The 263,140-nt window shown below is 42.6% G+C and overlaps 3 protein-coding genes across 3 annotated transcripts; 2 read left to right on the top strand and 1 right to left on the bottom strand.

Moving 5' to 3' along the window:
- Positions 1-1,995: 1,995 nt before the first annotated feature.
- Positions 1,996-188,302, bottom strand: dnah9 (dynein, axonemal, heavy chain 9). The gene is made up of 78 exons (XM_085760635.1): positions 187,884-188,302; positions 185,911-186,107; positions 185,669-185,827; positions 183,487-183,617; positions 183,182-183,393; positions 178,721-178,954; positions 178,464-178,631; positions 177,880-177,996; positions 177,537-177,687; positions 173,799-173,913; positions 173,611-173,679; positions 170,570-170,696; positions 169,104-169,250; positions 166,900-167,008; positions 162,677-162,918; positions 162,415-162,550; positions 159,736-159,932; positions 159,386-159,648; positions 159,133-159,294; positions 158,317-158,539; positions 157,897-158,063; positions 155,405-155,548; positions 155,079-155,238; positions 153,268-153,423; positions 151,889-152,021; positions 151,525-151,802; positions 151,043-151,173; positions 149,719-149,845; positions 149,148-149,300; positions 147,966-148,091; positions 145,620-145,859; positions 145,304-145,464; positions 137,494-137,650; positions 135,167-135,271; positions 129,587-129,744; positions 126,837-126,975; positions 122,840-123,127; positions 119,820-120,030; positions 119,100-119,227; positions 118,607-118,715; positions 117,343-117,490; positions 116,683-116,857; positions 115,666-115,839; positions 114,715-114,922; positions 112,740-112,905; positions 111,914-112,016; positions 107,448-107,687; positions 98,202-98,363; positions 97,005-97,201; positions 94,608-94,770; positions 94,200-94,323; positions 89,548-89,690; positions 87,551-87,712; positions 87,060-87,293; positions 69,443-69,523; positions 67,938-68,117; positions 67,164-67,394; positions 65,269-65,463; positions 64,050-64,169; positions 62,271-62,459; positions 59,348-59,583; positions 58,529-58,651; positions 56,093-56,297; positions 49,903-50,067; positions 46,092-46,232; positions 43,216-43,386; positions 42,903-43,025; positions 40,137-40,330; positions 38,699-38,847; positions 35,909-36,036; positions 29,912-30,139; positions 23,810-24,001; positions 23,484-23,675; positions 16,962-17,132; positions 11,693-11,875; positions 5,714-5,967; positions 4,571-4,706; positions 1,996-2,370 (listed from the first exon to the last, which is right to left on the bottom strand). The coding sequence occupies exons 1-78, from the start codon at positions 188,247-188,249 to the stop codon at positions 2,143-2,145; spliced, it is 13,410 nt and encodes a 4,469-aa protein (XP_085616761.1). The 5' UTR covers positions 188,250-188,302; the 3' UTR covers positions 1,996-2,142.
- A 1,906-nt stretch (positions 188,303-190,208) lies between these two features.
- On the top strand, positions 190,209-191,594 carry LOC146967600 (uncharacterized). The gene has a single exon (XM_085762222.1). The coding sequence runs from the start codon at positions 190,275-190,277 to the stop codon at positions 191,592-191,594; it is 1,320 nt and encodes a 439-aa protein (XP_085618348.1). The 5' UTR covers positions 190,209-190,274.
- Positions 191,595-204,258: 12,664 nt separating this feature from the next.
- Positions 204,259-205,753, top strand: LOC146967601 (uncharacterized). The gene has a single exon (XM_085761376.1). The coding sequence runs from the start codon at positions 204,406-204,408 to the stop codon at positions 205,723-205,725; it is 1,320 nt and encodes a 439-aa protein (XP_085617502.1). The 5' UTR covers positions 204,259-204,405; the 3' UTR covers positions 205,726-205,753.
- The last annotated feature ends 57,387 nt before the right edge of the window (positions 205,754-263,140 follow it).

Genomic DNA, 263,140 nt, shown 5'->3' on the forward strand with positions numbered 1-263,140 from the left:
AGAAAGTGAAAATTAATGAAAAATTACTCTCACACATATAAAAATATATACTGCATATGATGAAAACGTGGACGTATTAGAAAATGTGTAGATGGTGTAGGTAGTTTTCAGATTTGGAGTCAGCTAAAAAGTGTGAAATCTCCCAATAGTTAAATTTATTATGTGATATTCCCCGACGAGCTACAGATTTTTAACACCTCCTCATACAGTGACTCACAGATACATGATTTTACTCGACTTTTTCCACAAACGCATACAGATAATTAGCATTTTAATGAGTCAGAAACAGCAGTTCAGACAGTCTACAGAGCAGATGATTCTAACAGTTTACTGAAGGCTCAGAAATCTGCGTTTAAACATGATTTTACATGATGGATCCCTCAAACCCACAACACCCGGAGAGGAAGAAGACGGTGAGAGAGGCTGCTGCTTTCTGTAGGAAGTATGTTTTGCTCACTCACTTCTGTTTCTGAGATTTTTCTCTTGAGATGTTAATGTGTCACTGTCTGTGGGTGGAGAGAGATTTCCTGCCACTGGACATGACACCAGAAATTCACTCGGGCAAACAGACACAGTCCACAAGATGTCTATTTGTGGAGATCATATGCACTTTCATTATGCAACAAGCTACGTGTGGCTCTGCCAGGACTTTGGCCAAGTGTGGAAAATAGAACAATGCAGCTTTTGGCTCAGTGTGGCCACAAGTGGAAATTACCGAGTTATGGCACACATCCATCCATTGGCTATACCGCTTATCCGCGCTGGAGCCGGTCCCAGCTGACACAGGGCGAGGATGGGCCCACACCCTGGACAGGTCGCCAGAGGATCACTGACATACAGAGAAGAACAACCTCACACGCTCACATTCACACCTATGAGCAATTTAGAATCACAAATCAGCCTAGTGTGTATGTAATTGGACTGGGGGAGGAAGCCAGGGAACCTGGAGAGAACCCACACAGGCTCAGGGAGAACATGCAAACTCCACCCAGAAAGCCCCCAGGCCTAGGAAACAAACCCAGAACCTTCTTGCTGTGCAGCAACAGCACTAATCACTGCACTGGCACAGACCTTCTATTCCAAAGCTTTGATTTTCTCAGAATTATGTTCATGTTCTGCACTGACTAAAGATAAAGAAAAAAATGAGCAAGATAAACCATGTTAGAAGCAGCTAACATGGTCAGATTGCTAAGCTCTGAGCTGGACAGTGTTTTTTCATTAGTCACATGACCTGTGGTGGTAGTACTTCCTCAAAAGTGTCAAAGTGTGCTGAACATAGTGGTTTTACATTTTGTTTTATTTCTGTTTGTTAGCTAATCCCCGATTTCCACTGGATCCGACTCCACTCCGTTCTGACTCGCAAACGCTGCAGCAGTTCGCACCCATTCAATTCATTCAGAGAATTTCCACCGCATTCGCCCCAGCTAGTCACAGCTCCGGCATCCGGCAGAAATATGCAGCAGGTCTATCAATCCACGTCGATTAGATCGTAAATCATCACTTTGTCAACATTAATTTCACCCGCTGGCACATGCAACAACTCAACAATCAATCAGAGGGACCTAAAGCTTACTGTAGAGGACGTCATGGAAGAAAAAATATTAATCATGGAGGTGGAAAACCGCAATATTTTACGATACAACACACCCGTTCTACAAGAACACAAAAAACAGAGTAAGTAGCCTGATAGAAAATCAACCTCATTAAGACAAAGTTATCTTTCGTTTACATTGTAACATCACTTTATACACGGCTGTTATCACGATAGTTTGTAGTTCTCTGTGATCTCGGGTCTCCAGCTGCTCTGGGCATCAGAGACGGATCGGAGATGGATCGGAGATGCGATGCAACCAGTCGGAGTTGGAACAGAGCGGAGATGGATCCAATGGAAATTGGGGGTAAGTTTGCTAACATTAGCTAAGTTAGCTTAGTGTCAAACACAGCTCCTAGTGGAACTGATCAGGCTGTAGCAACATAAGCCCTGAGTGCTTTGAATTGAGAAAGTTTCAAGCTTCAACAAATTCAAGTTTTCATCTCTTCGAGCAAGATTGTCACTTCTTGTCTGGCTTTTAAATATTTGGTCCAAATGGGATTTGAACCCTTGACCCTGTTGGCACCATCACCACATTCATAACAGCAACACTAGATCTGCAGCAGCAGGGCCACACCGGCTAAGGTCCACTTGGAGGGGCTCTCTTTGGTCTTCAGGTTGAAGGTCCACACATACGTGGGTCCCCTCTGACGGGTCTTGTAGACGGGACACTGGTAGACGTTCCTGCTGTCCTGCTTGTCCACTGGGATGGCTCTGATGAAGATGACCGGCATGGTTGGGGTGAGCTCCTTCAGACGGGCGTCAACGATCATACCGCTCTGGAAGGAGGGATGACAAACCAGTTAAAGGGATAGTTCAACATTTTGGCAAAATCACTTATTACCATAATCCCTATAGTCATAGCAGTAGGTTCATTACCTTTTATTATTGGTGCATGTTGTTTTTAGATCGGCGGGGCAGAGACGTGAGCTGCTCAGTGAACACAATGGAGGTGAACGGTACAGGTCCCCTGTCCCTCATCAAACTCATCAAATACACAATCCAACAACTCCAAAACGCTCTGATGGACAAGTTGTGACCTGCACATTCACCACGCTATGAGATAATCATGTAACATTACGAGACAGAGTTGTTTTCAAGGCAAATGCGTAGCTGGAACTACTGCTGCTGGGCAGAGTGTTTTCAAAGGCACAAGTAGTTTGGTGTATTTGCTTCATGTGTAGTAATGCTACATAATTATACGTTATTATTTCATACCGTGGTGAATGTGCAGGTCACAACTTGTCGACGAGAGTTGTTGGATTGTGTATTTGATGAGTTTGATGAGGGACAGGGGACCTGTACCATTCGCCTCCATTGTGTTCACTGAGCAATTCACGTCTCTGCCCCGCTGATCTCAAAACAACATGCAGGTAATGAGGTAATGAACCTACTGCTATGGCTATATAGGGATTATGGTGATAGGAGAATTTGACAAAATGTTGAACTATCCCTTTAAGAACAAAATAAACATACAATTAAAGGTTAAACTCCCTATTTCTCATCCATACTTGTGGTTTGTCTAGAAAGTGAATGTTTGTGCCATTTTTGAAGAAGTACCATCAAGGTGTTACTGAGGTATGTCACCCACACATGGACGGACAACCTGCAGGCAACATGCCTCTGGCTCTCACTGCTGCCGACTCAGAGGGTTTAAAAATACATGTTTAACTTCTCTGGTTTGGCACCGGTGACGTCAGACCCGGAGTTTGCTGAACACAGTCCTCTGGTGCCCTTGAAAAGTGGTGAAAGTCGGCCGAGTCTGAGTGGAAGTCAAGCCGCCCTGCCTCAGAATACACACTCTCTAAACACACTGAAACAGAGTGGTCTGTCTCATTAATTAATCCTCCTACACTTAGCGCCTGACAAACAGAGCTTTCTCCATGCATGCACAGTGACTTTCAGGAATGAAACGTAAATCCTGACGACTTTGGAAAAGCTCGAAGGACAAAGCACTAATTGCATCTGGAACTGCTGTAAAACTTTAAAGACGTGTTAAATACGAATAAGTTTACGTTTGAGTGTCTATAGATACAAAACAAAGCGTATCTTAAAGCACAACATGTGGGCTCAGTCACATTCCCTCTAAATGAGTTTAATAACACACTGTTCCTGCTTTTATTGTTCAATCTCAATCTCCCATATTGAGAGAATATAAATGTATGACCGAGCTGGAGTAAGTATTGTCCATCACATGAACACACTGGCTCCCCCCCCTGTGCATTTCCATCAGGCCCATTCAGCAGCACACAAGGTGTTTATCATGTACAGTATCTGGCTGTCTTTGATGTCTGAAATACAATGCTCATTAATATAGATGAGTAGGTTTATCATAAATCTTTGACTTTTATTGCTGCACAGAGCTGCGTCCAGATGGAGAGCTGCTTACTCTTCTGTTCACACTTGGCTTCTCCCCGCCAGTGGCACAGAACTGGCCTTGGGGCCGAGAGGAGGACGAGGAGGAGGAGGGGTGAGGAGGTGGGGGCGAGGAGAAGCCGCCTGGCCCCGTCTGTCTATTTGCCTGCATCTCCCCAACTTTAATGAAGAGAGAGAAAAAAAAAAGCGCTCCGCTCCTCTAAAGGGTGTTCTAAGTGTTCAAGTGCAAAGTCGGCATATTCTCTAATTAAGAAGTCTACAGGGATGCTCCTTGAAAGCCGGGTGTGTATACAGTAGCTGTATGTATGTAGATAGATAGCGCCCTGGGAAGCTGAGTAATGCACTGTGCTCTGAGAGCTCGACGCAAGCAGGATGCAAAGGAGAAAAAAATTAAACCGCAAAGGGAACGTGGAGGCCTTTTAGGGGGGAGAAACGTGGAAGTTGCTTCACTGGCCACGACTGATGTGTCGAAGAAATTTTCTGTGGAAGGGTTCTTCGGGAATCAAAGTGCCAATACCGTTTTCCGACTCTGTGACGATCAGCCCAGGAGAGAGAGAGAGAGAGAGAGAGAGAGAAAAAAGAAAGAAAAAATCAATGGTGTACCTGAGTGTCCCAGCGCGCTCCCTCCATGTACAGTCCGTGTACATACGCGCCCTCACGAGGCGGCGAGCTGAAGTCCTCGCGGTTCTTCTTGGTGACGTCGCACTGCAGACCCATGCTGTCCAGAGGCCACTCGTTCCTGTCAACACACACACACACACACACACACACACACACACACACACATTACACCAGGCTGTTTCCATCACATCCTACAGTGGCATGCAAAGGTTTGGGCACCCCTGGTCAAAATTCTGTTAATGTGAACAGTTAGCATTCATCTTGTGTTATCTTTCTGCTATCATCTCTGGTGTTAGGGTCGGTTTTGATCTGTGTCTAAAATCAGCTGTGAAATACACTAAAAACATTTTTTTTCTTCCAATTTGTTTTTCATCTCTTGGTTACATTGTTAGACTTCTTTATCCATGAAAATGTTGGTTTTAATATGTTTGGTGTGGGCCCCTGGGCCTTTTTTGTCAGTTTACCCCCTGACTTCAATGTAACCTTCCTCTTGTTAGCTTTCTGCTACCATCTCTTGTGTTAGGGTCGGTTTTGACCTGAGTCTTAATCCCATTTGTTTCTCATCTCTTGGTTACATTGTTAGGCTCCTTATCCATGAAAAGGTTGGTTTTTCACTTATGATTTCAGTTTTAACTCTAATTATTGTTCTCATCCTTATAACCGGGTCAAAACCGACCCAAACAACACAGATGTCATAATTTTAACCAGAGCATTTTAGAATTTTGTAAAAAAAAAAAAAAAAAGTTTTATTTTGTTTAAATAGAGGTTCAAAGTCAAGAAGCCTTTGCGATAAACAAATTAATGTGATTCTTTTATGCATTAAAAACCTAAAAACAGGTCAGTGGCGACCCGAACACAAGAGGATGATTAAGCAAGTGGAAGATGAAATGATCTCCAAAAGACTTAAAATTAAACATGAAACACTCTTTTGAAATGTTTTAATCAACATCATTTTAGTTTTCTACAGTTTCAGAGTGAAAAAGGGAAACAAAGCAGCAGCCTGCAAAAGAATGAAACCCAGGAGACTTGAGCTCTCAGATAACTTTGACCAAGGTATCTGACAAGATATATACTATTTACACACTTTGATAGTTTCCAAAGGGGGGGTGGGGGGGGGGGCTGTACCTTCGAGCCATGGCCTGCATGATGGCTGTGAGGAAGGACTGGGGGTTGAAGAAGCCGGCCAGCCAAACCGCCGAGGGTAAGACGAAGTCTGTGGACCAGGCCTCCAGCTCCTTGATCCGGACCAGCAGGTCGGTGAACCACAGGGCCAGGCCTGACATGGAGGGGTACGCCCGCTTGGTCCAGTTCTCTGGAACCAGGTCCAGGAAGATGGCGTTCTGCAGGTTCTCCATGTCGCTGGTCATGGTTAATTCTCCCTGGGGGGATGGGGCACCACAGACAAAAAGACATTTTAAAGGTCCAGTGTGTAAAATGGGAGGGGGGGAGTGACATCTAAAGTTCAGCTTCTGGATCGCAGTGCTCACTCGCTCACACTCACCTCTCCCGTCAGCAAAGGGACGGTGGCCTCCGAGGACAAAATAACTTGTTTACCACGACTGGGGCGACTGGGAGTATTTCAGGAGCATGGATCGATGAGATGAAGATCTAAACCATTTTATGATATGTTTGCTGTTTCCTTCTCCTTCTTCTTTCCTTCCTCCTTCTTCTTGATTGGTTTATTTATGAACGTGAAACTCTTGAAACGTGTTCTCTGGCTGGCTGGATTTTCCATTCGGGCTGCCATGCAAACATGGCGGCACTCTCTAAAGCAAGACCCTTGTTATACAGTATGTAGATATAAAATAATAATTATAAGGCTACGAAAACCAAACAAATTTTATTTTATAGCAATTATACAAATATATCCATGGGTAGTTTATTCAGATTTTGCCAATAAACCCTGCCAGTTATTACACACTGGACCTTTAAGTCCAGCTGAAATAAACACTTTTAATTTCAGACAGAAATGCCAAAGCTATTTTCAAATGCATTGTTAAAATCTTCAGCAGTGATTCTCTCTGGGCTTTTTCTTGTGCCGTTGAGTCTCGTCTCATCACTGTGTGAAAACCTCTCTCGGAACAATTTGCACCCTGACAGAGGAGTTTAAATAGAAGTGATGCAACCCAGCTAATTAACTCCGATAGCATCTTCTGTTTTGGACACTCTGGCTTTCTGTTCCCACAGGCCCACGCACTGTATGGCAGCTGGCCTGCCACTGGGAGAAACATCAGTGTGGACATTTGACATATGGACACAAGCTCTGTGGTAAATGCACAGACACACTCTGCTCTACCTCTGAGCCATGGCCTCCTCTGACCTGAGATGTCCTTTTTTATCCTTTTTGGGTCAAATCACAGCGTAATATTTGCAGAAATTGACAAATTGACACAATTTGTCGTGACTATGAATGACACGTACACACTCAGAAGACATGGACCCGATGGGATGTGTTGCAATTTGCTGAAATTCAACTCAAGGATGGTGAAACTTATTTTAACAGTTTTAAATTAAAGAAGTGACCTGAGTGAGAGGAGTGTTACTGACAGATCACACGCACTTACAGAGCACGCATACACACACACACACATACACACAGTGGCTTCTCGGTGCTGAGCAGACTTGTAAAAAGGATCTGTCAGGTTAGAGTTTGGACGGTGACTGTGTGTTTTATATTTAACTTATTTCCAGGGTGCGCTCACTCTTTCATCACTTTGAGCTGTGTAGCTGCAGTGTTCTTCTGGTGAAGGCCACGTGACCGACAGGTGACAGGTGTGTTTAGAGTGTCTGCTCTCAGGGGGAGGTGTGAAAATCAGTGGGTTCTTTACATAAGCCAGTAGGTTTACATGCACAGCTAAATTGAGCGTCTCATCGGTGTTCTAGTTGGGATAACTGATGGTGTCCAACTCAACAACATAGGTGGCGATATGCATCGTTTCAGCAGGTTAATACAGAGCCCCTTCTGGTCTACTTTTTTGTCACCTAGTAAATAACTGGATATATATAATTAAAGGGATAGTTCAACATTTTGGCAAATTGGCCCATTGCCATAATCCCTATACCGTATCCTCATACTCATAGCAGTAGGTTCGTTACCTTTAATTGTCGGTGCAAGCTATTTTTAGAACGGCAGAGCAGACCCGCGAGCTGCTCAGAGCTACGCTACGGAGGCTAATGGGATTTCTTGGTTTCCCTCATCAAACTCATCAAATACACAATCCAACAACTCCAAAACGCTGTAAAGTAACTTGTAACTATAACTAATTCCTTTTTAATGTATAGTACCCAGCACTGCTGTAGCTAGAACCTTCCATTCCCTCCATGCGAAGGGAGGTGGGCCAGTCAGTATCTGTATTTTTTTAGCTGAGGATAATTAGAGATGCTTCAGACTGGGACCCAAGGACACAGTCGGCCACATGAGACAGAAGGATGAGAAACTGACAGAGAAATATTTGGGTTTTATTCCATTTCAGTTGACTCGATCAGTGCTGTAATTAAAACATCCCAGTGTTTGCTGTACTTTGAGAACAGACTGAGTAGATATTAGAAGAGTCTGTTGTATAGTTTGGCCTCCCTCCTCTTTCTGATCATCTGAGAACATTTATTTTAATTAGACTGAGCGTTCTCACGGCGACAGATGCTGTCTGGTTCCTGCATAAGTTCTTTTGTTAGTTTGCAAGTTTCCAATCAAGAAGCCGGAGTTTAAAGGGATAGTTCAACATTTTGGCAAATTGGCCCATTGCCATAATCCCTATAGTCATAGCAGTAGGTTCGTTACCTTTATTTGTCGGTGCGAGCTATTTTTAGAACGGCCGAGCCGAGCGGCGAGCTCCTCAGAGCTAAGCTACGGAGGCTAATGGGATTTCTTGGTTTCCCTCATAAAACTCATCAAATACACAATCCAACAACTCCAAAATGCTGTCGTGGACAAGTTGTGACCTGCACATTCACCACGCTATGAGATAATAATGGAACGTTACGAGACAGAGTTGTTTTCGAGGTAAATTCATGCAAAATTGCTGATGTGTGTTCCTGTCGGGAGCAGTTTTCCAGCAAGCAGTCTCTGCATTTGCCTCGAAAACAAATCTGTCTCGTAACGTTCCGTTATTATCTCATAGCGTGGTGAATGTGCAGGTCATAACTTGTCCACAACAGCCACTCGGCTGTTCTAAAAAGTAGCTCACCGACAAATAAAGGTACAGTAACGAACCTACTGCTATGACTATAGGGATTATGGCAATGGGCCAATTTGCCAAAATGTTGAACTATCCCTTTAACAGGTAACATCCTGTTTGCCTCGGCAGCTGAAACGGCGGAGGTCACATCAGGCGTTGAGCAGTTACAAATGGTCGCAGACTGCTGATGCGCACGGCATCCCGGCGGCACGCAGCACTATTCCAGATAAGGAAACATGTTGTAAGATTAGCAGAGAGGCGACAGCACCGAGGAGTAATGAGACAGAGTCAAAACAGTGGTGTCCTGGACCTTCACCCACTGATTCTGCAGCTGATCCTGTGGCTGATGTATTGCTGATGAACAGATACCTGTACGTGACGGTCGGAGCAATTCTTCACGAGCTCGATATGGTTCTGCGGATTTACCGTGAACCCTTCACCTCCTCAGTGTGATCCTGATCTGTCACTTCAGCCACAGACCGCCTCACCAAGGCTAAACCCGCGCACTTCCTATTTATTCCACTATAAAGACAAAATATGATTCCATTTGCTGCTACAATAGTTGACAAGGCTTTTAAATCACTGGGCCGATTTATTGAGGCTTGTAGTGTCGGGGAGATCGAATCCTCATAACTCCTGACAAATGCTTTTACTCATTTTTTTTCTTTTTTCTCTTGCTCTCTTCGTTTCGTTGTTAACACGACTCAGTCAGGCTTGACACACAAGAGCAGAGACGTCTCATTCCTTTCTGCTTTCTCTCTGAGTCACTCTTAAGACCGGGCCTTCTGATAAACACAAGAAAGAGTTCCAGTTATGCAGGAATACTAATGCGGTGTGAAGAGCATCACAGTGACGACAAGTGAGGGTTTGTGTGGTGGAAGATGAGAAGATAGTTCATTTTAAAGTTTGTTTGTTTTACATCTGAGATATTCAGCTCTTAGCAGCGTCCCTGCTGGGCCGGCGCCTCTCAGGGGGATGATTTAGATTGAGATGATTCCTGAGTCCCTCCAACAAATAAGAAATAAAGCCCATTCAGAAGGATGGAGAGATTATATTAGCGTTATAGTTACTGTTATGGCTCTTGTAGAGTTACATAGTGTCATAGAGATGTTGCTGCTGCTGTAGCTGCATCTCTGACCTGCTACATGTTGTGGAGATGGTGGCTAGTGTTGTCTAAGATGTCCTGGATCTTACACAGTGTTCCAGTCTTACACACTTGTTAATGGGTCCATTTTCAATAAATATATCATTTTGTCTTTATAGTTATTTTGTTATTATTATTTAGTGGTCGACTCACCCAGCATTTCCTAGTTTTGGTTTTGTGGACATGGGAATAACATCGCCGGATCGCCGTTTATGGTTGGAACTACGACGGTATATGATCGTTTTCCAACCTCCGACTTTCATTCTTGATGAATGAAAACATTCTTGGCAAATGTTTTTGCTTTCGTCCGTCTTGCGCCGGTCCAAGAATTTCACCGTGCGTGCGGAGGCTCATGGGAAATGTAGTGTGAAAGCACTTCACTTTCCAAAACTCCTCGTTGTCCCTTTAACTCACTGTGTTGGTTTGACCTCATGACTCTCATCAACCTGTTTCCAGCAGCAGCAAATGCTCAGATGAAGTCACTGTTCACAGACTCAGCAGCAAACAGCTGAGACTCAGTCAGTGGGACACAGCCATTTAAGAGACAGATATTTGTCTCTGAGGAAGATGAGTGGATGTTACATTTACAGTTGTGGCCAAAAGTTTTGAGAATGACACAAATACTCATTTTCACGAAGTGAGAATGTTATGAAGAGTCATCAGATGAATTGCAATTTATTGCAAAGTTAAGGAGAGAGGTTCAGTCGTTGTGGAGAAGGCTTCAGGGCGCTCAAGAGAGTCCAGCAAGTACCAGAACCGTCTGCTAAAGTAGATCCAGATCAGGGTTCCACCAGTGCAGAGCTTAAAGGTCCAGTGTGTAATAATTGACAAGTTTTATTGGCAAAATCTGGATATACTACCCATGAATATATTTGTATAAGTGTATAATCGCTATAAAATGAAATTTGTTTGGTTTTCGTAGCCTTATAATTCTTTTTATATATATACATATAGCAAGGGTCTTGCTTTAGAGAGTGTCACCATCTTACGCCGCCATGTTTGTACGGCAGCCCGAATGGAAAATCCAGCCAACCAGAGAGTTTTGCGTTTATAAATAAACCAATGGAGAAGAAGGTAGAAGGAAAGAAGGAGGAGTAGTAAACAGCAGACATATTGTAAAATGGTTTAGATCTTCACCTCATCGCTCCATGCTCATGAAATACTCCCAGTCGTCCCAGTCATGGTAAACCAGTTTTTTTGTCCTCGGAGGCCACCGGGGAGCGAGCAAGAGAGCGCTGCAAACTAGAATCTGAACGCGAGATGTGACGGTTTTCCCCCCATTTTATACACAGGACCTTTAATGCTCAGGGATGGCAGCAGGCAGGTGTGAGTGCATCTGAGGAAAAGAGTTTTGGAGGATAGCCTGGTGTCAAGAAGGGGCAGCAAAGGAGCCACTTCTGTCCAGGACAGGACAAACATCAGGGACAGACTGATGTTCAGAAGGTCCAGGGACTGGACTGCTGAGGACTGGGGTACAGTTTTGTCTCTGATCAATCCCCTTCCCCATTGTTTGGGGCATCCAGAGAAGAAAAGGTGAGCGCCATGGTTAAAGGATGGTACCAGAACCTCCTCCTTAGATTTATTCTGAAACTAAACTAACTAAACTAACTAACTCAACTAAACTTGATGTAATTGTCAATAAAAAGCCTTTGACACTTCTAAAATGCTTGTAATTATACTTCAGTAACCATAGTAACATCCTACAGATCTAAAAACACTGAAGTAGCAAACTTTGTGACTTTGCTCGGTGCGTACACGGCCGCCTGTTTGCATCAGTCTCCTCACCTTCAGTCCCAGGCTGAGCTCCCGGAGCGAGCGTCTGATCTCCTGGGTGAGGAGGTTCATGCGCTCGCACTCCTGCAGCGCCACCACCTGGTAGGGAGTCCTCTCCTCCGCCTTCCCCAGCAGCTCGCTCATGTTGAACTCCTCCGGCAGCTTCTCCGTGATCTCCTCCAGCGCCGCGCGCACCTGGTGACACGTGAGGGGATGAAGGATTGAGTGAGCGACGCCGACGGGAGAAACGCGCCGTCTGATCAATCTCGCCGTCGCAATTAAAGGAACACGGAGAAGGAGCAAACACTGGTTAAATAAAAGACTGATGAGACAAGGGGGTGTCAGATAAACTCAGAGCCAGGACGTTGACAGCCTGAGAAACTGTTACAGTTTCAAACAGATAGCCCATGAATATTCATTGAGATATATTCTGCAACGGCAGCTCTTTGTTTTCAATAACAGTCTAATCCCTCCAGAAAATCAATGCTCACATCATATTTTTGTGGGTAAGTGATGAAAGCTAATGTCTATGTCAACATTTTCCCAAGGCAGCCGGCATTAGCGATCAATCAGCGGATTAGGTGCCGAACAAAGGATATGAGGTCATCATATCTATGGATTTTTCTGTTCAAATATCTGATCTGGGTTTGGCAGCTGCTGGGCTCAATGAATACAAAGTGGGCCTCATCGGTGCACCCAGTGTGGGAGTCATCTCTGAGGACAGGAGCATCCAGAAAGGTCACACATCATAATACATCATGGAACAGATACACACACGCAGCAAGCTGTGGCTAAGATTTGAGATACTAGAGGGCTAAGCAAGGCTTACTGAAGTAAACTGGCTTATTTTCAGAAAACTCCTTTTCTTAAAGGAAGCTCAGTTACCATAGTAACCGTCTTGACCAGTTGAGTCCAGAGGTTTATTGTGAAAAGCCAGACCTGAATAAAGCTGACAAACTGAACCAGGATTCAAATGTTTCCTGCTAAGAGCTGATGGTGTTGTGTCCAGTTAAGACACTGTCTGTCTGTCTGTCTGTCTGTCTGTCCGTCCGTCCGTCCGTCCGTCCGTCCGTCCGTCCGTCCGTCCGTCCGTCCGTCCCATTCTAATGGACACAATATCTGTAATATACCTTGAGGGAATTTATTAAAAAAACAAAAAACCTGAACCCAAAAACAAACTGATTAGATATTGGTGACTGAAGGTCAAAGGTCAAGGTCAATATGACCTCTCAGAACACTTCAAAGCCAGGACTGAAGATCAACACAAACATTATTGATGTCATGACGTCACATGAATATCAAACTCACCACAAAGAACAGCTATCAGCTAAAAAGCTGCTTGAATTCGAAAGGGAAGAAAGATGAAAGTGAATATCCCAGAGTAGTTTAAGGAGATTTATCACACTAGAACTGCATTCTCTGCATTCTGTCTCTGCTCTGACTTTATTGTGAAAGTCCAGGTAAGAAGTTGTGATTGATCTCTCTCTGCTGCTTTGATACATCTTTCTAATATTTGCCTGCCTGCTGCAACATGTGGAGCAGTGGTACTGTACATGTGGTGCTACGGCAGCAAGAACAAGGTGCTTGTCTCCAGCTGCAGTGAGAGAGCCAGTTGTTTACACTTAACAATAGATCAGTTTGCAGCACCTGAACGTCAAACATCAAATATCTAAAAACAGAAACTTTTAATCAAGTGATCTGTATACATCTTCTGAATACAGTGGTAACAGAACTTAAAAAATAAAAAGGTGTTTTGATGTGAATAAGTTATCTTTAAATATAAGTAAAACAAATGTATTATTTTTGGAAATTGTACCATAAATCAAGAGTGCAAATTACTGTTGACAATGTGGAAGTAGAAAGAGTTTTCGAAAATAAGTTTCTCAGAGTCGTTATTGATCACAAGCTGTGCTGGAAGTCACATCAACTTTTTAAAGAATAACATTTTAAAAACCATGTCAATTTTATATACATGTAAAAATATCTAATAAACTCACTAAAAATGATGTACCAATCTCTAATAAAACCATATATAACTTATTGTAGAGAAGTGTGGGTAAAACTATCACTAAACCAATTCTCTTACTTAAAAAAAAAGAGCAATAGGAATCATAAACAAAGCTGATTATAAGCAACCAAACAATCAATGATCTATAAATACATATGAACTCAAATTCAAAGAACTGGTGGACTTTAAAACTGCACAGTTTATGTTCAAAATGAACAACAACATGCTGCCTGACTGTATTCAGAAAATGTTCAATAAAAGACAAAGCCACAACTTTCCATCTTCAGAGGGGTGTGTATATTCAGAAAGACAAAAATCAGAACCAACACTAAACTAAGATGTACAGTACAATGGTAACAGCTGTCAATCTATGGAATAATCCGGAAAATGACTTAAAAACATGCAAACCCATAATCTCATTTATATGTATTAAAAAAAACACTCAAAAGCTGTTGAGCTGTAATTTCTACTGTATTGTACAATGAGGTGCCATGTCAAGACCAAAATAAACTAAACAAAAAGTGTATTGTCAATGGCCCAGTGCTGTTTATATTGATTTGGGGTTTGTACATAAAATAGGAGCTACTGGTTTTACTGGTGAGAGATACTGGTGGTTGCACGCTGACATTTAAGAAGAGAAAATCCAGTAACAAGTCAGAGTGTGCTGCTGTTTTCAAGCCACACTGAGCATAAACGACTGTTAACAAAGCTAACACTCAGGCGACCAGGACCCTTATTTATGATATTAAAAAAGTGACACTTGCACTGTGGAGGGAGTGTGCACGGCTGCACTCTCTCTGACAGAATATTTGTTTGAGCTTTTACACTCAAATAAGCTTCATTTCAGAGCAGTGCTGAACCAGAAAACGCTCCACGAAATGCCATCCCTGAAAAAAAAAAAAGAAATCACCCTGGCTGCTGTCAGAGGCCCCAAACAGTTGGTCTGCAATTTATTTTCAAACAAGTGCACAGCAGCTATAGGAAATGTCACCTGTTGTCATCATACATTTACGATTCGGCGCCAGCTCCCAGAGTGTAGAGACAGTCGACTTTATGGAAGGGTTAGGTTTAAATATGTGCTCTGAATGTCTCCTCTGTACAAGAGCTCGATTTATTCTTTAAGGAGGAACATCGTGTAGGAATTATACGAGGAGTTCAAATGCAAGTGGATTTATTAGAACAAATTGTTCAAACCCCCCGAATCTGATTTTATATTCTAGTGTGACTCCACTGTTTTTAAAGATACTGAAACTGTCAGAGTAAACTGGAGGAATGTGTATAAAGTGCAGCGGTAGTAGCACTGAGACTCTTTGCATTAAACTGCAAGAATCTAAAACTCCTCCATTACACTCCATTACAGTCCGACATTCAAATTCCTACTTTCTATCATCTAGTCAATCTGAGTATTATCAGCAAAATCTGCCTCAAGTCTATAAACAAACGTGCATCAGACATTAAAACATACTGATGCATTACAGCCTTTTACTGTTGTAGCTGCACCAGGTGGAGGTAGATTAGTTTCCTCCCTCCTCCAATCAGACTAGTCTCAGGTCCCTGTTTGTAAAATAACACATAACATGTAAAATGTGAACCATTGTTTACGTTATACGTTATTATTTCATAGTGTGGTGAATGTGCAGGTCACAACTTGTCCACCAAAGTGTTTTGGTGTTGTTGGATTGTGTATTTAGTTTGATGAGGAACAGGGGACCTGTACCATTCACCTCCATTGTGTTCGCTGAACAGCTTGCATCTCTGCGACGCCGATCTCAAAACAACATGCACTGACAATTAAACCGACACCTAAAACTATAGAGATTATGACAATGGGCAAATTTGCCAAAATGTTGAACTATCCCTTTAACTAATGTTTCATTTTGAATATTTCTTCTATTATCTGCCATTTTGATGCTGGTGGCCATTGGGGGTATTTCAGAGGCAGCAGAGAGAAGCAGCCAGTATGCTGTAGGTGTTATGGGCTAGTCAATGCAACGCCGGTGAAGGAGGATGTGTACTTGATAACTCCAGCCACTACCAGCTACCTCAGCGTGGCGTCTTCCAGCTGTATTGTGTTTGCACAAAGGATCTTATAACATCTGAGCCCAGGTTCTGAAATCCTGTGAACAGAGCATTTTCCTTTGGCACTACGTTTTTACATCCCATGAGGTACATATAACAGTGCATCTAAGGGGGGTGCTATATTATGGTCCTCTCTCAGCTGACCTGCAGTGTAACACAGAGTGTTTTTAAAGTGTTGACAGCATGTTTTTCCCGGTGGCCCAGTGCACAGCTACACACAGCGCTGGTAGTCGTCCACTGCTCCTGGTTGGATTTCCCAAGTGAGAGCTCATTGCTCAGGTTCTTATTCAGGTAATGTACAATTTATGCACAACTACCCCACATAAGCTATGTCAACTAACACAGACTGTCCCTTTAAGGCACCAAATGTAATCAGTTCATAAGTCAAATTTGTCTATTGGATGGATATTGAAACAAGTCTCCTCTTTGGGTCATGGACAGTTTTATTAATAGTGATTATTATGGACATTTAGAATGGAAATAACACTGATGAACCATTGGTCCTCCCCAGGTTTAGAAACCCCTCAAGCTTAACTTCTGTGGAACCTGTTAAGGGTTAAAATTTGTTCACAATGTACCAATGCATAAGGAAGTGACCACTTAAGAGTCATGATGGAAATCAGGATTGAGCAATTCAAACAAATCCAATGAATAGTGATGGAGCACCACTAGAGCAGAAAATATGTGGTCCTGATTTCCTATGAGGTTTTGAATGAGTTCTGGGTGGTCTCCTGGAGGAAGCAGAATTAGGGTTTTGTGTTTTTTGTGGCTAGAAACATTTGAAGCAACACTTACTACTTGTCGCGTATTCTCATTCATTGGCGTTTTCCTGGTCTGCAGACATTTTCCTATCAAGTGAAGTCGTGATCTTTCCTGTTTCATCATGACAATCTCTGTGTGCACTAAACCAGGTCCTTTAAAAAAAAAATGATTTCCCTGTTTGGAGTGGAAGAGCTACACTAACCTCGGCCCTCACCACACCTTTGGGATTAACTGGAACACGGACCACAGGCTTATTGCTCTTATTGATCTTATTGCTCAGCATCGGTGTCCAAATCCCAGCAGCCGACTTCCACAGACTGATGGTGTCCACATCTCCTGACCTCGGTGTGAACAATACACCACGAATAGATATACTGTGTGATCAATTTCAGATTTCCTGTGTGAGTCGTGTTTTTTTTTTAATTTTTTTACCTTCTCCTCCCGCGTGGTACCACCACCCTCACCCGCTCCCCCGTCCCTGGGCTGCATCTCCAGGACGGTGCGAAACAGCTTCTCTGAGGTCTGCGTGAGGAAGCCGATCTCAGCGTTGGGATGGAGGCCGTACAGGTAGGGCGACTCGGCAGGTAGGGCATCATCAATGTACTAGAACAGAGGAAATGTGTTTTAAAGGTCACATGGTTGTTTTTTTTTTAATTAAAAAAACTTTCTGAAGCTGAATAGAACAATTTTTTTTAACTCCAACCTTAATTCTCATCCAGATTATTTTAAACCAAGAGCACGAAGATTGGCAACTCCAATTACTTCCTGACTGAAAAGCACCAAAGTCTTTTAAAGTAGTGCTGACAAAGGACAAGAATGGAACCATATAAATGACAGGATATCTCTGGGTGAGATTCAAACACTCAGGATCAATTGACACACTGCTAATGACCATAACAAGGGGAAGGAAACGTGGCATTTTCCATCTGCTGGTCCATAATGAATATAAATGCTTTTAAGTTAGAACAGATGAAAGTGGGAGCTCGATTGAGACAGGCTGTCTTTTGTGGGCCACTTAAACTAAATAAAAAAAAAAAGCTCTTCTAATCATAATGTCCTCATGAAAGTTTTGATGGGAAATATGTTGGCCTTTAATACAGGAACACTTTGTAGTGGGCCCGTTTGATCTCCTCTGTACTCACGGGCTAACTTCTGCTGATTGCATCCACCTGTATATTGTTGAAAGAGGAGCAAAAACTGCTGAGTCACAGGATTCTTCTTCCTCTCCCGAAATACACTGGGAGTTTTGCTCCAGATGGTTGTGAGGGAGGCGACGGCCCCTAACAGACCCCCCGGGGACCCACAGTCATTTACAGCCACCGTTCTCCAGCCAAATCTTACCCAACTGGCCTCAGAGTGTGGTCGTTTGGTGACGACGCTGTGACAATCAGGGTGTGCCCCACTGAGCAGCACCAAGACTGACGGAGACGTAAATACAAGTCATACCCCTCAGGAATCTGGACTGTCTGAGACAACACATTTTCTAAAACACTATTATTCATAAAAAATGTTGCCAGATTTTCAAAGGACTGTAGAAAAAGTGGAAAAAGAAACAACCACAACAAACTCAGCTCACTTACTTACTCCATTCTAAGGACATTAAATAACCCTGAGTGGGTCTAGTTTCAGCTGCAGTGGTCTGCATAAAGAACCCAACTTGTTTCTGATTCCACCCTGTCAATCAAAGCTCATGATAAAAACGATAAATGATGATACACAACAAGCAGGGTGAAGCAGGCTGAGGTGAGGCAGCAGCCTGGCAGGACCAGGAGGAGTCGCAGGTCGGGTCTGAACTAAGTGCTCTAAGTCAAAGTCAGGCTCAGTCATGTCAACATTATCAATGGGGATGAAGGGTTAGCGTTAGGATTCACATCTTATTAGTCGGTCGTCCTCACTGAAATTCTTCAGGTTGATGTTGATCGTTTTTTTAGCCAAGTGAGAGTGTGGAAGCTACTGCACAACTGCCGCCGACTCTGAGGACTACGTACTGAAGTTAAAGCATAAACCCTCTTGCTGTAGGCTTCTGAGACTGTTGTTATTCTTTCATGAGTTCACTGACTGCTGTGTGGAAATCCACACTGGTCCACTAACAAGGCGTAGACGAGTTTGTTTGGAGCTGACGAGAGGATCGAAAAAAGAGAGCTCGATGACGCGGCCGTAGCCGCCGTGATATGACGACACCGCGCCCGCGTAACCAAAGAGTAGATACTGAGCAGGATAGTTAGTTTACCTTAATAGTATATTTGCAAGTACCTGACCCACTGCAGGACTCTGCTGTGAAGGTGGAGACATGCAGCCGTGGTGTATTTGCGACAATATAAAAAAAGAAAAAAAATTTGAAGGAGCGGCGGCTAGGATTTAGGAATAGCGGCCCGCCACTCCTAAACAGAGGAAACACTGCAGAATGAAGACTGCATTTCCCATGAGCTCTAGAGCGTATTGTCGTTCGGTGGACCGAACCGCCCAATACCTCCCGAAGGTAAAGAGTTACACTATTTAGAAACAGCTTATCTTCCCATCGATGGCCTCATTAGCTGTAGTAGGTCACATCAGCAGAAACCAGAGACTTTTTCATATCCAGTTAAAAGTTCTTTGTAGTCGCTTTAAAAGGCTCTATCTAACACCTGGAACAAAGTGCATCACAAGTGTTGTTTCAGACCAACACAGTTGTCGTTTTCCCATCCAGTGCCCACACTGTTTAAAGCAGCAAATACACCGGTGTTTGTGTGTATTGGTCCTAAAATGAGGAGCGGTCGGGTGTGATAATGCTGCATTGTTATGTCGAAGCAGCAGAAAATTACTGACCAACAAAAAACTGGTCTGAAGTTAGTGATGCAGTATTTTACTGTTATTGTAAGGCACATTATCTTGATATGGCCCTGCACAGCTGAACAACTCTTTGCATTTCTTCCCTCAACAGTTTCATAATGAACCGGATATGTATTCACACAATATGTGACCAAGTCACCACAAACAAACACAACTAATACTGTGTCAAACTCCTGCTATGTGAAGCAATCCACCAAAGTGTGAGTGCACCTGGCTTTATTAGGGAATGTGCTTAATGGATGACAATCCTATGAATAATTAAAGGATTAAATGTTACCCTCTAGCTCCAGGCACCTGGAGCACTTAGTTTCCTCTATAGTTGAAATAAAAGTGACATGGATACACCCTCCATGCAACCACACTACATTGTTAAAGGATAGTTGAACATTTAGGCAATTTCACCTATTGCCAGAATCCCTATAGTCATAGCAGTAGGTTCATTACCTTTATTTATCGGTGCATGTTGTTTTGAGATCTGCGGGGCAGAGTATAGTAGAGTTAAGTATTTCAAACTATTTGCTTCATATGTTATAATGTTACATAATTATACATGATTATTTCATAGCGTGGTGAATGTGCAGGTCACAACTTGTCCACCAAAGCGTTGTGGAGTTGTTGGATTGTGTATTTGATGAGTTTGATGAGGGACAGGGGACCTGTACCATTCACCTCCATTGTGTTCGCTGAGCAGCTCACGTCTCTGCCCCGCAGATCTCAAAACAACATGCACCGATAATTAAAGGTAATGAACCTACTGCTATGACTATAGGGATTCTGGTGACAGGAGAATTTGCCAAAATGTTCAACTATCCCTTTAAAATACATTTAGCTGCAGAAACAATTTCGCAATCTTGCCCACTGGTCAAAAACCCACCAAGACTCAGGTCACATGACTCTGCAGCAGACAGCATTTGATTGATGTAAACACATTGCATCCTAATTCACACCCATTTTCCTGCTGTGAGTGCAGACAGTGTAAACACACCTCTCACACCTCATCACAGTGCTATCACACCAGACACACCACGACTACACTGTGCACATGGAGATGGAAGAGTGAGTTTTACAGACACACACTTCGTCGCACATCAACTGCAACACAGACTTAGCAGTCCGCACAGCAGCTAGCAGCTTATTCTCTCTCCACTGTGCCTGCATGTGGTGACATCACTGCTTCCAGCTGTGTGTGTCCGTCCGAACAGAACTGCAAACTCCACTGACAGTAGAATAAGGGTCAATCGATGTTTCATGTGTGAAATAGCCACTCATACCTGATAGTATAGGTGGATAAACGGAATAAATAGAGATAATCTGAGGACAGATCATTTATGCTAACAGAGCAGGAAGGATGACGCTTTCCTCATGGATTTTACTTTTCTTTCACACAAATGTCAGCATTGTCTGTGCATGTCTGTGTAGATTCTAATGAAATTAATAGAATCAGTCTGATGCGACCAAGCGCTCATCTGTGTGGAGCTCTCTGCTGCATGCTCTATTGAATGAAAAATGTATTTTCCAGCTTTAACCCTGTATCCATGTGTTAATTCTTAATTTTTCTTTTGATAATTGCCAAATTAATGTCAGAAAGTTATAATCTGAGTATTTATTTCAAAACTGGTGTATTTTGTCTACCTGCACTTGAGGGCGTTCCTAATTTTGCACCCAATTAAAATAGTTTCTTGAATTCTTAAAGGAGAACTATGCAAGTACAGTCACTTTTCCTGTGTTTTGCTAACCCTCCTCTCCTCCATGTGCATTTGTTTACACCGAAGCCGGCAAGAAAGCAATCAACTGTATAGAGTGGTACATTATGTTATATATCATATTACAATGTGTGTAGTCTTATCTGTCATAAACAAGAGATTATGGGTTACGGGGCGCGTTTGTGTCTAGAGCTGGGACACCGGGTCGGAGGCTCTGATCTTACAAGGTTGGTTTTCAGCCGAGAGACGCTAGGTGGAGGGCAGAGAGCCTCCACACTCCCTGGAACTAATTACAAGTCATTGATTTAACCAGCACTAGGACTCTGAAGCTGTTGGATTAAGGTAAAAATGTAGCATAGTTAAGCTAAAAATCCTGCATAGTTCCTCTTTATGTCACTGATATATAAATCCTGCTAGTCATCGTCACAACCTCCTGCTGTTAAAAATAAACTCGTACACTCCACTGTGTAAATAAAGTTTTTAAGAAAATGAAAAAGAAAAGACTAAGTTTTACTGACACTGTGAGTGTACGTTTGTTCCAACTCTGTGGAGCATCATGAACCTCCATGGTCTCAGCTCAAAACTCTTCATTGTTTTCCCCCCGTTCCATCTCGGCCCGTCTCATAACCGAGGTCCACAGCTGTGTATGAAGGGTCTTCGTAGCAACTCATAATGTAATGTAATAATGACTTTTATTACATTTAAGTTATTACATTATGAGCCGTTATTACATTATGCGTTGCTACAGTTCTCCACAGTAGCAGACACATGATTGGCTACGCTTGACAGCAATCAGTTTCCATGACATGTCCCTCCCTAGCTTTGAGTTTTTACCAGCACATAAGCATGCAGAGCTGTACGGCCACTTCAGAACGTCTTTAAATGAGAACACTGAAGCAAGTTTACCAATACAAGTACATGGCCACTGCCACACAATCTGTTCCGGCTCATCCTACTGTGCATGTATATAAATGTTTTGCGGCTCCGTGATGTGACTCATCAAGTTGTGACTTTCATGCCTTTCAAACTCTCCCTGTTTGATGACTTCATTATCTCTGTTTTCCAACAGTCAAGTTTGCCAGTAAGTAAGACTTACTGACAAACTCTTTCCACCCACAGAGCAACTCCACCTCTGAGAACTATTCATATAACTCAAACTACAATCTGTTATATCCCAGGGAGCCATATGGAGGGAGTTTTATTGTTATTGATTTAGCTCTGAATTGTAGAACTCTGCACTCAACACTGCAGATAGAAAAAAAACCTTTTAATTATAGTGATTCAATTATGGCAATATTAAACCTCCATTAATTTGCTAGAGGCCACACAGACGCTCCTTGGGATGGTCCAGAGACAAAGCCCAGACAGGTGTAATCTTAAAACTGTCTTGTACTGGTGCTATGGCTTGAATTCACTGCTTTTCTCTGGCGTCCTATTTTTGCAACAAGAATAACTTTATTTAAAGGAGACATACGGTATTAACGGCTGGTTTCAGTGCCTGTCCCTTTAAATGCAAATGAACCACTGCTTTCACCACCCCACCCCTTTTACTGGTACCAGGTAGGGGATAGGGTTATGCAAATTCAAAAACTAATGACATCATTGTCAGACAACTGAGGGAACCACATGGATTTCAACCCAGGGAGCCTGAAAATTACAGATTTTCTTTGTCAATTCTCACATTTTGGGGGCCAGAAGGCAATATAAACACAAAGGGATAGTTAAACATTTTGGCAAATTGGCCCATTACCATAATCCCTATAGTTTTAGGAGAAGGTTCATTACCTTTAATTGTTGGTGCAAGCTATTTTTAGAATGGTGGAGCAGAGCCGCGAACTGCTCAGAGCTATGCTACGGAAGCTATTTCCCGCATCAAACTCATCAAATACACAATGCAACAACTCCAACGCTCTGGTGGACGAGTAGTGACCTGCACATTCACCACGCTATGAGATAATAACAGAACGTTACCAGACAGAGTTGTTTTCAAAGTAAATTCATGCAAAACCGCTGATACGCATCCCTGTCGGGGGCAGTTTTTTGGCAAGCAGTCTCTGCATTTGCCCCGAAAATAACTCTGTCTCGTCACGTTCTGTTATCATCTCATAGCGTGGTGAATGTGCAGGTCACAACTTGTCCACCAGAGCGTTTTGGAGTTGTTGTATTTGATGAGGGAAACCAAGAAATCCCATTAGCCTCTGTAACGTAGCTCTGAGCAGCTCACGGCTCTGCTCCGCCATTCTAAAAGTAGCTTGCACCGACAATTAAAGATAATGAACCTACTCCTAACACTATAGGGATTATGGCAATGGGCCAATTTGCCAAAATGTTTAACTATCCCTTTAAATAGCCTTCAAAAAGTGACATTTACACTATATGTCCCCTTTAATGTTCCATGTATTATTATGCATGTCCCACTCACCTGGTGGTAGCTGTTGTAGTCCATGTTTCCAGGTAAGGGGAAGCCGGGCGCCAGGCTCAGCTCTCCCTCCATCATCTCCGGCTTGATAAACTCCTCCAGGTAGGTCCGACACAGGCGGCGGTCCCAGTCGTCTGTGATGTGACCCCCGTACATGATCTCACCGAACAGGTAGCGCAGGTCATCGTACGGCACCTGGAGATTAGAAGCGGGAGGGGATTGGCAGCCTGTGGTGTGCTCGGCCCGAGGTCGTGTGTGTTTAGATTTCCAATTAAGGCGGGCTTTGTAATCCTTTGCGCGCGGATAAAAGAGAAAACACAGACGTGTACCTTAGGATTGGCCTCCAGGTAGTTGTAGAGGACGTTGATGGAGATGGTGAGGTCTCCGGTGTTAAAGGGGTACGATCTGTTCCAGCCTTGAGGACCGAACTTCCTCCTCTCCGCCACCACGGCGTGGAAATAGCACAGAGCGAACAAAATGCTCTTGAACTCGTTCTCCCGCGCGCACATCTCCAGAGTGTCCTGGAAAAACAGAAACACACAGACACCGTGTTACAGGTAAAAAGTTGTGGCACTCGGTCCTGTGATGTGTTTTATTTTGTTACATCTCCAATGGTGCAGTGCACTTACACACAAACGCACAAAATGAGATGACTACTGTAGATGGCAATAAACCCAAAGATGAGATTCCCTTTTAATTGTCACAACTTGTCAGATGCTCTCAGCCTCCAACCGTCTCTGGGGCTCATTATTCCAGACAGGCAAATAAAAAAACTGGATGTAAATGGCATTGTAATCTCTGGGGGGAGAGGCGGTTAAATAAGCATGCCAATAACCCCCGTGAAAATAGGAAGGCTAAATTCTCTTTATTTCAGCATGTGTTATTGTGAGAGCGGCGGTGAAGGCCTCTCACTCTCCTGGCTGCACGGCCCTGGGGAGCTGACTCCTGTGATGCACACACACGCGCACACACACACACACACACACACACACACACACACACACAAGTACAGTGCAGACTGGCTACCACACACACACACTCTTTCGGAGGTTTAGTTAATATTCCACACAGTACCCCTCTGCTCAAAACAGCTGAATGATGCAGAGCCTCCCTATTCATGACCTGTGGACTGGAGAGAAACGACATGCAGAGAGAAAGACACTTAGCATCTATGAATGAATGTGTTCCTGAACGACGTTTGAGTCTATAACGCCTGTTTCACAACAGCATTATCAGGGTTCCCACTCTTTCCTTGAAATCATTTTCCAGGACATTTTCAGCTACTACAGTCTGACAGACATTAGTTTTTACTCCACCCACTGATTCATCCCCTGTCCCTTTCATGCTTTGGAGAAGTGTTCTTTTCGACAATGGTACTTTATTTTATACATTTAATCAGTTTGTTTCTATGTTTATTCCTCTCTCTCATTCTCTCTCCCAGGAATCTGATTTAAAGGACAATTCTGGGCAAATTCAACTCGGGGGTGTATTTTCCTAACATTTTAGGTCTAAAAGAAGGAATCAGAAGATTTTCAGTTTAATTGCTCCTGTTTTGCGGTAGTTGTGTCTGTCCTCGCATTGCCACGGCAGTGATGAATGGAGAGGATGGAAGTTCTGCCTCTTAGGCTTCTCAGACATGCACCGAGAAGTTTATTTACTTCAAGCAAGCCGACGTGTTTGTAAAACTAGATCTAATTCAAAGTCTCGCGGAGTCTCGTGCGAGACCCAAGTTGAAGTGCTCGGTGTGTTTACGTGCAGTCCGAAGCTACTGTTTGTGTCAACAAACTTCTCGGTGCATGTTTGAGTAGCCATCTGACGCTGTCTGTGGAAAAAAAACTATGGATTTGAGGGATGGAAACAGCCTAAGCAGCGGAACTTCCATCTGCTCCCATTCATCACTGACGTGGCGATGTGGGGACAGACACACAACTACCGCAAAACAGGAGCAATTAAACTGAAAATCTTCTGATTCCTTCTTTTAGACCTAAAATGATATGAAAATACAGCCCCAAGTTGAATTTGCCCGGAATTGTCCAGTGTACGGCTCTAATTTACAAAATAATCTCTTAAATGCTTAGAAATTATGACAAATTCATCATAGAACAGCACACACTTGCAGGGTGCACACACTTTCAATCCTTAGCAGGGTCTGAAAAAGTCAAATAGAGATCTGGTAGCTGATGTCCTGATGTTATAAATAACTTTCCAGGACATTTGACTTTTTTTTCCTTCTCATTTTCCATGTGTTTTCCAATAAATTGGTCAACTTAATACCACTGTAAAAAAAAACTAAAAAACCCTCATGCAAGACATTTACATCAACCCAGGAGGCTCTGCGGTGTAGCTTTCTGGGGTGGGGGTGGGGGGCAGTGGAGCTGTACACATCTCCCACTGAAAAGGTCAAGAGGAAAGAAACTGTCATTTCTCTGGCTTAGCGTTGGCTTTAGCCGAGCGGGTGGGCTATTACAGAGAGTTAGCCTTACATTGATTAGCTTTCACTGAGTACACATGACTGGAATATTTTCCTCCACGGTTTCCTCAGCGGGATCCCCCCCCCCCCACCCGACAGCTCTCTGCATAAGGCGAGGCTCGCGGGCACGCAGCACTTATCAGGCAGATAGGCATCGGCAAACGAAGGGATGGTGGAAATGGAGCGGGAGGAAGCCGAGCACTCAGGTAACGGCATGGAGGAAGATGCACCGGCGGGGTAATGGTGAGGCTTAGACAGAGATGGGGAGCTGATAAGGTAAAGAAAGGGCCACTGCGGCGCACTGATGCATTCTGAGCGGAGCGGGCCGCGCCGGCCGCGATATTGTCTGGCCGCTCGCTGATAACACACACACACACAGAAAAAACAAAAAAAAACAAACAAACAAAAAAAACCCAGGTTGAATTGACTTTGTTATGAGCTCCGTCCTCAGGTAACACCTCCATCTTCCTGCAGATTATAACCACACAAACTTTTAGCGTTAGCATGTGCGCTGTTCACATCTGCCCCCACCCCCCACCCCACGGGTCAGAGGCAATTCCAGGGCGACCGCAGCCATCTGCCAGCTGCCATATTCCTGCAAATTGGCAACTTGATGAGAAATCTGGAGCAAAAAATTGGCATGTGTTGTTTTCAAATGCTGCTAACAGCAGAGAGGAGGAAGTTACAGTAGCATCTATCAACGTGAAGAGGATACTTTCACGTATCTAAGATGCTTATTACTGTAAAGTGGTGACATCATCCTCCACTACTTGGTGTAATTGGGATCAATTCCTACAGTATTAAAGGGATAGTTACATTTTTTTTGAAGTGGGGTTGTATGAGCTACAAATGCCCATTGAGTACACTAGATGCAGTAAAAAGGTCTCTGCCCCCCCCCCCCTGAGAAACACTGGCGCATTGCACTGCACAAACAGGCAACACACTGTTGGGGGACAATTAATCAGCGTATTTTCACCGCCTACTAGAAGTCCCACCTCAAAATAATACACCAGTTCAAGAGTAGGATCTACAGTAAAAATGTACAATGCATCAGCTGGTCGAAAAACGTTTTTTTTTTATCTGGAACTAACCAACTGTGTGGAGGAGTACCGAGGAGTACTGAGTGAGTTGGGTAGTTCCAGATAAAAAAACTTTTTCCGACCAGCTGATACATTGAAAATGTTTACTTTAGATCGTACTCTTGAACTGGTGTATTGTTTTGAGACGGACTTCTCATAGGCGGTGAAAATACCCTGATTCATTGTCCCTCATTGACAACAGTGTACTACCTGTGTCTCTGTGCAGTGCGATGCACCGGTGTTTCTCAGTGGGGGAGAGCAGAGACCTTTCTACAGCATCTAGTGTACTTAATGGGCATTTGTAGCTCATACAACCCTACTTCAAAAAAAGCTGAACTATCCCTTTAAGTTTGGAAAATGAAATAGATTTTTTCTCCTTTGGTTTATGATTCAAAGTGAATAGATTTCATTTTCATTTTCCTTTAAACTCTTTATATATAAAGACTCTGATTAAAATCTAGTTTTCTCATCCACATGATGCTTTGTTATTTAATACAAAACCTAAGATGATGTAAGTATCACCACCATGGCTGAGTGTTTCCACCTTGAACTGCAGTGAATCAATGACAGTCTCATAAAAAACAAAGTCAGGGCTCGATCTCACTGCTGCAAAGTGTGTGACACAAGTGTCTTTGTTCATTTCAGAGCGGCATGGTTGACATTTTCCTGTTCAGATCACTGTGCACAAAATGTTTTTGAACCTCGACACCACCCTGTCCCTGAGCTCTGCCAGCAGTTCTCTCCACCTTTTGGCTTCTGCTGTTATCTGCACTGTCAGCTGTGAGGCCGCACAGCAGGGGTCACCAACTATATTTGTCGTAGGGCCAGAATTTTTCTTGACAGACACCTTGGAGGCCAGACATTAAAAAAAAGAAAGAAATTAAATTCACATTTTGGCCTAACAATTTAGTTTTTGATATTTACCTTTTTGATATTCCATTTTTTCTTACAGAACGGAAGGCATTTTAGCCTTTGCCAGTCAGGCTCCTATCACCAATACCACAGCTACTCATGATGACAATGTATTTTCTTTTTGATCCTCACAATTTCAGAATCCGTGGGCCGGATTGGAAGGTTCACCGGGCCGGATTTGGCCCCCGAGCCGCCGGTTGATGATCACTTCCTTAAAGTATGTAGACAGGTGTGTACAGTATGTGTACAGTAAAGGTCTAGAAACATCTGCTACAGAGAAATGACGAAAGCACAGCTGAGTTTCATGTGTAGCATAGAATCTCAATACGGATGTCAGTCCGTTTAACTTTTTAATAGTTTTCTTTTAGTCTTTAAGAAATGAAGGGTTCTAATCAATTTTGGGCTCAGCAGAGAAACAGGGTATTATAATAATCTATCAAGGTTTCAGAAAGTACTCTGAGCCCTTCACACTTAATGTAAATTCTCTTTTTAAATGATAAACTTGCCATTTTTGCACATCAATCTTCTCTTGATATCCCAACATGACAGAGTGAAAGTGCCTAGGGTCATTGTTATGCTGAAAGGTGAACTGTCACTCCATCTCAGGTCACGAGCACTGAATCGTGATGCAGCCTCCACCACGCTACACTTCATCTTTTGCCTTTAAATGTCATTTGACAAACTCCAGTGGGCTGTAATGTACCACTTACACTTTTATTCACTGTGCAGTCTGTCTCTCTGACACAAAGGTCTTAATCTTGTGGCAAGTTCTCTGCTGGACGTCTGAACCTCTGTTGGAGTGGTCATCGGGTTCGTGGTCAGTTACTCGTTTTGGAGACATAAAACCAACAGCAGAAGAAAATCCAAACTGCAGACTGAGAACACTCCTCCTGCAGCTTTGGAGACTGTTTGAAACATTTGCTCTGATCATGGTGGAGGTCTGCACATACCAACCTCCATGTCTTGGTTTTCATGTGAGTGAATTATGGGCTGAGCCTCTCTAGATTGAGTCAAATCAATTCAGTTTGACTCCAGTCAAGTTCTTAAGTCCCAGACAAAGTGTCTGAATACTAATAAGACATGATGGTTTTTGAATTTTAATGAATTTCTGAAAACCTGTTTTCATCAAGTCATTATTATTGAAAGTGTATAAGCATCATATAATCAGATCAGCTACAGATTTATGTTTTTTAGTGGTTGAGTTGAGGCTGGTTTTTAAGATGCAGGGGAACAAGCTGTAAACACCTGTTATCACCCACTGAAGCAGCTGAGTAGACAGACTCACATAGTTAACAGACTTTATTCACACTGATGTTAAACATCACTGAAATTTCAAGTTGAACATTATTTGATGTTATCTGTTAATACAAAATGACAGACAACCAATAATAATTCCATAAGGATAAATCTGATTTCATGAGCTCATGTCAAATGTCAAATATTCCTAAATTCCCTCCTCCTGGTTTGTCAGACTTCGTTGGAAAGTGTTTGGAAATTGGTGGCAGTTTTCAGAAAAATGTTTCACAGCTTATTGGAAGAGGGGAACACACTACACACATAAAACCCAAGACAAAGAATTCTGTGTATGTATATGTATATTATTTTGTTATTTTCCACCACAAAAGAATCCATCACTCGAAGCTGACATCAGAGTTGTGTTCTTTCTTTTTAGAGTAAAATACTAAAGTCCTAATCAGTGTATCATCTCAATGCTTACTGAACACTTATGTGAGACGGCCTCTGCTGTGTATATGTGGAGAAACGAACTGGACAAGTGGAACAAAAAGGACTGAAATGTTTTTAAACCCTGGATCTAGCTCTGTCTCTTAATATGTACAAATATTGCCATTGTGATTCATCCACCTCTGCTTATTTTCTCTTGCCTGTCTTTTTCTCATGTTTTTTCTTTCTTTGTATACTGTAAAAAAAAAAAGAAACACCTGACATCAGACCTCAGAGTCTTACTGTACCTGGGTGAAGTTGTCCAGGGCCTTGTGCAGGTTTGCGTGCATCCCTGTGGGTGGCTCATTGGTGATCTTGATGGAGTTCTCCAGGATGCCCTGTGGGATGATGTGTCCCTCTGGGGTGGACGAGGGCTCGGCGCTGACGAACACCCTGAAGTTCTGGTGGCTGCCCTCCGCGTGCTGCTCCAGAAGTTTCTCCAAAGTGCCGAGCCAGCGGGCCACCAGGTGGATGTTCTGCAGGGAAACAGGAAAACATTGCAGGTTATTGGTTGGTGGATGGGCCAGTTGTTCATTTTCCTGTGTGAGGTCAGAGAGCCTGATCTATACCCAGATTATGTTTTCTATTGGATATCTGTGAAAGTCGGGGCTTTGGATAACACATAATAGCTTAATTATGTACTTGATGCTGGAATCGCCTGTATAATTTATTTTTGTAATGACAACTAGCAAAAAGGAGCAATTAAAATGTTGCATACTCTCCTCTCTTCACTCTGACTTTGATGTGGCACCAAATTAAATGGTACACAGCACTTGAAACCCATTTCCAGGTTGCTGACATTAAGGGGCCGTTCTCCGGCGGAACTTCAGACTGACTTTTCTGCACATTCATCTCTGGGCGCTGCGCGGACAGCGCGGCTGACTTGTACTATCACACAAGCATGGATGAGCTCAATTTTCCATCTCAACTGTCCTGACACTTACAGGATATCCTGTGAATGATAAGAGTCAGCCAAGCCCCCCCACACATCTCACCATGCAGCACTGCCCATTCCCTAAATCTAATTACAGCACTAATAACTCCAGTCATTAATTCATAAGCCTCTTTACTTTCTCATTTCCCTCTGCTCTCCATATTTAATCTTCCTTGTGATGGCTGGAGTTAGAGCTCTTTCCGTACGACGGGACATGACAGAGAGGAACGTCAGTTTTTTGGAAGAGTTGTTGAGTGAGAGAAAAAAAAAAAAGGGGAGAAAAAAGTTTCACGTTGTGTGACAGAGAAGTCTGGGAGCCGAGAGAGGGATAAGTTAGTTTGCCTCTCGATGCCTTTGAGAGTAATGAATAGTATACAAATTAAAAGTCTGAATTCAAGTGCTTTTTCATCAAGCCACAGTACAAGCCTTCCTCTTGGCATGTGAATACTTTGGCAATAAAGGGAGCCAACAGAAGTGAGAGACTGCCTCAGAACTTGTCACTGTAATGAAACCATTCATCCTCTGGGCTGCAGGGGGAGAAGGGGGGGTGAGAGAGAGAGAGAGAGAGAGACAGACCAGCAGGCCGACAGACAAACAAACAAGACAGAGGAGCAGCCACTACTTTATGGCTTTTTAATTAACTTTCAGGTGCAACATTTTTTTGTTTCCTCAACGTCTTCTTGATAAGGGCCTTCCAGCCCCTGCGATGATGGCACTGATACTACATCAAAGAGTCACCTATTTACATAATAATATGAAAGTTGAATCTAAAACCCATTAGAAGACACCACTGGCAAGGTCTTTGATGCATTGCTATCAAACACAACCTGAGGGAGAGCACAATGGCTCACCCGGCTGCCTATCATGCGCGCGGCTCCGACAACGGCGGACAATAAACACATGCAGGTGCACGCACACAATGCTTTTCCCCCCTCCGCGCGCTCAAAAACACATTCGTCAAGGAGCGGCGTGGAGGACAGCTGCACAGCTGGGCTCCGGCTCCGAGGAGGAGGCGGCACCCGCAGTGGAGAGGCAGTCAGACTCCAGACTGATGCTGGAACACAGGGAACAGGACTGAGGCGCTGACAGCGTGACAGACTGCTGAGTACAGGTTTAAAAATACTGAGGAAAAATATGCAGGAGACAGTTTGTGTTCCTGTCCCTAATAGTCAGCTAACTGCAGGAATTATGTGTAAAAAAATATATATGACTGAGGGAGTTTTGGTAGAAGTCACCGCATGAGGTGAAATTCTTGAAGGTGAACCATGAGGACAAAGATAAGAAACTATAGAAGGTCTGTTTTGACTTGAGAAAAGTATCTGTCAGTTTTTGTCAGTTGCACAATTGAAACATCACTCACCAATCTTCACGCAATTCTCATTCCACTGTGTTTATTCCAACTTGTTCACGTGTCAAACCTGCAAAGTCAGTCAATCACTTAAACACTGTCACCAGTCAATTCAAACTTTTCTCCAGCTTCAAGACTCAGACAGCAAATATCTTGATAAAAACCTGACTGATCTGCAAAATATCTATCCATCCATCAATCCATCTTTCCAATCATCAATTAATCCATCCATCCACCTTTCAATCCATCCATCCATCAATCCATTCATCCATCCATCTATCATCCCTCAATCCATTCATCCATCCATCAATCCATCTTTCCAACCATCCATTCATCCATCCATCCATCCATCCATCCATCCATCCATCTATCCATCCCTCTATCCATCCCTCAATCCATTCATCCATCCATCAATCCATCTTTCCAACCATCCATCCCTCCCTCAATCCATTCATCCATTCATCCATCCATCCATCTATCCATCCCTCAATCCATTCATCCATCCATCAATCCATCTTTCCAACCATCCATCCCTCCCTCAATCCATTCATCCATCCATCCATCCATCCATCCATCAATCCATTCATCCATCCATCTATCCATCCCTCCATCCATCCCTCCATCCATCCATCCATCCATCCATCCATCCATCCATCCATCCATCCATCCATCCATCCATCCATCCATCCAATCCAGGCAAAACTATAACGAGCAATAAGTTGCTCTGTTTCAGCGCTGCATCAGTGTTTAGTGTGAACACATGAACCTCTCAGCAGATCACTGTAAGGAAATGTACAAGTTTGTGGAGGACAGAAGAGCTTAAATTAAAATAAAAAAGTTGTTTGCCGTTTGATATAAAGGGTTAGAAACAGTGTTTTTACTGTGTGATATTTCCACTGTAGTGTTTTTCATTTTGAGTTAGAAAATGCGTGAAAGTAGTTCAGTGTTTGTAAACTATATAAGATGAACCATTCTGAGAACTGCTGTAAATTGTAATGATGTGTCTGATGCAAGACTTGCATGAAAGTGACTTGGTAAAACTATAAAGTAACTCGTAATATGAGTGAGTATAATATAATACTATAAAATATTACTGAAACTGGAAATTACAGTTGGGAAAATACTTCCTCCTAGTTCACAGCTGTAGTAAAGAGTCTAAACTGTTGGAGGTGTTAGTTGTACACAGCAGGATAATTCACCTCAGATTAACAGATGAAAAACAGTCTTGATCTTCTCAGTGTAGCTGAGACTCAATTTATTCCTTGTTGTCCTTGTAGGTTCAAAATCTCTTCATCAATAGTTAAACTGAATCTTGTCCAACTCTCAGTGTAAGATTTCAGAAAAGGAGGAACGCATGAATCATTAAAGTTCCAAAAGACGAGCAAAGCTCTCTGGCTCTTCCCCTCACAGTGAAGTGAAGAGAGGACATTGAGACAGAGCTTTTTTTCCCCATCAAACTGTCTCTGCTGCTCTCTGCAATCCGCCCTGCCACCGGCTGCAAATGGGCTGGCTTTGGCAGTAAATACGCCAAGTGCCTGGTGAGTTTAGGCCACTTGATTGCCCCCCCTGCCTGGCCGAGGTGGGATATTCAACTCCAATCTGAGCGATTGATTGCCTCTCCACCCCCACCCCCCGTCCTTCCATCCCAATGGGCCACTTTCAGACTTTCTGCATCTCTGTCTCCCAGGCCCATCTGAGCCCAGGCTGCCGTTCTGTATAATTACCCCTCAGCCGAAAGGGACCGCTGACCTGGCCCTCCGCTGATGGGAGCCGGGCCCGGCAGAGGGAGAGGAGAGGTGTAGTGTAGTGCGGCGTAGGTAGGAGGAAGGAAGGGAGGGAGGAGGGACATACGCCGCACGGAAAATGATAAATAAGTTACGTAGCAGAATGAGAAGGTGGGAAGAGGAACAGAAGAGAGACGATGGAGCGTTATATCAGGAAAAAAGAGACTGTTGGTAAAAAACAGGAGAGAGATGAGAATGTGATACGTCCCCTCCCCTCTGGTTTCTCCCCCGCCGGTGCCATGGGGGTGGCTCACAGCAGGCAGACCAACGGACAGCCGATGATAAAGCGAGTGGGAGGTTTGTTGCCAGGGGGACAAGGTCTTTTTAAGCCCATCGATTGGGATTCTTATGCAAAGGTAATTAAACAACTGCTTGTCTGTGCTACCCTGAGTCTTCAGCTAGAGAGAGACGCCTCTCTCTTCCTCCTCTCTGTCTCTCTCTCCTTTTCTTTTTGAATTTCTACCAGCTGTGTGAATTAAAAGAAAAGGGTGTCCCGCAGTGGCCCGGTCTGCGGTTCATATCTGTCGATACTCCCCGCCCATTAAAATTCCACCAAGGTTTCCACTTAAAATGCAAACGCCAGCCTTGCCCTCCAGATAAGAGGAGAACAGACACGGCGGCTGTAGATATTGTACTGTATAATGCCACTGCCCTTTCACTTAGGAAATTTCCGCAGAAAATTAAATTCGCTTTTCAATGCAGACGGAACCTGGGAGGAAAGCAAACACCCCACTGAGTGTGCAGTAAAGAACAATGTGATGCTACAACCCACACTCCTTCACAACACACACAGATAGAGGACATGCTCCTGAATGGAAAATCACTGACATAGACAAACCTGGTATCCATTTTACAGAACATATAGTAGTTTCTTTTTTATTTGTATATATTTAGCCACTTTATAGATTTCATTTCATACATCTTACAGTGGCATGCAAAAGTTTGGGCACCCCTGGTCAAAATGTCTTTTAATGTGAGCAGTTAAATGGAAGATGAAATGATTTCCAAAAGGCATAAGGTTAAACATGAAACACTCTATTGCAATATTTGAAGTCTCTTATTTTTGTTTTCAACAGTTTTAGGCCCTGTTTACATGACAACGCTCACGGGTGAAAACAACAAAATATTTCATCGGATGTGCCTTTCGTTTTGACAGCGACTGCAAAAAAGTGAAACCACCCTCCAGAGTGGAAATCCACCATCACGTTCCCGTCTAACAGTGCGTTCACACCGGGCGCGAGTAAAATATTCACCTCGCTCTACTCGATCGAGTTTTCCCGCTGGAATATACTGTATAATATATATTCGCTTAAGTTCAATATTTTGAACTTGCGGAACAGGCAAATTTTGTTTGTTCGCTTCATTCGGCACAAATTTGCGTCCATTGGCATCTTTACATTGTCTTTGTATGTAATCTTATCGCGTGAAAAATTCACCTCGCGCCCGGTGTGAACGCACTGTAAAGGGTAAAAACACAAAAGTCTGCTCCAATCTGCTCACGTCGCATACGCCTTTACGTCACAGGCATGAGCCAGGACAGGAAAATAACAAGCATGTCAGATTCTACAAACTTTTGCGTCACCATATGCATGCAGATTTCCCCCCAAAAAACGCTCGTCCAAACACAGAATAAAAAGTGAGAACGCAGCGCCACTTTTGTGTTTCCGTTTCCCTGTAAACATAGTCTTAGCAGCCTGCAAAAGAATAAAAAACCCAGGAGACTTGAGCTCTCAGATAACTTTGACCAAGGTATCAGACAAGATATTTACTATTTACACACTGTGATAGTTTCCAAAGGGGGAGCTATTAGCTACTAACTATGCAGGGGGCCCAGACCTTTGCTTTTCCTTTTCTGTTTTGAAAATGTAAAAGATGAAAATTAAAAAATATATACATTGTTTAAAATGTAAATGTGTCATCTGTAACTTTATGTCTTTTGGAGATCATTTCATCTTCCACTTGCTGAACTGTTCACATTAACGGAAATTTTTGACCAGGGGTGCCCAAACTTTTGCATGTCACTGTATCTCGTTCAAATACCAACCAACCTACCTGCAACTTTCTATGACAACAAATGTGTCGCGTGGGCTCTTTCCTCTGCATTGTATTTGACACCACAGTGGGATATTTTGGTCTGTGTCTGTACAGTGTGTGCTGTGTGTGTACGGGTGTACTGTACCTGTAATATGACCCAGTGGCCGTTCTTAGCTGCCAGATCCAGGGCTTGTTCAGCTATAATCTCCTGACCTTGACCCAGAGAGACATTATGGAAATTCTTGTTGTCAAACGTGTAGCCCAGCTTCTTCCCTGGAGGAAAACACACACACACACATCATTTCACACAAAACACCTTCCTGACACACTGTTTAACACATGGACCTCTAACAGTTATTTTATCCCGCTGGGAGAGAAGAAGAGCCAACAACCAGGAGCTATGACAAAGAGACTGATTAAAGGTATATTAAATAAATTAAGTAATAACAATAAGTACAAAAAAATCAAAACACATCCAAGAGTCACAGTGGTTCAGAGTGTGGGAGAGTTAACGACTTAATGAGATCGCAGATATTCAGCGAGTCGGCCTTTCTCGAGACCCGCCATTGAGATTCCATTCAAACGGTACAATTACTTGTCTGTTTCATTAACACTCCAACCTGAAAGGAGGCAGATAGCGAGGGTCTGTTTCAGGGATATTAGTCCCCTGCAGAGCATACAAAATCACATCATCTATCTAATGAGAATCTAACTGAAGCCTAATACCAATGAGAAAGCCAATAATCGCAGCTGTAATAGAAAAGCACCTCCTTCTGGTTCAGGCTGCTCCTCATCCCTCTGCAGCCTTGATGTGACTGACTACACTCAGAGAGAAGGTGCCGATAATCAATAATCACTCCTCTTCACAGCCACTTCAGTAGAAATACTCCCAGGTGAGGATGGAGAGTTTCAGTGAAGGGTCAAAGGTTGGTCCACTTTTAACACCTCCTACTGCTTTCCAAGGCATTTAAAGCATTCACTCTATTACAGATACTAGAACTCCAGCTTCCATACACATCTGTGGTGTACAATCATTTTGTTTAAGATGGATTTTCAAAAAGTAAACAGAAACCGTGGGACATTAAAATCATGTATTGAGCAGAGTGCAGACCTCCAACAAGGACAAACAACCCTACAGAGCCATTGATCTCAACACCATGACAACAAGGCTGGTTAATGTTCAGAAATGTTCAGCATCTGAGCTGATATTGATGCGTTGTGTTTAATCCACTAGTTTTATTAGATAAGCTTGGGCCACAGACTTGAACTCTGAAATATCAGCAGAATTTTGGGATGTGCCACTGTGTCCACTGTTGCTCCATTAACCCACATTACAGGTTCATTCAGTACAAGGTGCTGCACAGACTGCATTACTCAAAAACAGAGCTAAATTGCATTTTTCCATCTGTGATCCCCATTATGTGATAAGTGCTATACTGCTGAGGGTTGTGTCTGTTCATTTCAAATTTCATTTTATAGCAATTATACACTTATACAAATATATTCATGGGTAGTATATTCAGATATTGCCAATAAACCTTGACAAATATTACACACTGGACCTTTAAACTTCATTGGTGAGCTCTGGCTCAAATGACGTTGGGTGCAAGGATGAGGCATTCAGATTGTTCTGGAGAGGCAGTGGGATTAAATATATATATTTTTTTCTTCCCACTCCTTTTCAAATATGTTAACCAAGTTATCAAGTGTTTCATGTATTTATTTATTTTTGCTTTGTGTTTTCATTTTCTATAATTTTTATGATTATTTATTCTTTTTTTCCTCTGCTGTCACTATTTCTTCCAATATATTTGAAATAAACATAAACCAACCAAATGTGTTTATGTAAACAGCCAATTTATAGAGTCATTGGATCGTGATCCTTGGTCATCATCTTTTGTTCACAGACATTGATGAGACTTCCTCATTCAACACCTTAGGGATCAGATGACAAAGCACTTTTTGATCTGCGATGTCCAGATTATTTTCTGGGTCTGCACGATCTGCAAAATCTCAACATTAATATGTCAGAATGATTATATCAAGATCTAAACAGTACTTCCTGACAAACTGAGCAACATGGCAAAAGATACTGTATCCTGCAATAAAAAGGTGAAAAAATTGGCACCAGAATGTAAAAGGTTAATCTACGGATCATCCTCCATCTCTTCACAGAGTTTCATGCAAATAAACTCAGGACCTTTTAATCCTTAACTAACTAACTAACTAACAAACAGACAGACACAGGTGAAAATAAACTCTCGTTTCCCGGAGCTGATTATGATGATGAATTACTTGAACACAAACTGCGCAGTGGTTGAAGCAGAAACACAGTGGAAACCTCCTGCCTCCAGTACAAACTGATACAATTCCCTGCCAGGTGAATATTTCATACAGCCGACTTCAAATACACACAGACTGAATCATTTGGCAGCAGATTCAAAAGTGTCAAGCTGCGATGGCGCCCTGTTCCAGGTCAGCGTGTTGGCATATGTTTGGTCAAACCTCCAAACAGCACGTCCTGCTGCCGTGCACATTATTCACACGGAAACGTAAAGTAACTCTCATACCGACGACATTTACTTTCCACGGCCCCTAATACAGCGCCGGTGTCATCTCATATTTTTCTGACCTTTAGTATAATCTCTTCAATCCAGCTCGAGCCTGTTGTGCATTGCCAGTGATAGCTGGGACACACAACAGATGTGTTGACTGTGTCTGACTGATAATCCTATGCAGAGGGAATCATGGATGCAGGTATGCAGTCACCTCATTTCAATGGGTCGCTCCAGGAAAACCCTGCATGTTCCCACGCCATAAAGAAACGGTGGATAAAGTGGAAATATGTCCATGATAAAAGCGGAGAACACTCTCCAAGGCTGAATTCTTACAGCTTATTAAAGATAAAAATAAAAAAAACGAGCGAGGGCCTTACCATGTTTCTCCACATCCTTCAAAGGGTCAACTCCAGGAGAGAGGATGAAGAACATGGGCGTAGCTGGACTCGACTCTTCAAAGGAGACGGCGAAGTCCAGTGATCTGCCAATCACGTACTGGCTTCCCAGTTTCTCCTCTACAAAGTCTCTGCGGGGGGAGAATATGACTCAGTTCCCCTCAACACTTTTTATTATCTTTGACCGACAAGAACTCTAACAGTGGAATTCAGTAGCAGCGTGCAGCGGAGAGACGGCTGCTTATACCAGTCTGTTTCACCTCCAAATCCTTTTGGCCTTTCAAACATCGTCCTTTGTTCAGTGTTGTTCATGAAACTCTTCAGTCCTAAAATACATTTTTAATCTGATTGTTTAAAGGTACATATAAATAATATTTGGAGGGATTATTCAATATTACAGTGAATCAAAAGCTTGAATGATTTTGCAGGCATATCACTGACCCTACACTATTATTATACTGCTATATGAATATAAAAATCTGATCAACTCATTTTACTGAATTATATAAAGATCTATTGCTTCACTGAAATAAAGGGTGCTCATTGAAATACTTGGAAAATCTAAATTTCAACCCTGGACAATAAATAAAAAAAGCTAAAATAATATTTAACAATTTATTCGTACATAAAGTAAAAAGCAGATATACTTGTTTTAACCCCTTTCTGGGATAAGACGGCACTGCAAGTGGGACAGCAAATCATTTGAAAAATTGTACAAGTTTGCTTTCAGTCCAGTCCTTACTGTTCCACCATTATCAAAATAAAGAATAAGAAGTGCCCTGAGCATCACTTACCCTCGTATTCTTATAGGTTTGGTTGTTGACAACCAACATTTTGGTGATTTTTTAAACTGGTCCATGAGTTGGAAAAGATACTGTTGTGAAGGGAAGCGGTTAACACCTGGTAACCTTATATGCACTCATACATGAGATTAATAAGCAGCTCTGCTACACTGCAGTCCACATAAACAATGTGCAAATGCATAAATAAAAAGGTGGATGTTGGTCTGGCCCCAGTGGTTCACCTGGTCATGTCCCACAGGAGCTGAGGTAACATGGTGACACCTCTGCACCTCCACCGAGGTTAAACTACCTCTCCATCTCTCTCTCTTTCCCGTTTCTCACTCATCCATACGTTCCCTTCACAGCTGATTCAGTTCCTTTCCACACCTCAGGCCTTTTGTGTTTGTTGTGGTTTTATTTTCAATAAACCCATCAGCTGGCACCTTAACCCGACTCGCCCTCCCTCTTTGTGACACGTATCGAGCCACCGTTGTATCTTTGAAGCTGTGTAATTGCAGCTATTTCAGCGGTGAGCGGGTCATTCAGACGGCGAGCCAAAGGTTAAGCTGTTTCACCCTTCACCTTCCGTCTTTTTACGGCTCGCGCAGCAAAGGTCAAGCTGCGATCCCACCTCTCACCTGACGGCGTAGGTCATGCGATCGGGCCTCAGCGCCCTCATCATGCACAGCCTCTGCAGCGCGGTTTTGCTCTTCCACTCCTGGGGGAATTTCTCCTTTTCCGGACACTCGGACTCCACGAACTTCTTCCAGCGTTTGGCCGAACCTTCGATGTCTCTGTCCAGGTTTCGGAACTCGTCCATGGAGCACAGGGACTAGTGGAATGAGGAGAGGGAAAATGATTTACACTGGAGGGGGGAAAAAAACAAAAAAAACACTGTGCTGCTACAGTACTGTGTGATCAGTGATGCTCAGAAACGTTTCACAATACACAGCAAAAAGACCTACTTTGTTTGCAGAAGTTGGAGGGAAAACAAAGAGAAAAAAAAAAGCAGACAGGAGTGCTTATCTTTCCTCATGCCTATATAAATAATATTTATTCAAACAGAAATGCTGAGCAAACACGATCCCCTTCATAGTGGGACGGGGGCGGGCAGGACTGAATATGCATCGGCTGCTGAACCAGTGGGGGTTTTTATTGTGATACCCCAGCTGACAGATGCCTCATCTCATCTGCAAAGAACAACGGCGTCACGCAAGCACAGCCTCAAGCAGGTACAAGTACATACACACAGATGCAGTGTGTAAGCTGTCTGCTGGTGCTGAGGAGACGAGACCGAGTACAGGGTGTCATGGAAGGAAAGCTCCATGCGGATGCACGCGTGTTGTCAGAGGAAGCGGCTCTGCTCGGCTCGGCTCGGCTCGGTCTCCGACTTCAATTCAGTCTGACTTTGTGTAATTACCACAGGCGGTTGGCAACCTCTCAGCCCCCCGGTGACGGGGGAACACACAGGGTCCCGTGGGATCCCTGCTCGGCTAATATCATCAAGAGGGGCGAGCGATCAGAAGATCTTATCCTCCTTAAAGCTTTCCAACTGATTATGTTTCCAACTGCGATAAGAAAATCGAGTGACAGAATTTGATTAGCAGCGCCTTAAACATTCACAGCGGTTGAGTGCAGTTGGAGAAAGGCCGTCTCGGAACTCTCGGAGGGGGTTTAGGTTAAGTTAATATTCTGGGGCGGTACAGATTGAAAAATTCATGAGCATGAGAGGCTAAAAAAACACGCTGCCACTGCTGCTGCCGCTGCTGCTGCCGCTGCTGCCGGGGTTTAGTTTGCCGCTAAACCGATCTGACAAGCGAGGGAACCTCTGCCGCTCCACGTCCACGAGGCCGCATCGCCTGACGTCTGTCCTTTAAGAGGAGGTGCAGGTACGGCCCAGCTTAGAATGAACCGGGGCCACGGAGCCTCCCTCCTCCCCCCCAAGAGAATCACATGCTGTCACACTGGAGGTTTGGGTGAAACAAAGAAAATAGACTTCAATTACGCCGCAGACGCCTTAAGTGCGTTCTGGGTTTAATGCGGAGCCGTTGCCGGGAGACTCGGCTGCACAAATTGCATCATAAGAAGCAACTTCAACATGCTGCACAGAGCGGCCGTGGAAAGTGCTGAAATAACTGGAGGGAGGCTGCGGGTTTCGTTCAGGCTTCTCACTCATGACAGAGTGGAGACGTAGCAGTCAATTAAATTTTTTACAACCTAGACTCTTTTTTATATTATTTTTTGACGTTTCAACATTAGGCTGGGATTCTAAAAATGGAGCTTATCTACAATTTAACACTCTTCATGTATCTTTTTTAACACATCTCCAGGGACCCCAGAACCAGAGCTCAGTCTTTATACATCAACAAACTCCTCTGGTTGGATTTTGTTCAGTTCTTGGCAGTAAAGTTTTGTGCTGTTATTTTCCATTGACATACAAACTCTAGTTACCCAACTCCAAATATGATGTGAATATATAATATATCTAGAGCTGGATATTGACTGATACATTTTAAATTGCTATCACAGACTAATTTCACAGCATCTTAACAGTGATTAACGTTTTAGTGTGACCATGAATAAGGTCAAATTAATTCATATTTCATATTGTTTTATCTGAACAACAGTGCAAAGCAATTGATCAATTTGACTTTATAATTATCATCAGCCACAGCTGTAGCTGCTGTATCACCATGGTTACAGCATCATCCGTTTCATTAAAGTGATCCTACCTGCTCACATATGAACACTTAAAGGGATAGTTCCACATTTGGCAAATTGCCCCATTGCCATAATCGCTATAGTCATAGGAGTAGGTTCCTTACCTTTAAAATTGTCGGTGCAAGCTATTTTTAGAACGGCGGAGCAGAGCTGCGAGCTGCTCAGAGCTACGCTATGGAGGCTAATGGGATTTCTTGGTTTCCTTCATCAAACTCATCAAATACACAATCCAACAACTCCAAAACGCTCTGGTGGACAAGTTGTGACCTGCACATTCACCACGCTGTGAGATAATAACAGAACGTTACAAGACGGAGTTGTTTTCGAGGCAAATGCAGAGGCTGCTTGAAAAACTGCCCGAGACGGGAACGTGCATCAGCGGAGTTTATAATTATTTTCTGTGTTTCCAACAAATATATGTTAATTTTATTATCCAATATTTATTTCCTGTCTTTTTCTGATCATATAGCTTTTTCTACATTCATATGACACCACTATAGAATGAATATTCTGAAAGCCAAGGTTGTCCTGAAAAAAAGAATGTCAATTACTTGATTGTGCATCACAGGACTGAGGTTTTACAAGCAGTAATACACAAGGAGACCAGGCGAGAGAAATACCATAGACTCTGTCAATTACAGAGTAGAAGAAATGACTACAACTGCCTCTGACTCTCTCCCTACCTTGATCCCTCCCCAGGAATGGTTGGAGAGGAAATCCACTGGTGATGTTACACCTGGTTGGACAGGGTATCTCAGAAGGAAGTCCAGCTCTGCAGGGTTTATTTCTTTATTCATGAGCAGGATCTGGGGGACACAACAAACAGGAAGCACTTTGAATTTTTTTTTTAGATTTATTTCCAGCTCAATCCATGTTTCCTTTCCAGCCGATTAGACCCAGACAGGGTCGCTGGTCTCGGGAGCGGGCCGATTCGATGGCGAGCTCGTTCTCAAAACAAACCATGCAGGAGATGAAATGGACCTGCTGCTCTCCTACCTGGAAGGTGAGCTGAGCGATGTACGTGAGCTTGTCACATTCAAACAGGCCTCTGGTGGTGTACTGGTAGACTGAGGAGGTGATGCTGTCAATTAGGTTGGACAACCGCTGCTTCAGAGCCTGGTCTGGCTCGGCCTTCAGAACCGCTCTCTGGAAGACCACACTGAACGCCTGAGGACGCACAGGAGCAGGGAGAGGCTCTGACATCAGGCTGCAACAATGCTTTCAACTGTATTGTGTTCATCAATAAAGTGGAGGGTGTTGCCATTAGGCTTCAGTTATAAATTGATTATCACTTAGTCAGTGTCATTTACTTCTCACATGATGGATTTAATGCGGTTTGTTTTAAAGACAAACTGATCGATACGACTTTATGAACAGCTCTAACACATGGATGTGTTATTATACTGTCACCAGTTTAAATGTCACACACTGGACCTTCACTGGACATAAAGCAACACTATGTAGTTTTTTGACCTTAAAGGGATAGTTCAATATTTTGGCAAATCGGTCCATTGACATAATCCCTATAGTTTTAGGAGTAGGTTCATTACCTTTAATTGTCAGTGCAAGCTATTTTTAGAACGAGACCTGCACATTCACCACGCTTTGAGATAATAACGAAACGTTATGAGACAGAGTTGTTTTCTAGGTAAATTCATACTAAATCGTTCCCGTCGTGGGCAGTTTTTCATCAAACAGTCTCTGTATTTGCCTCTAAAACAACTCTGTCTCGTAACGTTCCGTTATTATCTCATAGCGTGGTGAATGTGCAGGTCACAACTTGTCCACGGAGCATTTTGGAGTTGTTGGATTGTGTATTTGATGAGTTTGATGAAGGAAACAAAGAAATCACATTAGCCTCCGTAGCGTAGCTCTGAGCAGCTCGTGGCTCTGCTCTGCCGTTCTAAAAATAGCTTGCACCGACAATTAAAGGTAACGAACCTACTCCTAAGACTATAGGCATTATGGCAAAGGGCCAATTTGCCAAAATGTTGAACTATCCCTATAAAATAATGTTTCTGAGCTCATTGAAGTGGTAGAAAAACAGTTAATGGGATGAATGGTGCAGGTAGGAGCACAGTGCCACCGTGGTTCTGGTACACAGCAGTTGCACTAAGCTCCAGAGACGGAGCTCAAGCCGAGTCTCCCTGCTCCTCTCACCCACACACGAGGGCCCTGTGCTGGGCCGCATGGTCAACCAGCCTCCCCTCCAAAGTAAACCCTCTTTACTTTGCACCAGCACCAGCATGGGCACCAGCAACAGTTCAGCACGACCACACTCAGGCTGCAACTCACTTCAGTGAGTTAAGAAACATTATTTTAAGGCCGAGAAACTACATAGTGTTGCCTACACACTAGACTTTTAACACTAGAACTCTGTTTTTCTATTTGTAAAAATCCAAGAACGACCAAAACCAACAAAGTTTGTCTCCTACAACAAGTTACAGCCTGTTCTACTGAGCTCCACTGACGAACCACTCGTGTCTTCTTGTCTGGACTTGTGTTTTCTGTTTTATTTTTGTAATCACTTATGAGTTTGTTGTGGTTTTACTGCCTTCAAGTGTTTCTCATGAGTATTCTGAACCTTGTCTTCCTCCTTGTCAGGAGCCAGAGTGCAGTGTTGTTTTACTCTTTGCTTTATGTTATATTTTAGCTCCTGCATTTAGATTTCAGGTTTTTACTGCCTGTCTCCATCTTCTGTCTCCACCGGTGCCTCACCGCTCTGAAAACCTTATAATGAATCATTGAGCTGCATCGGCTCCGTCTCCGTTGGCTCCTGTCCTCTGTGTTCAGGTTGTTCTGCCTTCTCACACAACCAGAAAACATGAGGCAACATCAGCATTAACTCAGAGTTGTGTATCTATCTGATATTCACCCTGTCTGACTTTCTGGACTTTGGCGTTCAGTGGGTTGATCTGGAGCAGCGAAACTCAACCAGAACAATAAAGTCAAAATGCTCCAAACTCTTGGTCGTCTTCCCTCAGTGTGCTTACATTTCTTCAGTCATAATTACTCTCTGACAGTGATTAGTACAGATTTACATGTTCAGTAGGAGTCGGTGGACATGGAGCTGAGCGACAGAGGCAGCGTGTGGCAGTCATTTTAAGAGGAGGATTAACAAACTGTTGGTTTTGGTCTTTCTGTGGGATCTGTTGTGAGCCTTGTCCTTGAAAACCTGGGCTGTTTGCTGATGTGCAGGGTGAGCTCCTGCGGTGGAGCGTCTTCTTTCAATGGGCTGTTAAACAGAGAAAGTTTAGCTCAATCATCCTTGAAATTCATGTTATAAAGATTGGACTTGTGCCCGTCTTCAGGCTGTGATCACGAATCAATTTCTTCAGCACGCCGAGTATTGCAGGTATGACGGCCAGACGGGCGCGTAATCCTCTGAAAAAGTGCTGGAGTGTAAATTGAAACCTGGCTAAGAAAAAAAGAATAATTGTCATAATCTTCCACTCTGAGTGTCATTTCTGTCAATTTCCTGGTCACACTCTCTTTCAACCTGATGTGAAGAACACCTGCAATTTATTTCATTCACAAGGTCAAAGGTATATAAACTGCGAATGCGTTTTCATTTGATTATGCTGGGAAATAACTCGGGCCGGCGCGGCTACCTGCAGAGTCTGAGAATGATTGCGAACCATATCTCAGGCTGCCTTCTCTCAGCGCTCGCCGGCTGACAATATGAAAGACATTACGCTCTACATAACCACATTAGGGAGCCACAAACACAATAAAAGCAGGGCAAAGAGCATAAAACACGGTGAGCAAATGGAAGAAGGAGGGGAGGAACAGAGAAGCCAGTGTAAAGAGGTGTCTCACTGGGGGCCCCGAGAGGCGGGGAGGAAACACGGTGGGTCAATAGACGGGGCTACCTTGAGAGAGAACTGGTACATGGGGTGGATTTTATTGAGGTCGTTCATTATGAAGTACAATAAGGAAGCCCGCGCTGCCGCCGGTCGGTAGTGCTCCCGAGCCTCATTGATTTTGGCCTCTGTCACCTTGGCTTCTTTCACCTACAGTAAAGACGGTGGAGACACAAAGGAAGTCACACACTCACACACATAAACAAAGGAGTACATCTGCACAGATATGCACATGCTCATCACTCAGCTAATGATGAAATTGTGCAACACCCAATAAAAAAAACAAACAACAAAAACAAAAAAACACCCTCCAGTGAAGAGCCGAGCGATTCCAATTTCACGGTTCCAGCCAAAATGTTCTCACACTGCGTGCAACACGACAATTATCAGACTTTTTTTGTTGTTGTTTTTACCAGCAAATGCCGGTGCAATTATGCTTAAGAAGGAACATCTGCAAAGGCAGCGCTCATCTCCTCGCTGACAGAAGGCTCACATCATCATCATCATCATCATCATCATACAGTACTTTCTTAGAAGAGGAGAATCAGAGGCAGGCGGAGAGAACACTCAGAGATCACAGCATCGGATTCACTGACCAAAGGAATGGAGACACAAACCAGTCAGAGAGAGAGAGAGAAATGTTGTCTCCTTAGATCAGACACAGGCAGAAAACAAGAAAGCTTTCTACATCACTCACATTTACATTATGGCCTCGTCTTAGCATCCAGATGAACATATTTTGTATATTTTGTCATATCTGTCCCTTTAATCACTCCTCCCTGTTTTGGTTTGACATAGTATGTGGAGATGCTTTTATCCACAGCTTCAGTGACTGAGGGTCTGGCCATAGGGCAATGTGGGCACGGCCTATAGAATAGAATGTTTTTGGTCGTCACTGCTGGGAAAATCCATGATCACTGAATGATCACCGATATAGACCTATACTGTATATACTGTATATATATACACTACCTGTCAAAATGTTGGACACACCTTCTCATTCAATGTTTTTTCTTTATTTTATCACTTTCTACGTTATAGATTCAAACCAAAGACAAAACAACTATGAAAGAACATAGAGTATATGGAATTATGTAGTAAACAAAAAAGTGTTAAACAAAGCAGAATATGTTTTATACTTTTGATTCTCACCTTCATGAGGGCGTCACCTGGAACAGTTTTCCAACAGTCTTGATGGAGTTCCATCAGTCATTCTGTGGTCCAGCTCAGCCCAAACCCTCTCAGTTGGGTTTAGGTCAGGTCACAGATAACACTTTGTTTTACGGTAATTAACTTTTGCGTTTACCATATAATTCCATATGTGTTCCTTCACAGTTCTGATGCCCTAAGTATCGATGTAGAAAGTGAAAAAAATAAAGAAAGACCATTGATTGAGAACGTGTGTCCAAACCTTTGACTGGAATTGTGTGTATTGTAATGTGTGTGGCCTCCTTTTGGTACCAGTCTGTCACTTGCTTCAGTGCAGCAGCACCTTCTCCCTCTTTTCTGACTGTTAGCCCCGCCCTACTGTGTTTCACCTCTGTCCAGTGGTTCCGTCCTTCCCTCTGTACTTTGGCCTGTGTCTGCTGTGTCAGTCACAGCTCCCTAATAGTCCACTATGGAGGCGGTGTGACATTTTATAGCTTTAAATAGCAGATCAGGTTCCACTACTATGGACTGTTTGTAGGGGTTTATATCGTTCTCTCTCTCTCTCTCTGACATGAAGGAGGGACCAGAGGAGCAGAGTGGGCGGCTGCTGTTGCTGTCACATTAGCGATATGTCTGACGACTGCTTGGGGGTGAATTCTTCTCCCATTTGGTTCCTCTTTGACAAACATGGTCAAGAATGTTGGTTTTGTTGTTTTAATTTCTTAGTTTAGTCACTAGGATGGAGATCACCGGTAGTTCACATGTCAGTTTTTGTTTGTTGGGGTAAGATGAACTTCACCTCTCTTTTTGTTTTTTGTCTTCTTTATTTTTGGCTTGTGCTTGTTCTTACATCTCAGTCTGGTGTTGTTTATGCTATAGTATGTCTTTTTGCTAGGAGGTCGTTAAAGCAGCACTGTCCAAATGTATAAAGTGGAATTAATATACCATATATAATGCTTTCATATTGTTCCATATAAAGTAGTGTAGAACTGATGGTCACTGACCAACGGATACAGAGCCTTCTTGCATCATACACCGCACTGCACTGAAAGGAAGAAAAAACTCCCAGGATACTGAGAAGAGCTCCCTCTGTGTCCTCTGTCTTCTTTATTTCCTGTTTCTGTTCAGTCTTTGTTTCCACAGTTTGGACTTCCTCAGTTTTATCTGTCTGTTCCTCAGTTTTTACACCCTTTCACATCTAAACCACCTGTTGGCTGTGGTTTGTACTGCATCTACAGACGTAGGAAAACCATTCCACAGTGTCAGTATGAACACAACAATCTGGACTGATAGATCCAGTTCTCATGTTGTGTTGATTGTGTCATTCAGACAGGCCTTTTTAAGCCACATGGACTGGGGTATTTACTGACGCATTTTACGGCGCAGGCTATAACATGAAAGTGCCTCTAGCTTGTTTTAAGCTCTGACCTTCAGCCACATTCTTGCAGAGACTCACTCCTGCTGCACTCTCTCCCTGCACGTAGCATATTTATGCTGTAATTTAAGGGTGAATAAAGGAACAAACAGTAACAGTAAATTGTTATGTAAGTACTAACTACTTTAAAGTCCCTCTTAAACATTAAGCTGTTCCCCCTTCTCCTCTCAGTGTTCTTAAATCCCCCTTTAATGTATCTATAGTACTTATATATGTCTATACAAGTACTATAGATCAGCCTTTCTCAAAGTGGGTGCCGCGGCACCCTGGGGTGCCGTCTGACTGCGTCAGGGGTGCCGTGAAAAAAATTACCACTTCTGACATTTCATAGAATACATTCTTTTTACATATAGGCCTATGCAAAGGGGCCGTGTCCACCGGACGCCCTTTTAGCCCGCCCTCGGCGGAAAAAAAAGCTCTCGGGGCTTCTCTTTTTTTGTCGCGGCGCTCAGAGCGCTCAGAGTTGAAATAATCAACTTTTGGAACAGCGCCGCACTTATCAAGCGGCTCGGATGTGAGGCGGCTCGTTTCTGCAGTGTTCAGAAAGAGAGAGAGAGAGAGAGAGAGGGAGAGAGAGGGAGGGAGAGAGAGACCGCTCCGTTGGTCACGGGTACTCAGAGCAGTGTGTCCACCGGACACAGGACGCTATGAAAAAAATGTCGTACAGACAGGCACACATCACGAGTCACACCCCCTCCTCTCTCCGGTGATCTGTGTCCGCTCTGTTCCGACTCCGGTGCGTTTGATGTATAAAAACACTCTGCAGTGACAGGGGGAAACTCTCTGATTGTTCCTAACGGAGTCAGAATGGAGCGGAGACGCCGGTGGATGTTCATTTGAGCGCGTGCCTGCGCTGCGCGGATGTAGACCTTTCTCTCTTCCTCTCACATTGCGGATTATTGTGTGCGTGTGCGTGCATGTAGGCTACAGAGGCACCTGTGCACCCTGCATTTACAGTTTGTATTATGCTCTGTTAAATAATAGCCTACTGTCCCATCTAAATAAACAGGACATTTAGCCTACATTTAGGCTGCAGTGTCATTTTGAATTACATTTTACACAGGGGTGCCCTGAGATTTTATTCACTTTTGAAAGGTGCCCTGACTGAAAAAAGTTTGAGAAACGCTGCTATAGATGATATACTGAGGCCCTTTATCTGATGAGCAGCATCACTGAAGTTTGTGGATCTATCATCTTAAACACTGAAGGAAAGTGAAGTGATGATGAAACAAAAACCTTCTCTTCGATCTCGGCGGCGGTGCGTTTGGACGTCTCCAGGTTTTCCACCAGCTCGATGTCGCCCAGGAAGTTGCCTGAAGCCGAGGACAGACGAGACAGCAGGTTGTCCTCCAGCGTCTTCAGGGTGATCTTGAAACCGTTCTGCTCCTTGGTCAGGTCCAACTGAGGAAAAATACGGAAAACATACATAAAGTTAAAGGGATAGTTCAACATTTTGGAAAATTCGCCTATTACCATAATCCCTACAATTAGTAGTGTTGTGTTTATGGGAAATGTAGTGTACTCAGAGACTGACCAGGAACAGAGCTACAGGGAGAACGGCTCTGAACAATAGGCTATACAGTTACCTCATTCATCGCCGGCCAAACTGGCCAGTATGTTTTTATGGATACCCGCCAAGGTGAATTTTAACCGGCATTTGACGGGTTGGCAGTTGTTAAAGGGATAGTTCAACATTTTGGCAAATTCACCCATTGCCATAATCCCTATATTCATAGGAGTAGGTTCAATACCTTTAATTATCGGTGCATGTTGTTTTTAGATGCTCAGCGAACACAATGAAGGCGAACGGTACTTTCACCTTTCCCTCATAAAACTCATCAAATAGTACACAATCCAACAACTCCAAAACACTCTGGTGGACAAGTTGTGACCTGCACATTCACCACACTATGAAATAATAGCTGGAACTACATTCCGGACACGGCTGCTGGGCGGAGTGACTTCAAAAGTGCAAGTAGTTTTTGCTTTATGTGTTGTAATGTTACATAATCATACATGATTTTTTCACAGCGTGGTGAATGTGCAGGTCACAACTTGTCCACGAATGTGTTTTGGAGTTGTTGGATTGTGTATTTGATGAGTTTTGAGGGAAAGGCAAAAGTATCATGCGCCTCCATTGCGTTAGCTGAGCAGCTTGTGTCTCTGCCCTGCCAATCTAAAAACAGCTTGCACCGATAATTAAGTGTAATGAACCTACCCCAAAGACTATATGGATTATGGCAATAGGCGAATTTGCCAAAATGTTGAACTATCCCTTTAAGATCCTTGGCTTGTGGGCAGTTTTTTTTTGTCTTTCCTGGTCTTATGGTGGTGGTCTGAAGCGGTGGGGGACGGTGGAGGCGCGGGTCAATATGAGGACATGAATACTGAAGGGCGCCTAAAAGGCACAGCTGATCAATATGCTGTGCATCAGTTATCCAGAGCCATAAAGGAGGCGCTGTGGGCTGGATTAGCCAGCTGCCGTCTGGGTGCCAACATCAAACCTCTGCTGAGCGACCTCAGCCTCACTGTGATGAGACCGTCGATTCCTGCAAGAGGGGAAGTCTCACACACACACACACAAACTGAGAATCATTTGCTACACTATGGATTTCATCATCAACCTATGCAGGCATCACACACACACACACACACACACAGGGTTTTCCTCACGCCTCAGCATATGGATTAGTGCACCCCATCGTCTAATAAAGCTTCAACTCAAACTGTTTCTTTCCGTCTTTGTTCTCGCTGAAAAAAAAAAGAAAAAAAACTAAAGCGTCTGAGAGAAAACTTTCACTTTTTCAAAGCCGACATGCGAGAGGCGCGGGGAGAACAAAGTCGACAGGGGCAGGGCCGCTCCTCTTTATTGCTTCATCCTGCTTTGTCCTTCATTAGAGCTCCTTGTTTCTGCTCAATAATGACTTTGCTTTATTGAGTTTTCCCTTAATAGAAGCCTCTGCGACCTTTTGAATTGTTGTAATTAGGGGAGGGTGGGCTGTTGTGAGATTTGCCCACTCCGGTGTCGTCAGTAACTGATAATAGCGGCGTTTTTTTTTTTTTTTTGAGTGGCATGATTACTGGGGGGGGGGGGGGGGGGGGGGGGGGGTCAGAACCGTTCCTCCTCCCTCTGGTATAATGTTCCTATGACAAAAAGGAATACCGAGCCTGGATGGCGCTGGGGGAGCACACAGTTTAAGAGATGACACCGCTTAATTGCTCTCTTTATGACAGTATTTCCTATTGCGGTGATGAGAGGTATTTTACACCATTGTTAAAACTAATTGAGCCTCCGCCTTGTTAAATCTCACATTTGACGTTATCACCCACTCCGTAGTTTCAAAGTTCTTCTCTGTCAAAACCACACGGAGCGGGAAAAAACCTTGGCATTCTAAGGAAAAGCAGCTGATTCCAGTGCAGCGAGGACGTACACGAGCGGCGGGCGTCGAACCGCCGAGCTCCGCCCTGCGTGACTCAGCTGTGACCTTCTGCTTGGCCCGGACTCGGTGCTCTGGGGGCGGGAGAGGGGGGCAGAGCTATCCACGCTAAAACATTCCCAACTGGATCCAGTAATGAGTCAGTTTTTAACGATGAGCTTTCCTCTGGCACATTGTACTTGTAATTACCCTTGCTTGGGAAAAACAAACAATTAACCAGTCAGCAGAACAGCCTAATTGGAATTAAAATGAGATATTATATCTATCATTTTTTTTTTTTAGGCAAATGATTACTGAGTGCCACGGAGCGGCCCTGTTAAGATACTTTGGGAAGTGGAGCATTTTAGCTCTCATTAAAGCCGAGGGGATGGGTAGGAGTTGTGGGAACACACACACACACACACACACACACAGATACATACACATGAATAGAGGGAGGAGCAGACAAGGTAGTAATTGTGGTAAAAGGCTGAAGACTGATCCCCCTCCTGTGCTCGCTCCAAAAAGGCAACTTGACATTTTAAGCTCCTTAGCCCCGTCGTCTGCTCGCTTTAAATGAGAGCTCTTTCACCTGCTCGGCGTCTTACGGCTCGGCGCCGACGCTAACCTCATTAAAGGTGTAATGGCGCCGAGTCACTGGGAGAATACAAACAGGTAGAGCGCCGGCACCGCGTGCTGCTGCTATCAGTCTGATGATTGTTATCGGCCCGGGTTGTTTACCCACAACAAAAAGCCATTCAGCTCCTCAGTGTTTTGATAGGAGCGCGCACAACAACCCCCCCACACCCCCCCAGTCCATCCATCCCCTACCCTGCACCCCCATCACCCACCTTCAACTTTCAGTGTTAATTAAAATGATAAGTGAGTTCCAGATCTTGTTTTTTTTTCCCCCTCACCCTCCGATCTCAGTGAAATGCTAATTAAACAAGCTTCATTAAATCACATTTCACTTCTTCTGCGTTGGATTTTGCTGAGGGGACATTAGGCTTAAAATAACTCGGGCGTTTTGGTGTTTCTCCCCCCCCCCCCCCACTCCTCCTCCTCCTTCCATTTATTAAAAATGCTGATTTGTCCGTGGATGAAAAGCCTACAGGTCTGAATAAAACGTTGCCTTGCAGAGGCCCCGACACAAACTAGGACGCCTCTGGGAAAAACCATCAAAATGCAAATAGCGGCGTGTTGGAGTAAATCTTCCTGACTCCTGAACACAGTTCCCACATTATCTAGTGTTCTGATCTCAGACTCTCCACCGTAACACACACACACACACACGCTCTGAGTGGAGAGAGACTTTTGAGTTTCCTCTGCCACTCCACTAACAAGAGGAGCATTTAAGGAACAGTGGAAGTGTGTGGATGTGTTGTCAAATTGCTGCGGTACAGTAAAAGCCACCGGCCCCGATCCGTTTCAAACGGCTCACATGAAAAGAGCAGATTGTGTATGAAACGAGCGAGAGGCATCATTAGGCGCCGAGGCTTTAATCAGGTGGAGTTTTTGCTTAATTACCAACATTTACATTCACACCGCGCTGCGCGGACCGTACTGCGGGTATCGTAACTATCTGCTGCTCATTACGTCTCCGAAGTCGACTCTGCGGCTGTAACTGTACACAGTGTACTGAGCCGGCCATTAACTCTGACCAGCTATGACAGCTTCAGGCTGCGGCCGCTGACGGCCACTCTGATCAGCCGAGTGGAACGGCAGATCTTCTCCTCCTCGCTGTCGAGGGTCGGGGGTCCGCGCAACAAAGGCGATCAATTAAATTAAAGGAGGGGAAATGGATCTCAAAGCGCCGGGTGTCTGCCTACTGCTTTGATGCTGGAGAGGTGGATGTGGCAGCGCCAACATAAACGAGTCTGACAAAGTGATAAAAAACCAAATGAAACTCCCTTGGGGATAGCATCAAGACACAATTACACAATTCCTGGAGCTGAGTGATAAATGGAAGAGTCACAGGAACAGTACCCAGGGTGAAGGTGACATGCTGGTAAATTGTTAGTACTTCAGAAATAATTAGATTTTCTTTTATTTAGGATTAATGGATTACTGCCTGTACGGGCGATTGTTCATGAACGCTACGAGCGATCACGTCCAAATATAAATAAATTGGCTTTTGATGCTTTTCAGCTCATCAAAGTGTTTATTCTCTCTTTAAGGCTCTTTGTTGCTTTGGCTTTGAATAAAGAGGTGAAGTGTTTGCAGCAACAGGAAAACAGAAGGAGGACCAGAAACAATCTCAACCCAGCTGAATGCCGACAGTGCAGGAGGAGACTGTGTCTGACATCAAAACACTGAAGGGAGGGATATTTTGTTGAACAATGGAGTTCATTCATCCAGCACAGTTCAACACAACTAGAAATTGTTTTTGGAGCAACACGAGCGACAGCGACAAAAATAAAAGGTCCGGTGTGAACGCACCTTAACAGTAGCTGGGTAACACACAATATTCCAATTAGAATCGGTTTCCAAACTGAATAAAAAATGCTCCATTATAAACACCTCAATCAGAATAAACAGGCTCAAACTCAATGGAATTTCATTTTGTTTCAGAGGGATAGAATATTCGATGAAGAGAAAAATTATCTCATGTAAAGGCTGAAACTAGATGGCGACGGCGTTTTGGGGGCTTGAAAACGCGAAAAAGTGAAACCACCCTCCAGAGTGGAAATCTGAAAAACGCTCCGCCGTTGCGTCCCCATGTAAAGGGTGAAAACGCAAAAAGTCTGTTCTGATTGCTACGACCTGTGGAGGGCACTGAGGGCAGCGTTACGATGGCCGGCGTACAGCCTGCCGGAAATCAAGAAGAAGAGGAAAAAGTTCTGTGTTGTACACAGGCTTGGTGGTGTTGTGTGGCACACTGCCACCTAGGCGCCGGACGTGCATACAACATTGAATTCCACAGACTTTTGCGTCACCGTATGCACGCGGATTTCCCCATCTAAACGCAAAATAAAAAGTGAGAACGCAACTCACTTTTGCGTTTTCTGTTCAGATCAATTCTGTGTTGTCTGGTTGTGTTGTTTCTGAGCATACTCCGTCTCCACGTAAACGCAAAATTACGTTTCTTCACTTGCAAATGCTTGAATAAAAGTGTCAAAACAATGAACAACTACTGTGCTGATCAGACGATAGATCTCCATCTTTGATCAGTGATCTGATCATCAAAATTAAAACCTAACCAGAGGCTGTTGAAGCTCTGACTCAACTTGGTCCGACTCATTAGCACTGATCCTCAGCCTGAACCCCCCAAAAAAAACTGAAAACTGAAAAGTGACCTGAGTCATTTGTATATATGTTGGTCGAGTTGGTCGGCCGTGCCCGTTTGGAACTCTCTGTGCATGTCACACACTGTAAAACACCCATTCTGAATAAATGCAGTGGCAGATGTAAACACCAGATCAGAACAAAGTGACATGTAAACAGTTGAACCAGAATAAAAAAAGTCTGGCTGCTGTTTCAATAACACATTTGAAAAGGGAATCTAGTGTTGTGATCACTCTTGAGCTCAAGACTCACACACACACACACACACACACACATCCTGGGCCCCAGCCTCCCTAAGTGAGGGACCCAAAGCCCCATAATTATCACACATTCACTTAGTTTGGCGTTAATCAAAGGCGCCGGCTGATTGTTTTGGATTCTCGGGGCCTGGACCCTGCAGCCTCTTGTGATGTTTCCTCGCCGACGCGCGCCGTTAAAGCCGGTTAACGACGAGCGGCGGCTGCGTCTCTAAAGGTAGACTGCTTCTTTTAATTACACCTGCACAAAAGAGATGTGAGGAGAAGGAGTCAAAGAGTCCGGCGTGGAGCGGCTGTTTGTTCTCTGATAGCACCTGAGGAGAGCGACAGATTGGGGCTTTCATGTTCGCTCACGTTTCGCTTTTACATTCCTGAGACATATGATGAGAAGAGATCCGTCGCCGCTTCCTCTTTGTTGTTAAACAGCCGTGTCAGCGTTCCTCCCCGCCGCCCCTGACGCGTCCTCACCTTAAGCTGTTCCAGGTCGGGTCTCTCCATGCTGACCACGGCGGCCAGCAGCTGGTCCTCCAGACCGTCCCTGGTCACTGTGAAATCGATGAGCGTGCACTGGGCCTGCAGCTCGGGCTGGTAATGAGGGCTGGCCAGCTTGGTGTGCAGGATGAGGCGGAAACCGGGGTTGTACTCGCACTCCTTGTCTCCGATCTTTATGTACCTGAGCAGACAAAGGAGCGACACAGGCTTTTGATCATTGAGGCAGGATAAATGGAAGTAGAGGAAGCAGAGCGACCAAAACCTACATCACACAATGGAAGCTGACATTAACAGCAAAGCCACAGTGTTCTGCATCTGGAAACTGGGACAAATTCCCCTGAATTCAGTGGAAACCATCCTTCTTGTATCCGGTGTAGAAATGTTATGTCACTATCATTTGATAATCTATATTTTCTCTCTGCTTTGTCTGTGGCTCTCAGCCTGAACCCCTGTTCCCATTGTAGGTTTGTGAAGGTAGAGTCTGTAGGATTATCCTAAAAAATAAAATATAGACTTAAACTAAAGAAATCCTGCTTCATCATCACCTATGGGCTTCTACTCATGTGTGGTGGTGACTGTGTCTGCAGTGAGCACAGAAGCCTAGGGCATGGGGGCCGGGTGGGGGCGCCGTGGGTGTAAATGTTAGTAGAGTAGCAGAAAATAGTCAAATGAGAACTTTGAAGGCCAAAGTGGAGAAGGTTGGGTGAGGTTTTCATATAAGCCCTTTTGGCTTTCATACTTCCCCTTCACACATCCCAATCTTAATGATTGTTCATACTATTTTAAATGATATGTTCGTGCAAAATAAAAAATAAAAAATAAAGGTTCCATGCTGGGCTCTAAATCAAAGGGGTAGTTCAACATTTTGGCAAATTCGCCTATTCCCATAATCCCTATTATCTTAGTAATAGGTTCATTACCTTCAATTGAACGGTACAGGTCCCCTGTCCCTCATCAAACTCATCAAATACACAATCCAACAACTCCAAAACATTCTGGTGGACAAGTTGTGACCTGCACATTCACCACGCTATGAGATAATAATGTGACATTACGAGACAGAGTTGTTTTCGAGGCAAATGCAGCCGGAACTACATTCTAGACACGGCTGCTGGGCGGAGTGATTTCAAAAGCGCAAGTAGTTCATCATACAAGAGTATTTGCTTCATGTGTTGTAATGTTACACAATTATACATATACATATATCTATATATATACAATATACGTTTGATGAGGGACAGGGGACCTGTACCGTTCACCTCATATGACTATAGGGATTATGGCAATGGGCAAATTTGTCAAAATGTTGAACTATCCCTTTAACACCCGCCAACTCGTCAAATGCAGTATCAATAAAAACTTACAGTACTGGCCAGTTTGGCCGGTGATGAATGAGGTAACTGTATAGCCTATGGTTCAGAGCTGTTCTCCCCTGTCAGTCTCTGAGTACACTTCATTTCCCATAAACACCGCACTATGATGCATCATAGTCATACCCAAATTAAATGTTGTCTTTACAAACTGTAACATACAAACTTACAGACTCTTCCTTTAAAAACTGCCCCAAAATATACAGTTGTGTTGTTGCAGAGTCATTTCAAACAGCTGGATCACAGTCTTTAACACCTGTTAATAGTAGTTACTGGAGTGAGCTTGAGTTCTCAGCATGTAATGGGCTTCTCCATTAGTTAACAGACTTTTACACTCTGCCCACTAACAGCGTAGTGAACACACACTGCTGCTATAAAACTCCACAGCAAATTCTGCCCATCTCTCTGTGGAACTCAGTGAATACGCCACTAATGGGTGCATGTATTTATAGAAGTAGAGTTACATCCAGTAACTACCTTTTTTTATTTTGTACATGCTCCTGCAGGGGTGGTGATCTGGTTTAAAGCTCTGATAATCCTTTTGGTCAGAGTCTACCTCCTGTGTCTGCTCTGATCTTACAATCAAAGTCCTGACTGGAAGTTGTGATTTGTATTTTTCTGTCACTTTGACTCTTCTTTCAGCATTTCTCTGCTATTTGCTATTCTTCACCCACAATCCTGTTTTTTATGTTTGGAAACAGAATCAGACTTTCTGCCTAGATAATAACTAGTATATGTATTTGTTTGTATGGTGCAGTTTTTTTTATTAATGAGGTTATTCCCATCTCTTCCTAAAGTGGAGGCTTGGTTCATGTGGAAACTTCCGTTAAACCACTGAGACTTAACGCCTTCATTTGGACTTCAGTGACCTCATCATTCCACCCTGCCTCAGTCCCTACCTCATTATTCATTTCTCCACAAGCTTATTTATCATTCAATACCTTTAATAACACCTCTGAGTTTCTACCGTGACCAAAGGAAAAATGGTAAAATTGTGACTTAGATAAGAAAAAGTTTCTGTAACGTCTAAGAAGTGTCTCACCTGCCCTTCTTGATGGTCTCTCTGCCCAGTAGAGGTCCAAGAACAGGATCCACAGTTTCCTCCAGGTTCTCTATCAGGACCACGTCTCCTGCTGCCAGAGCTCTCTCTATAGCATCCAGGTACCTTTCAGAGCAAAACAGCAGGAAAATCTTAACACTTTATTTGACGCCTATCTCGATAATGCATTATAACCATACTTACAATGAGTTATGATGCAGTTATAGCACTATATAACTACAGTTATAAACACTCTTAAATGATCATAATGCTTTATAACAATAATCATAACACACTATAAAGCATTTTATCATGACTTATAAGGTCATGTATCATAATACGTTCGATAATGCATTATAATATAGTTATAATGTGTTATAATTGGCTTAGAAATAACAAGTGTATAACTATCATTATAAAGACTCATAAATTATCATAAGGCTTAATAACAATAAGCATAACACATCACAGAGCATTTTATAATGGCTTATAAGGTCAAGTATTATAATAGTTATAATGCTCTATAATGTGCATTGTCAGCGATTTACTAACAATTATAATGTATTATAATACCTGACCTTATAAGTCATGATAAAATGCTTTATACAGTCGTGTGTTATGATTATTGTTATAAAGCATCATGATAATTTTAATGTGTTTATAACTATAGTTATACAGTTCTATAACTGCATTATAACTCATTATAAGTATGGTTATAATGCGTTATAGAGATACAACAAATATCAGTGTTACTAAATCTTCTATTCAGAATCTTGTCCAAAAACCAGACCACGTCACACATGTCACACTGCAGCACCTTACCCTCTCTGGCCGATGCGGATGACACGCAGGCCCTCGCCGTATTTGTTTTTTATCCACTTGATGCCCTGCAGCTGGGGGTCCACCATGAGGGGCCAGCGCTGGCAGGAGGTGATGATGGTGGCGTTCTCGGTGGACATCCTGTCAGCGGGCAGCCCCTCGTTTTGCCACGTCGCGATGTCGGCGTCGTCCGTCAGCATGGTCAGGGGGTCCAGGTCAGGGGTCACAGGGATGGGAACCTGATGGGTGAGAGAACATTTGTACCGAGCTTCAGTTACACAAGTCCTGTTTCTTTATTCAGCTTTTCACCAAATAAAGTGGCAGTGTAAAGCTGGAAAGATCTTGTGCTGGTTATGTAAGCACATCACACAGCATGTATCATATATTAGGCCATACCTTTAATTTCTATACACCCAACATTTATTGTGTGTGTTGTCTTCCATTCACTTAAAGGGATATTTCAACATTTTGGCAAATTTTCCCATTGCCATAATCCCTATAGTCTTAGGGGTAGGTTTGTTACCTTTAATTGTTGGTGCAAGCTGTTTTTAGATGGGCGGAGCAGAGATACGAGCTGCTCAGCTAACGCTACGGAGGCATATGGTATTGCTCACAGCCGTGTCAAGTAGTATTTGCCGTGTTAAGTAGTATTTGCTTGCATAATTATACGTTATTTTTTCATAGCGTGACTAATGTGCAGGTTACAGCTTGTCCACGAGAGTGTTTTGGATTTGTTGGATTATGTATTTGATGAGTTTGATGAGGGAAACCCGGAAATACCATATGCCTCCGTAGCATTAGCTGAGCAGCTCGTGGCTCTGCCCGGCCGATCGAAAAGCAGCTTGCACCAACAATTAAAGGTAACAAACCTAACTCTAAGACTATAGGGATTATGGCAATGGCCAAATTTGCCAAAATGTTGAAACATCCCTTTAATACAGAGCATCTATGAGAAGGTTTCTCTTGCCTCACTCATAAATAGACCATTGTGATGTAATTAGTAACTTAAACCATCATGTTTACATTATCAGACCCAGACAGCAGCAGCATAAAAAAACTAGGAGGCCTCACGGCGCAAGAAATACGAGCAGTCAGAGACAGGTTGTAAACAAGCCAGCAGTATGTTAGGTCAATGATGAACCAGTCAGCTGGGAATGGAAGCTCATGGATGTATGAAGGAGACTTTAGGAAAGTTTCTGTGGACTATTTTTGGGCACAAGAGCTTTCCTGAGCTGAGGCAGCTCCCTACACACAATACATGGAATAACTCCAGACCTTACAAATCATAGCAGGCAAAATGTATAGAGTTCTGGTAACTGGAACATTTTCTCACAGAAATTTTGTGTGAGTGCCATGGGTTTGACAGAGACTTGATATAAATGTATGGTAGACGGGGGGTCAGAAATAGATAAACTGCAGACATGTCAGAGGAGTTTCTGATTAATAAATTGGTCTCAGGTGTGGCTCTGGCCTGAGGCTCAGAGGTTGCCACGGTAACTTGAGGTGGTTGCCACAGCGATAGATGTACCCCAAGCTGAGGGAGACAGAAACATCAAGAAAGTTCGTGATTTTCTGCCTAACTGTTTTGGAAACCCATATAAGTTAAAAACAGGGGAACTTTCTGTTTGTCTCAAAAATCTTTGTATATCAGATTCATTGAGGAGCAGGGAGGGACCTGGCTGCACATTGTGTGAGAGAGGATAAGTTTGTTAGTGATTGATCAGAAACTACAAAGACCATCAAAATGTGGAATCCCACATCAATAGGTGGGACTTGTGTCTACATTTTAAATGAAGTCCTTAGGAGAAAGTATGAGGGAGCAGTAGATGTTTGAAAAAGTAGTTTTTTGACCTCCTTCCACTTATTCTCTCCCTCAGCTGTAGAGGTCAGTGTCTTGGAGCGTTAGCCCTGTGGCACTAGTAAAAAGAGTTATCAGCAATCATGATGATCAAATGTTTTTTTCTAATGATAGTTTTACTGTTTCTCTTAATCAGTCTCTCCAGGATTTCGCGGGCTTTTTTTGTGATTGTTGCGGCCTAAAATGCCTGAATTTGCGGCCACATTTTGAAAAAATTGCGGTGCATGTTGCGATGTTTTAAGCCCTTTTGTTGCGATTAAATTGTGGGAGACAGCGAAAGTTGCAGAAAAAAGTTGCAGTTTTGTTCTGAATAATTAAAAATCAAAGGAAATTTGAAAATTTTGAAATGTCACAAATTAATGTGATGTCATGTTATACCAGCAATTTTCCACTTGTTAAGAAAGGCACAGGAAAATTATATAGAGTTGAAAGTTGTTTTACTTTTAATTAAAATGTCTGTTTAAAAATCGTGGTAAAAGAACTGTTTTATTAAAACAGTCCAGTTTTTGAATAAAAAGGGGGCTACTCAAGTCCAGGGCCAGGGCTTTAGGATGGGGGAAGGGGCACCTGGCCGCCGGCTGCTCCGCTCCGGCCCTGCAGTGGCGCACTCACTGGATTCCCCCTCAGCGAGTGCTGCGGGGTTGACACAGCCTCGGGTGGTCAACCAGGACAACTCACACACTCAACACGTTCAACTCAGCTTGTGTTCCTTTACTTATCACTTTGTGCACATTGTATCAAGTTTCTTGCCGTCAGCCCAGCCACGCTGTTCCTCCGTGAACTCACTTTCAACCACCGCTCCGTCCAGACTCGCACTCTCTGCTGTGTAACTCGCGGAAAGCACCGACAATTGGTCCAATTTGCGGAAAAGTTGCGGTGATTGTACAAAATTGCAAGATCGCAAAAATTCGCGGGGATTGGCTGAATTTGCGTTAATTGTTGCGATCGCAACATCGCGAATTCCTGGAGGGACTGCTTAATGCTCAGTTGCCAAGGTTCTGGAAAAACATTCACTGTATTTCATTTTTGGGAATCCATAATTTCCTCCTGCATCACCGGGCCACTCACCTTCAGCTGACTGAGATAAGGCCTCCAGGTGTTGTCCATGAGCTGGATCCTGTAGGCTTTGGTGAAGTATCCCAAGTAAGAGATGAAGGCAGTGATGAGGAGGACATCCCCACATAGAGTCCTCTCCTGTTTCTTGAAGTTCTCCACAGCCTCTGCCCAGCGAACGTTCTCCGATGCCAGACCTCCCACCTGAAACACACAGACACATTAATTTCCTACTTCTCCACGCTGCATTCCCCCGCAGGGCTTTCCTGTAAAATCAAATCCAAAATCAATCTACGTCTGCTGCCGATGATGCTCACAGTCCTGAACTTCAGAAAAGCTGCAGAACAACAATGCTTTGCTACCTTCAAGTCCTTTTTTATTAGGTTTTCATACGGTATATCATTTTTATTCTTCACTGCAGCAGTGATCTAAGTTCCCCTCGGGGGTTTATAAAGTTCACCTCAACATCTTATCTCCTCTAAACTTGAAAGGTCCCCCACTTGAATACAGACCGTAACTTTTCAGTGTACATCATGGAAACACTGATCTGTGTGTGTGTGTGGTTGACCAGCAGATAAGCTCCACCTCTCCTCCTTCTGTTGCTCTGCTCAGGCCTTTGGAGGCTTCCTCTGAATAATTTACATTATCATACTAACTGTGTCAACACATTTTTTTGTTGCTGCTGTCAGCAGGAGATTTACGCACCACAACATATGTATATATGCGAGTATGTGTGTGTAAGCATATGTATTGTTTATTCAGGGTTTCTAAGCCAGGACTAAGACTGTGGATACACTGTGGATACACTGTGGTCACACTGTGGACACACTGTGGACACACTGTGGATACATTGTGGATACACTTTGGCTGCTGTGGAAATATGATGATTATTATTTCACATGTTTGCAGATTCGAGTGGACACACTGGCTGTATGACCTGCCATCTAGACAATAAACCTCTTACCTGTTTTTCACATGTGCTGTGGCTTCTAACAAAGACGGACATAAAAAAGACCTGTCAATGTCTCATTCACATCACAGCAGCAACATTATATAAAACTGACAGCCTCATTATTGTTTACTATGTCTAGGTTGAATCTGAATATGACATACATATCATATATATATATATACACACACACACACACACACATCCTTTCCACAAGGAGGATATTTATATCCTTTCCACAAAGAGGCACCAAGGGGTGTTTGGTTCCTTGTACCTGTGAAAGTACCTCCTCCTATCTTATAAATAGAGGCCAAGATGAGGACTTGGGCCAAAGCATCTTGTGTGTCTTTAGCATAACCTTCAAGAACCATGGCAGGGATCTGCATTCCCATCAAATGAACTAATGACAACCCTTGTTTTCTGGTGGTTTGCGGCTCCCGTTGTACTGTCAGTCCAGTGCAGGTGACGTCTGCGTGTGTGTTTGACTGACTCATGGCACTGAGAGGACTCAGGTTTGTGTCAGTGCATTTGAACCATTTGTGTGACAGTTTGTCATCATTGAGTAACAGTCTGACAGGCATCCTGACAACAGAATGGCTCTGGCTCTGATGGAGGAATAAAAACTGTATCTGCGACCATGTCTGTCTAAAATTCAGGTGACTTAACTTATTTTTGAGTATCAGTATTTGTATCTACACAGTTTTACACACATCTGTATCAACCAATGTGAGTGAGAGAGCATGTGGCACAGATGTAATAGAAAGTGTATCGTGTCCACATGTGTGTGTGTGTGTGTGTCATTATGGAGCTGATGCTCTGTGCGACCTCTGTGTTGTCCTGCTCACCAGTCGGTTGGCCAGAGAGATGGTGCGAGCGGTCGATTCTGCTTCCTGTTGGCACTTGAGCTTGTCCGCCGTCGCTTTCTCAAACTTGGCTGTCAGCTTGGCTAGGTTCTCATTAAGGTGCTGATAGCCCCCACCACACACACAGACACACACAGAAACAGAAACAGGGAACAAAGTGACAGTCATTAATATATTGATATATAGCGCTATCATAAAGAATCCTCAAAGACAGAAAACAAAGATGAGTGAAGGAACTTGGGACTGTGTGAAAAGTTGGGTGAAATCCCTCCGTTATGGATTTGCTTGGCATATGGAAGCAATTAGCACAAGGACAAACAGGATTAATTGCTGGAGAGGCACACAGGTTCAGTAGATTAGTTTGAGGATTGTTAATCCCCCCTTGGCTCCGAACCCTATCTGCACTCAACCGATCTGACTGAAGGCTAAAAAATGACAGAGAGAAGTCATGCTGGATCTTATTAACAGTCGTCACTCTGCACTCTGCAGGGTCTGATGTAAGCTGCCGAGTCCCGGGCACCGCGCTCTGCTGGGGCTCTCTGCTGCTCTGATGTGCTGAATGTCAAATGCCACTGAGAAACAATTATTTACAGCTGCTTTTATCAATAGGGTTTTTAGGTTGATGGATTTGGTTTTAGATTAATGAACAGTAAAAGCCTTTAATAGCACTTACAGCAGCTTTGTATTGATGAAATGCTGGTGGTATATCACTGCTGGCAGAGCTCATGTGTCAACTGTCACTCAAGCCTTGATAAAATAATTCATATCCTGAATTTTGGCTCCAGCTCGCGGCCCCGGGCTGCTGCTGTTGTTTTTATTTTGTCTTATTTCTGTAGCGTCGACTTCTTATTATGTTGCATATCTTCAGGCTTTGATAGAGTTGTTGATTCATACTTAGTTGCTGAGATTACTGGCTTTCACAAGTCATTATTCAGCCCACACTCTCTTTTGTGAAGAAGTCATCCCACCAGCTAAAGTGCTAAGAAATACTTTAGTGTTAGTGTGGCTGTGTTTTTCTGTGAGACGACTACGAAGCAAGAATAGTTAAGTCTCGACTTTAATAAAATAGTGATATCATTTCAAAGAATATATTATCAGGATTTTTGAATATTGAGATAATCTTTTGAAACAGACACTTCGCATTATCCAAATAAACTTTTCATTTCCTGTGTCTTCAGTCCGACGTGCGGGCCGGGCTTACATTGATCTTGCTCTTGATGGTGGCGAGCTTCTCCTGCGCCGCAGCCAGCTCCGCGTTGGCCTTGCTGAGAGCGCGGCGCTTGGGCTCCACCTCGCAGTAAACCTCGTAGAACTTGACGATATTCAACACCCAGGAGCACAGGCCGGCCGCAGCGTTGGACTTGGAGGCCACCAGGTCCGGCAGGAACTCTGGATCCTGGAGATGAACACACACATGAGAAATTCCCAAACTCCACCAGAGGCTCTGATTCATTAAGACTTATCACTGCTAGTCAGACTGGAGGCAGAAAATATCTTTACACTGGCCTAAAGATCCGATAACCACATCTACTCATATATAATTTAGTTAAGACTGGAATTTGCCTGTTTGACATTTCCTCAACTATATTTATTGTATTTTATGTAACAGCTCACTACTTTAAAGGTCCAGTGTGTAATAATTGGCAAGTTTTATTGGCACAATCTGATTATGCTACCCATGTATATTTGTTATATTTGTTTAAGTGTATAATCGCTATAAAATGAAATTTGTTTGGTTTTCGTAGCCTTTTAATTCTTCTTTTATAGATACATATAGCAAGGGTCTTGCTTTAGACACTGTTGCCATCTTGTTTTTGCAACAGCCCGAACGGAAATCCAGCCAACCAGAGAGCACGTTTCAAGAGTTTCAACGAAGAAGAAGGAGGAAGGAAAGAAGAAGGAGGAGGAAACAGCAGACATATGGTAAAATGGTTTAGATCTTCACCTCATCGTTCCGTGCTCCTGAAATACTCCCAGTTGTCCCAGTCGCGGTAAACAAGTTTTTTGTCCCTGGAGGCCACCGTTACTTTGCCGACGGGAGGGGTGAGTGCGAGCAAGCGAGTAAGGGCTGCAAATTAGAATCTGGACGCTGGATATCACGGCCACCCCCCCATTTTACACACTGGACCTTTAATCTAGTTTTCATATCCCCTGCACATTCCCGTCAAGCTAGTTTGCTAATTCATTGAACTGGAGCTAATGGTAGAAGGCTAAAACGTGTATAACAGCGGCACACGTTGCAAACAGTCATTTTTGTTAAGCAGGGACAGTGCACATTAATCAACATTTCAGTTTCTACAGCAATGTCAATGAGCCGGAGTTAGCTTAGTTATGAAGACACTGAACACAATGGGCGCATGACGTCTGTCCGACTACCCATTTCTCCGACCATACATTTCTTGATTTTTGCATCCATTACTCCGACCTCCCACTTCTCCGACTTAAGTAGCCCTAACCCTTAACCTTACCCTAAACCTAACCTTAACACTGTAGGATGGGTAGTCGGAGAAATGAGCCGTCGGACTTTTGGGCAGTCGGACTGATGTATGCTCCCCGAACACAATAAGCTAGCAGTTTTGAAAATTAGCTAACGTAAGTAAGTACTTTGGTATTTTATTCTGTATCTGTAAGACTCATAGGAAATACCTGCATCTCCAGGTCACATGGAGTCAGTGACTGTGAATTTTGGGAACAAAATGGTATCAATCTGTCTGTTACAGTTTGGTGGACCTGCCTCTCACCCTGTGGTGTTTTCCCCACAAACATGAGTGGACATTGATTTTGATTGATTTTAGAGTCATTAAATATTAAAGGTCAAATCATGTTACATGAACATTCAGTGGGAGCAGAGCCTGGGTGGTGTACACTGATGAACCTTGTATCTGCTCCACTGAACTTCATCATCGGGGCGTCTGTTAAATCTGTAACGCTTAATTAAGTGGTTGATTTTTGTCTGGCTGTCGTTTAGACACCAGGCAGCCGTAATGTGTCACCGTCTCTGTAATCACGCCCCTGCTGAATGTATCAGTTGAAGTTACAAAGTGTCGGATGCTGCACGCTGTGTGTCGTTAGCGCTGACTTTAATGAGGGTCTCACCTGCAGGTAAGGCTGGATGGCTTTGAGGCAGGCTTCTGGGATGTTCTCCTTGTTGAAGTTTATCAGAGAGTCCAGGAAGGCGTCCACTTTGGCCATCATCACCTTTGCTGCCTTCCAGCTGCGGTCCTTTGGGACTTTACCGCCAGGCGCCATCAGGACCATGACCGCCGCCGTGACATTGGTCACGGCTGCCACCGGAGAGCCGAACGACTTCAACTCTGTCAAGTTGTTCTGACGTATAGAAGATAGAGGGAAAAATGAAAAAGCTGTGATTTAATTGAGTTTGAATGATGGCACATCCCTGTGGTTTGCTGGGGGAAAAGAGAAAGGATTAGAATAAAGGAAAAAGAACCTGTGTTGACTTTGAGAAGACAACAGAGAATACTAATTAGGGCATCTTTAGAGAGCTCTGAGCAGTGATTGAACTGTCTGTTCTGCTTGTTTGAGTAGAGAGCACCTTTTAAACACAGAGGGTGTTTTTGAAAATCCCCTAGGCTGCTCATAAACCTACATGGGATGTGAAGAAGCAGCAAAATGCCTGCAGAACATAGAAGACATTATTTTAGCAAAGACACGCCTAAATCCTCAGATTCAATAATCTTTTATACAGTTCAAGGTCTGTGTGGACAAAGCTTATTCCACTGCAGCTGGGAAAATCAAATCAAACAAAGAAAAAACCCCACAACCCCTCTTTAAAAAGAGAGCAGAAGTAAGAGAAAAAAGTATGATTGAGCAAATCAATAAGACACAGCGAGCGATGAGAGAGTAACTGACCTTATTAAGAGTGTTGAGGGCATCCTGAGCAGCAAGGAGAGCTGGTTCAGCCTTGGCCAAGTCCTCCTCACAGTCTCTCTGTTTGCCGCTGACCACCACAGCGATGGCCGCCACCTTTTGCTCCTCCTCATCAGCCACCGCCTTCTCCTTGGACACCTTCTCAGTTTCTACCCCGACAACCTGCAGACAACACGTGGGATTTAGCGCTGAGTTAATATGTGGAAGTTGACTCAGTGGCTTAGCTTTCACCACGCTACATGCAAGCAGGTCATCCAGAGTTCAGAGCGAAGAGGGGAAACTAGAGAAAGGATAAAGTTGCTGCATGCAAACACATGCAAATACACAAACCAGTCAGAAAACAGCTCCAGCTATTTCACAACACATGTTGCTTATACACACACAACACAGCAGAAGTGATGGACCTGGCTGGGACTTGTTGGACAAGTTCTTCATTTGGGTAGGTAGGTAGGTAGGTAGGTAGGTAGATCAGTCACTAGGTAGGTACTAGGTACTGTTGGTACTAGGTAGGGAAGTAGGTTAGTACTAGGTAGGTAGGTAAATCGGTAGGTATGTACTCCAGTAGGTAGGTTGGTATTAGGTAGGTAGATAGGTAGGTTAGTACTAGGTAGGTAAGTAGGTAAATCGGTAGGTAGGTAGGTACTACAGAAGGTAAGTTGGTACTAGGTAGGTAGATAGGTAGGTTAGTAGTAGATAGGTAGGTAGGTAAATCGTAGGTCGGTACTACAGAGGGTAAGTTGGTGTTAGGTAGGTAGATAGGTAGGTTAGTACTAGGTAGGTAAATCGGTAGGTAGATTGGTCGGTTGGTAGGTTAGTACTAGGTAGGTTGGTACGAGGTAGGTAGGTAGGTAGGTAGGTAGGTAGGTAAGTAGATGGGTCTGTAGGGGACGATGGGATGGATTCCTGGATGATGCATCAGGACCACTGTACAAAGTGACTCATATGCAACCACAGCAGACAAATCCAAATTCTAACAAACCTCAGGCTACTGCAAGTTCAACATGCAGAAAATACCCAGAGAAGCTGTTACAGCAGCTAATGATCCCCCTCCGACCTATCAGAGATGGATCTATAACAGAAGATAACAGCAGCTGAAGGAGATCAGAGGCTTAATCCCATCTTTCTACGAATGTCTCACACCACACTGAGCCCTTTCTCCTCCCAGCATCAGTCTTGTGTGTGTGTGTGTGTGTGTGTGTGTGTGTGTGTGTGGATCATCCACAGTGATGTGGACACTATTTCTAGAGAGACAGGCTGGAGCTGAATTTTTCAAATGTCATATTTAATTTCTTTGAGCCCCACAAGTGAAGTTTCCTTCACCTCCATTGATATTGGGGTCACGGTAAAAAAAAAAAAAAAAAAAGATCTTAGAGGGAGACGTGGCAATAAAACTGAACTGTAGAAAAAACAGGAGGTGCTTTAGTGAGAAAACACCAACACTACAACAATGGTATTTCTTACAGTGTTTAAAAGGAGCATGTTCTTGCCTGAATTAGTTTGTCAGCGTCCTCGTTCTTCTGCTTCAGCTCGACCTCCTGAGCCGCCAGCTTGGCCTTCAGGTCGTCCACCTGAGGGAACGAGACATGGAGGAGATGTGTGAGTGGCTGACACTATGTCTACAGATCAAGATGAATGAAATGTGGATCATATTCAACAGAAGAGGAATAGAAGATATTTCATTTTTGATTTAAGATCTGTTTTTACCCAATGTGTCTTTGAAGGAAAATACTAAGTACCAAATTGCAAGTTCATGGTAACATTTTATGTTTGTTTGGTGTACATTTTACTAAGAGTAACTGTGTAAATAGAAACAGGTGCAAACAGCAGTTTTCAAATGAGGGTTTTTTGTGTTGGGATCGTTTCCACCGTGGAGAGTTTGGATGGAGAACAGGATAGCTGCAAGCACAAAATTAAATGTGATCCAATGGAGTTGAGGTTTTAGTGGAAGAGGCAAATAAACATATTATTGAGCTGGAGCGAAGAGGAAACGCTGCATGGGAAATGATCTGTGAGAAAGTAAATACAGTCGGTAAAACAAGAAGAACAACAGATGAGGTCAAGAGAAGGAGGTGAGATATAGAAATCCTGTTTGCTTTCATTCAGTGTGTTCTGAATTCTCAAGTTTTAACCCAGATGTGAGGAAATGCAGAGACTGACTGACACCAAATCAGCCTGTAGCTCATCCAACAGCTCCAGAATGACATGGCTGGATAAACCACAGGTCTGAATATGCCTATGTCTCCTGCTTGCTGCAGTAACAGCAGTCATGGTGCACAGCGTTGGATTAGCACGTTCTTTTCAAATGTAATAAATACAGACACAGCTACAATCTCTGCAATTACTCCCAGGCTTAGTAAATTGCATTGCAAGTGCTAAATCAGACCTTTTCCATTTTCTCCTGCCAGTATTTTTCACACCAGGGCAGAAACACCCCATATTGCATATTCAATGGGCCGTGCATGTTGTTTTGCACATATGAAAGACACAATCCTGTGTGTGTCTGCGTAGATCAGCTTTGTAGGTGGTGTTGGTGTGGGTCGAGTTTGGACACGTTTTTACTGTAATGTATTTTTGCTGTCATACACCACAGAAATGATGCTGATATAAATACTCACAATATAACATTTAACAGGAAAACACAAGATGAAGCTTCTCCACTTGTCATGGGGACAGAAGAAGAGCAGAGCACACGCATCCATATGAGGGAGCAGTCAATAGAGCAGAGGAGGTGGCCTGCTGACAATGACCTACTTTTGTCTCATTAAATGATATAAGTGGCAATCAATGTGTGTATCATGGGCACTAATGAGTCTATTGTTATCATCTAATTGAATCTCTCGGGCGGTTCTGAAGGCCTGATTTCTCTGTTTTTGGTGTCTGCATCATCGTTGGATCTTATTGGTAATAACATCTCTGATCGAGTTCGACTGCAGTTTAATAGGAACCTGAACATCTTCAGAGGAAAGAAGAGGATTCTGAGACTCAAAACAAATGAGCTCCACACAGCTCTACAGGATGGTGTCATGGGCCACGAAGGTGATGATTAAAGGGACAATGAGGAGTTTTGGAAAGCGAAGGGTTTTCACACTACATTTCCCATGAGCCTCCGTGTGCACGGTGAAATTCTTGGACCGGCACAAGACGGATGAAAGCGAAAACATTTGCTAAGAATGTTTTCATTCATCAAGAATCAAAGTCAGAGGTTTGAAGACGATCAGATACTGTCGTAGCTCCGACCATAAACGGCGATTCGGCTGCGTTATTCCCATGACTCGCCGGGCAGCGTCCGCGAAACCGAAAGTAGGAAACGCTGGTCGGCTCGCCCAGCATTTCCACCACTAATAATAATAATCAAATAACAATAGAGACAAAACGATATATTTATCGAAAATGGAGCCATTAACAAGTGTGGGTAACGTAGATTCATCCACATTAAGGTGAGACTTTTTTATAACCAAATACAAACTCCTCGTTGTCCCTTTAATCCATTATTAAAAATGATCTTATCTGTCGAAGAAGGTAAAAGTACACAGAAAGATGAATGACGTGCATGTGTGCAAAGAAAAAGAAAAAAGCTGTCATAAACATAAACGCACGTACACGACCATAAAGAGAAATTAAAGCTGTTACAAACTCCTCATAACTCCCGTACAAATAGGGGTCTGCATTACCGTCCGACTCCGTCAGAATGTTGCACTGGGGAAATAAAAGCAGACTGTTTTTCATGCTTGTCTTTCAGCTAATTAACAAACAGGAAATGTGTATGTGTGTGTGTGTGTGTGGGGAGTGGGGGTCCATTCGGGCGGTGGCGATTCTGCACAAAAGATGCGGTCGAACGTTAGACGAGCACCAAGTGAGCCATCAACATGATGAATAGGCAGCGGGGAAGACAGGAAGGGGGGAGGTGAGGGGAGGGAGGGGTGGGGGACAAACTAATTGGTGGGAGACACAGGTGATGTTCAATACATCTGGGCAGCCTGCGTGTTGATCTGCTGCCGATGAAAAAAACAACCAGGCAGCTACTGACGCTCTTTATGAAGCAGCCCACTCTCTCCCTGCTGCTGTAAATGTAAATGAGAACAACTGTTTCTTTAGGCAACGTGAGATCTGATACCGACTCCCATTCATCCACGTGTGTGTGTATGTGTGTGTGTGTGTGTGAGAGAGAGAGATGGCTTATGGATCAATTCAACACAGTTTGGGATTTTAGTGTTTGGCTTGCATCGCCGCGGTGACTAAGTATAGCTTCATTCATGCAACAAAGAGACATCTGGCTGTGTGTGCGTTGGTGGGGGGGTGAAGTCTCATGTTTCCAGTTACTATCCTTTTAAGGCAAATCCGCTAGTTTTCTCTCTGATGCTCAAGTTGAACAAATACATTTCACATATAACAGCAACTACTGCTGGTACCACCAATACTACTGCTACTCTACTACTATTAGTTAGTACAACTCTGACTACTGTGTCATTACTTGTGTAGTGGTTAAGTGTAATAATGATAGGAACTGACAACATGATTAATGGTTGAAACTCTTAGTAACTAGTACTACTACCTCTAGTGTTGGAGCCAAGACAAAGACCAGAGCATACTTTGAGGGGGGTGAGACCAAACCAATGAGAATCATGTGTCTTGATATTTACATTATTCCTCCTCAGCTAAAAAGAAAGATAATCTGATATAAAACCTAAACCATATTTAATGTAAACAAAGTTTGGATTGAACAGAAGAACACAGCTCAGAACCTGCTCAAGTCCCCTCTCTTTTCTGACTCTGGTGCAGCCAAGTGTTTCAGGTGGTTACACAAGCAGATACTTTTGTAGAACAATTCCAATTATCTTAAAGTTATTGAACCACATCACATGAACAAAAATAAGCGAGTGACAGAGAGACATTTTCAGTTAAAAACGAAGAAGATAATGAATGTATGGCAAACAAACACTGCATGTCTCCAAAACTAATCAGGCAGGTTTCCAGGATGCCCAGTAGCTTACTCATTTCAATGTAACAATTGCCGATGAGAACCAGTGTCAAAAAGGAAAAAATAAAAAAAATCGATCACACGAAGCTTCGAAGCTTGTTTTTTTTGGGGTCAGCCCTAGTCTTTACCTTAGTAAGTGTTTAGGGGAAGAAGGGTGGGTGGTGCAACTAAATACATACACATACACACACATCACTTCATCTATACTCAAGCCTAAAGCAACCAGAGGTAGTGTTCTACCTCCACAAAAGTGAAAAAGGGAAAAAAAAAACACTAATGTGTCCTCTAGGGAGCAGATGACTCATTCACTCATGCTGCAGCTCCTACAGTCCACCCCAACACACACACACACACACACACACACACACACACACACACACACACACACACACACACACACACACACACACACACACACACATACACACCAATAGGGGTAAGAGGGGACCTGTCAGACCAAGCTGCCAAGAGGGGTCTTATGTTTCTGCTTATTTTGAAAAACCAAAAATGGAATATAAAATTGACTTTTAAGGTGTTTTACCATAATATTACTGAAAATGTGACTTTTAATTATTTTTAAAGAAATTGCCAAGAGGGGACTTGGATCTCTGAGCGACATTTACCTATCAAAGAGTGGACCTCCACATACTGCAGTGGAGCTGTCTGCACCCATTCATTCACCTAACGACCCATTCACCTAATGAGTCTTTACAACAATGACTTTCTCAGTTTCTTTCAAGAATGGATAATATAACTTGAGAGTTATCATTACTTATTTTAAAGTCTCTGTAATACAAATTATATATATATTCTTATATATATAAGTTCTGCAGTATAAGCAACAACATTTACTTAAAACCAGCTTTAATGAATGAATTCCTTTTTTCTTAACAAAGATAATTTGCTTGTCTGTCTTTACTCATCCATAAATGTGCCTCTGTCATTCTTAGCAGTTCAAGAGGGGACCTACTATCATCTCAATTTCAAATAGTCAAAATGCTCCATACATCTGGTTTCAACCAATTACTGTAATAGGAAATACATTAATATGTAATATGTATGAATAAGAAATAAATAAGTAAAAGTGATAATTCTTAAGATAATGTTTTTCATCAAAACTTAACACAAACATTTCTAATAAAGTAGCACCAATGATGTTGTCATTATTTTTAAATGTAGGGTGTACTACTGCAACACACATTTCTACAGTCTATTAATTTTTCCCCTACAAGAGTTTTATACTCCTTGACTGCATTGTTGTTATAGGAAAAATATTTGAATTAAACCAAGGGTCACATTAAATTTTAATGTACTTGCATCATGAATCTGTATTTATGAGGATGTATTTTATTTACTGTTTTACATTACAGAAAAAGGTCCACACTTGGTTTATATGGAATGACAGGGGTCCACTGTTGGTTGGTGCATAATGATACAAGTGCCCACTTAGTTAGCATGAAGTGAAATACACACTCCATCATGTATGAATAAGAAAGAAATAAGCAAAAGTGATCATCCGTAAGAGAAATTTTTCATCAAAACTGAACACAAACATTTCTAATAAAGTAGCACCAATAATCTTGTAATTATTTTTAAATGTTGACTGTACTACTGCAACACACATATCTACAGTCTATTCATTTTTCCCCTACAAGAGTTTTATACTCCTTGACTGCATTGTTGTTATAGGAAAAATATTTGAATTAAAACTCAGGGTTTTAGGTCACATTTAATGTACTTGCATCATGAATCTGTATTTATGAGGATGTATTTTATTTACTGTTTTACATTACAGAAAAAGGTCCACACTTGGTTTATATGGAATGACAGGGGTCCACAGTTGGTTGGGGCATAATGACACAAGCTCCCACTGAGATAGCACGGAGCGACATACACACTCGAGCATGGGTGGATAAGCAGAAATGAGATAAATTGCTAAGTTTTAAGATATATTTTTAATCTAAATTTAATACAAACATTTGTAACTATTAATACACACACAACACACGCACAAACACATATTTAAACTAAAGTAGAACTGGTGAAGTTGTCATTGTAGTTTTTTTTAAAACATGGGATGTACTGTGAAAACTCAATGGCAACCTATCAAGATACTTAAGGGAATATTTCAGTTATTGACATTTATGGCTCAACAATAAAACATGTATGGGAAAATAAAGGAGGCGCTGGGGTCATCAGTTTGTCTGAGATACAAGGGATAATTCTTCTAGAGGATGGATTAACCTCACTAAGTAATATGATATACCACTGCAACACACCTTTCTACAGTCTGTCAAGTTTTTGACTTAATGAAGTTTCATACTCCTTGACTGCATTGTTGTCATGGGAAAACTACTTTAAATAACTAAACTCAGGATTCAACATGGTCTGATGGCCCAGAGCCACAAAGTGTTATTCTGTAGTAACCTAAAAATGTCCCATATAGATGAAAGCTCTGTGGTGGCCACCTATTGTCACTCTTCTACTTTTTTAACAGCACATGGTTTTCAATCAATTTTAATGTACTTGCATTCTAAATCTATATTAATAGGGATGCATTTTACTTATTGTTTTTGCATTGCAGAAAAAAAAGGTCCACACTTGGTTTATATGGAATGACACGGGGGTCCACTGTTGGTTGGTGCATAATGATACAAGTGCCCACTTAGTTAGCATGAAGTGAAATACACACTCCATCATGTATGAATAAGAAAGAAATAAGCAAAAGTGATCATCCGTAAGAGAAATTTTTCATCACAGCTCCACGTTACACTTGTTCCAGGCTCTGCCCGTCGTTTTTCTCTAGAAATAGAAACTTTTTCCAACTTTTTTATCTCCGTAGCGATCGCACTCGTCTTCTCCTTCTTCTTCACTTCTTGCTCTGATCTACAGTCTCATTCGTTCTACACATCCCAGAAGCCCCAAAATTACTCACAGTGTGGGCGACAGCGTCCCCATTTACCAGCCGCAGAAAACTATGTTTGACGTATATGTACGTCAATGGCACTCAATGAGTTAAGTGGGAGGTACACAATAAATCTAATTCTAATCAAATTTATTTTGAAAACAAATAGTAGAATGTCAATCTGATTCAGTGATTAATTTGTTACACATTTGGGTTGCTTCCTAATGATTTTTTGATGTTTTAGTACCCAGCTTAACACAAGTGTGTATATTCCTTACTATCTACAGTATGTATGTGCCTTGTATGCACTTTACTTGCAAGTGTGTGTATGCAGTGTTTTATAAATCTGAATATTTTTTGTCACATCACATCTACCCCGACACTTTAGAGCGCTTCTGTCTCGACGCCGTGTTTGCCTTCGTTCTGACCTGAACACGGCATGTGTTGTTTGGGTTAGAAACATGCACATTTGCAAAGGAAAAAAAGCAAAATCGATTAGCGGAATCATTAAGCATGCACACACACAATCCCAAGGAAATGATCACGTGGGATCCAGTTCTGAAGAGGAACCGGTTCTCAATTCCCACCCATAGACTTCAGTCTATGATGTGGACACAAAAGCATTCCTCTACATTGAAGTAGTGAAGTCATCAACACTCATGTATTTCACAGATCCTAAATCCTGGTACACACATAAATATTCTCTAAATTTCAACCAATTTTTTTTTATCTGTGAAAGACCCCACACATGAAGATAAAAAATCTGTGATTGAACAGTTTTGATCGAATTGTGTGTGGTGTGCTGTGATATTCCAAACACAGCGCACACACACACATTAAGATTTTTCAGAATCTTGACCCTCCGGTTCAGAAAACTCAGAAAGAGATCAGTATTGTTGTAGCTACTCTTTCGGGTCTATTTCCGGAATGGACAATGAGAGCGATGTAATTCTTTTAAAATGAAAGCGGGACACTTCAGCCTTTACAACGATACCATCTCTGTGTGTCTGTGTGTCTGTGGCTTCGGACGCCGAGCAGTAAAGCGGCTGTGAGCGGCGGTCACATGATAGTTTAAACATCGCTGCTTTATTGCTGGCTGTTGCTGGCTATGATCGCTACCGTCTTTGCTATCGGCTATCAGGAAACCTCCTGTGTATGCGTGAATGTCTGTGTGAACCTCATGTATTGCCAGGGCTGCACCGTGGCTCTCTGTGGGATTGCCGGTGTTGTGTTGAGAAGTGGCTTGCCGCGAGCAGCATGCAGAGCTTGGCAAGCAGGCACTTCTCAGCACAACACCAGCTTTCCACACACAAGATGACTTTTGATTTGTAAATATTGAACATGTTTAATATTTACGATTATCGGCGCCGAACGTTTTCCGAGGCGATTGTTGTGAGAATTTTGACTCTTAACACACCACACACTACAAGAGAATCTCATAAAATAATCTTAAGACTTTAGGATAATCGGCCGATTTTTGCCTTTGGTCGGAAGGGGGAAAATCGGGGCAAAATCAGCCCGATTATCTTTATGTGTGTGGTAGGCTTAACTCTACCTCCACTCTCCACTCTAAATGTGGAACTGGCTTCTGAGAAGTGAAGTGAGGGCTTTAAATCTGTGCCAGACGACTTGTGTCAGTCCTTGACTGTCGGCAGTGTGGGGGATGGTTTCTTGTAGCTGACGATGGTCGTTAGCAACTCTGAAGGGCAACCTGGAAAAGACTAACATCCTTCAGCCAAGATCTTATATCCAAATCAGACTAACAGACAATGGAATTCCCCAGTCCTAGGTTTGTCATGTGCTACACACCTATGGACTTCTGTGACAACTGTAAAGAGTGGGTGTCCCAGCAATAATCCACCATGTCAAGTCTTTGATGAGTTTTGTAAAGGTGTGTGATGCCTTGTGATCAATATAATATTTTGTCAGTCTTTATATGATCTACCATTGTGTGCCAGTAGAAATGTTGTCTGGGAACAACAATTTAACATGGCAGCAGAAATTAGGATTAATCAGATTGCCAGACATGCAGGGGATAAATCAGCTATAGTGGATGGAATAACTCCAAAATACCCACTGTTGAACTACTGCAACACAATTTTTTACTTACCAAACCATTAGCTCTACTGGAGTTCATGTATACCTGTCTGAATATTTTTGGTCCACAACAAAAATGAAAACTAAAGCTAAATTTGTGTTTTTTTCCTGTATATTACACACTTTATCACATAGTCATACACATCTATAGATGAAATTGGTGAATAAATTGAAACCTAATTTAAAGTTGTCAAAGGGTACAGGATTGGCACAGGATCAGAGAGTTTACATTAAGTGGGAAGTACACAAATAAAAGCTGTATTCAGTTCACACTGGTGCTCAGCAGAAATGGGTCTGGTTTGCTTTCAGATGTGTGGATTGTACATTCAACAATCCATATTACCTTATTCATAGCATCTGAAGTGGATTATAAACAAATTCAATGAATTGTGTTCAGAAGACGGCAAAACATGTTATCTAATGTATTTATTTTTTAAGTAATTAATTTGTTATACATTTTGGTTGCTTCCTAATGATTTTCTTTTGTTTCAGTACCCAGCTAAACACAAGTGTGTATATTCCTTATCCCTTATTCCTTATCCTTATATTCCATTATCTAGGTATAACCTTGTGCATGTTGTAGTAAGCAATGTGACTTCATTACATTTACACACAGTTTTCTAAGTAGAGTTAAACATTTTTAATGGGGTTTCAGTCTATGATGTGGGCACGAAACATTCCTCTACATTGAAGTAGTTAAGTCGCCAGCACTCATGTATTTCACAGATCCTAACTTTAAGGTAGAGTTGCTGGGATCTGAGTGGAGTGAGGGGTTTGAATCTTTGCCAGATGACCTGTGTCAGTCCTTGAGTGTGGGCAGTGTGGGGGATGGTTTGTCATAGCTGACGATGGTCGTTAGGTATTTTCAGGTTGGGCTTCAGAGTTTCTACCTTCTTTCAGCCAATATCTTATATCCAAATCAGACCGACTGAGACACAGGTATTCCCAGGTCTTAGGTTGGCCATGTACTACCTACGCACCTATGGCCTTTGGTGACTCAATTTCTGTGGCAACTGTAAAGAGTGGGTGTACCTGCAATATTCCATTTTGTCTAAATAATTGTCAGTTCTTTGATGAGTTTTGTGAAGGTGTGTAATGCCCTGTTATAATATTTTGTGACAGGGCCTTTATATGAGCTACCATTGTCTGCTAGTAGTAATGCTGTCTGAGAACAACAATTAACATGGAAATTAAGATTCATCAGATTGTCAGAGATACAGAGAATAAGTCAGGGTGTGGACGGAATAACCCCAAAAAGCCCCCTGTTAAACTACTAATTAAAAGGTATTTAGAAAATCAAGGGAAACAAGAAAGGAACGCATAAATATAAAAACACATGCAAAGCCTTACAAAGCCTTGTAAAGGACAATTAGGACACAGCAAGAACTATATTCCTCAGACACGGTCCACACCACTGTCAACTTTTTTTATTTGTGTTGCAGCAGTTCAACATTGAGCTATTTGGGGTTATTCCATCCACACAATGCCTTATCCCTTGTATCTCTGACAATCTGATGAATCCTAATTTCTTGTGCCATGTTAAGTAAGATGTTGTTCCCAGACAACATTTCTGGCAGAGAATGGTAGCTCATAAAAATGCTCTGTGAATCTATATTGCATGTACCCATGTTTCAGTCAGTCTGTTTTGAATGTAAGTAAGTGGAGTGAAATGCACACTCCATCATGTATGAATAAGAAAGAAATAAGCAAAAGTGATCATCCTTAAGAGAAACCTTTCATCAAAACTAAACACAAACATTTCTAATAAAGTAGCTCAGATAAATACAGTGGGGCCAGGCCGTTAAGTGCTTTAAAAACAAACATTAGCCTAAAAGTTTAAAATCAATTCTGTAAGGGACAGGGAGCCAGTGAAGGGAGTTAAGAACAGGAGTAATGTGCTCACGTCTATTAGTGTTAGTTAAAAGACGGGCAGCAGCGTTTTGGACAAGTTGGAGGCGACTGAGCGAAGACTGGGAGACGCCAACATAAAGTGGATTGCAATAGTCCAATCTAGAACTGATTACTGCAACGCATGGATGGCTTTCTCGAGGTCGTGGCTGTTTAAAAACATTTTGATCCTCTCAGTGAATTATCCCTTGTATCTCTGACAAACTGATGATCCCCCATTCCCTCTGTATTTTCCCATATCAAATTGTCGTATATCAGTACCTCTTTGATGGTTTACTTGTACATAATATATCATCGTAGGTTGCCATTGAGTTTTCACAGTACACCCCACATAAAAAAACACAACATTACCGTTGCTACTTCATTATAAATGTTTGTATTAAGTTTTGATGAAAGTTTTGAGCTTTTGAGGTTAATCCATCCTCTAGAAGAATTATCCCTGGTATCTAAGACAAACTGATGACCCCCCAGCTCCTCTTTTATTTTCCCATACATGTTTTATTGTTAATCCATAAATGTCAATAACTGAAATATTCCCTTAAGTATCATGATAGGTTGCCATTGAGTTTTCACAGTAACTAACCCTAACCCCATGTTTAAAAACAAAACTACAATTACAACTTAACCCATGCTACTTAAAGGGGACATATTATGCTCATTTCTGCTTCTTGACATGGTACCTTGATGTCTAAAAGTAATGTTAGTAACATGCTTTGGTCAGAAAAACCAAAAGATTGAGCACAGCTGGGTTCTCTACACACCAGTTTCACAGCCCTGCTCTAAACGGTCGGTTTGGAATCTTCGCTCTGGTAGCTGAGGCAACCATGGTAACCATGGGAGCGAGGGCTTGAATATTCACATCACCCGGCTTGTGATGTAATAAGCCGGGTGAAATTAAAACGGCTTGTTACGAGACACATTTTCTTACCATGGCAGTTTACAAAATATTGACGTAGTTGTCAAAACTGACGTTTAAGGGGTGAGGAGGCACTCCAGATACGTAAATACACACTAAAGCAATGAAAAAGTGAGTTTTGCATAATATGTCCCCTTTAAGTTGAAATGTGTGTGTTTGCATGTGTTTGTGTGTGTGTGTGTGTGTTATGTGTATTAATAGTTACAAATGTTTGTATTAAATTTAGATTAAAAATGTATCTTAAAACTTAGCAATTTCTCTCATTTCTGCTTATCCACCCATGCTGGAGTGTGTGTGTCACTCCGTACCAACCAACAGTGGACCCCTGTCATTCCATATAAACCAAGCGTGGACCTTTTTCTGTAATGTAAAACAGTAAATAAAATACATCCTCATAAATACAGATTCATGATTAAAATGACCTAAAACCCTGAGTTTTAATTCAAATATTTTTCCTATAACAAAAATGCAGTCAAGGAGTATAAAACTCTTGTAGGGGAAAAATTAATCGACTGTAGATATGTGTGTTGCAGTAGTACACCCTACATTTAAAAATAATGACAACATTATTGGTGCTACTTTATTAGAAATGTTTGTGTTGTGTTTTGATGAAAAATTTCTCTTACGGATGATCACTTTTGCTTATTTCTTTCTTATTCATACATGATGGAGTGTGTATTTCACTCCATGCTAACTAAGTGGGTACTTGTATCATTATGCACCAACCAACAGTGGACCCCTGTCATTCCATATAAACCAAGTGGGGACCTTTTTCTACAACGTAAATCAACTAATAATTCCTATACAGATTTATGACGCAAATACATTAAAATTAATTGAAATCACATGCATTTAAAAAGTAAAAGTCTGACCATAGGTGGCCCCAACAGAGCTTCATCTATATGAGATGTACGTGGCCAAAAAGTAACTTTTTGTGGCTCTGAGCCATCAGGCCATGTCAAACTGTGAGTAGTTTAAGTATTTTCCCATGACAACAATGCAGTTAAGTAGTATAAAACACCAGTACAGTGAAAAATTAATAGACTGTAGAAATGTGTCTGGCAATAGTTTAACATAGGGACTTTGTGAGATTAATCCTCTCAATGAATTATCCCTTGTATCTCTGACAAACTGATGTTCTCCCAAACCCTCTGTATTTTCCCCAAAGATAACAAATTGCCGTGCCAATACTTTAATATCAGTTACTCTTTGATGGTTTACTTCTACATAATATATCATCATAGGTTGCCATTGAGTTTTCTGTAATATAAAACAGTAAATAAAATACATCCTTATGAATACAGATTTATGATGCAAGTACATTAAGATTACCCTAAATCCTAAAACCCTCTACAGTATTAAAAAATGAATAGACTGTAGAAATGTGTGTTGCAGTAGTACACCCTACATTTAAAAAATAATTACAACATTATTGGTGCTACTTTATTAGAAATGTTTGTTTTAAGTTTTGATGAAAGTTTTCTCTTAAAAACTATCACTTTTGCTTATTTCTTTCTTATTCATACATGATGGAGTGTGTATGTCACTCCATGCTAACTAAGTGGGATCGTGTGTCATTATGCATCAACCAACAGTGGACCCCTGTCATTCCATATAAACCAAGTGTGGACCTTTTTCTGCAATGTAAGTCAACTAATAATTACTATAAATACAGATTGAGAACACATGTATATTGTAAAATTGAAACCCTGTGCTTAAAAAAACTGGACAAGCAACAATAGCAAGGTCAATTATTTTTAATGTTTAATCAGAATTCAACAGAAATGATCTAAATGACCATTTTATTTAAAATTTTGTTATGGGTGATCAATTTTTTCAATATTTTAAAATTTCTATTATACCTAATACAGTGTTGAGTTTAAACTTAAGACATATTTTGTTACAAAGAATAACAAATTATGTTTCAAGGTACTAGTTTGTTCACTAAGGAGCCTGTTTGATAGCCTCTCTACAGTCTGAAAGGCTGCCGGGGCTGCAAGTCGTTCACACTATGGAGGAGTGTAAGAAACGACGTGTGTGAATGAGTCGTTAAAACCCCTGCTACAGCCTGCCGGGGCACTGCTGAATATGGTATTTTACACACACACACACTCAGGTCCCCTCTTGGCTAAAGTTAAAAAAATTAACCAGAAGGTTTTTCACATGATTTTAAGTTGATTTAAAGCATGTCCAACAGGGGACTTAAAAAAAGTCCCCTGTTGGTGAATGTGTAACGACGCCGATGTCCCCTCTTAGATAGGAACAACAGTGCACACACACACACACACACAGAGGAGGAGAGATGGTGATCCTCCTGATCCTTGTTTATCATGACCACAGCAGCCCCATGAGCCCGGGATCCTCTTGCACAGAATGTTAAATAACAGTACTTATAGTGGTGTGGCCATCAGTGTGGATGCACTAAAAACAACAGGGAGCATTAATGGTGGCTCGCTCCTGCTGGAAAAGTGTGTGCTCTCTAATTAGAGGGCTCCTCAATTACCATTCAGCTCCTATATATGTGTGTGCGTGTGTGTATGTGTGTAAGTTGTCTCATTCCTACAGGAAATGTGTGATGGGGAAACACACACAGGGCTGTGTGTTTCAACAGGCTGACGTCACCTGTGTGTAAAGGGCTGTTTATGCATGTGTGCCTCTGTGCGGGTGGCTGTGTGTGGGCATGTTTATGCAAAGCGCTGGATATTCGGTGGATATGCTCGCTATGTGAGTACATTCACTCGCACTGTGTTGTAGAGCATTTATAATTAGGGCTGCTTCACATACAGACCCTGTGTTGCATTATTCATGTGGCTCTCAGGTGCAAAAAGGTGTGGAGATGGTAAACATCTGAACTGATGGATCCAGGTGTAGATATCAAACATGGAGACATGGCATGATGCAGACACACGGTTCATACGATGAACAAGCAAACAAGTGTTTCTCTGTTTAACATACTATAGCTTAGCATTAGCTTTGTTTTGCATAAAGGTACAGACATGCTACTATTAATATTGCTGCTAGAGCTTCAGTGTTTCCTATCTCACCTCCTTTAGTAGAGGAAACGCTGCAGCCACCTTTAACACTGGAGAATAAAGCAGAAATGCCTCAGCAGAAGCACATAATGTGGAAACAACAGAGCTGCATGATCCAGTAGCAACAGAAATCTGATCAAGCCCAAATCCATAAATACAAATTTACTGAATTTGAATCTGTTCAGTCACGACTTGTCATAAACAACAAGCATATTGAAATGAAAGGTAACAGTGTCATCATCATAACAAAATATTATATCCTTGTTGCTTGACTGAACAGCTGTATAAAAATGTCAAGAAACTCTATATACTATAAAGAATTTCCTTATTTCTATCTTATGATAAGTTTACTGGCTCAACTTTCTCTATTTGTGTATTCCTTTCACCTTCACATTATTTCACCAGATCAATCCTTTTTGCCTGGTTTTGTGGTTATATTAGTAATGGAGGATTTGTCGTTCAAGGGTCATAAATAAAGTTACCGCAAATTCTCAAACAGAAGCCCAGGCTTTTATTCGCTTCAACTGCCAAACTGAACTGGCTTCTATTAGAGACAGGCATCTATGGGAGAGGCTTTAAATTCATCTTTTGCCCAGCAAAGATGGAAAAATACTAACAGATTGATTAGGAAAAGGGCTTTCTCAGTGAATTTAACAACACTGCACTCTTTGGTGCCATTTCAACCGACTGACAAAGGAACGAGCCGGAGCAAGCATTTATTTATGAGTTTTTAAGAAGTTGAATTGATGCCGATTACACTTGTAAATGAATAGAATGCTATTTGGACCTAACTGAAGGTTGTGAGTCTTCAGAACGGACCAGGTTATTTCTTTACTCTGAAGTGTAGAGAATCTAAGCGATCTAACGATGTGTACTGAGTCCATGTTGACGAAAGTTTTAACAGATGGCTGGAACAGTGGCACAGAGGGAAAAAGAGCAATTTAAACGGTGGCGTCTAACTACTGTATGCACAAATTAAGCAGCTTAGAAACTGCTGTACATTCACAAGAACTTGGAAGAAAATAGACCTGGCTTCTAACTAAGACCAGCTTTTATTAGGCAAACCAGAAGTCTGGCGTCTAATTGAGACCCGGCTTTTATTTGAGAATTTACGGTAGTTTAGAAAAGTGCATTCTCTCTGGACTGGACCTTTTCAAGTCCCTTCTACTGGAGATTTCCACTGAGGTTGAGGAGAATTGCTAAAGAAAGGTGATTGTTGTGACCTTCACACCACAGGTTTGGTGAAACTTGCAGGACTGATGAGCTGAGCACTAACCAGCTGGTCAGCATGGTCAGGTTAGCTTCCTCTGAGTTTCTCTTTGATGCTCTGTTTTCTCCTCCCTGCCATGTTTTCAGTACCGAGTCATCACAGAGGCAGAATAAAGCTCTGTGAGCAAACAAGCTTGTTAATGATGAGTTTATGTCTGTAATCTTCCTCTCAACAGACAGAGGGGCTTTGATAACAGTAAACTGTGCGAAGCAAATAAGCGCTGACGTCTTCCTCCAATTTGGACTCTCCACCCCCTCAAAGGTCAGCTCTGTCAGAGCCGCTCGCTGTTGGTCAACGGTGCAAATTCACATTTGTGTTCACAGGAGCTGAACAACACAACATCCACACAAATCACCTTCACCTCCTCAGTGAACCTCCTCAAAGAACAAATACTACAGTACTCTTACCCACACACACTCCTGCTGCTGGAATGACCATGGATACTAAAACAGCATGAATGAATACCAGAAATAAACAGGACAGGAATAAAAGAGACAAATAAAATCACACAGACAGACAAGATAAATGAGATTAGAGGGAAAGTTAAAACTGTAACATGACAGGTGTATTATGCAAACAAGAGGAAAACATCTATTAATCAGTCAGGACAGACAGTCTATAAAAACAGTCTAAGTGGGAGATCGTTCTAAGGCCGGCATGTCATGGCAAAGAATGAAAAAAGAACTCTCTGGACAGAGAGAACTTCCTGCACAGCTTTCTCTGTAATTAGTAGATTTCTGGAGGCACTTGTCAGGGAAAGTGACAACTCCTAAAAAGAAGCTGAGATCAGTCGGATGTGAGGAGTGTGTTTGTTCTCCTGAACATCACGCCAGAAAAACATCAGCTCGGGGATGGATAGAACAGACTGTGTGGTTTGCCCTCTTAACTGACAAAAGACTGTGATGCTGCACAACATGGAGGAACACTGTGTGCTAAAGTATATAATCAGAACGGAGCTGTGAAATCTTTAAGACCACATTGACACAGCTTGTCATTTCCTTTCATTATAGCAGCATGATGACACCTGGGCTGACAGGTGAGTGGTGTTCATTACCTGCTCACATAGAGAGTGACGCTCAGGGGCGGAGACACTCTTAGGGGTCATACTGACTTTGCCAACATCGCCTCTGTTGTCTACATAGACGAGACCCGAATTCTAGCGTTGATCTTCAGTCAGACTGAGGCTACAAAATACTGTAAATGTCCTTTAAATGTAAGAAAGACTCATTAATGGAGATAATTAAAGTGAGCAAACCAAAACTAATTCCAAATAAATTGCATTTCAACCAACAGCAGCTCGGTCATGGTGATTTTCAGATGTAAACATGAAGCCATTGGCCTTTAAATTAGAAATTAATTAGTTGCATGAAAAACAACAACAACAACAACAAACTATATTTTAACATCACAGATGTGGATGTGTATTAAAATAGTGGAACATTTATCATTTTAAAGAGGACATATTATGCTCATTTCAGGGGCTTTTATTGTGATTCTGGACTTCAGTGGGACATTACTGAAAGTTTCGATCAATAAAAAACTCCATAACTATCACATACACGCTGTCTGTGAACTCCTCCATTCTGGCTCTTTCCTGCTTCCCTCTGAAACGCTCAGATTCAGTCGCGGCAACAACTTTTGCAAGACGTCTCTAAAAGGTAAACGCTTAATTCCTCCACATAGGTAGATATGTCTATCATTCATTCATGTATGTATTTTCTTTTTCCTCACTGTATAATCACTCAGTTGACTGCTTCTACTTCCTACTCATTCTTGTTATCATTTAATTTAATTGTTTCTTATATTTTGCCTTTGTTTGTAACAAATGTGATCTTTGATTATTGTCTTCATGGGTGAGGTTTTCATAGGAGCCCTCTCAGGTTTCATACCTCTCCTTCTCCCATCCCAATCATAATAATTGTTTATAATATTTGAAATGATGTTTGTGCAAAAAATAAATAAAAAAGTAAAATAAAACCATCTGATGGTGGACGCTACCTGAGCTGAGGTGCTGCTGAGCTTCTGCAGGCCGTTCTCCAGCCGCTCCATCTTGGTGGTGAGCTCTCTGCTCCTCTGGCCCAGCAGGCTGCGGTACAGCTTGATCTGCTCCAGGAAGGACTTGGGCGTGGTGTAGTTGTAGCGCCGCTCGTTGGCCAGGTACTCTCTGGACGTGTGATTAACGCTCGTGTGCACGTACGCCATGAATTTACTGACCGACTCCTTCACTTGCGGCTGTGGGAATGATAAAGTCACAGCAGCGGTTAGTTTGCATTAAAAGCAGATGACTGTGCAGATTCAGCCGGAAAAGCAATATTTCCTGAGGCTCGGGCTCTGGATTCAATTTTGGGGTCTTCCGGTCTCGCTCTTGGAATTAATATCACATTGGCTGCATCACGGTGCCTGACATTTGGAATTACATTTTCAGTGTGAACATCATTATTGTAGGTGCTTTGTCCCTGTGTGTATATCAAAGCACGAGCTGCTCTCACTTCAATATTCTCCACCTCCTGCAGGAACCTGTAGCTGACCGACTCCAGCGCCTCCTGTGGCCACTCGTGGAACCAGTCGATGGCGGTGCAGTTCACCACCGCGGGGAACTTCCTGCTCCGCAGCCTCAGCTTACTGCCCACTGGAGAGAAGCACAGAGCCACCTGTGACACACACACACACACACACACACACACACACACACACACACACACACACCACACACACACACACACACACACACACACACACACACACACACACACACACACACACACACACACACACACACACACACACACACACACACACACACACACACACACACACACACACACAAAAACAAGGTCAAACAGAACTGAGTGTGAAGTCTGATCACAGTCGTTTTCTTTCCTCTGTGAGTAAAACAGTCGGACTGGGAGAAAGAAGGCTGGGGATTCCTGCTCTGATTCATATTTCTTCATGGTCAAGAGAGGGAGAGAAGAGTGTGAATTAATTATCTGCAGCTCCATCATCAGCATGTGAGCTGTGGGCTACGTCAGACTGATTGGCGGTGCCGGAGATGAACAGGTGGCTGGTGGAGGAGCTCAGCCAGATGCTCGACACCATTAGACTGAAGAAACAAACATGCAGAGGGCATACCCAAAGACACCGCTGACGATCATCAACTGTGGAGGAGGGAAGATTTTACATTTCCTGTTACACTTGTTTTACACACTGACTCATCTAACTGCTCCTCTCCCTTTTCCTTCCCTGGTTCCGCCACCTATTCCACCAAAAACAACCTGGTGCTGGTTCCAGTTCACAGCTGGTTCAAGTTGATCTATCTAAATAGATTCAAGATTTTAAACTCCCAAATTCTCCCTAGGTGTTCCTAACGCATTTAAAAGTGTGTAAGGTCACTTGGACCTTGACCTTTAACCTTCAATGTAAATAATCTAATCAGCTCATCCTTGACTCCAAGAAGATGTTTGGACCAAATTTGAAGAAATTCCAAGGAGGCCTTACTGAGACATCACGTTCATAAGAACAGAGGGGTCAACAAGAGACGGAGAAAATCTGCTACAACACAACAACACAGTATCTTTCCTTCATTATTTCCTCTGTCTGTGATCATCATCTCACTCCTATTTCAAGCCCTCTCAGAACCACTTGTGGGGTCTGGCCCTCCACATGAAGAACCACCGGTCCACAACTATTAATATTCTGCTCCAAGCTGTGATGCTAATACAGTAATTAAGGCATTAACGCTGCTCATTTTGGCACTGTTTTGTAAACCGAGGCAGAGTCACATGCAGAGAAACGTCTTCAGCGAAACAGGAGTGAAAACATTTCTATGGAGCAGCTTCTCTCCATTCACACAGAAACCAAAGAGGCAGAAATCCTGTCTTCAGCAGCCTGTGCCCACGGGACTGCCTCCCTCATTTATTCATCCTCCGGTCCAGGGAGACTGGAGCTGAGAGCCAGGCAGCGGTGGAGGATGTGGGTGGTGATGGCGATGGGGGGGGGGGCAGGCTGTAATAATGACAGGATAAGCAACCCCCTGGATCTCTCTCTCTCTCCCCCTGGGGGAGCAAAGCATCCGCACGTCGGTGAAATTATCTGCGGCTAAACGGCGGCTTTTTCTGTCCCTGCTGGTGATTTATAACGAGGTCCGCCACTTCCCAACGCGCTCAAGTTCATCTGGAAATGTCAGGGAAGAAAATTGTCTGGGGAGAGGCTTCATCACAAGACCAGATGTTTATCCCAGTCTGAGGGTTATTTTACTTTGGGATGCTCCATGAGGGTATGTAGAAGCATGCTACCGTGGTATTAAGAGGGGATGGAGATCAAATTCAGACACAGTTTTAGGAGAGAGATTAATGACAAACTTCCCCCCTGAGGGGAGACAGTGAGAAAAACTTCTTCTGGATGATTAGTGGTGAAAATTCACAGGAACAAAAAAAACCAAAAAAAAAACACCCAGATCTGTGTCCTGCACTTGTTGGGGCTGGTTCACCTTGAGCTGTCTGCGGACGCGGTCGATGAAGAACTTCCAGCAGTTTTCCCTCGTATCCATCAATCCCGAGCCGCGGACCTCTGGCCTCAGGCTGCCGATGATGTTCTCCACCTCGTCGTCGGGGAACAGGTCAGGGATCTCTCCTAGAGGGAAGAAAACCATCCACATTTACCACAGAGACCGGAGAAAGCAGAACTATTTTTTTTTATGTTTGAGAGCTAAATTTGTGTGAACCCTCTTATCTTGTCAGGGTCTGAACTGACACAGACTGTTGCATCAAATCTGGGTGTGTTAACAGAGCTGCAGGCAGCAGGAGTTCATACAGAGGGTTTATGCTAATGCAGAAATCTGCAATCTGCTGCAAGTCACAGTTGAATGTGGAGGGTGACTTTCTACTCTCGCCTGATAACTGTCAGTATCTAAGTTCAGATCTTTGCGCTCACCCCTCTGCAGCCCGAGTGGCCTCGCTTGTCCATCACTTGTGGAGAAATGCCCCTCTGGGCTGATCAATCCTGCTCAGGTGTGACATCAGGGCAGAGTATAAACCCAAGGTAGAGCAGGCCCACAGCTCACTGCCCTGCTGCTGACATCTGAAGGAGTTTAGTAGCACTGCAGTCTGTGATTTTCATCACGATTAAAGAAATGTCCTAATCTAAGTGATGATTATAGACTAAATCAAATTATAACATCTGGTCGATGATGTCAACAACCTCCGGCTAATTTTACTACAGTAATGAGCTCAACATCTGAAAAAACTTGTAGGCTCCTCCATGGCTCTGTAGATGAAGGTTCCACAGTTGTTCTGTTATATCAGTATCAGTAAAAAAAGAAAAAAAAGAAAGTACAATTACCTCATGGTTTATGTTTAATCCAGAATGATATCAAATACAGTTTGTGTGAAATGATAGTTTGAATGATTAGCCATATTTACATGGACACAAATGAGCAGAATAAAATAGGAATAAATGCCGATCCAAATAAAACTGTCACGTAAACACATTGGTTGGAAAATTTTAATCCTAAAGGGCTCGTTTGGAAAGAAAATTCTTTCCGATCAAGGTTTATACCGGTCGATTTTTTGGATCAAGATCCATGTAAAGGGTTAATCTGATCAAAGTCTCTGCTTCTGACCTTCATCTACTGGCTCCTGGTTGTTAGTGGTGCAAGGGGCACAAAATGAAGCGTTGCTGTTATGTGAGGGTCCTGCTGCAGTCGACCCCTTCGCATAGATCGCAAGAGTAGTATAAACTGCTGTGGCTGCAGCTTAATTAATGAGAAAACCAGAAACAAAGAGATACAGGTCCATTTTGATCAGAGGAGGCAACAGGCAGGTAGAGAGAGAAGGTCAGCACGGGGAGAGAGAGGGCCGAGCCAAGGAGCAATTTAACAGCGTCTGTTTACGGAAGGAAAAGCTTCTTCTACTGTTTTCAACAAATCTGACCGGCAAAACTTCACTGCGCATCATCACAATGAATTTATTCTGATTAATTGTTTGATGCATTCACACGCACGTTTTAATCGGATCACTTTATTTTGCGTCCGTGTAAACAGTGAAGATGGAATTTCTGATCAGAATGATTATAAGTAGATTGTAGAAAAAATGCACATGTTAACGTGGCTAGTGTGTGAATTCCTGCAGTCTGGCTAAACAGCGTTATCTAAAGCTGAAATCTAATCAGTGTCCATGAGAATGGGATTGATGAAACTAGAGCTGTTTTTTTGTTGTTGCTTGCATTATATCAGTCTAAAACACAAAAGTTCCACACAGCCAACTGGTTTTATTGTGGCGGTCTGTCAAAAAGCTGGGAGGAGGGGCTAAACTACTCGGTATAGAATGTTTCTCTCAGCCACAGACACAGGGTGTTTGTTAACTGCCGGTTTTAAGGTGGTCAGCGACTGGGAGCATTAATGCTGGTATATAGATCACATACTTTCAGTCATGATCATGATGGTTGTTTACCAATCGGGGCATCTCTTAACCTACTCTGCCTGTCCACAGCACAGAGGCATAAAAAACACAACACGTCTTTCTCTTGTTTCTTTAGTAAAGTCACAGTTCCGGAGACGCTGAATTATTTTAGGTCAGTTGCCTTAAAATGACATCATGATTAGGCAATCTGCTGAGAGTGAATGAAAGCAGCGCTGCTCCAACCTGCAGCTCTGAAGTTACATGACCGCTGGCTGCAGCCGAGCCAGTGCTACTCAACACTTTCCATTCCATTACAACAGAAACACAGCGCTCCGTGCTGCTTGATTAAAACCACACAGAGGTGAGAGGATATAAAAAGGTTCATGAACCTGGCGTCTAATGGAGGCCAGGCTTTTTTCTGTCAAGGCTCCTCAGCTCTGAAAATCCTTACCTCAAGGTCTCTTTGAAATCTCTTGTCAAACCTTATCGCTCTAATTTGGCTGCACATATTCTTCTTTTCTATTGTTTTATCTTGCATTTGCCATTGATGGTAAAACGAGAGACAGTCTTGCACCTACTCTACCCACAAGTAACAAAAAAAAAGGTTTCCTCTGCAGATTGTGAGTGGCTCTGTTCTTTCAGGTACATTGCCTGCATCATTAAAGACTGCAGTTAAGCAAGAAACCTCAACGCCTCTGCACTTAATTAATATGGCCCATCTCAAACCTCTCATTCATAAGCAACATAACTAGGAGAGCTTTTTTTTTCTTTTTTTAAATCAAATCAGCCACTACTTAAACATGAACGGCTACTATGACAACTTCCAATCAAATAGAATTTGAATGTCATATATATGTCGTGTTATAAATTAGTGTAACGGCAGCATGTATGACAGTAGTACAGATTAGCCACCACTGGATTATCTGACACACCTGGACTGGTTTGAATCATATCTCGCTGGCTGTGCTCAGCTGGTTCAACTCAAAACATTTACATCCCGACCGTCCCACCTCTCTTCTGGAGTACCCCAAGGTTCTGTGCTCGGACCTCTCTTGTTCATCATCTCCCTCATCTTAGCAGTATTTTCTCAGTATTTTCAGTATTTTTTCTTTCTCATTGGCATTAAACCCACCCTTTAAATATAAACAACTTCTCTTTTTCCATCAACAACTCCTCAGTTTCCCCCTCCCCCCAGGTTAAGAGTCTGGGTGTCATCATTGACAACACTCTATTATTCCAGTCCCAATTAATGTCACTCGCTCAGCTTACTTCCACCTACGTAACATCTCATGTCTGTGCTCCTCTCTCACATCCAACAGTACTGCTGTCCTGGTCCACAGCCTGGTTCCATGCAGGACTCTAAATCAACACCGACCAACCCATCAAATGCAGGTTAATATTCACCTTGGCGAGTCTCAGTAAAAACTTCCCGGCCAGTTTGGCCAGTGATGAATGAGGCAACTGTATAGCCTATTGTTCAGAGCCGTTCTCCCTGTAGCTCTGGTCCTGGTCAGTCTCCGTGTACACTACATTTCCCATGAACACTGTGCCATGATGTATCATACATTCATTAGCTGTGGAGTTATGGTGCATTCCAGTTGTACTGTCGGAAATTTCATTTGGAATGCCACCTGAAGTCGGATATCCGACTCGGAAAGTGGGACGAACCTCATCAACCCCGACTTGACCACAACGTCATAAAACATCATCCAAGATGGCTGCGCCATACATCAACAGTAGTGAAAGCTCTTGTAATGTATTATTTATTAGCACGTCTGTTTTGTTTTTGTGAAATTAAATAAGTGGTACATGTAGTATTGTCCAACGTCTATCTCTGGACATGGTACGGTATGGTTTAAATACCGTTTTATGCGTTGTTTTCAACTGGTATTGCTCACAACGGCTAACAACAACAGGAGAAGTCATGTTTTCCGACTTGTTTACTGGAATACCGTCAACTCGGGTGTGATGTAATTCCCAGCTCTGACTTCCAACTTCCGAGGAACGCACCATTACCTCATGCTGTGGCGAGCAGAGTCTGACGACACTTCAGACGACACTAAAGAGTGATGAAATCTTGGAATGATAAAATCATAAATTGTCTTGTCTGGTTCAAAACTTGTTGTTCTTGTACTTGTAAAATAAATGTTTAAATAAAATGATCAGATGCATTCAGTGACACTCAAAATCTGTCTTATTTTCAACGGGGAAAAAAAAGGCCAGTGGACATTCTGAATGGCTGGAGATCAAAAAAGTTAATTTAGAGCCCTGGCTACATCCCATCCTGATTACTGTAACTCCATTTAATCCTGGGACTGGAATGACCTCACTGTTAACACTTTACTGCTGTTTTATTATGTTTTACACTTTATTGATTGTGTTTATCTCCTCTTTTGTACTGTGACCTTGAGTGTCCTGAAAGGTTGCCATGAATAAAATGTATCAGTATTATTAAAGAGAAGTCATGTACCTAACTGCGTCTTGCAGCTGTTTTTGTTCTGGCCTCAGTTGCCGTCTAGTGCAACAGAGGAGCCAGATGACTGCACTGCTAACGCTGGTACACAGAGAGCAATGCTTGAAGGTGTTACGTAAGGCTGCATGTGAATCTCAGCCGGTGATGAGCTGTGGCTGATGAGTGATGCTGCTGAAATGGCACGGCGGTGATTTGTCGCCGAGGCGAAGCGAAGGCATTTCTCTCCTCAGAAAAACATGACACGCGGTAATTAGCCGAGCCTGCTGTTACCTGACGCCAACAGATCGTTGACCAGAACGAGGAACTTCTCATCCGCCACTTGGGCATCAGTCATTAGGAACACGGTGCCAATATTCTTCACGCCGGCTTTCATGTAGAGGGATGCCAGGTCGCTCTGGGTGACGGAGGGAGAGGGAGAAGTTGGAGGAGAGTGACATACATAATGAGATTGGGCTGTTGAGAGGCCTTGTTATTTCACAGTGATACATGCCTGAGACCTGAGTGACTGTGGATTAGCAGAGCTGTGTTTACCTACTGTAGGATTATGTCTGTATTTCCATGTTTAAATTTAGACCTCACCTGGCTGCCAGAGCTGCATGTAATAAACTTTTAAGGAGCTAATGTGAGACTAAGTGACTTGTTGAAGTGGATGTGATGTGTTTTTCTTTGCAGTGGAACCTTGAGGTCTGTGATGCTGTAGCCTTTTCTCAAGGTAATCTGGAAAACCTCCAGGTTGGAGATGAAGGCAGCCAGTCGGGTCAGACTCTGCTTGCCGCTGCCGCCCACTCCGACCAGCAGAGCGTTTCCCCGTGGAGACTCCAGGATTCGGTTTATGCGGCAGCTACATGAGGGGGTGCAGACAGTCAGGGGAGGGAGGGGAGGGGAGAAATGTGAGGGAGGGATGAGTGGAAAGGGTGAGATAAAAGATACAAAGGCAGAAGGAGGCGAGATGGATGAAGACAATCTGAGTCATAAGACAGGTAGTTTGAGTGTGTCTCTGCTTCCTCCATCAGCCTCATCACTCTGCCTCATTAAGATGCAGCACAATGAAATGGATTAAACATTAGACTCAGTTGTACTGTGCTCCTGAGAATCTTTACACCTTCATTAAAACCAGATGAATCCTCCTCTTGTTTTTTTTCCACTTTTAAACAGATAAACTGATTTTATTTTTATTTCCACTGCTTGGTCTGAAGCTGCTGCTAAACGGAATGAACGATGACATTTATTAGACACCTTACTCGTTAAATGATGAGAACCCTACGTGCTGCTTGTTAGACCGCCCCGCTCTATGATTACAACTCACAAAACAGATAAAAGGACTGACCTTTTAAACAAGGCCTTGGGTTTGTGGGTAATAACATCGAAAAACAATAAAAGATTATCTGCAGTAGTTACGATTATCTTTGGAAAATCAGGAACATTTTCAGGGATTTTAGCTCAACACTATCTTCCTTCACCTATCACCGTACTTTACTAAACAAACTGGTTCCTTCCAGTTCAATACTACAAGTTATCTTTGGCTTTATCAAAGCTGCTGGAAGATATTGTTTTGAATTACTTTGCACTTTTGTTAAAACTTACAATGTGTTTGTTGCCATTTAAAACGTATCCACCTTTGCCTCACTGAGACCAACAGTTCCTCCTGAAGACCCAAATATGGTCACAAATGCTTCTACTACTGCTACACTGCTATCCATCTGTAATTTCTTGAAACAATTATACACAGTCGTTCTAAACTAAATGTATGACATTGAGTTGGCATATAAGAGGTTAAACACAGCTATAAAGACAAGTTATAAAAACATAGATAAATACGATCACAGTAAAAAGTCTTATTTTCTACAATGTATATTGAGTGTGAGGGTGTGAGTTAAGATAAACTAAAGTGTACAACATTGTATCTCACCAATAGTTTGAATAATAATGAAAGTCTGTGGCTCAGAGGAATAAAATATATGAGATATTTTAATACACACACACACTGACTGTGTGTATCTGTAATTAGCATCAATTCATAGCTGGTTTGGGTCTGCACTAAGCTGAGCCTGTGAGTCAGTCCACATCCACTTTTATGGTGGATTTTTTTTGTAAATATCAGACAGTTAAAGGGGACATATTATGGAAATATTACTTTTTGAAGGCTCTTTAAGATATATCTGGGTGTTTGTCTTGCCTTCCGGCCCCAAAATGTGAGCAATGACAAAAAATCTGTAATTTTCAGGCTCCCTAGGTTGAAATCCATGTGGTTTTACCAGCTATTCCCTCAGTTATCTAGCAATGATGTAACTAGTTTTCAAATTTGCATAACCCAACCCCTACCTGGTACCAGTAGAAGGGGCGGGGCAAGCAATGGGTCATTTGCATTTAAAGGGACAGGCACTGAAACCAGCCGTTCTGAACAGGGCTGTTTTGAGAGGATGAAAAGCTGTGATGTTTGATCCTTGGGGTATTTTGACCAAAGCATGTCACAGACATGTCTTTAAGACATCTAGGAACTATTTTAATTTGTGGAAAAGGGACATAATATGTCTCCTTTAATTTGACATGTTAGCATTGATTAGCAGTAACCACACGTGGTTCTTTAGTTTAGCTAACTAAGGAGCTACATATTAGCAAACTAATTAGCCTCAGGTCAGCTCCACTTCTTTACCCATTTCTGCATTAGGGCGGAGCTAGACACTGTCAAGATGGCAATGGTGCAGCAGCTCACTCTGAGATTCAAAACAGCTCTTGAGAAACCTGTGGGTGACGTCACGTCCGTCTTTGTTTACAGTCTGTACCATCTGTACCATACTCTGCTATAGAGTTGCTGACAGTTAGAAAAATGTAGAACAGATAAGGTCACCAGTCGGTTAAACAACAAGAAGAGCCTGACACTTCCGTCAGAAACATATTTTCAGACTGAACCTCTGCTCTGCATCCTGACTCTGCCTCTGACAGTCCTTTAATGGAACTGTTAATCCTAAAATACCTGCGAAGCTAGATGATTTTCCTGACAGACATTAAGTGAACCGACAAACACACTGTTCCCCGCTCTCTCTCTCTCCTCGGGGTCCTAAAACTTCCACTCACATGTGAGCCATGGCGTCCTCAAACAGCACCAGGTTTAGGGTGGCATTGACCTCATTGTAGCTGTCCAGCACCTCCAGCAGGGTTTTGTTGAGGCTGCTCCAGGACTCTGCAGCCATGTACCTGGCCTCCCCCGGCCCACGGGCGAAGTGGCAGTACAGGTTCATTTCCCTGATCTGCTCCAGAGTATCCTCCATGTCCTCGGGGAGGGACACACACACACACACACACACACACACACACATTGCAGTGGTAAACATACAGAGCCACACACAACCCTGTCAGCATAACATTAGTGTTAAGCTTAAACAGTCTGGACAGGGACACAGCTGAATATCACAGCTGCGCGAGGGTGACCTAGTTCATTTTCACCCTGGCAACTGTTGGGCCCACCGATATTCCACTGGAGAGATTTTGTGTGTCTCTTCGGGATGTCTGTTCCCTCTGCAAAAAACCGCAGTAGGTGTGATGAACGACTTTTTTCTTTTTCTTTTTTTTTGCACAAAGTCACATATATATTATCATGTGCCTGTGCAGTCTTCATTTTCATAGTATCACTTGAAAGCGCTCTCCTACCGAGCGGCGGTCTCTGAAGACGTTCTTGTTTGCATGTAAAAATAGCAAGAAAACATGCAGGCATATTGCTCCGTGGCACAGGGGCAAATTGTCAGAAGTTTACAGAAGGTGCCAGCTCTGAATAATATATCATGGAGTGGGTGGGTTATTCCCCCCTACCTCCCCCCACCCCCACCCCCATCCCTCTCCTCTCTGTCTGTGGGTGTGTGTACACATATACTTGTCAGGTTCTTCATTGTGGCATGACTAGTGTGCATGCCATGGAGCCAGAGAGGGCAGTGAGGGGAACACTGGACAGAAAACCATTAGAATGTTTTTCCAATTTGCTGGGCTGACAGTGCAGACCCTGACAGCCAGACCCCCCGCCCCCCCCCAAACCACACTGATTAATATTCTCTCCAACCCCTCTCCTGCACCCCCCCTGCCCCATATTCTCCCACACCCACCCAAAACATTCCCTTTACTCCACTCCTCTTTCTCCTCGCTGTGTTGGCCACTGATGTCCAGGGCCAGACACAGAGCAGGCAGCCTAATGATTTCCCCCGCCTCCTCTCCCTCCATCCCCACCCATCCTCCAGTCTCCCGTTCTTGTCCTCCTCCGCTGAACTTTGTAAAAACTCTTACCTCGTAGAACTTTTTCACTGTGTCCGCCTGCAGCTTATCAAAGGCCTGGAAGTCCTGCTCCTCCACCAGCTTGTCTCTGTAGACCCGGTTGCACTCGTGCAGGTAGATTTTCAGCAGGTCCGGAGGGGTTTTCAGACACTCGCTGGTACAGAAGAGGAGGCCCTGGGCAGGGAGGGAGGAGAGGGAGGAGGACACAGCACAGTCACTGTGAGTAAATCAATGGATATTGAATGGAGGAGCTGTTACTAGGTGTGTCAGAGACACTGAGGAGGCAGTGGCAGCGCTGCTCTTTCATCGCACTGTCACATACTGTACGTGCTGCTGTGTGGCGATAAGTTCTATAGGCAGGTGCTGGATGAAAGAAATGAATTATGAAAAACAGAAGAATGAGTGTGTGTCTTCCTGTGTGGCTTCCAAAGATTTTTTTTTCTTTTTTTTTTCCAAACACGAAAAAAAACTCGTCTGAACCAACTGTTATATATTTTAGCCTGAAAAATTCACACCAAGAAGAGAAAAGTAATGTACATGACTAATGGACTGCATTTTATAGATGCAAAATTACTGTTGTATAACAAGTATCAATGATCACATAAAGGGATGATTCATCATTTACTGTAATTTTAAAGGGATAGTTCAACATTTTGGCAAATTGGCCCATTGCCATAATCCCTATAGTTTTAGCAGTAGGTTTGTTACCTTTAATTGTTGGTGCAAGTTTTTAGATCGGCGGGGCAGAGCCGCAAGCTACTCAGAGCTACGCTACGGAGGCTCATGGGATTTCTTGGTTTCCCTCATTAAACTCATCAAATACACAATCCAATGACTCCACACAACCTACAAATTCACCACGCTATGAGATAATAACAGAATGTTATGAGACAGAGTTGTTACTAACTCACACATTCAGTGGAAATCTATCCAAGATTGGTTAAGTCCTTAGTTAAAGGGGACATATTATGGAAATATAACTTTTTGAAGGCTCTTTAGCATGTATTTGGGTCTCTGTCTTGCCTTCCGGCCCCAAAAATGTGAGAACTGACAAAAAAATCTGTAATTTGCAGGTTGAAGGTTGATATCCATGTGGTTTTTACGAGTTGTTCACTTGGTTGTCTTCCAGTGATGTCATTAGTTTTCAAATTTGCAAAACCCCACCCCTACGTGGTACCAGTAGAAGGAGTGGGGCGGGGCAAGCAGTGGCTCATTTGCATTTAAAGGGACAGGCACTGAAACCAGCCGTTCTGAACAGGGCTGTTTTGTGAGGATGAGAAGAGCTGTGATGTTTGATCGTTGAGGTATTTTGACCAAAGCATGTCACAGACATGTCTTTAAGACACCTGGGAACTATTTTAATTTGTGGAAAGGGGGCATAACATGTCTCCTTTAAAAAACAAAAATGTCGTCCCTGTCCTGCTGCTGAGGTCAGGGCTTTCACAGTTCTTCTTCCATGAATGTCTGCAATCCATCCAATACTGTAGCTGTGAAGACATTTGTGTAAAGACCAAAGTGATGCTCTCTCTAATCAAAATATTTCCTGCTCATAATTCCTACGTCATCCTCTGTTGAATAAAAAAAAAGCAAATGATGACAATGAGCAGTCGAGGCTGGTGGATGTTTGATGATTGATGATTGATGACTGTGTCTCTGGAGGAGGCCTGTGTGAGGTGTTGCCTTTCCCACAGGGCCATTCACGCTGCAGCCGAGTGGAACGGGCACTGTAATCTGGGTACCTCGCAGAACAGGTGCCGCAAAGGATGAGGAGAGGGGGGGCGGGGCCGGCGCCCAGGCACTGTTTGTTCCCCTCTGTGCACTGTCACCCAGGAGGCTGAGGCAAGCAGATGTTGTGTTGTTTCCAGCCCCAGAACTTATTCTAATCAACAGAATCATCTCCGGGGGTAAAGCCAGCTGAATCTGATCTCATATCTGAGCCCAGTGAATGTGACAATTGGCTGCTAAATCCACTGTGTAATGGTGCAGATGGGGAGGTGCGCTCTGTGTATTTGCGTGTTTGTGTGTGTGTGTGTGTGTGTGTGTGTGTGTGTGTGTGTGTGGTCATTTGTGTGGATGAGTGTGTTGAAGGTTCAAACTGAAGCAGAATTACTGCCGCTTCCCTAGATCTACAAAACATCAAGATGTTTTTCCCCCCAAAGTACGTGTGAATGATCTAATGCTTTGACTCTTAATAGATCTGTCTTTTTCTACCCCATTTCATTGCTTAATGGTGTCACTCATGACACAGTGCATTTGTGTGTGTGTCTGTGTGTGTGTAAAAGTGTGTGCCTGAGCAAAACAAAACACCATATGGCAACTTCACATAACACTCATACTTGCGGCTTAGCTGTTCGTCGTAGCGATCGAACACACGAGCAAAGCGCCGACAAATTGAGAAGGGGGGGGGACTTTGTTTTCCTTCTCTTCGTCTGACTTTGGCAGACGATCTCCACCGCTCTGTCCCTGATCTTTCGGCGCTTTGTTCCACTCACAGGAGAGGGATTAGAGAGTTCTGGGTGTCGGCGTGTATCTGTCTGTCTGTCAGGCAGTCGGCTGCGGGCATGCTTTCCTTGTAGCCTGACAGCTGCTCCGAGCCCCAAACAATACCACCACCCCTCCTCCTAAAACAAAAAAAACACCCAGCTGACTATCCGCGGAACATCATACAGACATATTGTACAGTCAGTACTGTTCGGCTTCAGAGTCTCCTGTGTGCTCTCTCTCTCTTTCCCTTTCCCTCGTCTCTGTCCTCTTTCACTCTGTCCGTCTTCCCCCCCTCTCCCCCCGTCTCCTGTTCGCCTCCTGAGTGCAGAGGAGCTCATTTAGGCTGACGTGGGGAAGACAGGCCTCCAGATATGCCCGCTGGTCATGGCAGACAACGAACACAGACGAACGCAGCTCCTTGACAACGCTCCCTTTCTGTTAAAACTGTTTGTCTAGCCCTGTTAGTGTGATTTGGCAACTGTACACTCGTGGTGCATATGTTCTAACACCCATGGGGTACGATGACCACCCCAAAGGAGATGCTATGAAGTCATCAGGGTGATCAGGGACAAAGTGCAAGAAAAAGCTCCTACTAATTATACAACAAAACAGCCCTAACTCCAGAAGCAAATTACATCACAATGATAATCAAAGCCACATGGAGCAATGGATGGGATACTTCCATGCCGTGAGTGGCTCGCAGCACGGCTCACAGTCATCGTTGCGACAGTTGGACTCCATGTTCAGACGTTGGTCTGCAGGGACCATGTGGCAGCAGACAAGATTTACTGCATTCTTATATAAAATTGTCAACTGTGTCCGACAGCGGGAGCCAGAGACACCACAGTAGGTACATCTGTCTGTATCAGACCACAGAATGGAAAAGTCAGCGAAGGGACATTTTCTATTTTCAGGGGTCGGCCGCTTGTGAGTATGCTAATGTGTTGTATCTCTTGTTTATGACAAATACGACTAAATATACACATGGTAACATGGTAGATGATAAATAACGTTATCCACCGCTCCATGGATTGATTTTTCACCGGCTTTGTTGAAAACAAATGCACATGGAGGAGAGGAGGGTTAGAGACACAGAGGAGGAGAGACCGGACATGCATAGTCCCCCTTTAAATTAATAGTCACAATATTCACATTAACCCACCATCAAGAACAAGCAGGAGGACTGTGAGGCTGAGGACAACCTGCCCGGAGGGATAAATGAGGAAAAAGAGTAAAACATGACGTTTCATTTTGCCGTGAGGTGGCGTTGTGAGTGTAACTAAATGCAGGAATGTAGCCTACAAAATCTGGCCATGTTGGACAGAGCATGGTGGAGTTATAGCAAGTAGATTATTCATGGCAAAGGATCAATATTCACTGCATTAAGATCGGTGATGCCGATGTTCATCCTGTGTATACAGTATACAGATGTATACATTTTCTTCATATATTTTTTTCTTCACCTTTGGTGTTTCTCAGTCTTGTTTTTATGATTGTTATTCTTGTTATTTCTTCTGTTTATGTCTTTTTTTCTGAGTGATGTGCAATTAAAAAGAAAAAAAATCAAAATCCACTCATAAAGATGCAACCCTGACCACAGTCTGGACCCGCTTCATTTGTCGCATTTAAAAACACCTTTAAAAAACTCACACACGCTCTCTGAGCTTGTCTCTGAGCCTCATTAGACTTGATCATAATGAACCAGTTCCCTTTGGCTGCATCTCAAAGCTGCAAAGTTAAAGAAAAAAATAAAACAACACAGCGAATCACAAAAAGTCACCCAATTATTTCAGCTGAGGTAAACATCTAAGACGTCGAGCTGGAAAAACAGTGAGTGACAGCTATTTAGACCTCGTGCTCGAAATTAGAGGAAGCGTTTGTACTGTCAAGCCAAATACTCTCCCACTTCTGACGGTGTGAAAGCACAGATGTTACGGAGGGGGAATTGCGGCGGAGGCAGAGCTGTGAGCCGCGGGGCTGCTCACCTCCCTCCCACCGGTCCTAAGGTGTTAGAGCCGGGAGCTGAATTTAGGCAGGAAAACTTCAAACGAGCTCCAGGAGTCCTTTTCCTGGGTTTCTCTACAATCTCTCTCTTTCTGGGTGGAGAGAGCAGCGGCGACAGAGCTTTGACATTGTTTCTTTTCTGTGGTTATTGGACATCCAGTCACACTGTGCAGAATGGGCCTCTTCAAACACCGGCCTCAAAGTGTTGTGGCGTGGCTGAACTCCCCTGCTGCTTGAAGGCAGTGTTATGTGTGATCAAAGTTCTAAAAGGGAAAGTCTCGGGGTCATCGGGGCTTGCGCTTAGGGATGGTAATTACGCTTAATCTCAAAGTGCAGAAGGCTTAAACCTGGTACAAAGCAAAGCTCATTATAATGGCTAAAATCCAGCAGTCATACAGGAAAGCCTCAGTATGTTTAAAACAAAGTGCTTGTCAGAGGGGCCTCTTTTCTTTCCAATGGCCGGAAACTTTCAGGAGATGCACTGCACATCCCACAGTGACTTTCCAGGTGTGGTGTGAACTTCTCTTTTCAACAAACACACAGTACTGGTCATCACCTGGGTAATTTGCATTTCTGTAGAAAAACCTTGATAATTAAATTTTCATAGATGTTAAGATATTTCACTGGCTAGCCAAAGACTTGAGTAAAATATCTCAACTACACCTCACAAGGGAGCAGGGTGGAGTCTGATAAATGTCATCATCATCATCATTATCACTTGGTGTTAAAGACTACACATTAGAAACAGGGGGGTGAGCTCACACCTCTGTTTCCTGCTTCTCATCTCTGATGCAAACAAGCTGTCCTGCAGGTAATATAGATGCAAAGTTATGACAAAGCAAAAAAATGAAGGTTTCCTTGAGCACCATCACCAGGACAAGGTTTTAATTTGTCAGCAACACATACAGGTGCATCTCAATAAATGATAATATCATTAAAAGTTCATTTATTTCAGTAGTTCAATTCAAACAATTGAAACTCATATATTTTATAGATTCATTAGACACAGACTGAAATATTTAATGTCTTTGTTTCTTTTAATTGTAATGATTATGGCTTACATTTAATGAAAACCAAAAATTAAGCATTTCAAACATTAGAATATAGTGAAAAAGTTCACTATTGTAACCTCATGATGTCACACTCTAATCAGCTAATGAACCTCAACCACCTGCAGAGGTTTCCTGAGCCTGGTTCAGTAGCTGCACTATCATGAAGAACACTGCTGACCTGACAGTTATATTCTCATTTGTTGAGATGCTCCTGGAAATCATCATATCAGCCCCAGCTCTAACTGATTTTAAACAGCATTCTAAAGTCAGATGGTGACATCCACTAAACATCTCCACTGTGAGATAGTGTTGTGTGGGACATGCTGGTGTTAGGATTCAGCTTTACTGTAACTGTACAGCCTCATGAAGCTGCTCAGACTGCTCATCTGATACCTGTCTTTGAAATAAGCAGATTTGGTCTCTGTAGCAGTAACTTCCTCCTTCATAACAACTGGGATGCATGTTTGTACAACTCACCTTCACACATTTTATCAAGGCTTACAGTCCCCATTGAATGAAAAATGTATTTCCAAGCTTTAATCTTGTATCCATGTTAATTGTCCGTTTATATCCCCATATAAACAAAATCTTACTTGAGTATTTTTTTTACATCAAAATCTATTTTCTCTTCCTGTTAAACAAATTCAGATGTTTGATGACTCATCCTGCACCCGTCCTAATTTTGCATCTAATTTAATCAATTTCTGGAATGTTTACATACCTTCTCAAACTTTTAATCTTGCCAGTCACCATGGCAACCTCAGTGCTGGACCTGCTGGCTAGTTTGAGAGTCTGGACCTATGCTGTACCAGGTGGAGGTGAAAGTGGAAGAGAGAAATCCTCTACAACAGAGTGCATGTTGTTTTCTACTGTCCAACCCCACAGGTTATACTGCAGATGTCAATCAATATCTGCAAGACCCTCCCTACCACTGAGTTTTTACTGGGTACTGGAAACTGAATGGCATTCAGAGAGACGTTTTAGGACCTCTTTAAAGTTATAGATTATTGGGGTGCTCAGAGGCTGAGTAATTAAAGGGATAGTTCAACATTTTAGCTAATTCTCCCATTGCCATAATCCCTATAGTTTTAGGAGTAGGTTCATTACCTTTAATTGTCGGTGCAAGCTGTTTTTAGATCGGCGGGGCAGAGACGTGAGCTGCTCAGCTAACGCAATAGAGACGAACAATACTTTTGCCTTTCCCTCATCAAACTCATCAAATACACAATCCAACAACTCCAAAACATCGATAATTAAAAGTAATGAACTTACTCCTATGACTATAGGTATTATGGCAATAGGTGAATCTGCTAAAATGTTGAGCTATCCCTTTAAGTGCTCATCCCATGTTGGCAGTACCCATTGTAGTGATCACTGGAACAAAACGTAAACGTGTTGATCTGCACTATGCCACTCCTCCAGTCTCTCTCCCCACTTTCCTGTCTCTCTCGCCACTATTCTGTCTATTAAAGGGACAATGAGGAGTTTCAGAAAGCGAAGTGTTTTCACACTACATTTCCCATGAGCCTCTGTGCGCACGGTGAAATTCTTGGACCGGCGCAAGACGGACCAAAGCGAAAACATTTGCCAAGAATGTTTTCATTGATCAATAATGAAAGTCGGAGGTTGGAAGACGATCAGATACCGTCGTAGTTCTGACCATAAATGGCGATTCGGCGGCGTTATTCCCATGACCCGCCAGGCAGCGTCCGGGAAACCGAAAGTAGGAAATGCTGGGCGAGTTGACCACTAATAATAATAATAATAACAAAATAATGATAAAGACAAAACTATATATTTATCGAAAATGGACCCATTAACAAATGGGTACCTTAGATTCATCCACATTAATATGAGACTTTTTGATAACCAACCCTTTAAAGGCAAAAATGCCCAAAAATGCCTTTAAAAAACAAAAAAAAGTTATGGATAATTGAGGCCGTGGCCTCAGGTGAGCAGATGCCCACCACCAACCAGTATGTGCTGCAGACACATCTTTGAGGGAATCTTCAGAACCACTCTTTCTTTATATACATTCTAAGCCAGCGGTACTCAATAGGCGGCCCGCGGGCCGCATCCGGCCCGCCGAACCTTCCAATCAGGCCCGCGACTGAGTTCTACTAGTTTACATATTACTGTATACTGTATTTCTCGGGCTCCGTGCGCCTGTAAGTCAAAGCGCTGGGACATGGAAACACGTGCGTAGCGTTTGTGTGTGCCTGTGAGGCGCTGCACTGGGATACAGAAACGCCGACGAACCCAAATCACCATGCGCGAGTGTTTGGGGAGCGGGCTGGACTGCAGGGTTTTCCCTGCCTGTCTGCAGAGACCGTGGGTGATTTTGACCACCGTCTTGGTTCAACTGTGTGTGCATCATGCATGGGGGGCCGTTCAGATGAAGCGTCTTTTGCGCGCGCTCAAACCCATTCAATATAGCCGCGCGTCATGCACGCTCACAACTCAACAGCCGTAGCCGCGCGCATTTGATGAGACGCAATTGTTTTTTCGTGCACGTCTGCGGTGCACAGCTGCACGACCTGCTTCTCCCCCGGTGTTGTGTCCCGGTTCCATCGGCCTGTGTCTCCTACTGTTTCCCACTGAGCTCTGCCTCGTTTGAAAAGCCCATGTGTGGAAAGACGTCGCCTCCGAGATGTAGAATGTGTGTTATAGAAGAGAAACACACATTTCAGGACCAATGACTTGTATCCTCAGAACAGAGTCAGACGTCCTGTGATGGTCAGGTCATATTTAAGTTGAAAATCACAGGGCATGTCTGAGGATACAAGTCAGCAGTGTAAAGCTCCAGCATGATATGTAAATGATATGATAATGTCAAGATTTTTCATTTTATATCATACAAAACACCATGAAGTGTATAAATAAAAATGATGTGCTTACAAGTAAAATAAAAATAAATTAGACGAAAAAGGTGAATTTAATTTCAATCTAGGCCTATTTGAATGTGCGGCCCCCAAGGTGTCTGTTAAGAAAATTTCTGGCCCTTCGACAAATGTATTTGAGTACCCCTGTTCTAAGCTTTCAACCAACCTGCACCATCAGTGTCCAGATGAATAACGACTCCTTTTACATGACTCATAGTTATTTCATGCATTGTTAATATGTGAAATACCGATGGTGTATTCAGAACAGCATTTTTATCCCACCTTTAGTTTGCATGCAGTACACAGTATAGTAAGAGTATAGTAAGAATCCAGAGCTGCCTCCTGTGTGGAATGATGAAAAATGAAGTCCCTATAGCTGAGTGGCTTAGAGCATTAATTATACAGCCGAGTATGTTAAATGAGAGAGCCTGCCCTCCATGAAACCGTGGAGGATTCTGACAGAAATATTGCCCCAAAAGCTTCTCCCTTGACAGCCTTCCTGCTCTGATATTATATTCATTTAAATACATTAAATCATCACTAACACCCATGGAAGTGCAAATCCATTCTATTTTCTGTTACACTTATTTCAGACTTATTTCTAGCTTTCAGAGCCCGGCTCTTAAATCAATAATCATTTAGATGAGAAATTAGTGACAGAAGCCTGGCTTTTTCCACATGGGAAGCAGAGCCACAGAAACAGAGCAGAAATATCTAACTCCTCGTTTGAGACAGAAAAAGGGAGGGATGTGAAGAAGCACACAACTTTTACACTATAACTTTTAACAAGGCATTGTGTTGAACTTATATATTGGTATTGTGTGTGTGTGTCTCACCTGGAAGATGTTGGAGAGGTCTCGGAGGTTGAAGATGTAGTGGAACTTGACGGCGGTGGGGAGGAAGGTGGAGGAGATGCGCTGGTGCATGGCCAGGGCCGTCTGGACCAGGGTGGGGCAGCTCTTCTGCAGGGCCACGCTGAAGCCCTCCCCTCTCAGGTGCTGGGACAGGATGGAGGTGTAGATGGTGCTCAGGGCCTCGGCTCCGGGGAATGACAGCGCAAAAACGCAGAAGTGGCGCTGCGGATACAGACAAAGAGGAGAACGAAGTGGAGGTGAATGTGCTTCTCTTCACTAATGATGCGGTTTGTTGTCTTCTGGACCAACAGCAAAGGTCACTCCGTGGGCGTTTGGAGCAGTTAAAGCAGAAGTAAGTGATATATTTGTGTTAATATAAGTCTTAAATAGTTATATCTTCCGACAGCAATCACTTACATAGAGTGTTTGGACCGAAACACGGGTCTGTCAGTCACTCTGCTCTGCTCTGAGCCGAAGAGAAAACATTTATCGTATCCTACAGTTTTTATCCAATGAGGAGAGAGAACGGCATGCAGGGCTGTGTGTGCAGCCAAGGGACGCCGTGAATGAGGCGACGTAGGGACGAGGACTGTTATGGTGCGTTCAAGGCAACTCGTATTTTTCCGACCGTGAAGTCATACCAGTTCGATCTGGTACGAGTTCACGGGTCGGAAGTTACGAGTGGCCGTTATAGTGACTTTCACCGGTAAAACAGGTCGGAAAAACACGAGTGGGTTGCCTGGAACGCTACAAAGTCGTAAGTTGTGACTTGAAGCTGTAATTTACGATTTCAAAAGCCTGCCTGGAACGCAGCATTAGCGAAAACGACCGGACCACTTACTTCTGCTTTAAGTGGACAGGGACTGTCACTCATTCAAATCTGCCTTTTAAATTCAAACATGAGATAATTATGACTGTCCTTTGGAAAAGTGCTTCTCCAAGTTTAGTTTAAACTTGGACCATCAGCATCTCAGTTATAATTCTCATGGTGTTGGCTGCTGTCTGCACAGAGCCCACTGGTATTTTCCATACAACATAGACAGTTGATAGGATTCTCCTTTCATAAAGATTCTCTTCAGTGAACACATCACGCTCTCTATGTTTACTCAGGGCATCTACGTGACTCTGGATTCTTTAAGTCTCTAAAACTGAGAATTCTGGAGACTCTGCTGACACCTGCCTCGCCTCCTGATTGGTCCTCATCAGCCTCCACTGTCAGCGGTGAATACTGACCTTGCTGCCTTTGCTGGCAGCTGTTGCTCAGATGAATTCTGTATTCTAATGTAAAAACTCTTTGCTGTTTTTCATCCACAGTATTTTCTGCAGTGCTTTGAAAAAAATATTTCACCCCTTCCTGATTTCTTCCTTTTTTCCATATTTGTCACACTTCATCAAACACGTTAAAGATAACCCGAGTAAATATAAAATGCAGTTTCTAAATGATGATTTCATTTATTAAGGGAACAGGCTATCCAAACCTACTTGGCCCTATGTGAAAAAGTAATTGCCCACCTTGTTAAATCATGAACTAACTGTGATAAACCAATTTTATTTTTGGAAAGCTGAGTTCAATTTCACTCTCCACGCCCAGGTCTGATCACTGCCAGACTGGTTGGATCGATAGAAGCTGTCTGACAAAGTGAAGGAGGCTGAGAGATCTAAAACAGCAACACATCATGCTGCAATCTAAAATAATTCAAGAAAAAGATGAAAAAACAAAATCATTGACATCTATCAGTCTGGAAAGTGTTACAAAGCCATTTCTAAAGCTTTGGGACTCCAGCGAACCACGGTTCATTTAAAAGCATTCATTCATTTTATATTTATTTGGGTTATCTTTGTCTAATATCAAAATATGTTTGACAAATATGCAAGGGGAAGGGGGGAAATACTTTTTCAGGTATGACAGTATGGAAGGAGATTATTTCAGATGCTTTTCTGGACATGTACTATTAGTGATCTAACCAGGCAGCAGGAGGTGTGGCCACTGGTAGTTCTGAGTGATTCCAATGAAATTTAAACTATTTCATTCAAATCTAAACTATAATGTTACATGAAGACAAAGATGCTTCAAAGCTGCATCTTTATTTTATTTTCCGTACCTATCAGCACTCTGTAGTGGATTACCTATATATGATGTCATGACTGTGAATGAACTCAAAAACATCAGTTTGGTACTATAACACGATGGTGATGAGTTAAAAATGGTGGATAACATGAGCTCTTATGAGCATCAGTTGAAGATAAGATGAAGGAGTGACAGTGTGAATGATGTCAGTCCTCAGCAGATAAACAGCAGCAGAGTTTGTTTGTTCAGACGGCTCAGACCTGTGACCTGGTGTGGTGGAGCTAATAATGAGCGTCCTCTCCCAGCAGCGCAGCCGGCAGTAAGGTTGTGCGTGCAATCTGTGTGACCTCAACACTGGAGACCTCAGTCTGTCCTCGGCCGCTGTGTGTTTCTTTTTAACATGAGGGGAATTAAACCAACTAACGAGCGTTGCCTGCGTCTCTTTCCTCCTGTTCCACTGAGTCTAAAAAGCTTGATAAAAACAGCAGTGAGCAGCTGTTGGAGGATGTTACTGAGCTGTTTCAAAGGACGAAACTATGTATTTATGACAGATGGACTTTATGACAGAAGGTTTTGACCTTTAATAGTGTTTGCAGATAATGAAGGGAATATAAATGACTGAACATAAACAGACTTTAAACGTAATAGATTACGGAACACATAGGAGGTCATGACAGCAGGCAGGTTGTCTCGTTTAAATATGGAACCGTGTATCATTTTTCATCATATTTTTTTCATTTTTCCTTTATATGAATTTACCTGTTCTCCCTGTGTCTGCGTGGGTTCTCTCTAGGTTCTCCAGCTTCTTCCCACAGTCCACAAACATGCATATCAGGTTGTTAGGAGACTCCAAAGTGCCCATAGGTGTGGATTAGTAGCCCACTGATTCATATCAGGGCCACTAATTTTAATTGTGCAGTGTGAGCAGGACAACGCCTGAGAGTTACTGACGAGTGCATCATAACCTCTCAGACTCTCTCATGTTGGGGTGGGGGGGGGGGGGGTGGGCCACCACAGTCTGAGTCAAAATCTGGGGAACACTGCACATATTGAAATATGAAGAAAGCAAAGAATATGTTCTCTACAAACATGGAGGGACAGGGAACAAGCTGAGGCCAGGTAAACTTGTACACTGAGTTATTTGCAGCATATTTGCCATTAATCCCTATAGTCTATTTTCATAGCATGGTGAATGTGCAGGTCACAACTTGTCCATGAGAGTGTTTTGGAGTTGTTGGATGGATGGATTGAGTTTGATGAGGGAAAGTCGGAAGTACCATGCACTGTGCAGAGCTCACATCTCTGCCCCGCTGATCGAAAAACAGCTTGCACCGACAATTAAAGGTAATAAACCTACTGCTAAAACTATAGGGATTATGGCAATAGGCCAATTTGCCAAAATGTTGAACTATCCCTTTAATTTTCATGTTGCACAGCTTGATTTTTTTGTATTGCCTGAAAATAGTGTTTTTCTGGGATGGAAGTAATTTAAGAAAAAGTTTTACATTTATTATTATTGCACTTTTTGCACAAACTGCAGAATAAATGTTCTTAAAATATCTCTTCAGAAGCATTTATATGAAAAATCCAGATGAATATTCTGTGATGTATTTTGTTAACGCATGCTTCAAATTACACTTTAATATAAATTTTAGCCCATATCATCCTGTGCTGCAGTGAAGGTGGGACATCCCGCTCTGGCAGACTCTGGTAGTTTGTTCCACCATCAGGGAACCACAGAGCGGAACAGTCTAGATTGAGTGTGGTCTGTCACCACCCTCCTTATTTGCAGGGAGGATGGTGACAGACCAGGAGGAGAGGGAGCAAGAGGCTGAATGACTGAGATTAAGATGGTGCAGTGGAGGCAGCAGCAGTGGAGGTCAATGAGACTGTCCATGAAAAGTGGGCTGATGGAGGAGCATTTAAAGTTTTATACATCAGATCACATCAGTTCAGTCTGTTGTACAAAAATAAATAAATAAATAAAAACACACACGAATGAGCTAATAACCGCCCTCAGGAAAACAAATGTAATTTCCTAAATGGTGAATTATGTTGAAGCCATTTTCTTAAAGTTTAGTCAGAATCTAATCAAGCGGTCTCTGCATGAGCGCCCTGACAAATGAAGGAACAAATGTTCCCATGGAACAAAACAAACAATGTGCCGGTCGGAAAAAATTACAATAAACAAATGGGAAAGGAGAAGCACATGACGTGGCCTCAGTTTAACAACAGGAGGCAAACACCAAGGCTGTCTATGATAACATGTGCAGGAGGACTTAGTACACATGTAACCTCAGCGGTGTGTTGCATAACCAGTGGAACAAGATGTGCTGTGTGAAGATGTGTGTATGCTGTGTGTGTGTGTGTGTGTGTGTACCTGCAGTCGTGGATTGATGGTGAAGCTGCCGGCGGTGGGGTTCATGCAGGACACATATTGAACGTTGTGTATTTCCTTCAAAAGCAGTTTATTACGGTCATACCTGAGAGTACACAGACATATGAAGAAATCATTATTTAACAGTCTTGCATACTCACAATCTCTCTCACACATTCACACACTCCCAGACTGAACACACCTTCCCCACACACACACACACACACACACATACACCTCTTGCTGATATGGACGCCTCAGCTCCTACTTAAGCTGCCGTGGCTCAGTAGCATCCTCCTTCCTCTCAATTTCATACCTGGAATCCTCCCAGCATATCTCTAATGGGCTGACCGTGTCTAAGCCAGTCGGCTTGTGTCTGACGCGCTGGAACCATGTTCAGAATGGCCTCAGTGTGTCAGGGAGACGAGCAACAAAATCCTTTTAAGGGGGAATCAAACAGCCCCGCTCTTCACATTTGACTTTTGACACTCATAAAAGTTGCAACGCATTGATAGTGAGGCAGGCATCTGTCTGGAAACTAAAAATGGAGGCTGTTTTCAGTAGGAAAGGCTGTTCATGTGAATTATTAGGGCATTTCACCTGTCAGCTGCTGGCGCTCCGTTATCTGAATCATCTCCTTCTGCGTTAACACATGGAGAAACTGTCTGACCGGCCATCGTTTAAGCAATTACAGTGAGGAACAGTTCTACTGCCTGTGTGCTGTTTTACAGTCCAGACATAACACTCCTCTTTCACGCAGCAAATGCTTGTTCATGCACATATATATGATGTATTATCACACGGCTGCATGCTAACGTCAGAGCCTCACCAGTGGTGGTAGTCCATGTGCTGCCGGATGAGCGTGTGAGGCTGCACCGTGCCGTACGCGTCCACTTCGGGCATATTCAGGTCGTCTATGAAGTAGACCAGTCTCCTGCTGCCGGGGGGTCCGTAGTTACGGCCCGCTTTCTTCTCCAGGGGTTTTTCCAGAACAGCTGCGCAGGACAGGACAGGACAGAAGAGGCAGAGAGTAGGGAACCAAATAATTTGAGAGAAGATGGAACTCTATGAACATCATCAGCAGTAAACCAGGATTTTAACCAATGGCTCAAACCTCAGGAGTCGTCTATCAGTTGAAGGGGCTGTGCAATGTTTGATGTTTATGAAAGAGGAAAAAACGAAACATTTGCACTCAAAAGGCCCAAAAGACAGATTTTCTGTTGAATTTTGTTCAGCATTTTGAACCATCTTGGCTCCTTATTCATTCCAATGACAAGATACATCTCAAATAACTTAATCTCTTCTATCTCTCTGAATAAAACTTTAATTCCCCTTATATTAAAACAAGGTAAATCAGAAGAATCTCATTCAGACTTGAGACCGACTCATGTAATTAATTGTGATAATCAAATATGAATTTAACTTGTAGCCAACAGACTATCAAGGCTTTTACCAGATCTCATATGAATCTGACAGTAGCCATGTTTCCATCCAAAGTGATTCGAATTACTGGGAAATGCGCATTAAAAGAAATTCGAATCATGTGTGTTTCCATCTACGGACTTTGCATCCCCCCCCCCTCCCGGCCGGACGGACGGACGGTCTGATTTGAACACATTAGTGCGATTTAGCGCATAGGTTTATTACCGTAATAACGTGACCCGTGTGTGTGTGTGTGTGTGTGTGTGTGTGTGTGTGTGTGTGTGTGTGGGAGAGAGAGAGAGAGAGAGAGAGAGAGAGAGAGAGAGAGAGAGTTGCGCCGCCCCAGACTTTATTAATGATAAACGCTGGATTCGCTGGTTGATAAGTTTGGTTTTTACTGAGGAGGAACTATGAAGAACTGTGCAGTAATCACATATGAAGGTGTGTGGGGGCTTTTATTTTGCCGTGGCGATGCGCCACAATTAATTAATTGTTGTGTGACAGCGGAAACCCTGATGTTGTCTTGTGAGTGAACTGCAAACACGGGAGTAGACGGGGTGAAAGTGCGCTACGTCACACTTGATTCGCATACAGCTGTTTCCATCCCATTCGAATCAACCAAAACCCGGCCATAGCAAGCGTATTTCATTTTGTGCGAATCAGAGGATTTTAATGCGAATCACGGCGTTTCCATCATCATTTTCCAATGCGATACATCTCGATGCGCATCTAAACAGCTGATGGAAACGCACCTACTATTGAATAAAAACAAACACAAGGACATGTTCATGTTAATGTTGGTATAAAAATAAATTACACTTTATTGCTTGCAAAACCCATTCATGTTGAGCAGGCATTTGATTGTCTCAAAATGCGATTTCTGTTTGAAGCCTTAAAAAGTGTCATTTTCTGTCTGAAATGTTGGAAAATGCTCATATCAGAAGACCACCAAGCTGTTGATGTTGTTGTCTTCTATCCACCTATTTCACTCAACAAAGACGCCCTTCCTGATGAAACCTCAGGACTCAGGGGTAAGCAGCAAAGAAAGCAAATGGAAAATGGATAAATCATTCAGAATCCAGCAGAAGTAAAGATGATCAGCAGTTCAGACAGGCTGACAAGAGAACAGTAGAGGTGTCAAGAGTGATGACCAAACTCATAAATAATGGGAAGCTGCTAGGGGGAGTGGGGAACAGGTGAACAGGGATGTGTAGGAAACCAGGTGACAAGGAGAGGTGGAGGTGTCTGAGGGCATCTGGTGAGGAACAACATCTGGGAAGCTCCATGTTTACACATGAGTACGGAGACGTGACAGATCACGAACCAATCAGCAGCTAACATTTTCTCCAGCTGTTGTATAAATCCAGTAGAATGGTTCCTACCTTGGAGCATGGCAGATGTGGTGTAGTAGTTGAAGGGGACGTTTTTAATCATGTATTTCTCGGCGTCCAGTGATCCCAGTTTGTCCCCGACCAGAACGGACTTCCCAGTTCCAGCGTTTCCAACCAACATGACGGGATGACGGTGTTCCAGGAGGCGGTCCATGAAGTAACGGACTCGTATGGTCTCCGTGGTGTGGACTAGACACGCCTACACATGGGAAACACACAGGGCAATCACATTTTCATACTTAATCTTAAAGGGATAGTTCAACATTTTGGCAAATTTACCTATTGCCATCATCCCTATAGTCATAGCAGTAGGTACGTTACCTTTAATTGTCGGTGCAAGCTGTTTATAGATCGGCGGGGCAGAGACGCGAGCTGCTCAGCGAACACAATGTAGGCTCAAGGAATTTCTACGTTTCCCTCATCAAACTAAATACACAATCCAACAGCAACATTCTCGTGGACAAGTTGTGACCTGCACATTCACCACATTATGAAATAATAACATATAATTATGTAACACATGAAGAAAATACTCGGAACTACTTGTGCTTTTTAAGTCGCTCTGCCGAGCAGCGGCGTCTGTAATGTAGTTCCTGCTCGAAAACAACCATAGCGTGGTGAATGTGCAGGTCCCGACTTGTCCAAGGTAGTGTTTTGGAGTTGTTGGATTGTGTATTTGATGAGTTTGATGAGGGACAGGCGAAAATACCACGCGCCGCGCAGAGCTCACGTCTCTGCCCCACCAATCTAAAAACAACATGCACCGACAATTAAAGGTGATGAACCCTATGACTATAGGGATTTTGGGAATAGGCAAATTTGCCAAAATTTCCCTTTAACATAATGAATATACTATATGGTATTTCTTTGTACAAGTTACTATTAATATTTTGCCTATGTAAATGTGACAGTGCGGTTAAAATGATAATCCGGCTGTGGTACCTGAAGTGGTGTATCTGCATCCATCTGAAACCTGGGCACCATTTTGGACCAGGGTTCAAACTTCTTGCTCTCCGGGTCGATGTAGAAATCAAACACAGTGCCCTGCGACGGGAACTTGACGGTTTTGAACTCAGCCACCCACCACTTGCTGAACTCCACTCTGTAGTCCACCACCTACTCACACAGAGCACAAACGCAGGGACACACACATACACACACATGGGGTCAATACTCTAAAATGACTTCCCCCCTCTGCTTTTTTTCTCTTCCATACAGTAGCTATGGATCTGTGCGTTTGATTTACACTGGTGTGAATACAAACCAGGGGACGGATAAACGGCAGTAACACAGAGATGCGGTCGCAGCAGCTGAAGGGGAGAAAATGAGAGATGGCAGGCCCATCTATCCGTCTGTCTGATCCAGACAGTGAAGTAGCCTCATCACCTGCCGGCTGGCAGCTCCCCTCCCTCCCCTCTGCCCCCCCCCCCTCTTGGTACCTGTCTCCTCTATTCACTCCCAACTCTCCAGTCAATAAAACTACTTAGCATTTAAATGCATTTGTGATGGGAAAATAAAGTAGAGTACATTTGTACCAAGGGGAGAGCAGTTTTATCCCATAACTTAGATGGACGTGCTTACTGTATGGCACTAACTGGATTGCTTAGCAACTGCTCGCCGCGGCTCTGCTGCTGATTTAAATTTGGCCGGTCTGTGTGTCGCTGAGCGGGAAATGGGGAGTCCGCCTCATTTTCAGATGGGGATCTCAAGAAGCTGCAGTTTCTTCAACTTCAAGAGTGAGTTTCTCATAAACAGAGACACACGGCTGAGTTGCATAAGAGTCATCCAGGCTTAAATAATACCCAGGAATACCCATAATGCAAGTGCAAGAAAACTCTTTTCAGGGAGGAGTTACGCAGAGGGCAAAATCATTCAGCTTTTTTAGCTATGTCCCATTCTTTTCCCTCTTTACGCAACCACTTAGTAAGAGTCTCACATGGCCAGAGGCGCTGGCAGTACCTGGTCCTGGAACATGGCTCCCCCAAAGGCCCAGACCGCAGCAAAGACAAAATAGAGCTCATAGAGTTCCTTGGCGCAGTCTGCCGGGGTGTTCTCAGGAGTCAGCAGACACTCCAGCAAGTAGCACAGCATCTGGACCAGACTCTGCTCCGGGATGGGGATGATTTTCTTAAACCTGAGCACAGACAGACAGACAGACAGACGCGTTATATCACTAGAATTTAAGCATCACCACTGACTCCTGGTGTGTGACTCATAAAAGAGGAAAACAAAAAGATGAAATCATGTTTTCACCCTATGCCATTTTGTATCGCAGATGTTTTAACAGAACAAATACAGTAAACTGTGCGTACTTCCACAGAACGGTATGACAAATCATTATTAAATATATCCTCTGAGTGAGGACAACATATTCCTCCTCTGTGTCTCCCTCCTCTGCTTCCTGTTTTGGTTGTCTGCTCCAATAGCGGTGCTGATGGAGGTGTTGGAGGAGGCGAGTGGTCCTGTACAATAGAACGCCATCCAATTCTTCTGAGTCAGCCCCTGCTCAATCTGGTCCAACCCACCCACTTTTTTCGCACCGTCCCTCCCCGTGTTATGTCACACCCCGACACCTGCGTCATCTCGTCGTGAGGCAGAGCTGCCGACGAGCTGCTTCACCTGGATCTGACGGCGTCCAGGCAGGAGGGCAGGTACTTGTCGAACAGTATGGTCAGATTGGCCCTCTCTGATTGGACCTCTCTCCTGTCGATCCAGCTGGTGACTGCTGGGTTCCAGCCCAGATCTGCAGGGTTTATGTACAGGATGCCTGCAGGGGAGAACATGCATGATGCAAAACTGTTGTTGGGCTTTTAATTATGATTAATAACAATTTCCATTTGGTTTAATAAAGTAATGTCCAATTCACACAGTAATATACATGTCATAATACATAAAACATAGTTTTCAAAACATTAAAGGGACATGTACAAAGATATAAGTTCAATACATACAGTATTGTATTTGACTGTTTTTGTTTTCATCCAGGCATTTTAAATCATACTTATAGAATATATATGTTCAAGTTGATCAATAATGAAAATATTATTGATCAATTAACTGTGATCAATCAATCATTTGGTGTATTATGAAATGTCAGAGGAAAGGGACAAGAGCCTGTTACACTCCATCTTTTTACACTTTACACTGATGTTTAACAGATTTTTAAAAATTCCCCAGATTGACCAGTTGGGATTTGTTTGATCATTTATCTTTTTTTTCTGTTCATTTCTGTTAATTCTCTTAACTGGTTAAAGTTACAGGAAAACTTGACACTACTTCGCAAATAGAAGTCTATTATTACCTGATGATAAATGCTTGTGGGACTATAACTATAGTAACACCTCTGACTTCAAGTGGACATTTATGTGTTTGTAAAAATACATGACTAGTGCAGAATTTAAATTACGACAGAGGGGGCAGGTGCTCACTTTCTCTGTTCTTAAAGGGACAGTTCAGTTTCAGAAAAGTTCAGAAAAAAAAGCTGCAGGCAGGCTAGGGCCAGGCGATGTGCTGTATCACTCCGCTTATCAGCTGTTTGGGCAAGTTTCTAGCAGTGTGTGGTAGAGGCCGAGTTGGTTAGTTCCGGATAAACTGCTTTTTTTATACATCTTAAATAATATATATAATTCTAGGCATACACTTTAACAGGTGAGATGAAGATGGGGCTTCTTGTAGGCAGGGAAAATACTGTTAGTTTGGGTCTGTTCATGTTTATCTCCACACTATGTGCTGGTCTGGCTGACTGGGGGAGAGCAGAGACCTTTCTACTGCAGATATTATACTTAGGGGCCATTTGTACCTCATACAACCCCACTTCAAAAACATTGACCTATCCCTTTAACACGGCCAAGCTTCAACAGAAAGTCACATTAAATCAAAGTACCTGCTCTGGATACGGTGGCGGGCGTAGCGGTGCGGAGGTGGCTGATCTCAAACACCAGCCTCATGGTGGGGTTCAGAGGGATCCTCTCGTTACTGGCCAGAGTCAGCACCTGGCGGAGGAGCGGCGTGTTTACAGGGAGCGGCGGCAGATATCTGAGGGAGGACGTGTTCTCTTTGTGCTTTCTACACCGTCTAAGCCTGGATTATGTTACCTGCCGTCCTCAGCTCTTTTCACCATTATTAGCATTATGTGATTTACTCCGGCTTCCACAGAGGACAAATAGTTTACTACTCTCTCACTTCAGCGATGAGTCAACCGCGTTCTCCTTTCATTTATATCCGACTGCTGATTTACAGCCAGCGGTGGAAATGTCATTCTGATGCTGAACAAAAGACTCAATAAACACACACACACACACATACTCTGTTCCTCTGCTTTTCTGTCTATCTCCTTCTCTCAAACACACACACACACACTTCCAGCTCGCCCACACCTTGTTGTCATCCATGACTGTGTTGAGGGATTCGATCCACATTGGGTCAATGTCTCCATCCAGAACGATCCACTTGGGCCCAGTGTGACTGACGTTGGCCAGTTCACGCATGATATTGGAGAAGAGGCCTGTGGGAGAGAGTCAGGGTGTTGGCTACTCAGGTCAGGTGGTGTTAAAGGGATAGTTCAACATTTTGGCAAATTGGCCCATTGCCATAATCCCTATAGTTTTAGGAGTAGGTGCGTTACCTTTAATTGTTGGTGCAAGCTATTTTTAGAACGGCGGAGCAGAGTCGCAAGCTGCTCAGAGCTACGGAGGCTAGTGGGATTTCTTGGTTTCCCTCATCAAACTCATCAAATACACAATCCAACAACTCCAAAACGCTCTGGTGGACAAGTTGTGACCTGCACATTCACCACGCTATGAGATAATAACGGAATGTTATGAGACAGAGTTGTTTTAGAGGTAAATTCATGCAAAACAGCTGATGTGCGTTGCCTTCAGGGACAGTTTTTCAGCAAGCAGTCTCTGCATTTGCCTCGAAAACACCTATGTCTCGCAACGTTCCATTATTATCTTCTAAAAACAACTTGCACCGCCAATTAAAGGTAATGAACCTATCCTAAAACTATTGGGATTATGGCAATGGGCCAGTTTGCCAAAATGTTGAACTATCCCTTTAAGGTAAATAGTGTCTCTACAGGGGGACTCCTCCATCACCATCTTTCCACTCCCTGGTCGCCGGGTTGATGATCCCAAAGAGCTCATCGTTGGTCACAGCCTTGGGGTTGAGGTCGGCCCACACGGGCCTGCGCTTCATGTTCTGATAGGTCCTCTGGAGCGACCTCATCACCTGACTCTTCCCTGTGCCAGCGTTCCCCACCACGAACACAGAGTGACGTACGGCCAGCAGCTCCTCCAGCTGCACCACCTGACACACACACATTTCAGATAATCACACAGTGGATTGATGTGGCGGTGCTCAGATAATCATTCACCCTCTCCTCTGCAGCGCTCAGGCTGCCTCGTCTCATCCTTAATGCTCAGGCCTGTATTCACAAAACTGTTTTCAGTTCATCAGGCGGCCCCTTACTGCATGTCGTTCCCCCTCTGTCTGCCTCCTCATTTCCTGTCTCTCCCAACTATCCTATCCCTTGGTCAAGAAAAACAATGACCACATTGCTGTAATGTCTATGACATGTGACCTACTCACAACCAATGGTTCTCCCATGTTTTGTTCCTATGAATGTGTTCATATGTATGTGTGCAATAGTGTATATTTGAATATGTTTATTTGGACATATGGGTGTAAGCGAACATGTGCACATGTGTGTTCAGGTGCACAGCCATATATGTGTGCATATACCTTTTGTTTTTCTTCATTCCTTTTGTGTTGTTTCTTTTGTATCAATAAGGGTACCACATGGTTAGCATTTGAATTATTTTGCCATATCATATTGTACGCACGCCTACTTTTATTCAATACACTGATGCTGCCCATGTTTTGTACAAAAAAACTTGAAAAATAAAGTAGAAAAAAGAAAAAGAAAAAAATAACTATACAGTCCAATACAAAAAGGCATAAAAAGCCCCCAAATATATACAGTATATATATATATAAAAAAAATAACCCTCAAACACACACCGGTCTCCTATAAGGGCCAGGTCTGGCTAGCCTCAGACTGGTTACAGGTTTGAGCAAATAAAAGCCGAGTCTCAATTAGAAGCCGGGTCTGCTTCTATTTTCTGCAAGTTCTTGTGAATGGACAAAACCTCTCAAAGCCCATGATCGGCCATTGGAGCAGTTTCTAAGCTGCTTCATTCCTGCTAGAGTTCTCAACGGCCTGAAGATTAAAATGTGACCCGGTCCGACCCGCGGGTGTTGAAGCTTTGACCCGACTCACGAGCATTAATCCTCGGCCCAAATGCGGCCCAAGATTTTTTTTTTTTAAATGTCTACGACCCAAACCCGGTGCGTCCGGTCGTGTTGTTCAGCCCGTTGAGAACTCCAACTGACCCAAGGAAAGAGCCGGATACTATATATACAGTCTATGGCTGGGAACATGCTTTTATTCATTTGAAGTTTAATCTGTGCCGATTAAACTTCTAAATAATTGCTGCTCTGGATCCGACTCTTTCCTTCTCTTACTCTTTTAAACAGTAAGAACAGAATGATTTGAATGACTTTCCATCTTTGCTGAGCAGAAGATTTGTTCAAAATTAAATAAAAGCTTGTCCCATAGAGACATCTGTCTCTCATATAAGCCTGGTCGATTCAGCAGTTGAAGCAAATAAAAGCCCAGGCTTCTATTGGAGAATTTACGGTAGTTAAAATCTTACTGTTTGTTTACAAAGCACTGAATGGTCTTGGAACAAAATACATGCTAGATTTATTAGGTCCAAATGGAGCATCCAAACGCCTCAGGTGGTCTGGGACTGGTCTACTGTCTGTTCCCAGAACCAGAACCAAACAAAGTGAAGCAGCATTCAGTTATCATGCTCCTCATCTGTGGAGCCTGAGGTCTGCTCACACTGTCCGTTTCTTTAAATCAGAGTTGAAACGTTATTATTTGCTGCAACTTTTACTGAAATTCAATACATTATTTCAATGATTTTAATCATTCTAATCCTTAAAACTCTTTGCTATTGTCTTCTACTGGCTTATTTCTCTATTCCTCTTTTCAATGTATTTTTATTCTCTGTGATTTTAATGTATCTCTATGCCTCTATAAAGCACTTTGTATTGCCTGCTGTATGAATTGGCCTATACAAATAAATTTGCCTCGCCTAAATTGTCAGTGTGAGGTTTAGCCTTGATCCAGATCTGTGAGGTAATACCACCGAGCCAGTAACAGAGAGTGACAGAGAGAGAAGGAAAAAAAAAAGGGAAAGAGAGATTTCCTCCCCACATCCACTCAAACATACAGATGGCGGAGCTCAATCAATGCCATCGACCGGCTCCTCGCGGCTGCTGCTCCGCATCCATTCAGTCAGAGTGCAGGTGCCTTCGCGCTCTCAAAGGCCCCGGCTGATTACTGCTTTGATGTGGGGAGAACTAATGCTAGCACAGGCTAACGCTTAAAGGTATGTGCTCTCTCTCTCTCTCTCTCTCTCTCTCTCGTCTGAAATCAAAAGGTTGGGCCACACAAACAAAGACAGTAAAAGTTCAGGCTCTGGGGGTGGACGGTTGTTATTGACCACTCTGCTGCTCTCTCTCTCTCTCTCCCCGTCTCTCCTCTTTGTTTATTTCCGTGGCTGTCTCTCACAATGTCAGGGTTAAGTGGCGTGGTGCAGCGCCAGCCTCCATTGATGGGCTGTTATTATGTGGTTCCCGTGTCTATTTGACCTGAGGCAGATTGCACTTATTTCCCCTGGTCCTATGTTCATGTGTCTCTGACATATAACGCATTCTATTGTGCATGTGTGTGTCTGTTTGCGTGTGTGTGTGTGTGTTTGTCTGTGTGTATAATACATTTTCCCAAAGCCCAATTTATCCAGATCCTGCAGACGTTGACAGTAATGTGTATTTCCAAGTGGAACACTGCGATGTGAGGTAAATAGCTTTGGGAAAGAACTAAGACAAATCTAAATGAGTGCTACAATTGCAGCCCCACCCCCCACCGCCTCACCCACCCACCCACTCTCCCTCCATGTCTTCATCTGCGGCTCAGTTGTGACTCGTAATCAAAGCGGAGTTTGATAAACTGCAGCAGACGAGCATGAAAACGGATCCTCCCTACCTTCAGTACGAAGTTGTCCTCGGCCTGTAGCTTCAGGTCCAGGATGGACTCCTTCACGTGCTTCTCAAAGTCCAGGTCTCTCTTCCTGGGGACGTCCAGAGCCGGGAACAGGTCGCCGATCAGCCCCATGAACACCTGCATGTCGTCGCTCACGATCTTGGGGATGTTGAAGTCTCTCAGCGCTCGCATCAGGACCTGGTCCTCCGCTCGGCCGGGGTCTCCTCTCTTCAGGGAGCCGGCCACCACCAGCACCGACTTGATGGCTCGGAGGCCCCAGTCGTAGTGGTCCTGCAGTAGGGGACGGAGAGACAGAGACAACCGTGTGAGACCAAGGCAGCGGTGGGCAAACGTTTTGGTTCAGGAGAGTGTTTGTGTGAACTGATATAAATAACATGTAAAAGCCATTACCTCAAAGTAAAAGAAAACTCACATTCAAATCACATTTAGTTTCAGTGGAGCAGTGTTGGTGCCCACCCTTTTTTCCCCTGTCAATCACTGTGAAAGACTCTTAACCACTCTTATGTTCACTGTAAAGAGCTACAAGCATTAACTTCTGACTAAGGCTCTTAATCAACTCTGTACAGCAAACATCCCAGTGTTCTGTCTACTAAATAAAGAAAATGGTGTAAGATTGTTATTGTTCTCAATTTCACCATTTGAGTAATGCTTGTTCTGGTTATTCTGTATACACTGACTGTTACACAAAACACTGGGATGTTTTGTACAGAGCTGAGCTCTAACGACTGGGTAAGAGTGTTGCATATATGTTGCTTATTCTGCTTTTTATTTATAACATAGAGTTGATTATCTTAATGTTGACACTGACAGCGGAATATGAAAATGACACTGGCATCTTCCTTACAAAGTGAAAGATTCAATGTGGCCAATAAAAGCAAGATGAAGACATACTGTAAACAGTGTGTAACTGTACAATATAAAAACTGAAGAGAGCGATCAGTGGCAGACTCTTTGCAATTAATTTGGATAATTCTGTACCAGTATTTGACATTGTTTTGATTTGCAAAGTAGTACAGTAGTAGCAATTTATTGTCCCCGTGGGGAAATTGGGTTGCAGCAGATCACACATGACATTTCATCTATTAAACAATACTAAACAGTAAACACATTTCATTTAGTTCATCATACTAATACTACAACTACAACCACTACTTACTGCCCATGTGGGCTCTGGCCACTATGCAGGAGATCACCGGTTTTATTTCCCAAACAAGATGATTATCTACATAGTGTTCCCTTATCCTCTCTCTCCCTGATGTCATACCTCCAGTCCACTGTCCTCTCCGCCAAAGGCAAAAATGACAGAAATATAGCTTTAAAATAATGATAATAATGATGTAGAAGAAAGATAATAATGATGTAGAAGAAAGAAGAAGAAAAGTTCAGAAAAACTGTTTTCCTTCCTTCCTTTTCCCACCAGGGTCATGCTGGGAAATGACTGCAAAGGTCTCAGTCTGAGAGCTCTGACACACGGTCTTTAAGTGTGAGATGGTGTCATACTTTTCAGTGGGTCCATGTGGTCTTTCTACTATTTTGTCCATCCATCTCTCTACCTGTCTTCAGGCAGATGTCCTCTACACTCAACACATTAAAGATTTACAGATTTCAGTGACTCCAGGTCGAGGAACTGCAGCTCAAGTTTTTTAAAGTGGTGTTTGTTCTGGATCATTGGCTCATTCCTTTCTGCACAACATACCTGCACTTTTATCTGACTTTTATATTTTTTTCTTGGAGATCTGGTCTCAACTTGCACAGTCTCCCTTTAACTGCAATTTTCTATTGATATTTCAGTGGAAATTTTCAAGCTGGAAGCACTTTGATAACTTTTTATAACCTCCTTTGCTTCATAGCATTTAGCTCCATTTTCACATCCAGACTCAGCTGGAGGAGCTCATGGTTGTTGAGTCAGAGAATTTATCAGCTCTGGACAATTTCTAACAGCTCATGGTTCACTTTATGAATCTGAACAGTCAATTAAGAACTACCACTAACTTTTTAATGACTTGTTACTGTTATTACTTCCTCTATTCGTTAATTTGATCAAATAAGATGATAAAGCAAGATGTGAGTGAGTTTCATGTTGCTGCACAGGATGTGTTTCCCAAAGCAACGACATGTGGTGCTTCCAACTTGAGCCCAACTGAATTTTCACTTTATCAAATCTGTGTTATTATTATTATTATTATTATTATCCAGATGTGTTTTATGTGAAGATTAAAAAAGGATAGCAGAGTAGTCACATCCACCCACTATGACATAAAAAAACTAGTTGGCTTCATCATTTCATTATTTCAAGGCTTGAATGACATCCCTATAATAATTATTATGAGTCTCGCTGTTGAAATGATCCAGTGATTTTACAGCTTAATGTCCTTTAATGCAATTTATAACATTGGCTTTCAAAGTACTCATATTGTGACTTATGGTTCCCAGCAGCAGCATGTGTCATAGTTACCAGTCCTGGCTAAATCAGCTAATTGCTCAGCTGACACTGTGGTGCTCTGTGGCATTTCTCTGTTCAACAGTCTTTAAAGGTATAGTTCATCATTTTGGCAATTGACCCATTGCCATAATCCCTATAATTTTAGGAGTAGCTTGTTACCTTTAATTGTCAGTGCAAGCTATTTTCAGAGCGGCGGAGCAGAGCCGCGAGCTGCTCAGAGCTACACTACGGAGGCTAATGGGATTTTTCTTGGTTTCCCTCATCAAACTCACCAAATACACAATCCAACAACTCCAAAAGACTCTGGTGGACAAGTTGTGACCTGCACATTCACCACACTATGAGATAATAACGGAACGTTACGAGACGGAGCTGTTTTCGAGGCAAATTCATGCAAAACCGCTGATGCGCATTCCCGTTGGAGGCAGTCTCTGCATTTGCCTCTAAAACAACTCCGTCTGGAATCTACTAACGAACCTACTCCTAAAACCATAGGGATTCAGGCAATGAGCTAATTTGCCAAAATGTTGAACTCTCCCTTTATATAAGCGACTAACACTTTCTACAGGGCAAAACAGAATATGACGGTGCTTACAGAGACAATCTGTCTAAATAACAGTGAGGACTTTTGTCTGCCAGTCGTAGGTGATATATTGCACTGGTCAAAGTGCAGTAAAACAGACACACCAGGATCATAACACATTTACCAACCACTGTTTTACAGCCATGGACGTTGAGACCCCAAACTTATTAGAGCATTATTTCAGCTCCCTGCAGTCTCTGACATATTTCACTGTTAGCATGCACTGGAGTCTAAAAACAGCACAGTCACTATGCACAGCAGTCCACAAGTCCACAATTACGAACCAGTTGTTGTAACTTGACAAAAGTGAAAATAGTAGATCGTGGACTTTGCACCGATTCGCCGTTTCAGCCTATGAATAGAGTTCAGAGAAGCAATATGTTCATTATTAGCCGATTTCATTACAATTGAGTTACTAATGTTGGAATGAAATGAAAATGAAAACTAAAACAGCTTAAAGAAGTGTCATTAAGGTGACACCTCAAAGTGTCTGAAGAACAGGAGCTTCATAAAACAGCCATAAAGAGGAAGCCCAGCTATGACACTTAAATGGATGTGTGGTCATGGGGAATCATCCAGCGCTGAGGGCCCATAAAACCCAGCTCCACTGTTACTATTAGTCACCACTCTGAGTGACTTTATTGCTTTTTTTAAATCATTAAAATAATGGCAGGACATGTAAAACAGCAGAAGACTGGGAGAGGATTAAAGATGAATTTAGATGGAATAACATCCAAACTCCCCGCAGCTTCTTTTTTCATGTGCATGTAACACTTCAGTCAGACAGTCGAGGTAGAAAGTCAGCTCCTGTGCGGTGCCTCTGAGTCACTCCCTTATCAAAAGCCTCAAATATAACAAGAGCATTGTGTCAGTTGTTGGAGCTTTGAAGTGGAAATGTATCTGGCTCTTCTTAAGCGTATCAGATGTGAAGCGTTGCTGGAAGAAGACAGTACCTGTTTGGACAACAGCTCCTTACACAGCGTGTAGAGCGTGATAAACTTCCTGGCGAGGACTCTGGCGTTAATGAAGCCTTCAGCCACCAGCATGATTTCACAGATCAGCTCGAAGTCTGGCACCACCATGGCACAGGGTCTGTGGGGAGACACGGGGAGCGCATGCAAATGAGCTCCACTCTGGTTCAGAATCATCATGCGGGATAAATAAAGCTTTCATTTCACAAACACACAGGCTGTGACTTCTGCCTTTGGGGCTCTCTCAGTCACAACAATGACAGAAGATGGACAGAAGATGTGACACTGTTTAGTGACATGGGGTCATGGGAGTTGTTGTCTTTGGTTTTGGGCTCCCTCTGTGTCACTTACAAGTTTCTTTTTTACCAGCAGTTAAAATCTCCATTGAGGTTGTCTCCTCTCCTCAACCACACCAAGTGTTTCTAACCAGTAAAACACTGGATGAACAGTATCATATTTAAAATCTATTTGGCTGACACAGTTACTGTACAGGACACACAACAGGCTTGTTCCTGTGATAATCTAACACAGCGTTTACACCTGGCATTAAACGGGACATATTATGTAAATATCAGTTTTTAAGGCTCTTTAACATACACTATATTTAAGTGTTTGTATTGCCTTCCGGCCCCCAAAATATGAGAATTGACCAAAAAATCTGTAATTTTCAGGCTCTCTAGGTTGAAATCCATGTGGTTTTATACAAGCTGTTCCCTCATATGTCTTCCAATGATGTAACTAGGATTCAAATTTGCATAATACCACCCCTACCTGGTACCAGTAGAAGGGATGGGGCGGGGCAAGCAGTGGTTCATTTGCATTTAAAGGGACAGGCACTGAAAGCAGCCGTTCTGAACAGGGCTGTTTTGAGAGGATGAAAAGAGCTGTGATGTTTGATCCTTGGGATATTTTTGACAAAAGCATGTCACAGACATGTCTTTAAGGGAACCATTTTAATTTGTGGAAGAAGGAGCATAATATGTCTCATTTAACATGCGCTTTCAGTGATCGGAATGCTATCGGATAGTTCTTGACCACATCACTGGTGAAAACTCACCCAAGACACACTGAGGACGGAATGTGATCCTCAGGGACACAACTACATGGGCGGAAATATGTCATCACGGCGCTGCTACAGTTTACAAAACAAACTAGCCTGGTGGATAGCAGCTGTCAGCGCCAGAAGCTACGGAAAACGTTGTGGATACTCATCCTGTTTATGTGTGGGAGTCTCTTCTTCTTCTACTATTTATTTTCTTTTTTAATTTACACACGCAAATATGTGATTGGATCTTAATGTGGACACTGGAGATGCATATCGCTGCCAGGTGTAAAAGCTATCTGGTCAAACTGATGCAAGTCACATGCTAATGCCAGGTGTAAATGAGGTGTAAGCATTAGTCTTAAATCCTTTAAAGGGATAGTTCAACATTTTGGCAAATTGGCCCATTGCCATAATCGCTATAGTCATAGCAGTAGGTTTGTTACCTTTAATTGTCGGTGTAAGCTGTTTTTAGAACGGAGGAGCGGAGCGTCAGGCTGCTCAGGGCTATGCTATGGAGGCTAATGGAATTTCTTGGTTTCCCTCATCAAACTCATCAAATACACAACCCAACAACTCCAAAAGGCTGTCGTGGACAAGTTGTGAGCTGCACATTCACCACGCTATGAGATAATAATGGAACGTTACGAGACGGAGCTGTTTTAGAGGTAAATTCATGCAAAACCACTGATGCGCGTTGCGTTCAGGGACAGTTTTTCAGCAAGCAGACTCTGTATTTACCTTGAAAACGGCTCCGTTTCGTAACGTTCCATTATTATCTCATAGCGTGGTGAATGTGCAGGTCACAACTTGTCCACGAAAGCATTTTGGAGTTTTGGGATTGTGTATTTGATGAGTTTGATGAGGGAAACCAAGAAATTCCATTAGCCTCCATAGCGTAGCTCTGAGCAGCCTGACGCTCCGCTCCTCCGTTCTAAAAATAGCTTACACCGACAAATAAAGGTAACGAACCTACTGCTATGACTATAGCGATTATGGCAATGGGCCAATTTGCCAAAATGTTGAACTACCCCTTTAAGTTGTAACAAGTAATTTTTAAAATGTGACAATACTGACAGATGATCAGAGGGGATATGAAGTTACAGACAGACAGACATATCTGAGAATTGATGGAAACATTTGGGATAAGAACACAACTCAGCAACACATAGAGGACACTCAGATAGTAAACCACATATCTTATCAACAAAACTACTTTCCTCAGAAGAAATAGTCTCTGTGTCCCTTGTTTAGTAATTTAATTAAACTGACACTTTAGCAAAGTCAAACTATTTCATTTCCTATGGTTTGAAAATTGAGCTTTTCTTTTTGTCGAGAAAAAAAAACAGCAGAGATTCAACCATATCACCCAATTAATGTGTAGGTTTAAACATCAATCCAGCCACCCATGCTTATCCTGAGGCAGGTCCTGCTCAGTGTTGCGGGACCGGAGCCTGTACTACTTCAAAATTGGAAAGAGGAGGGATTCTCCTCGGACAGGTCAGCAGCCTGTGTCAGGGCAACTTTTAACAACTTTTGTGAGTTCTGTTTTCAAAGAGTGTTGTTCTGTTTCCTTTAATGTTATAAGATTGTTTTTATATCTGGAGATTTTATATTATTTGAATTTCTCTGGAAAATCAAGACTACTGAGAGCCAGAGACTCTCTGTGCAGCTCGGGTGGGTTCCTCACCTGAACAGAGCCTTGAGGTTCTCAGGGAGCTCGGTCCTGCCGGCGTAGCCTGGATTCATGGTGATGAAGATGCCGACGGACGGGCAAAGACTCACCTCCTCTCCCATGAAGTTAAACCTCTGTTTCTTATCTCGAATGGCGTCCTGGATACTTTTGACCTGCACATACACAGAATAACCGCAATCACCTCTTCTACCAACCAGCCAGAGTCACAGTCCTCACAGGTGTTTCTGCAGAACATTATGATGTCACAGTGAAGTTGAACTTTGACTATTTTGTCTTTTTGTCATTTTTTATTATTGCATTATTGATTTTGTTATGTTAAATTATTCTGTAATTTATGAATTTGTGAGTTAATCCAAAGTAATTCAATTAAATTCTGTCCAGATTTTGATCACATTCATGTTAATGTGATGGACAGGCAACCTGAAATCATCATCTATTGCATAAAGGCATAAAAACCTGGTGCCTGTATTACCCAGAATGCATCTTGATCACTGACAGTTCATTGTCCACCTCACTTGAGCAGCTGAAGTCAAACCTGCAGACTTACAGTACAGACACACCTCATTGTCTATTTGCTTCATGTTTTAGTCATAATACATTACGTCTGTGACACCCGGGGCTGCAGATGCTAATAAACTAATCGCTGTAATCTGGTGCAAAGCATCTTATCTCAGTCAGATCAGTGGTTCTGGTCCTTCACAAATAAATGAACAAACAAACTAAACAGTGAATCAACATGTGAGCTCTGCTCTGTGTGAAAAAAACATGAGGTAAAGCTTCTGTTTGCACGTCAATCTTGATGATGATGATGATGATGATGATGATGATGATGATGATGATGATGATGATGATTATTATTTATTTCTTTCCTGTTTAGTTGCTGGGTCAGATGCAGGAGCATGAACGCATGATTTTTCCACATCATCCATCCAAAACCTTTTGGAACATTTCAGCCTGGGCCAAAAGTGGTGGACTGAGTGACACCGACGTTCCTAAAGCCTCGCTGCTAGCAAGACTAAAAATGTCCATCCATCCATCCATCTGCTATACTGCCTGTCCTCAGGGGGCCGGAGCCTGTCCCATCCATCCCAGCTGGGTTATGCCCTGAACACATCACCCACTCACACCCACAGGCAAATTCAGCACTGACAGTAAATCTAACCTTCCTGGAGGAAACTTAAGCTAGCACGGTTAGGGCCACAGGGTTTGAACCTTTTTGCTGTGAGGCGTCAGGATTCTGCCCTCCTCTTCGTTGGTTTATTTATGAACGTGAAACTCTTGAAACGTGCTATCTGGCTAGCTGGATTTTCCGTTCGGGCTGCCGTACAAACATGGCGACGCAAGATGGCGACACGAAAATCAAATAAACTTCATTTTATACACTTATACAAATATATTCATGGGTAGTTTATTCAGATTTTGCCAATAAACCTTGCCAATTATTACACACTGGACCTTTAACCATTGCACCACTGCACCACAGCGCCACCCTGACTGAACTGAAGTTCTCCATTAGCAGCATCATAAAGTTTCAAACACTACTCAGCACTACTCAGTGGCAAATCACACTCATCACAGGCACTCCCACTGTATGCTACGCTGATATGGGTTGTAGCCTGGGAAAGTTTGGTATTACTCATTAGCATATCATTAACATCAATTTGTAACAGCCTGTCAAACTGTTATGCAGCATGAACCTTTTTGTTCCAAGGACACAATTTCATCAATACTAGTCTGCTATCAGCCAGGGTTTACTGAATGGATGAACTGCCAACGCTCCGCTTGTCTTACATTATGATTGAATGAGATATCAGAAATTAACTTTGTGTGTGTGTGTGTGTGTGTGTGTTGGCCTATAACTCTCTGACTCCCAGCCTGCGAGAGGCTTTATGAATTTAACATGCGTGTGGTAAAAAGAGTGTAGCGAGTCGACAGCTGGAAAAAGGAGGAACATCTCTTCATGGATGAGTACTCGGCTACAGATCAGTCAGTCATACTAACGAAAACAGGGAGGGGAGGAGGAGGGGAGTGGGGCGGAGGTTGCAAAAACAAACAGTTGCAGCTGCAGCGAAAAGAACATGAAAAGTTTTCGTGAGAAAACATCAGTGGGGTTTGTTTTTTATGTGTGATGGCAGCACTCTGCACCCAGGCTGGAGCGTAGACGCTGCTGTGAGAGGTGCGAGGTGAGGAGAGATGCCGCCGTTTCTCTGGACGCACGAGCTGGAGGCAGCATCCGCAGTCCGGGCCCCGTGCGGAACAGCAACACAGGCGGAGCTTCGCCAATTTATCTCCATGTTGTTACATCTGGAAGCCTTCTGTTTGTCTCTGCTTTATTTAACGTCCGACCGGTCCCCGCCACCTGTGTTAGCAGACCCGGCCGGCAGCCGAGCTTGTCGCCGCACGACGCTCTAGCTGCTCCCACTTTAACAGGATGGATTAGGTGTGTGTGCGAGCGGCGCTGAGAGATGGCTCGGCATCAGCTCTGCTGAAGCGGGCTGGAGCGGGCCGCCAGCTGTCACAGCGGGGGTTTGATGCTCCTCTGTTCTCAAGGTCTACTTCTCCACGTATAAGCCGCCGTGATTTATTATTCATTACGCCGCACAACACCTATTCATTCTGCCGGCACTTTAAAATTCTCTAAGTACCGTAGACTTCCGCGGCTTACGGAGGACGACTGCTTGACTTTCATTGCTGCTGAAGAGAGAAGGAGGCAGGGGCGAGTCTGGCGGTTAATAATGATCCTTTGAGGAACTTTATCTCCATTATCATCACCATCATCATCAGCGTTCCTCTCAGCTGTGCACATTCTGTACAGCTACGACAGTGCTGCACATGCATGATGATAGTGTCTGGGGCAACAGCCCGCAGGATTTGAATATACCAGAGGGAGAGGATCCGTTTGATCCCAGATAGCTGAATGCAAGATAGCAGAAAAGCTAGCATCAGCTGAAACACAGAATATGGCTGATTTCTCAAAAGAGGCCCAGAATCAAAGGGCCCACTAGTGTGGGTCGGCCAGAGTGTACAGCATCCCTCTGTGTGGAGAATGCGAAGGCTTTTATTAACTTTATCTGTCGCTGTGCAGGATGTGAAGGTGAAGGCGGACTACAGTAACTGAGGCTGGACCATGTGGAAACAACAAGCTGTTTGAATGTAAATTCATTTTCGTTAGAGTTCCTCTAACGCTCCTCCATGTTCACCAGCTTTATCTGTCTGCCTCGTTCTTTTATCACAGCTGTTTCACCGTTTCCTTTATTTAACTAGGTTTGTCTGAGAAAAACATAAAAAACCCAGATAACAATATTATGCAGGTTAAAATCAGAGAAAATTAAAAAAAAAAGAGATCTCATCAGATACTCTACAGGAGACAATTTATCAAGGGGTCATTTGCCATTAAAACAGCTTGGGTATTGCATTTCTTAAAGCAACAACCTCGATTACTCAGTCAGTTGATCCATTATTAATACAATATTTGACATTTAAATGAGTAATTCCTAAAGGCTTAGTCTGCACTCTGACTCTTCTGAATCAATTTGTTATTGTAAGTGCTAAAAAATAAAGTCTTGATAATATTATTATCATTCAACAGTGTTTGGCAAGTTACATCCAAAAGATAATACATTACATATTATTAGTTACTGTCACTTGAAAATAATTAGTTACATTAAAATATTACTGTCTCTGAATTGTAATGTGTTACACTACTTTTGTGTTACTTTTGAGTTATTTTCGCCAAAATAACCGCAGAAAAAATACTAGGCATTCTAAAATGCTGAAATTTAGTTGCATTATACATTCAGGAGGGAGATGTAGCATAATGACCATGTAGGCCCCTAAAACTGCTAAAGCTAGTAGTTTTGCAGGTAATCTACTAAGAGTAACTGCCTAAATAACAGCCCGGCCAAACCGCACGATTGAAATGACAGTTTTGGGCGTTGTAATCTTGCCCGCCATTGGACAGTTTGGAAGGAGAGCTGGATGGCTGCAAACACAGAATGAAATTTGATCCAATTAATTCTAGAAAGGAGCAAATAGTTAGTTCATCCAGCAGCTCCAAAATGACCTGCCTGGTAGATGATATGAATTATGTTTTCCTTTTGTTTTATGTGTTCCTTTGGTAAACGTTTCTTTTATGTACTCTGCTACTGTGTGTAATGCTGGGCTGATTAGCACCTCCTTTTCAAACGTATTAAATCCAGACGCAGTAACAGTTCCCACAACTGATGAGTTTGCACACGTTTTTATGAAAATGTGCTGTAACGTGCGTTACTTAGATACAGTAAAACTGTGTAACAGGTAAAATACTGTTTTATCAAAATTGTATTAGTAATGTGTGCTATTATTGCGTAACAGCAAATAGTAATACATTACTGTAATTGCATTACTTTTGTAATGCTTTACTCCAAAGATTCAGGAAATCCTTCATTCCTGCTGCCATCCAAATGCACAATGCCTGTTGTTAGGCTATACATTTCTACTTGGCATTTATATCATATCATGCTGGACAATTTTAATTTCCCTCCAGAGGGATAAATAAAGAATTTATTTTTCTTCTTCTTCTTGAAGGTGGAGCTTCCTCAGAATTAAAGGTTAAAATATCCACTTGAACTCACTCAGGTTAAGTGGTTACACTTGACAAAGGTCAAAGGTCATGGTGAGCACAAAAAGCACTTTAAGCCATAACTTAAAATTTTGATTGTGCAGTTTAAGATCCTTTTTGATGGCTTGTGATTATTTTTGAGCTGGTTGTCTGAGTCTCCTCCAGCTGCACGGTTGAGACCACGGGGCCCAGAGTCGCTGAATTTCCTCTCGTCCTGTCACAGCTCTGTGATCACAGACATGTACCAGCTCTAATTAATGAGTGCGAGTTAGGAACGTTTCTGTTCGACGTAACATTATCCCAGAGACTTTGCTGCTAGTGTGTGAGTGTGTGTAATGTAACACACGCGAGTCAGGTTTTAAGGCCCTGATTGGACTGATTCTGCTGTCAGTCAACTCCAAGTTTCACTAAAGCGATTCATTAGAAAGCAAACAGCTGCAAATTACAGGTACGTATCGTTTCGAAAATCAAAGTTGTGCTCAGAGCAAAAACATTAATCCTCCTAAATGACTGCAGCGAGTCCTGTGAGAGCGTTTAAGAGAGTTTGTCCACTCAGAGACGGTGAAGTGGAGGTAGTGAACACTGTGAGCATGATGACCAGCACCACAGGCGAGTGATGGAGGGTTTTTTTTTTTCTATCCTCTGCTCTCAAATCAGATCAGAGAAAGCTCCAATTATGAGGAAGCTCTGGGGTGCAAAGGTGCCAGCCTTGGTGAATTAGTCTTATAGCCGGAGCAATTTACGCTTTCACTCTGTGATGAAGAGGCTATTTACTCCTGTGCTGCTGTTTTCGGCGGCTTACTCTCACCACAACTTGATCCGGATAGACCTGCCCTCGCAAATATGATCAAAACTTTCACATCTTAGCTCCAGTCCGCCCCAGGGTGCAAAACGCACACTGCCCTCGCAATGAGATCTGGACCCGAATGGCATTTTGGAGAGCACCTGAGGCGGAGGAGCCGGACGTTTCTCACCTGCACCGCCACCACAGACAGCACCTCCACCGAGATCCTGTTGAACTCGTCGAAGCAGCCCCACGCCCCGGTCTGAGCCAGGCCTTTGTAGATGTTCCCACAGGACTGATGGACAGAGAAGACAGGAAGTCAGTCAGTCAGGCTTAAAGGGATAGTTCAACATTTTGGCAAATTCGCCTATTGTCATAATAACCCAGTCTAGTGTTAGGGATAGCTTCATTACCTTTAAGATCAGGATCAGACTACACAATTTTTTTTTTCTTTCACCAATCATCAATCACGACCGATCACGCGCTGGGCGAGTTCAGACCATCGGGGAGGAGTAACAACAAACTGTCAATCATGGTTCTATTAGCGCTGTGTGTGAAAGTGGTCTTTTGCTCAGACACGAAAAAGACAAGGAAGAAAAACGACTGTGGAGCCGGTTCAGGGTCCGGTGAAGAGGACAGTATACTGTCCTCTTCACCGGACCCTGAACCTCTATTCTATAGACTGTTCTTCAAAGAGAACATGTACATTAACAAATGTGTAGGCCCACACTTCAAAACCATTAACTTATATTGCGCACATGAAGCACATGTTCACTGTGTGTAAACACTGCGTCAGAGCGCTCTGTCATCCTATTGGTCTACATCAAGGTTCACGTCGTATGAGATGTCAGACTAGGCGAAGAAATGCAAAAACTTGTAACATGCTAGACTTTCCGTCGGGGCATCGCACAGTGTCGTAGAGCGTACTAGATGCAAAATCGCTGTTCGTCAGACATGTTACACTACACGTCCGTTCGTCGTTCCCGATGCTCATAATCGGGCCTGACGCTGGAAATGTCGGCCGCGACAAAATCATGTGAAAATCGGCCTGAAATTGTGTAGTCTGATCCTGCCTTAATTGTCGGTGCAAGCTGCTTTTAGATCGGCGGGGCAGAGACGCGAGCTGCTCACGAAACCTTTTACTCAAAAGTCATCAAATACACAATTGTGACCTGCACATTCACCACGCTATGAAATAATAACGTATAATTATGTAACATTACGACACATGAAGCAAATACTCAGAACTACTTGTGTTTTTGAAATCACTCCACCCAGCAGCCATGTCTGGAATCTAGTTCCGGCTTTGCATTTGCCTCTAAAACAACTCTGTTGCGTAATGTTACATTATCATCTCATAGCATAGTGAATGCGCAGGTCACACCAGAGCAGAAATTTGGAGTTGTTGGATTGTGTATTTGACAAGTTTAATGAGGGAAAGGCAAAAGTACCGTTCACTTCCATTGCATTAGCTGAGCAGCTCGCGTCTCTGCCCCGGCGATCTAAAAACAGCTTGCACTGACAATTAAAAGGTAATGAACCTACCCTAAAACTATAGGGATTATGGCAATTGGCGAATTTGCCAAAATGGTGAACTACCACTTTAAAGACGGAGACTCGGCGTGGACGGAGAGGTTTCACCAATTAGACAGGAGATATATGGGAGGGTGTTTTCTGCAGTGGCGCCACAGCGGGCTGCTGAGAGTAGGCGAATAATTACAGGATGATGCATAAACAAGGCCTCGCACTAATAAAACAAGGTGCTGATGGCAGGAAGACAAAGGCTAAAATATCCACCACCCACATTTTAACTTTCCAAGGATCGACTTGAGAGCAGGTGAACGACGTTCCTCCAGAGAGCTGCTGGACCAGGATGAAGCAGGCAGCTGACTTTTCTCTCCAATTACAGAACTGAGGAAACCTGCTCTGACGCAAACCAGAGCTGACTGGGAGATTGATCCCACTTCTGTGTGTGTGTGTATGACTGAATATGAGTAACAGTGCAAGGCTCTGTGTTCCTCCTGGAGTGTATTAGCACTTCTCTCTGACACCTTGCTGTGGTGTGTATAGCCGGAGGTGTTGTATGCCTTTATACTGTAATGATGAGCTCTGTCTTGAGGGGGGAGGCGGGGAGCATGCCACATCACAAGATTATGTTTATGTCTCCCTTGACCACTCTATATGCACAGGTTGTGTGTGTGAGAGACCATACTAGAGTGTATAATGAAGAGAGGTGCAGGCTGGATACAGAGGGAGCAGGTTTAGCAGAGAAATAAGAATCAGACTTTAACTAATCAGCTCTTTTTTCCAGAGGGGTGGGGGGGGGGGGGAAACGCAGGATGAAAAGGAGAAAGATGAAAAGAGAAGGGTGTAAAGGAGGGTTGACAACTTTAATGACAAATGCATACCATATTGCTGACAAAGGCCGGGATGAAAAGAAACATGCATAACGCGCGCTGCTGTGAATACACATTAAGGTTCAAATGTAGATGCATGTGTGTGTGTGTGTCGGCTCACCTTGTAGTCCATCTGCTCGGAGCAGTTGAATACGTAGACCATGATGCCGAGGGCTCGGCCCAGGTCTTTGGTGGTCTCGGTCTTGCCTGTGCCAGCGGGGCCGGCCGGAGCTCCACTCATGGTCAGGTGGAGGGACTGGGTCAGGGTGATGTAGCATCTGAGTACAGCAGAGACACACAACATTAGACTGTAGGCTACGCTTAGAAGACAAGGTGGTTGCACTTCACAATAAGGTACACAAAGTTAGAGTAGTTACTGAGGAACTAATGAGGAACTAATGAGAAGTTAGTGAGGAACTAAGGTACACAACATTAGAGTAGTTACTCATTTTGATGTCTCACTTTAGGGTAGGCTACACAAAAAGGGGTAACTAATGATTAAGTAATAGTTAGTTCATTATTAGTTCCTCTAATTTTATGTAGCTCTGTTCCTCACTAACTACTCCTTAGTTTGTCATTAGTTCCACATTAGTTATCCATTAGTTCCTCAAGTTGTAAGTTGTTGGACTATACATGATATTTTAATAGTTAAATATATATGAAGAGTTCATTTGCAAAAGCAGATAAACGCCAGTTTGAAAGAAATGAGCTGATGCTTTTGAATTATTCTTTGCATAGTGTTGTTTTCAATAATCTCATCTCATTGGTCAAAGCCACTCAACTTTGGTTTGACTGATTAATTAAAGATTTTTCTGGAGTTATCTGCATTTGCAAATGAACTCTTCATATGTATAGTATATATACACTATATATATAGACTATTAAGACTAAAGCAGTTGAAAGCAGAAAAAGGTGATTCCATTTAAAATTATTATATATATTCAATATCTGAAAAATTGATGGATGGATTTAGCAGGACTCCTGTGCAGCATAACCGCTGGTTGCTGTGACAACAAGCCTTCTGGAAGTCAGCACCCTCAGCTATTACAGGGGTCAAAAGGTTCAGGCCAGCTGTTCCTTGCTTTAGTCTTTAGGCTAAGCTAAGATAATGTAATAATAGTAATGATACTGATCTCTTCATCTCATCTAATGGTATAATATAGTATTTTAAAATATTAAATTATTCAGACTGAACAGGGAACAGAATTATCATTTGGCAAATGTAGTTTAATTAAAAAGTTTTTCAGATTTCAAATTTCTCAAGAAATGCAAGTTTAAGTTTAACATAAGAACAGATCTAGTGGAGTGAAAAATCTGTACTTACAACTTCACAGATGTTTCTACAACTAACTTAATAAATGTAATCACATCGAATCAGTGCAGTAGCATTTGACTGCTGCAGAGGACCACCATTATGTCACAAAAAACAATGCTCTTGCACAACAAATCATTCAAGTTAATGCACACAAAAGATTCCCCTCCCCTGCCTCTGCTGCAGCAGTTGTAATGTGATGAACACTGGATGTGTTGCGTGAGCGCAGCAGCTGATGTCGCTGAGCTGCTGCAGAAAAACTCATGTTAACATCAGCTGCACCTCTGTTGAGTTCCAGGATACTACTCAAATGTTAGATTTCTGCTCATTAATAATTCATTTATGATTTCAAAACATCACTAAAATGCCACCGTCTCTGCATGAAGCTGCTATAATGGTTAAGAAAAATTAATTTATATTTTTCCATGTCCGTGTGATATTCAGATTCAGCCATGACACAGAGAGACAGCTGCAGTGTGAGTGTGACATCAACAGGTCTTCTCTCTGGCTCTTATTGCTGGGACACATGAAAAACTGCTGACTGGGTTCCTGCATCACTGCATGCAGCTGTGACACACACACACACACACACACACACACACAGGCAGTTGTGTCCGCTCTAACCCTTTAACATGTGAGTTGAAATAAAAGTCAACACATTACTCTGTCAGGTCAGGCCTGTAAAGGCTGTCAGATGTATGAGAGTAAATGCTGGAAACTACAAATCTAGGAATAATTTGTGTGTTTGGTCTGTTTTTCCACTTTAAAGAATTGAGTGCATCTATGGTTTCCTATTTTTCTGCTTCATATAAAGGGTGACCCCATAGTTGATGATTAGTTGATTCAATTCGGAGGAGTCTGAGTCAACCGCCAATCTCGCTGCCGAATCGTCGTTATGCTCGTGGTTATGCTCACTGCTGCTGAACATCTGATTTTACAGAGAATTTGTTTATTCTCTGATAATTCATTATGTGTAGCCTGTTTTAATTCAAACATCAGCCTGATTTCTGTTGATTGGAAAATTACGTGTGGGTTTAATCCGTAGTATCCTTACTACGCATGAATAAGGATGTTTTCACACATACTGGTGCGTGCACTGAGTGCTCCTCAACACTGCCTGTGTGAAAACACCCTACTGTAAATCACCCACATCAGCTGTAGGATCCAAATAAGATGAGGTGAACGTGTAGCATCTACAATGATTCCTATTGGCTCATTAGCAACTTATTAGCTCATGTTCACTAAAAAAAATCTTCAGAAGTGGGAGGATGTCCTGTTATTGTTATTTGGGTGTTTTAGCTCTTTTCTCTGGAGCGGAAAAGGATTACGGAAGAGGATTAGGGCCACTGTGAAAAAAAAAAAGGTAATTCTGACTTTTTTTTCTCAGAAGTCTGACTTTAAACTCTGAATTTTCTGAAATTAAAGTCAGAATTCTGAGATTAAAAGTCACAAATTAATTCTGACAAAAAGTCAGAACTCACTTTTTGTTCCAAAGTGGCCCTAATCCTCTTCTGCACAAATGAGGTCATGAATCAGTGAGGGAAAAGACACCATGATTCCAGGATTGGCCGAATAAAGGCAAAATCTGACCAATCAGATTGAAAATATGAAAATTCTTAGTCGGGGACACTTCTACATCATAGATTTCTGGAAATAAGTTAAATAATGGAAAAACTTTCAGCCCTAACCGAGAAAAGCTCCAGACTCTTCATAACCCTCCATCAAATCTCCCAGATTAACTTTTAATGAATGCAGACTAGAAAAAGGTTTGGATTCTGCAGCAGCATTCACACACTGCAAATGACAAACCCTGAGTTGACACAGCCTCCTAACCAGCACTGACAATGTCTCTGTGTCGACATCATACATAACCTCATTATATGATAATATAATCCGCTGCTGTGCTTTGATTATCACGCAGGCTGATTGGTGACGCCAGTGATTGCCTCTCCCGCGGAAAGTGTCAGAACTAACAAACAGCCTGCCCATCTCGTATCAATAAAAAGCAGCAGCGACGGGACATGAACGGATGGAGGCAATCAAGACTTTATTGATCAGGGCAATAAACACTAGGGTTTGCCTTGAATATCAATACAGCAATGATTTTAATGAGCTGCTGGTTAATAGATGATGTATGGAAGGGGGGGAGTATTGGAAAGCATAACGAGAGACAGAAGCTCAGAGAAGACAAACGATCCCATCTGTATACAGTGTATCATCCGGAAACCAGTGCCAACAGGCTTTATGACTCTCTCTTGAAATATGGCCAAAAATCACACAATCAGTGTTTGAATAGGCCGGAGGAGGAGGAGGAGGAGGAGGAGGAGGACGTCCTGCACGGAGACACCTAAGCCGGAGAGAGGACGAGGCAGAGACTGAACCGAGTGGACGAGACAAGGTGACTCGTTTTATGCCAGTGTTTTTTTTTTCTTTTAAAGAAACAGCGATACATCAGTCTCTGGGTCTGACTCATTCTCCTCCCATTCTTTTTTCTGTGTGTGTGTGTTGGCTGGGTAAAAATATTCCTGACATTTTGCATAATGGTGCAACTTTGGAGCTGCTGCAGTAACTATTGAACGAATGCTAACGCCGTGCCGATAACATTCCCGCTGTTATAGATTAGCAAGAGTGATTCCTTAAGCTTAATTATCCTGCTGCAGGGAGTGAATACAGCAAATCAACCACAGACCGCCTGTAGTAAACAAGCAGATAGAGGCATTTCAGAGCAGCTTTATACGTGTGACTCAACACTTCAGCACTGCTGTCATTAAGATCTATTTACATTTTATTTATGTTTATAATTTCAAATAATTAAAACGGTTCAGACAGGCTGTGTTCATCAGATGAATGACAGCTGGATCCCACTGAGCTGCTTCAGTTCCCAGCTCCTCCATGGAGCCGCTACATGGAGCTCGTTTTGACTTGGCAGTAAAAGAGAACCAGCGCGTTGATCTGGACTTGTGGGTAAAATTTCAAATTATTCAAAAAATAATGAGAGAGCTCACCTCTCACTGGCTTTCCTTAAGTTGTATTTTTGAGTTTTAAGCCATAGGGAGTGTATTTTTAATGTACTATGACACTGTAGAAACTGAACTAGGCAAGACAACATTCAGGCTTCTGGCACCTAATGTTTGAAATAAATGACAATCTGAACTTTTGTGAGCAAGTTTTAATTTAATATAATAATAATACATTTTATTTATAACGCGCTTTTACAGGTGCTCAAAGACGCAAATGTTGCGTCTTTGAGCACCTGTAAAAGCACGTCCTTTTTAACAACATTAAATAATGTTGTTAATATGATGTTTATTGATTCTAATGTAACTATGCTGCTGCCCTTTTGGCCAGGTCTCCCTTGTAAAAGAGATCTAATAGGTCTAACCTGATTTAATAAAGGCTAAATAAAAATAAATAATTGTTTTTCAGCAGAAAGAAGTCCTGATCCAAACTAGACACATGCAGGTGTGTGTATAATCCTTAAATACCAAAACTAGACAAGATTCCCCCTGCTGTGCTGCACTAACTCATCTTTTGCACACTATGATCTCATGTTCAACAGTAGAAACTAAAGCAGATACAGTACTGTATCTTGGTCTCTTCATGGACTCAGACTGTTATCAACTGCAGCACCTTAAAAATGTAGCAGGAGTTAGAGAACTTTTGTCTCAGTAAGCCCGACTCCTGTGGTATCTCAGATCTCTCAGAAAGTTCTGTCAGAGTCCACGCTGCCTCATTAGTCCAGATCTCAGGTCTCTGCACCGGTTTCCAACATGTCTGAGGAGTGATTTTAAAAACAGAAGAACTACTAGCACTGTAGCTGCTTCCAAAATACACTTTGAATTGGTGCTGTGCTCTGAACAGTGCAGATCCTCTCTGATTGACTGGGACAGGTCTGTTTACTGTCTCTAAGTAAACATGGAGGAGAAGCAGGATCAGTTTCCAACAGTGTGAGCCAACTCGCAGAGAAACTGTGGCCTGCTCCAACTCTCTTTCCATTCCAATCAAGGCTTTCGTTGATGGGACTATTAATGAAGACTTTAGACTGGATTTAACTACAAATTTTCTTCTGATTATTTCATTTTAGCTGATTTTCCTCCTCATCCTCATCTTATTTTTTGTTAAATAACTTTATCTTCTGCTGTGTTTCCATTGTCGCAGTGTTACAGAGTGTTTAAATTGCTACTTTGCAAAATGAGGTATTCAAATTAACCTGCTTTGCCAAGAGGTAAAGAAATGTTTTTCTCCTTCTTTATAATTTGCATCATCTGAACTTAAAATGTGTCTTTAGGCGACGCTCAAACATCCAGTGTCGGACTTGGAATAAGGTTTTCATTTTCAGATGACTGTGATCTTCGGTGGCGTCAGGCTTTCACCCGACGGTGGCGAGATGCATTCTTCTCTCTTTCAACAATATCATGGAGCAAACACGCTTTTATCTGTTTTCTCAAGTCATGGATTAAAGGATTTGACACCCAGACCCCCCCCTTGGTCCATGGTCCACCGCTGAAAGGGAGCCAGTGGAGAACCGTGTGAGTGGTAGCGGGGCCGCGGCGAGGCCATGCACCATATGGTGAAGTCTTGCTACGCGGCTGCTGATCCAGCCATCAAAGCCCATTGTTTCTGCTTTGTTCAGGCTTCAAAGGGAATACTGGTCAGTCTGGAAAAACCACACAGTCAAACGCTGCAGTTTGCCAAAGGGCTCCGGGAGGCAGGTATTCATCTCTGTGTAGCTGAAACTTTATCGGGAGCACTGCAGAAACATGTGCATGTGAATGAACGAGCTGCTGGCACGGCGCCCGAGCTGAGCTGAGAGGCTCCTGCCTGTGGTGGGTGTACATAATGATTCCAACCCAGCTTCACAATGAGATAGGTGGGTACTGTGTTATCAGATGAAATGTTTTTATCCTCTACTCAAGTTTATAAGGGGGAAAAAAAATCTAAATCATCAACGCAAATGGACTTTTGAAAATGGACTAATAATGACTTAGGGATTGGCTCCGTGCTAATTGCAAATCCTTCAAAGGATTTCCAGATATTTGGTGCTTTTAGAGTGAGAGTGGCTGGACCGGCAGCTGTCCAACTGTCAGTTGTCCTCAGCCTAGCAACAGTAACTGTGAGCACGAGACTGAGTGAGAATGATGCTCTCCATCTAAAGAGGATAAAGGATGTGTGTGGGGGGCTGTCTTTGTCTCTTTGAACTATGGAATGGATTAAACTGTGTTCTTATGTGATGTGGCAAACTAAACTAAACATTAACATAACCAGTGAGTAGCGATGAAGCTCCCTGACCAGCATCACTTCAACAACCAACAGACTATTATTAGCCCTGTTCAGCTAGCAGGCTAATGGCAGTAGCTCTGTCCTCTCTTTTAAAGAGGAACTACAGTATGCAGGAATTTTACCTTAACTATGCTTCAATTCTACCTTAATGGAGCAGCTTCAGGGTCCTAGTGCTGGTTATATCAATGACTTGTAACTAGTTCCAGGGAGTGTGGAGGCTCTCTGCCTTCCACCTAGCGTCTCTTGGCTGAAAACCAACCCGGTGTCCCAGCTCTCGTCTCTGCGGCACCGCCACACAAATGTAACGAGCCCCGTAACCCGTAATCTCTTGTTTATGACAGATAAAGCTTGATTTATGCTTCTGCGTCGCGGCGACGGCGTAGCTACGCCGTTGACGCAGACCCCTACGCGGCCCCGTCACCGTAGCCTGACGTGCACCTCCAAAAAATCCTGACTACGCGTTACTACACAAATAACGTTATCCACCGCTCCATGGATTGATTTCTCACCAGCTTTGCTGAAAACGAATGCACATGGAGGAGAGGAGGGCTAGAGACACAGAGGAGGAGAGACCGGACTTGAGTAGTGCCCCTTTAATGTGGGAAAGACACTCCAGTGACCCCTAGGACCTGATTAATCACTGAGACCCCTTTTCCACCAAGAAGAACCTGGTGCTAGTTCGGTGCTGGTGCTGGTTCCAGCTCTGGTTCAACTCATGTGCCTCCAAAGAACAGGTTTGCTCTTCCTCTGGTGTAGAGCCAAGCTCCCCATGCAGTTGCTGCTCCTGTCTTTGCAAGCCAGTGATCCAGAGCTCTTGGCGGGCCTGAAAATTAAAACTCGGTCCGACCTGCAGAAGCCTCGACCCCGACACGGCCCGTCTGACTAGCATTAAGTCTTGGTCCGAAATATATATGTAATATAATAATAATAATATGTTTTACCCTATAGACCTACTCCTTCAATCTACATGGAACTGTATGCAGGAGAGTGAAGAACCCTTCACGTATCAACCACCTCAGACCAACAGAACCAAGGAGGAACTCATCTATTATAATGTGGAGGTCACTCAGACCTCATCCACACAGACACACCTCCACACCCTCCTGTCTCTGTGCTCCCAACGCAAGGAGAAGAATCTTCCCGTCCACATTGCTACATCTGCAACACAGTCCTCCCTCCCTCCCTCTTCCTGACACTGGGTGAACCCCAGCCTCACCCAGTGTCAGCTGAGATTGCCCCCATGTCTTCACCTGTCAGGCAGCGGAGGAGCAATCATGTTGTTTTATTGCCTCTCAGTCCAAACAAAAGCCACCCCCAAAAAAACAAGACACCTCCGTACCTGTCTGTGAGGGGAGTGATGACTAATCGTGGTGTGTTGCCCAGGTATTCGTAAGAGTAGACAAACTGGGCGTCGCAAATGTTGGCGAAACAGTGCCTGTCCCTGTCGGCCCAGCGGTGTCTGAGCTGAGACAGCCACACGAAGGCCTGAGAACTCTCCACCTTTAAAAAACAAGACAGGACAGAGTTGAACAGAGAGCGCCACAGCCCAAAATAATCGCAGCTTTCCCACCTTCTAATTATGGAAATGAGATAACATGCTTGAATATCTTGAGCGCATGACTCACTGGTAACAGCCCCCTCCCCTCCCTCCTCACCTTCTGAGCGATCATCTTGGCCACCACGTCTCTGGCGTGGACGTCGATGGTACAGATGGTCATAACCTTCTGTCGGTCGCCCGGCGTGAGCTGACCAATCAGCATGGAGATGAGGGTGTTGAGCTGGGACACCTGTTTCCTGTAGTATTCCTTCATGGCGTTGTCGTAGCCCTCCTCCAGACGGCCGAAGGCCATGCCAACGTCTGACGTCCACCAGATCTGAGTGCAGGTCAGCGCCACCTGATCCCAGCACAGGAAAGGAAGCACAGATTGAGATGGCATGATGTGTGTACCGTACTGTATGTGTATCCAGATGTGAAACAAATGTACTGTAGGACCTGCGCCAAAGGAGAATTAAAGATATCAGCATACATTGAACTAAAAACCCTGTGTCTTAACAATCTCTTTATTTCTGCAAAAGTTTGGATTGAGATGCAAAGTTAATTTCTGAGCTCGTTTTTGCTGATCAGTGTGAAAAGTGGGCTTCAGTGAGCACTGGATGGGCCGAGTGGTTTTTATGTGACCTGCCCATTAATCTGTCAGAGGCGTAATTTCGGCTGGAGATCAGAGGGAGACGTCCCCCTCACTTTTTAGAATCCTATTTTCATCTAACTGACCGGTTGTTACGACCCACACAAGAGAAAAACTGGGTTGATAAAAATGTTGACACACTCCTTTATGTTCCCTCACGTTACAACCAAACTCTCTAAGAGTCATGAGGTTCCTGCAGCAGAGAGCCACAGGTCAGACCTGAGCCTCCAGACCGGAAGTAAGAACTAAGCCTTCAAGATGCTCTGAAAAAGATCTCAGAATATCATTAGGACGAGTGCAGGATGAGTCATTAAACGTCTGAGTTTGTTTTATGTTTTGGGCTTTTTGCCTTTAATTGATTGGATAGTTAAGAGAGACAGGAAATGGGGAGGCAGAGAGAGGGGGAATGACATGCAGCAAAGGGCCACCAGATTCGGGATTCGAACTGTGGCCTCTGCATACGGGGCGCCTGCTCAACCCACTGATCCATAAGGCGCCCCCATCTGAGTTTGTTTTTACAGAAAGGGAAGATACATTGATTTTTCTCAATACTCAAAAATGTATTTCTCTTCATATATAGTACTGCTAATACTTTAGCTGGATTAGCATTATGGACATACCATACCAGCTTCATAATAATGTGTTATGTTAAAGCAATAGTTCAACATTTTGGCAAATTGGCCTATTGCCATAATCCCTATAGTTTTAGGAGTAGGTGCATCACCTTTAATTGTGCAAGCTGTTTTTAGATCGGCAGAGCAGAGACGTGAGCTCCTCAGCTTGGTATTTCCACATTTCCCTCATCAAACTCATCAAATACACAATCCAACAACTCCAAAACACTCTCTTGGAGAAGTTGTGACCTGCACATTCACCACGCTATGAAATAATAACATATGATTATGTAACATTACGACACATGAAGCAAATATTCAGAACTACTCGCATTTTTGAAGCCACTCCGCCCAGCAGCCGCGTCTGGAATGTAGTTCCGGCTACGCATTAGCCTCGAAAACAACTCCGTATCATAATGTTTCACGATTATTTCATACAGTAGTGTGGTGAATGTGCAGGTCACAACTTTTGGAGTTGTTGGATTGTGTATTTGATGAGTTTGATGAGGGAAAGGGGAAAGTACCATTCGCCTCCATTGCGTTAGCTGAGCAGCTTGCGTCTCTGTTCCGCCGATCTAAAAAAAAACGTGCACCAACAATTAAAGGTAATGAACTTACTCCTAACACTATAGGGATTATGTCAGTAGGAAAATTTGCCAACATGTTGAACTTTCCCTTTAAAATCATGTTTATTATTTGGGTGGAGACCCCTCTAGCCTGGCTGGCATCTCAGTGTCAGTGATTGTCTGTGACCTGGATACAGAATTCCATCTTTTTTCAAGGCCATATCCTGGACTTCAGCAGCCTGTAGTTTCAAATAGTGATAAATGTTGCCTGTTATCCAAACAGAATCTGTTGCCAAGTTGTGTGTGTATCCACTGTATCTAGAAATCACACCCACTTCATGTGTTGGTATCTGCTACTCTAATCTGTGGCGGCTCAGAAACTGATGGTCACAGATTATGGAACATTTTGGAACATCGGACGATAAATGAACAGAAGGGAAGATTTGCTCCGTAAGTGGAACGCAACCCAGCAACTGAATTTTTACCTACAACTGGTAAAAGCCACATGCAAACCAGTGATGTCAGGCAGAGATAGTCAATGTGTGTGTGAGGCTTTAGCAGAGTGTGTGCACTGGACTGAAATATCTCAGAGAGAAACAGTTCAATCTGGTTTCATCCCCGCAGAGCGTGTTTACCTGAGCTGGATACTCAAACAGCCACTGCTCTCTGGGTTTGTCCTCGTAAGCCGCCACAGCTTCCGTCATCTCGTGGCGAACTGTGGAACGCATGGTGTCCAGCACCCGGTTCAGCCACACCTCCACCTTACACACACACACACACATATGAGAAAACAAAACCCAAAAACAGTGTCATGAATACAAATGAAGAAAAACATTGCTCTGTCTATCAAGTGAGCACCAACGGGCTTTCTTATCAATGGACCCTAATGAGGTCATTAATAAGCATTAGAGTGGATGTGGAGTCAGGCAAATACTATGGGATGTAATGGAAAATTAATGGATTTATGGGCTTTGATATGCAAAACCCCAGGGGCATCGACAGTCTCAATTTCATTTATAACCTTTATTGTGTGTTAGAATATCTGTATTTGCTGCGTGCTTTTCCCTCAGTGTCTTTTCCATCACAGAAAACAGCAGGTAAGAGAATTCTCTCATCTGTTCATCTACAGTACCACGTCTGTGGATTCACTGAGACTGATGAAGATGAAGATAAGAAATGTGGAAATGAGCATTTAGCTCAGTCCGTATAGAAGTTAAGCAGGGTTCCCACACGTCCTGGGAAACCTAGAAAATAGTTGACCAACTATCTAGTCATGGAAAACACATGAAAATTGAGAAAAAGGGTAAAATGTCCCGGAAAAGCTTGAGTTGTCCTGGAAAATTAATTATCACATGGTGACATGAGCTACCAGAGCTCTATTTGACTTCTTCAGACCCGACTAAGGATTTCTTTTCCAAAGATGTGCCCGTCGAGAAAAGAGAGCTGTTTTAGGTGTGGTTTAAAACCAAAAACAACATGATAAATTTGTCTTAATTTCTGAGCACGTAAGATATTATTTCATAGATAAGTTAGAGCCATACTGTACTGTAGGTTGCACATCTTTAAATCAAACGTATGGGGGTGAGGGAGATGAAATAAATATAAAAACAAACTGGTTGAATGTACAAAAGAAAGTACAACTGTCAAACTATAAATTCTCCAAAGCATGAATGGGACGGGGCGATGTGTAAGGCCTAATAGTATGTCTCTCAGACTGTAGCAGCTGAAAATGTCCTGGAAAAGTCCTGGGAAATGATTAAAAGAAAAGAGTGGGAACCCCGTTAAGGCATCCCAGTTCCCCAGCAGGTGTGTGTTACCTGGCCGGTGCAGTCACAGGCCTGATTGAAGGGGACGTATTCCTCCTCTTTGCTGTACATGCCCAGACCAGTTTTAGAAGGATTCCCCTCTCCATCTGCTTCAAACTGCATCTTAGCCATGTTGTCAAACAGCTTAGACAGATGCTTCTGTACCTGAACAAACACACACACACACACACATTAAGGTCAGACTCAATTTACAGTGGGCTCATGGTCCGACGGGTATTTTTCTTCACCGTCGCACAAATAAATAACGTTTCATTATTGCGGTTCAGAGGTGTAGGATCCACGTTATGCTGCATGCCAGCTCACATCCTCTCTGAGATATTCAGAGGAAAGTTGTGCTTAACAGAGATTTATTCCCTGGAAATGTAAAAGACAACGTCCTGGTGATGGAGGCTGGAGCCGGCTGCCAAACTACGACCGAGATTGCCCCTGTGTGGACGCTGAGGGAACTGCACAAGGCAACAACAGCAAAGAAGCAGAAAAGTCCTGCACAGAGAGAGAGCCAAGCCAAAGATTCATTGCTGCACCTCCGGCAATAAAAAAAAAAAAAGTAAAGTGAAGCCACCTGATGTGGGTTGGTCCCATTAGAGAGGATGTCCAGCAGATCGGCCGAGGAGATGAAGTAAAACCTGGGGAAGGCCAGACGCTTGGTGTCCAGATATTCTGCCAGAGCTTTTTCACACAGAGACAGCCTGCAGAGAAACAACACAGTGTCACACATTTCATTTCATTTATTTCAGACAGATTACAAGTACGCAAACACCCTGCGAATGGCAATGAGGGAAAATGAAGCTTCAAAAGCTGGTGAGCCACAGCCCGGTCACAGTGTCATCAAATACAATTCCAGCCACAAAATACCTCAGTCTTAATACCTATTACCTTAAATGCAAAAAGAATAACTAGACAGTCCCAAAGCATCGATCGCATCAGTCCAATTATCAGATTGGACAGCAGCCAACACCAGAGTCACAATGATCTGTTAGGCTGCATGATAATTCTTCATTGGTTATAAATGAGGGTGAGTTCAGACGGTGGTTAGTGTTTATACCGTGCACACCTGCCACTTAGAAAACCTACCTATAAAAACCTGAAAATCTACTTTGAACTCACGTTATTATTATTGTAATAATCATCCGTTCACATCCTGGGAACGGTCCCAAGCCCCTTGGACATTACAGTTTTTTCCAATTGCTAACGCACTAAAATGACATCCATAGCACAGATACATATAAACTGACACACAGAGAGCAGAACCTCTTCTCAAGTCTCCAAAACTTTAAACATTTTCTGCTTTACACACATTTTGCAACTCAAAATGGCACTGAACACAGTTCTCTGCATTAGACAACAATCTGACATAAAGTCACATGCTTGCCATTTCAAAACACTGCCATTCATAATGACACTACATGAGCAATAAACTGTATGAGCCACCTGGTCAAACACCTCAAGGGTTAATTGTTAGCACTTCAATCTGTAAGTGAGCACTAAAAGACCACAGGTGAGCATATTTCTTTCCTTTTTTTTTTACAACAACAATGGAAGACGTTGCAGAGAGAGGAAGAGGCAGAGTTTTTCTATTTTTTTCTGCAATTTTCTTTTTTAGTTTCCTGTTTTGTGAGCATATTTTTGTTCACTCCAATGTAAATATATCTGCTGTGCATATGTTGCACTGACTTGTTTGGTTAAAAAAAAATAATGTTACAGTACTGTATGTGTGTGTATCAGCAAATATTTCTGTGCATGTGAACAACCTTAAGAATTCTCTACAATTTGAACTATTTTAGTTTCATGGCAAGTCTAGACTCAGACGTGAGTATCTGTGTGAGGGAAGGTCAGTGTGAAGAAGGACACAGAATATCACTGAGCCTCGTGGAGCCAGCTCTCACCTGCTCTGAATGTCCTCCAGTTTAGCAAACAGGCCCGGTTTATTGGTGGCCTCTATCACGTTGGGCGTTTGGTGCAGGGCATTCACCAGCTCTTTGAAAACTGAATCAATTCCCTCAAAGCGCTTGGAGTCCTGCAGAGGGTTTCAGGTGGAGGGAGGGAGGGGACCAGGGAGTTTAGGTTCCCACAGGAAAGAGAGAAAGAGAGAGAGAGAGGGAGAGGGAGAGGGAGAGGGAGAGAGAGCAGAATCACAGGTTTAAGTGCAAACATCTGGGTTCAAGTGCAGCCCAAACATCGTGAGAGCAATTAAAAAGGTGTGTAATCTCAGCTCCTAAACCGGAGGTGTGGGCTAATTAGTGCATTCTTAATTAACATCCATTAACAGTCATGCTATCTGCGCTCATATGGCAGGTTAAGGCCTGAGTGTGTCACCTGAAAGAGCAGTAATTAAGCGCGTGTGAGTGTGTAGGTGTTCCTGTGTGACCTCAGGCAGCTGTGAGCGGATGTCCTCGGAGCCGATGAAGATGCTCTCCAGGTGGGTCCACGTCCGCTGCACCTCGAACCAGATGGAGATGACGGAGTCGGCCACGGACAGCTTGCTCTGCCACGACGACACCTCGTCCATGAAGTGGGCGACGTGCTTGGACGACATGAGGTTCTGCAGCTGGACCTGGTTGTCTTCCAGCGTCTCGATCAGCTCCTCGTCCGTGCGCAGCAGCGGCACCCGGGTGCGGTGGTGTGGCTCGTACTGGAACTGCATACCTGGAGAGGGGGGACGGGACTACTCTGGGTTAACCGCTCACATGACGGCAAGATGGAAAACTCTGAGAGCGAGTGCCTTGCTGTACCGGTCCACGTGGAGTTGAGCTCAGAGAGAACCTTCTCCATCCCCATCTCTTTCACCGCCTTGTCCACGATCCCTCTCACTTCCTCCTCAAAGCAGTGCAGGTTGAGCTGCAGCAGGTCGGCCAGAGTGGTCTCCTGTTCACAAAAAAACCACGTCAGCACTTCACCCACACCTGGTATAGGCTGCATTACAGCGATGTCACAATTACTGATTTTCACTATTAACCGCGGTATTAAAGCTCCAGTTGGTAAGTTGATGAAAGTAAACTCCGCAACTTGGTCGGAAATTTCAAGACAATACACCTTTATGAACCTCTGCGAAGTGCACCCCGCACACACAGACACACACACACAAAGAAGCCATAAATGCACCCACAGAAGACGTACCGTATCCATAGCAACCGGAGATTCCAAAACAATCTCACATCTCTCTCACCATTTTTTTCATTTCATTTTATTGTTTATTTGACGAGGACAATGCACATTAATGAACACACATCACGTCATGTATGCCGGATTTAGCTCAAAGCTAATTTCCATCCGTAGCTCTCACACTTAAATGATCTCTAAAATACATAAAGTTAAACATGAAACAATCATTTGCAATATTTGAATCAATATCAGTGTATTATTTTAGTTTTCTCCAGTTTTAGAGTGAAAAAGGGAAACAAAGCAGCAGCCTGCAAAATAATGGGAAACCCAGGAGACATGGAGGCATGCAACTGTATTACAGGTGTGACTACTGGTTTTAGTTTGACAGGGACACTCTGTTACACTGTTAGACCTCCATCACCAAATACAATGCCACCAGCAGGAAATGATTGATATTACTGTGGTAACTCAGTGCCTGCAGGTGGCTCAAATATGAGTCTTTAATGTCTCAGTTCAGAGATTATCTTAAAACAATGACACATTATGAAGTTAAATAAACAGCTCTTGTATTCCCTTTATATGTGTGTAGAATTCCTAAAACTATATAAAAAAAATATGCCATCAAATCCAGGTTGTCTGGTTGCATATACTTGCAACTTGAGATAAATGTTCATGGACACTGTCTAATGGAAAAAAGTAATTCACTTGTTTTAGTATTTGCCTTTAGAGGGAGGCTGGTGCTAAAGGATTAAAAGTTTTCTCCTCTTGTTACTTTTCTATAGGTGACTGAAGCAGCTGCTATAAGGTCCAACAGAGCTGGGGAAGAAAATAGGAAAATAACTGGAGTGTGTGTGTATGTGTGTCCCTCTTGATGCTCTCTCTTAAACCAGTGCTGCACTGTTAGCATCACTGCTTATATCAAATGTGAAAAAGCTGCTGTAACTGTGCTAATAGAAACAACACCATGACAACACTCAGCCACAGACTTCACAGTGATGTCATCTCTCACCTGGTCCATGGTGAAGCGGACTCCGGTAGCAGCCATCAGCTGGTGCCAGTGTCGGGCTCGTATGGCCGGGTTTTGGAGCTCGGCCACGGCACGGAGGGAGGTGAGGAGGTTCTTTACCCTGCTGTCCAAACCAGTGTAGGCCTCCCATGCTCTGACCTACAGGAGACAAGGGCCAACGATCAGGAGACAGGATTTGGACAGAGAACAGGAACCAGAAGCTGCAATTTAGTATTAAATCTTAAAGACATGTCTGTGATATGTTTTGGTCAAAATACCCCAAGGATCAAACATCACAGCTCTTTTCATCATCTCAAAACAGCCCTGTTCAGCAGTGCCTGTCCCTTTAAATCAGTGTTTTTCAACCTTGGGGTCGGGACCCCATGTGGGGCCGCCTGGAATTCAAATGGGGTCCGCTGAAAGGTCTAGTAAATGATTTTTTAAAAAATTAACTAATTATTATTCTTTTTAAAATTAGCAGTACAGACACCACACACACAATCTTAAACACCTGTATTCTACACTTTAACTTAATATAAATTGAGCATCTTGATCTTGATTGACAGCCACGGGGTCGCCTGAGATTTGTGATGTCAATTTGGGGTCACGAGCCAAAAAAGGTTGGGGGACGCTTTTTATGCACATGAACCACTGTTTGCCCCCCCCCCAACCCTTCTACTGTTATCAGGTAGGGGTGGTGGAAAAATACTGATATCACTGGAAGACAACTGGAGGAACAGCTCATAAAAACCACATGGATTTCAACCTAGGTAGGCTGAAAATTACAGATTTTTTTGTCAATTCTAACATTTTGGGGGCCGGGAGGCAAGACAAACACCTAAATATATTGTATGTTAAAGAGCCTTCAAAAAGTGATGTTTCAATAATATGTCCCCTTTAATCTTAGTCGTATTTATTCTTCTGTGTTTGACTACGATGCAGCAATGCATATTTCTACTTGAGTGTAGAGCTATTCAATACTAATGCTGTAGATAGGCCTACACACCTGTATGTAAAATACTTTTAGGGATAACTAACCCATATGTTTAACAGCTGAAATTATCTAGCAGCCACAATCCACCTGGAAAAGTAAGATCCACAGAGGACAGAGCCCCCCACCCACCATCAGGCTGAGCACACGAGGTACACCCCTTATAATGTGAAATCTCCTGCACAAAGTGAAATCACTTGCTTATGTTTGCTGTATTTGCACAGGTGGGACTAGATTTGTACTACATCTACAGTATATTTGTATATTACTTTTTATATTTTTATATTACGTTTTGTTATATTACTTTTACCTGAGAGAGGATGCATCCAATTTGTGTTGTGCTTCACTGTACAGTGACGATAAAGGAATTCTATTCTACTCTACGTGACATTGTCTGGGGTCATTAAAGCGTAAACTCCCCCAGATAAAACAAAGAGCAGGACAGAGCTGCCAACATCAGTTTTAACTCCAGGCATTCACGGCTTCTCAATACTGGTGTTTTTGTAGCTTTTAAAAACAGATCTCAGTGTGTTGACTCCTGTAAGTGCAGGGTATTTTTCTGACTACAGTCCACTGCACACTGCTTAAACATGTGGAGAGATCCCAGGCTTGGCAGGCCTGCCACACCTAGTTAGATTTACTAAGGCTTTGAAGGGAGAGCAGTTCAGTGAATGGTCAATCACAGTTTGAAGTTATTTATTCATGTCAGTGTTTCAAGATTAATTTTTCCTGACTACCCTTTTTTCCAGCCTTGACTTTCCTCCCTGTAAGATGTGTTAAACATCCATCCACCATCCATCCGTCTCCTTCCCCCCTCCCTCACCTCTTTATCCAGGCTCCGGATATCTTTAGAGAAATGTTTGCACTCCTGCTCCATGTCCTCCACGTGGATCTCCCTCCAACGAGTCGTCCGCCAGGCGGCCATGCTCGATTCCACCATGGCGATCATGTCCCACAGCTCCTTCAGCAGGCCCACCTCGCGCCTCGGGGACGAAGGAGAGAGGACAAAGCAAATTTAAAGCAGCGTGAAAACAGAGGCGCTTTAGACGCCGACTGTGAATGTAAAAGAGTGTCTCTGCCACAGCGGCTCATTAGTTTCAAATTTGGCACAGGAGCGTGATGCTTTCTCCTTCCAGCTTTGGGCTCTACCTGCATTGTCGAAGCTGTTTGTACTCGGAGACGGTGACCTCGAACAGGCTGGCAGACTCCACCAGGGAGGCCATCACCGCCTCCCGCTCCTGGATCTGCAAGTGGAACGTATCCAACATCTGGTGGGGGCTCTCGCTGTCAAACCTGGACGGATGCACGAGAGCACGCAGGCAACCATCAAAATACACACACACACACATTTGTGCAACCCCAGTATGAGTCAGACTGTGTTTAGACAATGAAAGGCTGCAGTTTTGCCAAGCCTGATTCGCCTGCAGCGACACCAGACCTAACTGCACACTGTGACAATTAACAATGACTTTCCATGACATTAATGGGAAAATAATCACCAGGTTATTAAGAGACCAATTATACACATAACTAATCTGACAATTAGACGTTATGACGAAGCATCTCTACCTATGAATTAATTATCATTACATTGAGATTCAATTAGCCTTGTCGGATGTGAGCGCCTCAAGATAACACTTCTCTATTATCAGTGAGAAGATGAGCAGAGTGACAGTGAGAAGATGAGCAGAGTGACAGTTTCATCTCTTTAAAGGTGTAAGATGAACTTAGTCACCAAGAAAAAAGCTGACTGACTGACTGACTGACTGACTGACTGACTGACTGACTGACTGACTGACTGGCGCTGGACAACTCCATTCAAAGTGCCACTACTGAGAATTTACAGTCAAAGCAGCAGTGTATGACTATTTATCAATTGCTTATAACAGTGGTTCTCAAACTTTTTACATCAAGGACCCCTTAACTGACACAAATTAGACCACGGACCCCCCATTGGACAAAATTTGGAAGAGAACACCAGAAATACACAAAATTAGAGAAATTTCGGGGGAAAAATTAAATCTAATGTAACATTACATTTTTTTCCAGAAAGTGATACAATTTTGAGAAAAAGTTGGGGACCCCCTTGAACCCTTTCAAGGACCCCTGGGGGTCCCTGGACTCCACTTTGAGAACCACTGGCTTATAACACATAATACATGAGTTGTTAGGCAGATAAGCAGATGTTACGGCCAAAAGGGGTCCGGCCGTGTTTCTCTCTCTCTGCTCCCCTACAGCTCCACCCAGGCCCTGATCATGGAACAGGATCCACCTGGCCTGCTTGAGGAGCTTAAAACCCTGCAGCTGGCTGTGAACAACACAAGTCGGTTTACAGTGTGCGCCGCTAAACTTTCCACTTGCACACTTCCATTTTAAGTTAGGCGCCTCTGTGCTCCTATCTGGGGCGGTCGCAGTGGTTAAGGCGGCCGCCCCATGTAGAGGCTACAGTCCTCAACGCAGGCGTCCCCGGTTCAAATCCCGCGTCGGGCAGACCTTTCGTGCATGTCATTCCCCCTCTCTCTGCCTCCCCCTTTCCTGTCTATCTATACTGTGTGCTATCAAATAAAATCAAAAGCCAAAAAATATACAAAAAAGGTTTGTCTGAAGCCCTGAGCAAACATTCACGGCGATGGTTCATTTTTGTGTTGCATTCGAAACTCTGACTGCTGGTTGGCAGCAGTCGTTCAGCTTCATCTTGTGAGAGTACCGGTCTCTGGCTCATCACATAGGTACTCAAGCATTAGTCAACTTAGCACAGTCAAAAAAGGAAAATACATTATCACGCCACACTTTTGCCAATACAAACCCCTAATTTTTAATTATAGTTATAAATTAATACTTCCTCTTCACTGTCTTCACTGTGAGTGACAGGTCATGTTCTGATGGAGATAATTTGCTTGAATGAGTTTATTCTTAATGAACACATTTTACTATAGAGAAAAAGACAAAGTTTCCAAGTTGCTGCTTCTTTTCACTAAATGCTTTTGAAAAGAGAAACTGCCAGCAGGGGAACTCAAACACAGACGAATTGTGTTATATCACCAAGCAGTGAATCAGTGACAGACCTGTTCTGGTGCGTTAGGGAAATGTAGAAGTCCTGGTTTCTGTGTTAACAGGGTGGGAAGTGTGACATTCATTTTGTTTTACTGAGCTTTCTAGTGAGCTTCAGCTCATTGTTTATCTTTTCAAGCGGCAAATTTACTGTTTTTGACTCTCATCACTCGGATTACATTGTTTTCAGATGTTTCCATTTAAACAATTCCAACAGATGGAACACATACACACACTCACTTTAATCAGCTGATTATAAAGAAGAGCTGCTTGTTATTTGTAAATTCTGCGCTGTGATTTAAGAGGGGCGCTCCACACACAGACAGAACACATCACTTAGTCCTGATGTTTGTCATCATTTACACTATGATTGTCATGATTACAGCTACATTGGGCCATCAGTCACTCACTGTTTACACACCAGTAACAGATGCTTCATATGAGTTATTGACAACTACGGGAATAGACGCTCCATTGTGCCATTCATGTAGTGTTTATATGGTGCTTAAAATTGTAATCATGTGTGTTAATGGAAGTGAATTGTTTCTAATCAAATTCTTGGAGGGAAAAAAAATCGATATTTGTCGTACCTGAAGGGCCCTTTGTTGCGGAACTGCTCCCTGAAGGTGTGTTGCTCCACATCGAATGACGCACACTTCCGACGCAAGCTGGCCACCTCAATGCCCTGCAGCGGCGCCACCTGTTGTTTGACCAACACCGCCTGCTTCTTCACATTGTTCCACTTCTCTGGCAACTCCTACAGACAGACAGACAGATAGGTAGATAAACAGAATGTTACAGAGAGATGGAGATAAAGAGGAGGACGGAAAAACAAGGAGGGCAGAAGTGACAGATGACGAATGACCAGAGGGAAGAATACGGAACAGAGACGAGGCAGAGGACGACACGAAGGGAAAGTAAGAGGAATGGCTCCGTCGCAGCTGGAAGAAACACAGGAACACACACATGCTGGTAAAAGTAATGTGAAGCCACTGAGCATCAGTCCTCACCTCCAACTGTTTGTAGACCACATCAGGAAGCTCCTGCTCGTACACCTTCAGCAGGGTGATGGTTTTCTGCAGAGGCTCAAACATGGCGTCCGTGGTGGTTTGTCGTTCTTTTACAGCCAATAGGTGACCCATGACCACCACCAGGCCACCGTAGTCGCCCTCCTCCACACGCTGGCCCAGGCCAACCGCGGCCACGCTGACAAACTCCTCCAGGTCTGACAGACTGAGGAACGACAGCCATGATGATCAGAGAGAGCATTTTCTCAATTTAGTTATGAGTGGTACAACTCAATCAGCTGTAAGCCCACAGGATGTCATCAGAGAGGTTGTACATGTTAGATGGAAGGAATGGTACAAATTTGGGGCTCAGCATCCAACAGGTGTGGCAGATGTAGTGGAGGGAAGGCTAACAAACTCAGTAGCGATTGTTCAACATTTTGGCATATTGGCCCATTGCCATAATCCCTATAGTCATCGCAGTACAGTAGGTTAATTTCCTTTAATTGGCGGTGCAAGCTATTTTTAGAACAGCAGAGCAGAGACGCGAGCTGCTCAGAGCTACGCTACGGAGGCTAATGGAATTTCTTGGTTTCCCTCATCAAACTCATCAAATACACAATCCAACAACTCCAAAACGCTCTGGTGGACAAGTTGTGACCTGCACATTCACCACGCTATGAGATAATAACAGAACATTACGAGACAGGGGCAGTTTTTCAGCAAGCAGTCTCTGCATTTGCCTCGAAAAGAGCTCTGACAGGAATGTGCATCAGATGAGCACAACTTCAGAGTATATTACTGTAAATGTGGTCTCACCTCTTGGTCACATGGTCCATTAAGTGCTGTTTGAACATGAAACTCCACTTCTTGATGACGTTGAGTAAGGCACTCTTCATGCTTCGCCCATCAACCCTCATCCACCCATGGAACACATGCACTGGCTCCAGACCCTGCACCTCTTCATAGATCTTCTCATACCTAAGAAGACAAAAAAAAAATTCAGTCACCAAGTTGGATATGATTCCAGAGTGCAAAAAAATAAATTCCTGGTCTCTGTTTGAATACCTACTTGTCTACTTGCTCCTTAAAGTTCTCCAGAGTTGGTGGGCTCTCTGGGACTCCCTCCTCAGCATGGACCTCCATCTCCTGGCTGGTGAGAACGTGGCTGTAGAGGAGGAACTGACGCATGAACTCCTTCCTGTCGTCCACGTACAGATAGCTGTAGCTCTCTAAGGAGTTGCGAAACTCGCAGCACGTCGCCATGACGCCCTGCACGCGCTCCATGAGGAGATGACGCATGTCTGCCAGGTCGGCCATGTCCTCCATGTCAGCCTGAGGAGAAACCAGTCACCAGCCAGTTTAGATGTTAGAGCTGGAGGTGAAGTGTAGATGTTGGAGCTGTGTGTGGACCAACAGTACCTGGTAGTGGGGAAAGGTGGTGTGCTGGGCGAGGCGAGGCACCAGTGAGGACATTCTGAACACATCGTTGATGAGGCTTTCCACCACCTCAAAGAGACTGTCTCCAGACCCAAAGTCCAGGGAGGGACTGAAGACCATGTCAGGAACCTTCAGGTCCAGCTGAGCCTCGAACAGAGGGGCTACACCGGCTCTCTGGTCTATGGCCAACAAACAAAAAAATTAGAAACACTAGAAACACTTCCAATGTAAGTGAGGTCAAACATGACCTGCAACACCAACCATCTCTGCTGCATGACCCTTCATCCCTTCACTCTCTTCTTACCTCTGTTTTTCAGTCTATTTCACCTTGTTTGCCACTTTAACTGAGTGTGTTCCTCAGAGGGAGATTAACATCCAAAATATTAGTAATAACATTAGTATTCATTATTAATTAAAATGGTTATCAAGAAAGTAAGAAATAAACTCATTGTGTTTATCTGTTCGTTTAAACCTAATGAAATAAATGTTTACTATACAGTTTTCATTAAAAACAGGGACTCTCAGACTCAATGGATGCTACACTTATATTTTCTGTATTATCTTGACCTCAAAAAAGGAATAATACTTTAACACAGTATAAACAGGAACATTAATTCATTAACAAAATAAGGTTTAGTCACACAGGCTAACACAGCACAACAGATGTTTCCAGTTAGTGATTAATTATAAGTCCAGTGTTCATTCTGCCTTTTGCTCTGGTTTGGTCCTGAGAGGTTTAAGGATGGTAAATGTCAGGCTGACTGGAGCTTGCTTTGTCCGTTCAACAGTGGGTTTATCAAAACTTTGTATGTAGTTTCATCACATTAATCCTTGAATCCTAGTTAACGTTCATATTTTTGAAGAGGCTCCGTCAAGGTGTTACTGAGATATCATGTTCACAAGAATGGGACGAAAAGAATGACGCACAACTTAATACCTATGGAGCTCTGGCAGCAGCCACCACAGAAGCATAATAATGTGCGCAGCTTTGAAATTCTGTGCATGGGCTCCAGATCTTGTGAAATATTTTCAGTTTATAAAAGATAATCTTTTGAAGAAATACTATAGGAGGAGGTGCTGAAGCTTTATTCTGCTCTTATCGCGCTCAGTTCACGTTCAGAAAGCCTCCTGATCATCAAAGACATTTTGAAGCAACACAAGGAGGAAGGACAGAGGCAGGAAGGAGGTGAAAAAACAAGGAGGAGAACTAGTGGCCACAGTGGCAGCCTGGCAACAATCCATTACATCTTGAACCACATCCCAGTTCATCTAAAGCGGTTGACAAAACTCCTGCCAGCAAGCAAGTCCAGAACTATTTCACGTCCACAGCCAATACAGGCGGACACCCAATTGACTTCAAACGCCCTGAGGACGTGTTGCTAAGAGGCATTCCAAGTCCGTGCTGGCTGGGAAATGATGTTTTTCAGTTTATAGTGGAGTCAGAGGAGTGAGGGGAGCTGAATGTGTACTACAGTACATCCAGGGTTGGCGGGAACATTCTGGCACCGAGGGAGCCGTAGTAACGCTATCAGCATCACCACAGCACCGCACGTAGTAAAGTGCGAGTGTTTCTAGTCTCGCTCACCAGTAGTGATGGGAATAACGGCATTTAAAATAATGGTGCTACTCACTGCACTACTTTTTAATCAAAAAAGTTACTGTTTCCTCCTTTACAACGCCGTTGTGATAATAAAATGCACCGTTGCGCCGTTACTTAACTCAAGAAGTCCCATCAGAAAATAATACACCTTTTTAAGTGTAGGACGTTATATACACTTTTCTTCAGTTCATTAACTGGTCGGAAAAAGCCATTTAACTGGAATTAACCAACGCAACCAACCACTGCATTCCTCCACACAGGCAGGTTCTGCGACGCGCTGCATCACTCCGCCTCTTCCACATGCCACTGATTTAAACAGCTCAGGCGGAGTGATACAGCGCATCGCAGAGTCTGTCTGTAGAGGAATACTGAGTGAGTTGGTTAGCGCAGTAGTTAGATAAACAGGGTTAGGGAGGGAAGTCCAAGTCATTTGACATATTTGAGCATTTTATAAAAAAGTAATGCAATAGTTACTTTCCTTGTAATTAGTTACTTCTATCATTGAATAACTCTGTTACTAACTCAGCTACTTTTTAGGGAAAGTAACTAGTAAATATCTGATTACTTTTTCAAAGTAATGTGCCCAACACTACTCACCGACTGGACCGATTCCAGATAATATCTGTGGTTCCTGTTGTCGTTTCCTTTCTCCGAGGGGACTGTGAAAACTGCAACAGGAAGGCGGGACTTCCCCTGGGTGGCTCGTTCCGGCCAATGAGAGGCAAACTTCCCCGAGATCAATCTAGAGTGTTTCTGAGGGCGTTTTCACATGTGAAAGTCCAAACCAAGGTCCGAACCAGGGTTGGTGTTTCTGCTACACTGTCTACATGTGATCCAGTCGGTTCTGGTTTCACTCTGCATTAATGTGAGGACACCAAAGAACCTTTTATGACATACTGACGTCCTGTCCTCATCACCTACGTGTGCTGCGTCTACAGGTGTGTGTATGACGCAGTCGCATCACCAAAGCTCCGAGACCACCTCTTTTGAATGGACCGAATTTCGAGTCTTTGGTCCAGACCAAACGAGGTTGGTGTGAACGCTCCCTGAGAGTGTCCTACCTGTGTTGTCCAGGAAGAACTTGAGAGAGTGCTGGATGCTGCTGAAGAAGCCGTCTATGACCATGTCGTCCACATACTCCACATAAGCCTTCCACTCCTCAGAGGACGGCTCGGCTCTGAACAGCTCCAGGTTGCTCTGAGAGGGGACGAAGAGTAACACTGATGCTGAATCATCACATTGACAAAGGTCAGAAACTGATTTTATAATAACCACATATAATATGATGAGGTCTATTCAACTTTCCACACATCTCTCAGCTACCTTCAGCAGGAAGTGGATCTTTTCCCCTGAGGACCGGACCAGATTATAGAACCTGTCCAGCCTCTCGGCCCTGTCCTCCAGACTGAGCAGCGTATCTTTTTTGCCCTCTTTCCTGTCAAACACGGGGCTGGCCCACGACCTCATGCAGTTCTGGATCTGCTCCACATGGTCTTTGGTTCTCTGGAGTCGGCTCTCCAGGTCGCAGACAGAGTCTCGTAGCTCCTGGATGTACTGCCAAATATCTGCAGGATGTGGTAAAGAAGGGTAGAAAATAAAAGAATAAAATCTACTATAAATAAAAGCATATGACTCAAACACATACAACACGTGTTATTCTTCCTAAACAACACCACCACCCACATAGCACAATTATCCTGCATTACAATTAGCAAAGCAATTAAGACATATTTGACGATGATGTCTCAGTTATGTTAAATAACCTGCTTCACAGCCTCTGGTTTCCTACTCTGAAGCTTTAATTTGCAAAAGGTCAACAAAATATAAACATAAATAGTAAACACCCATTTCATATCAGAATTTGTTGCAATTGGATAAGGATTATTTATTATTCTGACTATTTCAAGGTTATTTTAATACATTTAATTTCAAGTAGACTTCTATAAATGCTGCTATATGGATGGATTGTTGCCAAAACTAAAGTTTGTTGTGTTGTTTTGCCAGTGCAATGACAATAAAGTATCTTGAAATCTTTAAAGTCTTACACAGACTGTGTATAAGCCATTTCTATGCTTAAACCGAATATATAAGCACTTTCAGTAGCATATGTCATGTCTACATTTTCAAAATCTTTCGAAACCATGAGTTCTTTTCTCAAATTCACAAACCTTCAAGGATATCAAGGACCCATGTGAACCCTTGCCCTTTCATGGATCAAACCTAGGACAGTCAGAAAACCTCACAAACTGTCCATATGTACAAATATCTAGAAAATACATATGCTGCACACACATAAACAACAGAGAGCAGATATGTGTGTGTAGCGTTGGTTGGTACAGTAAACACTCGTCTTATTTCTGCTCTGCTCCCCTGGGACTCCTGAGGTCGGAGAAAGTAAAACATGCCTGCCAGCACCGTGTCAGTCAAAGCGTATCAATGATTCAACACTCCCATTCTTATTTATTTGTATCTTTCCTTCAACATGCACAGCCTCTGTTCATATGAAATCCCTCAGCGCAGAAGCCTGCACCAACTGCGCACATGACACAGGTGGAGAGATATCAAGCAGCAGCAATGTTCCTATTATAATCTGTCAATATTCATACAAATAAATATCAGTAGCACCGACATGGAGCTGATTGTATTTTTATCATTTGCTGTCCTGTCTTAAATATCTGTGATAGGAGGCCATGCTGTATTATATAGCTATAATATTTTATGTGAGCAGCTGGAAAAAGGATGTCAGGATGTCCACAGAAAGACACAGAAATAATGGTGAAAGTATAATACTCGAGCATATGGGGGCCTGATTTGTTTTGTTCTGGGGTCAATCTCACATGTGTGATTAAAAGGGGACATGGAATGGAATGGAAATATCACTTTTTGAAGGCTCTTTAACATACAGTATATCTGGGTGTTTGTCTTGCCTTCCGGCCCCCAAAATGTGAGAATTGACAGAAAATCTGTAATTTTCAGGCTCCCTAGGTTGAAATCCATGTGGTTTTACGAGCTGTTCCCCCTGTTGTCTGACAACTAGTTTTTGAATTTCCATACCACCCCTACCTGGTACTGTACCAGTAGAAGGGGTGGGCGGGGCAAGCAGTGGTTTATTTGCTTTCATTTTTCTGAACAGGGCTGTTTTGAGAGGATGAAAAGAGCTGTGATGTTTGATCCTTGGGGTATTTTGACCAAAGCATGTCACAGACATGTCTTTAAGACACCTGGGGACTTCTTTAATTTGTGGAAAAGGGACATAAAAGTCTCCTTTAAGTCCAGAGCTGCAGTGAGGATGTGACTTGTCTAGAGGATTACACCTGAACAAGCTTGTTTCATCCAAACATAATCACTCACTGACATTTATCAGTTGTTCTGCCCCACCCAGTAATGGCCAACCTCTTCAACATGACTGTACCAAGAATAAAGACTTGTGTGATACTAACACCAGTGAAAACACAATGGATGGATGAAGTGATACTGTATGTAATATATGTATAATGTGAGTTTGTGGCACCGTTGACACTTGTTCAGACCTGCTCCATCCATCTCAGGTGAACAGAGGTCAGTGTGAGGAAGTGTGAACGATTCCAAGACTCATTGACAACATTCAGAGGTGGTCTGGACCATGTGTCCACCGTCTTTTAGCAGCATATCCTGGGCCACATTGAAGGACAAATGACTCTACAGATGTCCTCCATCATACTGTAGTTTGGTCCCATTTCATGATGAACAGAAAATATTTTACTATTTCAAATGCTGAGGTAACACCATGTCCCACTCTATCTCTGCCTCCCCCTCTCTCACTCACTCACAGTCCCACTTCCTTAAAGACAGTACCTCTTCTGTTTCATCAGCAGTCCTCTGTCTCAGTACAACAGCCTCTCTCTTCTTCCCTCGTTCATCTGCAGTACATCACTGTCTTATAAACACCCTGACCTGTGGCTAATCTGATCCAGTCTGGGCTCCCTCCTGCCCCTCTGTAAGTTGACCCCAGGTGTTACACTGTTAGCTCTCTGAATGAAAATGCCTTTTGTTCCTACAGTTCTGATCCACCTGTTATCCCGTATGACCACATGTAACCCTTGGTCAACTGTATGTAAATACAGTGATTATGTAAATGTTGTATGTAAATACAGCTGACCACCTCCCTTCTCCTCACCTGCTCTGTCCTTCACTCTGAGTCAGACCTGCTCTGTGTCTGTAGGCTCATTGTATTCTGAAATACCAATCAACTCACAGCTAGAGCAAACTGTGAACTATGGAAGTGAATTGACTCTTGGGAAGTGAGACCTGATCACTCGCTGTCAGGCCGGCACAAGGAACTACATAGAGCCTTTGGCTATGTTTACAGGGAAATTATCTGAAGAGAAAACGCATAAGTGGTGTTGCGTTCTCCCTCTTTATTCTGCGTTTAGACAAGTGTTTTTTGGGGGAAATCTGCGTGCATAAGTTTGTGGAATTCGATGTTGTATGCACGCCAGGCGGCAGTGTGAAAAACGGTCCACGCACCTGCGTAGAACCTTCCTTCTATTCTACTTCTCTCCCTGGTAGCGCAAAATGGAAAATCAAAACCAAAACATGGCGAAGCAAACAAAAATTGACAATTTTGTCTGGACAGACGAGGAGGTGGAGTTATTGTTCCAAACAATGTTTGATCATAAAGCCACAAAGACAAGTCGCATACGCGACGTGAGCAGATCAGAGCAGACTTTTGCATTTTCAAGTGGGCCCTAAGTTGGAAAAAGCTGGGAACCACTGCTCTAAACTAAGTGAATGAGCACCTCACCCAGAATGTTGAACTATCTATTCCTTATCATCAGGAGAATGATAATGTTTCCAACTGCTGCTACTAACTACACATTGAGGATTACAGCGGCTACAGAGATACCAATGATTTGCAGAAATCACTCCATTACTTCTGCCGACCTCCTGCACGCTGTACCCGCTGCTCTTTATCACCGTGCATGACTCCAAGTACATAAATAAGTTCAGTGCACAGCAGCGGTCTCCTAATCAGTAATGAGACAAGATACACCTCGCTGTTGCTGCACTATATCGCAGTGGAAATAACAAAGTAACACATCCATTACATGTAGTGTTGCAGAAGAGCTGTCAGCAGCTGAAATCTAACACTAAAACTCTAAACCTGTCTCATGTGCCCACATAATTCTGTCAAAAACACACAACATTGTATAAATACATAATTATTAAGCATTTTGTGGACTATAAATTCAGTGGTTTTGCTTTTATTGTCTTATCTGGGACAATTTCTGAAAAAAGTTATTTAAATGTAATTTTACAAAGCACCAGATGTGACATTCACACACATCCTTTGTATTGTGTTGCAGCCAGAAGCCTCATATAATTATACCTTAATATCTGGACACATAAGGCTACAACAGCAAATCTGCATGGCTACACATGAGAATAAGTGAGAAAAATATGTTTTCTGTAACATGGCTGAGCCCACCCTTCAACGGTAAAGAGAAATAAGACATATAAGTGCAATATCTGCAGAACTACATCTGCTGGTATCAGAGTGTCCAGACCTTGGCTGTTCCAGTTCAGACTCTCCTCCGCTTGTTTGAGCTGCATGTCAATGTCCCTGAACTGGCCCTGGATCAGAGGACGCTCCACGTTGAGCACAGAGTGCATCACCTGCAGCCAGGTAATGGGAGAGGAAACAAAACACAGAGAGATGTGATGTGATTTCCAGCTTCCAATAAGCGTGTACAGAATTCTCATTTTAATATAACAGCCGGTGAAAGGCCACACAGGAGCCCAGAGCAACCAGACGGGGCGTCGTCCTCATTACAGGAGCCATCCATGTTGCTGGGACTTAATTGGACTTGAGCTTTTTAGCCACCTGAAGCGATGAAATGCTCTATTTTAAAAGCGTAATCGTCTGTGAGCGAGGCAGCTGTGATATATGTGGGTGAGCTGTCCTCAGTGTGGCTGAGTTAATTACATCACTGATTGCTCTTGTATTGTTTTATGCTACATTACTGAAATTGCCATTTTGCCCCCACGCCCAGTTTCTTTTACAACCCAGAGCAGAATTATGCAGCAGCATCTTTTATGTGCTAATTGGTTCATTTAAATCATTTAGCAAACACACACACACAGTGCACATCATCATTTGCATAATTTGAGGGTCAAATTAAAATACTGTACATCTGCTTGTCTTCTTTCTGCATCTGCAGGTGCACAGGTAAACGTCACTGATATACACCATGTTTCTGTTTTCACTATTTTTGCACAGTTCTTGCATCATTGCACCATTATTTATTTATTTACTTATGGATATTTTAGATGCAGATATATATTTTTATTAAAATTGTTTCTATTTCTTTCTTCTTATTCTGTATTTGCACGAACAGAAATGCTGCTGTAGCACCATCATTTACCATCCTGGGATGGATTCAGCATCTCTATCGCTATTTTTCTTGATAGAGTTTAATGCTTTAAGATTTACATCAAAGATCATCAATGCAACATTTGAAAGGAAAAGCTGATGGAGGTAAACGCTAGCCTGACCTGGGATTGTGCTAAATTTCACCAGTTATCAGCCTCATCCGAATATTAGGCAAGTAATAGGTACTGTAGTGCATTTGATGACATTCAGATGCATATGATTGTTTTGACATGTTGCCGTGCAGTGTGTGGGGTGCAGGGATTGTTCAGGAATAAAACACATTTCCAAATCCCAGCAGCCCGGTGAACTGAACGCTCAGGACACATGAGCATGGGTTGCTGGTTTGACTTTTTGTCAGTGGGACATTTTACAGCATTCCATTCCCTAGGTGCACTGTCTCAGTTCACTATCCTGTCAAAAAAAACAAACAAACTAAACCTTCTCCTCACGTTCCTCAGTGCAACAGTACAGTAGTATTGCAATAGTTGCTTCTGGGGTGTTTTTTGTGGCTAAATAGACCTTGGTCTGAAAATTTAGAGAAACGATGATTCACAGCTATACAGTACCAGGAGGCCCACGGATTTCCACCACTTCTTACAAAACAAAAAATGCTTAGATTTGTCCTCAAGCCAGGTCAGTATGAAAAGCTAGATATAGCAATTTCTCTTTTTCAAAATACAAATGTAAATGTTTCACCAACATTAGAGGGTTTCTTTTTTATCTCTGCAGAGCATGATCTTCACAAAATATTATGGTGATCCAAACAGGATGTGATGTCTTGGATTCAGTGCCTATATGTCCTGTGTCATATTAAGATGTGGGATCAGTGTAGCGGGTTCTTAACGCAGATTCTGTGAGATCACCCACATGTTTCTGGAGAACCGTTGTGAAGTTGATCCACTGTCGCCATCTTGGCAGTGTCTCAGCTAACATTAGCATCTTTAGCACAACTAAACAATTGTTGAAAAAAAAAAAAACTGGAATTTTGCTTAATTTTTTTAATATTGTAGCACAGACTTTCTGTTAGTCAGTCGATAACATTTCTGACTCTAGTGGCCATTAGAGGAACTGCAGTTTTGCTACTTGGTCGTGAATGCTAATTCACAAATTTACTGTATTTCTCTGAATTACAGGTAGATGTTACTCAAAGACGCTTAGGTATCAGTATGTATTACTGAGGAACCTTAGTGGATGTTGCCACCCCTATAACACTGGTGTTCATGTGCATACAAAGCCATATTCTGCCAATTAAAGACATCTGTTTTAATTCAATTATCTAAATACCGGAAAACTTGACTTTACGTGACTTGACTGTGAAGTGGAGTATTCCGCACAAACCTTGTTGTATCGCCCCACTGTGAGCTCTAGGTTGGCCACATACTGCCACAGCTGCCCCCTGGTGGTGTAGATCTGTACTGCAGTTTCAGGTATGGCCTCAGTCTGTCTGGCCTCCAAGTACTTCACCTCCCTCAGCACAGACGCCAGCTGAGGAGAAGTAATAAAAGATGACAACATTCAAAATTTAAAATTTAAGCTCATTTGACAGCAGATGAAGATTTGAAAAACACAGACACTATGTGGTAGACTTTTGGTGTTGGTGGGAGAAAACATTTTCACTAAGGTTCAGATTAATCAGAGGTTGGTTTGTGACTCTTTAGGGAAGCATGGCCCAACATCACTGACTGGCTAACTAATTAAAAAGATGAATGTGCACAGGACACACAACCTTACTCAAGGATTTATGCAGCTGCAGGGTAGAATGTGACACTTACTGGAAGATATTTAATGAAAGAGATCAGCTTGATATAAAGTCCAGGCGGTAACTATTTGGACAGTAACATATTTTCTGCTCCTCGGGCTCTGAGCTTCAGCGCATTATACCTGACATAAAATAATGGATAAAGCTTTAAAGTGCCAAGTCTAAACTTTAATCTGAAAAGGTTTACGTCAATATGGAGAGGAGTGTGTGTGAGATATCACCCTTTTAATTCATTGTGCCCAAATTGCAGGGGTTTAAAAGTAATTTGACACTCGTCTAGTAAATGTTTCTTGAGCGAATTAAGTTCATGCACTCGTGAGTTGGGAGTAGACTGAGAGCTGCTATTTGGAATGTGAAATGGAGTGTGTCTGTCAATATGAAAAGTGCAGAGGTGACCATGCAAGGGAAACAGATAAGCAAAGCAAAAACCCATCAGAGAGATATCACAGCTTGGTGGGTTGGGTACACAGGAAAAGTAGAAAATAACAAACAGTAATATTGATAACAATAATTTTCATTGTGAAGAAAACCCATTTGTGATTGTACATGTCAATACTGTTCTTCGGGATGAGGACAAGACACAATAACCAATACAAATTGGGAAAAAAAGATGGACTAATAAAACTGAACAATGGAAAATAGAAAATGCAAGCAAAAACATAGGAACAGTTCATGACCTGAAGCCACCACCTCATCTGTCCGACACAGTGGGGGCTTATATGGCTCCAGTGGAACTGAACAGTGTGATGCAGACATTGCTACAGGACTGTTCTGTGCTCAGTTTCAGTCAAATGCATCAAAACTCAGCACTAAACTTGGAGCACTGTGTTTTAGAAAGGCTAAATCTTGCACACAAGTCCCTCTACATCGATGTAAACCTGCTCAAATTAAGGCTGGCATTTTAATGCAGTGTCCATTATTTTATTTCAAATTGAATATTCTGAGGTGTCTGAAACTTATAGTCAAACTAATTAAATTTTCGCAAAGTTTTATGAGCAGTGACATGCAGCAACCAGTCATGGAGCACTTCTTCTAATGTAATAACCTGCGGGTTAAAGTTGACTGAGATCAGATGAGTGTCCGGGTCTCTGCTGAGCAGCGGCAGGCTGAGGTTGTACTGAGAGCTCTCGCCCACCGTCTCTGTCCACGTCTGGAACAGGCTGCTGGAGAATCTGGGATGACAAACACAAACAACACAATCAAACACAAGTTATTACCAAAGAAAAACAATTGTTTCATATTCCCATTAAGAGGCCCGGGGCTTTCTATTACACAAGGCCTGCAAGGCATGAAAACAGCTCACGTCATGGAAATTAACACGAGCAGCCAAACGGGCGGCTAAAAGGCATATGATTGAGCCGTTTTCCCCCCCAATTCTCAGAGGCTGTAAACAGAACGAGAGGCGTGATGTGCTGGTCCACACCGAGCAGACAATAAGGGCAGAGGCAGAGGTAGCGGTGCATGGGGGGAAGGAGGAGGAGGAGGAGGGGGGGGTTAATATGAGGATAAACGCTGATTCATCTCCAGCAGACGGGGAACAGACAATATGTCAGGGCTCTGTACGGCTATATCAATCTGTAAATAGCTAAGATTATGATGAGAACTTCAGTGCGCGCCGTGTGCTCCTTATTGGATTTCTGCTGTGAGCTTCATTTCCTGATAGTGGCACCACAGACGCAGAGGCAATCAAATGCCGCGGTCATGGCTATAAATCACACCGCATTTTGTCTGTGGGGGTAATGAGTGAGGAAGCCCACCCTGTTCCTGACTGGAATATGTATAATAACGGTGACATTCATTCTCAGGCAGCAGTGCCGTGATTATTACGGCATAACAAGGGATCTAATTTCTGATTGGAGTAAATTGAGGGCAAAGAACTGCTGTTGTTCATCATTCTATTACTCTGGCTGGGAGAGGGGGAGGTGGGGGGAGGGGAGGGGGCATAAAGTGGAGGAGTGATAATAAGCATGAGAAGCATAAAGAATGGGTGTATGTCTGGGTGTAAGTGTGTGTGAGAGTGTATCTCTGAGTCTGCATTCACAAAAGATGTCTACACATGTCTGGTTATACAGCACACACACACACTTTCACATTACCACACTTGTAAGCACTTGGAGTGACTGATTCACCGCAAACTGCGCTGTGGTTGCTCCTGTTGGCAAATTGGCGTATTGCCATAATCCCTATAGTTTTAGGAGTAGGTTCATTATCTTTAATTGTCGGTGCAAGCTGTTTTTAGATCGGCGGAGCAGAGACGCGTGTTTCCCTCATCAAACTAAATACACAATCCAACAACTCCAAACTCCAAAACACTCTGGTGGACAAGTTGTGACCTGCACACGCAGCCGTGTCTGGAATGTAGTTCCTGCTGCATTTACCTCAAAAACAACCCCGTAACGTTCCATTATTATCTCATAGCGTGGTGAATGTGCAGTTCACAACTTGTCCACCAGAGTTTTGGAGTTGTTGGATTGTGTATTTGATGAGTTTGATGAGGGAAAGGCGCGTATCTGCTCCGCTCCGCCGATCTAAAAACAGCTTGCACCGACAATTAAAGGAACTGAACCTACCCCTAAGACTAAAGGGATTATGGCAATAGGCCAATTTGCCAAAATGTTGAAATATCCCTTTAAGAGCTAAGATTAGGATCCAACAACTCCAAATCACTCTCGTGGACAAGTGATCTGCACATTCACCATGCTATGAAATAATCATGTAACATTACAAGACAGAGTTGTTTTCGAGGCAAATGCATAGCCGGAACTACATTCAAGACACGGCTGCTGGGCGGAGTGACTTCAAAAGCGCAAGTAGTTCCGAGTATTTGCTTCATGTGTCATAAATGCGTTTATTTTATGTTTTTGCTTGTGGTCAAAGTATAGACGGACAGGAAATATGGGAGGAGAGAATGGAGGAGTGACATGAGTCCAAGTGGAAACCTGCCAGACGGACTCTTTTCACACCGATGCTGAATGTGCCCTTATCGGATCACGCCCTCAATTCAGTCCTTACTTTACTAGTCCAACTCAGAAATCCCACACACAAGAAGAACTACAGTCAATGTGTCAGAATAAGAGTAGAATGACCACAGTGGTAAATGTGTGAAGTTATCAGCTCCAGCCTGCACAGACTGCACAGCCTCAGTGAGCTTTAGAATTGATTTTAAAGTCTTATGTTGCTGATTTTTAAGGCAGCTCACGGCCGCTCTCCTCACTACAACTCAGCCTCTTCGCACCAGATGAGTTGCTTCATACTCACAGAGTGTCTGCAGTCGTGGCCTTGTCTTCAAACATCGATCCCTTTCTTTTTAAATTTCACTTTTTATCCCTTTTTTCTATCATATCTTTAATTTGAAATCATTTATCATTTTTATTATTGTCATAATAATATCCCATGACTTTACTCCTCATCATGTGAGAATATCTTGACAGCTGATTCTTCCATCACACTGTAAATGAAGATGTAACCCCACAGAAAGCTTGCGATCAAGTAAAATATGTTCTTGATTCTCTCTACTCTCTGTCTGTAATTGTTGTGATCCTTCTGTGAGGACTTTTCCTCAGCGGCGTAAAGACACAATATCTCCCTCTTGCTGTCTTTGACTCTCACACAATTCAGTTTGACTCCATACAAACAGCATTTCCTGCCCGGTGGGATTCTTTATCTCTCAGCCTCTGATGTTGGATGTGGTCTAAAAGGCCATTTCTCACTTGGCATCAGTGAACAGTGACAGAACATATGGGATTATGGGAGTCCTGTGAAATAATCTGCGAAGCAGCGCTGCAGTAATGACAACATAAATCACGCTCAGAGCTGCACGTCCGCATGCTTCTCCTCGGGGGCTGCTTCATAAATGTTACGCACTCGACTAACACAATCACAAATGTTCAGTATAAACACAGTGTTGGTGTGAAATTACAGGACGGGATGGAGCTAATATCTAACTTTTGTGATTGGCTCTCCTGCTCTTTACCGTCCAATCTGTTTATTCTGTTTAATCTTCCTCTCTGTTCTTTTATTCAGTGATACACCGATCTAAGCCTGATGACATATAGAGAAACACAGACAGGCCGGACCCACACACACCTGTCCAGCAGTTGCATCATTTCCTCATACTTCTGAATGACCCTGGCTCCTTCTGCAGACTCCAGGCACCTGCAGAGAAGAGAAGATTTTACCATCCCTGTAAAGTTTATATCCAGTGGCCAATATTCCAAAGCTTGATTTTTATGAGGCCTTTAAAACAGCTGTGACGTTAAAAAGACCAGACTCACGGGTATGAGAGGTGTCTGAATTTGGAGAAGGGGGTCTGGATGCGCTGCTGCAGCTCCTGGGCCCATCTGAGGCCTCCGGCTACTGCTGGCATGTTCTTATTGACTGGAGTAAAACCTGAGGAGGTCAGTACGTCACAGTCATACTTAATGTAATACAGTCAGTGAAGCCAGAGATAAAAACTACACTGTGTTGGTTAAATATTCATCATACACAAGTTCATGCTGCACCGGAGCTGAGGACACTAAATAGTAGGGCTGGGTAAAAATATCGATTCAGCAATGCATTGCAATTCTTTTCTCTGCAATTCAATATCGATTCAGCAATCTTCTGAATCGATTCAAGCCCCTGGCCAGTGGGGGCGCTGCGAGCAACACCCTCGTGTGATTCGCGCTGTACGGACGGGGGCCGCACTAGACCAAACCATAACAATATGGGAGTGAGTAGCAGCAGCAGCGGGGATCGATCGTCGGGGGAGGGACGCACCGCGCCGTGCCGTATTAACTTTCGCTTTCAACACGCGCTGCTGTTATGCATGCGTGCTTCTCTGTGGTGTGTATGTGTGGCGGCGGCGGCGAATATCGCTACTTTTTTTTTTTTTTTAAGACGTTAGTTTAGGCGGCAGCTCTTTGTTGTTAAGGCGGCCGCCTTAACAGGAAAGCGCTGCGGGAAGCCCTGAAGCTGCTCTCACTTCTTCCTCTGCTGCTCCTCCTCACTCACTCACCTACACACAGACAGGACTCTGTCTTCCTCACACTCACCCCAGCCCCTCAGTTTCTCATCCCACCTGTCCGTACCATACACATTGACAGTCAGTCAGAAATCACAGAACTTAAACATCATAACAAGAACATTACTGCGGGGTCGCTACAATATTTTCAGTTGTGCAGTCAACTATTATTAATAATATTGTTTTGTATTGTTTTATTACTCAAAATGTTATGAGTTATTTTCCAAGAGGAAAGTATCACATAGCCTAATTTAAATTTAGCTGCACTGTAGTTCAGTGTTAAAGCAGTGTCATATTTTGTTATGCTATGAGTTATACTATGGCTGTTCATAAGGCATGAAACTAAACAAATAATTATTAAAAAAAAAAAATCTGGTACTCTTATTTGTGTATTTCTGCTTGATACTGAATCGATATCGAAGCATTTCAATCAATATCGAATCGAATCGATATCGAATCGAATCGTGACCTAATGAATCGAAATCGAATCGAATCGTGAGATTCTCAACAATACCCAGCCCTACTAAATAGCTTTACAGACTTCCATACTGTTGACTCACTATCACCTTAACAACACCATCACCTTTTACTCAAGAGCTTTTTAAAGGTTTACTTAGTTGACCCATAAAAAGATATACTTGGTGATTTAAAAGTGCAATCATTCATGTTTCACTGTGTTTTATTCATTATACTCTGTATAAAGAGAAATGATACAGTGTGAACGCACAGTACAGTCTTATGTTTTGAAAGTGCAGTGTAATGTCTCGTTTTACCTTTTCACAAACAGAATAAAGGCTTCACAGATCACTATGTACTGAAGACTATCTTCTCGAGGAAAGCGTTAGACGTTTTACAATATATAATAATATGTAGCATAGCCACGGGAAAAACCCTGCTTAGTTCCTCTTAAGTTAAAAGTTAGCAAAGAGTGGTTTTGTTTTTGTTTTACCTGGTGGTCAGAGACGACTGCTGACTCCCGAAGCTTTTCATACCTATACTGTACTTCATATTCTGTGCGATGTGTTGGTTAAAGCAGAAGTAAGCGGAATGTTTGTGTTAATATAAGTCTTAAATAGTTATATCTTCCGACGGCAATCACTTATATAGAGTGTTTGGTCTGAAACACAGGTCTGTCAGTCACTCTGCTCTGCTGTAAGCCGAGGAGAAAACTTTCCTTGTATCCTACAACCTTTATCCAATGAGGAGAGAGAACGGCATAAAGGGGCGGTCCTCTCTGTGTGTGCAGCCAAGGGATGCGCGTGAATGTGGTGAAGTATGGACGAGGGCGGTGACTGCTAACTCCATCGGTTGACAAGAAGTTAGCCAAAACGACCGGATCGCTTACTTCTGCTTTAATTCACAAATGATGATCGCCTTCATCATAGCTCCCGTCTTTACGAAGCTTAACTAACTCGATGCGCGTGAGGATGATCCACGTCCAGTAATTAAATCTAACAACATGGACTCAGAGGCTGGAGCTGTGTGTGTTGTCTCCTGTAGCTGAGCAGGGCCTAGTGCCGCTCAACACTGTGTTCTGTCCCACTAGGCTTGATTATACTGAATGTTTGAGGACTCTCTCTTGATTCTTTTTTTGAAAAAAGAATGACACCCTTGTTCTTGTCATTTTGCACAACTACGATACAACCATGTACGATATATGTCGCACACCTCCAGTAGCTGTTACAGTATGTTCTCTCACAGACTTCTTACTGGAGCTCCAGTAATGACAGGTGGGTGAGCTAAGAATACAGAAGGCCCCACGCCTTTCCTCTGATTGGCTGAATGTGAACACATAGCAAAATTCAGGCAAAACACCAAGAGCAAACCAAATCGTGCCAGGCTGAGAGGTAGAGGTGCTTCAGGAGCTTAGGTTTAATCAATCTCTGAGGCTCTGTGGAATAATTTCACAGTATTAAAGAACCTAGCTATAAAACCTTTAAAATAAAGACCCTCTCCAGATTAAGTTTCCAAGTGTCCCTGTTATTATGGATCTCTCTGCTGAGTGTACATGAAAATGACACTCCCAGGTATTTTGGGGGAGTTTATGTCTTCATTAGAGTTCAAAGTTGAGAGAGAACAGGGTATGAGGGTATTATCGAGCTATCTAGCCATGAGGTTTAGTTGTTGTTTTATTTCCCAAGGATTTCAGAGACAATGAATCAATCTGACATTTCTGCTACACTTCACAATCTCCACTGACAGCTACAGACTGATGTGATCATGTCATACTATCAGAGTGTTGTGCAGGAAGTTTTTACTCCTGTGGGAATTGTTGAGTCCATTTTACAGTTCAGGGTATTAAGTATTCAAAAAATGGCTGATAGTAAATGTACTGCACTGTTAGGCCTACAGCAAATATGAAATAGAAAACAGCTGACTGTGTGTTTGCGGATTACTAAGTGGACACTGTGTTGCTGTGTTATGTATGTTTTTAAAGCAGCATGGATAGATAACAACTGAGAAAAATGTTTGGTTGACTCTAGATCTGCAACAATTAATCAATGAATCAAACAATAATCGATTATTAAATTAATTGTCAACTACCGTACTACTAAATCGATTTGATTGATTTCAGCTTCTTAAATGTGAATATTTCTGGTTTCTTTGTTTCTTTATGACAATGAACTGAGTCTTTCTTTGGTTTGTGGACAAAACAAGACATTTGAGGACGTCATCTTCAAACACTGATTGACATTTTTTAACATGTTATTGACCAAACAACTAATCGATTAACTGTTTAAATAATCAACAGATTAATCGATAATGAAAATAATCGTTAGTTGCAGCCCTAACTGACTCAACATTTTAAGAATACATCTGCAGACAGGACATTAACCTGGTAATTTAACCAGAATATTCATGTTTGTAACTTCATGCATGACCTTAACAGTCTCAGTTTTGATGTTTACCTCAGCATCACAGTCAGAATTCTGCAGACCGTGCTCACTGGTTCCTCTGCCAAGTGGCTGAATCAGATTGTATAAACACAGGACTTTGTTTTAAATCTCACCCAGCTTCTCTGCAGTTTGGACGTGTTTGTTGTAGAGGAGTTTACAGGAGTCCAGCTCCTTGTCAAACACAGAGACCAGGAGAGGGTATCGGTCCACGGCAACGGTGGCCACTAAGGGGCGCTCCAGCAAGCTGCCGAACATCTCCAGAACCTGCAGACATTAAATAAGGGGGTGGGATTAAATGCCGGTTTAGAAAAAGAGAGCTCCATGGTTAGTGTCAAGTTTTGTTTTTTTATTTGTTTATTTTCTATTATTATAGTTCTATTGTATAGTTTATTGTCTGTTGCTTCAATTCAATTTTTTTTTTTTAAAGAAAGAAAGAGAGAGCTCCATCTCCCAGACCTTGAAGGCGTGGTCCAGTCCAGAGGCGTCGTCGAAGGCCTGACAGAAGACGGCTCCCAGCTGTCGTTCTGTGTCGTCCACCTTCAGCCTGAACTCCCTCACGTCCTCATCAAACTCCTGCAGGGTGGAGAGCTCAGCTACAGCGACAGCCACAACACCAACACAGCAGCTCCAGCTAACACATATTCCTTTTCACATCTCACTGACTCAAAGCCGTCCGGCAGGATACACTGACTGGGTCTTACAAGGAAAATAAATTGCTTTTCTTGCTGCAGCTCAGAAACATCTCGCTTAAGCATCTACACGGGGCTGAGAAAAGACTGGTTTTTGGCAGAAAAACAATTTGCTCCACAAACGCTGGAGTGACCAGGTTGTGTTTGCGTTTGTCTGAGAAAAAAAAAAGAGCACATGCTCAGTATTCAGGGGTAAAAAAAAAACCGCTAGAAATGCAATCTGTGTCTAGCAATTCATTAACCCTTGTAAACTGATCTTAAAAGTTGCTCTACACAACGACACCTATCCCCCACCCCCCATTAGCAAGAGAGCAACACCCGGTGCACCCTGCTCAGCCCGATGCTCCGTACCCTGTTGCTGAGGTCCAAGCAGTCGTAGGGTTTCTCTGTGAAGACTTTGTACATGTCTACAAACTCTTGATGGAGCAGCTGGACCTGCTGGCTGAGAGCTCGCCCTCTCACACCTCCAATCTCCAGCTTCTCCAGCTTCAGCAGGTCCACGGCTGTTAACAGGACGTCCTGTAGGGGAACGGTTTCAGCATCTGCATGTTACCAACAACATTGACATTTGGCACATTTTGACTAATTGATTGTGTCTCCGTACTCACCTGAATGGTCTTGACCCTGTTAATAAAGAGGTCTAGTCCAGAAAAGACCAAAAGTGGAGAAAAGTCCCAAGGCCTAACTAAGCTCTCGTTCCTCTGGTACTTGTTCAGATTGGCCCTGCGGTCCTCGTAGGTGCTCCTGAAGAGCTGCAGGATCTCCAGACTTGTTTGCACCTTCAGGAGATTCTCCGACACCTCTCCTCTCAGAACCTCCTCTGGAACTAGATACACCTGGGCCTGGTTTTGCAGCGTAACAGATTAGTTGGGTTTAGAACATACATAGTCACAACCTTGTGCTTGCCTAATGATCCAACGAACACCCTGGAAACTGATACCAGAGCACCGCTCTGCACATCTCATACCAAAGATTCCATGTGTCAGCACGCAGCAGAGGGGCAATGTCCTAATTCTATGGAATCTTACAGAATCTGAATAACGCATCGTCAGACCTATTAAAGCAAGCTTGGGAGAAAGATTTGGACAGTAAAGTCTCAGATGAGATGTGGGAGAATTGTATTAAAAACATCCATGATAGCTCAATTAATGTAAGACACAATCTGATACAATTCAAGGTAGTACATAGACTACACTATTCTCAATCCAAATTGCAGAAAATATTTCCGGAAGTGTCATCTCAGTGTGTTAAATGTCTAAGCAAAGAAGGAACACTTTCCCATCTATTCTTGTCATGTGATACGCTACAACCATTCTGGGGCTCCTTGTTTGGAGTTTTTCATTAAGGCCTTTAATCGTCCATGTAACCCAGCCCCACTCATTGTTTTGTTTGCGGTGGCTGGATGGTGTGAAAAGTAGATATGAGGCTATAGGGCTATTTCCCTCTCATCGTTGTCAGCCAGAAAGCAGATTTTACAATCCTGGAAATCTGAAAGGGCTTCTACATTTGAAATGTGGCTGAGGGAGCTGGGAAACATATTACACTTGGAGAAAATCAGGTACAGCATGTCTGCTAAAGAGGATTTTTTTTTTTCTTTTTTAATCTGGCAACTTTTTCTCCATTAAATGACTAGTGGCTGACCTAGTGCACATCTGTCACTGTACCATTATCTATGTCCTGTTTGTCACATGTCAAAAACCTCTGTCAAAAAAAACTGTACTGTTCTGTGTAGCACCGCCAACTAATATCTATTCATTTGTTATGAAAACAATAAAGTCCAAACCGTCCTAACTGACTGAGCCAACATGCATTCCTTACCTTTGTATGAATGTTTCTCAAAACAACAGAATGCACTTGCAGTAGTGAGAAAGCTCATGCACTGATCGTTACCATGGCCTCACATGCCATGATCTTCAGATCACTGTGGAAAATCTGTTCTCTTTGCTGCTGCTGCTGTGTTTACATCAGAAACAATGGAGACAATTGAGGGATACTGCTGTCTGTAACAGGGCCTCACAACATCAATGAGCATAAGATAGGTGCTGGGAATTCTCTCCACAAAAATATTAATTAAACTGAATACAAAGTTCAGCCATAAAGACCTTGAAAACATAGTTCAACATTTTGGAGAATACATTGATTTACCTCCATGCCAAGGGTTAGATGAGAAGATCAATAGCACTAACACGTCTGTTTGTTGAGCTGAGCTGAAGTCAGGAACTCATTGATTAGCTTAGCATAAAAGCTAGAAACAGTCAGAAGTAACTACCTTGGTTCCCCCACAAAGTTAGAAACAAATCCATCTCAACCTTTATTGGGTCTATTTAGTTTTTGTTTCCACCTTAATGTCTTTATATTTCTTGAGGCTGCACATAGGCAGAAATATACAGAGGTTGGTAAAGTACGCTGAATGCATATTGTTTTTACAGTATCTTTGTTTTCCCTGTTTTGAGTTGAGCCAACAGCTTCCATGCAACTGTGTTCATCTTGTGGCCCTCTCTGGCCAACTGAGCATTTTCCCCATACACAACTCTTGGAAAAGGAGCGACCCCAATGGAATGCAGTTTGATCCAAGGACTCAAGTAACATTTTGGAATGTCTGGGAAAGCCATATGATTCCATAATTTGATGTGTGCAGGGAATCAACAGGAAGTCAGCCAGATCAAACCACCATGCCATCAACAGGAACCACTGAGTATGCTGCATCCACCATGACTGAATGCAATATTCACTCCCTAATACACAAATATGCACCCATCTGCAGCCTGAAGCTATGACCAACACCTTCCTCTACAGAGACATCCTACTGAAAGCCATATTTTTAATATGACTATTTTCACCAGCCCAACAACAGTTCCAGGAACTGCAACTCTCTGTACACTACTTCCAGTCTAAAAGTGTATTCAGACCTGGCTCGTTTGAAAAGCTGTTCCAAAACAGGGTGCGTTCCACACAAAGATCAGTTCATTCGGTCATACAGTAATGTGAGCTCAGCAATTGCGTTCGGATGTGTAATGAAACAAGTGGGCCGAGATCCCTTAGACGGGGTGGTCTTGGCTTGTTTCTATTTGAGCCCTGGAGCGGTTCATTTGCAGTGAGAACATAAACGACTCGGCAACCAACACATCACGCAACACGCTGCTGATGTTTCATGGTTCTCAAAAGACCAGGCTGGTTCGGGCCGAAAATATATAGTCTGCCTAGGCTTCTTTTTTTCAGTTTTGGGCTGACAATATACACAAATGACTCAGATCGGATCTGATCAACCGTGGCTCTGACGGGGTTGGATTTTAATTTTCAGGCCAGTTGAGACCTCTATTCCATGTTTTTTGTTTTTCCCGGGTAACCTCGTCCTCCTTTCAGGTAAGATTTCTGACCAATGAGAGAACAGTTGGTTTGTGCATGGCATTTGTTTACATCTTTGGGCCGCTTTGGATTGATACTGTGTTAACAACAAACGACCCAAAAGAAAAATGCAACAATTGTATCGGTTTAGCCCCTGAATCGGAACAAAGCAAACGAGCCCCAGGTCTGAATACACCCTAATAAGATATGCTTATCCTGTCCTCACACACACAATCTCAGTGAATTAATAAAATGAAAACAAATCCGTTACAGTCCGGTAGAGACTGTCCCTGTCCTCCAGGTTCATATACTGTAGAGCAGGACATGTGTAACTCTGGCTTCTCTTCTACACTAAGTATCATAGAAACTGCCAGATGAAACTCACAGTCTATGCTTGATTGCTTAATCTTTTTTTTTTTTACCTTAGTTCTAATTTTAATATTGTTTTGTACAGAGATTTGAAATCCACATCAGGAGAATACAGTGTGTATTTAAAAACCTGACACATGCAAACGCGGGCAGGATGGTACTTCAGGAGGGATCACACGTTTGTCTGTGGGGTTTGGCAAAAGTAAATTGAAACTGCCCTCTGTAGTCTGCTGAGTACCTGATGAGTACTTGAGTACTAATCCAAGCGAGAGTGAGAGGAAGAGGAGAGAGCTGTGAATTGGGGCTCACAGCCCAGTTTTGCCCCAGGCTCCTCTGGAGGGTTAATCTGACACTGCTGCCTCATTAGTCTTCCCTGGAAAAAGTTTTGTGATTCACTCACATTTTCCAGCAGCAAAAACACAGGTTTGCTTCCAATAAAATGAACACAAAGGATGAGTTGATATCATGAACAGAGAAAGCCAGTCATCACCGAGAAGGGAAAAGTGCTCTCTCCAGAAACCTCTGACAGGTGACTACTGCAGTAACCAGTCAGCAACAGTCAGCTTACAGTTTTTCTCAGTGGCTTTGGTACATTTCTCGAATCATGTTCTCAAGATTCACATTTACACTTTTACTGTTTGTACTGTAATTTGTTGACACACCATGTCACTGCAATACTGAAAGGAAAAAACAGCAATGCATAGCACAAAGAAAAAAACTTAAGTAGAAATGTGAACATAGGACAATCTTCTTAGGGAAAACTGTACATGCAGTGCTGTAGTCCAATTCCTTGTCCTTCCATTGTCCTTCCATTCTAACATTGTGTTGTGCTCTGGCTGTGTACTATATAGTTGCCAGTTAATGGTTACTGAGATGCACCTTGAGATGCTATTTCAGAAAACTGGTTGATCATTGGTTGATCTAATGCTTCACACATTTCCCTCCATTAGAGAAAGTCAAGATTCACCTGGGAGCAATTTACCAATTCAAATGTATAGAAATATGCTTGACATGTTATGACAACTTGTTCAACCATTTTGCATGCAAAGAGTTATGCAATGAACTAATGCCTAAATGTTGTGGGGGTTGTTATGATCAACATGACGCAAACAATTGATAATGTAGGAAACAGAATTGTACATAATCATTTGCATGGATGTACCAAAGCATTTGCAACTTGTTCAAATAAATGAAAAACTGCTTTTTTTGATGTGGAAGTGGCACAATGATGTGAAGATTTAAGTTTTGAGAATTTCAATTCTGATCTGAGAAATGTACCAAAGCCACTGAGACAAACTGTAATAAAACAGGCTCTTAGAGGTGTGACAGTGAGAGGAGGAACTGCTGCTGCTGACCTGCTGTATGAGGAGGTTGCAGATCTCCTGCAACAGAACGATGATGCGTGCGGGGGTGTTGAAGTATCTGGAGTTGGCCCACACCAGACACAGCGTGTGCATCAAAGGGCCGATTTGACCCCTGACCTCAGGAAACTCCACGTTCTCCATGTCCTCAAACAGGCGCTGCAGGGGCCTCAGGTAGGTGCAGATGTCCCTCGCCTCCTCCAAGGCTGGCAGGTGAGGAAGAAATATCACATGTATCTTAAAGTACACTTCAGCTAGATACACGTTACACCTCAGACAGTTATGTTTACATAAATCACCTGCGAGAACGTCCTGCTGCATGTTTGTGAAAGCAGGGAAGTAGCTGCTCTCCACAGCATCCAACAGCAGCGCCATCTTATTCACCTTGGAGGACTTTAACTGGGAGTGGATACACTCCAGATCTGCATATCTTCAGGAGGAAAACAAAGATGTTTCTGTCATATTTGCATTAGACAACAGGATTGGATTGCAGCAGCTGTTTGTAAATCTGTTGCTGGTTTTCAGTTTAAAGTTCTAAGGAACTTCAAACTCGACATTTACCTAATTCTCTCACATCATAATTAAAAATGTCAGAATTACTTTGTCAATATACTATTGACTCAATCGTTCCATCTCTGATCAGGATTAATGGTTATATGCTGATGTAACTGCAGGAATGCCAGGCGGTTAGTGCTGATAATCACAATAACTGTGGTTAATTGCACTGGTTAATTTCACTCATGTATGGTTCTGTATGGAATCAACTCCAGTCCCTTAGACGCACACAGGCCAGCATTGTGGGTTTGTGATGTGTCAGTCAAAACCTGCTGGAGGGTAAGGACAATGCCACCCCAGAGATCTTCCAGGCTCTAACCTTTTTACAAAATTAATGGGCAATTAAACCGGCTGGAAAAGGCAAATGATTCCTTTGACAGTCAGATGAGTTTGCCTGCCTGTGCACAGAGCTCACACACAGACAGTAGACACTGAGCTGAGCTTACTTAACTTGCTTTATATTATAACTTTGTTAAATTAATACATAGAGAACTTTGTGTGCTTAGGAGTTAGTAGTGTTTAAAGTTTATTCTGAGGGGGAAAACTGATCTGATTATGCTAAGTTAACCAATTCTATGAAGTTCTGAATGTTGTCAAGAACACATTTTGTACATTTAGAACAACTCTTCACTACGGAAGCTGAGAACAGCCACATATATTTTTTTATCATTGCCATTTTCTCTTGATAACTACTTATTATTTCATTATCTCGATATAACAAAGCCAGTTTTCACGTGATAACTAGTACGTACTACTTCTGTTGCTAGGCAACCGTGTCAACACTTTCTACGATAAATCATTTTGTTATCACGACAGAACGGACTTTGTTATATCACGATAACGAAAATATAAGTAGTTATCACAAGAAAACGACAATAAAATAAAAAATATACGTGGCCCTTCTCAGCTTCCGTACTTCACTACAAGTTTTATAATTTGGTGTACCGGAAAATTGTGTTACTGTTGTGAAGTGCAATGTACAATATGTCAGTTTACATAATTGTTTAACAACATTTTCATCATTTTAAGCATGAGGTCAAATATGTCAACCACAACATATTAGGACTATCAGCTAATATGCTATTTTTACACGGCTCTATTGAATGCTGCATTGTCATTGGCCAATCGCTGCATTCTACAGTCTGTTATTTCTGTATAACAGACCATTGTTAAGTATAACACACTGTTACTAGGGAAGCCACTCTGATCCAATTAATATAGAAACTTTACCAACCAATCCTTGCCGCTGCTGAATCATTGTGGGCGGAGATTTACCCAATGTAATAATTTAAAAATCAAATAAAAGTTGCAGGCTATTTGATGCAATTTATAAACCAATAAAATTTGTATTTATATCAACATTGTGTCTCAAATTATCTATTTCCACTCGTTATGGAGAAACAAACCCCTTCAGGATGAATGGAACCGTCCTGTCAGGGTTTATAACACATTACTTTGCTGAATGCTGTCATTCTCGTTGCCGTTCCAAATGTCAAACTAATGTTTTAACCAGTACACTGGTTTTGATTCAGTAACAAGAACATCTAGCAACATTAGTTTTGAATAGCAGTCTGGGCTGGTGCAGCCAGAGCGGATTCACTCCATCTGTGCTGATCTCCAGCAGAAAACAGAGAACAAACAAATGTTGTCACATTTGTGCCAAGCAGAAACACATGGTGGAGGATATTAGCTGCATGAGAAATAATTCTGCCGCTTATTAGAAAAAGCAGAGAGCCCTTGGCTTCAAATTACATTTTTTTCCCTTGATAGCACAGGTGTTCTGAAAATCCAATAATTAGTCTCACCAGCAAAAAACTTACAAAACAATTCAACTTTGAGGTCCTGCAGGGACACGTGTTATTTTCACTTAGTGGTACTGTGAGTGGCCGGTAGATACTTGGCGTCTGTAACGGCAGAGCTGCTGACCTGTTGTTCCAGAAGAGCAGCTCGGTGTGAGGCGTGGGGCTCTTCCCCTCCAGCAGGGCCTCGGAGGAGTCCTTCTTGAGGACGGCACGAATCTGATGGCTCCACTCGATCACTGCCGACTCCAAGGAGTGTATGATGCCCTTGTCCACCACCTCCCCCCTGTGATGTTTCATAAGTAAACCGTTTTTAAAATGTACAAACGGGGACAAATGATGCGTGGACGCGAACCTCTGTTTGTTTACCTCTTGTCTGTCCCCAGGGCGGCTCGCTCCACTCTGTCCGATCCCGCTGGGAGAGGCAGCAGAGTCTTGCCTTGGACTTGGCCTGACACCACAAACACATTGGTCCTGAGGGAGTGGACGTGCTGTGTGATGTCCTGTGACACTACTCTGGGCCATTCGGCGTGGTTCCTGCTGTTAGAGAGCAGCGGGGCCACCACCTGGGAGAGTGGAAGAAGAGTTTTTTGGAGTAAACTTTTGATTTATAAAGTGAAACATCCATCCATGCTGCTCATTCATGCAAGGTGGCAGGAGGGCTGGAGCTAATCCCAGCTAGGGCTGCAATTAATGATTATTTTCATTTTTGATTAGTTGTTTGGTCAATAAAATGTTAACAAAAATGTTAGAAATGTTGAAAAATATCAATCAGTGTTTCCCAAACCACAAGATGACGTCCTCAAACGTCTTGTTTTGTCCACAAATCACAGAGATACTGAGTTTGTTGTCATAAAGGAACAAAAAAAACAGAAATATTGACATTTAAGAAGCTGAAATCAGAAAACATGGACTTTTTTCTTTGAAAAACTACTCAAACTATTTATTTGATCATCAAAATAGTCGAAGATGAATTTAATAATCGATTATTGTTCGATTAATTGTTGCGGCTGTAATCCCAGCCAACGTGGGGCTAGAGTGCGGCCCACCCTGGACAGGCCACCAGTCTTTCTCTGGGACAACGTAAAGAGACAAACAACCTCACACACTCACATTCACACCTACAGTATGGGCACCAATCAATCTAGTACGGTACACAGTCTTTGGACTGTGGGGGGAGGCCCGAGTACCCAGAGAGACACCTGGCTGGTTTTAACTGTCTCTCATCCTGATGTTTACTGATAGTCAGCATGCCAAGGGGACATCTATAAGCTGTAGTGTATGCGTGCTAATGGTCGGTGTTAGGGTGGAGGTTCCTGCCCTTGTTCCTGTTTCCTTGGCTGCAGTCAGTGTTGAATTATGAAATTATGAAATGCACAGTGCATGTGGGCAAATATGACTCTTTTTTTCATTTGTTCACTGTAGTTGAAGTACTGACGTGATTGCTTGTAAAAAAAAAACATATTTGAATATTAAAAACCATTCAATTAATTGTTGTCTTGTTCCACATTCACAGAACCTTATCTTAAAACAACCTTACCTGACTCGCATCGGTCATTTTCTAAGTAACGCTCTACAGCTCTAGGTCCCCGAGTGCAACCACAGGAAAAAATCCGAGAAGAATCTGTGTAGCCGCCGGGGCGGGACCTCGCTCTCCTCCTGCTAGCTGCGCTACACTGCAGTTAAACAGCGAAGTAATGGGGGCAGTTCTTCTTCAGACTTTGGCCTCTATATAATGCTCAAAATATCACTACAAATGCTTTGCAACATCCACCAGTTCCTTACCACACAACACTGAGTGTGAATAACTCTGTTAATATGAGAGAGCAGTGTTAACTGTGTGTTTTTATCACGTAAGTTACCTCTGTTTACGCTAGCTTCAGGGTAGACCTTACTAGTCGACTGTCGAGCTCAAGACTGTTTCCATAAAACAAAACCACGGGTTTGGGATGACCGTAATTCTCCTGTCTGTCTATCATTGTTACTTTTTACAGGTGCGTCTCAATACAATAGTTCTGTGATGGAGGTCAGTCAATCTTCTCCATGATAGTGGAGGTATGGAAACCTTTGCAGGTGTTGAAGATTGAGCTGATTAGTGTGACATCATATTGAATTTTTTCACTGTATTCATTTTTTTTTTTTTTTTTTACTTAATCAGGTATTTCACTAAATGTACGCCATAGTCATTAAAATTAAAAGAAACAAAAACATCAAATATTTAAGTCTGTGTGTAATGAGTTTCTCTATTTGATTTGAACTAACTTACTGAGGTAAATTAACTTTTCCATGATATTCTCATTTACTCAGAAGCACCTGTATCTAGTCAGTGTTTAGCCGCTCACCTCCTCTATGAGACCAGTAAACTGATCCAGTGGGGCGCTGGACAGGTCTCCGTAGACCAGACTCTCCTTCATGGACCCGGGACGGAGCGCCGCTCTGCTCCGCTTCACAAAGTAGACCGCCTTGTTCCTGGAGCCGACGGAGGAGCCGGCGGAGGAGAAGGCGGCGGCGGCCTGCAGCAGTCCGGCCGCGGTCACACACACCACCAGGCTCCCGTGCTCCGCTTTGTCCACGAAGTCCTGCAGCACCTGTCGGTTGTCCTCGCTGGACACGAACTTCTGCCATTTGTCCTGTTTGAGTTTAAGAGTCCTCAGCACGTAGTCGGCTATAAAGTCCAGTCTTCTGTCCTCGGCAGGTGAGTCCTCCATTTCCGCAGGACTCTGTGTTGTCCCGTCCCGACGAGTGGATGAACTGATTATGTGTCTCGGCCTCCATAGCAACGCAGTGTTTGCATTAATCAGGCCGTTGCTAAGGGGACACGGGCCACCGGGAGGTGACCCGGGACCAGGACATCCCTCTGTCCTGCTGACTGATACCTATTGTTCACTGTTTGTCAGGCTTTTGTCTCGGGGTTGTTGCACCTAGTGAAAGTGAAAACCATGAAGGTCTGGAGGAAGTCAGCATCACAGGTTTTCACACATTTCAAATACTCTGCTTTCATAATAAGGGCCTGTCAACACAAAGATAAAGCTTTGACTAGTAGTAACTTTATCTTTGTGTTGTGTGACCCATTCACTGGGACAGGAACAATTTACAAGAAGCAGGTATCCTATTAAAAACAATGATCTCACTCTTTTTGTTAGGCTACATATTATCAATTAATCTATGTTAAAAGTGAAGCATGGTATAGGGATGAGGAAAAAACAAACAAAATCCGGATGGTGACAAAACTACATCTCCTTATGTTAGGAAGGTCGGGTCTGCTGTGCTCACCAGCCGAAATAGCCGCTGTGGAAGACAGGAGAGGGGACAGCAGATCTAACACCACAAATGCACTGGCTATACATCTATACTATCAAAATATCATGCAATGTCACTAGTCAATAGCCTATGGCTATGACACATCACTACAATGTGTCAGCCGTGCAGTCCCACCACAGACAGGAGCAGTGTGTCGGTGCAGTCCCAGCCTTGCACAGTGAACCTGCAGACAAGGGGGGGGGGATTAACACTCAAATAACTATCCAGGAAAATAATATACATTTCATTAATGCTCATTTTATTATTCATTTTATGCTCTGTAAGGTGACCTTGGGTGTCAAGAAAGGCGCCTCTAAATTAAATGTATTATTATTATTATTATTATTATTAACGATAGAAAACACTGGCTGGACTGGTCCTTGAAAGAAAACATGAAATGTATTAGTTATCATTCCATGCACCATCATAGTTAGAAACACAAAAAATTAATAATAAAATATGAGCCTACTTTTCCATAAATGACTACATCTTTGTTCATATGGCAATTTTCTGCTTGAGCAGAGGGCAGGTCCTGGTTGTAAGACATATGGTACACATCGTTTACTAGACCTTTAGCCACAGTCGCTCTCCCGTGGTCATGTCATCCTAAACATAAACTTTCAAGAAGCAACGTTGCTTCCACACAAGTTAAAATAACATAAACAGAAAAGGTCTGGGGGGGTGCATTTTAGGAACGCAAATGCGGAGTAGAGCATAGAGTGATCGAGGCAGTTAACCCCATGCTGTCAAGGTAGCCATAGACAGGACTAGCATACCTGCTGGAAGAAGGACAGATAAAAACCCTGGTTATTTTGAGCTGGCATTGGGAGGCTATGATGAGGCAGAATCTTGTGGCATCACAGATAGTGTGTTAGTGGAGCACTTGAGGATGACCACTGTCTTCAACAGCAACTCAAAGAAAGTTCAAAGCTAACTTTTGTTCTGATTGTAATAACACCTATTCAATAAAAAATGGATAGGTGAGTAGTTCAAATAATGAATGGGATGTTACAGTTCAAGGTCAAAGGTCGAAACATTTTGAGAATAATCTAATCTAATTGTACTATGACATCATCAGTTCTCATCTCCTCACAGGGAGAGTAACAGTGAGATGACGTCACCACACGTGTAATTCCATTTCATGTGCATCGTGACATCATCATCATCATCATTTATGTGCATTGTGACATCATCTCACAGCACTGTGATGAAGACAACATGAGATGATGTCACCTCACACATCAAAGGAAAAATCCCATTCTTTATGACATCATCAGTTCTCTACTATACTGTACAGCAGCTCCTTAGATCTCCACACACAGTATCACAAACCATTTGGCACGTGACACAGCACAGCAAGTAACTCGTTCACAGAACTGTTCAGAGAACAATTGTGAAAAGACTTCGACTGAATATCGATTATCGATAAGAAGATGGCTACATCTAACTTTGTCTACCAACAAAGGAGGAACAACAAAAAGATGACACGAAGAAACCAGGACCAGTGGATGGAAGTTCAAGACCTTCGTCAAGAAGTTCAGAAGCTTAAAGAGCTTTTGAATAATGAGCGGGCCAACTTCTTTAGAGAGCAAACCTGGAGGAGTGAACTCTGCCAAGAACTGGAAAACACCAAACAGGAGTTGACCAGGCAGAAGAAACTCAAGGAGATGTTCATCAAGCGGGAGAAAGAAACAAGAAGAGACCTGCAAAGACTCCAAAAGTACAGCGACCCAGAGACCCTCAGCACCACAAAGATGGCCACTGAAGTGCGAAACACCATCAAAAGGAAAAAGAAGAAGCTCCTTCAAATAGACTATGAGGAGCTCCAGGTGGCTCATCTAATCAGCCAGGAGAAGTTCCCGGCCCAGCTCCAGGCAGAAAAGGAGAAAAACAAGGCTCTCCAAGAAGAACTGGAGCAACTGAGGACTTCATTCCATGAGGTCACGACAAGACATCAAGTTGATGCCCTCACAGCCAGACAGCAGATTGAAAACCTTCAGAGTGAGCTAGAAAAGGAAGTCAAAGCTCATGCTAATGGTGTATCTAAGGACCTGCTCCTGCAGAGAAACATGAGGGCCGACCAGGGAGCTCTCCAACAGAAGATGGCACAGGAGATCAGACTTCTGCAACAAAATGCCACTGAAAAGGAAATGTCTCTGCAGAGAGAACTGGAGCAACTGAGAACTTCCTTCCATGAAGTCACAAAAAGACATGAAGTTGATGCCCTCGCAGCCAGACAGCAGATTGAGAACCTTCAGCGTGAGCTGGCGACGGAAGTCAAAACTTATGTTGACAGTGTATCAAACAGCCTGCTCCTTGAGCAAAACATGAGGGCCGAGCAGGAAGCTCTCCAACAGAAGATGGCACAGGAGTTCAGTCTTCTGCAACAACATACGGCTGAAAGAGAAATGTCTCTGCAGAGACAAGTGGACGAGCTGAGAACTCAGTATAACACTCAGCTCGCTATCAACCAGGAGCTCTCCATGAAGCTCAACCAGACTCCCCAGGCAACTTTCACTGGCCAACAGAGCCAGGAGAAACCTGTGGAGGAGCCTGTATATGAACACCAGACTGGAACAAACAACACATCTCTGTCCTACCATCTACCAATGGAGATTGATGTATCTGAGGAGATCCTCCATGAGAACACACCTACACCATCAGCATGGAAGACCACCCGCCACTTTCTGGGGCTGAGAAAACCTCAGATGTGGAAGAAGCCAAGGGCACCCACATCCAGCACTGACAACTAAGCTGGTTTTCTATTTCTATCTATCTATCTATCTATCTATCTATCTATCTATCTATCTATCTATCTATCTATCTATCTATCTATCTATCTATCTATCTATCTATCTATCTATCTATCTATCTATCTATCTATCTTTCTTTCTATCTATCTCTTTCTTTCTATCTATCTATCTCTCTCTATATATATCTTTATATCAATCTATCTATCTATCTATCTCTATCTTTATATCAATCTATCAATCTATCTATCTATCTATCTATCTATCTATCTATCTATCTATCTATCTATCTATATCAATAAAAACAAACAAATGTCAACATACCGTATATTGTTATATATTGTAGCTTGCAACATATTTGTAGGCCTTGACAGGGTTTCAGATATGGAAATAAAGCTGCTCTTAACTTCAATGCTTTATCCTTCATCTACTGAGTGATTTCCAGGGAACCACAGTGGCTCACCTGGCAGAGTGCAGCAGCCTGGGTTTGAATCTGTAGTATAGGTTGGGTTACATTTTTTTTATGTAAACAGGAAGCACACAAGACAACACACAGATTTCCACTGAAGCAATACACATTTATATCAGTAGATGGTGCTGTCACGCTACTGTGGATCCACAGTGGAGCTGTATCTGTCCATCTCTGCTCATGTGCAGGTCAGAAATAAAGAAGCTCCCCCATGGGCAGCAGGCTATAACTCTGTATCTCTTTGTACAGTAGATCCACAGGTATGTTTTACAGTAATGTGTCTAATGTGAACAGTTTTACAATTGTTATATGGTGTCACAACTTGACTTTGAAACACATTATTTTGTGTAGCAAATTAGTTATGTAGTCGGTAGTGGGAAAAAGAGTGCTGTGTGTTCTCTTAAAAAAAAAAAAAACTCTGATAATGGGACAAAGGCTCATTAACAAACAAACTGCTGTGTTGTCATATAGCTCACTTGGTAGCGTGTGGCTTTAACGCAGTCAGTCTGTGTTCGCATCCAGGGGTTAATTATGGGTTTTGGTCGGCAATGCATTTTCTCATGATTATAAAGAGTAGCCTATGTGGTTGTGTATAAACTGTGGCCTCTCAAAAATGCCCATTTTAATTTGATAGCTCTATTGATTTGTTCAGCTGTAAACTACTTCAGATCAAACAGTAAGACATTTAGCTGCTTCATTCTTGCAAAATTTCGCTTCTCTATGAAAGATAGAGCTATTTCACCACACATTGTGGATAGGCTGTAATTCATTATCATCAGAGCAGATTTTATGTTTATTTTTTGTCATTAGATTTTTCACCAACGGCAGTTTTTCACGTTTTTTTTTTTTTTTACACTGGAGACAGTGAACGGATCAATGAAAAGTGAAGCTTCACACAGAGCAGCAGCTCTGCCCCGGGGCTTTGTAGCCTACGTACAGAAATCACCACATTTGCATCAATAAATACATGTTTTACAATGAACCGATTAAATTTTGTTTTATTTTATTAAGTTATATAACATGGTTACGGTACATGGCAGAGAGCAGCATAGTATGCGGTTTCCAATACAGCAATGCCTGCATGTAGCCCACTGGGCCAGCCACCATTCCTTCCTGCGCCTCATTACAATGAACATCTGGACCAGTCAAAACCTTGCGCTTACTCTCACGAGAGAAAGTTGCCGTATAAAAAAGTGTCAGAACAAGCTCTATGTTTGATTTTTTTTTGTTTGTTTTGTTTTTAATTTCTAATAAGTTTTAAATGGAATCCCGGCTATGAAGACTTGTAGATAAATGTTAGTATCAGTTACAATAATGTGTTATAAAAAACCTTCTTGATGTCTTTGTTCTTATAAAATTTGAAAAAATAGTTTAACTCGTAGGTCGCCATTGTTGTTCACGTCGCAATGCACTCTGGGTAGTGACGTAAGGTTCCTTCCTTCCCTCTTCTTGAATCGTTGGAATCATGTTTATTGATCATTTGGGGGGGAGGGGGGATGTATCGGAGTCACTATAAATCGGGGGGGGCATCCTCAGTGCCATCTGCGCCCATGCATAGACTCCTTTAAATGAGTTATCAATCTCAGAGATGTGAAAAAGTTGTCAAAGTAGACAACGCAGTTGGAGGGGTTTCTGATGGTTTTGCACAGCTGCAGAACAACATTTCAGCCGAACCCAAACTCTTTGTCTGCAGTAGCACCATCAAATGTAGACTTCCCTGTGTAAACCATGAAGTCATACACACCAGCTTGGACAAAGATCTTGAAACCCCATTTCTTGGGTTTGCTGGGTAGATACTGACGCAGACTTCCAGCTTTTTTTTGCCTTAGTATGGAACCATCATTTCATCAATTGAGAATTGGTTTTCACTCTCAATTTCCATACACTTCCCCCTCGTGTGGTCAAGTACAGGCCTCATTTTCATCCGGCGATCTTCACTGGAATCAGAGCTCATGTCATCTTGAAAGTGGAGCATCCAAAATGGAACATCCACATGCGTGCTGTAACCATTTAGGTAGCGGCCAAAATCACTTTAGATAGGCAGGAAAACCTTGTGTTAAAGTCAGGCGGACATACTGTTCTTCACCCATAAATACGGCGCTGCTAAGAGAAAAAAAAAAAAAAAGGACGGCTTTGCTGTTCCTCTCTCTTTAACCTGGTGTTTGGCTGTATACTTTGTATAAAAACAGTTCAATATTGGAAGAGATCTAACCAACATCTGAGCACCCATAGGCTGAACCACAGTGCAACACGTGTGGCGTGTACAGCTGAGGCAGCGTGTGTTCGGCAAGAGAAAAAAAAACATCTAACCTTATTCAGTAAATATACAAAGACGTGTGTGTGTCATTTTAAGTCAGACCGCCTGACGCAGCGCAATAGTGTGTACCAATAGTTGGCTGGTTTGAACTTGTTAGGGCTGGGGGGCAACCGCCATTCCGCCATCCCACCATCCCACCAGTCCGACATAGGCCTCTAATTGTCTAAATGGCAACAATTAATTTTCAATAATCAAACGTCCCATCATTCCGACACTTCTTGCCTCCTATGGTCAGAATGACGGTATTTTTTTTTTCTTGCCTTTTTGACAATTCCTTTCATAGCGCTTTTTTTTCCCCCCAAAAAAAGATTTTGGTTCGGGCTTAGGCAATGATGAAAGGAGTTGGTTAAGTTTAGTAAAAAGACCAGGTAGAGGCTAGACAGGCAGACTAGTCCCTGTCTGCCCTCTGCTGCGTGATTACGCACAAACATGTGGGTATTCCTCTATCGGCATGTCATAATTGCGCAATTACGCAGCAGAGCGCAGACAGGGATTAGTTTGCCTGTCTAGCCTCTACCTGGTCTTTTTACTAAACTTAACCAACTCCTTTCTTCATTGCTTAAGCCCAACCAGTGCAAAATCTTTTGGGGAAAAAAATACGCTATTAAAGGGATAGTTCACCCTAGAATGATATTTCGCTCATTATCTACTCACCCTCATGTTGACTAAGGGCTGGAAGAATTTTCAGAGTCCACCGTCCCTTCTCCGTCCAAATCTCGCGTGATTTGCGCCGGCGTCAGTGCGGTTACTGCGAATCACGCGAGATTTGGACGGACCAGGAAGAGGAGCTTCGAGAAGCTTCCGCTACAAACAAGCTTAAAATATAGACTTATTTAATTTTTTTCGGGACAATTACGCAATTTGGGGCTTCAGCACAAGACGGACATTACATACGAGCATCATGGAGGTATTTGGATGTTTTTTTGTGTGTGTTTTTTTACGAAGAGCTCTGGTGTCCCTTTGCAACCGTTATATGGACATGCACTGTTACGCCAAGACCCCCTGTAACTCAGAGAAGGGACGGTGGACTCTGAAAATTCTTCCAGCCCTTAGTCAACATGAGGGTGAGTAGATAATGAGCGAAATATCATTCTAGGGTGAACTATCCCTTTAAAGGAATTGTCGGAAAGGCAGCCACAGGATGTTTTAAAAAAGAAAAAATAACCGTCATTCCAACCAAATAAAAAATTGTTGGAATGACGGGACATTTGATAGAAAATTAAGTGTTGCTAGACAACTAGAGGCCAATGTCGGACTGGTGGGATGTCGGAATGGCGATTTTGTAGCGTTCCAGGCAACCCACTCGTGTTTTTCCGACCTGTTTTACCTGTGAAAGTGCACTATAACGGCCACTCGTAACTTCCGACCCGTGAACTCGTACCAGATCGAACTGGTACGACTTCACAGGTCGGAAAAACACGAGTTACGGGCTGCCTTGAACGCACCATAACAGTCCTCGACTCCTCGTCCCTACGTCACCACATTCACGTGCATCCCTTGGCTGCACACACAGCCCTTCATGCCGTTCTCTCTCCTCATTGGATAAAAACTGTAGGATACGAGAAAAGTTTTCTCCTCGGCTTACAGCAGAGCAGAGTGACTGACAGACCCGTGTTTCGGTCCAAACACTCTATGTAGGCTAAGTGATTGCTGTCGGAAGATATAACTATTTAAGACTTATATTAACTCAAATATATCGCTTACTTCTGCTTTAAATTAAAGAAAATGTGGACTGATCAGTTAATTTAAAAACATTTATTGATGTAAATGTGGTGATTTCTGTAGCTCCGAGGTAGCGCTGTTCTTTTGTTCAGCAGCACACACCTGAAGCTTTACTTTTCATTACTGTAAGACAAGCTAATGTGACTACAGTTAATAGATTTCATCAATGAGACATTTATCTCCTAAAAAAAAATTAACCAGCCGGCGGTAAACCTCTCTGCGGGTAAGTTAAACGGTGTGTGCGTGACGAGTGAGTGAGACTGCTGTCTGCTGAACAGAGAATCACAGGAAGATCGATCTGAAGTGCCCGTTTCAGCTACAAAAACCCGCTGAACTGATCCGAAACCAGCCCAATTTTTATCCACCCGCCCAAACCCATTTTTTCCCGTGGGAAACCACCCGATCTGGCAACACTGATTCTGACATGCTAACGTCCCACTATTTCGACAAGGCTTTCAATATAAGGAAATGTGCGTTACCAGAGACGTTCTAATATGAGGAGACAGACACTCTGCCCGTTTTGAATGGGGAAAGCTGCAACGCCAAAGATGGCGCATGTCCCGCCCCTTTTCACCAGCAGCCAATCACCTGCGTTTCCAGAGCTGAACTAGGCCAATCATGTTGTTGCACCAGCGCATGCTCACAAGTAGATTTACGACAGACAAACCTACCTGGTGGCAACAACAACAACGAAAACGAAATGAACGAAAGAGCTACCTCGGGGCTACGTATACAGAATTCACCACATTCACATCAATAAGCGTTTTACAATGAACCGATCAGTCCACATTTTCTTTAATTTAATTTTTGAATGTATAGTTTTGTTCGTTTCATTTTTAACCTAAACATTCAAACTGGGCCCCCTCCCCTGGGGGCGTTAGCTTCCTGTCCATGATAGCAGCAGCAGCAGCAGCAGTCCACTCCAAAAAAAAAAAAACACACAGTCTGGGTGAAGCACTGGAGCCGTGGACCGATAGACACCGTCACCATTAACGAGAGCCTCTATTGTTTTATTGTACCGAGTACGAGAGGCTTGTTGTGAGCTGAGAAGCGGCTGTTAGCGGCGGATGCTAACCGCTACCGCTAGTCGAAGTTAGCATCGAGCTAGCGCAGCACAACGCCCCTCATGCTTGTTACCGGTCGAGGCTTTAGTTGTCAGTGATGGTCGGTAATCAGTCCGTGGCTCCAGCGGTTCACTCGGACTGTATTTATTTATTTTAACTGAATGCTGCTGCTGAGACGACATGCTAGCACTTGATAGCATCCGAGACAGCTAACGTTAATGGGGATCGGGGGAGCGGGTGGGAGGGGGGAGCAGACACAGTCACCACACACAGAACTAGGAGCCCATAGGTGATGATTAAGACTAGGGGTGTCACGATTCTCCAAATCCTCGATTCGATTTGATTTTCGATTTTAGGGTCACGATTCGATTCGATTCTCGATTTTTTTTTCTTTTTCTTACAGCACAGATGCCTATGCAATTTTCAGACTAGTCTAGTCTACGATCATTGGTTTTATTCATCAAATGTTGTACAGTAAATCTTATTTCAAAAGATGGGATACATATAAGTGATGCAATTTCCATAATGTATCACATTAGGCACTAATGGTCACATTTAAATAATTTCTTTACAATATAAAGGTAACATGCCCCCAAAAATCATGATCCAGGGGCCAAAATTGCCCCCAAGGTTTTGAAACAAATATATTTATATCTTTACATTATCATAATTTAATTTTCATTAATTTACCGTCGTGTCTCATTATTCTCCTGATGTCGGCTTCATGTAATGTAAACGAGATTGCGCTGATACGGAGAGTCATGTGACAGCGGGGCAGAGCTGCAGCTGCAGCGCTGCCATGATCAGGTCCTGATCAGACTGGCGGTGCCCACAGTGCATCAGTCCCGGATCCTCCACCGTCACAGATCCCCCGAAAGCCCCCGTAAATAATACATCGACAAAAAGTGGCAAGTTGCACCTTTTCGTCGGCTTATTATTTGCGGGGTTTTTTTTTTAAAATCTTAACGTCACTGCAACATGTGGCTCTCAGTGCTTGTCGGTGTTGTGTAGTTAGAGCTGCGTCTCCCTCCTGTTTCCCAGGTAGGAGGGGGGCAGTAGCCCACCTAGGGCTGGGTGATAAAACGCTATAAATTGTGAAATAACTTTTCTTCGATAGAAATATGAGACGTGGTCGATAGTTTTCATTCATCCATGTTTTGGCAAATAGCCAATTATATTGAGAGTCGCGCTGCGCCGAATCATGTGGCTGGAATAGAGCCAGTCAACATGTGCATTTGTTTGGGTTGCTGCAGACGTGCACATCAGCTGACACCGCCGGTAAAAAAAAAAAAGAAAGAAGAGAGAGCGAGGGAGAGAGGGAGAGAGAGAGAGAATGAGTGAGTGTTGTCTCGAAATAAAAAGTAAAGGAGAACTCGGACCAGTGACTGACAAGAGGCTTGGTGCGCAATGGGGACAACGGGCAGTTGTAGCTTTGCGGGCGGGCGGGCGGGGGGGGGGGATCGTCGATCCTCTCTTTGACTTCGATGCTCGAGATCGTGACGTAATTTCGATCGATTTCGATAAAAAATCGAAATCGTGACACCCCTAATTAAGACGGATTTCATGTAAGTCTAGCGTTTATATTTGGGCAAAAATCTCCAGACTCAAGCCGATGTGTCTCCAGGTAGAGCAGGGCAGACCGGTGTATGCTCGGGCTGCTGCTAGATTCACGGACTCAGCCGTTACAGCCGTACAGTGACGGCGGTGTCGTAAATCCGCGCGCATGCGCAGTTGAGTACTCCCTGTGGAAAAATAGCGATTTAAACGTCATTCTGCGGTAAAGTCTATGTTTTTTTTGGTTTTTATTTGTATCTTATTTCACTGGCTAACACGTCTGTATGTTTTTTCCGCCCTGCTATCACGTTAAAGGGTGGATTTGACCATCCCTCCATTCATTTAGATAGGGGTCTGGTCTCTTTGGGGTTTTAGTGGCGTCGCCAAGATGGCCGCCGAGTGGCATGACTTGCCTAGAAGGACTTTGGCATTACTCAACAGGTGACTCCCTTCCACATAGTTGTGCGTAATTACGCAGAGTGCAGACAGGGTCTAGTCTGTCTAGCCTCTACCTGGTCTTTTTTACTAAACTTAACCAACTCCTTTCTTCATTGCGCCCAACCAGTGCAAGATCGTTTTTTGGGAAGAAAAAAAAAAAACGCTATCAAAGGAATTGTCGGAAAGGCAGGATGTTTAAAAAAAGAAAAAAAAATACTGTCATTCCGACCATTGGAGACAAAAATTGTTGGAATGATGGGACGTTTGATAGAAAATGAAGTGTTGCCATTTGACCAGGGTTCAGCTTAGGGCAAGTTAAATTCAAAACTTTTTAAGACCATTTGAAATTCAATTTAAGACCAACTTTATAATAAACACAAATGGAAAAATAACACCACATCATAGGGTTAGGGACAATTTCACCCAAATGTTTATTTTAACATAAAACATGACTTTTTGGTCCAGTGAAAAAGTTTTATTTTGTACAACTCAATACTTTCCTGAGTTGAAGACATGGAAAACCATACATAAAAGAATGTATTCATCATGAATCCTCAGTCATCATAAAAACACAATGCTTGCAAAAAACCCAGTATAAGCATTGGTGTTTGTTTACTCTTTTTCACTGCTATGGAATGGATGTGCTTGCTTTATTCAGTTCCTCCTCCACCTGTTGCAGTTCTGTAATATTCAGGATGCGTGAAACATAAATAAAATAGTGAAATGTGCGATTAAAATTTAAATTGAAGTGCAATGTCACGCTCGGAGTGGGGGGGGTTTCGGAACAGCGGTGTGTCAGAATGGAGAGCTGTCCCCCAGAGAGCTTTGACGAATCTGCGTCTTGCTATTAGCCTGGACTGCACTGCCGGCATGTTTAGCTTGGAGGTGGTAGCTCAGAGTACTTAATTTTAATTAATTAAATGTCGTCGGACACAAGGCGCATATACTTTTGTTTTGTCGACTGAGCCGTCTTAAACCCTTTAACCCTAAGCCCAGGGGTATTTTTTTCCATGACCGCCAGAGACGTTGGTACTGCTCAGTGCGATTGGCTCTGGTACAGCTCTCATTCTTCTTCTTTGCCTTGGGAGCTTAGTGGTGGTTGGCAACCAACTTGAAGGTGCCTTACCGCAGTAGAGGACAAAATGGGCTGTGATTAAGCCCGATTTTTTTTTAAATGTACACGTTATTTTTTTTTTAAATTAATCGCACCAGTCCGACATAGACCTCTAATTGTCTAAATGGCAACACTTAATGACGGTATTTTTTTCTTTGTTTAAACATCCTGCCTTTCCAACAATTACTTTAATAGCGTATTTTTTTCCCCAAAGCATTTTACACTGGTTGGGCTTAGGCAATGATGAAAGGAGTCGTACTGTACTGTACTGTACTGAGATACAGCACCAGCTTCTCTTCCAACATGTCAGTGATAACATAATGTGTGAAGGTGATCCTGAACTCGGAGGAGAGGGAGAAGACACAGAAGAACTTGATCTTGTGAAGTGACTGGTTATACAAAAAACATTCAGGGCTGCTGATCCCAATGTGACAGACAGTGACAGACAACTCATGCTATTTTACAGAGAATAGGTTTCTGTAAATTTGTGAGACAAACACATACTTTCAGTATCTTGTTGGCATGTTTATACTGGTATGGGATGTAGGCCAAAATGTCAAAGGTTTTTAGGTGCTGAATGGAACGCTCCACATGAATTCTCTCACTGGCAACAAGTCTGTTGTGGTTAACTTCCTCCATTGTGAACTGTCTGTTGACAAGGAACGTGGGGATGTTCAGTGAAACATCCACAGGCAAAATGTCAAGAATAGTGAAGCCCTTGTCGGCCATCACCATGTCACCTGGTTCTCCCCAGTCAGACTGAAGTGTGGTGCGTCCTTTGGAATGACCGTACAGATGAGGCTGGGTGTGTCCAGTCTTTCTGTATTGGAGACGGTCATTTTAGTGCAGTCCAGCACAATCCAAAAGTTAGGAAATGGCTAGAAGCAATCTAGCAAGGATGTTTGGTTCTTGATTCTGGAGGGGATGTTGTTTTCCATCATGCCAACATACAAAATGTCATACAGAAAATAAATAAATAAACTTTTCCCTCCTTCCTTCACAAATCCACCAGGTCAGGTAAGTAGTACTAATTTTGATGTCTAATTTTTTAGTTTAGTGCTGATTTAGTTATCATTTTGTCAAATTAATTTCTTATTCTATATTTTTAATCCTATTTTATTGTATATCTTACTGACAGGTTGCCTTAACTTCTGCCTTTCTAAATCAGTAAATAAAATGTGGTATATTGATGTGTTGATGAAGAGAAGTGATTACCGCCGACACGTCTTTTCTTGCATTCAAAAAGAGTTTATTACAAGAAGAAGAACAGTGTACAAAAATGCCGAATCGTGGAGCATCTCTGTCCAATATGAGATCTCTCTCTCTCTTGGCCTAAAGCTCTAACCTTATATACGTTTTCTAAAACTCCACCTTCTCCCACAGAAGGATATAACTGACCAGGATGGTCAGACAAAGACGGGATCTAAAAACAGAATCTAGCCTATGCTTTCTGACATTTAACCTCTTGACCAAGCTAACTTAAGAATAGATAGTGTCCAGTATCCCCAGAAACTATGACCCACAGAGATGGGTAGATGAGAAGAAACACATTTCTCAGGATACATTCCACACTACTGCTAGACACCTAATCTAAACATCTTGCTGTAAATGTATGCATGTGCCTTTCTCTCTTGTAACATCTGAATTTATTTATATTTATTCCATTTAACTATAAACTGTTACTTATCATAAATGAAGTTCCTATCCAAATGGTGACTTACTTCTGACCTATCCCTTAACTTTTAGGCTAAGAAAACACCATAAAAAACACAAGATAATTCAAGATATTAAAGCAAAAATGTTCAGGTGGAAAATACACTACAAAACAAAGGAAAATAATAATAGCAACATAGTGTGTGTGTCTCACCGTAGACAGATAGCCAGACGTTCACCGGGAACAATAGCTCGGCGATAGTTGGTTGGTGTCGAGCTTGCTGATCCGTGGACCAACCTTGGTGAGAAGATCATTGAACTGGGTTTTGTCCAGTCGGAAATAGCGCTGGAACCAAGCATCATCAAGGCAGAGCTCCTGAATCACCCAGTGATATTCTCTGTGGAGATACTGGCGTCTCAGCACTTGGTGTATCCAGATGGATCGACGGCCACGGGCCCTCCGTTTCCACCGCAAATATGCCGAAGCAATACAAAGAAGACTGCCAAAAGTGCGATCCATGGCGAAAGAGGGAACCGATGTAATAAATGGATTATTTTATACTGCTGCCTGAAGACCGACCTCCTGGCTCGGTCACTCCAGACGCTATCGCCGCTGACACGTTACACACAGGTGACCGAGTGACGGTCTTTGATTTAAAACAGCAGGATGGTTACTGTTCCAGGAGGGGTTTCTTCTTTCTTTCTGTTATTCTGTTGGTCTGTTTCTGACTCGGTCTGTCTTGGTGTCTCTCAAGATGCAGCTCTGAGAGTGAGGGCACCTGGTTCTACACAGCCTTTTATATTAGGAGACTGTTGTTAAGCTTACAGAACTTTCTTATATCTACTTCTCAAATTAATTATATTAATTTAAACCATGTAACCTAAATATAAAATAAATTAGTGTAAATAAAATTATTATTTTTTATTTAATATCTCTAGTAACTGGGGGTTACATGTACACTGCAGACATGTCCTGCAACAGCCCCCCCAACACATTCACATGCGCAAAATCACACAAAGGAGAACACACACAATACAAGTCATAAACACACATTGACACTTATGCTATAGCTAACGAGCTAATAATGAGCGACTCTAACAGCACCAGTAGCTTGGACACTACTAGGAGAGGACGCCGGAGCTGTGACACAGTGCATCCGCAGCCGGTCCGCCAGCTATCGGCTCCGCTGCCGTGCTGGGCCAGAGCTGCAAATAATCCGCATCCAGCCAGCCATCTCCGTCCGCTGCCCGGCTCATTCTGATTATAATCATTCCGCTTAGGCATTCAGGCCCATTTTTAGCGCAACTAGCCGGAGCTTTAGTGAGTCCAGGTTGAGGAGATGCCTGTGGAAGCTTAACTTCATCCAGCTGCTCATTTTGTTCTGACAAGTCAGAAACACGCAGAAACGGACCATAGCATTAGCGGTAGCAACAAGCCACGCTGCGCCGCACCGCAGTCGGAGATGACATCATCCAGGTCAGAGGTTAGTAGGTCAACCTACAGACGCCAGATGTTGATAACAGGTCAGCCCGGACTCAGAGGGGACTAGCACTAGCCTATCATAACAAAATATTGGTGAAATGAACGAGTTTCGCGGCTGATAATGTGTTATTTAGAGGCTGCATTGCGGGCCCTCTCGCATTATACGGATATACGCGGCTCTCGGCTGAATCTACGTCAGAACGACTTGTAATGACACCAAAGTTATCTGGGTGAGTAAATGATCGTATTTTATGATAGAAATAAGGTCCAGATTGTAAATCACCACCCAATGGAAGACAATCTTCAAGTCTGTGTCACCTCACCTGGATTAGGGTGAGGTCAGGGGGCGTCCACCTGCAGCCAGAACTGAAAGGGGAGCTTGTTGGCGGCCATCTGGTGACCAGGCCCTGACCCATGGGACACAGCCCGAATAAATCATATTAAACCATGTGGGCTCCCCACACCTAAAATGTTTACCTCATATTCATGGCCCAGATGGAAAATAAAATGTCATTATAATAACACCTATTCAATAAAAAATGGAATAGTTGAGTAGTTCAAATAATGAATGGGATGTTATACTTCAAGGTCAAAGGTCAAAACATTATGAGAATAATCCCATTCTGTTTGTACTATGACATCATCAGTTCTCATCTCCTCACAGGGACAGTAACAGTGAGATGACGTCACCACACACGTGTAATTCCATTTTATGTCTATTGTGACATCATCATCATCATCATTTATGTGCATTGTGACATCATCTCACAGCACTGTGATGAAGACAACATGAGATGATGTCACCACACACATCAAAGGAAAAATCCCATTCTTTATGACATCATCAGTTCTCTACTATACTGTACAGCAGCTCCTTAGATCTCCACAGTATCACAAACCATTTGGCACGTGACACAGCACAGCAAGTAACTCGTTCACAGAACTGTTCAGAGAACAATTGTGAAAAGACTTTGATTGAATATCAATTATCGATAAGAAGATGGCTACATCTAACTTTGTCTACCAACAAAGGAGGAACAACAAAAAGATGACACGAAGAAACCAGGACCAGTGGATGGAAGTTCAAGATCTTCGTCAAGAAGTTCAGAAGCTTAAAGAGCTTTTGAATAATGAGCGGGCCAACTTCTTTAGAGAGCAAACCTGGAGGAGTGAACTCTGCCAAGAACTGGAAAACACCAAACAGGAGTTGACCAGGCAGAAGAAACTCAAGGAGATGTTCATCAAGCGGGAGAAAGAAACAAGAAGAGACCTGCAAAGACTCCAAAAGTACAGCGACCCAGAGACCCTCAGCACCACAAAGATGGCCACTGAAGTGCGAAACACCATCAAAAGGAAAAAGAAGAAGCTCCTTCAAATAGACTATGAGGAGCTCCAGGTGGCTCATCTAATCAGCCAGGAGAAGTTCCCGGCCCAGCTCCAGGCAGAAAAGGAGAAAAACAAGGCTCTCCAAGAAGAACTGGAGCAACTGAGGACTTCATTCCATGAGGTCACGACAAGACATCAAGTTGATGCCCTCACAGCCAGACAGCAGATTGAAAACCTTCAGAGTGAGCTAGAGAAGGAAGTCAAAGCTCATGCCGATGGTGTATCTAAGGACCTGCTCCTGCAGAGAAACCTGAGGGCCGACCAGGGAGCTCTCCAACAGAAGATGGCACAGGAGATCAGACTTCTGCAACAAAATGCCACTGAAAAGGAAATGTCTCTGCAGAGAGAACTGGAGCAACTGAGAACTTCCTTCCATGAAGTCACTAAAAGACATGAAGTTGACGCCCTCGCAGCCAGACAGCAGATTGAGAACCTTCAGCGTGAGCTGGCGACGGAAGTCAAAACTTATGTTGACAGTGTATCAAACAGCCTGCTCCTGGAGAAAAACATGAGGGCCGAGCAGGAAGCTCTCCGACAGAAGATGGCACAGGAGTTCAGTCTTCTGCAACAACGTACGGCTGAAAGAGAAATGTCTCTGCAGAGACAAGTGGACGAGCTGAGAACTCAGTATAACACTCAGCTCGCTCTCAACCAGGAGCTCTCCATGAAGCTCAACCAGACTCCCCAGGCAATTTTCACTGGCCAACAGAGCCAGGAGAAACCTGTGGAGGAGCCTGTATATGAACACCAGACTGGAACAAACAACACATCTCTGTCCTACCATCTACCAATGGAGATTGATGTATCTGAGGAGATCCTCCATGAGAACACACCTACACCATCAGCATGGAAGACCACCCGCCACTTTCTGGGGCTGAGAAAACCTCAGAAGTGGAAGAAGCCAAGGGCACCCACATCCAGCACTGACAACTAAGCTGGTTTTCTATCTATCTATCTATCTATCTATCTATCTATCTATCTATCTATCTATCTATCTATCTATCTATCTATCTATCTATCTATCTATCTATCTATCTATCTATCTATCTATCTATCTATCTATCTATCTATCTATCTATCTATTTCTTTCTTTCTTTCTATCTCTCTATCTTTCTATCTCTCTCTATCTTTCTTTCTATCTCTCTATCTTTCTTTCTATCTATCTTTCTCTCTATTTCTATCTATCTATCTATCTATCTATCTATCTATCTATCTATCTATCTATCTATCTATCTATCTATCTATCTATCTATCTATCTATCTATCTATCTATCTATCTATCTATCTCAATCAATAAAAACAAAACAAATGTCAGCATACTGTATATTGTTATATATTGTAGCTTGCAAGCTACAAAAATTATGTGTAGGCCATGTCAAGGTTTTACAGTAATGAACATAGAGGCTCTTCCTCAGACTGTACAATGGTTATTGATGGAGGCAGCATGTTTAAAAAAAAAAAAAGTCATTCCCTGTAATTAGAGTCAAGTCATACAGCTGTGGAAAAATTATACAATTCAGAGAAAAGATGTGTTGGTCTAGTTGAGCCACCTCTAGTTGCTAGGGAACCGTAAGAAAAAGTGCATGTGACCAAATATTTAGGAGGAAGGCATCATTTCATGGAGTCTGTGAAGGTAAGAACCACATGAGTATTAACATTTTTCACCCTCAAAAGTGAATTCAGTCGATCATAAGTTTCATGAGAATTGTGTTTAGACCAAAAGAGACAGGTCCCAGCAGTTTGTGTTCACCTACCTGGACAGGTGGAATATTGAATCCGCTATGATATCCCTCACCAGACATGTGATATATCCCTCTCCAAATAAACAACTACCCATTGTTCACATACAAAATCAGTGACAACAAGAAATAGCCTACATAATAAAACAAACATAAAAATAACTTAACTCTTGGCTCGCCTCGGCCGTTCCAAAAATAGCTCAACAAATAAAGGTAACAAACCTACTGCTACTGTATGACTATAGGGATTATGGCAATGGCCAATTTGCCAAAATGTTTAACTATCCCTTTAAACCATCACAATTACTCCAAAGCTGTTTAATTAAGGTATAACGTTGGCATACAGTAGTTACGCTACAAATCCTGCATAGTTACTCTTTAAGGCCAGCAATGCATTTCACTGAGCACGATGAAATAAGAGCAGTTAACTGTGGCTCGAGTATATGACCCAGCCATTAAAGACAACCCCAGAGGGAGCACAGTCTGAAGGGCCAGGGGGGTGAATTAAAAAGTGCACCAGTCTGTTTCAGGTTTATCAGAGACTTCTGGGCCGCAGTCAACATCAAACTCTCTGAATTCTGCTCTGTGTTAATGTGCTGCCACATCCCCACTGTCTTTGTTACAGAGATAATGAAGAGACTTCACATCTTCAGCTGGATAGAGAGCAGTGGACCAACCACGGAGTACAGAGTTGTAAAGAGGAGCCTGGGATCACGGCTCTGCTCAGAATCAGCTGAGTTGACTGCACACTGATAAGTGGACATCAGATTCTGGTGCTATCAGAAAGAAGAGAACTACCATGTTTATTCGTTAAATTCTGCTCTACCTTCAGCTTTGCCTTAAAAAAAAAACACTGAACCATTGTAGACATGAAGAGTTGAAGTTTTGGAAGCTACAGAATCTGAAATATTAGTGCAGGAGCTTTTGAAAGCACTAAAGAGCGCCTATGAGACCCACTGAAAGTAGTGATACAGTAGGTCTCAAATGTGCATTAAACTGATATTTAACACAGAGAAACACATATTTTACAGTGCAGGGTATGGTGGCCCTGAGGGCTCAGCACTTAAAGGACAATTCCGGGCAAATTCAACTGAGGGCTGTATTTTCCTATCATTTTAGGTCTAAAAGAAGGAATCAGTAGATTTTCAGTTTAATTGCTCCTGTTTTGTGGCAGTTGTGTCTGTCCCCGCATCGCCATGGGAGCGAATTGTCCTTTTAACACAACACAATTTTACTTTGCACAGTACTATGTTTTGTTAAAGTGATGAAGATATTTTCTTCAAGCTCCCTGGGCCACTGTAGCAGGGGGACTTTAAATGTTTAAGAAATATATTTGCAATACTAACTTATTATTAATATTAGTATTAAAATCAGATCATTTTAAATGTCTTTAAAAAGCAGTGTCCCATGCTGGGTTAAATTGTGAAGAGCATCACTTTCATTTTTAGCTCAGTTATCAAATGCAGTGAATAAAGGAAGTTCACCCCTAAAATAAAACAATGTCATAATGGTTTGTTTTGACAAAAAGTGGTGGAGATCCTGGTGGGTACATGAGAATTATAGTTCTTATCCATGACAAGCTGCTGTGATTGCTACAGTCAGCCACAAGGTGGTACCACTCTCCTTCAGACTTGTTAGAGGCCTGTTCCAGGAAGCGCTTATCTCCATTACCTTGAAGAACAAAGTCTTTAATCATCATACTCCAGATTTGATTCCAGCTTTTGGTTCTGCTTCTTGGAACAGGTTTCATGTCTGATCTGAGACTTCAGAGGCTCCGGGGCTCAGTGGTGGGTCTCACTCATCTGTCAGATGAGCGGGTGTGATGATGATAAGTTTAATAGAATCCTAATGCGTCTTGGAAGCCGTTGTCTGTGTCTCTTTTCCTTGTGAAAATGGATCAAACCACATGTTTATGTTTGATGGAATTTGGCTCCAGCAGAAACACAGTGCGTGTCGTCCTCTGTGGATGCTGGTGCTGGATGTGAAACAGGATTATCAGCCATGCGACATCAAAACTTCTCTCTGACGTCTTTTGTCTCACTGAGCTGTAAGTCATGGTGATACACCTCCAAGGAACTGGTGCATGTGTGTGTGTGCGTGTGTGTAAATATGTGCATGTTTGTGCATGGAGGTGTGAGTTGTTTAGACTGTCCAGAAGCAGAGACTGAGGATGTTTAGTTCCTCTGAGGGACTTTGAAGATTAGGATGACAGACCTCAGAGGACCATCGTAGACGGGGTTTCCCACTCAGAATCAAAGCAGCCGTGCGGTCTCTGATGTGCTGGAGCTGCTGCTGCGTCCGGCTGGGTGGCTGCACACTTGATACATAAACCAGGAACGTCACAATCTTTAGATCTGTTAGTAGGAAAGTGAGGCTGCTGGAGCACAACATGGTGACAGGGACTCACTGTGTTGTTGAACCACACACCCATCTCTCTATCCATCTAACTGTCTATCTGTCTACCATGTTTGTATCTGTAGGGTGAGAGACTGCTGTAGTGCACACCTGTCACCAGCAGGGATCAGTAGAGCACTTAGATTGTCTAATTCTTCTTTTGGTTAACCTTCCTCTTGTGTTAGGGTCGTCACCGACCTGTTTTAAGGTTTTTAATGCATGAAAGTACCAAATACATTTGTTTATTGCATTAAGGCTTTTTGACTTTGCCAGGAACCTCTGTTTAAACAGAATTAAACAAACTTCTAAAATGCTCTGGTTAAAATTATGACATCTGTGTTGTTACGGTCGGTTTACTGAAATCATAAGTGCAAAAACTACTTTTTCATGGATCAGGAAGCCTAACAACGTAACCAAGATATGAGAAACAAATGGGATGATAAATAATTGTTTTACTGTGTTATACAGCTGAAGACAAGAGATGGTAGCAGAAAGCTGACAAGACAAAGGTTACGATGAAGTCACAAAAAAGGCCCAGGGGCCCGCACCAAAAATATAAAACCAACATTTTGTAATGTAACCAAGAGATGAAAAAACAAATTGGATGAAAAAAAAAAAGTTGTTGGTGTGTTTTAAAGCTGATTTAAGGCTCGAGTCAAAACCGACCCTAACACAAGAGATGGTAGCAGAAAGCTAGCAAGAGGAAGGTTACAGTACATTACGTAAGTCAAGGTGTAAACTGATTAAAAAATGCCCAGGGGCCCACACCAAAAATATTAAAACCAACATTTTCATGGATAAAGAAGCCTAACAATGTAACCAAGAGAAGAAAAAAAACTAATTGGATGAAAAAGAAACATTTTTTTTACTATATTTTTCAGCTGATTAAAGACATGGGTCAAAACCAAACCTAACACAAGAGATGGTAGCAGAAAGCTAACACAAGATGGAGGTTATCCCTCATCATGATACAGAATTGTCTTTATTAAAGACTCATTCATATATGGTTTATGAGTAAAAAGCAGATTTTACTTGTTAAGTTTAGGAATGCTGTGCTCTCAGCAGAGGACAGGACGTTCCACGGAGACATCGGACCACAAGCATCAAACTAATTGTCTCAGTGAGACAGATGCAGTCTTCTTGTCCTCTGGTCATGTGGCATTCCTCCCTAACATCTGTGTCCGTGTTTGCTCAGATTCAGAGCATGAATATGGATCATGACATTACAATATTAAATGTAGACTGAATAAATGTATTACAAACTTATGCTAATGCCGCTCTCCTTCTTCTTCTGGTGCATCAGTTCACTTTTTCCATCAGACACTGGTGAAATGCGCATTTAGCCGGTTTTCAGCTTCACATAAAACCTTGTAAACAGGTACAGTATAAAAAGGTATTTATGAACTTGTTAAAATTCTTCTTTCACCATCTACAATTTGCCGGTCCCTCTTGTGTTTTTATTGCTTTCAGATGTGTAAGCGGCACTTGAGTGAGAGAGCAGAGCTGGGTTTAAGTAACAGAGTTGGTGTTTGTCAGAAAGGATCCATCCACACCTTGTTTCTGTGGAATAAAAGTGAAGGGAGGTCACGGCATGTGCATGTCCTACTGATGTTCACTTACTCACCAGTGGTGGATTTAGATCTATATTTACATCTGAATGTTTGTGATAAACTGAAGGGTCCTTCTAAAGCAAAAACACCTATCAAAACAAAACCCATTGCATCAGATGGAAAACATGTTTTTGCTTGTTTTCTGCACATCTGTAGCATTCCAATGAAAGATGATGAGGAAGTAGAATTAAAATGGAATTCATTGCAAACAGACGGAATAGACTTTGGTGGTCAGACCCTGGAACACCATGGATGAAGGGGTCCCGTAGGAATGAGGTGCTTCCGATGTTAAGGAAACTTCACCAGTGGAGGTGATGAGGTGTGGAGCATCAACAGGTGAAGTGGTGGAGGTGGTGAAGTAAAAACAGTTGCACTTTTTTAAAACTCTGACAGCTCACATGTAACTGGCTAAAGGCCAGAACCTCCGCTTAACAATGGAGAAGAGCATGTTACTCAGGCATGTGTAAGTAGATGGTGGTCCTGACTGATCTGCACTTCATAACAAGAAGTTCAATTGAGCCTTAAACACCTACAGCAGTAAAACACAACATACACATTACTGCAGCAGGGATATTCATCAAAAACACTATCAATTCAATGAAAATCACTGTTGTATACTGTAGGGCTATTTCTTTATGGAACACTCTTGAGAGTTAATTTTGTCTTTTAATGTTACCATTTTGGGAATTGTTATTATCATGGATTATTATAATAATTTCTTCTTTTTTTTTTTTACTCTAGCTGGATCTGTGTTTTGTTTTGGCTATAATTTATAACTTGAACTTTTAAAGAGGAGCGTAGGAGGACTAGCCTGTCATTTGTGTATCCACAGTAATGGGGATCCTCAATAAACAATAAACAATAAAACCGAGACAACAAATCGTACTGCACAACCAGTTTGAGGTTTCATAAGTGCAGATTGATGATACTCGAACTTTTACTTTACTGCTGTTTTGAATGAAGAACTTTAACTTGTGGTGGAGTACAACCCAACGCTGGCTAACTGACATTATAACTTAGCAGACGATGCACTTTACTCACAGCTACAATATCAGCATCCTTACAAGTTACAACCAGGGAATCGGTGCCTTAGATGTTCTGTAAAACTTTACATTGTGGTCACTTTACAACACAAGTTAAATCAAACATAGCATCAACATCAGCTACTGTCAGCTTTAATTTAATTTTGGTCATCAGATGAGATCTGTAAATTAAGAACTATTCAGTCTGACTAAATTCAATATTGGAGGAGGTGCTGCCTTATACTCCATCAGAAAGCATGTGTAAAATGTCCCATATCTCTTACACCCTGTAAACTACAACACATTGTGCTAGTTTTCATAATGCAAACCATGGCTGGCTGGAAGATGTGTCAGCCACACTTCAAAGCTCTTTCATTCACCACAGGAGGGGGCTGCAGCATAATACAACAACATCTCATACTGACACATACATGCTCTAGCAAAGCCTCAAACACACATACACACATCTGTGAGATAAACAGAAGTTTCATGCATGCAATGACCTCATATATGTGATGATAAAAAAAATGCCAAGTGCAACCAGGTCTCTGAGTGATGAGAGTTAAACGGGGGCAAAGTGGGACTATATGATTTCAAAGGAAGTCGTTTCACTGACCAGCAGTCAGAACCACACGGGGACCACAAGTGGACACAGAGAATGTGATTGGTTTTGCATCCGGGATCCCTCAGCGGATTCTGAAGTATAGATCTACACACACACACACACATTTCACATTTGCATGAGTTGTGTAGCAGGATAAGCTTTTATACGTCAGTTCCAAGCCATTCCTGGCAAAGTTGGCTAACCGAAAAATGTGACGCAAAGTCTAGTGCTGAGGATATGCCACAATTCATAAAGGCAAACATCTGTTTCAGTGAAAGCTTTGGTTCCTGGCGCGGTGCCAGTTGCCGCTCAAACCCTCCTCACCGCCAAAGTCTGACGGTCTGAACCATCCTAACCTGACACTGGCAGCGCAGGAGGCAGCACCTGACACCTGACGCTGTTCGCGCATGAATGTGTATGAGGAATCTGGCGAATACCTCAGCCTCTGGGGAATGCCAGTAATCCTGAGCGCTTCTGAATGATGCCTTTCCTTCTCGGTTTGGATGGAGCTTGATTCATTTGTTCGCTTCACGTCAGGAGCAGCAGCATTAATCATACTTGACTCAGTCTGAGTGAGGGCGTAAAATCAAGACCAAGAACTATTCATATCTTTGGCTGTTTTTACTTGACCTCTCGCAACGTTTTCTTGTATTTGTCAGATGTGAGGCAACGGCTGCTTTTCCGAAAGCCTCATTGAACTCCACTGACAACATATTATTACGCAGCTCTCAAAGCAAAAGTGGTCCTCCCAAGAGCGTCTGAGTTTACACATTCAGAGGCCGCTGCCATGAAAGAAATGCATACTACTGGGCTGTGAAGGACAGCAACACTCAGAGACAACGTGTCGAGCTATTTCTGAGCCCGACACTCAAGAGGGATGTGACACATCGGGGTAAAACGCAGGCCAGAGTGTATGAGAAAACTGATAACAAGGCGAGAGGAAGCTGGTGCTGTTTATCTGGACTTTCTGCAGAGCCATAATCCGCGTATAGGCCTCGCGGTCGTTGAATTGCGCAGCCTTACAAATAACACCGAACGACCCCGAGGAGGTGAGAGGTCCTGCGGTCGGCGGTGGCGTTGGGCAGAGCCGCGTTCTGCCAGTCAGGTTCTGGCTTCAAAGCCGTGTAGAGGTTTGTCAGAAGGAACGCTGATGGCTTTTAAAGAGCTACAGGCCACGACTGGATGGGTAATTTTCATACTTTTGTGATTTGGTGAGGGGCCAAAAGCAACACGCTGGAGGCTCACTCACTCTGAAACAGGATATTGGGTTAGTAATGGCTGTCAGGGGACCAGCAGAATGACATAAATGTAAGGTTTTTTTCACACATATTACTGAGAGCTAATGGAAGTCTTAGCATGTATGAAACCTATTTTCAAAAGGAGAGTCAGGCACAGCACATGTTGGACTGATGTTGTGAACATGGCTCAACTTTTAGGTACACCCCTTGTTCCCCGACACAGACAGAAAAGAAAAAGCAGCAGATTCTCAGAAAATGTTTAGATTTGAGAATTTTGCAGCTATGATTAGGGTTTTACTAATAACTGCAATCACCTCGTTATGTTGTTTCATCCAGCAAAAAGACAAGTCACGGGAAATGTGGTCAGCGTATCTCCTTCTTGAGTTACAGCATTGAATAATGAGCAGAAGTGTTTTTGCAGAACATTATGATGTCACAGTGAAGTTTTGAATATAAAAGGTCATCATTCTAACATTTGTGTTAATTGTTATAATTTAATTCATAAGTTTTGCCAAAGACACGTTTGGTGAGGTCACAATGACTTTGACCTTTGACCATCATTGTTTGGAAAGAGATTTCCTCAAGGCTTTACTGAGATAACGTTCATGAGAATCAGGCAAACACATGAAACTTAATGCTACTGGTCCTCACTGCCACCAGACAAAAGTTGAAAAATGTTGGCTATCTGTCAATATGAACACTGGCACGGCTTTTATATAATACTTTGTCACTTTTTATTCATAGATTTCACCCCAAACTGTCCAGCATGCAGAAGCAAAGAAGGAGTTTTCTCTAAATTCTTTCACTAAATCACAGTTTGATACTGAGGTTTAATATCCCTCTGTGTTTGTATCTTTTAAATGTTGAGCCTGCATGATTTTTTCTCCAGATAACAGAAAACACAGGACACTAATTATGATAAATTGCCTATAGCATAGAAATGTATTTTCTTATGGTGGAAGAAAAAGTTCATCTTTGACCAATTATCACAATTTCTACCATTAGGGAGATGAACTTTGCAGAGACTTCAAGTTTTTCAGGCTCCTTTTTTTCTTTTTTTACATATTTGGAAAGTGTTCAGTGCCGAGGACGAGATTTATCCAACAGTGGAAGCTGAACCTTGGCAGATTTTCTCTTCTGGTCCAATGGAAGTTTTGATTTGGTCGAGGAGCTGTGATCTGTTTCAATGTTGACATGTTGCCACGTGAAGGATGAGGTGTGACCCAGTCATAAAGATGTCAGGAAAAAAACAGAAAGCGCTGCAGACTACTGTTCCACGGAGTGAGGTAGTCTTCAATAACCACTCTGTAATCCTATAAGAACATTATTTATTGAGTGATTATTCTTCTTTCTCTGCTTTTAAATTGCATCAAATTGTACTCAGGAATAGTTGTAATGTAATAGCCTCAATTTCAGCCCTAACTGAGGGTCCGCTGGGTTTTAGCCCTGCAGTGACACCTTACCTGGGCTTCATAACCGATGGGCTGGCTGGGTTCAGGGAACTCTTCCTAATAGCCATGTAATCAAGGCCAATTATGAGCCAATTAGAAGCAGGGTTTCACCTATGAGGTCAGCGTCCACATCGTTCCAGGATGCTCCCCAGCTTGTGGTTTTTAATAAATCATTCCCGGGGTTTATAACAAGCACACGCTCGAGTAACGGTGAAAATGATTTTCTACTTTTTCCCCCCTCCAGCTGAACTGAAACACAGAGGTATAGCTGGCACAACAACGGTGCGGGGAAATGGTGAAACAATATGTTCTGTATAGCACAAACCTTGGCTATGTGTAGACTGGGCTTTGAAAATGTTTAGGGGTTTGTTATGTCATGCAACAGCCACACATCAGCCCACAGGCCACCTAGAAGTTCCTGGAACAGGTGAACAAAGACGTGACATGACATTAAAAGATAGTGTCTGTGCTGTGGCTGGTGAGTGTCCTTTAGCTCTCAGATTCCTGTGATATGGCTAAAGTAAATTTGGGCCTTGTTGTATATGCCTTACAGAAGTATACTGTTTATTTAACATCTCCAGTGTGCTGAGTTATGACTAGTAATGATTACTCAAATGCCCAGTGTTTGGGCTATTGTACCAGGAGTGCCTCCAAACAGGCCCACTGGTGTTTATTTGAATTTTCCATTTTATATTGCCACGTGTCATTAGGCTGTTTAGAGTTTACTCTGAGTGATGGATCATTTCCTTCACCCCTCTCCACTCACTGAAAACCTGCTGGATGGCGCGTGCTTGTCCTGAAGGTGCAGAACGTGAATGTGTGTGTGTGTGTGTGTGTGTGTTGCAGAGAGATAATGGCACCCAGAGAGTGCATGACAGATGTCTTATTTCACCACACTACAGACAACACCTATACAATCAGTACATCAGCTTGGCCCTGAGGCAAACACAAGACCATGTGAAGTTCTTCCACCTTGGTCCACACGGATCCTATAGGTCCTACACAGATAACACAGTCCTATACAAAAGTTCCACAATAAATATATTTTTTTAGAAACTACTAAAATATGTATACTTTGTTGTTATTAACTATTATTAGTTAAAGAGATATTTCAACATTTTGGCAAATTGGCCCATTGCCATAATCCCTGTAGTCTTAGGAGTACGTTCATTAACTTTAATTGTTGGTGCAAGCTGTTTTTAGATCAGTGGGACAGAGACGTTAGCTGCTCGACTAACACAGGAGACGCACGGTATTTCCACGTTTCCTCATCAAACTCATCAAATCCACAATCCAACAACTCCAAAACACTCTGGTGGACAAGTTTTGACCTGCACATTCACCACGCTATGAAATAATCATGTATAATTATGTAACATTACGACACATGAAGCAAATACTCTGAACTACTTGCGCTTTTGAAATCACTCCGCCCCGCAGCCGTGTCTGGAATGTAGTTCCGGCTACGCATTTGCCTCAAAAACAATACAGCATGCCGTGCAGAGCTTGCGTCTCTGCCCTGCTGATCTAAAAACAGCTTGCACCAACAATTAAAGGTAAATTAACCTACTCCTAAAACTATAGGGATTATGACAATAGGCGAATTTGCCAAAATGTTGAAATATCCCTTTAATGATAGACATAGTATGTTTAAAGTGACCACTAGGTTGTTGCTTTAGGATTCATGGTCCACAGTTTTCCTGTTACTGGTTTGACAGTTGCAACAGTCCAACAAGCTAGAATCACCACCTCATGTTTGTCTGCCTCCATCATTACTAGTTTCAGCTTACATCCCTGTTTATCCAGTCACAGAATCTGAACAGTGTGAAAGTCTTGATTAACGGCTAAGAAGTGTTTTGTGAGATCACAGTGACCTTTGACCACTTTAAACCAGTTCTTCCTTCAGTCCAAGTGAATGTTTGTGCCAGATTTGAAGAACTGTAGCTCAAGGCTTTATGGAGATGGAGTTTTGGAGGCCAAAAACTGTGTCTTGTGAGGTCACTGTGACCTTTACAGCCTGAAAACAATAATGGATCCATTCTGACATGGAGGCATGAAAAGCTACCATGTAAGCTAAAGCCCTACAGTATGAAACAGTGACAATGAGCCGGGTGGAGGCAGGAGACAAACAACCAGATAAGGATGGCAGCTGTAAACCAGGAAGTGAAGGAGTGATGAACCTGAAGCACAGCAAACAGAGGATTAGCCAGGGTCACACACTCAAACACTAGGAGAGTTATGAGCTCTGGCAAAGAAGCAAAGCAAAGGAGTGGGTTTAAATCCTGCAGGTTCCTGGTTGAGCTGATGAGTGGATGGTCAGCAGGTGTGTAGATGGATCAGTGGGGGAAACTACATAACTGCAGGAGACAACAGCAGGAACAGCAGGAAGGAGCCAGAAACACTGTTGGAACAATTACACATGAATTAAAAAGCTAAAAGTAGCTCTCTGAAATCACTTTCTGTTTATAGTGCATTACAGTTACCATCAAACATTTTTATTTCAGAATAAATTCAAGAGTGTGTAATTGTGTCCACTATATTTCTTCAAGCTCCTGTTGTACAAGGGAAGTACAATGTACACCAGTGAGGTCTTTTTAAAAATGATATTATCTTGTAAGTATGTTTTTAGCCACTGTTTTATTATGTTTATTCTTAAGAAATTAAAGTGAATATTGTCCTAAACCAATAAAAAGAGTAATTGAGGAAAGAGATATCTCACTCTGTGACCAGAAAACTGGCAAAAAACCCCAGAAACAGATCAACTAAAAAAATCAAAGCTGTCAGAAATGTACAATATGTCTGGATCATTGTGGATTGATACTTGTTATACCTCCTGGGGGGGAACTATTGTTACAGCAGCTCAACCCCACTCCTAGGAAAGTTAGACCTGAATAAGATATGAGCCATGGGAAAGAACAGGTGAGTCTGTTATAGAACAGGCTGAACTCATGCTATCTGTCAGTCTCGGCTCAGTTTGTTTTTTGCCAAACATTTGCAATAGATTTGCAGGTAAATTCCTATAAAGATTAAATCTTCCGCAACATGTGTTGAAAGATATGGATGGATATGGATATGGACTGGCTGAAAATTGTGAATGAAATATCCGTTATGGAATGGTTGACTCATTAGATAAGGACTCAAGAAGAACAATGTCGCAAAAAGTGGGAGAAATGACTGTGCACACATCAACAACAGCTTATTTGCTTATCCTTTTGTTTTTTCTCTCTCCTATGTACAGTGGGTACTAGTTTCATTTGGACGTTTCCCTCACGTAACGCGTGATTCACGCGTTGCGTGAAATTGTAGGTCACACTGTAGCCACTAGGTGGAAGCATCGTACTGAGATGCAGCTCAAAAGATTTTGGGGTAATTCCACGTTTGACCACAACGTAGCTGCAATGGAGAGTGGCGCTGTTCATAGGCCATAGGTACTTCATTTGCAGCTGTGGTCGAGAGAGCTAGAGAGTGGATGGAGAGAGGGACCGCTACGCCGGTCAATCAGATCAATGTTGTTGTTTTTATTGTTTCACAGTGGTTACAGTAGCCTACGTTCAACAGGATCAGTGGTTCTCAGCCTTTTGGGGGTCCCCTGCATATCTTTGATCTCTCCTGTAGCCTGGCTGGGTGGCTCCAAGTTTGAGGAGCGCCGGGTCGATTGATACACTTTTCATTAAACGTCTTTTTCAAAGATGATGTTATGTACACAAACATTTGTATCATGTGATCAACAACTCACATGTGTATTCTCTTAGTTACAAGTGTAATTTAACACATATTGGATGATCGCGATGATAACTTTGAACATAGGTTGACATTTGTCTCAAACGCCCCACCTATGCGGGTCGTTAGAGACACAGAGGAGGGACGGTTGAAACAGCATGTTTTAAACAGAAACTACTGTCATTACTCTCGTTTTTATGCAGCATATCAGACAACATACTAGTGTACTCGTCATTGCCAAAATGTCACATAATTTCTCACAATATAAATAGGTCACATAAATATTTTTGTCCCGTGCGTAATTGTCAGGATCCGCATTTCGATTAAACTCGCCTTTCTTCTTTTGTACGAGTTGTTGGACGACTGCATTTTCATTTTCATTTTCATTTCATTTCATTTTCCCCTCACTTTGCTGAATATCTGTTGATTCATGTCATAAACACGTTTTGTTCATTAAAAATATCTGGTGTTTATTAAAAATATGTTGTTCATTCAAATCGGTTGTTGTTCATTGCAAAACAATAGGGTATTAAATCGGTGATTTATATACATATTTTGATCGCGCAGTGTGACCACAATCACTACGCACGGTGGCGTGAGGGACATTTGAAACAGCTGTATCAATCGTCCCTGCAGCGACTACTGACACTTCAACCTGCATCCAAACATTTAGCATACTGTATCTGTCGGGTGCTGTCTCTTATCCGGTACAAAGTGAGAGATGACAGAACTACTTTAATCGAGGGAAAGCTACATTGTTGCGAGTTGACTCCGGCCGGCGTGTGCACGTGCACTAAACCTGTGAATATTATCGTTTGTCCCGGACTCCCGGTCATAGTTATCTCAAGGAAATTTAAATCGAATGCAACTGGACTTGGTTATTTGTCTGGTTTCTGAAGCTTACGACTTACACAAATGAAACATTCGATTTCTGGGCATTTATAGCCTACCTCGGGCCGACAATAGCTTATTTTTTCTTCAATTATTGTTTTCATCAGTTATATTTATCATAATATGCCCAATTCGGGAGGGAGAGAGGGGGAGAGAGTGCCGCGGTCACGTTACATAATGTAACAGTTTCCAGAAAAATACAAAACAGGATATTTATTCATGTTACCATCTGTTTAGGTAGATAAAGGTCTCAGTCACATTTGAATAAAAATAATGCAATTAGGCTAAATATCATAGGATCTTTTTTTTTTTTAAGATAAGCCTATTTTATTTTTAGTTCCATAATTCAGAGATGATTTTCACTTAACGAAATGAAACGAAACAATGAAGCCTACAGTTTTGTCCTCCGGCTTATGAAAAGTGTGAGGAGAGGTAGCTACTGTAAGAACCGGTTTTTCAAAGATGACTGAACAGCTGTGTGAAGTTCTGTGGGGGGCAGGGCTGAAGTATCCACAAGCACACCTATTGATCAGAGATAAATGAAGGTGATAATGTGTCGCTGATGTTTCTAAGCTGGTCCTACAGACCGCTGCATATAAGCCCCACTGTAGCATTTTCACCCAGCCTCGCTTTCAATAAAACACACACTAGCATTCTATAGCCTAATTGCAATCAGTGAAATATATGAAATCAATATAAAACACAATTTAAATATGAGAGTTGCTGTTGCTCTAGTTTAATAGCGCTGCAGCTGCATTTACCGTGCGCCCCTGTCTGTATGTGAACCTGTGTCTGTCTATGTGCGGGCAGAGATCAGAGATGGGGTTTTTTTTAATAACCATATATGGTCAGCACGTGCATAATTAAGTAGCCATGTGCTCTGTGCAGCGGCAACAAAGTAACAACAAAGACAACGGGCAGAATGATGCTTCGGCGGACCTGCCCTCGCTTTTGAGGTCGGTTGTGAGAAAAATGCCTACTGTCCAGACAACTGTGTTTTTTTTAAAGCACCCCTGCATTACATAAACACACACATACGGTAGGCTATATATAGCCGCACATATAGGCTATAGCCTATCAGTGATCATAATAATGATGATAAGAGAAAATGCATTGTTCACTAAAACTGCACGTTGGCATCCCAGACTGAAATAAAATCTTTGCTTACAGTGAGAGCTGCTCTACTAAGTGAACTATACCTTTCTTGCGTTACTAATGTTATTGTGTCTCGAGTGTTTCAGAGTCGGCCGGCTGTAAACCAGCTGACCCCGACTGACTTTTTTTTTGCGGTCACATCAGCACGGCTGCATCTTCGGTCGCGGCTGCTGTGGCATTAGCCCATATTGCCCTATGGCCAGTCCGTCCCTGTCACTGGTTGTTTGTGTTGTCTGTCAAAACATGGATGAATGAAACCTATATCCACACCTCTTGTAGCCTATTTCTATCGAGGGAAAGTTATTTCAGGATATCCTGTTTTATCGCCCAGCCCGAAAGTGACATAGACTATTGCCCGTTCATTTATGAGAAATCATCCAGCTACACTCTCAGTCAAACAAGGTGGGGAATGAACACTACTGTACAGTAGTTGGCTCATTTTAAAAACACACCGGCAGCATCACCCACTGAGTTAATTAACTGCTGTGTGGAAAACCACGCTGTGGTCCGTAATCGCGGTGCAGATGGGTGTGTTTGGAGCTGACAAGAGGATCGATAAAAGAGAGTGAGACGTATAGCTGCCGTCGTTACATTTTTCTCATTGAAAAACTATACTGTATTATTATTATTATTATTATTATATTGCATTCCCCATTCGTGTTCACTGCTCCGTGCTGCTGTCTTATAGAGGCGATCTGCTGCTCACAGATGCCACCTGGCGGTTCTTTGGGCACATTGCAGCTTCTGGTGAAAACACAATTACTCCTCCACAAAAAATCCGCGTGAGCCTCCCGTGACTCACGCGTGAATCTCGCGTGAAACCGTCCAAATGAAACTAGTACCCACTGTATGATGTTTATATATTGAAAAAAAGCAATAAGTATATACTGTACGCCTTCTTCTGAGGATACAGTATAAAGAGTATTTATACACAACTCTAATGATAAATAAGTGATATGTCTGTAGGTTCCTGTAGCAGCAGGTTTAGGACAGTGTTACAACACTAACTATTGTTACTGTAGTGCACCTGAATGCCCAGACACCAGAGGCTTTGCAGTGTTTCTCCTCAGCTCTGGAACTACAGAGTCAGACGGACACAGGAATCATAAATTAGTTTCCCCTGTAATCTCTACACCCTGGCTGGCTGTCCCAAGATGTCCTCCTAGATTTAAAAGCAACAGCGTAATGTTTATGTTGGCCGAGAAAGAGTATGCATCAAACTAAATTTGATGTATTAAAGACCCTGCTGGATGTTGTTTACACATGCAGGTGAAAGCTCAGTGGATGAATTCCTATTTTCTCCCTGTTTGATGTCAACGCTTTGAAGGCAAGAATCAATCTTAAATCAAAGATAAGAAGCTGAATATCATTTGCGTGCTTTTACGCATTTTAGATATTTGAGAGGAAAACATGCAGGCTCGAACAGCCTGATAGGAACGAGTTCACGGCATCTTGTCCTTCCCATGAAGCCTTCGCAACTAGTCCGCAATCAGTTTCTAACAGGAGGTCAAGTGGATGTTATAAAACAGAACAACTCACTGTATCTCTCAGATTCTCAGCAAAAACAAATTAAATTTATTGGTAATTTGATAATTTTCAAAGACCTTGTCATATTATCAGGGACAAGTGAGTAATCCCCTGGCTGCCAGTGTTGTTGATAGATAACCCGGTGGAAATCCTCTCACTGCTCTCTATTTCAGCAAAAACCCTTCTTGTCCATGGGAAATGCGAGTGTGCTTATTTTTTTGAAAATGGTGCCTTCTGTACGGAGCAGACTGTGCTTCCTCTGTTTCATGTGCAACTCGGAACATTAAGCATGATGAAATCTATCCGGGACGTTCATTACAGCAGTTACGTCATGAAATATTCATCTCCTTTGCGGAACGTACGGGTTTGCAAATGATCAAGAAAGAAAGATTTTATTCCCTTACACACACTCACACGTACATGGGAACACGAGAACCTGAAAATAAAGGTGGTCAAAATGTGCATGTTAACAGCGGCTGCAGACAGAATTAGTCTCTCAACATAAACACGATGTCAGTGAACATGTTAACAGTGAATGCTTTAATGCTTTTTAACAAGCGCGGTGTTGTAAACGTGGTGGGGATGAACCGTGAAAAAACAACAACGCTTTTTGTTTTGCGCAGCGGGGACCGTGTGTGTTGAACATCATAGATGTTGACAATGCTCTGATTACACACTCATAAATCTGATTTCATGCCCCGGAGTATGACACCGACTATAACCTGGAAACATGTGTGTGTTATTGGATAATCCTCCTGTGTATGCAGGGCCAGTGTCGTGAGGATGAAAGACATTTTTGCGTTGGACTGTGAGAAGGTACATTAACATACAGCGGGGGCTACTTACAGGGCCGTTGCTAGGAATTCTGGGCCCCCTGAAAGAATACTAAAGTGGGCCCCTGACTTTTCCACTTTTTTTCTTAGACTACGTATGTATCATCATTTTTTATTTAGCCTACTTTGTTTTGATGCTAATGCAGCATTACTATGAGTACTAGTCAGGGTCTTATGCAGAATAATTCAGTCATACAAAGATTAGACTACTGGGTTTTTTTGTGGGCCCTACTGGACGCTGGGCCCCCAGAATTATCATCATCTTTCTCCCCTATACAACGGCCCTGGCTACTTACTATGCAGCCTTGTCACATTGTGGGAACAGTCAGAGTCAGGTGGGCTCTGGAGGAGAAACGGTTCAGCATTGGGACTTCATGGATCCAGGGGGAAATCAAATAGAGAAGAGCAGAAAAGAACACAAAATTTCCCCTCTACCCTCTTTGATGCTCTCTCTACAGTATATTGTTTTGATATTGAAAGAGTTGGAGGTTTTCAGGAATGCCCACCCTCCTCCTTGGCCTGTGTCGTTGGAGCTGGTTTCAGTCCCTGCTAAAAGTATTAATACACACTGCCGAGAGACTCTGGCATCTGTGTTTAGTTAGTGGGTTTGTGGGAGGCAGCGTGGCCCGCTCAGTGTGAGGAGGAACATCAGGGGTCCAAAGCCACACAGCTTTAGAAATATTCTGATTTATTACAACTCATTGAAATAGTTTTGGCCATCATTTCTACCAGTTGTGATAAAAACTGACGAAGGAATGCGGCAAGTTGACAATCGCAAAGTTTGTCCGGGCGGAATGACTCAAGCTGACTGACGTGTAAATGACCAAACTTTTTAACTTTGATGACTGGTCACACATAAATAAGGCCTTAAGGGAAAATATAAAGCTGTTACAGGTGAATGTGTTCGCATTTCAGCAGGTAATTAACAAAGTTCGCATTCATTTTCATTTGTGGAAGTTGTTAGGGGCCAGATGGAGATTCATGACTAAACACCAGAAATATTCATACACATTTCTTTTCATTAAAATTGCTAAGCAGTACAAAAATGTAGGTGCATCAACTATAAATGGATTATTATGAATGAATGGAAAGACACACTAACTCATCATTGGTTTCCAAAAAAAACAAAAAACAAGACAAAACAAAACATTGTCTCATTGATGAAACATGGCACAGTGAAGAAAGACAGCAAAGAATAGGTCCACTGATTGTTAAACTCGTGTATCACATCACTTTTATCCCAAGTTACAGTATATGTGGAAAATGGCCTACTGTTTGGTGTATTGCTTTGTGTATAGGTATGATTTATACTTCTGGCCCCAAGTGTATAGCCTATTCGAAGTCAAATAAGCACTTCCCTTTTGTCCCCAGTCCCCACCAGCTGGCTTGTTGTTTGTTGGTGTCTTTGTGTTGAGTGGTGAGGAGTTTTTACTGAGCAGCTTCCCGTTGTGACAGGAAACAGGTTTCATGAGAGCAAGAGGAATAAAATGGATCATCAAAGATAATTCAAGATTTTAAAACCAAAACAACAAACTGAAAGACACAAAAACTACTCTAAAACAACTCTATTTCTACTCAACCAGAGATCTCATGTTTTAGTACTGTCTTCTCAACCAGTCCAATTGACCCCAAAGACACAAAATACATGTGAAACATATCATCTCCTCTCCATTACCAGTCTCACATGAAGCTACAGTTTGATGTGAGAAACTTGGACTTCCACTGAGCTTTATTCACAACAACAGGAACGACCGTTAAAACGCGCACGAGGACAAACGAGCGAAGGAGAGGCTTTGAGGAAACCCAGACCACCTTGGCTCCTCTTCATCTTCATCTTCCTGCGCGAACAGGCCGGCACAAACACGAGGCCGTGGCGGCAAGAATAGTATACTATCTGGACATGAACAATTGTGCTTGTTTTTGCCATTACACTCCAGGCTGGGTTCGGTTCAACATACCATTAGCTGCTATTACAACTGGATGACAGCAGCCTCTCTCTGCCCGGGCTTCAAGCACACCGCACTCACTCAAAGCTCCACGGGCTGAGGTAATGCCTGGGTCGCAGGCCAGAACTCCAGGCTCAGAACAGGGATACAAAATCAGATCTAAATTTAGAGGATTGTTAAGTAGACTCTGTAACAATTCCATCAATCAAACGGGCTGACTTCTCCTTCTCATGTTTTACAAAAGAGGATTTTTTACATTTTATTACCGTGTATCATGGGATTACGTCACGGCTGTGGCTCATAGGCAAAGAGGTTCTGCGGTGACACATTTTAGATGCCTAACGTCAATGTAATGTAATCAACAGAGTTTAACCCCCCCACTACCACTACCACCACCGCCACCCCTTCCTCACATTCTGACATCTGCGTCTTTCTCTCCGCGCTCCATAACGCTGACCACCGAACGCAGCCTCGGAGGTTCAGCGCTCATCCTCCCAGTGTTTTGATACTTTTGTCTTGATCTGAGGTGAACGATACAAGCTTCTGGTAAATACGGAGCTCACTGTAAAATATTAGCCTCTCTCTTACAGGGTATCACATGAGCCTGCCTCGGGGCATTGCTGAAAGCCCTTAATGCCTCCCACCCTGCTGCAATGCCACTTTTCCCAGGAGCTGGACTGTCTGTCAAACTCACCAGTCAAAATATAGAAGAAGTTTTGACATGGACAGAAACGTTTGTAATTATATGTTTAATCAAAACCAGTTAACGTGCACAGACAGATTGATGGCTAGATGAATAGATCTCTTTATAAATCCCTATGGAAATTTTTATTATTAAAACAGCCAAGGCTCATAAATCACAAAATGAGTGGACACTGAAGGAAGAGGTAGGTGAGCACTGAGGACGCTGAGGTCATGTCCTCAGTAACATTTGGGGCATTTTATTAACCCTGGCACAGTTAAAGACGTACACATATTTTATAGGCTGAGCCCGGTCATTATATACTCAGTATTTTTCCACCAGGATTCAGTTGTGCAGTTCCTGGCAGTGAGGAGGGGGCATTCAGACTTTCATGAAATAGGTCTAATCATTCCTAATAGTCGTCCAGATAGTCTCCTGATAACTATGAAACTAGTGGTAATTGTAGAAAAAACACAAAACATTTAGTTAGTTGTGCTGAGTTTAGAAGCAGCTGTTACCAGATACATGATTGAATACATATTAACAGAGTATTCTGGCTTAATATTCATATTTAATATAATATTTGCAGACTGCAGAGTTACACAAAAGTAAAAGAGAATAAATAAAAATAAAATAAGATGAATGAATAAAAAAGAAGAGAAGAAACAGAATTATATGTGTATTAAAATGGACAAACTGAAAATATGTTGTTAATAAATTTAAACTTAAAACACTTGATATTTAGCTCAGATACCTCCCATGAATGAGGAATATACACATCTACCTACTTTTTCAAATGATAAATCCACATCTGGACAGAGTTACAGCTATTTGGGGTGTTTTACACTGTTTCAAGTTATTATTTTATGTTATTATTTAATATTGGTTCAATCATCAACCCCATATAGCTAGAATAGGCAGCTACCAAGTACCTGGTGAACATTTAATGAGCTGAATCGTTTTCTCTGGTTAGGAAGAAACCAAAACAGAGCACAAAAGGAGAGTTAATATAACCTGAAAATAGCCTGTCTCCTAATGAATCACATTTCTGCTGCATACGTTGCACATGGAAACCAGTAGGACGACGGAGAGAAAACATATATGATTGGTGAGTCCCGTTCCCTCCAACTTAGAAACCTGAATTATCGTGGATGGGTGAGCACAGAGTCTGAGATCAAGGCAGATAAAATAAGAGTGGTTAAGCCTGCCTGAATGATTACCAAGCCACTGAGCCACTGGAACTCATCAATTCCCAGTCGCCGCATGCTTGTTTGGTGGAAATCACTCTTATCCAGTGACCTCACTACTCTATCAAATAACTCCCAGATAAGCGAGTGGAGGTAACAACCCAGTCTGCAAACAAAAACCCAGATTATAAATAGCCGTGCAGAGTGCTTCAGACTGCTGGGAGGAGAGAACACGTTGCTTTACACCCACAAACACACACACACACACACACACACTCAAACACACACATACACGCACGCACACACAGGGTTGGACTTGTACATGTGGAGCAGCAGCAGGGCCGGGTGAGGACACCCCCTTTTGCTGGATCAGGATTACCCCGCTCCTGCATCAAACCCTCCACCGACCAGTCAGTGTGAGTTATGCAATATATCTTCTCTCATCTTCCCCCGACTGAAGCTAATTTATAACTGCAGTCAAAAACTCTCTCGACGCAGTTGGCTCCTTTTTATTCAGATTGGGTTTTATAAAGCGAAGCAATCTGGAATAACAGAGCTGAAACATAAATAACAGAGAAATAATATTGTGCTGTGTCATTCATAAAGGATTGCAAACCTTGCCTGTCCTCCGCTTGACTCGTCCAATTTTTGAGTTCTTGTAACAGTTTCTGTGCTTCACTCCTACTTAGTGATCAAAGTGTGGTAGAAGAGGATGAAGATATTTCACTAAAGTATGCATTGTGATACTGGCTTCAAAGGCATGCAGTATTAAGATTCATAACTGCAGGCTTTGGTTGGGTAACTCAAGAAGATGATAATAGCCTGAGCAGACGTTGAGGGTGATAATGCAGAGGTGCACTTGTTTTTCTAACTCAGGGGAGAGGTGGTGATTAGTCCTGGTGTAGAGGAGCGAGCGCTGGAAGTGAAGGAGTCAGGAATTATGGGGGGAAAAAAATGGTGGGTCGGTGGAGGGGTGAGGCGAGAGGGACGACAGGTGAGGAGGACGGTGGCATCTCTCTGGAAAAGATGAGGGTCCTGTTGCACAGTTATGACGCTGATGTTTCTGGATTCCATTAAAATGAAATAAAAAGTAACTTTAACAATGAGATCTATGACAAAACGCATTATAAAAACTAAAGAATCCCATGAAAGGAACAGGTTAGCACATGGAAAGGTATGCTATGATGCTATGAAGGTATGATGATGATGCAGGTCGTCTTGTCGTCTTCGTCAGCAGTTCAGTATTCTGTTTCTAGCCAGCTCCTTGAGTTATTGACCCGATTCTGTTCCATGTTTCTGAGTTTCGCCTTGTAATTCTCTGCCTGGTCTGTTTCCCCGCCTGGTTTGACCTCTTTGCTTTGGGTAAACGGACTGAGACTAAGCTTGATCCCTGTGTGGCTCTGCATCTTTGTGTCCCTCTGCCTGTCCCGAAAAGAAAGATTAGAAGACATAAATATGAGACTGAGACCATGTCCACATGATGGATACATTTTTTTATGAGTTTGGGCCTATCATCCACACCTAAACCTAAACAGTGTTTTTTTTAAAAATTGAAAGTAATGGATTTGTGTGTGCACCAGGCATCTGAACGTCCCCTTACAACACAATGTATGCTGCATGGATAGTAAACAAAGATCAAACTGGAAGTACGCCTTTGTACTTCTATACTATGCTATAATTGGTCAATGCGTTTTTAAAAGTTAAAATTATATCACCACCTGCTGGTGTGGCATGTAATGCACAGTGTTTTTATTGTGTTTTTGCGTTGACATATGGGCGATGAGATGAGATTTTTTGGTGACACATTACATGGCAGGTAGGTGCATAGATTCATAAGACCTTTCATAAGGTAACGGCTTAATAAGGCATTCATACATCGGGTTACATTGCTATAAAATAACAAACTGGGAGTTTTTTTTCAAAATAAAAGTCCCACCTGGAAATAAAGGAATAAAGTACCCTTATTCAGCATTGCATAGTGTTTTACCCAGATTTCATCAAAGTCCCTTTATTACACCTGGAGGTCAGGCCTACTGGGATAAAATACCAACTCATACAAAGGCTAAGTTAAAGTCATGTATGCAGAATTTATCCATTGTTTGTAAAGTAAAAATAGTAAAGTGACATGCAAAGTAAGATTCATAAACCATCCATGAAAGATGTACAAGTAACTCCTAGCCCTTATGAAACCTTCACTTGCTGTATTGTAAATGGATATACACAATAACATTCATAAGCTGCAATAGGGTTATTTTGTTCTTGTATTTCCAGGTACAATTAGGGGACTCTTACTTTGAAAAAATCCCCCAGTTCCATAGCAATCTTACCCGATGTAGGCCTAATGTAGGCTAATGCTGAATTATGCCTTATGAAGCCATTGTGAATGCATTGTGAACACCTGATGAAAGGTCTAGTGTTACTGATTTTTGTTTTAAAATGTGCTGGTGTGGATGTGATTTTTTTTTAAAACGGGTGTGGACTCTGCCTTCATTGAATTGTCTTTACTGTCCATTAAAACTAACAGTATCAGCAGGCCTGACACAGGAGAGCAATAAGTCACTTCAGGTAGTTTAATTGTGTTTAAAGAAGGAGACTAATGACAGTTTCATCATTACAGTGCATACATTATTTCTATAACACAGTGTTTGTACTTGTCAGCGTACTTGAATAGGACTCTGGTGGATGCAAAGTACCCAGTGAGTTAAATGAGCATTGTTCAAACACAATAGGCCCCGCCCACGTGACATGAGTCAATATGGTACTTGGAACATGGTGAGGTTCTGTCTGCTGGGTTTTGCCGTTCATGCTTTTATTACCTAGCCTTATCTATCTAGTGTTTTGAGCTGCAGCAGACGACACTAATAAATGTAACGCTATTAGCATTATTGAATCAAAGCTTACATGAAATCCTGTCAAAAGATAAAATGGTCAAGATTTTTTTCTTCATGCCATAAACAAATGTTCCATATATGATTATTGTTATTTGAAATTGCATCAGGCGATGAGGCCTGAGTAGACTTCTTGGCATGGCTGAGCGTTGGGGGCCACGTCTGAGGCCCCAGTCAGCTCAAGCTCCAGAGGAGGGTTGTTTATAAAAGCAGAGACGTTCAGGAGGAACGTATCTTCTGGGCTGATCCCAGGAGCCGGACCTAATTAGAAACAACTGCTCTAAATTCACTTCAATGGCTGCGCGGATCTCTCTTTTTATGTTGCTTGGCCGGTCCTGCACGTTCATCAGCTGCACCTCGAGGCTCATCTCCATCTCTTAAGACTCCCCTGGCTGCACGGTGTTTGTGGATTTCATGGATGGTAAAAAGAAATTTGAGGCCCGCCACCTAACTCCCCAGCACTATTTTCTCTCCTTTCTCTCTCTCTCTCTCTCCCTCCCTCACACACACACACACACACACACACACATAGGTCTTGTCTTGAAACAACAGGCTACAATCACACTTGTCAGGTCAAATCTGTTTCCAATTGGCCCTGGACTTTCATGTGTTTAGACCTCGCCCTGTTGCTTTTGAGAAACATTACGTCATGGACCTGGTTTACTGTAGCTGCACTGTAGGTGCCTCGTAGCGTTTTTAATCTCTCACCCCCGCTCATGTTTGGAGTTGAGTCAGTTATCATTAGCGATGAGATCACAGAGGGATCTCGCTTCAGAGCGAGAAGTGGCACCGCCGACTTACTCCGATGCGGCGATGACCCGGTCCGCAATGTGATTTCTGCCGCAGCGTAACATCCATACGGTGATTACACCTCTGGCAATATCTGGTTTTGGCACAGACCAACCCAGACGTGAACCCCTCCAAGCTTTCAAATCAATCTAACCCTGTCATCGGACCATCTCGACGGGGAGTTCGTCATCCGACTGGCATCCTGAAGGCTCTTTTTCAGACAAGCACTGGCAGAGGCCAGACGCTCATATTTGAACCAGGTGATGGAGTTTCATGTCAATATTTCTCATAATATAGACTAAATAATCAGGGAACGTGCTGCTTGTGCTGCCACAAATTCGACACTACGGATGGTGTTACTGCTAAAAAATAAGCTTTATTTTCTCAACTGACAACTTTATTAATGAGGAGACGTCTGCGGAAACACGCTCATGGAGAGAATGGAAGAACTTGAGAAAGGGGCTGTTGTGAAACTGATGTGGAGATGTGTTAAGAATGTGACGGATGAGATTGCAGAAGACACATATACAGTACAAAACAGTACAGCACTGCACAGATGCTCTTGTTATTTGACTCATGAAAGAAAACAAATGAGGCCCCAGCTGAAAATAAACTCCTCTTTATTGACTACTGAAATGGTGTAACTGTAATCCCTGGAATTTACTCTATATTCCACATTTGCTTTGTATTAAATGTGTTCTCTCTGCCTGAGTCTTCCCAGAAGTGTTTTGTCACTGGCAGCAGGTCGTGGCAGATGGTTGGCCATGCAAATCAAAGGACTTCCTTTAACACTGATACCACTAAAATGCTTAAAAATTAAAGACTCCTCGGAGGCCACCGTCACTTTGCCGACAGGAGGGGTGAGTGCCAGCGAGCGAGTGCTGCAATCTAGAATCGGAACGCTGGATCTACTGTTTCCCCCCCATTTTACCAGGCTTTGTAGTAACGGACTACATGTAACGGCGTTACGTAATCAGGATACAAAAAAAGGGTAACTGTAGTCCGTTACAAGTACAGAAAAAAAACCGTAATCAGATTACCGGTAGTACATTTGATAAAAACGGAGATTACTTGGCTGATTACTTCACATTTTAAAAATCAACCACAGGCTATAGAGCGGCCGTAGAAGCCACTCAGAGGAGAGGCACAGAGCTGCTCTGCCTCTTCTGCCCCTACGGTGTGTGAGGCTGAGGCCATGTTGCCTCATTGCTAACTCTACTGAGTGTGAGCGGCACGTACGTTCACGTTGCTTTCGTGAATTGTAAACACAGACGGCCCCTCGGTTTTAGCGTCCAGCTGTTTAGTGGCTAATTCAACTGCAGTGATGGATACGGCAGCTTTTACCTGACGGGAGACCGACGCCTGAGCTACGATAGCTAACAGCTAGCAGGTTACAGACTTTCTCTCTCTCCCTCTCTTCTTTACACACACACACACACACACACACACAGCAGGTTGTCTGTCATATCTGTTGTAAACCTTGTAATACTAGCTTGTTGAGTACAGATAACATTATTGTTGCTTCAGTTTGAGTGTGGATTAATTGTTAACAGTTTGTTGTAGCTAATGTGAGCGGTGATTCAGTATCACGATCCTGTTACTTGGGTTTTAATAACAGCTGATCTGTGTAGGCCTACTGTAAGTTAGATGGCGTGGATTGTGATGAGAAGGTGTTGCAATACACACTTTAAGACTTATCTGTGCAAAGTGTAAACCATTGTTTCCCTCAAAGAGTTTATCCATTGTGTTTTATTTTGTAATTTAGCGGATGCTCGGTGCGTTTCATTTCCTGTTTCCTCTGCGTGGATTGATGCGTGATGGCTGCGTGACTGAATTTGCATGTTTGGTATTAAAGTAATCCAAAAGTAACTAAATGTAATCCGTTACATTACTTTAATTTTGTGGTAGGCCTACTTAGAGTAAGTTACTAATTACATTACAGGTAACTTGTAATTGTACTGGAACGCTCCCAACCTTGCATTTTACACATTGGACCTTTAATGGGGCTGAGCCAGGCCGGGCCAGGTTAAGATGGGCTGGGCTCAGGTTGGTTCACGCTGCGCCTGATCTAAACTAAGACATGAACATCTGTTTCAGAAACTATGGGTTGCATATTTTCAGTATATTTATATTTACATGTAGATACAGTATGATGAGTTTTGACCTGAAGTGCCAGTATTGCCAATGGTAGCTCTAGTTGACCAGTAAACACACCGTTGTGTTATTGCACTCCTCCTTTACACTGCCAGCCTGTGTTGTGTGCTAATATCCTGTGTGGTAGATTTAGTCTGTTTTGGTAAAACACACATTCCTCTGTCTGTGTTTGGGACAGAAAAAGGCTGTAGGAAGTTGTTATAGCTGGGAGGCTTTTAAAGGTAAGTCAACCTAAACAGGGGTTGTGTTAAACAGGCTACATAGGCTGTGTGTGGAGCAGAGAGAGAGAGAGAGAGTGTGTGTGTGTGTGTGTGTGTGTGTGTGTGTGTGTGTGTGTGTGTGTGTGTGTGTGTGTGTGTGTGTGTGTGTGTGTCGAGGCAGCAGAAGAGGCTACACACAGTCAGTTTAAGGGGAATGAGTAATATGTTGACGCTGCGATGATTCATAGCTCTCCGCTTCCAAACGGACTGAGCAAAAAGAATCACAATGAAAAATGATATAATTCTTGACCTTCATTGTAATCATGTAACACATGGAGGGCTTAGCTGTAAGCTAAACCCTGTGTTTCGGGCTGAGGGGAGCTTTCCCAGACAAATGGTATCAATTTGCTCCCAGTCATTAGAGCACATTGTTGACTGGGATGACATACTGTGGAGCCCAGCTATCCAGGACCCCAGAACTATAAATGACCAGCTTCCCTGCAAAGGAACCCACTCTGTCTCTGCCACTGGAAGAGGAGACTCGGTTCAGGCTGAGAGTTTAATGGTTTAGACAACTGCGGGCAGTTTGCAGCGATGATTGAAAATGTTCCGGCTTCTTCTTCTTCTTCTCCTCCTCGTTTTTTTTCTTCTTTCCAGATTTCCCCTCCTATTTCAAGGGGGAAAGAATGAAAAACAAAACAACACATTCTCTCGTCTTCCTCTTACTCTCCCCTGCTTGCATGCACACCCCCGTAGAGAGCACACCAGAGGCATCCAACAGAAACACCAAACAGAAATAGAGCTGCTATTTCAGTCTGAACTGGCTGTTATTTTTAGAAAAAGTGACATGCTCTACGTTGAATTACAACATCATAAGGTCATTCCATACCTCCTTTTTTTTCTTTTTTGCAGGCCTCAAGCCTCCAGCCTGTGAGTCACTGCAAAGTATGTGGTGACGTTACTGCAAACTATCCACCCCAATGTTCTGATCAAAAATTTGATATTCAGCTCATTGACCTGATTCAATCATAGGAGAGGGGAGGGCGATGCTCACTATCCTCAGAAATCTGCTTCTAGTTTTACCAGATGGTTTGATACCAGCATCCAGCAGGTAAAAAGTCTGATCAGGATGCTTGTTATGTTTAGTTTAGATTGGTTTGTTTTATGCTCGGAGCAGCTCAGTGACGTTCCTCCTGCTTCTGACAGCACATCATAACATTTGTTTTCAGCATGTGAATGAAATGCAGTGAAAACATGTAAGAGGGTAATGTGGCTGTTTGGTATGCCAGGCTCAGACATGAGGAAATACAAAAAAAAGAAAAGAAAAAAGAAAAAACCCACATGCTTCCAATTTCTGACTCACTCCGGTGTTTCATCCAACCGGTGATGCACTCGGAGTCTAAGAGGTAGGTAGGTGATCACCACAGGGCAAAGCATCGCTACCGCACATCTCTAAAATCTCGGTTTATAAAATGTTTTCAGAGGAAATCATAAAATTGCACAAATCAAAAGCGATGAAACTGTTTTAAAAATATACATGAAACATCAAATGAGGTAAAAGACATTACAAGCAAAGGCAGGACTATAAAACATGTTTGAACAACAGCCTATAAAAGATGAGAATGGATACCCCACTTGAAATTCCTCTGGCAGACACTCGTCTTACGAGACTCTATTCTTCTGACTTACAGAAACTCAGTTGTATCAGTCAGTCAGACCCTTTGGAAAACAGACTAAGATATCTTAAGTTCTGCTGTAACATTTTGTTAAGACATTCATGCTCCAAGGAGGATTTGACATGTTTACTCATCCCATTATATACTGTATCTTTGTAGAGATGGATGAATATCAATGACTCTGATGATCCTGATTTCACCTTGTGCGTCCACATTTTTCACGTTGTGTATGTACTGTAAATGAGATCTGAAGTGATTCTGTGGCTGTGTCACAAATGATCCAGCACTGACCTATAATATTGGAAAACATGAATTCATGGATAAAATTTCAAACCAAGTTAAAGGGACAATAAGGAGTTTTGGAAAGCGAAGTGTTTTCACACTAGATTTCCCATGAGCCTCCGCGCGCACGGTGAAATTCTTGGACCGGCGCAAGACGGACGAAAGCGAAAACATTTGCCAAGAATATTTTTATTGATCAAGAATGAAAGTCGAAGGTTGGAAGACGATCAGATACCGTCGTAGTTTCGATCATAAACGGCGATAAACGGCAGCGTCCGGGAAACCGAAAGTAGGAAATGCTGTGCGAGTCGACCACTAAATAATAATAACAAAATAAAGACAAAACGATATATTTATCCAAAATGGACCCATTAACAAGTGTGGGTAACGTAGATTCATCCACATTAATATGAGACTCTTAAGTACAAACTCCTCGTTGTCCCTTTAACTACCCACTTGTCGCTGCTACATCCCATAACCAAAACCTCACTATTCAACAGTATCTGTTGTGTTAATAATACAAATGATACAAATGGAAGTTATCTGTTGTGTTTATAATACAAATGATATAAATGGAAGTTAAAATAAATATGGGATTTATTGACAGTGGATCATCGCCTCCGTTCTGCTCTTATCTTTCCAATGAAATCACTAGTCATGTCGCTGAATGACCATTTAAAGTAAGGTCGCTCACAGCAGGAGGCTTTATCAAGACAAGGTCAGATGATGCTTCATCCAAGATGCCAGAAAATTCTATTGTTCAATTTCCTGTGAAAGTTAGCAAGAAATTGTATTTATGCAGGGGAAATAACCTGAATCTCATCTAAAAGCTAATCTTCGAATTTTGTGGAAACAGCTGAACTAACTAATCTATGGTGAGGGAGTCAAGGGAAGTAGCCATGGGTCAGACCGAAAGTATTCTGAGGCAAGATTGATTTTTTTATTTGACACTTTCTTATAAACCATGATACACTTCTGCACCATAGTTAAAACAAAAACAAAAGGCTTATTTCCATCGTGGTCCCTACAAACAATATCACAAATCACAGTAGTCCAAGAGATGTACATACATGCATACAGTAAATGAACTATGATTGGTGTCTGAGCCATTTTTTCAGTTCTTTTTTTTTTTTTTTTGACCCTGGTGTTACTACTGAAGACAACCAGGAATCACATTTACACTGGCAGATTGCCACTGCCAAGACAGTTAAGAGATGTACCACCTTCAGATGGTGGGTGTGAAGGCTCTCTCTTTTCATGTGCATTTTAGTTTCCTTACCTTACGCTTCACCACTGTTCCTTCCTTGGACGACGTCTGATAGATCCTGACCACTGCAGACCGGGAACAGCTGACAATGCTCAGAATGCTAGCCCTGATTGATGTATATGTATCTAATGATGTTCTGCCCCAGAACAGAATCAGAATAACTTTATTGATTCCCAGAGGGAAATTCTTTGGTTACAATCAAATTACTAATGGAAAAGTGGAAAAATTAAACTTAGAAAGAGGTGCATAACATTTTCAAGAAAATTAAATAGATTAAATTATAAAAATACTACCATACCTACCCCTTAAATAAATAAAAATCTGTTATTTTGCCCAGCAGGTAGAGAGCACCGTAGCATTTTCTTCTTTTGTCTTCTTCTTTTTTTAAAGTATTTTTATGAATTGTGTATTTCATTATTTGTCCTGCTTTTATTTCCTTTTGTTAAATGCTGCTGTCATGAACGAATTTCCCCTCGGGGATGAAATAAAATCTAATCTAATCTTAATATATGCTTAGTGTATACACACACCCATTAACCCTTACCCAATAGCAGAAAATCCAAGTATTAGAAGGCTTCTTTTTCTTTTGTTTTCTATTTTGGAATCACTTCCACAAGAGTCATTAGAAAAAGTGGTGAGCTAAGGCAAAAGAGCTCATACATCTTTGTAACATATATCGCATATGTCCATATCCAGCTTCCTGCTGTCAGATCTATGAAGAGACTTAGCCATTTGGTGAAGCAAAATGCATGGAGAGTTGTTTTTCACTAACATAAACTTTCTGATGACAGTTAGAAGGAGGCATGTGTTAATTCCACTTACATGTTTTCTAATGAAGGCTTTGGGTTGTGGACACAAGTGGACAACAGCAAAACCCATTCCTTTTTATAGTCATGTTGATCACAAGTTCAAGGCCAACAAACAAACAAGGCTGGTTGATGTGCTATCTTTAATAAGAAAACTCATGCACGTGGGTGGGAAACTTTAAAGTTGTTTGTGAGAGAGCATCATGCTCGTTACAGAAAATGTGTGTTTGACATTAGAGCTCTCAATTTCATCTGCTCTGCTCCCATATTTGTTCACTGCCTTATTCAGCAAAGAAACAAGGATCAGTTGAAAAGTTGGAATAGAGTGACATGATGGAGCAAAGACTTTGGTGGCAAATTAAAAAGTACTTTAGCTTAATGAGACAGAGGTGTTGCAGTACAGTGGCTTAGTGGTGGGCAGTGATGTATTTTCTTTTTCTTTTTTTAAAGTATATTTGGGGGGCTTTTTCGCCTTTAATTGAGAGAGAGACAGGGAGGCAGAGAGGGGACACGCAGTACAGGGCCGCTCGGGACTCGAACCTCTGCTACCACGGCTCAGCAGTTAAATAACAGAATTCCAAGAAAAACTCTTCTTTGGGTCTGCTTGTCAATAAAAGAAAAACCATTTAAATGTTAACAGTTAGCCTTGGCCTTGCTTGCTAACAGTTATCATTAACGTGACATAACATTAAAATACATAGTTACAATCAAATGTTTGTCCAAGGCCAGGAACTGTATTGACAACTGTGACTATGTATTGATGATGGTATCTATGACAACGGTGACAATACTTTTAACCAGAGAGACATTTCACAAAATTCAGTCAAACATCACCGTGATGTATATATAATTTAATATGTACACATTCAATCAGGAACTCTAAGATATTTACATTGATAAGCACAGCACTCACTACTGCATTGCAATAGACCTAGTGTTTTTTTTCATTCACATATACAGTAACTTAGACTATACTATCTATAATGTACTACTAACTAATCATACTAACTAAACGTTATTGGTACAGTAATGTATCCAAAAGTCAGTTTCCATAAATTCCCATGTTAAGATGTCCAACTTCATAGCTTATCCTCCTTCATTCAAAGTTGTATAACGCCTCAGAGTTTTCTTTTAATATTGCTCAAAATCAATAGGCAGAAAATGAAATAGGTGACAAATAAAATTAAAAACCTTAAAAAAAAGAAGCTGATAAAGGCACGAGGAAACTGTTCTTTACTCATTTGTTTCAGATTAATATACTGCAGTAATCCAAATTCGATGTATCCTTTTTAAGTGAACACAGCTGAAGCTGCCTGCTTAGTCTCGCCCTCCTCATTTGTGTTTGTTACTGTAGGTTGTTATACAAAACATGAATACTGCTTAGAGATTAATGACTGTGTTTCTGACAACACTTGACGGCAGCATCTTTTGCCTCTCATTCCAGTGGCATTATGTGTTTTCCAAAGAAACCACTGGTCATTTGGGTCAACAAGAACAACCAAGATGACTATTTATAGTAAACTTGCTCATGAGATGAGCCACACACATCAGTTGAAATATTTTCTGAGTGATCATTTAATAACAGATTTTGTTAACATTAATATGATGGGAGCTAATTCCAGGCCAGGGGATTCTCCACTATCCCCTAAATACACAAATGTTTTCTCTGTATCTTGTGTCCTGTACCATGGACTCTCATTTCCTCCCACTCCATAATAGTCAGTGGACCCTCAGTCTCATTCTGGGTCTCATTTGGTAGATTCAGATAAAGTACTCTCTCTTTAAAAAAAAACAAAAAACACTTCTTATTGGTTTTTCAATTTCATGAGCAATAGAATAACAAAAGAGAGATTTAAAGGGATAGTTCAACATTTTGGCAAATTGGCCCATTGCCACAATCCCTATAGTCTTAGGAGTAGTTTCATTACCTTTATTTGTCAGTGCAATGATATCAAAGTGGTCTTACATGCCTGAGTTGTTGTGCAGGCAAATGCAGGGACTGCTTGCCGGAAAACTGCCCCCGACGGGAACGCGCATCAGCTGTTTTGCATGAATTTACCTCAAAAACAACACTGTCTCGTAACGTTCCATTATTATCTCATAGCGTGGTGAATGTGCAGGAGTTGTTGGATTGTGTATTTGATGAGTTTGATGAGGGAAACCAAGAAATCCCATTAGCCTCCGTGGCGTAGCTCTGAAAAGCTCGCAGCTCGGCTCGGCCGTTCTAAAAATAGCTTACACCGACTTTTTAGGTAATACTACTGCTATGACTATAGGGATTATGGGAATGGGCCAATTTGCCAAAATGTTGAACTATCCCTTTAAAAAACATACAGAACAAAATATGTCCCACTCCAAACTGACAGTGACTGCAATGTATAAAATAAATAAATAAATAAAAAGAGAGAGAGAGAGAAAAGAAAAATAATAAACATATAAGTACATAAAATACACAAGAATACGACAGGAGACGGGTAAATAAGTAGCATGTATGAAATATGTGAAAAGGTAGTCAGCCCTCATCTTTCAAGGACAGATGGTGAATAAGAGTTTCTGAAGGAAGGATAAACTACTCTTTAAACATCAGCAGGTAATTATAGGATGGGACAGGCATGTATACACTTTAATATCAATATTTGTGCTCTCTTAGGAATACAATAGTTCAGTAGTGGAAAAGAATATAGTGCCACAGGAAAATGTTGCCCTGGTGGGAAGACACCTCTCTGAAAATATTCTACATGCACATTCACAAAGATATTGTATGATTGGGCAAACTCTTTAAAAAAACAACAACACACATTTCCCTGCCTCTGTGCTGGTGCTCCTGGGCCACCTCTCCTAACTGGCAGCATATACTGTACTGATCTGAATCCACTACAGGTTACACATGGACTATGCACCACTACCTCACATAACCCCACATCAAATACCCAGAACTATCCCTTGAAGCCACAAACTGGACTCCATCAGTGGTCTTGTGATGTGGATGTTCATACATGTTTGTAGCCTGTAGGTAACCCACATCAAAAAGGGCCTGATTTACTAAAGGTTTGCGTGTGTAAAAATGTGTGAAAACCTGATATCACGCAAACATGTGCAAGCTGATCTCATAATGGTGAGGACTGAGGACTGCGTCTTTCAAATGTGCAAAACAACATGTGCTGTCCATGCAATATGGGGTGTTTCTTTATACTGGGAGGGGGAAATACAACTAGCCTGATACTTCACATGCAACGTGATTTACTAAACCTGGAACTAATTGCAGTGATTGTGACTGTGTCTGTATTTAGTATGTTTGAAAAGAAGGTGCTAATCAGCATCACGCTTACATCCCTGTCCCCTTCCTTGCATCCGGGTCAGATCAATGTTCCAAGTCCTGCACCTCTCTCCACCGGTGTGCTTTTCTCTTCCCACTCCAAATTTCATTTTGCGCTTGCAGCCGTCCTGCTTTCTGTCCAAACCTTCCATGGCAGCAATGATTACAACATGAAAAATCCTCAGTGACAAAGCTCCTCCACAGCCGAACAAGACATTATCGATAACTTCTTGTTTGGCTGTGGAGGAGCTTTGTCAATAATGCTGATGAGGGTTATTTTCCATTTGGATGGTGCTAGGACATGACAGTCAGGAGATATGACATATTAAAAATGTGCCAGACATGTAGTGCTGCCTGTAGACTTCTGGGAGATGTAGGATCTCTGGCGCATGAACTAAAAGCAACAAAAAAGTACCCCTTTAAGTGTGGCTGTAGCTGTTATCTTACCTGTGATCAGTGCAGTGGTTCAGAGTAGAGTGTGACCTGATAGCTGAGTTGTGAGGGCACACGTCACATGGGCACAGTGATAAGAGCTAAGTCTGGATGGCCAGACTCTTTGATGCATCTCTATTGATCCCGTCTGTCTTCACAGCCCTGTCCAATAAAGACATAAAAATTCCCCACCAAAAGTAACCTAATTATCGTCGCTACAACTTGATCTAATTGAGTGAGAGAGCATTCTCTAATGGTGAGAGACCATGAAGATTAGAACAGCATCTGTCTTGATTTGTAGTCCAACAATGTGAGTCATCTGTGCATTTTTATTGGTTCACCTTGATGGATAACCATGATGCTAATTGTTGTAGCTCAGTGGCTAACAGTACAGGTTGTTTGGTACAAAATTGTCCAGATTATAGGAAGACCACAAACTTTAAAGCACTGGCAAATGTAATGACTTCAGAGACAAAACTGGTGGCATGGAACATGAACGTGACTAAAACTAACAGACTTGAAGAGACACAACACAAACACTGCTCCCACTGAAACTGAATGTTTTAAGTTTTCTTTTAATTTTAGGTAATGACTTTTACATGTAATTTCTACAGTATTAGTTCACACAAACACTTACCATCTTGCTAATACTGGCCCATCTGTCAAATTTTAAAACCTATTGTGGCCCCTGAGCCAAAAGGTTTGCTCACCAACCAGTTCTTGTGATCCAGAGTTGGAAAGTGGCTGAACTCAGTTTTCCAGACACTTTGTAAATAAATAGATTAATAATATAAAAAAGAAAATATATCCAAAAATGTTTGATATGAGTCAAGTATATTGCATATTGCACAATAATCTACAAAATAGTAAATTACAGTGAGATGAACAATAGCAGTGTTAGATGGTAGATGATTTGATGATTGCTAATTACATGACGGTATTGCCCAAGAGTAAAGTGCAGTGATTAAATGCTTGCTTTGGGTCAAAACCACGTTTCCTACACTTCTGCAAACTATCAGGAACCTGAGTGACATGAAAGTTATTGTTTTATTATATTGAGGGAATTTCATGCTTTTATTAAGCAGCTGACAGTAGAGAGCTGACAGGAGATGAAGGGAGAGGGTTATGAGTAATGGCCGTGGGTGCATTTTTCCTTTCTCTCTCAAAAGTCAGTAATTTAATTAATTTCCCTGACGTAAAAAATACTGAGTGACATTTAGATAGAGCGGAGAACATCAGCTCCTCCCCTCCTCTCTTTGTCCTGCACAAACTGCGGGAGTGGTGGTTTACAACAGTTTGACACATTTTAGATTTGTGGCAAACTAAACCAAACAATTAGATGACGTACAGACACCTTTCTGTTCAGCCTGTTTGTAAAAGGGGGGAGGGACAGAGGGATTCTGCAGACTACGTAGATGCAGCGTTGAGGGAAAATATGCATTTTTTTAATGAAATAATCCATAGAGATTAAACAAACAACAAATAAAATGTCTGGCCATTGCAACATAGCATGTAGAAACTGTTAAACATGAAAAGCAAAGGACAAAGAAAATGCAACCAAGGCCAGAAACAAGTGATTAAACTAGGGATGTCCCGATCCGATCACGTGATCGGAAATCGGGGTCGATCACGTGGTTTCAGACTCGATCGGAATCGGACGTTACATCCCGATCAGGAATCGGATATATTACATATCTACATGTCAGGGTTTTCCTATCTGTCTAAAGCGAAGACGGGCCGCATGGGGGGCGTTCAGATGTATCATCTTTTGCACTCTCAAACACATTACTTTTACTGTAGACGTTCGTCATGTGCGCTCATTACCCAAAGTGATGCGCTTTTGTGCATGGTCTGTGGCGCACAGCTCCACGGTGTGTGTGTGTGGCTGCGTCGTCGCGGACAAGCAACGATATGAAATGACGGCGCTTGCGAGAGTGTGAGAGACGATCGTGTCACCGTGTCAGCTCACTGTTTGTTTGTGTGTGTGTGGCTGCGTTGTTTCACTGCTGACTTCCAAGCAGCTTGTTGTTGATGTTTGAGCGCTACACACACCTGCAGCAACAACAGTCACTGCAGCTTCTACTGAGAGCGAGTCCGACGTAACGCACGTGAGACCGACACACGGACCGACCGCGCAGATGTCGCGGACATTGTTAAACTTCTCATACTGTTGAATAAAAAACTACCGTTGTGTTGCGTGATGGCAGATACAGAACCAGGTATTTATTTAAAGTTAGAGAGGGAGAAGGAACAAGGTGAGCTGGGTGAGGGAGGGAGGGAGGGAGGGAGAAGGAGCGGAGTGAGTGAGGGAGGGAGAAGGAGCGGAGTGAGTGAGGGGGGGGGGCAGACAGGCAGGAGAGGGTGGGATCAGGGGAGAGAGGCTGGTGATTGAGAAAGACATGATAAGCTATTTTATTTTTGACCAAATGTTCTTGTTGTTGACTTATGGATAACGGCATTAATATTATACTGTGGAGCTACTGTGCTAATATACATTGAGAGTTTGATATCATGGCATGTCTTACAATACTGCAATAAATGTCATGGGCTTGTTATTGAGGTAGAGTATTATTGTGAGATTGTGATATTGTTACATCCCTAGTAGAGCACAAAGAACAGAAAAATAGTGGGATGATACAGTTGATCTACATTAAAAACTTTACTGCATTGCCAAAGTATCGGATCGGGACTCGGTATCGGCAGATACTCAAAATCAAATGAATCGGACTCGGACTCGGGGGCAAAAAAATGTGATCGGGACATCCCTAGATTAAACTGTAACGTAGGAGGTTTTTTTAATATATGTTTTATTGCAGATTATACATTTTGCTCAGTAGCTGATTAATCTTTAATTAAAAAAATAAAATAAAAAAAATAAAAAATAAATAAATATATATATAATAAAAAATAATTAGTGAGGAACAGGATTTGTAGCTTAACTGTGCTACATTTTTACTTTAATTAAAAAGCTTTGGACTAATTGTGATAAAATGGAGGCTCTCTGCTGTCTTGACTGAAAAACAACTTTGCAAGATCAGAGCTCTTGCCCCGGTGTCCCAGCTCTCGTCTCTGCGGCACCGCGACGCAGGCGCACCCTATAACCCGGTATCTCTTTTTTTAAGTATATTTTTTGGGTTTCTTTGCCTTTCATTGAAAGCGTAGTAGAGAGTGAGGGGGGGGAGTGACATGCAGCAAAGGGCCGCTCGAGTCAGGATTCGATACGGGGCCGGCTGCAGCGAGGACTACAGCCTCTGTATGGGGCACCTACTGAACCAACTGAGCTAAACAACGCCCCATAACCTGTTATCTCTTGTTTATGACAGTTTAAACTACACAAATATACATGTCATAACATTGTATAAGTTATCTACTGCTCTATTCATTGATTTCTTGCCGGCTTTGTTGTAAACAAATGCACATGGCCGAGAGGAGGGTTAGCAACACAGAGGAAAAGTGAACTGACTTACATAGTTCCTCTTTAGTCTTATTCATTTCATTGTAAGAAGTGAAGAGCGCCCTCTATTGGCCATGAATAACTAGATATGAAATCACCATGATGACCCCACTTTAGAATAATTAACATGATATTATACAAGGATATGAATGAGCAAGTATATTCATATTCCATGAAGCCATCAGATCCTGTATGATAAAACAAGACAAAACAAAACAAAAAAGCCGAGAATAGCTTCACACTAAGCACCAGGACACTGATGTGCATGTGGACTTGTTCTCCCTGCCTCATGATGGTGTGTCATTATCACTCTTCCAAAAGACACTCTGCTATTTCCATTGATAGTGACGCTGGCTGCGGCAGGAAGGAAGTCACTGTCACATCAGCATCATGCAAAGCAGCGTGGTGGCAGGCCGTGCACTTTGCATGCTTTACGGTGGCTGGAAGCGGGAGCAGAAGGCGGCGGCGGCGGCGGGTGTGAGGACACTCGCCTCTTTCCTCCAGGGGATAATAACTGCGCAGGAAATTGGACGTGAAATGTTCCTCACGTATCTGAAGTGAATTATGGACGGAGTCTACAGTAGTGAAGTAAATTAAAGTGAATTCAATTACTGTTTATGGAAAGCAGCTGCCCAAGCAGCATATGTTGGTGAGTGAAACTATGAGACTAATGTTGAGGTTTTGGGGGTTTTTACTTGTCTGTATAACATGGAGAAGCCAAGACGTGTCTGACAGACCACACGCCATACAGTATGTTGTGATTTGTGAAGGGTGAAGATCTGAGGAGCTGAAGTCCATTGTGTCTCTGTTTCTGTCCCGGTTAACTCACTCTTCATGAAGGTATTCTGATGTCATAACAATACGATAATTCGCCTCTGTGGATTTACAGAAAAACATAGTTAGTGTTTGCTTTCAGTCGTGTACAAACCCTCTTATCCATGTGTTTATTTACGTACACTGAATCAATTCATCTGTAATCCAGCCAACAGTCATGTACTGGATAAGCTTTAGTTTCAAAACATTTGGATTTAATTATCATGGGGATATGATATCCAAACAATCTGGTTTCTTCCATTAATAACATGATTGCTGTGCATGGCAGTGCGAGCTCAGGCTGAAGCGTTTTCATATATTTTCATGGATTTGGAACTTGTTTACTTACTATTATGGGCATGGGGCAAAACCCAATTTAGAGTAATGACACAGTTTACGTTTTGGAGTTTTAAAAGCTCTCCGTGAGGAAGTGTCCTGGGTCTCACAGCCTGCAGGATCCCAGCTGAAAAACAAACAGTACCCGTGTGATTTTTCCAGAATAAAAGAATTCTCGCTCGCTTTTTCAGGTCAGCGCAGTTGACACGAGGAAAAGGAAACTGGCCAAGAGCTTTTGTACCACTGATAAGTGAAGTGCTGTACATTAAGGAAACTTAAGGCCACAGCAGTGTGTTGCTTCACAGATAAAGCACTACAGAGCATGATGTTCTATTTATAGGCATTAACCACGGTCCAGAGTCTGGGCCATGGGCTGGAGGCTCGTGAGTGTTTTTCTCCTCCTCCAGATTACAGTTGGACAGCAGTGTTCATTTTGGCACCTGATTCTGATTTAGTTCAAGTCCTGTAATGTGCATGAGCTTAGCCACATTTCAGTCTTTTGTTTTGGACCAGACAAGAAGTTTTTGTCATTGAAATTGTAATCTAATTTTCATCATCAGCCGGTGCTGTCTTTGATGTGAATGGTTACTATGGCTGCAGGTGTTGTACACGGGTTGTGAAGTTTGTGGAAAAGGTTTTTTCTCTTTTTCTTTTCTTCCACTTGTCTAAACCAGACTGTCATGTTTACATTCACAGAGCCCACGTCAGTCTGCTCGCTCGGCACTAACACAATACACTCATTCTTCTTTCTCTGACTCTGGCTCTGTGAAACTCAGCTACTCACTCACTGTCACTCAGCACAGAGCAGCACTGTCACTCCTTCAATTACAGTATGAAGATGTTACAATCTTCTGTTTAGCTGTGCCTAACAAACATTGTTATGTGAGCATGAGCATCTTCACACCACAGAGTGTCTGATCGTGCTGTTAGCAGACTAGAACAGTAGTGGAAGCAGCAGCGGACATTAAATAATTCCAAAATGCTCACAGTACAGGGGGCAACAACATGAGATCGGGGAAGCGTGTAATGACACTTAAGTCAACAGATAACTGTTTAACTAAAGATAAATGTTATACAAAATATTGTTTATCTAAAGCAAAGCAGCCTGTAGCTACATACAGTACTGTCAGAGGTGGTCATGTGACAGTCATAGAGATACTAGACGACAGAATATTATAACCTGCTGTAGGTAGCAGGATGATGATGAACTGCCAATAACACCCAGAAACAATGGGCCTCATTCATCAATATCTTCTTAAGAACCTTCTTAGATTCTTTCTTAAGTTGTTCTTAAGAAGTTCCTTAAGAAAACCCTACGTCAGATTCATCAACGCGTTCGTAAGCCTCAGAATTGTTCGCAGCTGTGTTCCTACTTGATGAATGCCATCTCCTCGTAAGTTGAGGGCGTGTGCCAGGTGAGTCTAATTAACATATGATTAGCATAGGTAACGGCCCCATCAATGCCCGTAAAAGGGCATGAGACTGCAGGGCCGTGTGCAAACAGAACCTACAGGCACTGAGCAGAGAAGGTGAAGAGAGAAAGAATTGTTGAAATGCTCAAATGAAAATCTGGGAGGGAGCACCAGACTCCAAACATAAAAAGAACTAAAGTAGTGAAGTGGCGCTACTGCGGCAGGAATGAAACAAAGAAACAAACAAAAGGCTTATATTTATATTTATATTTAGGCTATATTTAGTAGCGTCGGCAGTGGATGCAGCTCTTCGGTTGTTATCAGAGACCACACTCTCACATGTGCCATCATAAATATCATCATATTATCACATATGAAAAAAAACAGTTGTGTGTAGTGTGAACACTTACAGTAAGTGCACTGTTGCAGCCCGCAATTAGGAAAAAAAAAATCATATCGGCAGCTGTATGCCCCCCCCCCCCCAAAAAAAAAAGATATGATATGAATTAAGTGTCTATAATGTTTTTTAAGAGACTGCAATGATTTGTCAATTATTATTATTAATATATATGATTATTAAAAACATCATAAAAGATAAGAAAATAATTCTTATTCAAATCATATAATGTCATACAACTGCAGAACAAAAGAAAACGCTATAATCGGTTATTTTTGCAAAAGTCTCAGCACCTAAAAGTGCTTAAGTATACTCCTGACTGTTCGTAGATTTTGTTCTTAGTTAAGAACAAATTCTGGATAAGAAAACATTCATGAATGCCACAATCTTCGTAAAAACTTCGTAAGTAGGACTTAAGAACAAATTTGTTCTTAAGAACGGTTCGTGAATGAGGCCCAATGTCATTATCACGTTCATGGTATATTTTGTATTGATTTTGTTGTTAAAATTTGCACGTTAGTTCATATATTTACACTCCACATATGAGTCCTTCTTCTGTGAAACTCAGTGTTCACAGGTTCTGTCAGTCTTGTGCCTTCATGGTTTTTACTCTGTGATTAAGCCTTGTTATCTATTTACAACAATTGATTCAGTCTGAGGATGAACGACTTTAAAGGGACAACGAGGAGTTTGTATTTGGTTATAAAAAAGTCTCATATTAATGTGGATGAATCTACGTTACCCACACTTGTTAATGGGTCCATTTTCGATAAATATATCGTTTTGTCTTTATTTTGTTATTATTATTTAGTGGTCGACTCGCACGGCATTTCCTACTTTCGGTTTCCCGGACGCTGCCGTTTATCGCCGTTTATGATCGAAACTACGGCGGTATCTGATCGTCTTCCAACCTTCGACTTTCATTCTTGATCAATGAAAACATTCTTGGCAAATGTTTTCGCTTTCGTCCGTCTTGCGCCGGTCCAAGAATTTCACTGTGCGCACGGAGGCTCATGGGAAATCTAGTGTGAAAACACGTCGCTTTCCAAAGTCCTCGTTGTCCCTTTAACTTGGTTTGAAATTTTATCCATGAATTCATATTTTCCAATATTATAGGTCAGTGCTGGATCATATCGTAATTTTGTTATTATTATTAGTGGTCAGCTCGCCCAGCATTTCCTACTTTCGGTTTCCCGGACGCTGCCCAGCGGGTCATGGGTATAACGCCGCCGAATCACCATTTATGGTCGGAACTACGATGGAATCTGATCGTCTTCCAACCTCCGACTTTCGTCATTGATCAATGAAAACATTGTTGGAAAATGTTTTTGCTTTGGTCCGTCTTGCGCCGGTCCAAGAATTTCACCGTGCGCGGGAGGCTCATGGGAAATGTAATGTGAAAACACTTCGCTTTCCAAAACTCCTCGTTGTCCCTTTAATTGGTCATGGACATGATCACAATAACACACATATATAACACATTTCATCAAAGCTTTAGAAACGTTTTATTCATTTTATTTTCAATCAAAAAAAAAGGTAATCAGCCAGTTTTTATAGCCATATTGACAGTTGTTGGGAGAGTCTGTGCAGTCCTGTCTTTTTCATTTATAGTGAGTTCCTCCTAGGTTGAGGTTGGGACCTGGAGACACCTGACTTTGTACCAGCGTAGTTTTTATATATGAGGTACATTCGAGAAAAGTCCTTGCAGCCGTCACAGTGTTGAGTTTCACTGGGGGGCAGGAGACAAATCATTTAAATAGGTCAGTTGTATTGTCAGTTGTCGGGGCTCAGGTCACCTTAACACACTAATTCCAGCATCTTGTTTATGTCACTTACAGGTAATGACTTCTTTATATTTAGCTTTTTGTTTCCTGGTCCTGCACCTGGTCTGATGTCTCAGCTGCTCTGGTCCAGCGTCCTACAGTTTGTCCTCTTATCTCCCTCTGATAAGTCGCTCTTTAGTTTCCCTCACTCATGTTCTCTTAACACTCACACGTGTTGATGTTCCCCCCTCTTTGTGGCATCAGTCTGGTAGTGTGTGTTTCTTTGGAGACCCACATGCAAACAACAGGCTGTTCATATATAGGTCATGGGTTTAGATCATCACTACAATCATGTGTGGATGCTGCATGTCAAAGCTCCTAATTGAAAAGAATTGAATTTGTACTTTGTCAAATCAGTATCATTAGGGCAATTTTTTCATCCTATTCTGGATTACATCTTAATTTTCCTCAAAACCACAATGGACTACCTCCCTGTGGTGGAATGGAAAGGATCAGGGTCCACTATTGTTAGAGGCAGTATCCTCTCGTAACCATGGATGTGTGTAAAAGTTGAAATAGGCTATTTTTTTTTTTTTGGTTTTCAACTATTCTGGATCTGAAGTTATCAAGGAAAAAGCTCAGCTCACAGACACTGGGGACGTCCTGGGTCCACTGAAGAGCATTAATAAGTCACTCACGTTTAAAGTGAAACTGTTTCCTTTAGTGTTTTACTGGCTGATCACCTGATCTGTTTGTTCTGGAGAGGAGGATTATTCAACTACAGGTAGAAACCCCCCGAACCACTGACACAGCAGGAATTCTAACCAGGAGAAGCTGACAGTAAAATCCACTGGCCCGCCGGCCGGCCTAGTATGCATTAGATGCAATGGGACCCAAAGGCCAGTGTGTTTTAAAGGGTTAAAAATTGTTTGCAGTGAGCTCTGAATGTAGCTATACTGTCTGAATACATATGAACATTGCTTTTTTTTTTTTTTTACATCCAAAATCCCATTCACTGCTATTACATCAGGGTGGTGCAGAAAACTATGTGTAACAAATAACACAAAACCTAGACAGATTAAAGGCGCTATGTGTGACTTTCACTATTGCTACATAGCTAACATAAAACTTAACAGCTGTTTATTTAGTCATGGCTTTTATTATTGTCATGAGTGCACATGACATTTACTACCTTTACTCACCTTTTACTCTCTCATTTTGCTTTAACTTCTGCATCATTTATTTTCTTATACTGAGGTTAGCATGCTAAACAGCCAGCTCCAGGCCTGGACTGACCTTCGCACCATTTTCTGATACTGAGTCACTGAATCTTTTGGCCAGACTGTTAAAGTCAACAGCTGGCCACGCTAACATTACTTATGTAGCACACTTAAAATAGCTGCTTTATACCCAAACTTTGTGCACAGTCAAATACAGTACCACTAAAGAGAAGTGACAACAAGTGTGATGTAATTTGACTGTTAAAGATTTATTGCATCTACATGTACTGTACATGTAGCTGGTTAAACTGTGTTTCACCTCTCACTGACAGTCCATGCCACACAGACTGGCTGCATGTTACTGGTTTCCTCATGAATTAGTGCTTGGACACATCCTACCACATGTGTCCAATTAGACTTCCAGTAAACTGAATTGGCGCACACATCCTACATAATTTGTGTTGCTGAAATGCAGCCTATGGGTTTTCCTATGATGTCTAATTACATTGTAAGACACGAGTAATTGCAATAATAAGTAATGTGTTTAGATTATGCAGAAGTCAGTCCAGATGTAAAACATCTGTTTTGATCCCCACAGTTGTGCTTTTGTTACTTTACATGGTATTGTGAGAGCTGCTGTCAGATCTGCTCATATCTCTCATGTAAATTTCAGGCAGTAGGAGCGTATGAGTGCGCTAATGGCTACATCTATCCTCTACCTTCCATATATATTGTAAATTCAAAGTGAGGTGAATTGCATTGTCCCATGTAAAGCAGGGAGTGCTTTTGGCATGTTGGCAGGATGGAGGCACACAGTAGCATGATTGTGCTGTATCACAGTCCACAGGCTGTTTAAAGAGATGAGAGCCTCAGATCTGCTCCCGACTCACCGAGCTATCAGGGAATTTTTTGTTTTACGTGTCACGTACAGTATGAGCCGACGCATGGGGCGTATAGGCGAGAGGATGCCACTTGCCCAGTCAAGTAAAAAACATCAGGCGGGGAAAGAATGACTCCCATGATCAAGAGCAGGGAAACAAGAATAGCACAGTCTAGAAGAAGGTCTATGGATCCAGCAGCAGCACAGGGAAGGAGAGTAATGATATCAAACTAGAGATAATCCGCATAAAGCAGCACTGACCTCAGCTCAGCCTCTGCACCCATACAGGTATGTCATAACTATTGTTGAAAGATTGTTTTTATTAGCTTTTTTTTTACCCGTTCCGGTTGATAATCAAAGCATTCGCAATTAAAGCTTTTTCTACACAGATTATTGTGAAGATGAGCAGCAGCTGTCCGGTGCCTAATATGGACACTGGCCTTCAATTGAAGAGGTCGGATTTTGATGTGCCGAGTATAAAATTTGGAGCGAAGCATCAAAAAGCCCCAGAGATAAAGTTACAGACAGATCTGGCAGGTTAAGCAACACCTTTGCGAACTATAATGAGTTTATTCTGCTGCTGTGCGCAAAATGGTTTTAAGATGTCATAATGAATTCTTGCGGCGGAATCTATTTAATACTTTGGTGGGTTTGTGACACGGCTTAAAGGGATTGAGTTCATGAGACGTAATCCACCAAGATGCCTTTGAGTCTTTTAACCTCACGCTGAACGCTCAGTGTTTGCCGACCTCCGCATTCATACCTGTGAAGAGCGTTTAACTTCAAAGGCCGAGATGTGGAATAGTGCTGCAGTAGATGGCGGGACCCCGGTTAGTGTAGGAAAAAGATTGTCTGAGGATCAATACAGTCAACTCCATTTACTCTCCAATCAATCAGGTTAATCAGAAACAGGCACTATTCATCCGAAATGCTCATAAGTTTGTGAATAAATCTCGCTGTGTTGTTGTTATCAGGATCCAGCCTCTGATCATAACAGGCCATAAAATATAAAGCTAACAGAGCGAAACGAGCCCAAACAGGTGGACGACTGGGACATGATGATGGATCAGGCAACACTTCATGTAGTCGGTACATTATTCCAACTATCTGGAATGCCTCAGTGATGCAACTTCCAGATGAAACTCTTATGTGTAGATGTTTCCTTGAAATCCAAAGTTATTTTCTTCCTCCTGACTTGAAGTTTTAAGACAAATGTTATATCAATTTCTGGCTGCCATTATTAGACCTCCATGTTGCGGGCAAGCAGGTTTAGAGGTTTCATTTTCGGGTTGCATGCCTCATTCTCAGAAATATACAGATATCTCAATAAGAGAATTCTTATGATTTGGTACAAAATGTCCACTTGGACTCAAAGATGAACTGAGTCCAAGTGGACCTTTGACCACAAGATTTTAGTGGTGAAAGGTCAAGATCTCAGTGACTTCAGAAACCACATTTTTTAGCTTCTTGAGTATGATATCTGAGAGGCCTTGAGGGGATTCCCCCGGATTTGGCACATTGTCCATTGAACTTTAAGTTTAAATTCTTTCAAAGGGACATAACTCACAGTTTCAGATGCTAATCATGACACATATGTCATACTTCATTTCCAACTGACAGTTATCCTAAAAAAAAAGATATCCAGTGGGACATGCTAATGTAAGCTATGCTAACTAGCGTCCACGCAGAAACTGTAAGCTAATTATCAACAAAGACAATACTTCCAAAAATAACACGCATTGCATCCAAAACAACAACCATCCCACACCAATCCTCCAGAGCTCAACGAGCTATCACACGCCTCGCACTGACCATAACATGTGACCCAAATCACCCTCTCAGCCCACTTCGCACTGCTGCCATCAGGGCGCATATTTGTAAGCACTTATATAAATGTTCAAGGACACTTTACACTTTAAAAAATAGAGCAAAGTCAGAATTAAATGAAATTAAGAACAGCAATAAAATAGCATAAAACACACAAAATTATAGATTCAAAGCTAATTTAAAAAGGTGAGATTTGAGCATGTGGTCCGCGGGTATAGTCACAGTCACGGGGTACCAGTAAGGAGAAGTGACAGCGTGTGGCGGTTAGCGGTTAAACTCACTCACCCATAAAAGATGTGCTAATTCACTTGCCAAGTGGTCATTGATCTCTTGGCGAAACAGTTAGCATCGTCGCCCGCGGTGCGGGAGACCCGGGTTTGAAACCCGCTCAAGGCAGGTCACAGAACAACATCGGTCACACATGGTCTTGAATGTTGTGCAGATACGGGTGAGTTCCAGAAGGGGAAGCCATGGAAAAGGCTCTGTCCCCCCAGGTTTGGTGCTTCATGGAGGTAGATGAAGACTAAATGTGAGTGAGGTCTTGACCAAGCAGTGAGCTATTAGATGAACACCTGAAAATGACTGTGTGTTAGGTGCTAAGTGACCAACGGCATCAACTGCACATCATTGTCTTCCTCACATGTGTTTGTCCCTGTTTCTTTTGCAGAGCAGCTGCTTGAGACTTATTTTTGTCTACACTGGTCTACCAGTAAATGTACTGAGGATGACCCATCCTGTAACGACCCATAATGATGCCTTTAAGTTATCTTATCAGTCGCTCTATTTGCTTATGGGTTGAACATCAACAGCTGATTCCTGACTCAGAAACTGACATGTGCATCTTTTACAAACTAAATACCTTGGCTGACTGCATATTTCAGAGCGGACAAAGCTTATTTCATCATTTTTCTGGGATTCAGACTTGCGGAGGTTATACAGCAGTTCTTGCAAAATGTCAGTGTTATATTAGTCTGCCAGCTTGAATTCATACTCCTGAGCCAACGTGCACCACTCATGCACCTGAGTGTGACTTCTATGTCTACTATGTAGCAGGTCGGGTTGGAAGGTCAGACTGGTATTCATGGTAATAATTATGGGAAAGTGACTAATCACACAACCAGGAGGGAAAATAAAGAGGGCAGCGTGTCTTATTTACAGAAGAAATAACGAAAGGGCTTTAAGAGGAGAATGAGTCAGTGACGGATCCACTAGAGGAGCTCCATCTCCATGATGGCAGGAGTGTGTGTGCATAGAGCACAGCAGCAATTATCACTTTGTGCAATACTCACATGGTTTTGTATCTTAAAGAGGAACTATGCAGGATTTGTAGCAGCTCAGACCATTGATAGTGTGTATTGCTGTCATGGGTTGATGTGTAAAGGTGGACTTCTCTTCTTTTTATCTAACGCTGTTTCTTTCCTTAAACTGTAAAACCTTTTACAGCAGTTTTGTTTAAAAGCATATTTGGCTTAATGATTAAATGACGATGCATTGTTCTCGACACAAGAGGAGATCAATGGCACGATTTTGGCTTCCCACTCTAATGCACTTGTACTTATAATTGTTAGTGTTTAAGATCTGGCGTCACAGAAATGTTCCCGACCATCTGGCCACGGTTAAATTCACCACATTGATGACTATCACATCTGCAGCAAACACATATACAGTGCCTGCAGTGAGATGTAGTGTTTACAGAGTGACTTTTAAATGGTCTGGAGTCTGGACACTGATCTTTTGACCAGATTCAGAGTCTCCATGCGAAGATGTGATGGAGTGACGAGCTGTTATTTTCTGTAACTTGTATTATTTTGTTCCTGACTTGGCTCCGCTCACCGGGCCTGATTAGAAGTTGGGTGTTGTAATGCAACCTGTGCTGAAGAATGTAATGATCTCACACATCAAGCAGATGTTCTCAATCAATACTTGTTGATGTGAGAGCCCATTAGTTTGCTAATTACATTTGCATAAACATTTCACCATTTCATATTTACTATGCTAAATTGGTTTTCACACAGAGTTTATACACAGTGGCCCTCAAGTGCTTACACATGTTTGGTGCAAATACCGTTGGGCCGAAGTGACAATGTATACACATACATGTACGACCAATCCCATACTACATGTGTGTGTATTCATGGGGCTCACACACGTACACAAACAGAACATCAGCAACATCCCGCCCTAAACAGCTTGCATTCCCCTTCAATGACTCAGAGCAAACAAACATTTATCTGCCTCTCTGCGCCCCAACAGTACGGTGCTAGTGTTTGTTTGGTGGACACCCCAGCCTCGTGTAAACAAGCTATTGAACTTTGTTTAATGAAAGGTATGATTTGGACAAGTCAAGAGGATTTTTTTTTCTCCTCGTGGCCTCTGCACAGCCACAGTTTAGAGCGTCTAAATTTTCAGCGGTTTGGCTGCTTGTCACAGGGAGCTCCAGATAATTAACTAATTGCTGAGCTGGCAGGAGAGCAGAGGGCCCGGTGAAATGAACGCACCCTCTGGCGGGCCGTGTGGGAGGTCCAGGGCTCTTGAGTAATAATGGACTGTGAGCAGTTGTGTGTCCAGGTGTTCTGGTGTGCTTCCCTCTCAGAGAGGACGTAGGCCTATATATATCTGTGCAGTGACTGACTGCAGATGCTTTCATCCAATTCATGCAACTACTCAGTGGCCATATTGGTTGGTACAGAGAAAGTTTCTCTAAGGAGTCATATTATTCAAGGATTTAAAGGGATATTTCAACATTTTGGCAAATTGGCCTATTGCCATAATCCCAATAGAAATAGGTTCCTTACCTTTAATTGTCGGTGCAAGCTGTTTTTGTGCATATGTGTATCATTTATCCTGGAAACTATAAAAACATGTCATCCCAAGTTGACTGTCTGTATGTGACTGACTTGATGGGTCACGAATAAGAAAGAGGTGGTAAAAAGCAGTAGGGGTGGGAGAAAAAATCGATTCACATAGATATCTCGATATCTTTTTTGACGATTTTTTTTTTGAAATTTTTTTTGTGTATTTGTTAGTCTCTTTTACATACAGAGAGTACAGGCTTTGAAAAGGGTTTAAGTTCACTTTATAATGGAGTATTATAATTTATAGGCTCCTACAGTATTTGTGTGCAGATAAATGTTAAAAATGCAGACTAAAAATCGAGAGAATCGGCAATATCGTAGAATCGCAATTTAAATCGAATCGCCATCCAAAAAATCGTAGAAGAATCGAATCGGGAGAAAAGCATATCGTCCCAGCCCTAAAAAGCAGTTATAAACAGCTTTAGTTACAGTCGATGTAGAGTAGCCATTTTTTATTTTGTGGTCAGGGTTAGTTTGGTTCTTCCAACTCCATGTGTCAAGAATCCAACAGGTAGAAGGAGATACAGTGAGACTGGATCAGTCAATACCGATTTATATATTGCATCAAAACATTCAAACTGATCTCTAAAAAACGGAATAAACATGATTATTTAACAAGACATTAAATATATCCTGACTTCTGAAACATTGACATCACACCAGTGTCACTTCATGTCATGATTCAGTCATAACACATAGAAGTAATGACACCAACTCAAATAAACATCCGCTAATGTACAAAAAACAAACCCAAATCACATGAATATCAATCTGCTCAGAAATCAGAGGAACGAGAAGCTCCGTGTGCACTTTAACATGTCCTAGCAGGAAAAGCACAGGTGCACTTTATAACAATAATGAATGATTGCTGCATTCCACTTAGGTGTATCAGTTCCAGGGCCCAGAATATGCACATGCTGTTTCACTGACACGTCTTCCTGGGACACGTCAATGGATCAGAGCCTTTGTTAATGTTATTAGTTACACCTGTGACTCTCCTGCAACGACCAGCGCTACATATTTCATGATCCCTTTGAAAGGCTAATGCATAAAATAGAGCACTTTCCAAAAAAAAAAAGCCACATCATTGGTAATTTGATTTCAGTTTAAACCCATTTAAAGTGATTTAAATGACCCCCTGGTCTCTTCGCACGCTATACTTAACTGCATATGATCATATTAATCATGTGACTGTGGGCTGCTGAGAAATAACAGCCATCTCTGCAGCTCTGTGGAGCTTTCAGCTACTTCTATCCTCTTGTGGCTCTTCAGCTCACACACACACACTGTTTGCATGTCTCACATAAAAATGTATTTAAAATGGCTGGTAAGCAGTCAGACTCCGCAGACCCTAACACACTAAAGACCCAGGCCCAGACGTATATCTCAGACATTGTCGGACCAAACCAGACGTAAACGTAGAGTCAGGACTGGACTTCATCAGTTTCTAGAGACACAACTCCAATGGCTTGTTGTACAGTATTGCGCAGCCTCTCTCTTCTTGATGTATAAGTAAGCATGATGTTTTCCAACGCTTAAAGCATAATAACTTGTCCAGCCAATAATATCTCCCACTATTATTAGCTTGACAAATTTTCATAGTTAAATCCGCATGAGAGCAGATGAGATTTGTGACAAATGTCTCTGTCACTGTCAAAGCTGTTGCGAGGGTTTGTGATGTAGACTATGTCTGACATACTGTAACCGTCAAGATGTTACTGGTTTGTATTTTAGAGGCCAGCTCTGCAAGGACAATGAAAATTCTGTGTTCAATGCCTGAAATAGTTGTCTCATGCAGTGCAGTTTGAGGATTTTAAATAATAGTCAACTACACAGTTTAAATACATCATGTTTTATATTGTGCACTGTTAAATGTCGCCACATTTGTGTGTTTAAAAAACAACCTCTCAGCCTCTATAGTTGTCAGAAACAGGCAATAAGACTTGGGTAGTACATCAGCATGAAAACCAAACCATTCAGTGAGTTTATGTCTATTTTCTGGGTTTGACATAGTGACTGTTGTTAGAGGAGGGCATCTGAAGAAAGATGCCCACTGCTATCATGTCCGTAGCCTATAATAAGACTCGACAGTGTATCCTCTCTAAAAGAATAACAAACATCCACATGGCAGTGTATTTGTTGTGAGGGAGGTAAATCCCAGCCACCCTTTCCCAGTCATGAAACCTATCAAAGGAGAGACACTGCACAGGCGAAGAAAAAGACTCCATGGGACTCTCATGTAAAATCCCCTCTCTCATCCTTCACAGTGGTGTCAGATGCCTGGTGGTCCTACTCCCCACTGAGGAGCAGCTTTAAAGACTTTAAAGACTGCTGTGGCCTCCTGTGGTTCCTAAATGTTTATTTTCATTATTGTGACGTGTGTTTTGTTTTCTTTTGAGAACGCAGTTGCATACAAGAGGGCAAGGGGGCAGTAGTGGTAATTGTTGTGGTGTGGCAACTTGGAGAGAGAGAGAGAGAGGGGGAGAGAGAGAGAGGGAGAGCATGTTGATTAGCTTCAGCTGAACACCTGTGCAGCTTTTTGTCAGTTCTGGCAGGAGTCGGTGGCCAAGAAACCACAGAGATGTTTGGTATGTATTGTTGTTTGAATCAACCACTTTCCCACTAGTAGGTTCAAATAAATTAAACATAATAAGTTACAACGTGGGCTGGTTTAGTTAAATTTAAGTTATTAAAGGTTGGGTCTGAAGTTTTGTGGCCAAAAATAAACATTAGACTTATACAAATGAAATCTGTCTTAATCATCTATGGGCTTCTAGTCCTGTGTGGTGGTGGCTGTGTCTGCAGCACCCCCTCCCCCTGCCTGTGTTTTGGTCTTTTGCTCTGTTTTGTCGTGCACGTGGACGTTTCTGGGTGGAGAGTGAGGGAGTCGGTGTTTTCTCTCCAGCCAATGACAGAGCTCAGGTGAAGCTACGTGCAGCAGAGTAGGAGAGGTCAGGGCTGCTAGCCGCACTAGCTGTCTCTGATTCCAACCGTCACTGACAACTAAAGCCTCGACTGGTAACAAGTATGAGGGCTGTTGTAGTGAGCTAGCTCGATGCTAACTTTGGCTAGCGGTAGCAGTTAGCATCCGCCTCTAACACCATCTTCCCAGCTCACCACAACGGCATAACTACATAACACGGAGGCTCCCGGTGTTGGTGACGGTCGGTTATCGGTCCACGGCTCCAGCCCTTCACTTGGACTGTATTTCCTTTCCTTTACGGTCCTGACAACCGCTGCTGTCAGGGGCAGAAGGCTAACTTTGAGCCCGAGAGGAGAGGCACAGTTGGAATGTTTTGTTTACAAACTGCAACGAACAAAACTCCAGTGTGTTTGCAGTACTTCCGTTAGGATTTGTTACAATAAAAAAATTGTATCCACGAACTCACCATAGCCAGCAAGCACATTTCATTGCTCCTCATTGCCACTGGTGATTACTACTGGATTTTCTGTTCGGGCTGCCGTACATGTTGGTGCAAAATTGTGACACCCGTGTATACGTATACGTGTATATAAAATAATAATTAAAGCAGAAGTAAGCGATCCGGTCGTTTTGGGTAATGCTGCGTTCCAGGCAGGCTTTTGAAACCGTAAATTACAGCTTCAAGTCACAACTTACGACTTTGTAGCGTTCCAGGCAACCCACTCGTGTTTTTCCGACCTGTTTTACCTGTGAAAGTCACTATAACGGCCACTCGTAACTTCCGACCCGTGAACTCGTACCAGATCGAACTGGTACGACTTCACAGGTGGAAAAAGTTACGAGTTGCCTTGAACGCACCATAACAGTCCTCGTCCCTACGTCACCACATTCAGGCGCATCCCTTGGCTGCACACACAGCCCTGCATGCCGTTCTCTCTCCTCATTGGATAAAAATTGTAGGATACGAGAAAAGTTTTCTCCTCGGCTCAGAGCAGAGCAGAGTGACTGACAGACCCGTGTTGCGGTCCAAACACTCTATGTAAGTGATTGCTGTCGGAAGATATAGGCCTAACTATTGAAGACTTATATTAACACAAAAATATCGCTTACTTCTGCTTTAAGGCTACGAAAACCAAACAAATTTTATTTTATAGCGATTATACACTTACACAAATATTCATGGGTAGTATATTCAGATTTTGCCAATAAACCTCGCCAATTATTACACACTGTACCTTTAATTCTGAACATTAGTTGAAAATGAACTACACCACAGGCAGTTTTCTGTCACACCAGAGACCGTTGTGATGTAAGGATCACATACCTCAGGCCTCCCATCCCACAAACACAACTCACTCAGTGTCTGACATTATTTGTGCTCGGCCTGTTCTCCAGTTGACTTCTGTGATGACGGGACACGTGGCTCCTGCTGGATTCCCGTACTCTACACACTTTGTGGTATGAAGTCTGGTTTCACTTGTGTTCATTTTTATATGTATGAGCCTTCATCGTTCATCGCCTCACACATACCTTCAGAACGTTCGTAACGTGTCACGCTCTCCTCCTGTAACTGGTTTGTATTATTGGGGTCCCTGATATGACAACAGCTCGGGAGCAGAGAGCGGCGCAGTGTTCTGGAAGCTGTTGCAAGTATATAAAGTGTAAATCTAGAAGAGATTGAATACCTTTCTGCACTTTCATCACATGCAAGAAAGAGCGAATTAGTCCCAGGATCCTGAGATAAACAATCAACTCTTTTGTTGGCTCTATCACACACGTCCTCCTCTTGTCTTTGACCCCGTGAGTCCCCTGACCCTTGGCGGGGGCCTTGGGAGCTGCACTAGCCGCCTGTGTGCTCACCGCTCGGATTAATGGCTGTTTTGGCAACATATGAGCTCATGGGTAATTGGCTGAGGTGATGTTTCCTGTTGAATGCTACCTGGTTCTTTTGTGGTCGCCTTTCCGGTTGGTCGCCCCCCCCTGCCACTAAGACTGGTAATTGAGCAGCACTTTTGTGACACCAGCTGTGAACCGTGATGAGGAAATTATATGTTTCCTCAAAGTGTCATTGGAGAGAATGACAGGCAAGTGTGGTGTTTGCACAGAAGCCATGGTGAATCTGTTTTAATGTGTGAAGACTGATGAAAATATTCTAATAGCTTTTCTTTTATTTCTTTGCTGTAAACCTTTCTTTAAATTGTGTCACAAAGTAAGAAAATCAGATAACCCTGTAGCACAGTATGATTCAGGCTTGTTGTCCTGACACCTCCACTGTCTCCCTTTCTACCTCACATTTAAATAAAAGATTTCCACATCTTGTCATCCTCCATCTGTCCACCAGATGCCCTCAGGGTGTTCTGACCTTTGTCAGTCACCTGATCATCCTCCTTCCTACCTGGATGTGTTTTCACCTGGTACAGAATCTCTGCCTTTACTTGGTTGCTAAATTTAAGACACATCACTGAGCCTTGACAATAATAAAGCTGCCTCTGGCACAGATCTGAAAGGTCTTAAAATGTTAGATGCAGATTAGAGATAAAAAAAATTACATTAATATTAATTTTCCAATTTAGAACTTCCCTGCTAAAAAAAAAAAGTTCATAATTTTTTTTCTTTTTCTGTGGAAAATAAGAATATTCATTATATCAGATCCAGATTCAGGTGACTTTTATTGTACCCGTATAGGTAACCTTTATCTGCAGCTGAATGTCCTCACAGCCTCAGACAGACAACATAAGAAAGTAAAATAAAACATTTAAAACAATTAAAAAGCCCAACAGAAAATCGACACAATTAAGACAACTAACTAAAAAAGTAAAAGTTGAATTAAAATGAAAAGAAATTAGACTAAAATTAAAAGTGCTCCTGCGCTAAAAAATATAATAAATATTATATTAAAAAAAAGAAAAAAGCATTTCAAACAACAAATAATACATACAGTACATAAGCCACCAATAAAATGTCAAAGAAAGTTGTGCAGTGTTTCCTTATAGCCTGTTCATCAGTGCATTCAATACAACATCGGGGCCCTGCACATCTCTTCTCTCTCTTTCCCTCTTCTATCCCACTTTGCACTATTTGTTTCTCCACTGCTCTCTATCATTCCGTCTATCTTCTGTTTGTTTATCTCAATTCACAGTGACTGGCTGAGAAGTGTCATGTGTCTAGTGCCATAAAGACTTGAAAAGCTGAGCTGGGTCCAAATCTGTACCCTGGTCTGAGTGATCTCTGCTTCAGGCTATTCCAGAGTAGAGGACATTTTTTCCTAAGACGTCATCACCAACAGCAATAACAGTACTTTTATTTTTGCATAAATAAATCAGGCCATTGTTTACTGTATGTGAGTTACATCTCTGGTCTTGTAGTGAAATGTGTTAGTGTAAGCCCGTGCACAACCTGTTGCACTTTGGTGGAAGCTAACTGCTGACCCCTGCTTTTGGTTAAACAAACTGATCTGTAGTTTGCCTCAATAGACAAACAGCATGCCCTTTATAAACAGACACAATAATTAGATTACTGCATCTGTGAAGCACACATCAGCATAACCAAACCTCACCAGAAACCCCCCGGAGCAAAGCACCAGATAAAGACTGCTCCGTGGAAATGAGAGATCCGCGATGTTTGAGTACATGATGTGCCTGTAATAATAATCTGAGGGGGGATGAGGTCTCGGGTTCTCCCGGGCTGAATCCCCTCAGTTAAGCAGCATGCATACATAGATCAAAATAACAAGGCTGAAAAAGACCAAAGTAAAACTGTCAAGAATGGGCACTGGTCTGGATGAATGGACATGGACGAGGCTGTGAATTCTTCCACTGGGTAATGGCCTTGTTGTTTGTATCCTGGAACAGAATGTACATGGAATCCATCACTCAGGGGGAAAAGAAATGTGTATGATCCCGAAGAGTCGGAAATCTTTTCGAAGCGCCACCGCTCGTTCCTGGGAGGAATCATTTCCTCCCCGGGCCTGAAGGTTAGAGAAGATGCTCTCCCTCCTCATAATCAAAAAAGAGATAATGAAAATTAGAGGGTTTTTGCTGTTGTTGTTGGCTCTTTCTAATAAAACACTTGATGCTGTCATTAGAGTAGCTGAGAGAAACAGCATGACTTCATGCCAGCGTCATTTCCTTGGAAAGGTTTTGTAGTTCTCTTATCACATGGGAAAGAATTATGTTTATTAAAGGCCGCAGACTAGAGCTGTTTCTACAGTGATTCAGCAACTTAATGAAGCACTATACGTTTTGAAATATAGGCTGTTATTGTACCGTTCGCTCAGGGTGATTTGATATGAAACTAGAATCCAGCAGATGAAAAACAATACGTCTTAATTCATCTCAGTCTCTGGGTTTATTGGGAGATTTATATCTGCTGACCTCCAGTTCTTCTTCCAAGGAACATAAAAGAATATGCATGCCGGGAGTGTGTGTGTGTGAGTGTCTTCAGTCTTTGTGTGTTTTTGTGTTTGCTTGTGCAAGATAGTAAAATCAGATGGCTTGCAAAGCCCTCAAGGAACTAAGTTCACACCTATGCAAACAAGCTGGGCCGTAGCTAGCAGCACCCACACTTTGTTTCTTCTCTTTAAATGTCTGATATCACTCTGGATCCACATGGTTTGGTTTTTGGAAGTGCAGAAAGCAAGTCTTCTTCAGTGAACAGGAAT

Source organism: Trachurus japonicus, chromosome 19 (genome assembly GCF_045865225.1).
Source record: "Trachurus japonicus isolate A0001 chromosome 19, Traja_1.0".
NCBI lineage: Eukaryota > Metazoa > Chordata > Actinopteri > Carangiformes > Carangidae > Trachurus > Trachurus japonicus.

What these genes read in the sequence shown, in the direction of transcription:
- dnah9 (XM_085760635.1), bottom strand. Translation starts at nt 188,249, where the DNA reads ATGGAGGACTCACCTGCCGAGGACAGAAGACTGGACTTTATAGCCGAC. An exon ending in GCAACCTCCTCATACAGCAG is followed by an intron (nt 178,955 to 183,181) that starts GTCAGCAGCAGC and finishes CTGCAAAACCAG; the next exon opens with GCCCAGGTGTATCTAGTTCC. An exon ending in CCACCTTTCCCCACTACCAG is followed by an intron (nt 159,649 to 159,735) that starts GTACTGTTGGTC and finishes GTTTCTCCTCAG; the next exon opens with GCTGACATGGAGGACATGGC.
- LOC146967600 (XM_085762222.1), top strand. Translation starts at nt 190,275, where the DNA reads ATGGCTACATCTAACTTTGTCTACCAACAAAGGAGGAACAACAAAAAG.
- LOC146967601 (XM_085761376.1), top strand. Translation starts at nt 204,406, where the DNA reads ATGGCTACATCTAACTTTGTCTACCAACAAAGGAGGAACAACAAAAAG.